General features: G+C 39.6%; 12 protein-coding genes, 2 long non-coding RNA genes and 1 other non-coding gene across 38 annotated transcripts in view; 9 read left to right on the top strand and 6 right to left on the bottom strand.

Annotated features, from left to right (window-relative positions):
• Positions 1-1,647: 1,647 nt before the first annotated feature.
• Positions 1,648-12,799, top strand: wdr47 (WD repeat domain 47). 3 transcript variants are annotated; one of them, XM_011486753.3, is made up of 17 exons: positions 1,648-1,813; positions 2,909-3,081; positions 3,167-3,250; positions 3,362-3,446; positions 4,675-4,806; positions 4,959-5,135; positions 5,222-5,733; positions 5,829-5,946; positions 7,587-7,768; positions 8,367-8,612; positions 8,696-8,759; positions 8,992-9,149; positions 10,082-10,251; positions 10,322-10,492; positions 11,030-11,161; positions 11,253-11,471; positions 11,560-12,799. In XM_011486753.3, the coding sequence occupies exons 2-17, from the start codon at positions 2,924-2,926 to the stop codon at positions 11,700-11,702; spliced, it is 2,751 nt and encodes a 916-aa protein (XP_011485055.1). In that variant the 5' UTR covers positions 1,648-1,813; positions 2,909-2,923; the 3' UTR covers positions 11,703-12,799. The 3 variants fall into 3 exon arrangements, with proteins under 3 accessions (XP_011485055.1, XP_011485056.1, XP_020566689.1); XM_011486754.3 differs by having other exon boundaries at positions 1,648-1,817; XM_020711030.2 differs by lacking the exon at positions 1,648-1,813 and adding an exon at positions 1,894-1,979.
• A 40-nt stretch (positions 12,800-12,839) lies between these two features.
• On the bottom strand, positions 12,840-22,418 carry gpsm2 (G protein signaling modulator 2). 5 transcript variants are annotated; one of them, XM_020711032.2, is made up of 17 exons: positions 22,213-22,415; positions 21,526-21,564; positions 18,745-18,882; positions 18,540-18,630; positions 16,402-16,623; positions 16,199-16,334; positions 15,967-16,106; positions 15,760-15,883; positions 15,568-15,683; positions 15,220-15,375; positions 14,827-14,935; positions 14,558-14,687; positions 14,405-14,481; positions 14,138-14,326; positions 13,883-14,042; positions 13,606-13,796; positions 12,840-13,538 (listed from the first exon to the last, which is right to left on the bottom strand). In XM_020711032.2, exons 4-17 carry the CDS (start codon positions 18,602-18,604, stop codon positions 13,356-13,358), a joined length of 1,998 nt encoding a protein of 665 aa, XP_020566691.1. In that variant the 5' UTR covers positions 18,605-18,630; positions 18,745-18,882; positions 21,526-21,564; positions 22,213-22,415; the 3' UTR covers positions 12,840-13,355. The 5 variants fall into 5 exon arrangements, with proteins under 5 accessions (XP_020566691.1, XP_011485053.1, XP_020566694.1 ...); XM_011486751.3 differs by having other exon boundaries at positions 18,540-18,680; positions 18,770-18,882; XM_020711035.1 differs by having other exon boundaries at positions 18,770-18,882; positions 22,213-22,281.
• A 102-nt stretch (positions 22,419-22,520) lies between these two features.
• On the top strand, positions 22,521-33,505 carry aknad1 (AKNA domain containing 1). Of its 5 annotated transcripts, none has more exons than XM_023964899.1 (21): positions 22,521-22,903; positions 23,394-23,658; positions 24,484-25,535; positions 25,613-25,687; positions 25,779-25,896; positions 26,931-27,076; positions 27,168-27,227; positions 27,322-27,455; positions 27,525-27,705; positions 29,298-29,464; positions 29,734-29,880; positions 30,559-30,697; positions 30,801-30,895; positions 30,993-31,268; positions 31,470-31,646; positions 31,804-31,895; positions 31,984-32,109; positions 32,218-32,292; positions 32,518-32,629; positions 32,782-32,905; positions 32,987-33,505. In XM_023964899.1, exons 2-21 carry the CDS (start codon positions 23,454-23,456, stop codon positions 33,155-33,157), a joined length of 3,672 nt encoding a protein of 1,223 aa, XP_023820667.1. In that variant the 5' UTR covers positions 22,521-22,903; positions 23,394-23,453; the 3' UTR covers positions 33,158-33,505. The 5 variants fall into 5 exon arrangements, with proteins under 5 accessions (XP_023820667.1, XP_023820664.1, XP_023820666.1 ...); XM_023964896.1 differs by having other exon boundaries at positions 22,522-22,903; positions 23,429-23,658; positions 32,737-32,905; XM_023964898.1 differs by having other exon boundaries at positions 22,522-22,903; positions 30,562-30,697; positions 32,737-32,905.
• A 3,017-nt stretch (positions 33,506-36,522) lies between these two features.
• Positions 36,523-44,876, top strand: LOC105356233 (fibronectin type III domain-containing protein 7-like). The gene is made up of 14 exons (XM_011486748.1): positions 36,523-36,666; positions 37,121-37,139; positions 37,343-37,600; positions 38,660-38,920; positions 39,750-40,007; positions 40,081-40,332; positions 41,304-41,558; positions 41,667-41,924; positions 42,021-42,278; positions 42,354-42,608; positions 42,710-42,973; positions 43,043-43,072; positions 43,579-43,615; positions 44,088-44,876. The coding sequence occupies exons 1-13, from the start codon at positions 36,631-36,633 to the stop codon at positions 43,608-43,610; spliced, it is 2,436 nt and encodes an 811-aa protein (XP_011485050.1). The 5' UTR covers positions 36,523-36,630; the 3' UTR covers positions 43,611-43,615; positions 44,088-44,876.
• A 4,796-nt stretch (positions 44,877-49,672) lies between these two features.
• LOC101174950 lies at positions 49,673-71,354 on the top strand. The gene is made up of 40 exons (XM_023964904.1): positions 49,673-49,935; positions 50,030-50,296; positions 50,381-50,647; positions 52,073-52,333; positions 52,802-53,062; positions 53,176-53,436; positions 53,523-53,783; positions 53,868-54,125; positions 54,935-55,195; positions 55,269-55,532; positions 55,635-55,886; positions 56,435-56,701; positions 56,782-57,045; positions 57,127-57,384; positions 58,301-58,561; positions 58,652-58,909; positions 59,347-59,610; positions 59,701-59,958; positions 60,136-60,396; positions 60,478-60,738; positions 61,295-61,561; positions 61,632-61,886; positions 61,957-62,220; positions 62,740-63,000; positions 63,089-63,346; positions 63,443-63,706; positions 63,797-64,054; positions 64,141-64,401; positions 64,517-64,774; positions 64,855-65,115; positions 65,273-65,527; positions 65,605-65,865; positions 65,951-66,214; positions 66,294-66,560; positions 67,545-67,805; positions 67,893-68,153; positions 68,236-68,529; positions 69,358-69,594; positions 69,674-69,724; positions 69,824-71,354. Exons 1-40 carry the CDS (start codon positions 49,800-49,802, stop codon positions 70,087-70,089), a joined length of 10,125 nt encoding a protein of 3,374 aa, XP_023820672.1. The 5' UTR covers positions 49,673-49,799; the 3' UTR covers positions 70,090-71,354.
• prpf38b (pre-mRNA processing factor 38B) lies at positions 70,886-76,496 on the bottom strand. The gene is made up of 6 exons (XM_004079199.4): positions 76,054-76,496; positions 75,542-75,610; positions 75,185-75,336; positions 74,483-74,543; positions 73,118-73,350; positions 70,886-72,143 (listed from the first exon to the last, which is right to left on the bottom strand). Exons 1-6 carry the CDS (start codon positions 76,261-76,263, stop codon positions 71,492-71,494), a joined length of 1,377 nt encoding a protein of 458 aa, XP_004079247.1. The 5' UTR covers positions 76,264-76,496; the 3' UTR covers positions 70,886-71,491.
• Positions 76,497-77,900: 1,404 nt separating this feature from the next.
• Positions 77,901-86,138, bottom strand: LOC101166419 (protein FAM102B). Its single transcript, XM_011486746.3, has 11 exons — positions 85,879-86,138; positions 84,824-84,944; positions 84,660-84,689; positions 83,982-84,098; positions 83,572-83,618; positions 81,864-81,967; positions 80,431-80,526; positions 80,109-80,313; positions 79,838-79,974; positions 79,549-79,612; positions 77,901-79,319 (listed from the first exon to the last, which is right to left on the bottom strand). The coding sequence occupies exons 1-11, from the start codon at positions 86,022-86,024 to the stop codon at positions 79,277-79,279; spliced, it is 1,110 nt and encodes a 369-aa protein (XP_011485048.1). The 5' UTR covers positions 86,025-86,138; the 3' UTR covers positions 77,901-79,276.
• A 4,367-nt stretch (positions 86,139-90,505) lies between these two features.
• On the top strand, positions 90,506-98,703 carry LOC101174699 (calcium-binding mitochondrial carrier protein SCaMC-1). Its single transcript, XM_011486745.3, has 11 exons — positions 90,506-90,616; positions 90,918-91,136; positions 91,619-91,745; positions 91,860-91,947; positions 92,019-92,130; positions 92,939-93,097; positions 93,983-94,135; positions 94,227-94,334; positions 94,427-94,594; positions 94,669-94,819; positions 96,286-98,703. Exons 2-11 carry the CDS (start codon positions 90,957-90,959, stop codon positions 96,465-96,467), a joined length of 1,428 nt encoding a protein of 475 aa, XP_011485047.1. The 5' UTR covers positions 90,506-90,616; positions 90,918-90,956; the 3' UTR covers positions 96,468-98,703.
• A 1,071-nt stretch (positions 98,704-99,774) lies between these two features.
• LOC101166167 (5'-AMP-activated protein kinase subunit beta-2) lies at positions 99,775-105,254 on the top strand. The gene is made up of 8 exons (XM_004079197.4): positions 99,775-100,096; positions 101,565-101,739; positions 101,810-101,967; positions 102,067-102,160; positions 102,782-102,896; positions 102,987-103,120; positions 103,241-103,309; positions 103,951-105,254. Exons 2-8 carry the CDS (start codon positions 101,581-101,583, stop codon positions 104,026-104,028), a joined length of 807 nt encoding a protein of 268 aa, XP_004079245.1. The 5' UTR covers positions 99,775-100,096; positions 101,565-101,580; the 3' UTR covers positions 104,029-105,254.
• Positions 105,255-105,463: 209 nt separating this feature from the next.
• On the bottom strand, positions 105,464-144,167 carry pde4dip (phosphodiesterase 4D interacting protein). Of its 11 annotated transcripts, none has more exons than XM_023965250.1 (49): positions 143,956-144,167; positions 141,701-141,747; positions 141,551-141,618; positions 136,326-136,436; positions 133,639-133,715; positions 131,552-131,675; positions 131,306-131,463; positions 130,916-131,072; positions 130,521-130,574; positions 123,524-123,661; positions 123,327-123,446; positions 123,151-123,243; positions 122,825-123,049; positions 122,595-122,753; positions 122,406-122,507; positions 122,124-122,261; positions 121,862-122,041; positions 121,584-121,778; positions 121,316-121,498; positions 121,124-121,240; positions 120,963-121,043; positions 120,773-120,870; positions 120,518-120,657; positions 118,010-118,116; positions 117,754-117,917; positions 117,410-117,665; positions 117,043-117,250; positions 116,850-116,966; positions 116,508-116,764; positions 116,215-116,429; positions 115,892-116,009; positions 115,642-115,759; positions 115,497-115,551; positions 114,109-114,347; positions 113,933-114,037; positions 113,672-113,827; positions 113,347-113,577; positions 113,145-113,276; positions 112,954-113,070; positions 112,690-112,879; positions 112,486-112,607; positions 112,014-112,250; positions 111,816-111,917; positions 111,450-111,661; positions 111,225-111,359; positions 111,003-111,141; positions 109,506-109,552; positions 109,296-109,350; positions 105,464-107,853 (listed from the first exon to the last, which is right to left on the bottom strand). In XM_023965250.1, the coding sequence occupies exons 1-49, from the start codon at positions 144,003-144,005 to the stop codon at positions 107,726-107,728; spliced, it is 6,777 nt and encodes a 2,258-aa protein (XP_023821018.1). In that variant the 5' UTR covers positions 144,006-144,167; the 3' UTR covers positions 105,464-107,725. The 11 variants fall into 11 exon arrangements, with proteins under 11 accessions (XP_023821018.1, XP_023821019.1, XP_023821008.1 ...); XM_023965251.1 differs by having other exon boundaries at positions 131,585-131,675; XM_023965240.1 differs by lacking the exons at positions 130,521-130,574; positions 130,916-131,072; positions 131,306-131,463; ... (4 more) ...; positions 141,701-141,747; positions 143,956-144,167 and adding an exon at positions 124,627-126,379.
• Positions 144,168-145,587: 1,420 nt separating this feature from the next.
• LOC101174222 lies at positions 145,588-150,936 on the bottom strand. Of its 2 annotated transcripts, none has more exons than XR_002875138.1 (4): positions 150,453-150,936; positions 149,739-149,819; positions 146,905-148,357; positions 145,588-146,790 (listed from the first exon to the last, which is right to left on the bottom strand). It is a non-coding gene; the product is annotated as an uncharacterized LOC101174222 (long non-coding RNA). The 2 variants fall into 2 exon arrangements; XR_002875137.1 differs by lacking the exon at positions 150,453-150,936 and adding an exon at positions 149,933-150,418.
• A 2,474-nt stretch (positions 150,937-153,410) lies between these two features.
• On the top strand, positions 153,411-157,437 carry LOC101173975 (transmembrane 6 superfamily member 2). The gene is made up of 10 exons (XM_004079316.4): positions 153,411-153,717; positions 153,967-154,070; positions 154,149-154,246; positions 154,352-154,455; positions 154,531-154,613; positions 154,692-154,816; positions 155,931-156,032; positions 156,121-156,213; positions 156,302-156,421; positions 156,503-157,437. Exons 1-10 carry the CDS (start codon positions 153,626-153,628, stop codon positions 156,710-156,712), a joined length of 1,131 nt encoding a protein of 376 aa, XP_004079364.1. The 5' UTR covers positions 153,411-153,625; the 3' UTR covers positions 156,713-157,437.
• A 4,538-nt stretch (positions 157,438-161,975) lies between these two features.
• On the bottom strand, positions 161,976-200,123 carry LOC101173740 (neurocan core protein). The gene is made up of 20 exons (XM_023965056.1): positions 199,495-200,123; positions 189,203-189,297; positions 187,694-187,897; positions 186,206-186,388; positions 185,615-185,789; positions 184,323-184,450; positions 183,626-183,910; positions 183,109-183,252; positions 182,912-182,980; positions 182,684-182,841; positions 182,462-182,612; positions 177,998-179,116; positions 173,772-173,888; positions 170,098-170,211; positions 167,697-167,748; positions 167,439-167,545; positions 167,156-167,238; positions 165,999-166,143; positions 164,281-164,463; positions 161,976-163,035 (listed from the first exon to the last, which is right to left on the bottom strand). Exons 2-20 carry the CDS (start codon positions 189,273-189,275, stop codon positions 162,908-162,910), a joined length of 3,618 nt encoding a protein of 1,205 aa, XP_023820824.1. The 5' UTR covers positions 189,276-189,297; positions 199,495-200,123; the 3' UTR covers positions 161,976-162,907.
• A 25,966-nt stretch (positions 200,124-226,089) lies between these two features.
• Positions 226,090-234,572, top strand: part of LOC111949072 — a 16,361-nt gene continuing 7,878 nt past the window's right edge. The window contains exons 1-2 of one of the 3 annotated variants that reach the window (XR_002875103.1): positions 226,090-226,214; positions 234,033-234,117. This is a non-coding gene — a long non-coding RNA (uncharacterized LOC111949072). Of the gene's footprint in view, positions 226,215-229,313; positions 229,528-231,823; positions 232,041-234,032; positions 234,118-234,572 lie in introns of those variants that run through there. The other 2 variants (XR_002875102.1, XR_002875101.1) reach the window with 2 other exon arrangements.
• Positions 232,648-232,747, top strand: mir9b-2 (microRNA 9b-2). Its single transcript, NR_107186.1, has one exon. It is a non-coding gene; the product is annotated as a microRNA 9b-2 (primary transcript).

Below are 234,572 nucleotides of genomic sequence, written 5' to 3'. Positions count from 1 at the left end.
CAATTTTCACTTTATTGTTTTATTTTTTTTAATCATGCATTTCTGTGGTCTCAGTTGACACTGTACAGATATATTTTTGGCATATAGAAGTATTTTTTTGCAAACAACATTAAAAAGTTGGAAGTGTATAAAAGCAGCTGAAGGAAATGTGTCAAATTCAGAGTAATGTAAGAAGGTGTGTGGTGTCTGTGAGGTCTCAAAAAAATGCTTTATGGTGTTTGCATTAAGAGAGAAAATACCACGATTTTTTATTTCCACATAATTTTTTGTTCTTTTTTTTAAGATTCAGAATATTTTAGAACAAAATGTTTGTTCAGATTTTCGTGATTTCTTTTTCTTTCCAGTTTTATTAAATTGCCATCAACAGAAAAAAATGTCTTCATTTCTTTATTTCTGCAATTAATACTACACATCTCTTATTTTTATTATTATTGTTATTATTGGTGAGACTAGTAACCCTTGTGCTCTCCTAGGCACTTTAACGTTGGGAGTTGGGTCATCTAGACCCACTAGACAGTGCGCTGAACCTTTTTTCTTCAATGATTTGTGTTCTTCACTGGTGTTCATGGATTACATGAAATCTTTCCACCTTTATCCACCTTTGTCATGGTAGGAAGAACATGTCAATGTAAGGGTGGGGTCATCTAAGATAGCACAAGGGAGAAATGCAATATTTGTGGCACCTCAATGTGCTCCAACAATTAGGTTTCTTTGCATCAGGTGTTTTTTTTTAAACAAACGCCCAAGACCTGACTGCTTCATCTTGGCTAAAATTATTATTTTTAATTGTGTTTTCTTCAAAAATAACTTTACACAACTTTAACCCTTGTGCTATCTTAGATGACCCCACCCTTACATTGATGTGTTCTCCCTAACATGACAAAGGTGGATAAAGGTGGAAAGATTTAATCCATGGACACCAGTGAGGTTCACAAATCATTGAAGAAAAAAGGTTCAGCGCACTGTCTAGTGGGTCTAGATGACCCAACTCCCAATGTTAAAGTGCCTAGGATATCACAAGGGTTAAACTGGTTGATAACAAAATCTTATGTACAGCATGTACAGCCTCAAGCCCTGAAGATGTACTTATTCAGAAAAAGAGAACATTTTTTTATTACAGGTTTTATTAGGGAAATTCGAAGGGAAAAGAATATATTTTTAACACCTTAGCCAGAAGTAGCTATATCACAATGCTTGTGGCTTTTTGGGTGCACACAAGCTAAGAAAATGTCATTACAATTTAGTGCATCAATGAAAATTTGAATTCCCAAAGACCCACCCATTCGGTATAATTGAACCCCCCCCCCCCCCCCCCCCAAAAAAAAAAACTTTTCAAATGTCTTCTATAATAGAGGGAACATTTTCCTTGCTGGTTTTCAGATGAATATTAAGCAAATATACAGAGAAATGTTTTCCCTCTTTTGCAACCTTAACCTATACGTACAGGTAAAGAAAATAGATGTTTTGTAACATTTTTCCTGATTTTTTTTTTTTTTTTATTTAAAGCTTTAGTTTTCTAAAGACTAATATCAAATAGTCTCTTCCTTTTGTGTTGAAACTTGTATTTTTACACCGGTATTTGCGGATGCGGCGGTGGAGTTTGCGCATGTGGAGGATGAATGGACGGAGGCGGTTCCCTGCAGGCAGCGCGCGCGCCGCAGTCAGTCCTTCTGTGTCGCGCGGCGCACAGACACCCAGCAGCAGGCAAGGAGGAAACACTGACGCAGAGCAGCAACACTAGACCGGACCGCGCTGAAAACACCGAGTGGTACCTACGGGACCCCTCCGGGAACAGCGTCATCATCTGAAGGAAGTAGGTAAGCCTTTATTGCTGCTAGCACCTGGTTGGTGTTGTTGTTATGGGGACTGTCACCCCGCCCGTTCAGCTAACTAGCGGATCATGATGCCGTTCCCCTCTCGGCCTGGCTAACTCGGAAGTCTGCCTCCAACCGCCGCTGAGCTTCATATGAGCTTTGACAGTAACTAGCTGTTTTATGGTTTTGCTGTAATCCTTTGGCTGCATTAGGCTCTATATAAGGCTAAGAAGTAGCTTAAGCTTCTTAAACTGTTTTGGCTTAATGCCCGTTGTATTGGCTAACTAGCTTAGCCAGCTCTTAATATTTGTTCTGTGGGCTCAAGAACAGACTTTTAGCTAATTTTATTGTTGTTTGTGTTTTAAATAAAGTGTTTTAATATAGCTAAATGTTCATAAATGAATGCAGAGCTACTGACAAGAAGGATAAACATAAATGTGGCATGTAATGTATTTTCCCCTCATTAAATTAAAAGCTGCATCCTCCCAGTCAGTCAGTGTGTTAGCAGATTCTGTCTTGACCCAAAAATCTCTGTTTAAATTACATCCATCATGTCTCCTGGGTCACATGAGTCACGCAGAGTCTTTGTGTTCTGATGATTTGTGATTAAAGTTCATCCTAAGAAGAGAAAGTAATTTAGTAGTTAATGGGCATCGCTGGCAAGAAAACCAAATGTATTCAATTTTTATTCACACATTTAGAATTCAATTTATAGTTTAAAAAAATGTCAAAACTTTATTTAAAATTTCCATTTTAGAACCAATATTTGATTGTAAATGTTCTTTTTACACAACGTATGGTTTAAGTTGAATAGAAGTGTCTTTCAAAATGAAATAAAAAGTCTATTTAAAACTAAAAGTAAAGTTGTTTTTTTTGCATAAATGTTGATAGTCAACAATAAAATGTCATTCAGAATCTCAAAAAAATATTTTAAGCCAAAAAGTGATGTCAAAATAAACATTGATGCCTTACTTGTGCATTTCTTCTGTAGTATCAGGCTGTGGTTTTGCATGCTTTGATACAAATGCATAGCGTAAAATGTGTGTCATCTGTCTTTAAATGTGTTTCTTTTATCGTTTGTGCTCGTTTATTAGGCCGTCTGGGTCATCATGACAGCGGAAGAAACCATAAATGTAAAGGAAGTGGAGATAATCAAGGTGATCCTGGACTTCCTAAACTCCAGGAAGCTCCACATCAGCATGTTAGCTCTGGAAAAGGAGAGCGGGGTAATCAATGGACTTTATTCTGATGACATGCTCTTTCTCAGGTAACTTCATAAGTTTTTTATTCATAAAAATTGTGCGTATTGTTTTTCCATTGTTGTGAATCTTCGCACGTTGTTTTCGTGTTAGACAATTGGTCCTTGATGGTCAATGGGATGAAGTTTTGCAATTCATTCAGCCTTTGGAGTGCATGGATACCTTTGACAGGAAGAGGTAACTTCATGTCCTAAACCAAATGAATGATGGATTAAATCACTTATTGTTGCATTGTTTTTGTTTTTTTGTAATATCAAATCAAACAGAAGGTGCCTTTTTATTTTGCAGATTTCGTTACATTGTCCTCAAGCAAAAGTTTCTTGAGGCTCTATGTGTGAACAACGCCATGTCTGCAGAAGATGAGCCTCAACATGTAAGCATGTTTTTATGAGCCTTTCTTAAGATGGTTGTTTGGCAGAAAAAGTATAAACTAAGGATCTCTGCTGATTGGTTTTAATTTAGCAATTATTTAAGCTCAATCTCAGTTAACACTATTAGCATCTCATAAATGCTGTTCCATGAAATTTTCTTTAAATCTGCAAGTTTATTTAGAGTGTGTGTTTGTGTGTGTTTGTGTTTTGTTTGCTCTCATGTTCTGTAAACCACATACCTGTGTTGTCAGTATTTTTGAAAGTCATCATCAATGACTAAAAGATTAGATGCATTGGGGGGGGGGTCACAGGACCTATGGTTTGTGTGGGACCCAAACAAAACATTTTTTTCCGCTGTCTTGCGTGGATGTGATGTCATTGAATGTCATCTTTGTCAAAAATGGTATATTAGGTTAAAAAATCTCTTAAAATGTTGGAATTCATCTAGTAAGGTCATTCTGGAGCTGAGAGCATAATTAGTAGCTGTCAATACCTGTACATAGTGTTAATACTGTTTACTTTTATGTCAGAGTTGGACCACATGTCTAAACAGGATTACATTCTTTTTGTAATAAGTCACCTAGTGGTTACTTTGTGAACTGCAGAATGACTTTGTTTGGAAACGTGCATCAGTTTGGAAGTCAAAGTGGTGTGATTATTAAGTTAGTAAATATATATATGCTTATTTAAGTAATATTTGTTTTAAAACAATGATTGGTAACAAGTAATTGGGCAGATTTTTTTGTTTTTATTCACTTAGCTGACATTTTTATTTGTGCAGTGGCCTTGAGAATTCTGAAAGGTGTTTTTTTTTCTTTCATGATTCATAATAATAATAATAATACTAATATAAATGCTAGCTCTATTTTGAAAAATCAAAAATAGCACAGAAACATCACCATATATTCATATTAAAGATTCTTCAAATAAGTGCTTTCCAAAAAAGTAAAGTCTTTAACTTTCCATGCAAAAAGTAATTGATGTCGCTTGTATAAATGCATCTTCATGTGATGGGAAGTATGTTATGTAGCCAGCAGATCTGTTGTGCCCAAATCGAACACAGTATTTCAGATTTTTGTAGTTATAATAATAAGGAGTTGCTTTGGTGACTTGAATTTTCATCTACAGGTGTGACCTCTGACATACTCTGATTGTTTTGAAACAATATATTTGATGTATTCTTAAGCTTTTCAACATTTTTTTTTAAGTAATTTGTCATGTTTTTTATAGATGGAGTTTACCATGCAAGAAGCAGTCAAGTGCCTCCATGCTCTGGAGGAGTTCTGCCCCTCTAAAGAAGACTACAGTAAACTGTGTCTGCTCCTCACACTGCCTCGCCTCACAAACCATGCTGAGTTCAAGGCAAGAACGTGTGTTGTCTTTGTAATATAGTAAATACATTTAGTTCTTTGTGTTTAAAAAAAAAAGAAAATTACAGGTTTTTTTTCCGTTTTATTTTTAAAATATTTTTCCAGACTTTTTCAAAGCATTAGTGTCTTGATTTTCCCCCCCAGGACTGGAACCCCAGCACAGCCAGGGTGCAGTGTTTTGAGGAGGCCTGCACCATGGTGGCAGAGTTCATCCCGGCTGACAGGAAGCTGAGCGAGGCCGGGTTTAAGGCCAGCAGGGATCGACTCTTCCAGCTTCTTCTAAAGGGAGTCCTGTACGAATGCTGCGTGGAGTTCTGCCAGGTCTGGACTGTGATTAAAAGCTCTGCTTGATGAGTGAGAACTCGCTGCTAACTGGCACACAAATCTCTTGGTTGTTTACTATGCAGAGCAAGGCAACGGGGGAAGAGATCACAGAGAGTGAGGTGCTGCTTGGGGTTGACATGCTGTGTGGTAATGGTTGTGATGACCTGGACCTGTCTCTGCTCTCCTGGATGCAGAACCTCGCTGACACAGTTTTCTCCTGCGCATTTGAACAAAAGCAGCTGAACATTCACGTAGACCGCTTGGTCAAACCCGCAAAAACTGGCTACGCTGACCTCCTTACTCCGCTCATCAGCAAACTCTCACCATACACCACCTCCCCTCTCCGCCGCCCTCAGTCTGCCGACACCTACATGTCACGCTCTTTGAACCCGGCGCTTGATGGACTGTCTTATGGGCTGTCTGGTCAAGATAAGAGGGCAAGTGGTGGGGATGTAGCTCCAGGAAAAGGAATCTCCCCCATGTCTCACTCATTCGCAAACTTTCATTATCCCGGAGCTGCGGGGCAGAGCCTGAGCCGGAGCCTCATGATGGAGAGCGCCGACTGCCATCGCATCTTTGAGGAATCCCCTGAAACGTAGGAGCCTGAAGTCTGTTCATCGCTAAGCTCTGTGGTTGTTTCTTGTCTTTTCGCTATCATTTGTGATCGTTTGATGGCTGAATGTGATGCAGGTCCAGGACAGACACACCCGTGGATAAGATGATGAGCTCAGATGGATCTCCGAACACGCGTCCTGCTTCGGCTCCCGGCGAGGACGCCCCGGTAGCTGGCTGCGCTGACGGCAACGAGGTAAACTTGAAGTAAAGAAAATGTCAAATGCAGTTTTGTTCACATGTAAATAAATGAAGTAAAAGCAGACATAAATAGGATCGTGAATATATTGCATCGCTAATGTTAGGTTGGCAGTAAGAGGGGCTATATGCTAACAGGAGAGCATGTAAACAGATGGGTGACGGGAAGTGGGGATGGACTTGCTTTGCACCAACGGTCCCGTCCCGCCCACAAATTTGAGGTGAATTTCTAATGGAATAGTGCCATTCTGCATAAACGTTGTCCTAGAAAGCAAAACATGTTTTTGATTTAGTCTAAAAACGACATATTTTTCCGTATTTTCCGGACTATAAGTCGCCCTTTTTTTCATAGTTTGGCAAGGGGTGCGACTTATACTCCGCAGCGACTTATATTAGAAATAAATTGAAATAAATACATTGTTAACCCTCCTGTTATGTTCATTTTTGAGGAACAGAGATGATGTTCCTGGGTCAATTTGATGTATGAGGTTATGTTAAGTGTTAAGAGTATGTTAAGTGACTCAGAGAATCAGCAAACTTTTTTTTACAGTAAGATCTTGAAGGCTAACAACATAATATTCTATTTTCCAATGATTTCATAGATTCAGAAATGCAATAAAAGTGAAAACTGTTTCTACAAATACAGGATGAAAACAGAGTATTAGTTGGCCAATGATGCTTCATGAAAGGAATAAATAAATAAGTTTGAGAAAAAATTACTGTGAAATTATGAGATAAACAGTCTGCTATGATTGTGTCATATGAGGTTGTGAAAGTTAAAATGCGACTTATAGTCCAGTGCGACTTATCTGTGTTTTTTTCTACTTTATAATGCATTTTTGGGCTGGTGCGACTTATACTCCGGTGCGACTTATAGTCCGGAAAATACGGTAATCATCATTAACAGACCACTGGGAACGTTTTCACAAAAGATGATCAGAGTGGGGATTTAATGAATGGATGTTTACCTTCTCTCATTACACCAATGACTTATAGTTGAATAATCAATGACAGATTTTTATATGTGTGACTGCAGTAGCCTGGATTTGGACCACCAACCCTTTGGTTGTGTGATATACGTAAAACAGAGCACTGTGTAATTTAATCTCAAATACATGAGCTCTTACTTTAATTCTTATTAGTGCCCGCATGTTATTGTGCTCACAGTTATGTCTTCCTCGTTGTTTCTACTTTTAGCTTATTTTTTAGTTTTGCTCTGCCTCCTCCTGTTGCCGTGGTTACGCCCCATAAAGCCAGAAACTGAATCAGACTTTTGGGTCCTTTGTGATCGCTCCTTTCCTCCCTCACTTCACCGTCTCCTACTGCTGGCTCAGGGCCTGGATCTGTCCTCTGCAAAACGTAGAGTAGAGCCGTTCCCAACAGATTATGAGGCAGGAAACAGAGGACAGAGGGGGGGTAGGGGTGGGAGGGACCTGTCCTCGGGCTCGCCCTCCTTCCTTCCTCCCCAAATACCTGAACTGACGAGTGTTAGGACTAGAGTTTACATGACCACAATGCAGCCTTTGAAATAGCCCCAACGCTTCTGAAAGGTTCACTTTCATCCAACGGTTTGCCTGATTAAAGCTCAGTCTGCCATGGGTTCCTGATGTGTAAAGATCCGGGTTTTTTCCTCCTCAGCTCCGTGACTCAACAGAGAAGTATGAGGAGTACTATCGCCAGCGTCTTCGCGTTCAGCAGCACCTGGAGCAGAAGCAGCAGCAGAGGCAAATGTATCAGCAGATGTTGCTGGAGGGAGACGTCCAGCAGGACCCCCTGCCCAGCGACATGCAGCACAGCCTCACAGAAAAGTTTCTCAACAGGTACACAGCCAGCAGGAGACGCCCCACACCCCAGCACACAAGCAGCATATGGCCAACCCAAATGTTCCCAAACACAATACTTACGGGGAAAAGCCTGACTGGAATTTAGCATGCTAATTACTGCAGAGCTTTCAGCCCAACAATAGAGGAGCAGCTGTCTGGAAACATAAAGTTGACATGTTAAGACCCTAAAATGATGGGTCCCATGAGGCTTTACCCCAGCCTGCACTGGACCATCTGCTCTGATCTGCAGCTTCAGCATTTTTAGCAGAAACGTCTCGTGTCTTTAATTTTTACCAAGTGGGGTTTCACTTACCATCCCCAGATAGATTTTACTGCTATAGAAATGACATAAATATTTTTGTTAATCAATGGACAGAGGGGTTTTATTTACACCCGTTTTCAGAGTCCCCTCACCCTGACATCTTCCTGCTCTCTGCATTATTCACAAGGGCTGCACTCCATAATGATGTAGTTCTTTCTTTGCTTTTGTTCGTCTTTCTTTTGGGAATTTAACGAGATGACTAAAAGAAAAGTGTAGGACCGAGTCATTGTTGTTGTTGGTTGTATGTGTGTTTGTGTGTGAATTACTGTGAAGGTCAATCCAGAAGCTGGAGGAGCTCAATGTGGGGATGGAGAACATAGGAGAGGAGGTGAAGACTCTGGCCCAGCAGTGCAATGGCAACGGGAACACCCCCACCGCCGAGGACAACAATAACCCCCCATCTGTGACTCCAGAGCAGGGGCGCCCCCGAGGGGGAGGGGTGCTCAGCAGCACCCCTCAACGCAGCGCTGGAGGCCGGGTAATCCCGCCTCCAAGTGAGTCCCCCGTAGTTTCTCAGAGGTGGGTGTGATCCTTTTGTTGTTGTTGACTTTTTATTTTAAGATCTCTAGTTTTGTTAAGTGACTGTGTTTCCTGTCTGACAGTGGGGAGAAACCCAAAGCCAGTCAGCAAGGTGACTCTCCTGGCTCTCTGTCCCGAAGTAAAGAGGTATGGATGCAGGGAAGAAGCCCCTGCTGAAATGAAAGCCCTGTTTTTAATTATTTATCACTCTGTGCCTCAGGGACAGTTTTTGTGCTTCACACTCTGTCTCTAATCTATTTTATTATTCCGCATTTCCATTTTTGTTAGAATCTGCATCATTTGGCCTCATGTGAAGCACAAGTTTACTTTTTTTAATTAATTATCCTTTGACGAACTCTTGATGTCCTTGTGCTTCTAGAGTGAAAAACCCAAGAACCTGTTTGTGGCGGTGCACTCTTTGGAGGACACTCAGGCTGTCCGAGCCGTGGCTTTTCACCCGTCTGGAGCTCTGTATGCTGTGGGATCCAACTCCAAAACCCTGCGTGTCTGTGCTTATCCAGACTCCCTCGACACAAGGTAACACATCCATGATCAGCTCTAAGGCGGCTTTGGAAACTCCTTAGTGTGTAGAACAGTATGTTCTTCATGGAACTGTGTTTTTTAAAGGGTAGTGAAAAATGTGAGCCATAAACATGGCTGAGTGATAAAGATGGTTCTGCTGCATCATCTGACTTACCTGCTACTATTCCTCCTGAATCTTTAGAGTACAACTTTTGGATTCTCAGTGTGACACATCATTTTTACTGGAGCCTGGCAGGCGAAAAAGCATTTGGGTTTGCTAGCTAGCTGACATATTAATAAATCATTTCCTTTTAAATTAATATGATTTTATTACAATTTTGAAAATTAGGACAAAAGTGTTTTTAACACTTTTTGGCAGCATTTTTCTGATGATGGAAGACCTTCAAAGATAATTAAGCCCAAATTTGCATTTCTGACTATTTTCTTTACTTTAACCATTGTGACCATTTTTCCTCATCCGAGATGGCATCTGACTCAAAACTGTAAGGCTGGATAGCTGCAATATTGCTCGCCATTTTTGTTGCACGGCTAATGTTAGGTTGAGGTTGTAAGAGGCTGTAAGCTAGCGGGAGAATCTGTAAACGGAGAGCTTTCAGTTATGGGTGATGGAAAAGGGGGGGCGGGTTTGTACCACGCCAAAACGCACACAACTCAGAGGCGCATTACTAATGATCTCCTGCCGCTCTGCAGAAACTATGTCCTAGAAAATGACAGGTTTTTGGATTTTGGATAAAAATGTCAGAATCGTAGTTAAGACCGGGAACACTTTTACAATAGATAAAAAGATGATTGGAGTGAGTATCAAAAGATTAGTTCTTTGGTAAACCATTAAAAATATCAAGATTTACTATTTTCAAAGCAAGTCTACCTGTTTAAAGTGATAACTTAACCATTTTTGATTTTCTCAATTTTCTTTTTCTCTATAGAGGCTCAAGTCCAGCAAAACAACCGGTTGTTCGCTTTAAAAGAAACAAACACCACAAAGGCTCCATCTACTGCGTGGCCTGGAGTCCCTGTGGGCAGCTGTTGGCCACAGGCTCCAATGACAAATACGTCAAAGTCCTGCCTTTCAGTGCAGAAACATGCAACGCTACAGGTCAGCCACATGATCTCAGAAACTAAGTTCTCGGAGCCACAGATCTTAATCTTACGTCTGCGTCTCTTAGGACCAGATCTGGAGTTCAGCATGCATGACGGGACCATAAGGGACCTGGCCTTTATGGAGGGGCCAGAAAGCGGAGGGGCCATCTTGATCAGCGCTGGAGCAGGAGACTGTAACATCTACACCACCGACTGCCACAGAGGGCAGGGGCTGCACGCGCTCAGTGGACACACAGGTACACGGACGGATGGTACATCCGAGCAGAGACTTGGTCCGACATCCTTTGATTACAGAGCACTAAAACTGTTATGCAGACCAGTGATTCCCAACCCCCAAACAGCAGATCAGTACCGGTCCATCCCTAATCACTATGTAGTGAGTAGTTAAGGAATTCGGACAGAGCCTTTTTTTTATTAGAGCATCAAATCAATCTTTATTTTTACAGCACTTTTCGTACCTAATGTAACACAAAGTGCCGCACACCAAAAATAAATAACAGAAGCACAACCCTGCAACAGACTGGCGACCTGTCCAGGGTGTCCCCTGCCTTCGCCCACAAGTGGCCGGGCGAGGCACCAGCAGCCCCGTGACCCCGAAAGGGACTAAACAGAATAGAAAATGAATGAATGAGCACAACAAGTAAAAATCCCCCCCACCCTGTTGACCCACACACAATCTCCATTCCTCTCTCACACCTCCCACCCCCTTAACCAGCATGCTAGCGTGTAATCAAACCTATCAGGAGTCTTCAGAGGTCTTTATTTCTGTGCAGGTCACATTCTGTCTCTGTACACATGGGGAGGCTGGATGATCGCTTCTGGCTCTCAAGACAAGACTGTTCGCTTCTGGGACATCAGGGTCCCGAGCTGCGTGCGAGTCGTAGGAACTGCCTTCCATGGTTCAGGTGGGTCTGCGCTGTGCTTCTCCTGATATCGAAAACAGGCCCCTTTTCTGATCCCACATATTCAGATGCTCTCCCCCGCTTCATTCCACAGGCAGTCCCGTCGCCTCTGTCGCAGTTGACCCAAGTGGCCGTCTGCTAGCAACAGGACAGGAGGACAGCGCCTGCATGCTGTACGACATCAGAGGCGGTCGGATCGTACAGGTGTACAGACCGCACAGCAGCGACGTGCGGTCGGTTAGGTTTTCGCCCGGAGCGCACTACCTGCTCACGGGTTCCTACGACACTAAAGTCATAGTCACCAACCTTCAAGGTATCACCTTAAGTTCTATTTTGTTGTAGTTGTTGTTGTTGTGAAAGTATAATTTGGAGGCTTAAGGATACATGTGCTGTGTTTGTAGGTGACCTGACCAAACAGCTGCCTCTGACCGTAGTGGGAGAGCACGGCGACAAGGTGATTCAGTGTCGGTGGCACCCACAAGACCTCTCTTTCCTCTCGTCTTCTGCTGACCGCACTGTCACACTGTGGACACACAACCCCTAACGCACACAGCATCCTAACAGCCAGTCAGTTTTTAATCCTAACATTTTCGCTGTTGAGGGTGTCCAAAAAAAAAGAAAATCGAAACTTTTCCTTCTGGCCATTAAACAAAAACAATAACAAATGAATGTGAGACACCTCCTAAGCACACATTGCATGCTACCTTTCTCTGTCTCACACCTGTAATCCTGATTGTTGATGTGCTGACATCTACTGCAGCTGGATTAATCATCTGGATTCTCGTTTAAGCTGTCCCTCCCTGCACTCAGTAGTCAGCGGCTGCATGTCGCCTTCTCCGTTCTGGAGGTTTAACAGGACGGCAGTGCTTTGTTCATTACGGTGCCTTCTTTGAGTTCACAACAGTCGTTTCTCATAATCTAATAGTGTTTGGAGAAGTTTTACATTCCTTGTCTGTCGGCAGTTATGCTGCTAGTTGAATTCTTTTCAGTAGTGAGCTTCTGTTGTGATGAGGCAAAGCATAACACAGTCGTATTATCTTTAAGACGATCAGCACTTGATGCCAAATGTTCTTGTACACTGCGACTACTGAAAATATGTGGAATAGCTTTTGCATTTTAAGTCTGTCTTAATTTAACTTTTTTTTTTTAGCTAAAGCTGGCAGTGGTTAGCTTGCAATGGAAAAACGGCAACATTAAAGGGAAATGCGAGCTCTGTAGTTCACTTTACATTCATCACAGGGTTAAATGGACCCCTGCTGTTGCAGTGTGAAAACAGTAGGTGGCAGTCTCTCTCCAACAGGGGTCAAACCAAATGCACACCATCAGAATGGAAGTGTTTTATTTATGTAGAAGTATTTGGGGCATATTCACTTTATTTTAACAGGCACTTTTAACATTTTGTATTAGTTTTCTTACAAACGTGCATATTTAATTTTGTGTTCTGTATAGTTTTAGAAATTGAGGTCAGTCTAATAAAAACAGATGTATTTATTTCAGCATCTTCATGTACAGTTGGTTTTAACATACTAGTGGCTCTCGTATTAGCCTTTTGAAGTTGTGGTTTTAAAAAGTGACTTAAATTAATTTGAGCTAACTTAAATCTAATTATTGGTACGTTGAATAAAGTGTCTTTTACACAAACTGTGGTCTGTGTCTTTATAAAAATAAAATACCAAACAGGTTTATGAATCAGGGTTTATTTCTGATTTCACCCAGAAAATATTAGTACAAAAGCATAAACAACTCTATAAAGGTTCAAATTCATTATTTTATCAATTTTTTGTAGATAACTCACAAAAAAAAACTTTACAAACAAAATATCGGATCGGATTATTCCTTCACATTCATGCTAACCCAAAAAACCTGTGAGCTTCAGAATGTTGTGGTGGGGCGGCAATTTATAGAGCTAATTTTAAATAAACCTGCATTTGCGTATTGAAAAATACACCTAAGATTAAAGGCAATATTCTGGATTTATAAAAAAATATATTTTTTTAAATGTTGCTACTGTTGCTTCAAGTGCAGAACTCCATGTTCTTCCTCCGTATGGAACGGTGATGTAACTGTTAGTGCTTTGTTTTATCCAACAAATGTTAGAAAAAGACTGGAGAGTCTCTGAGTGACTGCTGCCGTTTAGACCTTTGTGAAATGTCACCCAAAAAAAGCTGAAATGAAAAATGTGTCTTTAGTGCTGAAGTCAGTTGGAGCTGGAGATGGACCTGGCAGCGATGTTTGCTGCAGAAGGCAGAGTAACACGTTGCTCGTCCATTCGCTTGGCTTGAGAGCGCATGATGAGGCTGAAGAAGTCCTCGTCCGGAACGGTGGGTCCTCGGACGGGTGGCGGTGGAGGGGCACAGCGCTGGTCGTCCAGACGGGAGCCCTACAGGAAAAGAAGTATTTTTAGTCATTTTGTTTCAAAAGCAGTCCTGTTTTACTCGATTGGATACCTGGCATTTGACGAGCATGTCGAAGAAATCGTCGTCAGGCTCGGCGTCGTCGGCGTTGGCCATGAGATGACTCAGAACCGCCTGGTTGCTGTTCTGATTGAGCCTGAGGCCCGGCAGGCTTCCCCCCGCTGCCGACGAGTCCTCCAAACGCCGACCTGACACCCCAGAGATGTTGACGGACTCTGAGACCGCTGCAAGTTTAGACCAACAAAGACGACAACGTGCTTAAGAAACAAAGTTCAGAAGAACTTTGGTGAGTTTAAGACAAAAGTCCCACATTTTCTGATGGCTCTTGGAGGCGAATCTGGCCCGCTGTTCAGCGATAACCTGCTGCCTCTATCCTGTATCGAGCATCGCTGATCATCCATGCGGTTGCTCTGAAAACGGCTCAGAAGGTCAAAGAAGCCCTCATCTCCAAGCACTTCAGGACTTACTCTCTGAGGGGAAAACAAATAGAAAAGTGGGAGTCGAACAAAGTACAACTTGTTTGGTGAGGTCTGTTCCATTTTGTAGGAGAATGTCCTCTGTGTACCTTCTGTGGTCCCTGCACAGACACCTGACTGGTGTCCAGGGTGTTGCTGGTGTCTTGAAGGACTTTACTGGAACCTCCTGACTTGTACTTCTTCCCACGCAGACGGCTTACGAAGAACAGCTTGGACGAGCTTTTTGTTAATGATGGTTTAGCTTGCTTCGTCAGAATGTCGCTGCTCCACTTCTGACCCTTCAATACGCAGAAAAAAAATCATTTGGGGAGTGTTGGGGCGTTGAAAGGCCTAAACATTTAAAGATTTTCTCTTACGTTCATCTTTTCTGGACTAATTTTCATCAGTTCCAGGTTCTCCATGCTGTGCCGTCTATTCATCCTGGGCCTTCCTCCTGCAAAAATAAAATATTTAGGGATTATAGATGTTTCTACTGTAACAAGAGTGGCAGCTCAGAGCATTTACTCTACCATTAAAGTTGTTGTCTGTGTCTTTATTTTCAGACAGTGTGGAGTTATTTGTGCTGTAGCTCAAACCCAGAAGCGTCTGAAGATCCGACACGTTCATACGAGCCGTCAGCTCCCCGCTCCTGTCTCCAGTCTGAAAGAAATCGAGTAAAAAAAAAAAAAAAAAGAGTTCAGGAATTCTGCAGCTACGCGACAAAATGAATAGATTGTTCCTGCAACAAGTTTAGTTTGGAGGGAAGCGGCTCCGTTTGCTCGATTCTGATTTCACGCACCTCCCTGCAGATCTCCAAGTGCTTCTCAGCAAAGTGCATGGCTTGGTCGTGATTTCCAAGTGCGGTGTAAGCATTTCCAAGACTCCAGCAGGCACGGCCTTCCCCAATTCTAAAGAACAAAGACAATTACAGCAAAAATCCAACCGTTTGCACATATTCACATTTAAAATGTATTTTTTTCAGAAAGAAAAATAAGATACTAAAAGGAGTAAATGCAGACGAGGAGTATCTACGGTAACTGCCCTGAAATAATTAACTCTCCATTTTACTTTTCATAAATCCCAATGTCAGATTGTAGATGAAACCAATGGATCACCCAGCTCTACAGACAACATTTAGAATGTGCAGACGACAGGAAAGACACATTTCATGAAGTCCTGCGTGGGTTCTTACCTGTCGTTCAGGTCCTGAGCTATGATCAGGTGTTTCAGATGATAGTCTATAGCTCTTTCATAGTCCTGAAGGAGAGTGTAGGTGTTTCCCAGACTGTAGCAGGCCTGCGCCTCCACCGCCCGGTCCTTCAGCTGCCGGGCCAACTGCAGCGTCCGCCTGTTAAAAGAGGTTTCTTCAGAACCCTCCACTGCACGGTTCTTTTTCAGTTTGTTTGGAGTTAAAATGTTTGATCAAAAACTCCTTTTTAACAGGAAACAAAAGAACTACAGTCCCGATTTATGCTTTGATTACATATTAAGCAGAAAAATTAATATATTTAAAAAAGAAATGTATAAATCTGGTTCCTACTTGTAATGCTCTGCTGCAACTTCAAATTCTCCCAGAAAGATAAAGGCGTTTCCCAGGTTGCAGTAGGCCCGTCTCTCTGCTGAGCGGTCACCAAACTCCTTTGCTATCAGTAAACGCTAAAAAAAAAAATGTATTTGACTCATGTTAACACTCAACTCATGTTTACAGATGGTACTCAGAATTTAAAGGCACCTGTTCATGAGAAGCAACAGCTTTTCCAAAGTCTCCCAGCAAATAATAAGTGTTGCCAAGGTTACCAAAAGTCCGACCCTGAGCAGCCCGATCTCCGAGCTCCTTTACGATTGACAAGTTGGCCCTGTAAACAACAACAACAACAAATGATTAGATAGATACGATTTTTTTTAACTAATACAAGAACATGCAGTAGTTTTCACTCACTCATAATACTCTGCTGCCATCCTCAGAGCTGTCATGACCTCTTCTGGAAAGGCTCCTGGTTCAGCGCCGCTCCAACAAATACTTTTGCCTTTGGCGTGGTACACATTTCCAAAGTTGTACAAAGCCCGCGCCTGCCCCACCTGATGCAAGCCAGGAGAGATGACAGCAAAGTAAACACAAATCCTCTAAGAAAAGTCTGCTATGACTGCGGTGCTGGCGTTCAGCGTCTCACCTTGTCATTAATGTCTCTCGCTATGTCCAAGTGCCTCTGACAACAAACCACAGCCTCATCGTAGCGCCCGAGCACCTTCAGTGTGTTACCCAGGTTTCCACTGGCTTTTGCTTCACCAAGCAGGTCCCCAATTGTCCTAAACAACACGTTTTGTCGTCAGGAACCACAATGGCACTGACCTGAGTATGTAGTAGGTGACCAACCTGGTTAGGGTGAGGTCATGACGATGGAACTCCAAAGCCTTGGCGTAGTCGTGAAGGTGGAAATAAGCATTGCCCAGCTGGCTGTAGATAGCGCTGAGCACTTGCAGGTCTTCCGTTCCCACTTGGATGGCCGCTTCAAAGAAGGATACGCCCGCTCTGTAGTCGCCCACCTTACAGAGCCGCTCGCCCTCCAGGGCGAGCTCCAGGCAGGACACCTCCATCCTGCAGCAGAGAGACAGCTGGAGATTTTTGTTTGACCCCTAACTTCCCACCTTAACTTTCCATCTATCCTGAAAAAACCTTCAAGCTTAAATCGTCATGCCAGAAACAACAGTTCAAGTCAAAAACCGACCTCCTCTGGGTGTCACTGAGGCAAATGAGCAGTCCAGTCTGAACAGAGAACAAAAAGTCTCACAAAAAAACACGATTTTCAGCGGGGAATTCAGCTCAGCTACTTCCTTCCACCTCAACAATGGCTCAGAGAGGACTCCGTTTATTATGCTGGATCTCACATCCTTTAGATAGGCCACAGAAAGTAAAGCAAGTTCCTGTAATGGTAAATGAATCAGGGTCTTATCATAAGCCTGGTTTCTATTTTTCTTTCACAAAGAAAAATATTTTAAATGTTAAAATTATTCCTGCCTGATTTAATAAAACAACAACAATACTATATGCCTCAATTCATTTTTTTAAATTCATGTTATGCTGAAAACACCTTCAATCCAACCCAGTGAAGGCTTCCTGCCCACAGAAAATTACAGGATACAGTTTTTGTTGGAGCACAAAGCAACACGTCTTCTTAGACAACAAAAAGGAAGCGAACGTGACCGAGCCACACAAAGCCACGAGACAATGGCTGCTGCTTAATCTTGGAGCGGGAGCCTCAGCCGTGGATGTGAAGGAAGATAAACAGACACTTGTTTTTCAGGGAACTGGGTGGAGATCAGCTCAACCTCAAATCTTTTTTAGTTTGCTTGATCTCTCATGACTTTTCTAGTACACACCAAATGACTGTCTACAATACACCAAAACCAGACACAAATATGTTCAGGTCCTTATGGAGGCCTACTAGGGATAAATGCTTCTGAAATGATATCAAAACACCAACGCAGAAGTTTGCCTCATCGTAAAGAAAAACTAGTATTCTTCTAAACAACAGTCAAAGCTCAACCAGCGGCTTTTGGCCTAAATGAAAGCAGCTTACGTTCTTTTAACAGAAGACTATGTTCTTTAAAAGTTCTAGAAAACACTAGCCTACCTGCAGACTTTTTGTCTCCTACAACAACAGCAGCACATGGAAGATCTGAGAGGCATTTAGGGGTTTAAAGGAAACCCGCAGCTCCGCTTTCCCTAACGGACCCTGGTCTATTTCCTGCTGAGAGCCTTTACTTGCAGAGGTTGGTGAAAATCTAGCTAGTTACTGAAAAAATCTGACAAAAAAAAAACTAGTTTATAATATTAAAAGTGGTAGTTATCTGACGTCACACAGATATTTACGCATCAAAGCCTAGAATAGTTTCATGGGATCCCTGTGATGGTGTCACAGTATTAACTTCCAATGCATGGTCGCTGGAAGTTGCTCAATCAGCTCTTTTTCAGTTAATCTGCTTGTCCCTGTCCCAAGTCCTCCTTCTCCTCTGGCGACCTGGTCACCCGAGATTACGTCTGTGGCGCATGCAGCTCATAGATTATCGCAGCAAGAAATGCTAAGCGGCTTGATCAGACCTGTCGGGCATAAGCAGATTCTGCATTATCGTCAAACGCCATCCATTTGTTAACGACAGGTGAAACCAGCCCTCCACCTGCCAAGCCTGGACGTTCAAGCTTCAAACAAGCGGCACACGCCGTTGGTCATGAAGAAGGGGATGCATTTTTAAAGGGCTCCATTAAATATTAAAGGAAAGCTGGACCGGGTCGTTCTGCAGGGCAAACCTGTTGTAAGAGCCCAAAACCATGGAACCACGGAAGAGAAGGGATTGGAAGCTTGGAGATGCATTTCTTAGAAAACATCTGGATTATTTATATAAATAAAGTCACAGACAAGGCTATCACTGCACTGCATGACCAAATTAAGTGTTATCCCATGTAAACACATAAAGAAACACTAATCAATAGTTTAAGAGATGTGAGAGTCCTACCTGTAGCGAACATGAAAGGGCTGCTCCTCTGCTCGCATGCTAACCAATGGGCCACCAGCATCCATTGAAGTGCATAATATAAGGGAAAATCCTAGTTTCGTTCCCGAAAAAATGGTTGCGTTTAGAAAAAAAACTAAAACCCTAGGAAAATTAAAAAATTAAAAAAAAGAGAGATAACTAACAATACTTAAACAAAAAAAAAAACCTTTAAATGTGGCGAAATTTGTTACTGCAAGGGCCAGGTAAGTCCATGCGGGCTAAGATGCAGTCCCGAGCGCCAGTCCACACAGCTGCTTTTATATATTTTGTGTTTTGCGTCACTACCTCTCCTGTTAGCAGCCCTCTGTGAAGAGAAGACAAGATGCTGTGTGTGAAGCCTCTTTCTGGCTAAACGCTTCCATGGCAACACCAACCAAACAGCAGCGCGCTCAGGCAAGGGCAGGCAGGCAGGAAGTGAGGGAGTGGGGCGGGAAAACAGGGGCAGGGGCCAGAGCCTTCAAGCTGTCAGTCTAAGACAGTGACTCAGTTCATCCAGTCCTGGAGAGTACCTGAGCTCTAAAGCAGCCACCAGGTGATATAAACCCAAACGTCCCAAGAGGCAACCAAAGCAAGCGCAGATTCCAAGAAGTTCTTGTGTTTTGGTTCACCACATCAACCAAGAAATGAAAAAAATAAAATAAAAAAGAATTCATTTGCTGGAAAAAGCACATTTTCCCTCCATTCTCAGGTTTCCTGTGAAGTAGTTAATAGTAAAATGAAAAATATTTTATGTAAGAACTGCAGAAACAAAGAACAGTTTGGTTTGTCTTTTAATCTAGTGGTTTACATTTTCAAGAAAAGTAAATAAAGATCTAAATATCTTTAAAGACCAACTGTGAACGGTTATGTAGGCAGCAGTCAGGTTTTCTTAGTTAGGGCCACTTGTTTCATTGGATGTTTTCAAATGTTTAACCATTGACTTTATAATAGAACTGGACCGAGTGTGACGTCACCCACAGAAAATGGCTTCATTCCAGCTCCAACTAAAGGAAGTCAATTTAGCCGTCATTTTTCCACCACCATTTGGAGCCAGACGTGGCCAGTAAGCAGTGATTAATCCAGAACAGTCTGAGTCTACGTTTCTATGGTAACTACTGTTGCCTATCAGGAGTGAACTTGTTGAAAGTCCAGAGATTCTGTCAATCAAATGTTTGAAACCTTCGAGATGGGGGTTAGCAGGCACCACATGCTTTTACTGAGGCATCTGATTGGGCAGTTTATAACTTGAATAACTTACTAAAATAAACGATCATGAAAAAAACATTTGATATGCAAAAACGTGTTAAAAAAGGTAGCAGAGCGAGAATGGTTATTCTGACAAATATAATAATGGCTGTTTAAATCTCAATAGAAGTCTATGGGATTTCGCCTTCCCTCTGGCGTTCCTATTTGGAACGCCAGAGGGAAGGGATCACCCAGTCCAGTTCTCTTATACAGTCAATTGTTTGAACTTGTCTTTCAAATAATTCAAATAAAAGATAAAAGATGGCAGCAAGGAAAGTTTCTGAATGATCTCTGGAACTGTGCAGAGTATGAATATCTTGACAATAACAAAAAGCTCTAAAAGTGGGTCACGCAACAAATAATACATCAAGGAACACGGCAAAACATGGCTATGAGACATGCATATCAAAACCAAGCATGGCTATAAAAGAGCCCTAGATTAAAGTTCAAGTCCTATGAAATTAAAGAGGCAGGACCCCAGGAGGGATTTTTAAAACCCATTAGCTGGGCTTAAATTCCTGCACAATAATTTCAATGACTAATAACTTTATATAAAAAAATGTAACTTCAAAAAAGTTTTTTTTTGAACTGACTGTTTTACAGACTGAATCTATTTTATTATATGCTGCTGCACTTTGGTTTCACTCATGTGTTATTCATCTGCACTGAAAGATATATTAATTTGAAAATGCAGAGAAAGAAACTTATACATTAAAAGGGAAACTAAAAATAAAACTGCAAAAACAGAAAAAGTCATGAAGCTTCAACCAAAGGGAATGAAAGCAGGAGGCAAGTAACGCAGCTCAGAGAAAGTGCATGAAGTAAGAGCCCGACCGAGCCATTACCAAATTTCTCCATGAGATCATCCACACAAACACATGCGCAGTGAGAAAAGGGCAGAGCAGTTGTTTGCTGACTGGATTAAGTCTTTGGAGCCAAGCAACAATTAAAGCGCAGTTTCAAAATGTGAGCATTTATAATAAATCTCCTTACAAAACCATGAAACCACTAAACCTTCCCAGATGCGGAAACATAGGGTTTAGCTTTTCCATCAGCACACAGCAGGTTGTATTACAGTTGACTGTTATTCCTTTCAAAGCTTTTAGACCCACTTCATGAATAATTTTGATGAATATCCTCTTTGTGTCTTTTCTAAAACAAACACTGGGTACGTACTCACCAGATGGGAACACAGATTTGACAAAAAGACAAATAAACATAAATTAAATTCACACAAAGTTAATTATAAATAATATCTCAGATATATAAGACTTACATTGGAGATCATAGCACTAACACAATACTGAGTAAATGTTTGTACATTTTAAAGTCATTTTTTTCTGGTTGACCTGTCATTCCTTTATACTGTCTGGTTGTAAAGACTTGTATCCCAAATTAGTTCCTATTGCTTGAGAGCATGTTCCTGCATTTAGTCAGAATATGGATGGATGTGTGTCACTTTGAATGACGCTTTTATTCACCGCTGGGTGTGTTTTGTGCCCTGCTCTGTTCAAGAGCGTCAACAAACACTGCAAATGTTCAGCAGCTGGGACAAAAAAAAGAGACGATTTTAATGACAGCTCTTTTTTTTTGTTGCTTTGATGCACAAAAATAACCACTGACTCCGTCAACTGGGTCTAAATAAGGGAGCACCATTATACTATGAGGCAGCATCGGTCAGCACCAAAACAGGACCAAAATAACCCTGTATCGTGACACTCACCGGTAATTATTCCACACAGGAACAGGAAATCTGGGAAGCCTGGAAGAAACAATAATGTTGCTATGAATAACTTAATCTTACATAAAGCTGTATTTAACAGCTATTTCAGTTTGCGTTACCAAAAATAGTTAAAATGCAATTATTTTCAAACAAAATCTATTAAAATAATACAGTGTTCTACTATTGTGTGTAGTATAAATTATTTTAATTTTTTAAACAAATGTTAATTTAGTAAATATATGGTTTTGAAAGAAAAATGAAATGCAGATTTAAACAAAAAATGTTATAATGACAAATAAATGCCTTAAATTAATGTAATTTTTTTTAGAGAAATACATATATATTGTAAGAAAATAAATGAGAAAAAAATGGTACAGTTTCATGTTTTATAAAATATTTTTTAAACTTTACATAGAATTTGACCAGGATGCATTTCGGCTATCTTCAGAATATGTTGGCATAACATATATAATCATATGCCTTGCTTTATTCGTGGACATTTTTACAAGCAAACCTTAAAGAGTATCTAGATGTAAGCACTGCGTTTTTATGGTGCAATTGTGTCCTAATTGGAATACTGTAACTTGCAACTAATAGCTACGAAGTTAAAGTTTTGGACTCGGACTTCGCCCCTTTTTTCATGCAGTTAAAGATTAGCTTGGATAGCATGTTAGCGGCTACACTTACGTTAGGCGATCCAGTTCGAACAACGGCGGCTTTTCTTCTCCTGTCACTAAATCATTGGTCCACGTATAAAGTTACGCTTCTACGATAAAAAAGTATTTTACATTATACTGTTTAAAAAAAAAAACTCCCCCCTACACTTTAACTGTAGTAAAACTTCAAATAACTTCGCTGGCTGGGTCACTCAGGCAAAACTTCACTGTAGTAAACTAGTGCAGTGTGTTTTCAGTTCGTAGCCAATCAGAAAGCGGCATTCAAAGATCGCCACGCCCCGAATAACAGTCATTGGACCAATCGATTTAAATAAAGAAAACATGACGTAGTGTTGTGATTGTGTCAGTCTGAGGCTTGTATGATTTTCAAACCTTCTTTTAAGATTATGTACAGCTTTATGCATTAAAAATAATAGCGTCCCGTATTAAAGGAAAAATGTAGAACTAAAAATTCTTTCTGTTCATCAATGATCTATTCTGGAGGAGGTTTCCACGGTTGCTAAGCAACCAAACTACGCTTCAGCGTGCTCCAGACGGCTGCTGTGTGGACTACATTATTAATGGAGCTACAGACATGAAACCTGTCCAACAAACCATATGTCAAGCAGGGAAAAAAGGAGAATACTCCAGCTAGTTTATTGATAACTCCACGAGCTCATCGATCATCGGATCAGTTCGCTGGAGGAGACGTCATAAACTTAGTGAGTAAACAACTGAATTCTGAAACAACAAACGTTAAATCATCACTTTAACAGTTCATGGTATCTCATACCAAAGGTTTTATACAATTTTGTTTCAGGTGGTAAATCTGAATGACTGAAATTCGTTTAAAAAAAAAAGATTTTCATTCATTTATTTGTATTCCTTTTTACTCAAATAAAGTATTTTAGTTCATCATTTGTTTTATGTTCATTTTCTACGTTTTGAATAGAGTCAGCTTTTACTCAAATTTAAAAAAAATTAAAGATGAAAGTGATATTTCACAAAATACATTTAAAATCCACATTTTTACATCTATAAAGTTTTTATTTTTCCCTCTTGAATCATTCGATTCTTTTTTCACCTTCAGCATTTTTGCGTCAATCTTGCTCACACGTTGAATGTTGAATAATTAATTTCTTTGCACATTTTGGTTAGTGTTGACGGCTTAAGTTACTTGGTCTCGAACTGCTCTTTCATCCCTTGTTTTAGCCCCTTTAACACAGATGACAGGAGTGTGTTTGTAGCTGCAGAGACCGTGAGACCGTGCACATGGATAGAGATTCAGAAGAATCAGAAGAGGATGTTCAAGAAGAGGGCGAAGCCTCTGTTTTATGGGAGAGATGTTTTGAGCAGAGCATCTTTGTAGACCTCAGTGAGGATGAAAGCATCCACCTCAGTGATCTGGACAATTCTTTGGCTTTGCATGTGTCCCGAGCAGAGTCTGCACCCTCTGAAAACAGCATCCATCTCAGTGGTAAGTATGTTTCGAAATAAAAGCATAAGAATGCTCTCGGAGACAAAAAAAAAAATCGTTTTTTGAATAACAAATTATAATAATTACTATTATTGTTACACTTCACAGACACTGGACAGTTTATTGCACTATTTATTGTATTTTATTGTTATTATTGTTGTCGGTGTTATTAACATTATTGCATATTTTGCTGTTCATTATCTGTTTGTTTTTTTATATATGATCTGTTTGTATTTGGAGCTATGATACCATTTAATTATGGCTGTCTTGAGATCAATTACAGTTCTATCTTCTATTATTTTTGATAAACTAGAACCTCTTTTATTAATTTATAGAGGTTTTTTTAATTAAATAATTGTGTCATTGTCATTGTAATTAAGTAAAGGTCTTTTAATTACCTGCCTTTCATTAAATTATTGTTTTCTTTTATATTTTTTGAAACTTTAATTTTTTTTTAAGTTAAATGCACACCTTTTTTTAAATAAAATAAATTCTGCTGCACACATGAAAATGAAAAATAGATTGATTTGCTGTATTTTCAAGTGTATTTTTATTGGTATTTATTATCTATCTGCTGTTTTTAATAGTTATAGTAACAAGGTAAATTTCTCTTTGTGGCATCTATGAAGTTCTGTTTGGTTCTGTTCTATTCTATTCTATTCTATTCTTTTACATTCTTTGAAAATCTTATATTAACTCTTCCTAATTTGGGTCCAGAATAGTTTGTCAAACTGGTAATAACAAAAGAAGCATCACATTTAATAGAAACCAGTTAATAAGTAATACATTACATATCTCTGTCTATTTCTGTGCTTTACATTTAAGGAAGTGCAGAGTTGTCAGCGTTGGATGACTCCCCATCGGAGAGCAGTCGATCTAACAGTAACTGTGAGAATGTGACTGAGGGTAAAACAGGGAGCAGTAAGTTGCCAATGTCTCCTCAGAGACCAAACACCTTACAGAATGAGTTACCCCAAAAGCCTGGGTGTGGGGAATCAGGAGGAAATACCAGTGATGAGGATCAGGAGGACTTACCGTATGATGGTGATATTGGAAGCCCGTACTTCAACCAGACAACTAGCTCAGAAGAAAATTCTGACGGAGGGAACACCGTTCATGGAAGTCCTGATCCTCCGGCTCCACTGGAATCGTTCCACAAAGACGCCAACACAGATGAAGAAAAATCCTCTGCAGCTTCTGAGGCAACTTGGGTGGCTAAGCCTTGTTCAGGTCTGACAAACATCAACCATTTGCTGCTCCAGCATTTTTCCCAGGAAGATTTATTGGGATCCGGAAGGCTAATTGAAGCAGAGACGCTGCCAGAAGTGTCCCTACTGGAGAGCGTGGACGACACCGTTGTCAGCATCTCAGCCTCAGCAGAAAACTTAAGGAAGCAAACAGAAAGCTTTGAGGAAAGAAGTGATTCCAAATCAAACAATGAAAGCTCAGAGGTAAAGACAGAAATGGAAATTGATCATCCAACATCTAATGCTTCTGCAAGTTCAAACCAGAGCATTCAGAACGCGAATGCAGATCTGTTGGAGCTTGATGATAAGAAAGAGGATGTGCGAATTCAAACAGTTCCTCTGATGCGGACCAGATCTCTTGGCGAGATTAAATATGGTCAAGGCAAGGTTCATTATCGTCTTCCTGATTTTTCCAAAGTGGCTTCTAAAGTAAAAATCCCCAAAGCTCCAAGTGGTCCAGTGAAGCCTGTCCCTCCCTGCTCTGACAGTGTACACAGAGCCCAGTCTTCTCCTGACATCTTAGATGTGATCAGCAGAGTCCTGGAGGACTTTGTCCATCCTTCAGAGAAGCCCTACGTCTTCAACGCCAACGACAGACAGACTCCGTCAGTACCGCTGCATCATCTGCAGGTAGTTTTCGTAGATTTAAAAGTTAGTTGAAACAGTTTCACAAGCATTTTTTAATCATTTGTGTATATATTTTTTAGGATCACTATGACAAATTACTAACCGAGTACACAACAGGAGAGAATCAGAAAGACACAATCAGGCACGGAACCAAAGTAAGTACCGGTAATAAAAACAAAGTTATTATGAGCCATGAAATGCATAATTCTAAATATGGGATAAGGACAGATTAATCTTTTTTCACAGAACCAGATGTTGTCGGAAAATGAGCGAAACAGACTTTATGTTAAAGACAAAAAGGAGGAGGTTGAGTGTGTTGAAAATGGTCTTTTTCACGGCTCGACTCCTCATCTTCCAACAACAGGTATACAAATATAATTTTCTGGCACCTAGTTTTGTAGCCACTTTCTTTCATTTGATTCTTTTTATGTGGTACGGTCCAAATCTGACCTTTTTTTTTTTTGTTAAGATCACTTAACTCACATTTGCAGCTTTTTTATTGAGAATTAAAAGATTTCAAATGACCATTGATGAGTAAAGAAAGCCCCATGACAGCAGAAACTTAAAAAAAGCTTTTTTTCCCTTGTCAGCAGTAGATTTAAAGTGAATTTAACACAATATTTTAAGTTTAGGTGTCTGAAAACAAGAAAAGTAATTAAAAAGGCATTGCTTTGATACACACATGCATTATGCAAAAGTGCAAACTGACTTATTTGTTGTGTATCTGCTGTATAAAGATAAACAAAAGTTTCCATATATTCATCATTTTAGAAATATTATTATTTCAAGATTCAGCTAAAACGGGTTTAAAAGTTTGCTGCAAAATTCAGGTTTTAGGTTTCCTGTTAATAATGGATGATGCAGGGGTAGGATTGTTAACCTCTGACCAGAAGATCTCAGGTTCAGTTCCCACCTTACCTGCCCATGAGTCAAAGTGTGTTTAAGACCAAACTACGCTTCGTGTTTAAGCAAGACGCTGAACCCTACATTGCTCCTGGTGGTCATAGGTTGGGCCATTGTAAGGCCCTGTGTAGGAACGTGTGTGTGTGCATACATGGGTAAATGGGACTGTGACCGTAAAGCTCTTTGGACCTTCAAGGAAGGTAGAAAAGCACTAATTAAATAAACGCCATATACCATATGTTGAGGATTTTTAACATAAAACAAAATATTTGCAGATTTTTTGTCCAATTCTGTCTTTGGACAAGATAGCAATCTAAACAAAGATAAAAACATTTCCATGAGAAAATGATAAAACAAGAACAGAGATCTTAAACACATCCTTTTTTACAGAAATACAGACAGGATGCTGCTGTTAATGGCTTATTTCATTTCCTTTTTTCAGTACCAACATTTACAGTAAAGGAGATGTTACAATTTAGCATTTTCTTGTTATAGAAAACCTCTGTGAACAAACAGGAGAAAAAACTGAAAACATCAAGGAGGGGGACTCGCTTTTGTCAAACCAGCATGAAGATGTTCAGAGTGACGGCGAGAGAATGACTGCTGAGCTGAGAGACATCATCAGCCAGTTCATGCATAAGGTGTTAGCCCTTTTACCACTCTCCTTATAAACCATTCACTCTTTTTCATCTAAAGAATAAACACCTTAAGCCATTGTAATTTTTTTTTTAGACGGACGAGTTTAAATTTAGTGTCACCAACATGACTGTGAGCACAGATGAACAGCAAATGGTATCCATCTTTCACTGTTCAAAAAAAAAAAAAGAAATTATTCCAGACCCTCCGCATCCGCGTTTACCGGTATGTTAAACCTATTTTTTGTAAGATTTTGAGGAGCATGATGGAGGCTCAGGACCATCTGGAGCGCAAATACATGAGTAAGAAAGAAGAGCACAGAGCTCTGGAGATGCAGAACTACATGGGTCTGTCAAGGAACACGGGCACCTTTGACCCAAACAGGTATGAAGAGCATCACTTCAAAGATAGCCCCCCTGCAATGTGTTTGAACATCTATCCATACGTGTGCAGGCAGCTGGAGGGAGACATATTCAGGATCGGGATGCACCTCGAGGACATCAAGGAAATGATTGACAAGAATGTGTACGAGCAGATTTCTCTACCCCACTCATCCTCCACCTCCACCCCCATAACAGCCCAAATGAAGACTGTTCCATTTTGCACACCATCATCCCCTCCACACCTGCATCAGGTAACACACTTACTGACATACAGCTGCTGCTTTGTAGCAACACAAAGGCTTGTCAAAGCGTTTGACATCAAATTTTGACACAACTGACACCAACTTGTCAAAAATATGAAAGTATAAACACAATTTCCCTAAAAACACCCGATAATAAGCATATTTTAAATAAATAAACTCTTTTATTGCACCAAATTAATCCTGGTTTACATTATGGAACGTTTTTGATTTAGTTTTTTTTTCAATTTTCCTAAAACAAAAACTGTCAATCAACTAGTCACTCACTCACAGACTCACTCAATCAATCAATCAATCAATCAATCAATCAATCAATCAATCAATCAATCAATCAATCAATCAATCAATCAATCAATCAATCAATCAATCAATCAATCAATCAATCAATCAATCAATCAATCAATATGAAACTACATTCACATCTACAGACAAAAAAATCCTTGTGACCAATTAGCCAAAAACAGTAAATCCTGTGTTAAAAAAACTGCAACACATTTGTAATCTTACAGATCAGATAGGAGAAAGAAAGATGCCTCCTGAGGACTTCCAAAGAAAACTCAATTTATAAACTTTTTAACATGTCCACATTTTAAATATAAAAGTCATCTTCTACAAATGTGTCATGTTTCTTAACATCTTGTGTTTATTTTAAATATTTTCCACTACCTAGTTTTTACAAGAGCTCCAGGTGGAAGGAGACTGTCAGTGATCTTGTATTTCTTCAATATTTTAAACATTGCTCCTATATTTGATTTCTTCTCACCAAAAGCTCTTTCCTTATTGTAGACAGTCTTGTCTCTTGTGTCTTTTAGCACAAGTGTGGAGGTTTATTCTGACTGTTTGAGGGTCTGGACAGCTGTATTTTATATAGATAACCAGTTCAAACAGCTGCCATTAACACAGCTAAAAAGTGGAGGAAAGAAGAGCTTCGTAAAAGAAGTAACAGGTCTGTGAGGGACAGAATTCTTGCTTCTTTTGTTGGAGCTACAATCTTATTTTCTACTCCATCAAAAAAATATTTTTTTTAAAATTAAACACTGGGATTTTATGGATTCTTTTTTAAAATTCTGTCTCTCACAATTGAAATGAATTTATGTTTAACTTTAAAGAACATTGAAGACCATTATCATCTTTTTCTTTGAACAACTCGTTGAATTAATGACTGATAAATGCTTGAATGCCCCTTTGTATTTGGGTATAAAAGGGTGCAAACATGAGGACTCCAACCCTCTGCCAATGACAAACAATTTAATAATCAAAACAAAAAAATATGCACTACTTGTTTCAAAAAATTGATTACTGAATGCATTAAAACACTTTTGAGACCAGTGACCACCATTCATCACTATATCCTCATATACATAATTTATAAGATGAAACTTCATCTCCCAAAGAAAACAAACATTTCTTCCTTCCTTGGCTCAACTTTAAAAATTTCACGCTTTTCATCTAAACTCTGAATCTAGAATCTCCATCCTTTATTTTTTTATCTTTATCTCCATAGAAATTGTCAAACTCTGTCCAGGTGGAAAGATACTATGTGAAGAAAAACTGACTTTAATAACAAAGCAAATGTCTTTCAGGAGGTGAAGGAATGTTTTCTAAAGGTGAGCTGTGAAACAGACTCACAGGAGGAAGAAGAAGAGCACCAGGAGATGAAGAACAAAAGGGAGGTCCATTTAAATGGGGAATGGATCCAAAGCAGTGAGATCATTGATGACCATGTTGGACTCAACATCTGCAGTTCACGGTACAAATCATGGTTGTGATGTTAAATATGTCAAGTAAAAATGTTACTAAAGCTACTAACCCCATGAAATTCTTACATGGAACAAACCCAGTAAAGTAAAAGAAGAACAGTTTTGTATGTGCATTTGCTCTCATTTTAAAGTGGGCTCATTCAAAGCTTTCCATCAAGCAGATAGTGTTTCAGGTGCAGCGTTGGTGTTGGGTTCCAGCCTACAGAGGGAACAGAGTTTGAGTCTGTATCTGCAGGTTTCCCCTCTGTCCTTTTTTTAGGGACTTACTGGAGGAACCAGACATCCAGAGAGACACTGAAAAGCTCAGGGCCTCTGTTTTTCAAGAGGTGATAGATGACAGCAACATCCTTGGATGCCTGAGTGCACATTCCCCAGAGTCAAGAGGGAGGCGGTCAGCAGCTAACAGGTCAGTAAAAGAAAATAGATCAATGTTCTTTTAGAAAACATAACAATTTATAGTTGGCATTTTCAAGGGACTTTTGTATTTGTATACAGCAGGCATTTAAAATGTGTTTTTTAGGGATGGGCGATATATCGGTGTGAGTATCGGTGTCGGTCGAAAATTTAAGTTTATCTGTATCAGCCCGATTAAAAAAAATTCTGCTAATATTCTTCTGACTGTTTTCAGAAACATTTAATTTTAAAATGTATACTTGTTCCTAATGTTTACAGTCATAGTCAGTAATTGTCTGTTTTCAGGTAAATGTTATTCTTGATAGGGATACATGTTCTCTGGCAATGGAGAGCTTACGGTTTACAGTTATGTCTAATATGCAATGTAAGGTCTGAATGCTTACAAATATATTTATATGAAAAGTTTTAAAGTGATACTTATTTGTGCATTTCTAATAAAGAAACGAAAAGGAAATCTAAACTTTGTGTTACTGTAGAGACACATAAGTATCTGTATCTGCAAATATCGGCTATCAGCCACAGTTGCCGGGAAAATATCGATTATCGGTATCGGCCTAAAGAAATTATATGGGCCTATCCCTAATGTTTTTATTTTTTTATGTGCAGCTGCTTTACATCCTTCTTCTCATCATTTTTCCTTCCATCACATGTACATTTCTTGTTGCTGCAGCAGTGATCTGAGCCCGGTCAGGGATCAGCGGGACAGTCTGAGTCTGGCAGTGGAGGTCTCTTTTTCCTCTGTTGCTCTCGGAGACTCAGACAACCATGGCCTCTCAGGACCCTCACCACCCATCTCATGTGTTTCACAGGTCAGCTGCAGATGAAAGCTCAATGTTCTGCGCCCCGCAACCTGCAGACATTTGTCCCCTGCAGTTTTTTTATTGCTGTCAAAGTTCAGTTTTGTGCTTTCAGATGCAGAGGATCATAAGCCCTGAGACAGACAGTGGATTTGGTAGCTCCTATTTGACTCAGTCAGCTTCTGGGGAATTAAATCTGCTAACAGGGAGGTAAAAACAAAACATGATCCAAGCTTTTCTCGCCATGTGATCACAAATAAAAAGTGACATATTTAGTTCTGTTTTTACCAAGTGCTTTTTTCCATAGTGAGGTTACGAGTGGCTCAGACAGTGAAGGTTCTGGTTACAACCCTCCAACAGCCATCCACTACCAGACAAGTGGTCGGAGGGCCACCCCCCACCAATGTGTCCAAACGCAGCACTGTGGAGCAGAGGAGCTTTGGGGGGAGAGCACTACCAAGGAATCTTCACTGAAACTGCAAGGTCATTTCCAGCTACCCCACCACAAATCTGAGCCTACACCCCGGACCACCATGGATCCTGGAGACCGGGGCAGCCCACTGCCATCCTGCTCATGCAACAGGTCAGAGGTCACGTTTAACAGAGAAACCCATCATCCATTTTCCTAACCCAATGTATCAATTTTGGGGTCACGGGGTTACCATAGCCTGTCCCAGCTACTGATGAGCGAAGGTGGAATATAAAAATAAATAGATTTGTTACATGTGCTTCTTTTTACACTTACAACACACAAACATCTGTGTATGTTCCTGTGTGTGAACAGTGAAGCTATCCTGGCCTTGCAGTCAGAGGTGTCACGGCTGAAGAAGGACCTTGAGGAGGGCTTGGTCCAGCTGCCACACTTAGCCAAAAAGATGGACTATCTCACCTCAAAGTATGGGCAAGAACATCAGGAGCACAGAAGTAAAATCAAGTCCCATCAAGCAGCAGGGTCAAGCAGGTAGAAACCCTGTATTTTGATCAAAGAAAATGACCAGAAATCTTAAAATGAGACCTTTATAGAGTTGAATAATTATTTAAAACGCATACAAACCTTAAATTTATTCAACATATTTGTTGCCATAATAGCTGTAATTTCCCTAAACCTTCATGATCAGAACCTCCAGAAGAACTTTGAGTGAACTCAGCAGCAGTCTGCTGAGGACAGAGGACTGGATCTCTTCAGACATGGACCCCAGAAAAAGCACAAGTACACAACCTTAAAAGATCACAAAAAAGTAACAAAACAAACCTGTTGAACATGTGTTTGTGGATCTACTCTTGCATGTTGCTTAAAGGCTCTGTCCGCCCAAACTCCTCCGATCTCCTGCTGCAAATGCACGATTCACCAGGGGGGAGCAAGAGAGCTGAGAGACACGTTTGTTCCACGTCAGAGTTTCATCTCAGTAAGCACTCCAGAAGAGGTCAGATACCTATTCACCGGAAAATATATAGAACTATTTGTTTTGATTTTGAAGCATCAGAGTATTCTGTCCAAACCAAAAACAGAAATCTGTATCATCCTCCTGCAGGGAGGGCGGAAAATTCAACTTTTCAGAGAGAAGATGAATTATTGTTTCAAGACAATGATCAGCAAAGACCTAAAGGTGGGGAAACTCAACAGAATGTGTTGCACTAGTGATGTAAACTAGTCTTTTGTTTTGGTTCAGAGAAAATAATGGCAAATGATGCCAGTAAAAGTATTACTTTAACTCAGTTAAAGAGATTAATATAAAAATGAAAAGCTGCCCATCATCATTGTTGACCGTTTTTCTGAATGACTCTGCACTTGTTGTGCTTAGGGTGTTGTTAATAATCTCATTTTTACCCAGCAGCCACCAGGAGGTTTGGCTCCAAAGAGAGGTGGTCTTTTCGTTCAGCTTCCACTCTCAAGAAGCCTCTCCTTCAGGTTCACTACGGCTCAACCAGCAGCCTGCCAGCCAGGTGAGCCACTCCCTCCTGCTCCACACAAACACTGTTGCCCTTAAATATATGGCTTTATATAAAGCTGTCTCATTGCATTTATAATGTTTCCTGTTCCATTAAACCAGCTATAAAGTGTGGGAGCCACAGCTTCAGTCTGTGCCTCTTCATAGAAAGCGCTCCACCCAGTCAGACACTGCACTTCTGCCCAGCAACATGTTCTTCCAGCAGACATTGTCTCCGGTGTCACTGTCCTCAAGAGGAACCTCCAAGACAAGCAGATGCAAAGGAAAAAAGGTTCGAGCTCTTCCACTGTGACACATCACCTGTCTTAGATGTTGTTTTTCTCTCTAGAAAAGTTTTGATGATGTTTTTCAGGAGGTGGACATGAACAGGACACTGGATCAGGCTATTGAGGTCGCTCGCAGCATGAAGAGGACTGCAGACCGGATGGCTCGACAACTGTCTGCTGACTTAGTCAAGGCTCAGCAGAATAGGAAACTTCACAACATGCAGCCACTAGGGGGCAGGACTCACCTGGAATTCTAACATGTTCGAGCTGCTGTACCCTGAAAAATACATTGTGTACATATGTCATGTGAAACAATACTTTTAGTGCTTTGTGTTAAATGTTCTATTACTAACATTTTTTAAACACAAACTATTTTAAAAAAAAAGGTACACAAGATCAGGGTCCTGCTTTTTTGAAGTTCAATACCTGATTGTGATGCGATTTCTTTTAAAGATGCAACATGTTCTTTATCTGTAAGTAATCCAAAAATTTATTTATGTCTCTTTTCCTATTTACATCTATTTAAAATTAATATATTTGTTGTTGTTTTTCTAACCAGCGTGTAAAACAGTTACTAAATAAATATTTTGTACTGACAATTGAAATGAGTTACTGGTGTGTCAACTAATCAGTTTCTGCTGTCTCTTCAATCAAGGCCAACTTTCAGCAGTAAAAATTGTATTTTTTTAAAAGATAAAATATATCTAGGTTGTAGGTGTAAGTTAATTCATGCTTGACTTACATTAAGAAAGGGACCCTTATTAAAAAGTGTTACCAGAGATATTTTAATAGTGCTATATGTTAGGTACAAACCTTTATGTACCTTTTTGTTTCACCTGCATCTACTTAACAGATATTGTGTTCCAGAAAAAACCCTCCCTCTATTTAGTTTGAACGACCACTGGTTTTTGTCTCTTTTCTATCGTTCCTTGTTAAAAAGCTCCCCTGCTCATCTCTGCTGAGATATAGATGCCACTGACAGTGTCTTCTTACTGAGTTTTTGTCGCCTTGTTCCTGTCAGGGCCGCGCCTTGCTGGTGGCGGCCTGTGTATAGCTCTCTGCTGTGTAGTGTTGAGTTTCTCTGTTGTTCTAGAAGTGGAGCAGCCTAAATAACTTTCCTGACCTGTGTGCTGCAGCTGCTCCATTTTTCACCTCTAGGTTTGTTCCGTTTGATGTGTTTGACTGAAGCCTGTGTGAAGAAAAGACCATCAAACTCATGCTACAAAAAGAAGATGATGAATGAGACCTCCTGATGTTTGCAGTCTGAGTTTGGTCCCACCGAATATAAATAATAAATCAATGTCATCAATTTTATGACTAAATTTAAAGGATCATTTTGACAAAACTTAATCTCACTTTAAATTTTTTAACATAAAATGTACAAGAACTATTTTGATTCACAGGAATGACGCCTGGAGTGAATCTGCTGTGTTGTATGAAGAATGTCAAAGTAATGTGAAAGTTTTGTTAAATCCACATGTGTGTCCACCCACCTGCCTTTGCAAAAGGCACGCCCCAATTATTCCTGAATTTTTCAATGAGTATAAAGTCAAAACCTCTGTTTAAAAAAATAAAAAATAAAAAGAATAAATAAATAAACTTAACAAAGAAACCTATTTGAGACCAGAATGTGCGTCATTTTTTTTCTTTTTTGGTTACGTTTTTACCTTGGTAGTCTCTGAAATTGCATGGGAGCCGGTTTAGCTCATTCTGGTTTGCGGCGCCTTCCGTCCGTGAAACCAGGGTTCAACTCTGGGCTGTTCCCTGTTCCCTTCTCTACTTCTGTGCCGGTCTGTGCCCAAGCCCAGTTGCTTTGAGAGGGTTGTGTCAGGAAGGGCATCCAGCGTAAAACATTGCCAAGTTTACCGTGCGACTCGTTCACTGTGGCGACCCCTGATGGGAAAAGCCAAAAGGGAAACAACAAGTCTCTAAAATTGCATCTTTCTACCACCAGCCGCTAGTGGTCATTTAAGGAGTAGAATCACCAAGAACTTCTGACTTTTTTCAAATTCAGGAATAAAATATGGGGTCTTAAGTATCTTTACAACAATGTGACAAAAAATAGAAAATTGGGAAAAGCAAGAGTTTTGCCAGATCCACAAAAAAACTTGCAACTATTGATGCACAAATGTAATCCTAATAAGATTATAACAGTTTAAAAAATAACTGCATCCCCCCCTATTATTCACGGTTGTCATGAAAAAGAAAATAAAGCAAAAACAAAATTTACCAAATGAGTGTACAAATGAAATGTGGCTCTGCAATACACTGGCAACCTGTCCTGGGTGCACTCCACCTTCACCCAATTAGAGGGGATTTCTAAAAATGAATGAATGTACAAAAAAATATTTTACACACACACACACATAACTAACAAAAACTAATATATATATATATATATATATATATATATATATATGGATGTATAGATATATATACAGTATATATATACAGTATATATATATATATATATATATATATATATATATATATATATATATATATATATATATACACAGCATATATTAGTTTTATTCTCCACAGTTTAATTTGTAATGTTTAGTTGCGGTGAAAAGTTTGCCTTTTAAAGTGGGAGTCTGAGGGATGTTGCTCTCTTTTGAAACCCTTTTTGCGTTGTGTTGTCACAATTGATACTTTCATAGCAATACATGTTAATGCATTACTTAATTTCACTTTTTTTTATATATATTTTCTTTTTCCTGATAAGTCACACATAAAAAAAAAAATTAACCCCTTGATGCCTGAATTGTTTTTTCTTTCAAGTAGATGCTAAATTAAGGTAATTTTGGAGCTGAAGTGGTTTGAAGCATGTTTGCATCAACAGGCGTCAAGGGGTTAAGGAAAAAATAAATAAAAACCAACAAGTACATAAACAAATAAATAATGGATTTTATAGGAACAAAGTCCTTTTATTGTTTAATTTCTTACTGAGCAGTAGCTCTAGGGTCAGCTTTAGATGTTGTACATACCATGTCACTAAATAACCCTGTAAGTCACTGAGATTTTTTTTAAAAGAGAACAGCACAATTATAATGTATTTATAATTGTGTATAAATCATTTTAGTGAGAAAAAATATTTTTGCATAAGTTTTGTTCAAAATGGGCAATTTTACTGGCCTCCAATTTGAATTATAATACAATATTTTTTTATTACATAGTTTTGAATAGATGTTGATCAGATTTTGGCAAAAAACTAGTCTCATCTATGAAAAGATCCACCCCCAGGAAATGTTTGTGAATGTCCAGAAATTATATTTCCTTTTCTTTAAATAAGACAAATAAAAAAATAGGTTATCACTTTCATCAAGTTTTGTCTTTGTCTGTGAGATCCTTGAATTTCAGCTGGGACAACAGAGTTGTTTTATTGTTCAACACAAAGGACTTCAGCTCCACATTCAGGACACTGTTGCCACATTTAATTGAGCAGACAGCAAAACAAAGCAAGAACGGTGTAACATTAACAGTCCTAATCAGCATCTTCATCTAACCGAGGTGAGCTTCCATCGCTGGCTCTGATAGGTGGCCCAAACACCCCTGAGGGGTGGAGTTACAGCCTTTGGGCTCTTTGGCATCTGCTGAAACAATAAAGCACCTGTCGTCTCAGCTAAGGACAGAAAAAGAGGAAACGGCAAAGAAAAAATTGATTTATGCAGGAAGTCACTCTGAGAAATAACCTCACAGCAAAGAATTGGGGACTGTTCACCTTAAGATGTATAAACTTTGGCTTTTATTCACATTTACAGGGGTAAGTTGTTTTTATTTCATAATATTTTACCAAATCAGTAAGAACATTTCTTCTTTTGTCATACATTCGAAATATGTAGATAGAAAACAGTCAGTCCAGGTCTAAATTTTTTAAACAAAAGAATTCAGTCTTTGCAGTGTTTCCAATGTGTGCGTGTGGCAGGCTTAGCCTTAGCTCAATAGACAAATTCATTGTGACCTGAAAGAAATACCTGCACAGAGTGAGCTTGAAATCTGTGTTGAGTGAAGGTAATGTGCAGCCGGCTGCCTCTCGTGCTTGCAGAACATGATACAGGGCATAATTTGCTTTCAGGATATAATATGAAATACCACAACAGCTTGCTGCCTTCAGAGCAACGACATTATCTTGAAAAAAAAAAGAATGATCTGTCAACTGTCATTATGATGTTTCCTAGTTTCTGTCATTAACTTGCTCTGTTGTTTCTAATTTTCAGATATGTGCTGCTCAAAAGGGTAAATTATGGAATTTTTCTAAGATTTGACTCAAGATTCATATTCAAATTTTTACTTTATCATATAAAAAATGTAATAAAAATAAGATTGTTAATAAACATATTGAGTCCACATATTAACCCTGCAGGACTGCTTTTTATTTGAAGTATTTCTAACACCATAAGTGAGCTCTAAAGACTTAAATAAACACATTTTCCCCTCAGACATCTCCTTGTCAGTGTTCACCGTGACGTCAAAGAGTATGACGGTGCAATGGAGCGGCCACACCGGTGCCAGCTCTTACAAGATCACAGCAACTCCCAAGAACTCTCCGGAGCAGCCCGTCTTTGCTCAGTTTAGCGGCAACACAGTGATGGGCTCCGTTAACTCCCTGACACCAAACACGGTCTACACCATGCAGTTAGAGGCCATGGACAATGCCCTCAATGTCCTCAGCAGTGCAGAGACGGAGGAGACAACAGGTCAGAAATCCCAAGCCACAAATTTAGAGCAGAAATGCTGCATTGTGAGTTGGTGTCAAGCATTTAGGAATGGAATAAAAGTGACTATTTTGAGTAATCTGATTATTGATTTATCAGCATTTTTAGAAATCTTACATAGAAAAATCTAACAAAACATAGTTCCTTCTCTCAAATTTAAACATTTTAACTTTTTCTCACTAAACCCAATTTTTTTACTGTTTTAGTTCTGTATATAATTTTTCTCTAACCCACTATTTTCATGTAGGTTTTAATTGAGGCGATTAGATGAAGCCGAGCGATTAACTGTGGGGAATTTGGAGACAAAATATGAAGAATCAGTGGGCCATAAGCTTTTGGAACATTTGAAATCACAAATTAAAAGCTGGACAGCAAAGCATAACAAATACTTGTTTCATTCATTAGATCTAGCAAACAATGTTGAAATCAGCCCACAGCATATGTGACGTTCAAAGTAACAGCCAATAGCAGCGGGATTTTTGTAACTCTACCCTTTGGGTTGGCAGGGATTGTGTTGCCTGGAGAACAGACCATAATGCTTCATGGATTCTCTGTGGTCAGGTTTCATAAGCATTTAACAAATCAAAGATAGAGAGAAAGCAAGGCGCGACGCAACGCATCAGTTGTGTCACAAACGCAAAAATGTACTTTGAAAGCCAGGAAAATGATTTTGAAAGCAACATTTCATGTTTTCAATTGCAATTTAAAAGTTTTGTTTGTAGCCCTGGTGCTATCGTAGGCACTTTAACATTGGGAGTTGGGTCATCTAGACCCACTAGACAGTGCGCTGAACCTTTTTTCTTCAATGATTTGTGTTCTTCACTGGTGTCCATGGATTACATGAAATCTTTCCAACTTTATCCCCCTTTGTCATGGTAGGGAGAACACGTCAATGTAAAGGCGGGGTCATCTAAGATAGCATAAGGGTTAAAACTGAACATTTGTTTGCAATTTAAGACAGTTTTAATTCAAAATTGTGACTTTTGTTCTCATTGTTGTAGCACAACTTCATAATCTTTCTCCTGTGCATGCCCTCCCCAGCCCCTGATGTGCCCAGCATTCTGCAGACCTACTCCAAACTCAGCGACAGCATCACCGTCGAGTTCGCAGAGGTCCCGGGGGCGACCGGCTACATCCTGAGGGCAGAGTCAAAAACAGGGAACTTCTTCTCCGAGACCAATGTGACCTCATCCCCAAGCACTGTGGTGCAGCTCCAGCCATATACAGATTACATTTTGAGTGTCATGTCCGTCAACTCCGGGGGAAGGAGTCAACCTTCATATCCCACTGAGGCCAGAACAGGTAAACATTTGATATGCAGCAATGCAATCTGACCTCATCTACACTCTTTTATGGGGTCTATCAATAAGAAAATAGTATACTACTGCTGATAACATTCACACAACACAATTGGGTTGCAGTGGTTTGAGAGGTTAAGCAGGTTGTCCAATGATGGAAGGGTTGGCGGTTTGATCCCTGCTTCCTCCAGTCAACTGTTGTTGTGTCCTTGGGCAAGACACTTCAGCGTCCCTGGCTCCAGTGTGTGAATGTGTATGAATGTCCCGGTGATGGTCAGAGGGACCGTAGGCGCGAACTGGCAGCCACGCATCTACCATCACCAAGTATACATGAGGAGTGAATGAATAATGGACACATTGTAAGCGCTTTGAGTGTCTGGAATAGCCCAGATAGAATCTAATCCATTATTATTTTATAATGACCTCTCAGAAGTATTTCCTTGTCCGACAACAAACATTACTGGTTTACCCGGATAGAGATCAGTGAACTAAAAATGGAGCGAAACCCTTTTGTTGTTGCTGTCAACAATAGTTTTTTATTCCAGCTGCAGCTTATGATTTCACCCCCTATTCTATCTGATTTTCCCCGCTGTTGTGGTAAAGCCAAGATGGAAATTGTATCCGACTGTATCTATACTGCGCCATTTTAATAACTTGAAAAAGAAAACCATGAGAATTAGGTTATAGCCTTGGAGAAAGAGTCGATGGAATATGATCAGAGGCAAAACATTCTTTCTTTTGTTACAAAGCACAAAACAAAACACAAAAAGATCTTATGCTGTATTTGGTTGCATTCCAATTTCAATTAATCACTGATTGTCATTTTTTTGTAGTTGTCATGGCGCCTAAACTGAACACATCCTCGCCCACCAATGAGACCATTCTTGCTGTCTGGGCTCCAGTGGAGCATGCTGTACTTTATACGTTGGTCATCATCCGAGAAGGCTCCTACGTCCGCAACAAACTGAACACCACCAACACTGAGGTCACTTTCGACAACCTTCAGTCGGGAACCTCCTACTGTATCAAGAGCATGGCTTGGGATGCTGAGGGTCGTATCGGTGACGACAAGACTGTCTGCCAGATCACACGTAAGCACCAGTCAAGTTTAGCTCCTACCGTCATACAACTTTCCTGTTGATAGTCCTCTGGTTTCTTCTCCAGGCCCTTCAAGTCCAGATGTGATTGACATCCAGGTGACTCAGGGACGTGCTCCGGGGATTGCGATCTATTGGGTGTCAGTACAGGGGGCTAAAAACTACACAGCCTGGACCACTTCGGGCCAAAACTGTTCTACAGGAAACACCAACTGTTACATCCTGCTTGCAGAGTGTGGGCAGAACCGTTCTGTCTATGTCACAGCCTCCAACGAAGCTGGAATCAGCAGTCCCTCGCAATCAGTCAACTACATTACATGTGGGTTTGGAACACTCAACCACACGCTTTTCACATTTTTACATTTCAAATCCATATTAATATGTTTGGCCAACTTTTTTTTTTTTAGTCCGCCCCACTGCACTTTTTATTTAAATCCAGTGAAGAAAGACATTTGGAAATTATTTTTTTCATTCAAAAACATACTTTTTACTTTCAAGTTATTTGTGCAGAAATATTCCACATTGCAAGGGTTTTCTTTCATTGGTGTCCCTCTGTCTTTAACCCATACACATAACTTTATTATTAACAAAAAATGTGCCTGGATTCTTATGGGTTATGGCAGGACATTTAGAAATTGTGCAAAATGACTTCAGTCAATTAAGTTTAGGAGTTTTATTTTTTTTTCAGGTGGCTACAAACATTTATGCTGCATCCTGATCCACCCTCAATGTCCCTAATGGCAGATGATCTCTTCTTTTTCTGTTTAATCTCACAAATAACTTGAATTCTCACTCAAAATGATGATGAAATTTTATTTTTCATCTTTTTTCTTCCTTTTTTTTGTACAAACTGCGGCTGTTAAATTTTATCTGTGAAGTGACCAAAGGAAAAACACAAACAAACAAACAACAAAATTTTGGCTACTGTTTGCAGAAGCCACTTTACTGCTTCTTTTTTTTTCCATATGCAGCCAACTTAGTTTAGTTTAGATTTTAAACTATCCATAATTGCATACTTTTTATGTCAAACTTTTGAGCTTAATATAGAGACAATTCTTTGTCTTTACTTTTTGATTTACTTCAATGGCATACTTTTTGTGTCAGCTTTGTTAGGTTTTTATAATACTTTTTTTGGCTGGCTGAACAAGCCATCTTTTAACTTTTTGTATTGGTTCACTTGTGTGCTTATACATATGTTTTACTATGTTATTTACTACTATACTATGTTTTTACCATTACAAATTTCCTAGATTTCTGTGTGCTCCATTTAAAACTGTTTTCCCTTGGCAGACCCATGCCCCCCTGAGAACATTTGGGTGGAGGAGCCCACAGCAGGTGACTGCTATGTCATGTGGGAGGAGGTGCCGTTGGTGGAATTCTACGTGACCTTCATTAAGAGAGATGATGGGACCGAGAATTTATGCAACACTACGGACACCACCTGCCAGTTCTCCTGCATGTGCGGCTACACCTACCTGACCAGCGTGTTCCCCTACAACAAAGCAGGCCCCAGCCTTTTAGCGCACGTTCGTAACTACACCACAAGTAAGATTTTGGATCGAGATGAGATATATCTAAAATAATCAGTTTACTTTCTGATGTGTTAATCTTTTCATTCACTGAAATTTCCCGCCTTGACTCTTTCCATCCCAGTACCCTGCTGCCCTCAGGATGTGCTGGTGCAGCTGGTTTCCACGGAGACCCTGGAGATCACGTGGTCACCTGTCAAAGGGGCGGAGCTGTATGAGACCACAGCAGCAGAGACTAGTGATATTATCCACTGTAACGACACGTCACCGGTGTGCGCGCTCTCAGATCTGAGATGCAACACTGCTTATTCAGTGACTGTGACCCCGTGCAGTGAGTTACGAGGATGTAACAGTACCTGTGCCCCAAACGTGCACGAGACAGGTATTAGTACTGTAGAGGCATTTTTTTTTGGTAACTTTGATACATAAAACAAAACTAAACTTTGTCACACATCACTTATTTTGTCCCATCTGGCAGCTCCCTGCTCTCCGGAGATTCTGAACATGACACAAACTGGCAACTCCACATACAGAGTCCTCTACACCACCCCAAACTTCCCCAATACAAGCTATACTATCACCGCCACTGGGCGCTACAACAGAGGGTCATGCCAGTCAAAGAATAACTCCTGTGAGCTCACACAGCTGCCCTGTGGCACAACCTATGAGGTCACAGCTGTGGCCACCTCAGCAGCTGGGGGAAGTCTGCCTGGGTTTAGCAAAACTCTGGAAACAGGTACAAATGTGTAGTTTAAGACATTTTTTCTGTAATGTCGCAGCTAAACCTTTTCCATGTTTTTCCCGTCCAAAGGTCCCTGCTGTCCAGACTCTGTGAATGTGAGTCAGGTCACGCAGGCAATGACCAATGTCACCTGGTCACCTGGCGGTGGAGCTCGCTCCTACGTCACCACACTGACCTCCCAACGTGGGCACGCAAAATGCCACACTCTGGACACACACTGCCTGATGGGATGCATCACCTGTGGCACCAACTACAGTGTCTACCTGGAAGCCATCAGCAGCACAGGGCACACATCACAGTGCAACTATCGTGGTTTTTCTTCCAGTGAGAACAATTTAGCCCTGGGATGAGGAGACAAATCACATGTTGATGATACAAAACTAATGTAAACATTTAGTTAAACACTCAACTTTGCTTTGTTGCAGGTGCATGCTGTCCAACAGGTGTCAAACTCTATCGCCGGACTAACTATTCACTCAGGGTTTACTGGCGATCTGTGGGTCTGCAGAGCCAAAACCACACAGTGGAGCTGTACGGGACCGGAGCCAACTACACCTGCATCGCCGCTGCAGGGAACACCTACTGTGATATCCAGGAGGAAACATGTGGGGATGTCTACACGGTTGTTGTAGCACCAGTGGGGCAGTCAGGGCTCAAAGTTACCTTCTGTCAGCCCAGAACATACTCAGGTGGGTCATCAGTGGTCCAGGATATTTAGATGATGCACAAATATTAATATTTATTTTTCTTTCTTTCAGTTCCCTGTCCAGGAAGCAACGCAGGCATGGGTAAGTATCCGTTCTTACAATAAAATCCCATAACTCTTCCTTTTCTTGGATTCATAACAAAAACTTTTTTTATAAGGAACATAACTGGACTATTAGGGGTGTGGCGATTAATCAACGTAATTAGTGAATCAATTTATATTCCTGTGATCCAACCAGATCAATCTGTGTGAGGAATGTTGTTACCCGTAGCTAAATCGACCCATACCATTAAAAAATAATTGAAAAATGACAAATTGATCATACCCTTTGGATTGAAGCACAATTGGTGTTGGTCACACTGTTGAATTTTGGCTAAAGAGGTACTGGATCGATTTTAGGTCCGTGAATCATTCAGTGGGTTGTTCGAAATTATTCAATATCGACTATGAATCCTATTGGCAACCACAAGTTATGATATGAATCGAATAATTTAAAGAATCGTTACACCCCTAAAAACTACTTGATAAAATCTCTACTTTTAGCACTAACTGCAGGAAAATTGACTTTTTTTTCCCTTTTCTTTAAAGTGATTTCTCGCCAAAGACGAAGCGTGAAATAATACTGGTAGGTCTTTTGCCTTTCAATTTTGATGTTTTACACATTGTCTAACATGTTTTGTTTCTTGTTTGCTACCAAAACATGGATTAAAGTTTCTTTTCTGGACACAGTCATTGTTATCACTTCATGAGTAAAAGGTTATCTCGTGACAAGTATCATGAAGAAGTAATAATCTGACTGTATAGGGATGAACAATGAGAGTGAAGGGAACAACAGAGAGAGAATAGAAGCACATTAAGGCTAATTCAAGTGTTTACCTCTGAGACCCGAAAACGGGAAGAAGGATGAAAGGGAACGTGACTGAGGGGAAAAAAGAACATCTGCGGAGGAAACATGAGATTTTTGTGTTTTCGAGGAGTAACTGTGAGAGCAGATTTAGTAGCTCTCACACAAAGAAAAAAAACACCTTTGCAGATTTTAATTTTCAGAAAAACATATCTCCAATAAAGCAACTGATTGTTTCCCTTTGCCCACCCAGGGACTCCAGACCAGCCCATTGATGAGGACCAAGGATTTGCCATGCTTAATTCTCAACAAATGATCTAGAAATCTCCCTATTGTCCAACATAAGAAGAATCAATAAATAGGAAAAGGAATAAATCCAAGCCATACAATACAGAGCAGTGATTGGAAGCCATGTCTGGTCTGACAGCAGAATTACATCAATAGATGGCTCTGGGTTGTAATAAAATTATTCCACTCACTTCAGTTTGTTCATGAAATGCCAATTCATAGCTGATCTTATCTTGAGGCTCTACAATACAGGAAACATCCAATTAAAATAAACAACTGAGGATGTCATGACATAAATAATGTTTTAAAATGATCTAATTAAACCCTGATCAATCCTGTAAGACAAATAATTGTAACTCTATTTTATGGGTAATGTGACGGATAGATCACATCAAACCTCAAGTACTGAGAACCTTTTCTAAAAAATAGGAAGATCTAGAGTTTTAATTTTTTTTATATTAAATGACAGAAATGAACATTTAAGTTTAAAACTGTAAGGAGCAAAAGATTTTCAATAATCTAAATAAAAACGTACAACCTCCTCAGTCATAGGTACTGGTAGTCACCCTGCAATTGAGAGGATCATTCTGAAAGTGAAATAACAGGTTTCCACCTCGCCTGCCTTGAGTCATGAACCACAGATCGTGTGGATGATGCATCTGATCCTGTGACTGGAATAATTGTCAACCTTTTACTGGACATGCGAACTCTCACTTACTGATGAGAACAATAAAACAATGTTTTGGCATCCAAACGTGTGTAATGTGATTCCTTTTGTGGGTCTTGTGGGGCAGACAGAACATTAACATAAACCTCCTGAAATGAAGGAGAATCCACCAGCAGAGCTGTTATTAAACACTGACTCTGCATAACTGACGCACACACACACAAAAGAGGTGGCCTAAAAAAACTAAAAGAACTCTGATCTTAAGGAGAAAATAACTAGAACAAGTCTTTTTTTATTTAACAAAGAATTTAGAAACAAGGAGTTCCACACAAGCATTCAAAAAGGGAAAAATAACCCTAAATATGTTAGATTGAATGACTTAAAATCGATTGGTATACTATATTTTTTAGCTAGTTCTAAGCAAACGGTTATCATTTTTTAGTTTTAATGTGTGATCACAGTGGCAAAAAAACTAGTGTAATGAATGGAAATTATTTATTTGGTAAAAAAAATATGAACTAGAGAAGAATCTTAGTTGGCCCATCTCAATAAATGCAGAAAACAAATCAAAATAACCAAAATTTGAAATTTGAAAGTGTAATCCAAGTTTTCTATCGCAAAGAGCACGGAGCAAAATGATTTTGACTCATTTTAATAATAATATTTTTTTTAGCTCTATATGAGTCACAGTATTGTCAACTGGTGATTTTGAGAAACACTTGGAAAGGTGTAAAGTAAAGATAAGTTCAAACAACTTAAAACCTGGTAAATCACCTTGAATGTCTAAAAACAAGGTTTTGACAAGGTTGTCAAGTTTCAAATAGTTTGCAGCCTTCAAGTAACTGTAGTTTACGTTGTGAGCTACTGACTGTAGAAACTCTCATTTTATTGAAGCAACCCATGCATGTATTGTTTAGTTACCACACATTCTGTTTAGACGGAGGGCGGAGAATGGAGTACATGGATAAAAAACAACTTTTTCTGTGGTTTCTTTAGTTATGACAAACTCCTTTAAAGTAAAAAAAAATCGCTCTGTATTGCTTATAACAGCATTTTAAATGTATTTTTAAATGCTATTAAAATAGTTTTTTCTAGCATTTTATGTGATGCACTTTGTCTTATATCAATCTGCCCTTTATCTCAGAACCAATATTTTTCCTCTTGTGAATATCAGAGCAAGGTGGAAGAACTCAACAGTGTTTTCAGATCACAAACTCTTAAAAACTCTCTTTGTACGTCTTTACTATACCTCAACGATCACTTGTGAGTTGTCAAATTCAAACATTGTCTGGTCCTCCTGCTGTCAGAGGCATCATCCTTATCTGAACTCAACCAACACACAGCTCTATCCCACGTCTCAAGTCTTATGTATTTTTGGTTTAAACTCCAGGGTTTTTAATTTTTTTTAGCTCCCTGATTCTTTTGGGCTGATTTATTGAGGTTTCATTGTCCCAGTAGAGTTTAACGAAAACAAATTGGGCGTGACAATTCATTTTTTTGGACCCTCAATTAATATTTATATTGGGAACAGGAGGGTCACATCCCTTGGGATGGTTTCGACTGAATAGCAGTACAAAGTACTTCTGGCTTTCTTAGAGACTTTGAGAGGACTGCGATGTAAAACTCCAACTGGTGACTCCATTGTTCTACTGGGAGACTTCCATACAGATGTGGGCAATGACAGTGATACCTGAAAGGATGTGATCTAGAACAGTGTTTTTCAACCTTTTTGAGCCACGGCACACTTTAACCTTCACAAAAATCCCGCGGCACAACAGCATCCGAAAAAAAAAAAAAAAGCAGAAATTCATGGTCTGTATTGATCGACAGCCACCCCACCCCACCCCCCCGCCGCAATCTCACGTGGATTTTTGTGATAATTGTGGCAGAAAAAGCAGGAAGTTGAGGCTGTTTTTTTCTAAGAGATGAAATAAAAGTTAAATTAGAAAAATTTAGAAACTGTTTGTTTGTTGTGGTTTCAAGACGTTTCACAAGGATGACTCATTGTGTGCTGTGGGAGATGTGGGAGATCATGGGAGATGTAGTGTGAAAACTGCAGAAAAAGGGCAGAAAGACTTGCGTCTCTGAGCTTCATTGTGTTGTTCACTTGGTCCACGGTCTAACACCGGACTCTGGGGAAAGCTAGACCGCTAAAGACGAGCTTTAGCTGGTATTTATGTTAGAACTGAGCGACTTTATCAGCAGAATTAAGAACAAGGAAGTGAAGACTTTAAGCACTTCTGATTGGTCAGACTGATGACATGTGATTAAGCCTTCAAGAATGATTGGCGGAGACAGTTAAAGGGGCAGGACTTTTCCTTACACAGTTATAGCTGCAGCTAAATCGCGGCACCGTCATTCTTATCAAAATGTCTTTAATAGAATTAAATAAACACAAAGAAAAAGTAATTTTAAGATCTTTTATATTCCTAACTACTCAGTGTTTTATCAGGGCCTGTTTGGATGAACAAAGAGCTGATTTCCTGGAGATGGAAAATGTTTTTAGATCAGTGAATGAGGGCAATTTCCCACGGCGCACTAGTGTGCCGCGGCATACTGGTTGAAAAACACTGATCTAGAAGAACAACCTCCCCAATCATATTTTTAACTTTTGCAACAGTCATAAATTGTTCATAGCAAAACATCATCTCCAAGCAGATGGGTGTCTATCAGTGGGCGTGGCACCAGGAAACCCAGACAGGAAGTTAACGATCAAGAATTTAGCTGTCATTTGACCTTTGACAGTGTGTTTTGGACACTTGAGTGTCCGCTTTCAACAGACCACCACCTGGTTGTGATTTGGCCGGGAGAAGGGAAGCCAGATAAACTCCCAAATGCAAATTTGGAGTGTGCTGGGAAACTCTGGTACTCAGAAGAGGCTACAATTCCCACGTCCAGGAGATCTTTTACCAGATATAGAGGGAGTCTGGAATCATTGAGTCCATGTGATCTACACAGCCATTGTAGTAAGTGAGGCAGCTGTTGGACCATCAATCCATGAACCCACTGGTGGTTGCTGGAAACAAGGGATGCTGTCAAGCTTAAGTCCTGTAGAGTCCGGCCTTCTAGTGGGACCGCTGAGGCAGCTGACAAGTATTGGCAGTCCAAGCGGCATGCAGAGCAAGCAAATGCAAAGCTTTACAGTAAGTTAATACAGCAAAACAATCTGACATTTAAAACATGCGCTTCTGTGAGATTTACTGTGAAGAAAAATCACAGCATTTTTCCACAACAGCCTTGCTGCATAAATAAGGCATGGTGGTAATATTATCACGGTTTGTGGAGACTATAACAAGATTATTCATTTATATTATCTGCTAGCTTTAAGACGTTTAAAGCGAATAAGAATAGTTTTGAGTTTAAATAACTTTTTCACAGTTGTGATTTTCTATCTTTTATGTCTCTTGTGGATGAAGGGAGATTCCTTATGGATGTGTAACCAGAGAAGGATGTCACTAAAAGTCATTCTTTTTAACCCTTGTGCTCTCCTAGGCACTTTGACATTGGGAGTTGGATCATCAAGACCCACAAGACAGTGCGCTGAACCTTTTTTCTTCAATGATTTGTGATCTTCACTGGTGTCCATGGATTACATGAAATCTTTCCACCTTTATCCACCTTTGTCATGATAGGGAGAATACGTCAATGTAAGGGTGGGGTCATCTAAGATAGCACAAGGGTTAATGATCTGAAGCATCAAACAAAGCATTTTCAAGTAATATTACATCAGTCCAGGAAGAACATATCATGGTGACCTGACTATACTCACCTCAAATTCACAAAAAAGATCAAGTTTCCTTACATATGAAGATTCTTGCTTTTATAAGGGACACAACTCAACATCTAAACTGTGTATTTTGTATTTTTTAACTAGTTTTTTTATTGGTACATATGTGTTGTTTATGGTTACATATGATGTGAACATATTTTTTTAAGAAACAAAAGGATCATCTGAAACCAACAGGTGTGGCTGTGCTCCCACTTCCACCTACAGAGCACCATACTGTACTTAGCTCCCTTCTCATGATGACAGGTAGCCCACAGGCATCTACCTGTCCTCATTTGGGACCTGCTGATTGGTTATCACAATGTTAATCTACAGTGCTCAGGTTGTTCTGATCCCAGAGGAGAACAGAACCATCAGTGGTTGTACCTTTCTGCAAGACTGACACTGATTGTAGATAAGATGTGGATTTTCTTTTCAACAGTTGCTTTATTTTCTGTGATACAGGTATTTAGATACATTGTATAGTTGACTTAATATTTTTTCAAATAATTTTGTCTCTAACGAATTTACCTTCTGTTTTTAGAGGTATAATGGCATGGCTTCAGGTGAGTGTGCATTTTATCATAAATGTTTTCATATTCTGTTGAAAAAAGAATACTAATTTTAAAGTATGTGTATTACCTATAAGAAACAAATTGTAAAAAACAGCACCATCATTGCTGTTATTTTATTTACATCAATTAAGGTCTTTGGAGTTTTACTTTGAATCCAACAGCTTTTAATTTATATGTGACTTTTTTTTATTTCAAATGAAAAAAAAATTAAAAGCAAACATCTAAAACATATAAAAATATTGTCAAAGTTCAAAAGCCTTAAAAACATTATTGTCCAACTTTTTTTGTCAGTTTACACATAAAATGTATTTTTTATGTATAAAATTATTCTGTTCATATAGGTTATAAAAAGAGGTTTAAGGAGACTTGTGTAAAGTTATATCTAAAGTCTTCAGAGACTTTCAATGACCTGTGGGAATATCGCTTTTCACTAACAATCTGTTTTACCTTAAATAAAAGCAAAAGAAACCAATTAGTACTTTATGACCCTCTGATTATTTAAAAAATCCTTGGATTTTGTACAATTTTCTCAATTTTTCAGGATGCCAAATAGATTCGGTGACCTCTCCTTCTGCATCCACACTCCAAATCAAATGGAGCAGCTACCCTGGTGCGACTGTTTATGTCCTAGACTTGAGGGTTGTGAACTCTACCACTATTGCCCCTGTGATGCTAATGCAGACGTCGCCCAGCACGGAAAGGGTGGTGCAAGGTTTAAGACCTGGAACTGTATATGAGGTTACGTTAAAAGTTTATCAGATTCTGTATAATCCTGCGTGTACAGTTACTGTGACGGCAAAAACTGGTAAGAAAAGGGACTCTTCATAAACCCGTTGCATAATTTTTTGAATGATGAAGTTGAGCAATAACGTGGAACATCTTGTCTCACATCCCCACAGTTCCTGGAACGTCTCAAATCACATTTTCCAGAGCAACTAACAGCTCATCTTTGCAGTTTGAGTGGTCTCAAGTGATCGGAGCAGACAGATATATCTTAGTTGTGGAAGAGTTGAACAGCGATCCTCTAAAGAGCTCTAATTGGACTTTCACATCTTTAAGTGGACAAGTGTCTGGTCTGTCCCCTGCGACTCGTTATGCCAGTTATATTTACGCTGAAAACAGTGCAGGAAGAGGTGCCAAAAGTACCATAAGGACCATTGTAACATGTAAGTTCTCCAAAATCAATTTACACAGATCACTCTGGATCTTTTTAGAAGTGAGTAATTAACAGTTATATTTTCTGCTGAAAGTGGTGCAGCCACCTCTGGGTTTGACAGTGACCACGAAGACAGCCAGTTCTGTTCAAGTTCAGTGGAACCCCGTGGACAAAGTCTTACAGTACCTAGTGACTGTGAGAGACGCCAACAACCCCAACAGCCCGGCCATCAAAAATATCTCGTCCACATCTACAGAATTCACAAGTCTGAAGCCCTGCTCCACGTTCACAGTGGAAGTATCATCATACAACATCTTCTTAGTGCCTGGAGAGCCATCTATTGTTACATACACTACCTCCTGTGAGTATCAGTAAAGTTCATTTCATTTCACCCATTGTCTATGAAAGGAAACATGATCTGTACAATGAAATCAGAAAAAACAGGGTAAAGATGGTCACATGAACAAATAATAGTTCAAAATTTTGTTAACTGAATCATCTCTGAAGGGTAAAGTCTTATTGTTTCAAAGCAGAAATAAGAGTCATGTTTATGAAAATAAATAATAATAAGATAAACATATAGTACAAAACTTATTTTATAAATCAACAAGTAAAAATGCATTTGTGAATCTTAACACCCTAAGTTGGTTTATGAAGTTGCTAAAGCACGTTCAAGCTAAAAAATAGATATATTTTTTTTAAAATATCAAAAACTTTGCGCTCAGTTTTAAAAACAAAATTCGCTAAAGAAGTACATCAAGCCAAAAAACTGGTTAAAAAACCCCCAGAAAAAACCCTCCTATCCATTAACTGCCAAGTTAGCTAAAAAATGAGCACAGACGTCAATAAAATGAGTCAAATTTATGACTGAAAAGTTAAATAAAATGCAGCAAAACAATGAAAAAATCCTAGCTTCTCAAAGCGTGTCACTAGAATGTGAATTATTCAATTTTGGTAACTGTGTCTTCCTTTGATTTTTTTCTGGCCCAAGTATCCAAATTTTCTGACAAACTATGATCTTGAAGGATTCAAAGCTTTTAAAAAACATTAAAAATAAATCAGCAAACCAAAGACACAAGCATGAATTTTGTGCAAGAACTGAATGTTTTGATGCTACAGTGTAATTAAGAACATGCTGGGAATTTTTTATATGTTAAAAAAAATAAAATACTGTCAATGTTTCTCACCATTCACACAGTAATAAAGATAATGAAGTTAGATAATTAGTTCCCATTCTTATAGCATTCCAGGTGACTTTAAAGACTCATAAAAAGTGGAGTAATACATACGGTACTCCCTTCTCCACCTTCATAGAATTTGGCTCTAATCAAATTAAAGCAACAAAGTTACACAGGAGAAAGAGAAAGATTCAAAGATTTTGCCAATTTTTCTCATTGGTTGTAGACTTTTTTTTCCAACTTACTAGTAAACATGTTGGTTGTTAAAAACACAGTTGGCAAAAGATGTGATGTTCTAAGACGATGGTTTTATGTTTTATACAAAAAGAACATTTTAATTCAAAGTAAGAACGTTTTGATGCAAGATATTCAAATTTTAGATGTTAAGGATATTTGTACTAAGATTTTACTGCTATATTTAGGTCGTGAATCAAATGTATCTGCATGTGAATAATTTCTGCATACATTCATATTTTATTCAGCAAAAATAATTCATAATTTATGGTACAATCAACAGATTATATTGGTTAACTCCCCTGTGTCTTAGCCTTCGGTCCTTAGAAAGATTATTAACACCTTCTTTTACTCCTATTTAACCTCTTTCTCAGCCATCAACGCAGTAACTACAACCTCTACAGCCTACAACTGCACAAATGGGTCTGTCACAGTTTCTTGGGATGGGGTGTTTGGGGCCAGCTTGTACAGGGCCACAGCTGTTGATGGCACAGGGGCCTCCTTGAACTGCACATCAGCTTCCACCAGCTGTCAGATCAGCATGCTCACATGTGGAGAGCGGTACCAGGTCCGAGTCACGGCCATTTCTGGCAGCTGTGAAAGCACCTCCAACACCTCGGCCATCTTTGAGACCGGTGAGAGCTCCGCACACCCGAAAAGGAGAACATCAGTCCTCTTTGCCCTTTTGTTTACTTTTCATCACTCGTTTGCACATACATTAACTGAGCGTCTCCTTTTACATCTTACTGTGTCACGCATGCATCTGCTTTATGGCAGCGCTAACATTTAATGAAAGATCTTTATGTTCTTCCCAAGGTGTCCTATGTTCTAAACTGTACAATACGCCCTCTGATTAGTCAATGAAACCTGTCATCCAATACCAGCCTGAAGGCCTGTTCAGTCTTTTGAGAAGGGGAAATATCCCAAGAAATTGTAAAAGAGACACACATCTTATGAAAGTTTCAGAAGAAATAAAGCATGTCACGTAGACCAAAAAAAGAAAAAAAAGTGCAAATGAGTTTTTTTTTTCCATTTAACCATAAATGAGCATGTCCTGCTACAGTGACTGTCTTTTAATGTCCCATCTTCCTCTCATCCTTCAGTGCCCTGTGCTCCGGCTAACCCTCAAACAGAACATGTGTGCTTGTCTGACATGATCGTACTCAGCTGGCAGCCCACCAACAACACCATCTACTACGAGGCGACGGCTGTGGACAGCAAAGGCAAAGCGATCCTGTGCAGGACCCTGGACAGCACTTGTTTCTTCACCAACATTGGCTGTGGTCAGCGTTACACATACACAGTCCTTGCAGTGAGCTATGAGTGCAGCAGTCAACCCAGCATGCCAAAGGTCATGCAGTCCTGTGAGTAGAATGTCTTCATTTCGAAGCATGAACTTCCTCTGGATTTGGATTTTGAGTCATTTCACTTAATGGATAACAATTTCAGAAAGAGAATATTTGTTTTCTTCTTGCAGCTCCCTGTGAGCCAACAAACGTCAGGACAGCTGCTCACTGTGACACTGGAAAACTCATCACAACCTGGGAGCCGTCTGCAGGAGCTCTTTTCTACAACGTGGAAGCCATGGGGAACAACGGGGAACTGTACAAATGCTCCTCCCCAAACAATAGCTGTGAAATTACCGGTGTACCGTGTGGCGAGTTTCTCAGCGTGTGGATTGTTGCCTCCAATGACAACTGCTCCACTGGCAATGTGTTGGGACCAGCTGCTCAGACTAGTATGGATGAAAATCCCAGTGAGATTAACAGAAGATGGTGTAGCACTGTCGTTCTGACACGTGATGTTTTCCCCTCCTCTCTGCAGATCCATGTGTCCCCTCCAATGTCGAGGTATCAAAAACGTGCAGCCCAGATTCTGCAACAGTCAACTGGCTGGCAAGCAATGGAGCTATTTTCTATTATGCCACTGCTCAAGATGCAAATGGAAACCCGCATGAGTGCTTCTCACTGGGAACCAGCTGCTCAATCAGTGGATTAAAATGTGGGCAAAATTATACAGCCAGCGTTAGTGGAAATAATTTTTATTGCAACAGCACACAAAGCCAGGAGGTCGCGTTTACAACAGGTACTGTGCCACAAAACAGAAATATTTGTAAACGTTTAATAAAAGTCCCAAAAAAATACACTTTAAAATGTGCTCCTTCTTCAGGACCCTGTGCTCCAGCCAACGTTGAAGCTTTCGCAGAATGTGATACCAATCATGCTGTGGTGAATTGGCAGAACAACCAAAACTATGGCCATTACTCAGCAATGATAGAGGACGGGAGCGGAGCCAAGCTCACCTGCACCAGCGACAGATTCAACTGCAGCATCAGCCCTTTGCCCTGTGGAAAAAAGCTAAACGTTACCGTGACCTACACCAATGGAAACTGCTCATCCACATCAACACCTGTTAGCATGGACTCAGGTACTGCAAGTACAATCATTGCTACCCGGGAGGTTAAAAAAATAGGAAGAAAAATTAAGGTTTTCTCAGGATCAACTGACAATTCTTATGAAAATACAATATTCTAATGAAAATACAATATTCTAAAAGAAAAACAGTTAAAATTCGAAAAACAAATTGGTTTAAAGACAGAAATCTGTAAATAAATACGGAATGGTGGCATCAATGCCCAAACTATTAGAAAGTGAATTGTTCCCTTTCAGTGAGTCAATGTTCCAGAGTTAAAGTTTTTGTCTTAAAGAAAATTGAATTACTTAAAAGAAATGACAAAATTTCAAGATAAAACTCAGGAAAAAAATGTAAAACTGAACAAAAAATAACAAAATATAGTGGGGTTTTTTTGGTTTAAAAACCAACGAAAAACTATTTTTAGATAAAAGACTTTACAGATAACGCCAGCGTTCTGAGAATAAAATGAGACATGAAGTCTAAAAGTGTTTGTTCACTGAATGTTGAGTTTAACCGGAATAAATGTCCAGACAAAAATTTAAATCATAAAATTCTGAAATTAAAGACCGAATTAGATTATTTTGTATATAAAATATCAGTTTACTCTTTAAAGTTCTAAGGTATTCTAAAGTAGGAAAAGGTTTTTAATTCCAAAAAGTATAAAATAATTATGTTTAGTCTCAAAATCCTGTGATAAAATTCAGAAAAAATGGAAAAAATATCTTGACTTATTTAGAAACTGCAGAGAAGGTTAAAGTCAGAACTCTTCATTTAAACCTAAAGGAAATGTCATAATTTCGCATTGTCTTCTCATATTTCAGTCCCTTGTGCTCCAGAGGATGTGAAGGTTAGTGTGAACTGCAGCACCGAGGAACTGACCATCACCTGGAGCAGTTCATCTCCTGCAGAGGAATACTCTGCCATCATCTCTGGAGGAACAGGCCAGCCTTTGTACTGTAACTCCACAGACTCCCACTGTACTTTGAGGGGGTTGAGGTGTGGAAGCCGCTACAATGTGACCGTTTCCTCTTTTAATGGGTCGTGCTTAAGCCCACCGAGTTCAGAGGTCACGGCGTTAACATGTGAGGTGTCTTTCAACTTTAAAGTTTATGCAGCTCTTCTTCATCTCCCCGCTCACATGTTATTTCTCTTCAGCACCATGTCCTCCCACCAACGTCTCAGCCATGCACACCTGTGCTCCAGATCCTGTTCCTGTGTCATGGGCCGCCACTGGAATAAACGCCAAACAGTATACGGCTGTGGCTGTGAGCCACAGAGGTCACAAGTCTGAGTGCACAACTAATCAAACCTCATGCAGTCTGTCTGGGCTTCAGTGTGGGGAGACGTACTATATACATGTTTCAGGAGCAAATGACAACTGTTTCAGTCAAGACAGCAGCCCTGTCTCCCTGCACACAGGTGACAAACTATTGACTTGACTTAGAGACTAATGCAAAACCTAAATAATATATTATGAAACTCTCAAAACAACCAGTGGCTGCTTCTGTCCTCTCTCTTTAGAGCCGTGCCCTCCCTCCAACGTGACCAGCCAGCTGATCAACGGAACAGCTCATGTGACCTGGAGCCCTGGTGCCAACGCCGCCGGCTACAATGTAAAAGCCACGAGCCACAGTCACAGCATCACTTGCAGCAGCTTCACCTCCAACTGCACGCTCAGTGACCTGGTCTGCGGCCAGGACTATTACATTCGGGTATCTGCCACGGATGGGACATGTGCTAGTAACTACAGCGCTCCCTTTGTGCAAAATCAAGGTACAAAAAGCAGAAAACTATTTCAAACTTTTTTATACATTTTAAATTAAATTTTGATTTTTTTAATGGATCAAAAAATGTAAAGCTTTTAAAAATCCCATCTGTTCAGCATTTCTGGTTATAATTTATTGCATCACATAGGAGGGCCAGACTCTTTAAAAATAAAGCAACTTTTGTAAATCAAATAACTGTGATAAAGCTGTATGACTAACTTAGAAATTTTTTGTTCAAAAATAGAAAACAATTTTTTTAATAGAAGGAGAACAAAGCAGGTGTGGCCATTGTTAGAATGGACTTTATCTGAATATTTAAAAGCTGCTTTCCACCATACTCAGCAATGCCTAAAGGCTATTTTCTTCCCAGCAATGCTCTGGCACAAGTGTATACAGAGAACATATAATTAAAGATAAAAAATATCCATTAAAAAAAGTTATTTTATTCTCAGCTCTGGTTTGAGGTTTGGCAATGTTTTCTATGAATCCTGTTAAAAAAAGACCCAAACTTAAATGCTCCTTTAACACATTCTCCCACTTATCTGTTTCTGTCAGTGCCATGCTCTACTTGGAATTTCACCACAGACCTGAAATGTGAGACCAATGAGCTCCTGGTGAGCTGGAACGCTTCTTTCTCGCAGCTCAACTACAGTGTCACCGCTGCGCCAATGGATGGTAACATCCCTCCAGTCACCTGCCATACCAACAACGCCAGCTGTCTTCTTAGTGGCCTTCAGTGTGGACACTCTTACAACGTCTCCATCAAAGTGTCTTCTGACACCTTCAGCGGACCCCCGAGCCCTTCACAGACAGTTAAAACAGGTAAAATGAAAATAAAACCGGAAAAGCAATCTTCTGTTGCATCACCACTCATTTTTGTTCCTTAACTGTCTCCCCTCCAGCTCCATGTTCTCCTACCATCCAGAGTAGCACTCTGATCTGTGGCAACAGTTCCTCTCTGGTGTCCTGGGCTTCAGTGTCTGACGCCATGGGTTACATAGTGAAGGCAAAATCCACTAAAGGGCACCAGGTTTCCTGTAGCACCACCACCACAACCTCATGCACCCTTACAAATCTCTCATGTAGTGAGACCTACGTGGCCAAGGTCACAGCCCAAGGACAGCAGTGTGACAGCGCTCCCGGCCCGAGCACCAACATCACCACCAGTGAGAGCCACTGGGAAATCCAGTACGTAACTTCACCCAAGCAGACTTAAGTGATGCATCCTGTATTTTTCCTCTGTTTAGCTCCATGTCCTCCAGCTGTCATATCAAGGCAGTACAACTGTGGCACCAACACTGCAGTATTCAGCCTTTCCAACCCAGTTGAAAAGCTCACCTTCCTTGCTCAGCTGGTTGGAGCCGGATACAAGGACAGCTGCCTCACGAGCAATGCCAGCTGTGTGTTCCAAAGCCTTCCATGCGGCTTGGATTTAAATCTGACTGTGCAAAGTCAGGGATCAGAGTGCAACAGCAGCATTAGTGTCAGCGAACCCCTTCAAACAGGTAAATGAGGTGTTATGACATCTCTAGAAAAAACACAACTAGCATAAGCTTACTTTGTACCTTTTTTTTCTTTGCCTTTTTGTTTTCTCTTTTCTTTATGTGTTGAACCTGTGAGCTATATTTGCAACACTGAATTTCCCTAATGAGGAAAAAATAAAGGCCTATTTAATCTAATCATATCTAATCCTCAATAAGATTTAAAGGGATTTGATTGGAATTTTAATGGCAGCCCCTGGATGCTGTTTAATTGACTCTTAATCATAATTGGATATATTTGCACTTTGACATACAATACATAACACGGTTAATCCAATAAATGTTAAGGTTAAATTTGTCAATTTAGTTAATTGCTTAAAACAGACTGGAAAGAAGCATATCATCCCTTTAAAGCTTTACTGTCTATTTTTAATTCCATATACCATTTCATAACTAATAATTAGAGTTTTTTATACTTTACCAATCCAAGTGCAGATCATTTATCAAATCCATAAGTAGTAATGGTATCAGATAACAAAGATAGATTGCATATACCTTTAACTAGGTATTTATAGGGGGTTTTGGATCAAAATTAGTGTCCTTGTCACAGTGGAAACAAGTTACAGATATGGTTATGATGTTGATGAATGAAAGCTTCATACTCTGTAGTTGAGTTATCATGGGTCCAAAATTAGTATACATTAATCTGTTGTCAAATCCAGGGTCTTCCTTCTAGATTAACAAAGTTTTTTCTAAGTTTTCTATGCTGTAATAATTACCATTCATATTTGTTCTTTTACAAGCTGATATCAGTGGGTTGATTTGATCATCAGCTTGTGCATTTTTACAGTGCTTCTGAATTTTTGGTTAAAAAAAGATGTAAATAAAATGTCAAGCCTGATTTCCAAATGCCTCTGTTTTCATTGTTTTCCCTCCCCAGCCCCCTGCCCTCCAGAGAATGTGAGCGCCACAGTCCTGTGCTCCAATCATTCAGCACTGATAACATGGGTGGGGCGTCCTAATGCCTTGGGGTACAATGTGACAGCAAAAAGCCTGGGAGGCGACATCCACAGCTGCCACACCAACACCAGCAGCTGTGAAGTGACAGACATTAAGTGTGGGGAAACCTACAGCGTAGAAGTCACAGCGTACACACAGACGTGCACGGGATCCCAGAGTCTACCTCACAGATTTAGAGCAGGTGGAGGAAAATTTAAGTTCTTTTTAGTGTTTGAAGTAACTTACATTTTTTCTCAGATATGAAACCTTCATTGTTTTGTTTTCTCTTCAGGTGTTTGTCCTCCAAGTAACGTCACTGTGCTGGCGACTTGCGAGCCCAGAACCATCTCATGGTCAACTGCTACTTGGGCTGAAGCGTACATTGCGACAGCCACAGCAGCAGATGGACATACTCATACTTGTAGCTCAAACTATTCAAACTCGTGCAATTTCACTGATCTTCACTGTGGAGAAACATATTCTGTCACGGTTGTAAGTGGGAATGGGAGTTGCTGGAGCGAACCAAGTTCCCCGGTGCAGCTGAGAGCAGGTGAGTGCATTGAACAATGACAGGATGCAGAAATTCTATAGTCTGAAAACTCTCCTTTTTACTGTGCTTTTTTTTTTAAACAGAATTAAGTGAAAGCTTGGTATTTACTGTTTAAAATGCTTCGGAATTGGTGATGCTGCTTTTTTAAAAGAAATGCCATAAGACAATTAGCCTCTCTGAAATTGTTAAAAAATAATTGCTTAGTCTAGTTCACATACATAGTAAATAATCAATAAACGAAAGGAAAAAAATCCCAGAGGCTATGCACATATGGTAGCACATCTAGTTTGTTGTCCAACCATTTCTAGATTTTCTTTTATTTATTTATTTTTGGTCATCTCTGGTCTGGGATGTATCTGCACCAAAATGCTGTGGTGCACATCACATCAAATCAGAAGCACGCTTTCTAAAGATCTTTACCTCTTGACCTTTCCCAGCTTTGTGTCCACATGCCAACCTGACTGCCCACGTCAACTGCAACACCAGCAGAGTGGACCTCATGTGGAGTTCAGTGGCAGCACCTTCCTATGTCATAAGGGTGGAAAATATTGGCGGTGTAGCCCTACCTGTAGACTACACCACGCCCAACATTTATCTTTCTCTATCTAACCTGGCCTGTGGAGAAAGATATGCTTTCAGCCTAGCAGTTCAAGATGGGAATTGCCAAAGCAGCTTCAGCCCACCCATTGTACTAAGCACAGGTAGGATCGTTTTTAATCTTCTCCGCTAGCAAAAAATTGAGGATTCAACCAGCAGCACATGTGAGGTTACCGTTCTGCTGTTTCCCTCAGTTCCGTGTCAGCCCTCAAACCTAACCGTAAATGTGGACTGTGGGACAAACAATGCCAACTTCTCCTGGGCTGAAAGCAGTGGAGCAAGTTTATACACAGTCGAGGTGAAAGGAGCGAACGGCCACACGGCATCCTGCTCCTCCAACACCACCTCCTGCTTGGTGAAACTGCCCTGTGGAAACACATACCATGCCACGATGGTAGCCTCAACAGAGAGCTGTAACACCAACAAAAGCACTGTAATGTTCTTTGAGTCTGGTAAGGCACAGCTAACCTAACATTCAGTTTTTTCATCAAAGATATATTTTTATTTAAAATAAAACTGGTTTTATGCACTTGCTACAAAAAAGAGCCATAGGCATAATATAATATTATTTGAAAACAAAAATAAGAGTCCAGGATGTTTGCTTTAAATAAACTACCTGTTCTCTGCAGCTCCATGTTTGCCAGAAGGCATTGTGGCAAAGTTAGATTGTGAATCCCACATTATTAACGTGAACTGGACTCACACTAACGGCTCAGATGACTACACCGCCTGGGCCATCAGCTCAGATGGACACAGAGTCTCCTGCAACTCCACAACAAATTCCTGCTCCATCCACGATCTCCTGTGTGGCAAGATCTATGAGGTGGCCGTCACCTCCTCCTCAATCAAATGCCAAGTTATTGCTGGCTCTGACTATAAGATTCAGTCATGTGAGTGAAGCTCTTCCACATTCATACACACTGTAATGTGTGGATCTATTCTGGATCAATTGTCTTCTAATCCACTTGCAGATCCATGTGCACCAATAAATACAACCGTTGAGCAGAACTGTAGCTCCAACTGCATGACAGTGAAGTGGCACGACAACAGCACAGCTCAGAACTACACTGTGAAAGCCACCTCTGCCTCAGGTGTGAACTCCACCTGTGAATCCAGCAACAGCAGCTGCTCCTTCCTGGATTTAAGCTGCAGTCAGCTCTACTCCTTCACTGTGATGGGACACAGCAATGTTTGCAGGAGTGATGTGAGCACTCCCATCATAAGCTACACCGGTAAAGAGTTTCATTTTTTTTTCATGGCAATGCTTTTAATAAACATTGGTTTTTGTGCAGAATCACAATCGCGTTACAGAAAATGTCACAAAACAACAAATAATGTGTTTTGTTAGGACTTAAGAACCGAAAACATGAGGACTCTCAAGTTACAACATAAAATAAAACACATTTTTACACATGGAAGGAAAACCAACTGCTAAGTTTCATTAAAATGTGTCTCCCTGACTTTTGCAACTTTCAGTTTTCATAACATGTTTTGTTATTTTACCTAGAATATTTTTTTTTAAAACATAACTTTTTAAAAATATTCATAAATACTTTATATCTAAAACTGTAAACAATGAACTTTAAAAGTCAGTGTGATTAGGAAATACTTCCGCACAACTGCACATCATTTTGTAGTTTAAATCAGCTTACATTGGGTTTTAGTGTCATGGGCAAAAAACTGGTGCACAGACTACAAACTCTGATGAAAAATACATCAAAGTTAAGAACTAAGTCTTAGATGGTAAATCCTTTAATTCGTGCCTTTAAATTTTCCTTTCCATTTCAGCTCCGTGTCCTCCAACCAATTTGTCAGCAGAGCTGAACTGTACGACCCGCAATGCTGTGGTCAGTTGGAGAACTGTGACCACAGCTGTATTCACAGCCAACAATGTCCAGGCAACCTCCCCTGATGGACACAACTCCTCCTGCAGCAGCATGGGATCCTCCTGTAACCTTGATGACCTCGTTTGTGGGCAGAAGTACTCTGTTGTTGTGGAGGCGATCAACGCTGGTTGCCCTGGTCCTGCCAGTGCTCCTACATTCCTCACTGCAGGTGACTGAATCTTCTGTTCCTAATATGGAGTTGTACCTGAGCACAGCTGATGACCTGCCTCTGCCTCCAGAGCCCTGCATTCCCATGAATATTTCTACTCACTACAACGCGAGTGCTGCCTGGGTGACGTGGAGCGCTGCAGCCGGGGCCAGTTCCTACACAGTTCAGGCTGTGACAGACTCGGTTGCCCCAGTGACCTGTGGCGGCAGTAACAGCAGCTGCCACCTGGGCGGCCTGCAGTGCAGTCGGATGTACAACGTGACGGTTACAGCACATAATCAGGCCTGCAGTAGTCTGCCCTCAGAAACGACACACCTGCTGACAGGTTTGTTACTGCGTCAGGAAAAGATGTGCACACACAAGCCTCTCCTCATGTTTACATGTGTCTTTTTCAGAACCATGCCCACCTACAAATGTTCAAGCCAGTTTGGAATGTGAAAAACTCATTGCCACCGTGTCCTGGCAGCAGAGTCACCTTTCTGTGGGATACGTTGCCTATGCAGACAACAAAAATGGACACAGCACCTCCTGTTTTAGTGCAAACACCACTTCCTGCAACCTTTCAGGACTGATGTGTGGAAATGTCTACAGCGTTTGGGTCAAGGCTCTGGGAGAGCAGTACAACAGCTCGGACAGTTCTGTTGTTTCTCTTACAACAGGTAAAAATCAGTCATACGTAGTGCCAACAGCTACTGATTTTAAGAGGATAAATGGCACGTACTTGTATAGCACTTTTCTACCTTCCTCGAAGGCCCAATGTCACAGTCACATTCACCCATTCACCCAAACACACCCATTTACTGCCAAACCCCAGTGCCAACCTTCCACCAGAGGAAAGGTGGGGTTCAGTGTCTTGCCCAAGGGTAGGAAAGGCGGAAATCAAACTGCAATCTTCTGATTGAAGGTGAACCACCCTACCATTGCACCAATGTTGCCCAGGGGATAGTTACAAAAAACAAGATTAAAAACAAATCATATCACAAAGAACAGTCTTTTTTCTTAAGTCTATGTCTTAAGCGAAGTGTAAGGCTTACAAAATGTGCGATACAAGCTGTCCTTGTGATGTGATTGGAAATAACTTTTTACAATATCTTTAGTATAGTAACTTTATTTTAAACTGACGTCTATAAATCAAATGTTATCCCTCAATCTTCTGCTGTTTCTTTCAAATCCATCAGCACCTTGTGAGCTTGGCAATGTCAAGGCCAACATGAACTGTGTGGCCCACACAGCAACAGCATCCTGGCAATCCAGCTCTGGAGCTTCCAACTATGTAGCCGTGTTAGCAACTTCATCGGGCCACGTTAAAAGCTGCACCACCAACAGCACCAGCTGCCAGCTGAGCTCCCTGCAGTGCGGAGAGAAATACAACCTCACTGTGAAGGCTCTTGGAGATACTTGTAACCAAACTACTCTAATGGCAGGATACCTCATCACTGGTATGCACGAGCTTTTGTATTTTTGAACAAACTAGCTTATGGTGCTTGACAGACAATTATGAGCTGCTCTTCACCTGTCTTTCTTCAGAGCCTTGTGCACCCGTGAATCTCTCCGTCCTATATAACATGAGCACTGCTCAGGTAACGTGGGCCGGAGCAAAAGGTGGAAGCTCATTCTCTGTCGCTGCCGTCAACAACCAAGACCCGACAGTCACCTGCAACTCTACAAACACCCAGTGCTCCCTGGTGGGTCTGAAGTGCAGTCAGAGCTACAACATCACCGTGATGGTGGCAGATCCTACCTGCAACAACACAGTTACCTCAGAGCCCTACCAGCTCATGACAGGTGTGTCTCAAACTGGTTTCATATCTTCTGACTTTGTTTTCTGTCTGAAGAAGCTCACATGCATTTTTTTTTTTTTATTTTTTTTTTTTTTTTCAGAGCTCTGCCCCCCTACAAACGTTCAAGCCAGTTTCAAATGTGAAACTCTCGCTGCCACAGTGTCCTGGCAGCAGACTGGCTTTGCTCTTGGTTATGTTGCTTATGTGGACAATAAAAGTGGACACCAAATCTCCTGTGTTAGCTCCAATGCCACCTCATGCAGCATTTCGGGCCTGATGTGTGGGACTGTCTACAGTGTCTGGGTCAAGGCTCTGGGACTGCAGTACAACAGCTCGGACAGCTCCGCCATCTCTCTTATGTCAGGTAATTCGTGTTCTTCCTGTTAACCTGATGCTGCTAGGAACAAATCTCTCAAAATGTACTTTTTCTTTGATATCTTTCTTTCCTTTCCAGGGCCTTGCCAGCCAAAAATACCTTCCGTTCAGGTTCCCTGTCAAAGCGATGAGGTCCAGATCTCCTGGAATCAAACAGATGGTGCTGTGAATTACCTGGTCAGGACTGCAGGGAATCGTGGGTATGTGAAGACCCACAACCTGACACAAAGCTTTCTGCATGCCCCTTTACCGTGTGGACAAGAGTTCAACGTCACCGTTCAAGGACAGGGCAGCGTGTGTGACAGCATCCCCAGCAGTCCTGCCTTCTTCAAAACAGGTAGCTATTCTTTTCCCCTTCTTATCACATTACATTGAGTTGAAATCTTTGTTTCAACCTTTTGTGTTCTCATCATCTCCTCACAGGCCCATGCATCCCCTCAAATGTGACAACCCAAGTGCAGTGCAAGTTTAATCAGGGCTCTGTCAGCTGGACGCAAAGCGATGGTGCTGAATCCTATGTTGCCGTGGCAACTGGTCTCGATGGTCACACCCACCAGTGTCTCACCAATACCACCTCCTGCACCTGGGACGACCTGCACTGTGGGAAGGAGTACACTGTTGTAGTGAGAGCAAAGGCCGTCAACTGCAGCAGCCTGCCGAGCAACAGCTCCATCATTTACACAGGTACGAAAGGTTTGGGGATTATGAGAGATTTTGAGAATTATATGACGGGAATCATATGACAATGAAAGAATTTGAATTATTTTAAATGTCACTCAACCTTTCTGTCTCCACACAGACCCCTGTGCACCGCAAAATATGGATGCAACCGTTAACTGTGGAACAAAAGTTGTTGCTTTGAACTGGAACTCTCCCAATGGGACTTATTCGTACACAGTATCAGCCGAGGGGGGAGATCAATCAGTTAGTCTCCACACCAACACAACCACAGCTCTCTTCTCTGAGCTCATATGTGGACAAAACTACAGTCTGAGAGTCACACCCCAAAACCAACACTGTGCCGGAAACTACAACGCACCTGCCTCTGTGCTGACCTGTGCGTGCTGTTTAAACATTACCTTTATAATCAGCAAAACATTTTTCAAAGTTTTAATCAAACTGGGATTTTGTTTCCAGGGCCATGCATACCTACAGGAGTTGTTGCATCACAGGCTTGCCAATCCAACTCTGTCAATGTAACATGGCAGCCAAGCAATGGCTCAGAGCATTACTCCGCCACTGTGAAAACAGAGACCGGCGTTTCAGAAGTGTGCACAACCGAAAACAGCTCATGCAGTGTTCCTGCAGTGACGTGTGGACAAAACTACTCTGTGTCCGTCACAGCTTCCAACAAACAGTGTAATGTCACTTCCAGTCAAACCACAAATGTGAAGTCAGGTGAGCAAATTAAAAGGGAAGCTGGGAGAATGAATAGTTAGAAGTGGATGCTTTTAGTGGCTATGCTGTTTAATAACAAAACTTGTGAAATGGAGCTTGGAAGAAATGTTAGTATGGTTTTTAGCCTTACCTTTGTACATTTCTACACTTTTTTCAGTGCCTTGTAGTCCCACGAATGTCTCTGTGTTTCTGGATTGCCCCAACAACTCTGCCGTGGTGTCCTGGTCTGCCAGTCGTGGTGCTGTGCAGTACTCAGTGACCGCGATCAGCAGTCACCTTAATGACAGCTGTCAGACATCTGGTCTCACCTGTCGCCTCAGCCTTGCATGTGGCAGCCTCTACACGGTTCAGGTGGTTGCTATGGATGATAACTGCTCTAGTATTCCCAGCAGTCCTGTGGCGTTCAGCTCAGGTGAGAGATGTGACTTTACCTGACAGGATACCTACACTCCTTACATTTGATTAATTCTATATTTTTCGTGTTTTCAGGCCCCTGCCCACCTGGGAATGTGAGTGCCCAGATGACATGTCTGTCAAACAACATGACCGTTTCCTGGGATGCCATCAGAGATGCTGACCACTTTTTGGTTTCATTAACTTCTTTGAATGGAACCATTAAATTGTGCAACACCACAACTACTGCATGCTCCATCAGCAATGTTACATGTGGAGAAACATTTACCATCCAAGTCACCTCTGTGAGAGGCAATTGCCTCAGTCAGCCCCATCAAACTTCAAGCATCCAGACAGGTCTGAGCCAGTTTTCTTTCTAAATGCATTGGTATTTGCAGAAATCCCTCCATCTTACCAGCAACTCTGATGCCTATTTTTTTAGCTCCCTGCCAACCCAAAGGAGTAAATGGTTACCTTGACTGTGTATCAAACTCTGCCTGGATTTCGTGGGATTCTGCTCTTGGAGCGAGCAACTACACAGTGTCAGCTGTGGGTTCAGGGATCTCTACAACCAACTGCACTTCTATCACAGACACTAGATGTGAGGTGAAGGACCTGGCCTGTGGTGTATCTTTCAGCTTCACAGTCACAGCTGCAAACAGCTGGTGTGACAGTCAACCAAGTGCTTCTTATAGCTTGGAAACAGGTATTTCCAATCTACAGTCTAGCTTTGAAATGTTTATTCGTGCAGCTGAGTGAAGTTCATGTAATCTATACTCCATCAGCCCCCTGTTTGCTCTCTGCAATCACCGCTTTCGCTCATTGCCACAACTCCTCCATCCTGGTGGTGTGGGATCTGAAGGGAAGTGGGGGAACCTCCGCATATATCGCCACAGCGGAAGCGAGTGACCACACTTTTCTGACCTGCAACAGCACTAGCAACAGCTGCTACCTGTCTGGGGCAAAGTGTGACCTTCAGTACACCATCATAGTCGCAGCATCTTCAAACCGCTGCAGCAGTCTGAGAAGTCCTCCATACAAAATTAGCATGGGTACGTTTATTTAAAAAATGCTAAAAATAGTTTTGAAAAAAAAATAGTAAATCTACCTAAGCCATGACAGGTTAGCTGTAAATAATGATGAACATTTCTCATATTTTAAAAGGAAATAATTGTATTGCTACAAAAGTGTGACCTTGTCATAGTAGAAGTCCTATAAATTTTTATGTTAAGTGCTAAAAATAGCAGAGCAATAAAAGTGCGTTGGGGTTTTAAATTGGAAAACTGATGATACATATATTTCTTCATTTAAGAATCAACAAGAGAAGTGAAAATTTTTTTCGGCTTTCTTTCAATTGATATGGAATTTTGGCCTAAAAACGCCATATCCTGCTCTTTAAAGACTAATATCTCTACCCTGACTTTAGTTTTGATTCTTTTTAGTTACCCTTTATTTTACCAGGTGGATCACTTGAGAACAAATTCTCATTTACAATGATGACCTGGCAAAAAGACACTAATGTTTAATTTTGTGTTGGTTCAAGAACCTGTCATTCATTACAAACCTGGTTTCCCCACCGCTATAAATCTTGAGGGAAGCCTTGATTACCTGAAATCCTCTTTTGATTTGATCCATGCAGAGATATGTATACAGAAGGATTTAGGAAGTGACTTTATTGAAAATCTACCTTTATCATGAGTTTTGTTCAAAAAGCCATTTCCTTTGCAGAGATGGGCAATGAACAGCTTTACATCTGAGTTTCTGTACCTCCAAAGAATAAACTGTATGCACTGCCTGGTCTAAATATAAGTTTTCCCCTTAAGGAAATCAAGGTTCGAAGTTAGTTTAGGGGCAAATTAATAAATTATGACTGTTGAAAAAGTGGAAGAAAAAAATCAAAATCCTCTTGCATTTTGGGAGAAGTCTTATAACATTTGACAATACTTTTAATCAGAGTGTAGTATAACAAATGACTAACTATATTAGATAAAATACTAAAGCATTTTTCCAAGTTTAATTAAAACTTTCTTTTTCAGAGCCCTGTCCTCCCAAAAATGTAACGGTAGATGCTTCCTGTGAAACTCACAGTGCTGTGATATCCTGGACTTATTCTCCTGTTGCTGAATTTTACCAAGTGGTAGCGACGGCTGTGGATGGTCACAAGCATATTTACAACACCTCCTCCACCAGCTTCAGCCTCACGGAGCTCCACTGTGATGAGCAGTACACAGTTTCTGTGACTGCAAGTCAAGAGAACTGCTCCAGTAAGGCCAGTCAAAATGTAACCCTGAGCACAGGTATTTATTAGAGCCACAACAATCAAGACACATTGACAGCGATGACCTTAGTTAAATTGATATTGCCTCATTTTCCTTTCTGTTCAGGTCCTTGCCAGCCAAATAACGTCTCAGTTTCCTACAACTGTAGCAGTCGCTCTGCATTGCTAACATGGATTCCCAGTAAAAATTCAGAAAACTATTTTGGCACCGTACAAGCTGGAAGTGGAGACAACATTTATTGTCACAACACAAACCCAACCTGTACCATTGATAATCTTAAATGTGGCGTGTCATACAATTTCTCTGTCCAAGCCTCTGATGGGACATGCAACAGCTCCCTCAGTGACCTGGTGCAGTTTGGAGGAGGTATTAAAGCATCTATTTCTTCCAGAAAAACTTTTAAATGTTTCTTCTTAAATAATTCCACCCCTCCTAATTTGTCCTTTAGCTCCTTGTCCCCCCGATGGCCTCAAGGTGCGGGTGCTGCCAATGGAGATGGAAGTGCAATTGTTGCACTTCAGCTGGACGCATGTCACCTGTGGAGACATTGAGTACCTGTTGACTTTGACGGGAAGTCTGCAAGGAGATGACAGGTCAAACCTGTTTCAACTCTCATCCTACTGGTCGAGTACAAATCTCTTTGAGATTCCTCTCCCCTGCAGTTCATCCTACACTGCCATGCTGCAAAGTAGGAACTCTGCAGGAACAAGTGGCATGTCTGCACCCCTCAATGGAACAACAGGTAGGTGATATAGAGAGGCCAAGACTTTACAGATACTGGTGCAGATATTGAGGTAGTTCTTATAAATCGGTGAAATCTTGCTGCATGTATGCTGTTGTTTTTTTGTATGCTCCCTTTAGGGGGCACCAGAGTGAACTAAAGCCCTCCATCCAACCCTTTTCTTTACAACCTTGCTCACACCAAACAGCTTCATGAACCTCCTTTTTTGTCTTTGTCTGGTCATCTTTCCTGGTTGCTCCAACCTCAGGATCCTTTTACAAACATAATCACTGTCCCACTTCTCAACTTGTCCAAATCTCAATCTGCTTCCCTGCATTTATCTCCAAAACATCTAAACTGAGCTAATAGATTCAGTCATGGTCTTGTCCATCCTCATCATTTCAAAAGGAAACTTCAATGTCTTCGGCTCTGCCCCCGGTCTCACTTTTTCTGGTTTATTATCTAGTATTCTCTTACTTGTATTTGTTTTATTTGTATAATTTTATCAACTAATTTATTTAGCTCTTATTGTTGGAAGCAATTGAATTTCCCTACTAGAGATTCACAAAGTTTTGTCCTATTCTTCTGTTCTATTCATCCTTGCTGACACTCTTTTGCTAAATACCACTTCTCTGGTTCACATCCTACCTATGTAAGATTGACTTGGCTTTGGTTTATATCAGATGCCCATCCTGACACAACCCTCTGCATTTTACCTGGACTTGGACCAGCAAATCGGAGCATTGGACTGTGCACCCTTTGTGGTTGCATTTTGTACTATAAAGTGAAGGAGGCATTTGACAGAGGCAGTTGTTTACAAACTCATTTTAATTTCTGTCTGTCCCACAGCTCCCTGTCCACCGACAGGAATAGTGTTCAGCGGTAACAGCTCATTTGCCAAGGTGTCATGGAATAGGACCGTGTTTGCCACCACCTACACTCTTTATGACAACAGTGTAAAGCCAAGGGTCCAGCTTTGCAACACTACCACGCTATCCTGCTCTTTGTTCAATCTAATTTCCAATAATCTGGTGATCACTGCGAGCAACGCAGCAGGAGAAAGCCAAGCAGCAAGCGTCCCCAATGGTAGGAACTGAAGTTTTGTTTTTATGTGCACTTTTTAAAAACTTCTACACCAACTAAGATGAGCTTTTTCACTTTTTAGTGGTACTGCAACGCAGGAGGAGAGACCTCGGGGCGCAATTGTCCACAGATGGTGAGTTTATAAAATATTGAATTTGCTTTTTTTGTCGTTAAATTGTTTGTGACAAATATCAGCTAATGTCCATAAACTCACTCATCTTTCCTGCATCAGGAAGAGCCTCAGCTCCTCTGCTGGAGGTAACACAGGTCACGCCAACAGCCATTTGGCTCCAGTGGTCTTCAGTGGAGAATGCTTCACATTACAGCCTGCTGATCACCAAACAAGGCAGCTCCGACAGTCAGACGCTGACCGTATACGGAGAGAGCATAAGTGTCACCAGCCTGAGCCCCAACATCACCTACTGCTTCTCTGTGACAGCTGCAAATGGACCACAGTCAGAGCCTGTCTGCACACAAACAAATCAGGCCTTGCAGTAAATAAAAGGCTTCTGTTAACAAAACTGAAATATTCTAATTAAATGTAATATTAGCTTATCTTTATAGTATGTCAAGATCTCAAAAGTTTAAATAACTTGTGCTTTTTCTGCAAATCTTTAGAGGTTTGATTTTGTGATTTAAGGCTACATTTGATTCAACCTTTACACTGCAAGCCTTTGATTTCAGCTTAAAGAGCCACTCTAATGTGTTCTTGGTGTTTTTAACATGTTCTTGTGGCATTCTTCTGATGATGGAGGACCTATATAAAGAAAATTATTCCTAAAATTGTATTTCTGAGTCATTCCTTCATTCTAATCATTATGATTTAGGAGCAGACGTAAAAATGATCTAAGAAAAAAAAAAGCACATTTGTCTCATTACTGGGGAGAGGAAGGGGGCGGGGTTTCTATGCGCCAACGGTCCCACCCACAATTTAGACAGGAATTTCTAATGAACCAGTTTTTTTTTCCAACTGCATAATCATAGGACCACTGGGAATGGCTTTTAAACAGATGTAAAGATGATCTGAGTAGGTCTCTAAGTTCTAATGCTTTTAATAAAATATTTTATCACCATTTTCTGGATAAGTTCACTAGATTTGTTTCCGACTTCTCTTAACAGTAAATTAGCCCATAACATTAACATTAGACTAGGAAGTGAATAAATATGATCATATTTACTGTAATTATCTTTAATATGAAGTGTTTTTATTTTACATTCTAATAAAGCTGTCATGCATTAAATTTATGTTTGTTGAACAAAAACTACATTTCCATTCAAAGTTGCAACACAAGTGTCACTTATAAAAGTGTTTATTAGAAAACAAAAATGCAACAGAGCAACTCATTCACAACACAAGCAGGGATGACTGTGTGGTAAAAACGACTTTCCAGACTTCCCATCAGAAGACCAAAACATTCTGACTGTCTGCACACCATTTTGGGCCCAATCTTGAAATCATAATTTGTGTACTGCGCTCTGAAATATTTTAAATCTTTAAAAATCTTGGTATTGCTTTTATGGAGCCAAAAAAAAACAACAGGTTTTTCTATACAAGTTATGCAAAATGTATATGCTTACGTTGTAGGGTCAAAACGTTGAGTTTAACTCTGCTAAATGTGTGCAGACCACCTCAAAATGTTATTTACAAGCTCAGGTCTTCTCTGCTCAAAAACAACCATAGAAAATTAAAAACCTTTTTAGTCGCTTTACAGATTTCGAGTGAGGACCAACACTGCTCTGGAGGAGCAAACAGCAGAAAAAAACAAATGTTACACTTGCAGAAGACAGCGATCTCTGGTTTCCGACGCTCGAATGCCTCTGCTCTTTAGCACATGACTGACCGGACAGCGGCATAGAACTAAGGGGGAAACACGGAAGTCGTGTTGCCGTGAGGCCACATTTACTCTGCGCTCTGGCTCCTTCTGCGATCGCCGTGTTTCGCGTGGTCGTTGTTCGACTCTCGCTGATGATGGCTCCTCTCTTTGCTACGACTACGTTTGTGTGAACGCGCCTCCCCGTCTCGCTCTCTGTCCTTCTCTTTGCTGTGGCTGCGCTCCCGTTTCCTGCTTTTGTCCTCTTTGTGTTTCCTGTCTCTGCTTCGACTGCGGCTTGGTCGTTTACTCTTCTTCTCCTCCCTGTGTCGGTCCCTATCGTCTTTATGCCTTCGTTCATCCGCCTCTCCCCTGCTCCTTCTATCCCTGGACCTCTCCCTGTCAGCGCCCCGGTCCTTATGGTGATCTCGCTCCTTTTTCCTGCTCCTGTCGTCTCCTCCATCCCTTTCTTTATCTCTGCGTTCGCTCCGCCTGTCCCTACTGCTGCTGTGACTTCTTTTACGCTCTCGCCTGTCTTGGTTTCTTTCTGCGCTACGAGATCGTCGCCGTTCCCGCTCTCCTCTGTCCCGGTCCTTGCCCTCCCTCTCCTTCCTCTGGCGGTCCCGTTCTCTCTCCAGCTCGCGGTCGTAGCTGGGGCCATGGCGATCCCTCTCCCGATGGTGACTCCTGCTCCTTGACCGTTTCGGTGACCTTCTGGGGCTTGGTGTCCGCCTGGGTGTCCTGCCAAAGACAAACGGCTCATCAAGCAAAGTCAAAATCACACAAAGAAACCACAAGACTTTACAATCATTAAGCGTTCGTTACAATTCTTTATATTTAATGTACATTTTACACAAAAAAGTGCATTATTCACAAAATAATTTACATTTGAAAATCAAAACATAATTTTTTTAACCCAATATTTTTTGGCACATGGTCAATGGATCCTATCAGCCTTTCAATACGTCAATTTATCTAAACATTGTGAACTTTAAACACCCACACCAATGACCATCGTGTTTTTGGAGTTTGACATGTTCTTGTGGAATTTTACTGATTATATGGAAGACATGTATACAGAAAATTAAGATTCAAATTGCATTTAAGTCTTTATTTATACAAATCTACGTGAAGCAGAAGCAGCCATTTGAAAGAGCTTTTTTTGTCATATAGAAAATACACTGAGGGCTACAAGCTCCCTGGTCTGGTACGTTCTGATGCATTCAAATGCGTCTTTGCTTTATTCCTCTGCGCTGGCATCTGGCTCAAAAATGTAGGGCTTGAAATCAGGAAATATTGCTAGCCATTTTTGTTGCACCGGTAATGTGTTAAGCTAGCAGGAGAGCATGTAAACAAAGGGATGATGAGAAATGAGGGCAGGCTTACTGCCACTCTGCAGAAACTTCGTCCTAGAAAAGGACCTGCGTGTTTTGATTTGGGCTAAAAATGGCTCAAAAGATGACCAGAGTGCCTTTTTATTATGACTTTGGATTTAATTACAAGAATGATGGGAGATGCAAAAGCAAATATTATATCTGTAATGACCTTAAGTTAATAATAAACATGTACAGCTGTGACCATGAGATCCTCTGACCAAATCTTCCCCACAGATCAAAGGACCAACATGATGCAGCCTCTGGTCATGTGATTTCAGGATCTTTAAAGAAAAAGAAAAACACATATTTGTGGAAAAGTTCTGGACTCAAAGCATGTACCTGGAGTGGCGTCTCTCTCCTTGCCTCCCTGTCTCAGCGAGCGGCTCCTCTTCCTGTGGGTCTTTTGGAGCCACCTTACGGGGCCGTGCCTTAAGGTTCTGGTCGATCATTTTCTGCACGGGCACAGGGATCCGTGGAAACAACGTGGAAAACCACTCCAGTTTTGTTAGAAAGGATCGCAGCATCTCTCCAATGGTCATTACACAGCCTCCTCCAGCTTTCACGTCAAGATCCTACAGAGAAACGAGAAGAAATGGAAATAAACTCCATTAGTTTTAGATGAAACGGAAGTAGATGTAAGACTTTATTTGTAATTTTTGCTTCACATCAAAAATTATTTGTGATGACCAAGTACTGAACCTTCACCTCTGTTCATCTTGCTTAATATTTCATATCAACAAAATAATTATAGCTTAATTTCTGCCAAATAATTAAAGTAAAAATGTCACAAATTGTTTACCTTCTCTAATCTCTCTAGTCTGCCATTACTGAGTTTGAGCAGCTGAAGCAAAGCAAATCCCCCTTATTCACATCATCCTCTTTTTTTTTAAACAAGTTAAGCTCACTTTTCCTTTCAAAAACCAAAATTTGTGAAAAGGGATGGTAAGACATTGCATAAGAGATACAAGAAAATAATTGTCTTCTTTCTTTAGTTTCTAAAACCATGTTGAGTTTGAAAGAAGAAGCATAAGGCTGCCCACAGTGTAAGCACAGATTGGACTATGTGGGTAAGTGCCCTCCCAAATAAAGAGATATCAAATTTATATGGTAGAGAACAGCTACTTTGCACTCACGCAAACCAACAGTGCTGAGATACAATATCCAATTCACCTGCTGCACAATGGGCATCTAAAGAAAAAAACAGGGGAATTAACCAGTTTGGCAAGCTTTCAGAATTTCAAAGTACAAGAGAACATCATATGAGGCCTGGTTGCACAGCCGGAGACCAGATTTAATGGAACAGATGCATCCAATTCTTAGCATTTTTGATCAAATTTAATATCAATATTTAAATTTGCCTTAATACAAAATTTTGTTTTGTGCAACAAGTCCTGAGAAGAGTTTGTTTAAAAACAAAAAAACAGGGCATGCCTTATTATAACATTGTGTGATTCATTTGGCATCATATATGGTACTTACCCTGAGAAAAATCAGCATGGAGCAGTGACAAGTTACCTAACTACTCAGGCTCAGAGGACAAAAACTGGGGAACAATTAAGCCAAATGAAAGCAAAGGTGAAAAATCAGCTATGAGCATCACAAGGGGGAGCAACGAGGTTGTGTTTGAGGTGCTGCGTTTGAATTAGCAGTTATTGAATAAAAAGGAGGGAAAAAAATATGAAATTATTACCCGCGATGACATACCTCCTCATCATCCAGGAAACCATCGTACCAATCTAATAAATCTGTTGGGGGTTGAGTGTATCTGAAACAAAAAGCACAAGTTAGCTTCAAGGAGTCTAAGTTGACCTAAAATTTCAATTTTTTTTGGTTGATTTTTGCCACTATGATTTTCTTACCACTGTAAATCATTCATGTGGATTCTAATCTATAACTATCTCAGATGAAAGACAATAATCCTAGTCTTTTGTAACATTTTGAGCAGTTTGTATGTTCAAAAACAACAAAAATAAAGTTTGTGCTAATTTTTTAAATGTTAAAGTTTGAATAAAGCTCAACTGAAGCTAATATTATGCAAAAGCATTCATTCAGCTTTACGAAATCCTGATTTCCTTCACAGAGAACAGCAGGGATAAATCAAACTGTTCTAAAACAAATTATTTAGATTGAACTGTCCTTCATTAACAACCTGCAAAGCATAAGCAATTTATGAGAGAATAATAGATTGTTTCCACACTGGCTTAATTTAGAATCACTATTGTCCTCTCGAAGGCCAATAGTCAGAAGTTGTGTATTTAGCACACTTTTGAAGCTTTTTTGTACCTAGTTTCTTTAGAAAATGTCTACAAAAGAGCAGAATAATTAGGTGTTATGGCATATATTGTCTTAACAATAAGTTTCTAAATGAGAAAACGTGGGACTCTGGTAATGAACTTTGTCTCGTACCTTATGTACATGAATCCAAGTGCTCTAATGTATGGAGAGTCGGTGTGAGTGATCAGCCCCATCAGCTGTTTTCGAGTCAGCTTTAGAGTAAACAGTTTGTACAGCAGACAGAAAGCAGTAGACACAATTCCTCCAGTCCCAACACCACGCACCTTCCAAAAGTACAAAAAGCAACACAAATCAAAGCAATGCATTTTACTTTGAAATTTCAATATGGCTGCTTTGCACAGACTTCACACACTAAAAGGATAACCTAACTTGAATCATACCAAGCGTTTTTTGCGGCATCCCTTATTTCAGGAGATGTCAGGTTGAGGAAATGAGGGGGAATATAAAAAGAACGTACTTCTCACTTACCCCTCCGCACATTCCAGTCTGACCTGCGGTCTTTCTGCTGCCTTTTTCCCAGGGCTCAATATGAGTCACCTGTGAACCCAGAGAAACCAGATCAACAACAGGCTCCAACATTATTATAAAACAAGAAACTGAAGACTAAACATTCCAAATTATAACAATCGTTATTATTGCATGTGTTAGTTCACGGTAAATCATAACAATTCAACTTTTGCGACTTATTCAATTGTACCGTCGATGAACAAGCTAAGCTTTTGTTATCCAACCTGAAAGTGCAGTTGCCTCTGTTGTTTGAACTACGATAACTGGTTTATTAGCATTCGATCTAATACATATCGATCTAATTGCGTAAAATAAGCGGCATCCCCTCCGCACCAAGCAAAATCTGGCTCTTCTTTCCATGTAAATGATATGCAGTGAGTGTGCCGCAACCGCGCTGAAGAAAGATTGACTGGACCGGACGCGGTTATCTAACTAGCATGCGGATTAGCATAGCAAAGGCTGCCGACCGTTACCTTGAAATAGATTTCATCCACAACTTCATGGTAGGTTTTGAGTTCATAAAGCTGAACTTTGAAATACGGCGACGATAGGACATTAGTGAGAATCATTGGGTTGAGGTTCATTGTTTTTTCGTTACCCCATAGGGGCAGTACGTTTCCATGTTTCCCCGATGGAGGCTTGCTAACGGCCTGTGTTGGTAGTTGGTTTCCGACGTTAGCCATGTTAGCCGAATCCCACACAGCGAAGCTCAGGTTACTGTCACTCTACGTCCGACTACAGAGCCATCAAGAATAGCTAGCTAAAAATCGGTCTAGATAGATTCCGTTTGGTAATTATCTTTGTATTTTTGGTTAAATTGCTGACAAGAACTTCCCGCCGCCGTTTTAGCTACAATGCTAGTGCGAGGTTGAAGTGGTGTAGTGATGAACTTTGTTTTCCGGTTAAACTTGTCTCCGCCCATTCAGACAAGGAGGGCGCGCGCCTTCGAACCCCAAGGGGTTTCACTTCCGATGCATAAATCGATTTAAATCAATTATTTAAACGTCAATGTAAACGTTTCGGTCTGAAAACCGTAATTAAAAGGGGGGAAAAAAATAACTTTCGTAATTATAATAGAACCGATGATAATAGAAAATAATAATAACAATAATGGTTCTCTTAAACAATTTCCATAAATTTCTATTTCTATTACTAGCAATACTAACAATACTTTGTTGTTTCCAAAATATTCTAACAAGCATAGCAATCATATAAGTTGATGTATGAAAACAATTTTTGAACTTATTAAAAATATATATTAAAAAAACAGTATTAAAAGTACTTCTTTATTAGCCCAATTGTTGATTGAAACCAAGTTTTTGGTATTTAAATATATTACAAATTGTGTCAATAAATGTTGTAAAAATGTTTTCTTTAAAATTATACTATCAATTGATTTGCTTAAAGAAAATTAGGAAACGTATTTGAGCATATCTGTGACTTTTAAAAAACCAAAAGGGTATTTTTCTTTCATTGTAACTACAAATCAATTTACGTCAGATTTGGTTTACTTTCAATTCGATTCAATTTTATTTATTTATACAGCCCAATATTAATACAATGGTTGTCTCATTGGGCTTTCTAGTAAACATGAAATCACAAAGAACATGCAGTCACACAATTCAACATTTAATGGCTAAACTAAACAGACTAAGCTAAATTGGGGATCCCTGCCATTAGACCCTCCTTCTCGGTTAGGAAAAACTCCCAAAAAACTCTAGAAAGTTTATTAATTTTATTAACATTAAATAAAGTACTGACATTATTCTTGTATCTGCTTAAATTAATAGACTTAAGAAAAACACAATCTGCATTTTACAACACCTAATTATTCTGAGAAAAAATTCTCAGTAAAAAATTAAGCTTTTTTATTGGAAAATAAATATAATAATAAAGGTCTTGGACATTTCAAAACCAAAAACTTACTAAGACTATCTGTGCACATCAACAAATTAATATTTAGAAAGAATAATAGGGTTACACGCTTTAAAAAAAACATTTTTCAAATATTATTTTGCATGTTTTTCTTTCAAAATGAAGTTATAGATTAATAAAAATAGCCATGATACCATCTCAGTTTGAATGATTTGTTTCACAAGAAAGATCCACTGCATAAATCCTGTCATAATGCAGCTTGTTTTTCTGTGAAACCTGCTGCTGGTTACTTAGATCAGGGAGGGTTATCTGGAAAAGAAGCAGCTCTCAAAGTCTGGATTTGGACAACACACAAACTCCAGCTTATAGTGACACACAGAATGAGACAGGGTTGACACGACGCCCTTCATTGAAGAAACAGTTTGATGCGATGGTCCACAGAAAAGAGGAGACCAGCTGCTTTTTATTGAATTTAATTACAAAAATAAAAGCACATGTTCACACTTTAGAGACTTGAATTGCTTGAAACTGTGAAAATCTGCATTTGTGTCAACTAATAATTCTTTAGGGTCTTTAAATGTTATTATGCTAACTTTAACCATATGCAATAATAAAAGTGCAAAATCCAGCAAAACATGTGTTTTATATAAAAAGAATTAGTCACAACTACATTTACTTCTTCTGTGTTACATGTTGCCTTTCTTAAGACAATCAGATGTAAAATGAAACACAATGCTTTCCAGTTTAGAAAAACACATCCATCTGCATATACAGACATAAACACACAAACCAGGAGAAATATATCAGCAGCAAGAGGGACGTGTTTATGGTGTAAAACCCAGGCTTCAATGGTAACAACAAGGGAACAGAAACATATATATATTTGGAATGAGCTTGCATAAAACAGTGTTGAAAATTCTGAGCATTACTGAGCCATTTCTTAATGATATAAAAACATTTTTTAAATGTGTCAATATTTGACTCATAGATTTCTCAGTAATGGCAGGACATCAGACATCAAAAACAAAATCCAATAGATTTTATTATACAAGTTTTGATTCAATTCAGTTTTTGATTTATGAAAAGAAATGTACACGAAAACCCTTTTTGGTACTGATTTTTTTATACAGCTAGTGATATAAACTGGACGAAAGTGATACTTTTTTTGGGTAAAATTATGAATGAATTAATGTTACATTAAAAACTATCTGAACACACTTTTTCATTTTTCATTCAATAAATTGAATTTCTGAGGAAAGATGGATATAATATTGATCAATCCTTTCTTTCAAACCCAGTCCAAAGGCAAACTGCTTTGAAAAAACAAAGTTTGCATTAAAAAAACCAGACATCTTTAAATTATGTTTGACACTTTCAACAACTTATTTCAGTGAAACAACAAAAAATATTCAAAGTAGACAAGTTTTAGTCAGAACATTTAACATAGCTTATTATATTAAGTGAAAAAAATTTAACATATACAGAATTGAGATACCTTTGAATACTTAAAAATAAAAAACTAACTACAAATAGAGTGCAACACATGAATCCAGTGAGTTAACGGATTAGCTGAGGTCTAATAAAAGGGATTGAACAGTCTGTAACACGCTACATTAAAGTGGCATTCAACGTTTTGGACACAAGGGGGGTGTCACGGTCAACATATGCTCAGGGTCATATGAGAAGGCATTACGTAAAAGAAAAATACCTCCTTGAGTTAAAAAGGAGTGAAGCTTCAGGGCATATCCACCTCTCACTCTTTTTGGCCCCTTCACTTAAGAAAATTTGGGTCATTGCTGTCAGACCCGTTTTTCCTAAAGCCTATCGCTTCATCACCACCTGCTCAAAAGCTCCAGTTGCAACCCTGAAAGAAAAAGTTGTGGTTTGTTACAAATGGTTTTCTTGACTTCACACTAAAATTATGTGAACTTTTTGAATTAATTTGTTAAAGTTGATTAGAATATCTAAATAACTACTCAATTTGCACCTGCTACTAAGCATTTTATCTCCAAAAGTGTCTGATCCATAGTTGCTATCGGTGTTTACTGTAGAGGCTTGGTGTGTGACACCCACAGTTACCTAATCACACCCACCTCGTGTGCTGACTTCCCAGGGCCGTGCTTCCACCAGGACCAACAAACAAGCTGAGCCCCTCCTCTGCAGCAACACACCGAAAAAACATTTCAATTAAAACTAGACAACTGCTAGGCATTATCCCAAACAAGCTGATGCTTCTTTTGGAAAACATTTAAAAATAAATGCTGATCAGACTTTGTCTTAGAGACATGGCGGGATTGTATTGCAACACTTGTAAGTAATTTGATCCCACCCCCATCATCAAGATGCTGGGCAACTTTCCACACCAGGATTAGTTGTACACACCCTCTGCACTGGAATCCAAGAGGCCATGGCTGAAATCCTGGCCCTGCAGGATTTTATCTATTATGTCATCTGCGTCAATCCTTGTGGCATCCACCCTCCGGAGCTGATTCTCCATAGAGTCCTGCTTCATTACACGCCTGAAAATTAAGATAAAGAAACATTTATGTTAGATATTTACCATCAAGAGTTAATATCAGACATTTAAGTTACTAAAAAGTAAAAAAAAGAAAACAATACATGGCCACACACCCAGACTAACTGCAGAGGTTACCTAAATGTCTTGGCTGAGTTTGGGTGCTTTTCACAGGTTTGATGCTGGCCGACAGAGCGTGTGGGTGTGGGCCTTCGCTCCTTCTCTCTGCCTTCTCCCTGCTGATCAGTAGGCTCAATGCTACCAATGCCGGTAGAAGCAGAACCTCCAGAACCGCTTCTTCGATGACTCAGATCTGTTGAACTTGATCTACTAGAGCTATAGCCTAAAGAGCACAACAAACTCCATTGAATTAGACAAGCAATGTTATGTATTTATCTTCTTGTTTGATATATTTTTTCTTATGCTTTGGAAGAATAAACGGTCATGATGGTGTTTGCACCTGATACTTTGGACAGCTGACTTGCATAGCTGGGTGTTCTAGGGTAACCATTTGCAATGAGCTCCTCTGGGACAAATGCAGACTTTCCTGGTGTTCCTTAAAAAAAATCACAAAAAAAAACGTGATACAATCACACTTTGTGTCATTAGTTTTGTTAAGATCAGTAAAAAAAAACCCCACAGAGGATGTCTATGAAACTTCTGGTTTTTTTGTTTTGCTTTTGTTTTCCTCTGGAACAATTGAGCAAAGTCTACTGTACAAAATCCAAAACAAAGAAACTGCCACAAATAATGCAGATGGTAATTCTTTGCTGTGAATGTAAGGTTTTAGATTTTATGAGTAAAAAGCAAGTAGCATAGAAAACAAATGGGTTGATTTAATTTGTGAAATGAAACTCTCGGTCTCACTGAGGGAGCGACTGCCAGCTAAGTTTCTTGGAGGCAGGCAGTGGGGATATTCAGTCTCCCTGTGGAAGATTGCAGTTTTGTGAGTCATCAATCTGCTGAAGGACACATGGTGATGACATTCCAACTTGGGAATCAAAGAGTTTTTCTGTTTTCTGGCCTGTTGGGGAGGGTTTTGAGTTGACCTCTAGCGCATAAGTCAATTCTGACCAACAAATTGTGGTGAGACAGCACCTGATCGGCTGGGGGCTGCTCATCTAAAGGCGGGCGGTAGCTGTCCGGTGAGTAACAAACATCACCAGTGGCCCGTGACGCTTGTTCCTCGGCGACTTCTTGTGTTTTGCCAATATCTTTTAACATTGTTGGAGTGTTAATTCCAGCTGCTACAGGCCTGTTGGTGTGTGGAGGCTGTAGGCGTCCTCAAGTGCTATTTACTGCGTCTCGGACCATCTGCCATGACCAAGGGGGATGTTAAACAAAGTTTTAGCCCCTTGCCTGAAATGTTGGAGCTGCTGGATGATTGTGGACACACCAATAGGCGGTCTTTGGAGCCTCATGCCTGACTTTCTGTCAGAGTTTACTCCCTTACATTTCTATCATACTTATAGGATTATGTCATGGAGTTTCACAAGTTCACCGTACAAAGTTTAGTGCAGTGGGATCTGCTGAACAAGAGAAAAAGAATGGTGCATGAAAGTCCAAAAGAAAAAACCACACAAAACATGTTTGGAGGTAAAGCAACACATATTTGCATGCAAGTAGAGACCTTCAGGGTCTATGGGCAGCAGAGAGCATGTAATGTACACACTCCCATGAAACACTGAAAGTAAAGTCATGAATCAAGAAAAAGGCACATTTACTTTGAGGGTCTTAATAATGAAATTCAATTTAGTTTTAATTATGATTTCTCATAAACACTATGATCTCTTTCTTAAAACTTTACTTTTATTGAATCTGGGAGAAAAGCTACGTATTTAAAATAAAAAAAATAGCTTTTTTCTTAGTACAACAGTGTGTATGTGTCCATACCAGGAACAGAATGGGATATCTTAATGTCCCCTCCTTTCCTCTCCTCATGGAGAAACTCTGCCTCGGTCTGTGGGATTCCCAGAGTCATGGCTGTGGAGGGCGGACTAAGAGAAGCACAAAAATCCAACAATGACTTTGTTCCATGAGGATCACAGCAAATAATCCAGCTCAATTACTCATCTGCCTCAAAGTCAAAATCTTCAATAAAACTTTTGCTTTAGAAAGGAATAACTTCTTATGATCACTTAAAACATTCACAGGATAAACTCCATAAAATGTTTTAACATAGACCATACATTAGTGCATTTAAAAGACAATAACAAAGGTTATAAATATGACATTTGTAAACAATAATGTTTTTAAGAAGTCACCAAACAACAAAAAACTTGGATTATTTTCTGGTATTTTCAGTTTTGTGGCAAAAAATATCTTTACAATTCCCAGACTTTCAGTGGAAATACCCATGTTAAGAGAGTCAACAGCTGAAATACCAGTATGTCAAAGCAGGTCTCAATCTCTGCATGTGAATGGGTCTGTCTACAGTCACTTTAGCTTTTCTTTAGAAACCCCGTTAAAAAGAATTTGCCACCTCAATACGCTTATTCTATTAATTAAAAATATTCTGCTTTCAAACAGCCTATTTTTCCGGACACTAAAAAAAAAAAAATATGTATGTATGTGTGTGTATATGTATATATATATTTTTTTTTCATTTGAATATATAAATCCATTTAAAAATAACAAGGATTTCTTGCTGTTAGTGAAACTAAAAAAGACATAAGTGGTATCAGTATATTGAATTTTAGCTGGATTTTTGTTTACTGTGACTTTCAATGATCCTGAGCAAATATTAACACAGTATCTTTAACGTTCTGTTTGTCCTGTTCTGTTGAAGGTACTTTGAAAAAAAAGCAATGAATAAACAAATGAATGACATTTCTGTTAACCTCTACTGTTACCATAATATTTTCTAATTAGTCTATTTATGATAAAAATGTGACAGCCTCAAGGTCAGCAGGCACACAGAGTTTACTTTCAGTTAGTAATACTAGTTTATATGTAAAGAAAAGTCAGTTAAAGAAACTGAAGTTTAAAAGGGTTTAAACAGCAGAGAAGTGGAGGGGGAATAGAAAAACGCATCCCAGTACTGTGTCAAATTGTAAACCTTGCACTTACAATGAGTAACAGAGTGGGATGAATGACTAAGCCTTGGACGTCTCCAAGATAGCAGCCTGGGTATAAATATTGTGAATAGGGGTTGAGCAGGAAAAAGTGTGAAAAGCAATTGTGAAGGTAAAAAAGTATATATATATGCAATACCACATTGTATGTGGTGCTCTGCTGTACTGTTCTCAGATTACCTCTCAATTTGACTTCTTGTACACCAATCCATGTGGTTGGCCAAATTTACATCAGGGTGAGGTTTTTATCATTTCTAAGATAAGATTCCTATAACATTATAGCTACAAAAGGGTGCATTGTTACTTTGAACTGTCAGTGTGACAAAAAAAAAGATGTGTGGGTGTTTTCAGATTAGTGACAGACAGGAAGTGATGAAAACGCCTCCATCTAAGTTTATACCTCTGTACATAAAGAGTATGATTTCGTTGTAACCTCAACCCCACAAAATTAAACCCTCTTCTTTCATCTTTCATTTATATTTTGAACAGGTTTCAAATCAAGAACTCAACAGTTGTGAAGGACTTACACTTTAAAGCAGGGATCTCCAGACATTAGCTGTGTTGTGATGACGACCTGCAGCACAAAAATAAAAAAAGGAGATATGACTATGCAAGTTGTGAGTGGAAAGTAACAGCATTTCTAAAGCTTACTTTCCCTGAATGGTAAGGCCCATGCCCCAGGAAAAGTATGAACACTTTCAATCGACTCCCACGACTCAGGCGGTTTTGTCACAATGCAGGCATTGGCTTGTTTTGTCTCAGTTGTCAAAGCATTCCCATTTTCATACATGCAATGCTTTATAGTTCCACGAAAAGAACATCTCAGTCTAAGAATAGGTGACGTAGTATGCAAGACCGGATGTCATGCCTACATGCATCCCACTGAAATCAGAAAGGCTGTAGATTTTCTGTGGCTTCTTATGCATACACGACTCACCTTGAGAATTGAGTTGTCCTGTCTGGTGTTTTTTGTGTCGTAACCCTCTAGGAGACACCGCCGAACCGTAGTGCCAGATCCAGCAAACTCTGAAAGGTTTAAGTCTGCAAAGCCCATCTGCAAAGGGCAACATTTTTCAGTTGAAATCAATATAAAGTCAGTCAAAAAGTACTTTATAATTAGTCATAACTTATACACTTTATTTCAATTTTATTCAGTCAAGTTTCTCTGAATGTTCTAATGATAATCAGCTTGTGCATAATGAAGCATTGCTTTATTTTAAAGTGTTAAAAAATATCATTATATAAATTTACAGTCTGTTTTTTTTTTATATACCTCTTAATAATTGCACACATGAGAGGCCAAAGAGACAGCCTGTTCTACGAGGAGCATGAGGACAGCACGTGGATCATTCCACACTAGGAAAAACGTATTCACACTTAATATAAAAGTTATAGATTAATGAGTCAGGGATTGTCATTTAGACTTCTCATAACCAGACTTGATCATCATCAATTCTAATTAAAAGACTCTCTAAAGGATAAAACAAAATATTTTAAAACAAAATGTTTGCGTCATATTTTAAGATTGGATAAATGCAATAAATCTCTTTATCTTTTATCTCTCGAGTCCCATTGTTTACAATGGCTTTGTGTACTTTTATAGCAACAATATTACCTTTGCAAAAGTTTTTCCACCTTTCTTTTCCTATAAACACAAAAACAATTCAAATAAAATGAGCAATGTTACTTTTCAATGTCACTTTAAACATGAGTTAAGCTAAAATTGCATTTAACCAATAAATCCAATCAACATAAATGCTAGATCTTGGTGTTCCATACCTTGCGGACAGACACTCGGCACATACAGGGGTCCAGCACCCCTGTCCCAGAGTTGGCGCTTATTTTACACAAGAAAGAAAACTTTTTTTTCCAGCGCACACAGTTGGCGTGGACAGGCTGCCTATGAAGACAAAGGTTTTTATGGACAAAATAAAACACAAGCAAGCAATATGCAGATCAAATAGTTCCTTATCACAATTTTACAACCCCTGAATTATTTTCAAAACAAGAGGGAAAGGTGTATTAAGACGGCTAAGAATTAGAAATGTACAAACTAAATTAAGATAAATCAGGGTGCAGCTTGTGTTTGTAACCTTTTCACGCACTTAAACACAAACCTTCTAAGCAATTTATAATAAAAGGGGATAAATCAAAAATAAATAAACTCAAATGAAATATTTTATAAAGCAGTATTTTCACAAAACAGGTACAAAATAACAAAACAAATAATTGTTTTCAATTGATATTTTAGAGGAAGAGAATTTTCCTTGAAAGTGAGCTGCCTTCATGAGCTCAGCCCGTCTGACCAGAATGACTTGTTTCAGCAAAGTAAACAAAAAGGCCTGAAGTCCAAGGGGACTTCAGGCCTTTTTTGTTTTGATAAAAAGTATCTGTGATCAAAATTAGAAAAGCATTTCCCTAAAAACAAAGGACAACTGCAAACCTTAGTTCCTGGTAGGCTAATTTAAATGTTAACGCTCTTTTCAGGAGTTAGCATAAACTTCCAGTGCTTGTTGCTAGGCAACTGCTTAAATCATCGGTGGGGAAAAAAAGGCCTTAGCCTTTTTGGAAGGTCTATTTGAACAGATAATAATGTTTAAAAAGTAACATATTGATATCGGTTGAGTCTGCAATTATCATGTTCGTGGACAGACTTTTGACGTTATTATGGTAAGTTATGTCGATGTTTGTTAACGCACGGATCCTACTAGCTGGACAATAAAAGCCGCAAATCAGCGGGGAAAAAACGTAAAAAAAACCCAAAAAAACAAGTGCTGAACATTTTCTAAAGTTTGAGTTCATGGAATTCGAACTATAAATAGAAAATATCTCACCGAGATGACTCTTCGGCAAAGCCTCCATCTAAAAGTCTCACTTTGCAAAACAGGACTCCGTTTACAAAGGGGACCGACGACAATTCGTCCAAATCAAAGTCAATTTTAAACTTAAACCTTTTTTTCTTTGCTAAAATGAAGGACATGCTGGGTAAAATACGCCCAGACTGACTGAGGTGGAGGTGACAGTCAGATTTGGAGCCTCGGCACTCCTCTCCCTGTGGCTCTCAGCTGTTAGCGCTGCCGCAGACCAGACACAAAACTTCAAATCTTCCAACCCCGCCCCCATACATATTATTCGTGACGTAATGGAAATTCCGCTGTTCCATTGGACAGTGAGACAGGGGGCGGAGAATTTGCAAACTAGAAAACATATTCAGCAAAATTCTGAGCAATAATTTGATTGTTTAAATCTCAACAGGTCCATGTTCATATGTTCATAGGGATAGAATGAAGACATAGAACGATCAAACTTAAAGAAAATGTTAAAAAAATACATAATAGTGAAGTCCATGCACTCATTAGAAAACAGAAATCCTCTCCAAGCTTTAAATAGCATCAAATAAATTAAAAGACCCTCACAAATGTGTTTACCAACAACAGTGCAATACTGTATACATTTGAGGGAATGTAAGCTTGAGATGTGGATACATCATGAGTCAAAAACTTGACACTTTCACTTCTGGGATACGTACTCTATAAGAACCCTTAGGGCAATAATAAAAACAATCTGCAGCATTTTCTTCCTAGACCTGGTGTAAGTAATCGAAAAGTGAGCGATGTAAAGCAGAGTACAATATGCTTTAAAAAGGCCTGTTTTGTTTCTTTGGCTCCAAGATACAAGAAGACATATTTGCTTGAATATACACTTACTGAAATTATTCCTCGAGCAGGTCAAAACGGCTGAAGTTTTTAACCCAAATCCTTATGGGATTTGATAAAAATAAGACCAAAAATGTAGGCCTTTCACCCTCCTTTGTTCTTAGAATTATAACCACATTCTTATCAGAAATGAATTCAATATCTTACGCCAACAGATCCTCTGCAGTTCTTGAAGGGTGGCCTGTTCAATGACTTATACCTCTAGAGGAGACATGCCCGCTTGGGAAGCCTAAATATAATATATATATATATATATATATATATATATATATATATATATATATATATATATATATATATATATATATATATATATATATATATATATATATATATATATATATATATATATATATATATATATATATATATACACATCATTCGTTGTTGTTAAAGAAGAGAAATAGTCAGCTTTAAAAGCTCAAACTTTAATGAAAAATATAATAATTTCTAAACATTTAGAAGTTTTACGCCCGTTTGACATGTAATTTAAATTATTTAGAAAAGCCCAACAATAAGTAAATAAAAAGTCAATAATAATAATTAATAATAATAAATAATACTACATCAACAATAAGTCAATTAATAATAATAATAATAAATCAATAATAAGTCAACAATAAGTCTAGGACTCCATAAGAAAAACACTAGATTTACTGATTCATGTGAGTGATCAATTTGGTGTAACACAGATGGTATGTTGCCGGGTTTCAAGCAAACAGTCTGGCCAGTCTTATCAAAATCTGTTTCCACAAAATGTTTTGAGCATAGCCAGACTGTATTGCTAGTTGGTACTACAGTGATCAATCTGGGTTAACTCTTTTTATGCTTAGGCCCGCTTTTTCCTTAAGTCTGAATCCATTGGAAACCTGCAAGAAAAGTTCAGTCACTGAGTAAGAAATGTATAAATCTAAATGACTATAATAGCCTAGTCCTAGTACACTGTATATAGCTTTAACAAAATAAAGTTTACATTTATGTCAACAGCAAATTATACGTATATCATGCCGCATGTTGATAATAGGCCTGCAGCATCATGCATGTCAGTGACTTGACCTCACCAAGATGGCGGTGCTGTCCTCCCATGAGGAATCTCGTGATGTCTCCTCTAGCGATATAACTCATTGAGCCTGTTGATATCACCAGGTTGTCACCATATCCTAAACCTTATTGAATGGTTATGAGTAAGTTAAAGTTTATTTGAAACCCTTTGAAAAAAATGTCAAATGGGTTTTAAATAAACTAAATACATCTGATAAAACCGACTATGGAGCGGAAGAGGCACCTTTACCGGATATCTTGAGAATTTACACAAACAATACTGTATAAAAACTGCAACTCTGGAGGCAAACCTGTGACACCATTCATGTTTATGAGACATCAACCCATTCATTACAGGTCAAAAACAACACACATTAAGGAACGAGAAGTTAACGTGGAAAACAAATTCGAAATTATTGCGTGATCATTTAAAATAATTTAATTACAAATTTCAAATGCCATACATGGGGATCTTTTGGTTCTCAGCTTCTTTTTACTGTGCAGGATCACAGATAGTGTTATTTTTTTATACTAATCTGATCATGCTGAATCATATCATATCTGATCATGTAACTTTTTCACTTCCTTTCACTTCTAAAACATACCTTTCAGAATAGTCCTGCAGCAACACACTGTTTACTTTTGACAAGATTTGTAATGATTTATTCTACATTGGTGTCATGTATAAACTGAGGTAAAACCGGTTTGTTTAGTGAAATGCGATAAGCAAGTCTCTACAATAAGCAGACAGGACTCTCATTCTGTTGAAACTTTATTGACAGCCAATGTTCAACTCTACTTTAGTTTTTAAATAACACCACGTATATTACCACAAGTGTAACATCAAATGTTCCAACTCTGGTTGATTTCTTGTTCGCACAGTAAACTGTCAAAAAAAATCACAAAAGGACTGTGAGCAGCTTTGAGAACACATAACACAGGTTTCAAACTATAGTCCAGAGCTGCCCTTGCAAAAGAAAACAACAATATAAAGCAATTAATGTTGTTATTTAAAGATAGATCACTCAATAGTACTAACAAAACGACAACACTAAAGAACTTATGGTGTACTTCTGACTTAGCAAGACTTAAAATGCGTTCCGGTAGTTACAGACTGCATGCACTATGACTACCATAGTACACGCAACTTACTATTAACATGTTTAAATCAAGTTTAATAACATCTGGTTGCTAGTAGGCTGCTAGAAGTTAGAAGCTGGGAAGCTATGGTCCACTGGGGTCCTCTATTCTGATCTACTTCTCCTTCTCTCCTGTATTCTTGATCATTTATTAATCCTTCATTTCTCCATCCCTCTGTTTGGTGCAATGCGATTCATGCATTGTGTTTCTTTCCCACTCCCCTCTGGGGGAGCAGAAGTGATTCCATATTCCAGTTGGGTTGACGGTGAACCTGTACCTGGCAATGTGTCACGTCTCTGGCTCGTCTCGCGCCCCCAGCCATCCCCCAACTCCGTCTGGATGAAGCCCATCTGCTACACTATTCAAACATGTAGTTGTGGAGTAAGATTCCTTCATGTGGACATCACTGAGGTTTCTTCTTTTTTTCCTGGAATCATTTTTTTTTTTGTTTTTTTTAGAGGTTTTCCATACTGAGAAGGAGGGTCTAAGGGCAGGGATGCCCAGTGTAGTTTAGTCTTTTGTAGCAATAGGCTATTGTATTTTATGACTGATTTCATTTTCTTATACAATTATCGGTATGAAGCCCATTGAGAAGACTATTGGTGTAATATTGGGCTATATAAACAATATTAAATTGAAAAAGTTTAAAAAGACAGTGAGCTAATTAATTATTGCATTAATAGACTTTTAATAACTGAGTATGGGAAGCAAACAAGCAGTTTCATTCTTCAGTGTTTTAAACATTCAACATCTGCAGCTGGAGTGTTCATAGCAGGCAATCAGGAACAAGGAAAGTTGACAATTTCCTTAATTTGAAATATATACTATAAATAAAACATTTCCATATTTCCACAATTGTCCGTCATGATTTGATGTGAATCAGGGGTGGACGAAACAATGCAGATGGAAAAAGCCTGTAGCTGTGGTGTATGTGCTATGGTCGGTGGTCCACAAGATCTCTGCTCTGCTCCATTCTGATGCATTCACTTGAAGACAAAATGTACAGCTGGATAGCTCCAATATTACTCGCCATTTTTGTTGCACCAGTAGTGCTAGCTTGGTGTTATGAGGGGCTATAACCTATCAGGAGAACAAAGGGAAGATGGGAAGTAAGAGCAGACCTACTCCGCACCAACAGTCCCGCCCACAAAAGATTATAGGAGTTGATTTTTAAATATATCCTTATACCTGAATATTATTTTCACCCCCCTATGGTAATAATAGACATTTCCTGGATGCAAGACTTGAGCCCTTCTGGTATTGCCTTGTCCAGTCCATGATGGTAATCGCTACTCATTTACCAGATTGAGTTTCCCAACCTTCCCAGTCCACATGTGTCCTTGGGTGAGTCATATAACCATTTGTTACCCTCAGCTCAATGTTCGGAGATAAAATTCTGTAATTATAGGACTTGCCATAAACCTTTATAAAGTATTATAGACCTAATAAAGCCATACTGATAAATTCTTGGCCTAATCATAATAAACCACCTCCTCTCACTTTGTATTTTTCGTGTTGTGAAATGTCGCCCTCTGTTGTTGAATGGTGGTACTGTATTGCAGGAAATGCCGAGCTCAGTGCTTCTCGGTGCTGACACGTCCTTCCAGATAAGAAGATTACGTTTTTATGTTACTCTGAGTCTCAAATTCAAACATGAAAAGAGAAGGCATTAAAGGTAGGCTCTTTTCTGTAATTTGTTCTTCGAGCGCGTGCACGTTGCTGCCTCTGTGCCATTTCTTTCCCACTGTTCGGTGTATAATGAACATCGGCGTTGCTACGTCGCTCCCGTAGCTCCGCCCTCGAATACTGCAGTTCCTCAGGAGCGCTGCGGCTTCTCCTCTGCTCAGGGGCTGCCTGCAGAAAACGCCACTCGGAAAGCCTTTTTGTCATTGTCAACGCTGAGTTCGCGTGTGGATTATGCATTGGATTAACGAATGATCCTCAATATGGATTAATAATCAGATTAACCTCTGCAGGACGGCTGTTCTGACCGCTTCCTCCACATTGGCTCTGCAATGTATCAGACGTTACGGACGTCTTTACTATCAAGTGCCCGGTGCTGGGATGCCAACAGTCACCAGTCATACCAGACACTGTTTGACCGGCTCGACACCAACAAAGATGGGAAGGTGGACGTGGCCGAGCTGCGGGAGGGCCTCAAGGCGATGGGGATATTCCGGCACGGAGCGGCACAGGTAAGGCCGGGGGAGAACATGACCCTGCCCGCCTGCACGCGCTCCATCACGCCCGGCCCTCCGCTTTGCAAATCCATCCACAACAAACCTGTTTCCTGTTTGAGCTGTCCGTAAAAGTTCCAAACATTGAAAAAAAGAGGAACTGATATTTTTTTTTTAAATTTCTTTATGAAACAAGGAGTTCAAACTTAAGCAATAGAAGGATGGATTAGGCTTTACAATCTAAATTTCTATATATAGTAATAGAGTCTCTAAATAGTGTGGCTGTAAAATGTCTTTAATCTCTGTTTAATAGTTGCCTGTTAAAGTATCTGACTTTGTTTACTTGGGGATAAAAAAGGAAGAGGCAGCTATTCTGTTTTGGCTGTTTTCTCTTTTTACTTGGATTGTTTTTTTTTTTTTTGAATAAAATAAGGAGAACCAGAGCTGGAGTATGGTGAGCTCTTCTTCCTGATTTGACTTTACTTGTCTCCATTCTGCAGGAGATCGTGTCATCCGGTGACCAGAACAAGGACGGCTGTTTGGACTTCAACGAGTTCACCAAATACCTGAAAGAGCACGAGATGAAGCTTTGGCTGACTTTCAAGAGTCTGGACAGAAACAACGATGGTGGGAGATGAGTGAAGCAATAGTGCGCACGCATGTCACAACAGCAATGAACACACGCCATGCTGCACAACTTGGTTTGGTTGCATTTCAGTGTTTGTTTGTTTTCTGCGACAGGGCGCATCGATGCCTCCGAGATCCAGCAGTCGCTTGCAGAGCTCGGCATAAATCTCAGCAAAGAGGATGCCCGGAAAATCTTGCACAGGTTTGGCCTCTTTATTTATGCATATGCTGCAAGCATGGATTATAATCCATAACCTGTATGTGCTTCCTTAGTATGGACATCGACGGGACCATGATGATTGACTGGAACGAGTGGCGAGAACACTTCCTACTGTGTCCAGCCCACAACCTAGAAGAGATCTTTCGCTATTGGAAACATTCCTCGGTATGGCTCACAGAGAAACACTACGCTGGACACATTTTTCTGCCCACACTCACAGGCAGCTGCAGGGGAATGCAGCGAACTCTTCTGGTGTTAGATAATATAGATTTTGTGTGGAGTCCACTGTTGCTCTCACAGTTTAAAAGAACCAAGTTAACGAGGTCACTGTTTGACGCCTTATTTTGTCATTTTCCTCTGTGTCCAGCTCCTTATTCTTGGTAAAACTGTAACTGGCTGCCTTGTTATTTGCATGGCCGTTATACTAAAGGCTACATCTTACCATAAAAACCTGGGAGGTGTGTCAGAACAGTGAGTGCAGGCCAAATCCGGCCAGGGTCATAATCCCTGTATCATGTCTCTCAGAAGCACTTCCATGCTTTTGGGAAAACAGTGGATATTTTTATCTCCAACAGCCAAAGCATGCGGGACCCGAGCTCAGTCAGCTCATTGATTTTGCTTCCATGTATTCTTTCATGTTTGGCCAAATGGGAGTCCGACTTTTTGTGGAACTGTAACAGTTGCAACTTGTGATCTCAATGTTTCTGAGAAACTCCATGTTCAAGGTTAAGCACATTTTGCAGTAGGAGGCTGACAAAGACGTCACAGGAAAGAGAAAACGGAAGTCTTTTTTCTTTTCTTTTTTTAATTAAGCCACAACCACAAGGTTACCATGTTTGGTTAGCCTAATCATTGCTTGATGTGTGTTTTGCATAGTAAAAATGCAATGGAACTCATGTTCTGGTAACAGACAGAGATAAGCGTTCAGGACTCCATTGGATCCATGTTAATCAAGATGCTAATGTAATCTTAGGTACTGGACATCGGCGACAGCCTTGCCATCCCGGATGAGTTTACAGAGGAAGAGAAGAGCTCAGATGTCTGGTGGAAGCAGCTCGTCGCGGGTGCTTCTGCGGGGGCGGTCTCTCGCACCGGTACGGCCCCACTGGACCGGCTAAAAGTCTTCATGCAGGTAAAACAAAACAAATAATGAGATGCACGTACTTTCCGGAGTATGAGTCACACCGGATTATTAATCGCAGCAGTCGAAAAATACAGGATAAAGAAGACAAAAAGAGAACATATATAAGTCGCTCAGGAGTAAAAGTCATACTTTTGGAAGAAAGTCAAACACTTCTGAATAAATCCACCAAGCCTGGCGTACAACTGTATTCACACCAAACGCGATTCACGGGTCAATTCTGCGTCCGCTGTTTCTTTTTAACACGTGTCAAATTGGTGTTAATAAACTAGCTAATTGTTAATAATATGTTAATATACTTTTTAGCCTCATCACTACGTAAAAGCACTGACTGTATATCGCATTTACAATGGATGGTAGACCCGGATGATGTTGAAAGATCAGGTTTATTTATTTTAAAGAGCTGTACAAAAGCATCTGTAATCACGTCTCCATGACTGGGTTCATGAGATTATTCAGTCTTTTTTTTACGCGATCTTTATCTTCTGTACTGCAGGAGCTGCATCTGAATGACGGCACTTTCAGCGGTACTTCCATCTATTTGTAACCCAGTTTGATTGACTTTCTGTCCTGTAATAGTCCAAGAAAGGAGAAAATAAAACAAGAATAATTTTGTTTCGAGGCAAATAACAAATATATCATAAAGTTCAGGATGAAAGCAATCAGATTTATCCTCCATGCTTGTTTTGGACCTTGCTTCCTCTGCGTTGCTGTCAGTAGCATACTGACTCTTACAGTGCCCTCTAGCGGTCGTTAGTGGGAAAATGACGTAAATCGCACCCCTGACCAAACTATGCAAAAACGCGACTTATACTCAAAAGAATACACAGAAAAATGTGAATGTGCTGTTTGTAATATATCTATTGTGCGCTGCAGGTTCATTCTTCCAAAACAAACCGTATAGGCCTGACAGGGGGTTTGAGGCAGATGATCGCAGAGGGGGGTCTGACTTCACTGTGGAGAGGAAATGGAATCAATGTTCTGAAGATCGCTCCTGAGACTGCCATCAAATTCATGGCATATGAACAAGTTAGTTCTCTTTTCTGTTTGATAAAACAGAGTAGATAGCCATTTACGACACATTTATTGATTGCAGCCACGGTTGTGTTTCATATCACAGTATAAGAAGTTGTTGTCATCAGAGGGAAAGAAGATTGAGACCCATAAGAGATTTATGGCTGGCTCCATGGCTGGGGCAACAGCACAGACAGCCATCTACCCTATGGAGGTTAGTGGGGACAGATTTGTCATCCCTCCAACCAAATGAGGATGAAAGTAAGAGACTTTCATTCACTTTTTCTTTATTTTGTCCTTCAAAAGGTCTTAAAGACTCGCCTGACCTTGAGGAAAACTGGCCAGTATGCAGGGATGTTTGACTGTGCCAAGAAAATCCTGAAGAAGGAGGGCGTCATAGCTTTCTACAAGGGCTACATTCCAAACCTGCTGGGGATCATTCCTTACGCCGGGATAGACCTCGCCGTGTACGAGGTTCGCAGGCATGGTCTCTGAACCCCAAGTGAAGCTTCCTAAAGGAGTTCATATTGATGAAATGTGTGTTTCAGACTCTAAAGAACGCCTGGTTGTCGTATTATGCCAAAGACTCAGCTAATCCTGGAGTTCTGGTGCTGCTGGGCTGTGGGACCATCTCCAGTACGTGTGGTCAGCTGTCCAGCTATCCGCTCGCACTCGTACGCACACGGATGCAGGCACAAGGTAAATTCAGTTCACTATGACTAGATGCATGTAAATGAGGTTGACATGAGGCTGAAAGAAGCTCAGTTTTGCATTAAAGCCCACATTATGTAAAAATAACTGCAGATCTGCTTTTAGAAGATTTTCATCGTACTGTAAAAGCAAAACTTGTCCAACCCTGTTAATCTGAAGTCTTTTGTGTCATGCATGACCTCTATGGTGTTATGGGACAGCTAAGTTAGTAAGAGTAAGAGCCACAGGTGGAAGTGAAGGCGAAATGATTGAAGTTTTTTTTAGGTGCCAGGTCCAAGAAAAATACAGAAGACCAGGAGGGGGAATTCACAGAAAAGCCCCAAAGTGTGAGGAAGTGTGTTAGAATTTTTAGTTGTGACTGCTACTTTGATCTCCAGCTGGATCATTGGCAGTGCTTATGCATTACTAATAAAATAAAAGAACTTAAAATAACTTATAGTTTTTCCATATGGAACTAGAAAAAAGTGGTTCAAATAAACTGCATTAAAAACTAAACAATAAATATTTGTCATATTTTGGCTTTAGGTAGCTTACTGAACTTTTTACTAAATTTAGTTGAAAGAAATTTTTCTGATTCTAAAACAATAATTGAAACTCCCCATAAAACATTGGACAATGTGATAAATACAAAATTAAAACATTCTAAAGTAAATACCTTGAATACGTCTTTAAAAAAAACATTTTAATGTTATTTATTATTATTTATTTAAAGAATCTGCAGCAATATTCATATATAATGAGCAAAAATCAATTTTGATTTCACAAACAATAAACTCCATTTAACAAAAGCTATAAAATGTCTTGTTAATCATTTTTGCAATTAAACTCCTTAATAAATTCAAGAACTACTCATTTTTCTCTGCAAAGATTCCTCAAGTTCTTTTTTTATAAAAAACTATCAAATACATTTTTTTTATATAATTGTATGTTTTTTTAAATATAATGAAACCATATTTAAATTTTTATTTGATTTATTTTTGAGTTGATAATTGTTGTCTTGTCATTTTAGACTATTTACATTTTCATTTTTTTCAGAGAATATTTAGCTGTGTAAAGTTACTTTACCATATTTGTATAAATTTCTCAGTATCTTAAGAATGTTGTAACCCTTGTGCTATCCTAGACACTTTAAATTTGGGAGTTGGGCCATCTAGACCCACTAGACAGTGCTCTGAACCTTTTTTCTTCAATGATTTGTGATCTTCACTGGTGTCCATGGATCACATGAAATCTTTCCACCTTTAATCCACCTTTGTCATGGTAGGGAGAACACGTCAATGTAAGGGTGGGGTCATCTAAGATAGCACAAGGGTTAAAAAATCCATTGCAAAAATTAGGAATGCCTATGCACCAGCTATCCTGTTAATGTAAACTGTTAATAATTATCCTGCTCCACATGACTAATAATAATCAATAATCACAAACCAGAGTTTAAGTTTTGTATTTCTTTTCAGCATCTCTGGGTTCGTCAGAGCAAGTTTCCATGACTGGCCTGTTGAAGACGATTGTAGCCAAAGATGGCTTATTTGGACTCTACAGGGGCATCCTGCCAAACTTCATGAAAGTTATTCCAGCTGTCAGCATCAGCTATGTGGTTTACGAGTACATGAAGACAGGCTTGGGAATCTCTCATTGATACTGCATATGACTACAAAGAACATTCACTGTATTTATAAGACTTGAAGATGTAAGAAAAAATTCTAAAGGACCAAAAAAAAAGCTAACAAAGCATGATTTTATTGGTGGATGGAATGAAAGCTGTATGTGTAAGACTTGCCTGCCAGTAGTTACAGTATATTTTAAATCAGTTGTGGTGCGCATGCTTTCATTTTTACCTCGAGGTTGCACATGAAACACTCCTTTCCAACTGAGTCTTAAACAATGTTTAATCCATACAGTTCTATAGATATAAATAGTTTAAGAGTCATTTGTTTATGCTGCGTTTCTATTTTAAAGACCCACTCCGATCATCATGTGAGATATTTTGAAAGTGTTCCAAGTGTAACTATGACGTTTTTAGCCAAAAACAAAAAACCTATCGTATTTTAGAACATATTTTCTGCAGCACGGCAGTGGTTCATTAGAAATTCCTCTCTAAGTTGTGGGCAGAAACGTTAGTTCGGAGTGAGCCTGCCCCCATTTCCCCACTATTCAGCTTTTTACACTCTCTCCCTCGTGCTTACAACCCCTCACACCCCCAACCAAACAGTGGTACAAGAAAAATGAATATTGGACAGTTTTGAGCCAGATGCCAGGTTGGATGAGGAAAACAAAGACGTACATGGACCTATTTGTCTTTAAGTGGCTGTGTTGGAATGGAGCGGAGCCGGGAGCTTGTTGCCTAGTCATTGTAGTTTCTTCGTAACAAATGGTATCTTTCTTTTTCATCTGTTCCTAATTCACAACAATTTAAATTTAGAAATACTCAGAAATGCCATTTTAAGCTTAATTTGCTGAATTTAAGTCCCCCATCATCAGAAAAATGCCACTAGAGCCTGTCAAAAAATACCATTTTAATTGGAGTGGGTCTTTAAGCTTGATTTTAAAAAACTGTGACACAGCATTACTTTAGTTAAAAAGACAGACATCTTTTTGTTGCAGAGTTGGTTGACTCTTGTCCTTTGCTGTGTTTGCTATGAAATGTGAAAGGTGACACTGAGTTTTAAGCCCAGAGGCACAACTGAACCCTTAAGTTTCAAACACCTTCCTTAATGTGACGACAGAAACGCAAAGATCTAATCAGCAGCTGTGAGCTTAAGCCAACTGGTCCTCAAAAAATCAATGTGTTTCACGACACACCTTCTTGACATGTGAAAATGACTAACTCTACATTCTTCTGGTGGTAATTTATGAAATGTGCCTTAAAGCCTCTTGATGCAGACCGTGAACATGATTTTTTCAATCTTTATAAATATATGCTGTATTTATGTACTAACTATACGAACAGGATTTCGGTTATTCTATTTATTGAGTTATTGATGAAACAGTGGTAAATGGTCATTGCATTGAAATTCCTGATGAGAAACACTCTCATGTGTGACTATTTTTGCAACCCAGTAAGACCTTAGTAAGACCTTAAAACATGGGTTACTCACCTGTTCAGGTTGGTGCTGTGTTTAAATGTTAAAGCTAAAAGGTGGGAGGTTTTCTTTTTTCTTAAATTTTTACTATAAGACTGTTATTAGCCTTTTATGTTTTGTTAAAAAATGCATTTATGAATATTTAAAGAGTTTGACTGCTTTGGCTTTAGTTGTTATGCATATTTATGATTTGCTCTTGATGTTGTCAGATTTTAGGTATTGGAACTTTTTCCATTGCAATTAGTAAATTTGACCTTTTATTGATTAAACAGTCCCCATGAAATTCTAAAAAAATAAGTTATTTGGTTTAAATTATCTTAGGAAATCCTGTAATTATATATCTTAAGGCTGTAAGGATTTAAAGTACTTTGCTTTGCAGTTTAGTCCTGTTAAAAAGATTATACAGAACTATCCATTTTGGTGATTTTAAGTCTGCAAGGCTTTAATGCTAAAAGAAACAATTTATGTATTTTTTCCCCTTTTTTTTCTTCGCCCATATGAATCAGGTTGAAAACGCCTCAATTAGTAACTGCTTTACAGCAAATGTTGACCAATCAGGGCTGTCTGGTCTTTTAAGGAAAGGAGGCTTTTAAAAAATAAAAGTAAGAAAATAGCATCATGAAAAACATATCAGGGGATAATACTGTCATGTATCAATTTTTTTTCTTTTATATTAAAGCATGTAAAAAATTTAGGCAAATAAATTCATGAATATCAAAAATGAACATCAGAAATATGGTCTTTCGTTAAAATTTAAAAATGAGTGACAGAATAAAAGTGTTTGGACATAAATCCATTGATGTTCTTAACCTGCTGTATCCCTTTCGGGGTCACAGAGTCCCCAGAGCCTGTCCCAGCTGTTGGGCGAAGGTGGGGTACACCCTGGACTGGTTGCCAGTCGGTAATGGAGCCACACACTCATAGCTACACTAAGGGACACTTTAGACTCACCAATTAACCTATAAAGCATATTTTCGGACTTTAGCATGAAGCCAGGGTGCCTGGAGAAAACCCACACAGAAAGGTCCCAGCTGGTATTTGGACAAGGACCTTCTCGCTGTGAACTAAGAGCACTCACCGCCACAGTACAGCCCTGGACAGAAATACGCTCACTAAAAAATAAACAAAATTCAATTTCTCAGTTAATGTTGTAACTTAAACTTTTTAAAACATTTTATAAACACCCGCAACCAAAGCAGTTGTGATGTGATAGGTGAGCTGATATTGTAGTAACAAATTGCTGGGGAGGGGGGGGGGAATCACACCTTATCATTTCCACAATGTCATTTAAATCATTTTGTTTACCTTGATGGAAAAAAAGCTATGATAGAATGAAAAATGCCAGGGATGTCAACTCAGCTGTTTTACCTAAAATACAGTGTATTAAATTAAGTAATTACAACCCCCCTAAATAATTAATCACTTTGAATCGAGAGTACACATAGACAACAATACATATTAAAATGAATGAGAAACACTTATGCTCATTGCATTAACGTCATTAAATGACTTAAGTAACACAATAATTTGTATTTTTTTATGCAAATTAGGGTAAATCTTTTTTTTATTAAATAAATAGTATACTTGATACATCTATATGTTACATTTTATAGTATAAAAATGTCTTTTAATTTCATTTCATTTTATTTGTAAAAAAAAATTACATTGACTAAATTGTACATTATTTGGATAATTTTACTACAACCACTATTAAGAAGAGACACGACACCAAATAAAGAATTAATTACATTTATTTAAGTATTTGTAAAATTTCATAAAAATGTTTTTTTTTTTGTTTGTTTGTTTACCGGATGTTGTTTTTGTCGCGGCTGACTGCTTTTTTTCCTTTACCGACCGCCGTAGTTGTAAAAAGGGGAGGATCTTCGCTGGTGTCACAGACTTTCCTGCTGCTCTTCAACACAAATCATCGCCTCAGCAGCGATAGGCCGAGCTTCTAACCCTTTTCGGTTCTTTTAAATGACTAAAAACAACAACAAGTACTCTATCAAATTAGTTAAATTGTTTTAGTTGTTATTTACACAGTGAAAGGAGTTCCCGGTTCGAAAGCAGAGTGACAGCTAGCTAGCTGCTAGCTGACTTTAACAGCGACCAGCAGCTAAAAATATTCACCAGGACAGTCGCGAGGTAGGCGGGCACAGCAAAAGCGTCCTGCGCAGTTACCACGGTAGGTTACAAATAGTGTGTTTTGTCATACGAACTAAGCTTTTTATTGATTCGCAAGTCATTCGGTTGTAGTTAAAGCAGATTTTCGAAGGGACCCATCTGTGTCCAGGGAAGTTCACTGATAGTTCATGATGCTAAAAATACCTTCTAAACGTGGGTAGGTTAGCTGTTGTGAATATTTTTATTTTCTTTATAATCTAAAGATAAACGTATCGTTGTTTTCCACATCATTAGGCTGTTTTGTTTTTTGATTGATTTATTTTTAAATATGACTCTGGATCATCCTTAGTTCTAAGAAGAAAAAAACAACAATCACAACTGATGATTTGATGTTTTTTATAGCTATAACTTTAACTCTCACGAGTAACACAATTTTAGTTTATTTTCTGTAAAACCAGAGTGTGACATATGTGAATGTCACACAATGTGACATAAAGCGAAATAGGATTTGCTGTTTGTTGACTAAAGCCAAGGCTGATCAGTGTTCCATGAATCCAGCAGTGTCACGGTGAACCCACCAGTCTACAGTGTTCAGCAAACACCTGCGCCTTTGTAGTAAATAGAAGCTTTTGTGCCCTGAGCTTTTAGTTTTTTCTTTTTTAATTTGATCGTTTATCTATGTTGTTCACTGAAACCTCCTACTATTTTATCCTTTAAAATTAAGACATCTTAGCTTGTAAACTAATTTGAAGTGATGGACTTGATTATAGTGTGAAAGGTTTATACTGCTCATTTCTATGTAGGGGGAGGGGGGATCAGTGTCTCTGTGGGGACGTAAAAGGTGATGCTTGTGAAAACAAGCACCATCATGTGATCAAAATTCAATTAGAAGTTGTATTCTCTTTTAGGTTTTTAGTAAAAAGTACATTTTACTATGATTATTATAGAATAGTTGCATGTCGTTAACTTAAACCAATCTTATCAATGTTTTATGATACAATATTTTTTAAAAAGCTTACTTTGGTACTTAAGCAATTTTTGCCTAACATTACTTTCTTGTAATTTCTTAGTAATATGAAACAAAAGTTATCCTAGAGTTCGCTTAAATCAGATCATCTTTACAGAGTTCACTTTTTTTTTAGCAAGGGAGTTGAAGTCAGTCTGGCTCTTTACTTGGTTCAAATTAATAACTGAAAAAGGAAAAATAAGGAGAGGAAAAACTGTCACCAGATGCATTTACATGCCCTTAAGAAACCGAGTGAAACTGTGTTTACAGAATAGTTTCAAGTTTGTTTTTTGGCATTAATCTGCTCAGTGAAAAACAAGTTTTTCAGAAAAGACTTACATTGTAAACTGTTTGAAAAGACGACAAAAATCCTCTATGAAAGCAGAAAATAATAGAAAGCATCTGATAAATATGAATAATAAATATCCTCAATGCAAACATGAATGAACATTTGTCATAAAAGTGTTATAAATAATGGTTTAGTTCCCACTTCAAGAGTTTCTCCCCCCTATATTTTGCACAGTAAGCAGTGAAGCATCATGGGTAACACAAGTGACAGGGTATCTGGAGATCGGCATGGAAACAAGGCCCATCGTTCCGACAGCAGCGGCAGCCACAAAGACCAGGAGCACAGCACCAAGATGGTGGACAGCACAGATGATCCCAACATCTTCAACACCTATGGACCTGAGTCTAAAGTAGGAATCCAACTACTTCACTATATAATCTCATTTCTTTCATATTATAAATATTTATGTTTGCTGTTAGGGGCTAGGAGATAAAGAATTCACCCCGGATCTGGATGACCTGGTGAAAACTGCCTCCCAGGCCCGTCCCACAGTGATTCGCTGGGGTGGTGGGGGGAAGGAGGTTTATATCGCAGGCTCTTTCAATAACTGGAACACTAAGATTCCACTGAATAAAAGGTAAACCGTTGGTTTTACATCAGTTATACTGGTGTCGAATGTGTTTTGAAGTTTTGTCATCGTTTTAATATTGTTTGCTTTTTCTTTCCCTCCTCAAAGCCATAATGACTTTGTTGCCATTTTGGACCTGCCTGAAGGAGAGCACCAGTATAAGTTTTTCGTGGATGGACAGTGGGTTCATGATCCTTCAGAGGTACCCGAGTCATTTTTCTGTGCTTGTAGTTTTTGTGGAAAAAAGTTTGAGCTCTGCTGGTTTCTGGGTTGCAGTCAACATCAAAACCTAAAGGATTAACTGAAAGCGTTAACAAGCTAATTTGCTGGCAACAAGTCATCTTAACTGAATATGAAGTAACATGGTTGAAGCAATAGGAAATGTTTTCTTGGAGTATAAGTCAGTAAGAACAGATTTTAAGCTTGGCATTGGTCAAAACTTGTCAACTAACCCATCTAAAACAGATTGGACAGGATGGTTCTGTATGTTTTATAATTTCATTTTTAATTGTTTTTTTTTACCCCTTATTCATGCAAATATTCATTAAACAACTTCTGCTTCAAACTTACCTTAATCTAGCATCAACTTAAAAAGCACAAGCATTAGTGAAATTGTTGGGAATAAATTGGGCCGTCAGGGGGTTAAGTCTGTAAAGCACTTTGTTTCACTGTAGAATGAAAAGTGCTTTATAAATAAAGTTAATTTGTGTGTTTGGTCTCTTCATTTAGCATTTGGTGCTTGTCATAGCAGTTGTGTTTTTTTTTAAGGTGTTAATGTTTGACATGTTAGATGATTAACTTCAGGATCGTTGCTGTTTTGCAGCCGGTGGTAACCAGCCAGCTGGGAACGATCAACAACCTGATCCAGGTGAAGAAGTCTGACTTTGAGGTGTTTGACGCGCTGCAGGTGGACTCCCTGGAGTGCTCGGACACATCAGGTGCGTCTCCTGTGATAGATCTTGTTCTCTTGCTGCTCGCCTAAATAGATTGGTACATTTTCGGCCTTGAACACATCTTCATGTCTCCAGACTTGTCCAGCTCGCCTCCAGGTCCGTACGGACAAGAGCAGTACATCTTCAGACCCGAAAAGCACTTCAAAGCCCCTCCGATTCTCCCCCCTCACCTGCTTCAAGTCATTCTTAACAAGGACACCAACATATCAGTCAGTGTTTTACGTTTTCTCAGTGATTCATCCTTTTACTGTCAATTCCGTCTGCTTCCATGTTGCTGTTGTTTCTCTGAACAATAATCTTTGTGTTTTTTTTTGGTCTCTGCACTTCAGTGTGACCCTGCTCTGCTGCCTGAACCCAACCACGTCATGCTAAATCACCTTTACGCTCTCTCAATAAAGGTACATTCACTGTTACAATGTTGCTTTTAGACAGAATTTTCCATTTAAATTGGAAAATATATATATATTTTTTATCTGCCTCTTTGCCTCATCTTTTTAGTTTTCCTCAGTGTCGCTGAGTTGAATTTTGATCGTGACAGTTTTGGTTCTAGTTTGTCTTCATTTAATTAGCCCTGGACTGCAAGGACCTGATTGTTTTTACAGTTCTTCTTTCTTACTGCATGTTTTGGTGAAAATGTCACCCCTGCCACATTCTCAAAAACTCCCCAAACTTTGCACACGACACCTCCACCTCCAAAAAATGATGACATGACAGCAGGCGAAACTGTCAAAAAATGAAAGGAGGCAAAAAAAAAAAATCAACAAAACCAAAACACACGAGTCGGGGCTATCCAAAGGAAGTTTTGAAATTATTATTGGATGGCCACAGAACCATGAGGAGTATGAAATTAGGCGTTTTAAGTCTGCTACCCAAACCAAAGTGTTGTTGACCTTTGACCTTGAAAAGAGGCAGCTTTTTTATATTTTCCACAAAAAAATGGGCGGACGATGCAGTTTTAACTTTGTATTATTTTTGCAATTTCTTTTCTTCCAGAGTTGCAGCTCTTGAACCCTTTTGTTTTTTTTTTTCTTCTGTGTAGGATGGAGTGATGGTGCTAAGTGCTACTCACAGATACAAGAAGAAGTATGTCACCTCTCTGCTGTACAAACCCATCTAACCCGTCTTCAGATGCTCAGAGAGAGCAGCGTGTTCGTTTTCTTTTCAGTTTGCCATCACTTATAGACAGGAGTTGCACTGAAACATGTTTACAGGCTGCTCCAAAGAAAGCCGCACTTCTACACAGGGCTCTGAACAACGGTACAGGGTGTGGGGTTTTGGTAAAAGAAGACAACTCTACTACGGCTTTAGCTGGTGACATCTCCTTGCCGATGAGCCTGATTAAATCACTGCGTGGTGTTTGTATGTTTTCACATTTGATTGTGTGATTGTAGTTTTTAGATGACAGTAAACGGTCTGTTTTTTTTGTTGTTTCTGCTGCGTTTGCGTTGTTACTTTTTTTATGTCGCTCGCTGAATGTAAACAGAACGACAGGTGACCTTTTGTTAAGGTGAAGTGCAATAGTGGGTCATGAAATCATCTGTGAATTCTGTTTGAGCCAAAGGCTTGTATTCCTGTTTTTGTTTTGGCAGCCGTGATGCCCAGCTTAGTCCAGAGCTACAGTTGTAGCCATTTCTTTTTCTTTTTCACTAGTAGCTCTTTTTTTTCCACACAGGAAGTGGTCTAAAGTCTTTGCTTAGCTGCTGCTTTTATTCTGATGAATGTTTGTAAGCATTATCGTTGATACAAGCTATAACTATGCAGTAAGTAGCCTTTGCATTGTATTGTCTTCCATCTAATTAGTGTGTTCTCACATTTGTCTGCTTTGTTAAAGAAAAACTATCGTACTGTATCTGTGTGTTACACGTGTGGAGCTGCTTAAAGGTCTGTCTGCGCTCACATTTCAGTTTCATAGATGTTGTGAATACATTGATGTTGAGAAATGAAGAGAACCTAGGAGAGCTTTGATGATGACTGGTTGCCATTTATTTAAATTTTATATGTAAGACACACCCGTGTTTTGGTTCTGAGCTGCTGGTTCCTGCGTATGAATGCTCACAACTCTTCAAACATCAAGGAGAATCTCTCGGAGGTATGTTAGAGTATTCTGTGAATGTTAAGCCGGGCTTTTATTTTCTAAAAGCTCGGCTTTATTTTTTAAAACTAAGATTTGATAAAGGAGTTTGGAAAAGAGCCATGGATCCAGGGCTTTTAGGGCTAAAACCAAAACTTGAATTTTGCAGCTATACTTGATAAATCTATGAAAATGCTTAGCATAAACAATGTGGTAATCCTCTATAGAAGATTGTACTGTACTGCAAATAAATACACTACTCTGATCCTAATGCCACTCTCTTGGTCATTTCTTTTTCAATGAAACAGATTTTCCAAATGGTTGTTTCTAAAGTGCAGCTCTGGTAAAGGGTTTGTGGAAGTGATGGTCTTTTGTGGCATGTACTTCCCTGAATTAATGCTCAAACTTTGTTTAGCAACAATGCAACTAGTTAAAATCTAAAAGATTGAAACTTAAATCAATGAGAAATGAAACGAGAAAACAACTTTTTCAACTGTTTTATTCTCTCAAAGGCCTTGATTTCTAAGACAACACACCAAAATTAGCATTCATGTGTCTTGCATCAGCTCTCGCAGCCTAAAAAGCTTTATATACATATGCAACTTCAAACCAATCAAACATTTCAAATGGTTTTCTTCCCTTTATTTTTATTTTTTAGAAACAAATAGTAAAAAGTTTTTGTTTGTATTTAACAAGGTGACATTTCTCTGTCATTCAGAAGCTGGCTTTTTAGTTTTAGAAGTCACCACATAATGTAACGTTAATTGATTCAAATACTTGGTCTCATTCAAATGCAAATAAAGCCTAATGCGGTAAAACTTGAGGCCATTTGAACCACTGAAGCTGAAGAAGCTCTAAGACTAAATTCTGAAGGCAGGCCAACCAATTTTATTCGGAGCTATAAATGATTGCTGTCATATATGGGTATATATATCATAAAGGCATATTTGTGGAGATCACACATAACCTACTTGACTAAATATCGATCATAAGTGTCAGAATCTATTGAGAAACACTGCAGGCGAGCAGCAAACACGCAGATGTTTTTTATCCACGTGAGCACTTTTTGTTTTCAGCTATTGCACGGCTACCCAGATGATCAACTTTGCAAAAAGCAAATGTTGAATGTTCACAAACACGCTCACAAAACCCCTACAGAAAAAGCAGGTTATTTACAGCGCAGAATGCCAAGTGTACAGCCAACAAACAAATAAAGAAAAACAAAATACAGACCTAATGATCAGCCTGCCAAAGTTTGCATCATTTTGCCATTGCCATGGGAATGCTATGAAGGCCTGAACCAAGAGAAGATAACAGCAAGACAAAAGCATTTGGCCTCGTGGCTAAAAAGTTCGCTTGAGTTGAGTTTTGGTCCAAAAAAGAAATGGAGCTCGTCTTTCTAAAAAGTTCCAAATGTCCTGATTGATTTGGTTGTCCAAACGGTTACCGTCTCTGTGGTTCTAAAGGCCCTCATAAAAGACACCTTGGTAACCCTGCGGTTGATCCACTCTGGGCTTTATGGATAAGGCAAAGTCAGAGTGAGGAGTTTAGAGGTCAAACTTTGGCAAGAATTTGCAATCTCATCTTCAATAGCTTAGACTTCCAGCGAAACACTCTGTCATGCATTGAAATAAACACAGCAGCAATACTGGGCGTGTCCACATCATGACGGAGTGTAAATAATAATCCAGTAACTGTCAAAGATCCAAAATGAACATAGAAACATCATTATTGCACATGCTCAAATGAGAACTCCTACACAGGAGTGGGTACGCGTGTTTAGCCTGGCTCCACCTGTGTACTGCTATATTTTATGGTGTTGTGTTTGTTTAGCTTGATAATATTCAAGACTGGATTTTTGTTCACAATAAAGCCTCTCAACAATCAAAATAAAGTAACTTAAAGGAACCCTTCCCTGGTTTTAATGGGTCTTGGCTACTGCTAACTCATCAATCATAGGATTCCTCAACAAAAACAGACACATCAACTACTTACCTGCCTATTGTACATTCTTCCACTGTGTATAATACTATTAATAATAACAATACAGATGTCAGTTTTTTTGCATTGCATTTTCAAAAAGATGTAAGGAAAAGTGCCACAAAGCATGAGGTTGCACTTCTGTGGCAGTCATGTGAGTCTTGTCTTTGGGTGAGCAGTGTTTGATCTCTCACTCACACACAAAGTGTGTGCACATGTGTGCAGAATCTCTCTCAAGAGCCTTTTTTTAACATGCACAAACATCCGTTCTGTCCACAAACTGTCTGACTCTCAGGGGAGGGGCGTCTTTAGACACAGATAAAGGGTCTATGACAGAGCCTCGGCCAACAGGAGTTGACCACTTTTTATTTTTAACGATGGTGTACGTATCTGTGTTTTAGAAGTGGTTCTTGTAAAACGCCCCCCTGTTCTGTGGAAAACCACGCTGAGAGTCCACGATTAAGGACACACTTCACTGAAACCTCTGTAGGCACATTTCCATGAACCTTCTGTCACACACACTACATGGTAAACGGCTGACTGCGTCACCCAAAGACAAACGCACAGGGTGGAAGGTAGAGAGTCGCAAACAGGTAAGGCTCAATGTGCTGATAAAACTGTGCGCATACTGCCCATAAAAAAGAGGTAAGGTGAGTGTGGGCAGGCAGTCATGAGGAGGGAAGGCTGGTGAATGGGATGGCTTACAGGGTCTTGGCTAATTTATCACAGAGGTCAGAGGTGCTGAGGCTGCGTATGTCAACATCTACAGCAGACATTGGCTGCTGCGCTTCCTCGCCGTCAGGCGGTTGCTGGCTGCTCCGCAAACACCACCGGACTTCAGGTCACCCCGACCAGCAGGCCGCTCTCTGGATACACTTGGTGGGTCTTTAGCTGGACAAGGGCAGAAAAGGGCTGTGAAACCCGGAAACAAAGATGCATAGGGAGGTAATATTTCCTAATGAATAGCTTGACATTTTGAGTAACATATGTATTTGCTTTTGAATTAAACATGTGATGGTGGAATCCTACAATTCATACAAAACATAGAGGCTGTGTCAGAATTCCCTCACTACACCCTAAAAGACTAAACAGTGCGTAACTATCTAATGCCCTGGATTTTACTGTAATGTGGACACATGCTCACAACTTTTGTTTTTTTTTTAAACGCCACCAATTTGCTGAAGTAAAAACCTACTAAATAGGAAAGATTTTTCATGAATTCACTGTGTTCTGATGATGAAAACCTGCATAATTACAAAGAAAATACATTTAAATACTTAAAAAAAAAACAAAAAAAACAAATAACTCCAACCCATTGCATTGATGTTTATACTTGCTGATGCAGTGAGCACCAATGCACACTAATGTCTAGGGCAATGGATTTTGGACACCCTGACAAAATGACAATAGCACTATAAAGTGCACTAAGTAGAGTGTGAATTCAGACACAACCATAGAGTAAAAGTACATTTTGTCTTAATAAAATATTTTCCAAAACAGCATTCCTATATTCTTTTTTTTTATTTCTCATAAAAATGATTTAACAGCTCGTTTAAGTGAGCAAGCATTTAAACTAGACCTAAAATTTGGTCTCATAGTACTTTACTTTGAAGTTACAGTCAATTTGATGTAATGTTAATATCAGCAAACATATTTTACTAATATGAAGTATACTGAAACAAATATAGGAATAAAATGTACTTACTAAAATTTTAAAAACAGGATAGACAATATAGTCTTTTTGTTTCTCAAAATGTCACGCAATTCGTTTATAAATAGCACAACAGCAAGGACTCATTTGCATCTGGCTGCACCTACTGGCACACTACTGTGAGCTCAGCTCTGAATGAGAGATCGAACAGCAAGCGGCAGCCCTCAAACCTCCTATGATGGTTCCTTTGCTCTGCCTCATAGTGTGACTGCATGAAGCTTTTCATGGAAGCGCTATTTCTAAAGGTTACAGCTTTTTTTAGTTTGTCACACATCCAAATCTAATAATGTGTGAAGCTTTAAATAGATTATGTTTGATATTAAGGGCGAGCACCAGTGAATGGCACGGATAGAGGTTTTATTTGACAGCTGTCAAAAACTCTAAGTATATTTGCTGTTATGAAACGATGTCTGTTTGTGTCTGATGGTATTAGCCCCCTCTTATATCTGACATACTTTACTTTTTAAATGTTACTTTGCTAAAGCAGGAATGATGAGTGAAGATGGAATTCTCTTTAGGAAGTGATGCAAAATGTCAGGATGGTTAGCTGAAGCAGGTAGAAGCCGCCTCACACACGAATGTGAGGAAATGAAAACAGAACCTGGCAAGACTTGACAATTACCAGCATAGGGAGAGGAAGAGGAGGAGCTAAGAGAAGAAAGTCTCTGCTCATTCTTCTGGGGGTGGGGGTGGGGGTTTTAGAGGAAAGAAGGGAGAAGTAAGACACTGAACGGATGACAACAAGACTCAACACCACATGGTCCAGAGAAACATCCGGCTGATGTGTGCAGACGGGGATCTAGCTGGACGTTCATGTGAAGCGTTTGGTTACCTCAAGATTTGTCCTTGCTTTTTTCAGCACATCACGAGTCCTTGACACTGCAAAAACAAAAAGGAGAAACAGTATTTGTTCGTGTAACTGTGTTGCTTTTAAAGTTCCATCCTTGGTTCTACATTTTTTAATTTGTACAAGTCTCCGCTTGATGCCATGTCTCCACTTAGGAGACAAGGTATCAACTTTAATAGTTATGCTGATGACACCCTATTATATGTGGCTGTGTCTCCTGATGACATGGGACTTATTAATGACCTTTAAAAGACCCATTCTAATGGAAATTGTGTTTTTGGTGTAGATGTTCTTGTGGCATTTTTTTTAAATGATGGAGGACATATATATAGAAAAGAAAAAGTTAAAATTTGAGTATTTCTTTATTTAAATCATTGTAAATCAGGAGCAGACGGAAAAATGCAGTTGGAAACAGCTTGTAGCTGTGACCTAAAATCTACAATCAGCGGATCACAAGCTCCCTGCGCAGCTCCATTCTGATGCACCCACTTGCAGACAAAGAGATCCATGTACGCCTTCGCTTTCCTCTTATGAGTTGGCATCTGGCTCAAAACTGTACGGCTGGATAGCCCTAATATAGTTCACCATTTTTGTTGCACTGATAATGTTCTGTTGGGTTTGTGAGGGGCTGTAAGCTAGCGGGAGAGCGTGTAAACCGATCGATGATGGGAAATGGATCAAATGATGATTAGAGTGGGACTTTAAATTGTATTTTGTAACTATTGAAACAATTTCAAGCTCAATCAGGACAAAACAAGGATTTTCATTCCTAAGAGAGTGCCCAATTTAACTTATCAGTGCATAATTTGAAAGTCTGCAATAAACCTCAGTATGATTTCAGATGCAGATATTACCTCTTGAAGCACCAACAAACCAAGTTACAAAGACTGCCTTTTATCATTTTAGAAGTATTCCCCAAGTGAGACCCTTTCTCTCCAGAGCCAGGGCCGAAATATTAAACTTTAAAACTTCTGCAATAGATTATTGCAATGCCCTTCTTTCTATGAATCAGCTGCAGCTAGTTCAGAACTCAGAACCAGAAATTTCTATTTCATTTTTATCAGAATTACTTTCAGTTTATGACCCTCCCAGATCCATCAGGTCCAGCTCGGCTCGTGGTGCCAAAGGTCAGAACAAAAGCCCACAGCGAGGCCACATTCCAGCACTGTGGGCTGGAATGATGTGATGCCTTCATCCACGGAAAAAAACTCAAAACACATCCTTTATCTTAGCTTTTATGTAGTTTTCTCATGTTTTAATTTGATTTTATTGACTGTTTTTCTTTGTTTTTTTTATGTTGAATCTGTATGTTTATTGTTTTTTATTTTTAATTGTGATTACTATTTGTACTATTATTTATTTTATGTTAAATTATTTAAGACACAACGTGAAATTTCCTCACTTTTCTATCAGCCCTTGTGATTATTCTGTGGGATGTCACTTTCTCCCACACACACACACACACATGCAGACGGCACTCACACTGGCTGACGATAAAGTGCTCCATGCTCTCCTTGGTGCGGCTGGTGTTCCTCAGCCTCTGGACTGTTCCTTTAATGACCTCATCCTGCTCTGATATTCGCAGTTTCAGGGACAGGATCTCCTCCTGCATGCACTGCTCCTGTACAAACACATATTCATGTTGTTCTGGGCACAACTGAAGCTCATTTACATCACAGAAATGTAAGTAAATGATCTTAAAACCTTCTTCAGATTTAGATCAGAGCTGGGAAGTGCTGCTCTCCAGAACATCTTAAGGAGAGACATCGCCTCCTCTAAGATCTGTCTGAGTGTTCTGGTGTTGGACAGAAGATTTTTCCCCCATCTGTTGTTCAGAGCCTATAAGGAAAGCTTATATGAGTATGATGGGTTTATTTATTGAACTGTAAGATTTCAACAATCATCAATAGGAGTTAAGGAAAACCAAACCAGTTTGCTGCTTTCTTCTTCGCTGCCATCCGGACCAAAGCAGGCCTGCAGGGTTGTCTCCATGCGCTGAACGAGGCTCCGGCCTTCCAGAACTTGCTGCTGCAGGGAGCTGAAATCATCCACATGACCAATAGCGTGGCGGCCATTACGGTTCGCAAACGATCCATCGGGTGCTTCCCCCTCCAGCTCAGAGTGGGGATCGAGGGGGTCTACTGGACGCAACAAGGTTGAAATGAAAAAACAAAAGATTTGTTTTTTTTAAATACGTCATGTATTTTTCAAAAAAACACAAAAGAAGACGATAAAAGCAATGTTTTACAAAGCAAAGCATTAGACAGATCAATCTAAGAAGACAGTTAGTCACACCATTAGCCGTGCTATGGCTGTCATCCAGGTCTGAGTAGGGGGGACCTGGAGATCCACAGTTAAACAGACCAATATCTCTGACTGGTGGCGATGGAGCAGGGTCTGCGGAACACACAGATACACAAGCCAGGCTTGGACACACAGCAAACCACACAACACAAGGTAGACAAGTCTCATGACTGCAAGCCCCTGTCTCACCATGAAGAAGCTGCCGTCTGTAGAAGTTTTCTCTTTGAGGGCTGGCAGAGAGAGCAGAAAGGGATGCAGGTCTGGGTGATGTGACTCCCAGCTTCTGCTCCAGCTGTTTGTGGAGCTCTAGCTGTTTGAGGGCACTGTTCTCCTGGACACTGCTCTGCAGCTGAGCCCGCAGACTCCTCACCTCCACAAGCAACTCCCCCAGCTCCACTGGAAGACCTGCCACCTCGCACAGGTACCCTGAAATATGGGCTTTCATAGTCACACTGCAAAACTTCAACTTTTGTTCACATTTTAAAACTTGGAGAAATTAACAGTTTTTATGTTTTACTTTTATTACCACTTATCTTCCACCAGATGGCGCCAAAGTGTGTTAATCAATTAAATTCTGGTTTTCATTTTGTAACATAATAACATGATGAAGATATAAAAGGTAAAAAGGTGTAAACAGGTTGCTGACTAAAGATGGACTGACCTTTGTTGGCTCTTGTGCTTGAACAAACGCGATCATAAACGTGAAGTTCACTCTGCAGAGAATGGACGAGATCCCTGCTTTCACAAAGCTGCTGCTGCAGCAGCGACACCTCATGCTGCAGCCTGGCAATGCAGAGACATTATGACAGAGTCAAAGCATGTCGGCATATACAGATCCTTCACCTTTGCACCAAACAATAGCAACCTGTTGGTTTTCTCCTGTCCGGCCTGTCGCTCCTGCCTCAGCGTGTGAATCTGCTGGCCCTGTTCTTGACTGTGAGCCTGAAGTCGTCTCAGCTCCTCCTTCCACTGCTCGGCCTCCAGCTCTGCTTGCTTTTGGCGTGTGCGTGCTGTGAACACTGCTTCCCGCAGCTGCACCACCTCCTCACCTGAATCTTAGAGGTAATGGCAGGATAATGAGTTAAAGGGAGATCAAAATCAATACTGTTGAAGATGTCAAATGAAGCACCTGTTCTGGCCTTCAGGCCTGATTGGAGAGCAATATTTTCCTCTTTCAGGACTCTGATCTCATTGGACAGCTGAGTGACTGTGTCCAGTCCCTGAATATAGATGTTTGTTGGTGCTCCTAAAAAAAACATGGTAATTATCCCATTTGAAAGGAGTTTTTTGGCACACCTCTCATGTTGTAGGACGTGTTACCTCTATCGCGTCCAGAGGAGACTAGCTTCTCCTCCAGCTGCAGGCGCAGCGCCTCATTGGTCCTGATGGACTCTTCCAGACGCTGACGCAAGCACCTGACCTCCTGCAGATGCTCCTCTATCAAACTCAAACCTACAAACAAACAGTACTATTATTTTGTAATAGCAGAGGAATATGGGAATGAGTTTCTGAAGGATCATACCTGCTTGGCTGCTTTCTGGTGGATGTCCAGAATAGTTCCCAACAAAGTTCTCTGTATCCCACAGAGGTCTTTGGCCAGAGTCAGACTTCACTGAGTGGTCTTCAGGGATGCCGCCCAGCTGGTACTGTGGAAAGGCATGATGAGATAGGTGGGGGTAGCTTGTGAGGTCATGGCGGTTGTGGGGACTCGGTGAGAAGTTGAACAGAGTCTTCTCATGTGGTACAGCAAGTCCTGTAAAAACAAAAGCAAAAGGTGAGAGACACAATTTAGAGCAGTGAAATAAAAAGAAAAGGAGAGGATTTGTTAGCTCTCTCTGGCCCCTCACCCCTGTGCTGCTCACTCATTTGTCTGTAAAGCGTGTCCAGTTCTGGGCGAACAGCGATGACAGACAGGGCCCTGGGTCGGGGGTCAGAAGGGGCTTCATAACCCCAGACGTCAGGGCCCAGAGGAACAGAGAAGGAGGAGGAGAAACCCAAAAGGGCTGAAGGAAAATGATAAGAAATCAAATAAACAGAAGACAAATGAGGAGGAAGAAGATAAAAAAAAACAGAAAAAAGCTAGTTGATCCCATTCATGAGCTTCATACCTCTAGTGGACTGACTGGTCAGACCCACAGTGGCTGAGCAACGCATGTTGGGACAGCTGCTGGAGGACTTGAGGAAGCAATGAGGAGCAAGAAGAGATGGATGGACTACAGGAGGGAAATGGAAGATGAAGAAAAAGAAGTTTTCAGCAGAAAAAAAGACGAAGCATTAACATTACCGTCTCTTCCTGATGTGGATTCTTGCTGGTGCTCCTCTTGAAACTCCCTCGCGTCTAAATCAGAGCCGAGTTCCAGGTCGTCATTGGTCTGGTACTCATCGGACACCAGGGAGGTCCTGTCTGACTGGTCGGTGGTCTCGGAGAGAGCATGACAGCTGGATGGAGTCTGGAGGCGCTGCTGCAGTTTGGTCTGGAGGGATTCGATGATTTTGTCTTTTTGCTGCAGCTCTTTCCTCAGTCTGCAAAAGCACACAAAACCAGCAACACATTCTGCTTAAAAGCCCCTTCCCTTCTTTTTAAAGACCAACTCTGAAGGGGTTGAGGGTTTGAGGGGCTGTAAGCTAGTGGGAGACATTGTTAGCAGAGACAGAGAGGGGAAGGGGAGGAAGTAGGGTTGCTCAGCCACCAACAGAGGCAAATTTCTAATAATAAACTACTGCATAATTTATGTTCTAGAAAATATCTCAGGTTTTTCTTTTTATTTTGGCGAAAAACAACAAAATCATTACTGAAAAACACAAAAGAGTTGCCTGTTTTTTCTAATTAATATAAGTATCATTGATTTACCATATTTTTATTAAAAAAAATAAAAAAAGTCTGTTTTTTATTTAAAAAAAGAACTTTTTTTTTATCCACTTGATAATTTGAAATAATCTGGGAAAAAATTATGTAGGAAATATCTTTCTGCAATGTATTAACCGAGAACTCTGTTCAGCCTAAAAAAATTTTAAGAACTGATTTTCCAAAAGAGCAAAATGACCAAAGTGAAATGGGGGAGAAGACTGAAAACAAGACTTTCTGGCCACTCTTCTATTTAACAAGTTATTCAGATGATCTATAAAACATTTAAAATGCAGTTTTGAATTCAATTGCTCCTTTTTCAGTGTATGATGTTCAAAAAGTCTTGTTTTTTTTTATTTTCTTTGAATTTGAAATTTAAACTTGATTTCACAGCTTTAAAGCTTTAATTGCAGTCACTGTCTATGTGTCTTTAATTTTTCTTTTTTTACCTGAAGAGCACTGAAATAAGCCTGTGTATTAAGAGTAGTACACATGTAAACCAGGTTAGGAAACTGAGATATTCAAAAAAATACAAAGAGACTCTTAATCTTAATCTGCAGCACCTTAAATGACCTATGAGCAGGGATTAAAGAAACCTTACATCCCTGTTATCCGTCATGTGGTGCTCTCCTGACATGCTCCTGGGTGTCACATGACAGAGTAAACCAAGGACAGCAACAAAATCTGTTAGCACTGATGAAACCGTGTGATTCAAAGAAAACTTGGAAGTTCCCATCTTCCAAAAGTACAATATATGCATTGATCTTCATAAATTAAAGTAAATGAAATCATTTTATGCACAAATTAACAAGATAAAAAAGACTTACTTCAAGGAAAGAAGGTCCTGGCCGGTTTTGCTGTCAATGTTTTCAACACATTCTCCTTTGAAAGAGGAGGGAGGAGAAAACAGTGTCAGTTGTCTTTCACTGAAGCAGAAAATCAGCTTTTTATGTTGCAAAGATGTTTTCTTACGTCCAGTAATCTTAGTGATGACTCTCTGAGCCAGAGCAGTGTTCTGAGCCAGCTGCTCTCTAAAGCTTTGACCCATGTAGTAATCGATGTCATTGGATCGCAGGAGCTCTTCAAAAGCCTGAAATGTTGGAGGCCAAGTGTTGACAAATATTATGCCAAAGAAATGGTTGCTATTTTTTTAGCCTCACCGTTTAGCAGAAAAGTGTTGAATTGACCAAATCAAGAACCATTTTAGTGTGGTGTGCTGTACCTTGGTGGTGTCTCCGAGGTGTTGGGTCAGGATGTGGCAGACGCTCTGCCCCTCTCTCATCCTCTGCCTCAGGTGGGACAGCTCACGAGCCTGTGCTTGGATCAGAGAGTTGTACTTCCTGTGACGAGGAATACAAATAGAATACAAATAGAGCCACATTGTGAGGAAAGATTGTAGTTTGAAAGTGCCACCAGCTTCAAGTCATAAGCATCCTCTGACCAGATCTAGATAAAAATCCATGCACCTAGGATAAAGCGGGAAAAACGGTGGAATCAACACTAAGTTCTAATGGTTTTTTAAACTCTTTTTCTCATTTGTCTCACCTGGGCCAGGTGGCACATTTCTCTTCCTCTGCCTGTTGTTTTCCCTCCTCTGCAGTGTTTTTCAACTGCGCCTCCAGTGACGTAACTCGCTCCATCAACTCCTGCAACTCCCGACTGGGCTTGGAGGTAGGGCGAACTCCTTGGGTGTCAGACATCCAGCCTTCATCTTCTTCAACCCCACTGGGAGCTGGTGATATCCCAAGTGCCCAGTTAACCTGAAAGGTCAGAATAAAACCAAAAGCTTTTGAATGGACCACTAACCACCTTGAGTGGAAGATTTTGCTGAGTCGTACTTTCCGAGGGGTGCGCTCAAGGCTGGAGGCATAGTCACTTGTGGCAGACAGAGAGCGCACTCGCAGCTGAAGTCCACGGATCACTTTGTGGCAGCGGGTCAACTGCGACCTAAGATCTTGGACCAGGTGGTGGAGAGGGGTCGACTCATCCCTGATGTCTAAACCCTCCTTGGAGTTTTCAGAATACCAGGCACTGTTCAGGCCCTCACTGTCCTGATGATGGGACAGTGATGTACACATCTCCAGGTCATCAAACTCTGAGAAGGGGAGAAAACGCCAAGCATGGGTACTGAGGTTCAGTGAAGCTGAATGGGGTCAGATTTTGACACCACAGAAGCTCACCTGGGCTGCTGGTATCTTCTCGCTCAGCTTCATTTTCACTGCGCCCACAGGTCTCGTAACCCATATCCTGGAGGTCCACCTGAACCTGCTTACTGGCCTGCTGGACAGATGTCTCTGCTGCACAGACAGGGGAAAATAAGCATTTTAATTTGATGCCAGTGTACCCTCACATATGCACCTCTGAGAGACTCACTGAGTAGATCTCTGTACTCCTTCAGCTGTTCAGCTTGAGCCTGGACAGTAGCTTCAGACACCATCAGCCTCTCTTGGAGCTCCCTGTTCTCCTGAAGGCTCTGGGCCAGATCCGCACGCAGACAGGTGGCCTGTTGACGGATTCCGCCCTCCATGTCCTGCCAGAGCATTCCCACCTCATTGCTGCCACTAGAGGGCCTCGCATCCTGCTACAGATAAGAGGTTGAGGATTATGACCTTACTAATGTCCAGAGGGCAGCTCGGTTCCAAACAGGTTCACAAAATCACATTTGAGGACATTCGTAAACGTTTACCACAAATCATAAACGAATGCATATTCTAGGATAAAAATAAAGAATACAATTCACCACATCCGTCAGCTTCAGGGAGTCCGGTCTCTTGCAATGTCTTTTCCCAGACTCAGAGCTCCTTAAACAAGGAGGACCTCGCTTCCCAGACATAATTGGATATGTTTCCAACTCTTCATCATCTTCTTTACTGTTGTCATCCTCCTCCTCCTCTTTCAGACTCCTCTGTGTGTTTGTTGCGAGTCTGGCAGCTTCACTGCACTCCAGTCTCTTTATTAAAGCCTGGTTTTCCTGCTGCAGCTTCTGTAAGACACTCCTAGTAGCAGAGGGTTCAGAGTCAGAGAAAAAAGAAATGCAGGAGAAAAAAAGTTTTTTTTTTTCAAAGGAGATTATGAAAAGAATACTTCATCTCAGAGAGAGAAGTGAATCCATCTTTTTTTAGCTGTGATCTTATGTCTTCAAGGATTGTTCTTGCTGCCTCTGTCTCCTCTGGGGGGATGTTTTGATATAATTCTTCTTTTTGCACCCCTTCAGGCAAAAATGTATCTCCTTGATTCTTAACACAAGTCTAGAAAGTTAGAAAAACAAAAAAGACAAATGTTCTCATGATCACGTACTGTTTTTTGTTTAAGCATGTCGGTGATATAAGAAGCTCCATACCTGAGAAGTGTTCCTGCTGGTCAAACTGTCGTCCTCCTCTATGCTGTCTGTAAAATCCTCACTGCTACCTTCTTCATCGTCTCCTTCCTCGTCCTCCGTGCCGAGCTCTGAAACCATAAAGACCATTTAAGGTCAACTTCTTTTATTTGAAACAAAAACACAACTGATTCCTGTAGTAGCGTTCCCTCTGAATCTGGTCCCTGCACAGCATCACCACACTGGAAGTCATGGGACTTGAGGGAAATGTTATGTCATGTGCAGCAGGCAAGCCAAAAAGAGTCAAGCCTGGGCAGCTTCGAGTGTCTGTGAGTTGGACTGCATACACTGACTGAGATTTTCCAGTAATTAATAGTCAATCGTGGTCATGTACCTTGCATCATTAGTATTTTTTATTTATGGAGACTACAGTACAGTGTGCAGATATATGCAGATGTTTGCTTACAGCAACAAGGTTCAGTAAAAATAGACTAAGAAAAGTAAAAAGGACAAAAACAAATTGTGTGTAAAGGAGTATGTTTGCTTAAAAAAGTCATAATTTTAAACTTTTTAAACAACTTATCCCATAAGAAATCATGGTTACATCAGCGTAACAGAAAAAACATCAGAAATAGGTTCTCTAGTCAATTTGGTTTGTGCTAAAATACACAATTTTATTTGGAAGAAAAATGGGTTCTTATGGGTTAAACGTTTTTTGAACTGTAGCAGGAGGTTGTTGGTGTCGGGAGAACCTGTGTGCTCCTTACAGAAAGTCGTCAATCATGACTGAAACTTTTGGTGCAGGATATCTTAAAGAAGTGTGACTGGTAACAGTTTAGCTGAGCTTTCAATGTCCACACCAGAAGCAATGTGGGGCAGAACAAAACAGACACTTTTGAAGTTTTTGAGAACCTGTTTTTTTTTTAGCATTAGTGATATCAATAGTGCAGGAAAAATCCTTTGATGATTTAATAGTGTTATTATCCAGCAAGGGATTACAGCAGGACAGTCATGCAGACATAAAAACCATGCCACAGAATCATGCATGAAGGAAAAACTGGACTCTGAATGTACATTTGTGTTTGATGTGGATGCTCACATGGACATTTGACAGCTGTTTTATCCATAGTTTATCAGAAATGTCACCTAAATCTTAGCATATGAGCTTGAACACTAATTCAGGACGAACATGACAAACAGATGACAAGCTGGTTCAAAGACAAAAGACAAAACACTCCGCTGGGGTATTTAAAGGAAAGAAAAGGATTTTTAGGGTTTGGAATGTTCTTTAAGTCCAAGTTAGACAAAGTAAAAACAAATCCATACCAGATCGGCTTTCAATCAAAAAAAAAAAAAAAAAAAATCAGCACATTTATTTTCAAAACAGGTCAAATACACAAAAAAAGTATCAACAAGTATTCATCTTTCCATACAGGTGAGAACTGGGGCATAAATATAATATAATAGCTGCATTTCTTAGTCTTAGTTAAAATTCAAGGGATCAGATTGAAGATCTGCGAAAAATCCAGATGCATCACAAAGCTGAACTGATGAGGACAAATAAAACCGTGCAAACTCCCTAAATATATAAATCCAGTCAAAAATATGAAATTCATCCTTTAGGAGGTTCAACATAGCTTTATTTAGATTACAAAAAGTTAAAAAAACCCAGGTGTGACACTAATTTATGCGAGAATTGTATTTGGTAGAATAAATAACTACATAATTTCAAAGAAAACTATTTTATTTAACAGCTGAATAATAGAACCATGCAGGATAAACATATCTGAATCATCAAAAAAGAATCACAGTTCATATTTTTTTCTAGAACGAGAGAAAAACAGTTGTTAGATTATAAGGAAAACAGGCTTCTTTTTTCTTTATTTTGGAAAAAAGGTCCAATTGCTTCTTATTTTTATGAAAACACGCTGCGCTGTTCTCCGTAGGTCCAGAGTTAGTGTGTAAAGGGCTTCATACATTATTCTGACTATCGTTTTGGTTTGGGAACCTGGGCCTCTCATCCTGGTAACAGACAGATGACAAAGCAAATGATGGCAGATGTTTTTACTGTAAAGCGTGACCTTTCTTCACAACATGGAGCTTCACTGTGACAGTAAGGCTGGAGGCAAGTGATGACGGACAGAAATGGCAATACAAGACGATCAGTCCACAAAACAAGCAGTTTTCCAACATAAGTGTAAAAACAGGTTCACAATCCACTTAATATAAATTAGTAGAAACTCTGAGTTGCATTTTTGTTATCATGAATGAGCTTAACACTCTGTGAGCAGTGCTTGTGCAAACTGGATCGAGCTGCCAGCAGACTAAGACTCAGGTTACAGTTTAAATAAATGTCTTCCTTAATGGGACAAGCATCACTCCTTTGCTTTATGATGACAGTGTTTCTGAAACCTGAGCCTCAGTGACCACTGGCAGCCTGGTCTTGCATTAGGACCGTCAGTGCTGAGCATCAGAGAGCATTAGAGTAAGTGCTGCCTGCAGCCTTGGAGGCTGGACCCCGCCCATTCCCACCTCCAAAGCCAGGCTGCCTTATGGCCGCCCTTTCTAGCGCCAGGGCCGTGCTCCGGGCCTTGGCAAGGACCTCCTCCAGCTGTCCTCGAAGGGCCTGAACTGAATCTAACTCAGTGTGGAGAGCTTGCACCTTTTCTGAGCTGCAAGGTAGAAAAAAAATAAAAAAGCAACATTTCATAAAAAAACAGGTCCTGCCAGTTAGTGTTTTGGAAACAGAAAGAAAGGATTTTAAAGATCAGGGGGCAGCCTCCATACCTGCCATTCTGGTGCATCAGATTTTGGTACAATCGCTTCTCTGACCTCAGGGCGTCATTCAGTCTACTGTACTCAGACAACAACTGCTCCAGCTGACTCTGAAGTGCATAAAGAGGCAGGGTCAACTACCAAAACCAAAGATTTCTTTGGCAGAATTCAAAAATTGTTCCTCAGATGATACAAAGCCTACTTGGTGATCAGGGCTGCCTTTTGAGTCTCCTCCTTCTGACTGTTCGTGAGCAAGGGATAACCGCAAAGCTGACAGCTCCTTCTGCAGGAGATGACACAAAGAATAGACATTATTAAACAATAAGAGCTTCTGATGGATTATCTCCACATCCACACACACACCTGAGCTTCCATCTCTTTCTTGAACGCCAACTCCAGCTCCTCCTTCAGAGCCTGTATTTCAGCCTCATTGTCCTTTGAAAATGGCTCCATGGCTTCCTCTTGGGTTTGAATCAGCTCCTGGCACAAAGAAGACCCAAACGTTCAGGGAACAAAGCCCGGGATCAGAGCTAATAGAGGGAGATGACCACTTACTTTGATAAAACCTTCTTTCTCTTTGAGCAGACTGCGCAGATGCTCCTTCTCCCCTCTCGCATCTCTCTCTTTGTCCCGTCTGAGCTCACACACTTCCTGCTCCGTCTGCGTCAGCTGTCTGCGAAGCTCCTCCAGCTGACCTGTTCGCTCTTTAATTACCACAGAGAGCCTGTAGGAGTAATCCTAATAAAGATGAAGAATGCATGGTGAAAATATTGATTACTTCTCACTGTGCTGATATGAGTTAGTTGAGACTGATCATTCAGACCTGCAGATACTGATCTTTGGAGTTGAGGTTGTTGAGCAGATCCTGGATTTGTGCTTGGTGCTCACTGGCTTGGCGGCTCCGGTCTGACAGCAGCTCATGAAAGAGTTTTTCCTTCAGAGCTAACCGAGCTTTCAGCTCTTCAACAACCTCAGCTGGGGAAGCCTGGACTTTAGCAATGAGCTTTGCTGATAGATCCTGCAGAAAACATAAAAAACAGCAACCAGTTCCCACAGGTTTATCATCAAGAGCATGTGAGGTCTCCTGGTCAATGTTGATACCTGTATCTCCTGGCTGCGGGCGTGCAGGACGCCCTGAAGCTGGTTAATGATAGCATCTTTCTCTCTCAGAGTACTTCTCTCCTTCTCTTCACTTTGATGTTTCAACCACTGGATGTTCCTGTAGGCTTCTGCTGCCTGCTCCAGCTCCAGCTCTTTACCTCTCACCAAAGCGTCCAGGCTCTGTCACAGAGACAGGTGCAAACAATTCAGAGAAACACGCACCATTAAAAATCACAAACAGCTGTAAGCTGACAGACAGTACCGTGATGGTCTCCTCGTTGTTTGACAGAATGCAGCGGAGTCTCTCCAGGTCTCGCTCCTTCTCCCTGAGAGCCTGCTGCAGCGTCCTCACCTGACCCTCCAGGTCCTCTAGACAGCGATACTTGTCATCAATGGAGCGCTGGAGTAAGCAAAGGATCAGAAAAAAGGCATTGATATGGCTACATTTAAATTGGAGTCATCTCTTCTTTGTAAGACAGAGGTAAAATGTTTTTTGTCATAAAATATAATGTATCTTTAAATACCTCTACTGTATTTATTTTACCTCCAAAGCTCTGTCTCTTTCTTTAACTCGCTGTTTTAACTTCTCCAGCAAGGCATCTCTTGGTTTGGAACTTCTTGATGATTCCAGCATCTCCGAATACTCCTACAGAAAAAAAATTAAAAGATCAAAACTCCATGCTTGTGTGGACTTCATGCATTCTGAAGGCTCACTTTGTGTGGTGTTGAATACCTGGAGCTGTTGCTCCTTGTCTTGCAGGGAGTGTTTGAGCTGTGCGATGCTCTGCTCCTTCTCATGCATCACCAACTGCTTCTCCGCCTCGCTCTCCTTCAGCGCTGCTTCTTTAGCTTGCAGCTCACAGCGGGTTTTTTGAAGGGCATTGCGCAGATCCTGCAGCAGAGACAGATTACAGATGTCGCCTCGTGTTTTTGGCTTAATCTGTCTTTCACCAGCAAACCAACCTGATTGTGTTTTTCTGTGGCCTCCCGGTGCTGCAGAGCTTCTTGTAAATCAGAGTCGAGTCTGTCCTTGAATCTCAGAAGGTCATCTCCTTGCCTCTGGCTCTGTTTGAGGCTCCTCTGACTGGCCTCCAGCTCCAGACCAAGAGAGAACAGGGAGCTCTGCAGGCCAACCAGCTCGCTCTGTAGCTGGCCGAGGTTGAGGCCGTCACCAACCCCTGCTGAACTCTGATCACATATCAAAGTGGGAGTTTTCTTTAACTTTTAATGTCCATCCAATAATAGCCGAAAGGCACCGATTCTGGTTCATGATGTCCATTAAGTCTCACCTTTTTTTGAGACAGCTGGTTACGATGGACCATTTCCTGCAGCTTACAGAGAGTGCTGTTTTGTCCTTCTATCAGCTGGTACAGCTCCTGGGCCTTGAAGCAACACAAGTTATAACAACAAATATTCAGAATGACCTCAGAATTAGAGACGTTTTTCTCCTACACACTACACACACCTCGCTGTCTTTGGTGCCGATGGTCTCTGTGAGGCCTTGGATGGTTCTCTCTTGACTTTGGGCTGCCTGGCGGAGTGAACGAAGCTCACACTCCATCTCATTCAACTTCTCCTGCAGCTTCTGTGGGATGAAGAGCAGATCGTCAGGCTGCCAGCGAGGCTTCGATCGCGGCATGCAGCCGTCTCTGTGCGGCGCACCATGTTGTTGGCCTCGCTCTCCTGGATCTTGGCTTGCAGGGATTGGACCTGGAGCTGGGCCTTCTGCAGCTCGCTGACACACTGACCAGCAGCGCACTCATACTGGTTCAGTTGACTCTGCTGCTCTTCAACCAGGCTCTGTAATGGAGTGGAGATGGGGCGGAGTTAATCTGTTAAATTTTCTGACCAAATCCAGCAGTTGATCTGCTTGTTGGGAGCCATTTTAGTGTCAAACTAATGAAGCTGGATAAACACTCCACTTAAGTGTTGCAAGGCAGACTTTTAATATAGACACTAAAAAGGAGGAGGAAGAAGGCTAGCGTGCAGCACAGAATGATATTAATAATTAATGTCATAGTAAAAGGTGTTTCTTTGTAGTAGTTTCTTATGAACAGTGTTAGTGTAGTAGCCAACCAGTGTTGAGATTCATGGTGGTCTGACATTGCATGCACGACTTTGCCTCAAGGGTTTTGAGTGAAAATAGGCCAGTAGAGGAGTCACTCCGTCTTAATGTCCCCTAATCTAACCTACTTCAGTCTGAGCGTCTGTATCACTCTCTTTTGTTACAATAGATATTTAACTCAGAGTCATAAATAAGGGATTACTATTTTTTGCAATGCACAAAAGATTTAAAATGAATGTTTTCCTTCATATATTCCTTCATATATTGAAGCAGAAAAATGATATACTGCAACAGACGTCACTGTTCCGGCACCGTTAAAACGCCTAATCTACTAAACTAAATTATCAATTATATGTAAATTAATATCCCTCCACGTCAGGACATGTAGTCTTTTCCCTGCATCACTGATAGTAGTAAATGTTTCTTCACACATGCACACTCAAATACTCATTAAGTATTTAAACCATTCCAATGCACTTTGACTGCTCAATGGAAAATATAATTATTACGCAGCTTTAGGGGCCAATTAATGGGAAGATTAGCAGAAAAAGTGATTGAGGAATTCTGAGAATTCTGAGGCAATATGAGCGAAAAGAAAATTGATGTGCTGACAAAAAAAGCCCAAATGAAGGTCAATTTCAGCTCTTATTACAAATATGAAGAAAAAAGAAAGAAGAAGTCTTTTTAGCACCATTTATACCTGGTGTGGACGTGGGGGAGGATATTCTTTGTATAAATCTGCTAAAAAGTCATCCATGTCTGACAGGTTCAGGTCATGATCTTCCCCAACATCCAGTTTGATCAGTGGGTGCTCAGGTTCAGGTGTCGGCATGAAGCTGTCTAAATCCCCATCTGGAGTTCCACATGACATTCCCAGACCAGGAAAGCTCAGCCTCACGCCTCCACTGCTAGCTCCATGTCGGAGCAACACTGGCAGCTTGCTCTCTTTGGCCGTTCGGACGGGGCGGTAGCTATGCACAAAACAGAGAGCCAGAGAAAGACTAGATGCTGGTGAAGTTCGGCCATGTGGTGCCCCCACATGTTCCTCAGACACCGAGTCTGACATGTGATCATCTACTGCTTCCTTTGGGGAGTTCAGCAATCCATCTGTTGTGGCTCTTGACTGAGTGTATTCTTCTGCTGTCTCCAGGGAAGCAACTGAGGGGCTGGAGCTTATACGCCCAGCCAGAGTCCGGTCACTCTCTGACGTCCTGGTGGGGTTCTGAGAGCCAGGGACGAGCGTTTGAGAGGACGGGCCTTTGTCTGAGTTTTTCTCCATACCTCCAACAGCCACACTTGCTCCGACCATACTAGCTGAGTATCGGGTTGATGGACCACAGGAAGTACTCCGTGCCAGCTTCCTGGGTACTTTACAGACAGCTTCATAGTCAGAGTCTGCCACCCGCCACTGGGAACATCCATGACATCTTCTGGGAGTGCTGGACACTCCTGTAACTTCAGAACCAGGACCAGCGGACAACTGAGCGTGGTGATGATGGCAATCCATGTTGTCATCTGCCCAGGACTCATATAAAGAGTAGACCAGGTCCTCCTGGAGCAGGGCACAGTACTTTGCGTGGGTTAGACCGGAAATATCCACTATGCCATCTCCTGAAACTTCATTGGTTCCACAAGAGGCTACAGCGGCCTCGTCTGAGTTTGTCTTTCGGTAGAGGCCACTAATGCACTGCCTCAGCCGATGTTTCTCTGACAGGAGCTTCTGCAACCTTTCGATGGACAGAGCCTCCACCCGGGCAATGACAGTGTCGAAGCGGTACATGCGACCCAGCATGAAGGTGCACTTGGAGCAGGCAAACTCTCCTCTGCCATCCCGGGTCACTTCTAGTCCCAGAGCGTGAGAGAGCAGCACCTGCAGGTTGAGTTTAGCAGTGGGGTGGAAGATCCATCTTCGCTGGTTGCCACAGAGCTCACGTCCACAGATACGGCACGCCTCCTTCATCTTCAGATCAAACAATGCTTTTAAAAAAAAAAAATCACTAAAAGTCACATTTTATTCAGGCTTTCAATAGAGTGCACAGGTCCTTCAAATTACAAATTAAAAATAATCTTAAACTCTGAGCAAAAAAATACTTAAATCACTTTGGCGTGTCATTTAATTAAATATGAGGTAGACAGAACCAACAATAAATAGGCGTGCTGAAAACAGCTCCATTGCTGCATTTGCAGGAGATGGATGCAGGTGCATCAGAAAGTCATGGCGCATGCGTCTCTCTCCAGTCTAGTTATCCTCCACGCCGGTAACAAACATCCGTTTCGCATCTTTCAGTCATCGTGATCAGGTGCCGTGATAATCCACCGGCCTCAGCACAGACCCACGGCGGCTCCTAGGACAGTCCTCTCACTCCTCCGCAGGTTTTCGTGTCGGTCCGCTCATTTCCGAGCTGCTTTTGGTGGAAATCCTCGGACTACTCGGTCCTCTGCGGTGCCGAAGCTACTGATGACGACGTGACTGCCCGAGACAGACCTGCGGCGGTGGAGTGAACCATTCAGCGAAAATAGGGGTGGAGGTCCACGCCGTGGCCCACAGAAGATGCTCAAATCTTCAAAGTGACTGAGTTCAGAATCTAAACAACATAAATCTAATCGAAAACGGAATATCAATTAAACCCAAACAAAGAAATTGCTTTAGTTTACTCATATTAGTAACAGTAAGAAAAAAAATTCCCCTGGGAAATCCGTCGCTTCCTTCTGCCTGGTTTGCTAAGCTATGTGCGCCTGACTAAACAGGTGAAATGCTCTGCAACCCGCTTTGTTAATTTAAATAAACAACACGGAGTCTTTTAAATATTTTTATTATTATTATTTGTGAGTCCTTTCTTAGAAAAGGAAATTCTAACAAAGTTCACCCGTCTCATTCGTATTTACAAAAAGCATTACAAAAACATGAGCTTATTTCTATTATTTTTTACCATAAAAAGTACAAATCCTTACAGCTGTGACTTTAAATGACCTTCAAGCTTTAAATTCTGAATCTGTCACCTCATTAAGGAGGACTATAAAACACCTGAAATATTTGAAAATATTTCGTTTTTATTTGAAATGCTAAAGCAAATATCTAAAACTGCTAATTAATATTTTCTTCTTGCTAATTGTTGACCTTTGCCCCCCAATATTATACAAACGAGCTATTTCTTTATGTTAAGTCACATGGCAGCACTTCTGCTTATGCTTAGTGAATATTGAAATATTTGAAATTTACTCTTAAACCTTACCATACATCTCCAGCTTAGTTTTTTTTTTGTTTAACTCATACGTTTTATGTAATAATCTGTTCTTTCAAAAAAGCTTTTTTTTATCCATTTGTTTCACTTAATGGTTGTCCTAATGACAATAGGGGTGAATAATGCTAAATATATTAGTAACTAGGCCAAAATTACAATAATTACTAAATCAAATTGCAGGCCAGATATTAGTGGGGGTTGAAAGTGTCCTCCCAGGCCTTGAGTTAGGTTCAGCTCCATCAGGTTATTCTACTTTACTTCAACTAATATTCCCTCAATCCTCTCCTGACTATAAGAATCTCAGTTTTTGCACAGATAAAGTAACTGATGGTTCTTCTCCACATCGCCATGAGTCAAAAATAAGTGACTAAAAGTAGCAAATTTAGAATTTAAAGATGCCTGCTGGCATTTATGAAGAGACTGCAAATGAATATTATTTCAGAAAAGAAATGATAATTCATAACAATAAATACTAAATATAATCTGAAGTGTCTCTGTTAAAGACAGTGAAAAATAAGTTTAAAAATGACATTTTTTGTTTTGCAAAAACGTTTACTTGCTTGACTTAGTTATCTTTGTAAAAGCACAAAACAGTAATAGTGCCTCAAGGTTTTTTTCTTCTTTATTTTCTCTCGTTGCTATGGTGTTGATTTTAAACAAGGAGGCCATTGTGACAGTCAAACAACAAACCCTTATGTGTAATTTAACCATGCATGTGTACTTATGCAGTGAATGTCATTTTTGTTTGCCTGAGAGAAACAGAAGCTGGTGATGCTGGGACTCCAGAGCACGTTACCCATCACCCTTTCAGCAGCTCTACTGCTACTCGATCCTCTTCACTCTAACGTGTGATTTAAAGAAACATATCCCTTTTATTGTATCTGAGCAAATTTAGCTATAAAGTTGTTCAGAATTTTTAGAATATTTCATAAATGCATTCACATACATACATGTCAAGTTGTAGTCCTTATAAGCATTACAGCTTAATATATCTACAACAAGGCCCTGCGATCGACTGGCAAACCATCCAGTGTGTGCCCAACAGTAGCTAGGATGGGCTCCTGCATCCTCGTGACCCCGAAAGACCTTAAACAGGTTTGAAAATGTATGGATGCACTGATAATTACAAGGAACCAGTCTCCTAAAATAGAAACTTTGACATTTTAGAGTTTCATGCCACACTGCTATCCTCCTTTCAGCAGCCATGTATTGGCTCTGTGTCAGTGGTGTCTGGAGAGGTAATTAGAAGCTCTTAAAAGCTGGTGTCCTGAAACATCAAAACAACTTGATATGAGTCCCGGGGTCTCTGAACACCCACAGGTCAACCTGACCTATCGACAGCTCAGCTGAAACCGGAGCCTTCACACTGCAGCTCTCACGCACAAATGACAAGAACATCTCATGAAAATGTTCATACAAACACACTGGATGGGTTTAACATCAGGACTGGCAGATGGGTCCATAAAAGTTTTTAATGTGATCATTCCGTCTCCAATTTATCAGTCTAAAACCCAATGAATCTTTATTTATAAAACTGTACCTCTATTAGATGTTGTTATCTCCTTGGTCTTTGTTTCTGCAGCTTTGATTGTGGTGAAAGCAAAATGTTTCCTCTTGATTTAGAGTTTCAACAACCTTTACACTTATTTAAAGTTCTTACTTCACTCTGATTGCGCAAACATGTTCTGAACTGCCTCGGAAAAAAAATTCTGCTCTTTGACACACTTGTCATTTAAGCACAACTCTCAAAAACAAACACCCTGAAGCCTAAATAACATTAACTATTACCAGTCACACATAAAATGGCATTCTACACTATACTATAAATGTAAGCACACACTATGCATGTTCCCACACTCGCACGTATATTCCGTTGAAATTTTGAACAGGAAGCCAGCTGGATGAGTGCATTTGCATCTGTCATTTCAAACTGATTTACAAGTTAAAAGAGTGATCCTGAAAACAAATGTAGTCAGTGAGAAACAAGTCAGACAACAAATATACTTCTAGAAACGTAGGCTTGAAACAAAGACAAAAGAAAATGTAGTGACAGTGACGTAAATGTGGGTTTGGGTTCCTGTTAGTTCAACCTAATGAGATTGTGGCACTTTGTGTAATGAGATCAAACCTCCTCTGAAACATTTCAGTGCTTCACGATCAGCAAGCCACAATGCAATCATTTTAACAAGCTTACTGTTTTTATGAGTAATCTGAAGAGAACAGTTGCTACAATCACAGACAATTTCTGAATATAACAAAAGGAGACAGCACTTAATAAAGCAAACATTTTTGCTCTCAAAAATATTTGTTTCTGTAATCTTTCTATCGAGAAATGATTAGTTGGTTCGACTTTGGTTAGAAAATGTGTCTGTATTTTCTTTTCTTTTTTTTTTTTAATCGGTGTGGATCTGTTTTACAGAATTCTGCAACAACAACAAAGAAAAACACACTTTCACCAGAAAAAGGAAGAGAGTATTAATAAGTTAAAAAGAGTAAGTAACAAAATAAATGTCATCATACTTGATGCTCTTTTTCGAACATGATGTGTGACTAATGTTGTGTATTGAATATGGTAATGTAATGTGGTACTCTTCCTGAAAAGAATAAATAAACTAACTAACAATAAGGATTGCTTTCTATTTTTACAAATCTTTAAGAACAAACAAAAACTATCACCTGTAAAGTATTTTTACAGTGTTGTCTTTAAAGGAGAATACATGAAGTAAAAAGAAGAAAAAAAATCAAATTTTTAGCATTTGAGTTCTTATATTTAGGTTCTTAAAGTCTTCAGCATCTCAAGTTTGAATTGAATCAAGTCAGACTTTTTTGAGAAGCCTGTGGTTATTGTTTATTTGAAATGAGAGAATATACCACCAAAGTATATTTAATAAAATGTATTGCCAAAAAAAAAATATTTTCCAATCCTGTAATTTTTTTTTTTTTTTTTTTTTTACTTTTAAGGCTATTGTGCTTTTTTTGACCTTTTCTTTTGTTGCGTTACAAAACCAAGTCAAAGACACGAGATGCCATGAAGTCAGAAAAAAAAAATAAAAAAATTGCACAAGTTGTTAAAATAAGACAGTGCCTTCACTGTTGAGGCTGAAAACAGTGAAAATCTATTGAGGCTGCAGGAAGGGAGCTTAAAAAATAGTTTTCTGCAGGACTTTGTCTGAAAATATATCAGTTGATAAGCGAATCAGATTGATCAGAAGACAGAAATACGGGCAACTCCAAACCATGGTATATTCTCTTTTAAAATATTGTTTAATGTAAATAGTCTAGACAAAATGAGTATTGAAATAGTTCTTGTGATCATATAAATATATATATGACTATTTATGGTGGGTCTTACCTGCATTTCCTGCTCGATACGCAGCCTCTCTTGACCAAGTTCTTCTTGATAAAACTGTACACAAAAAAGAGAAATAAATGTACTGAATGTGCCAAATTCAGCCTTCATTATGTGCAAGAAAGCATCATTCACAGTGTAATAAAGAAACAAAATGTAACAAAATAAAAATACATCATAGGTTTCTCTGTTTAATCTGAATTTTGATGACCCCACACTTCGTTTGTTGGAAAAACTAACTAAACACGAGTAAAACCAACCTGAAGAATAAAGCAAGGGCACAAATTGTCAAAAGTCTGTAAAAGCCTCCGAGTGAAAATGATCAAGCTTCCCACATGACACTTGGAATGTTGGAGATGGAAGCTGTAATTGGAAAATGAAACCAAACTAAAAATTACCTCCACATCTTTGTCCTTCTGCAGCAGAGCTGAAGTCAACTCCTGGACTTGCCCCTCCAGCTCTCCCACTCTTTTATTTTGTGTCGTCTTCTCATCACGTAGTTCTGTGATGAGAACATCCTTGGAGCGAAGCTCTTTGATCAGCTCCTCGATCAATCTGAACGCAAACAGGGAAAAAGTCAGTGTCACAATAGATTTCATCAGTTTATTGTTGGAATCTCTACAAAAATCCCAAGAAAAACCTCTCTTAGAAATCTATTTTACTTGAGGGGTTAGATTTAGCAAGAGTGCATGCAATTTCATCCAAGGAGACACAAAAGCTTCATCTGGCATACTAAAAAAAATGTTAAAAAAAAAAAAAATTACAGGAGTTTTAAAAGAGTTTTGCACCTGTCTTTGCTGGTGTTGGAAGGGGACATGACACTTGGAGGTCTGTCATCTTTAGGCAAATCCTCCATTGCTATGTCTAAGGACACAAGGGAAGCATGGGAGTTTGACCCCGCCAGTGAGGCCATCCGTTCAGCCTCGCTGCGTGCTTGTTGGGCCTCCTGCGGGATGCACAGCAGACAGGAGTTTTGACATCTTCAAAATAATGTAAGTGTGAGCAGCATTTATTTCTAGGACTACCTGACCAACCTCCTGCAGGAGCTGAATTTTTGTCTCAAGCACCTGTTGCATGTGATCAATTTCCTGCTGTCTCTCCTGACACCGTCTCTGAAGCTCTGTCTCATTGTGATTGGTCAAGCTCTCTGTTGTTTTTCTAAAAAAAAAGATTAGAAAACACCAGGAACAGTAAAAGTCATCAATTGGTGTTTGATAAGGAGTAAATCACATTTAAACTATTTGCAACAGCGGTTTTATCATTGTGAACATATTTTTCAATTAAATTGTTATGCAAAAGCATGACCCTTTAGTCTACTCTACATGATGTTTTTACCTCCTGTTTTATGCACATATTGTATGCAATTTGGCTCAAGCAGTTCATTAAAAATACTTTAGAATTGACAGGAAAATATTAATTGACATTACTCATTTTTATGAATATTTTTTAAAGTAGGGGTGCATGGTGTAGTCGTTAGGACTTCTTTGTGTTTGGAGTTTTTATGCTTCATGGGTTTTTCCAGACACTCCAGCTTCCTCTGAAAATGTCCAAAAACACATTTCAAAGGTTAATTGGTGATTCTGGATGTGGGAGTGTGAGGGATGTCCCAGAAACGGACTGGCAAACTGTCCAGGGTGTCCCCCACCTTCACCCAACAGTAGCTGGGTAGACTCCAGCCTCCCTATAAACCCTGTGCAGGAATAGTCGGTATGGAAAATGGATAGATGGATATTTTTAAAGGTCCCGGCTTTGCAGTTACACCTTTTTTAACTCCAGCTGCAGTTTATTTGTGAGCAAATCACATCTGTTGGGTCAAATTAAGGAACTGGTGGAGACATGAGGGGCAGCCAAGAGATAACGTCACCCCTTTTCTGTCTGCTGCAGTGTTCATGGGATATTCTTACCACCTTCCTGTTATAGCAGAGATGGAGCAAGAACCTCACCCACTGTGTGAGCGTTTTTTAATGTGATCTGCTAAGGATGGTTTTTCAACCTTTCTTTTAATCAAGGTAGACATTTTGCTTTTAGTTTAAGTTAAATGTTTCATTTGGCCACTTAACCTTATTTCTGTTTCTTTTATTTCCTTCCTTTTTTTTAAAAATTAACTTTAATGTTTTGTTTTGTTTTCAAAAGTGCTTGCAGCCTGAAATTGAATTTGTCCTTTAATACAGACAATAAATCAAAATAGCTGTTTCTGTTAAAAAGATCATTTGGACCAAATACTCGTTTCTATGGCTGGGAATAATTCCTTTGTATTCCAACACAAACCTTCGTCACGGCACATTAGTGTCACAGAATATTTTGAGCATAATCTTCAATTTCTTTCACATATATGACCGTAAGTAAGATATTATCTAGTTCATACTGTAAAAGACTGTCTTAGTCCAAAAAATCCCATCCCAGAATTCCTGCTCCCAGAATGGCACACGCCACCCAGTCGCCACGAGTCACACTCCAGACGCTCTCTACACACGTTTTTAACTGCATCCACCACATGCAGCAGCTCAGATAACTGAGATATTTTCAACCAGTCCTAGTCATGTACAGCAAGAGTCTCTCTCAAACAAACATCCACTGTCAAAACACCTACTCAGTCCAACACCCCCAATTAATAAAAATCCTTATTTAGATCAATATCAAATACCAAAACAAAAAATAAAGTCATTTTTTGTGACTTTAATCGCCAACCTTATTGTTTAATAGAGTATGAGGACTCAAAAACCACAAAAAAAAAACAATTAGCTACAAAAAATTAAAGAATTATAACATTATAACTTTGCCCTGAATAAACATCCACAACGCAGCTTCATCATTCATCATAGTGTTATAAACTGTAAAGAGTAAATGAAAGAACAGCAGAAGTGGTTAAAGTGGATAAACTTTGCAGATTATAAGGCATACCTGTCAATGAAAATCTAATCACTTTTTAAATAAAAATATAGTATTTAAAGCTACGTTTTCATAGATTCTAAATATCAAGAGACACCAAAAGCATCAACACAGACACAAATATTTCAAAAGTAAGAAACTTAAAAACATTTATATAAAAAATGTTAAATGGAGAATTGACCCCCCCCCTTACAAAGTACAAGGCTGGATTTGAGTAACAACATGAACTTACAGAGCTTTGTCCAGATGTTCTTGTTTCTCCTGAAGCTCCTTCTTCAAGCTCTCTACTTCCACCTTCAGCTCGATGTTCTGCAACAAACAAGGTGCAGCGCGAGTTCAGATGACTGTGTGTTCATGTCAGCAGTAGAACATTATCTCCTCTTTCAGCAACAAATTCAGTATAAAGCAATTGTTCATGTCCAACAAGATTGCAAAACGTCTGAAATCAGTTCAGCTTAATAGACACTTACATTTCAGAAGAACACGTTTCTTTCAGTCAAAACAAATATTAACATTGTTTTGGGTCTAAATCAAGGCTCCTTATGTATTTTGTTCAGTTAATCTCTGTTTTTTCTTTATGACATGAAGGCAAAGTATAAGACTGACTATGCTGCCATGGCTGATTTATTTAGAGCTGGACAATGAAGAGTCAACCTTACAAGAACCACATCTGCACTTTGATGACATGCTGAGGTCTTTAAAGGGCATTGGAGAGCTCCTTACCGCTCATAGCTAAACACTGAAGAAGGGACATGGTTTAAACAGAAACAGGAGAAGACTGTGAAGACAGGTTGAAAGCTGCTCTTACTGGAGTCACTGTTTCCATTGCATGTCTCCAATACTGATAGAAAGCGCATTTACAAATGCAACGAAACTGTCAAGCTCAAAACACAAAGAAGTGTGCAAACTAAAGCATTAGCATAAAGCATAAGTCATAAATAAATAACCAAAATGTAAAAATGTTCTTGGTTCAATCACTACGTATGCAAACAACCAGTTTTCCTAACCCAAGTAATTAGTTATTGGATAGAAATTTGAATGAAATCAAATCATGAAGTAAGCTTCTCACCTGACTAATTGACTTTCTCAAGTTGAAAGTTTTCTGACTGAATGAAAAGCCCTGTGTGTATTTAAACAATAAAACATTTGTAAAAATGTATTTACAATATCAAAGTCTAAATGCTCCCAAATACTATAATATTAATTTGCTTATATTATGCCAAGTCCCTTTTCTAGCTTTAAGCAGTTTCGTTGCATCTACCAAACACATTTACCTTATAGAGAAATCAAAAATGGAGCTCTCAGAATGACAGACATCTTTGCATCCTGCAAACCGTTCTATATTTAGGCTTTCATCACTGTGCACCTGCTACTTTGACCCCTCCTTGACTTTGGGCTCTCAGCAACAGCTCCACATGTACCCATAATGAGGGAGATGCCAGAGCGTGCACGCACGCATTGACTCAGAAACACCTGAGCCATCCAAACAGATAAGGACATGGAAGAGAAATTTTATATTAGAAAAGTTAATAAAATTACATTTACGGGGATTTCAACTTCACTTGTAACACTTTGAATATTTATCTGTTTTGAAAAACACAATCGAATACAACTAAAGTTTAAAATGTTTGATAAACTACAATATTGACCTTCCAGTGCTGAAGTGATTATTTACTTTAAAAGACAAGAAAAGGAGGATATTCTCCCACACATGCATCGTTACTGATGGGATGTGCTGCACGGACACTCATTTGAACATGTGATACATAAATCAGCACTGAAGCCAGCTATAAATAGAGTTCCTTCAGCTCCAGAGATCACCATGTACCCATCACGCATACAACACATCTGATATGAGATCAAATTAATATTTCAAACGGTGGATGGGCAAACATAATCATCACCGGCCGGCTAAAAACCATGAAATAAAGATATATTGGCTTATATGAGTGATTTGACTGACTACTCAAAGGGATGTTCTAAGGCAGAAAGATTGAGCTCTCTGCATGTCAACACAGACTCGGCTTACTCAATCACGGCTGGCATGCAGTAATACTGGAAGACGGCTAGGGTGTCATTCAGCTGGATCATGCTGTGATTTCGTTTTCTCCTGTCTGGTGATCAGGGGGGATTGAGAATAAAAGGAAGGAGACAGAACCGAGTTTGAGAGGCTGACTGACAGTTTGTGTAAACAAACAACAGCTGAGCAGGGTCACCCTGTTTTAAATGCACACTGTGCACATGCGCAGATTAACAGAGACAAACGCATTCAGAAATACTTCCTTACTGCTGCACCACAATATATATTTTACCTACCGTGGTCATCATATTGCTGCTTCGACCCATTTTATTTAATCTAATATAGATCAGAAAAGCATCACACCATAAAACATAGCAGATCTTTTAAAGAGAAGCAGCAATGAAATAAAATTAGAATGTTTTTTCTGCAATTTTGTGTAATTTAGATATTTTTCTTACTCGGACTGAACTGTCTTGCAGAAATGCATAGAAGTATTTGTCAACTAATGCATAACTTGAGACCAAAATTATGCTTTTTGTTTCAAATGTGAATATTTTAGGATCTTTTTCAATTTTTTAATAACCTTGTTTTCTGTTTGGCTGCTCTTAAAAGTATTTACACCTGCAATGTGAGGTTTTTATGCATAACTGAAAGTTTGACAAATGCAGGAACTGCTGGAATAAACAAACATTTGTCTTTACCGGTTCTCTTTGTCTTGATAAAACAAAAACCTGGCCGGTGAGTAGGGTGATGACAAAATGAAGACCTAAGTTAGTATAACAATTCCAAAGTATGACACAAAACAATGAAAAGCTGCACGTCAGCATCTCACTTTCAAATATTTTAACAAAACAAAAACCAATAGGTGTCTACAACTAAAAAGTGGATTTTCTACTCACTGTACGATAGACATCTTCACTGCTCTCCTCAAATTTCTGCTGAATCCTCTCCTCCAGGAAGTAGATGCGGAGCTTCAGGCTGAAGTTCTCCTTCTTCAGGTCATTCAGGTGCTGTGATAAAGTGCGGTAACTGTTAGACATGACCGTCAAAGAGCACCGACTCTGCTAAACATGTCTGTCGTAGATCAGAAATAAATAGTCTGTGACTGCTCCATTTCGCCCATTTTACTGGACCGTAGCTGTCAGGGCTGCTTGTTGGGTCAGAGCCCTGTGCCCAACCAACATGCTACCTTCTTCTCTGCATGGTCCCAAAAATCCTTCAGTACAAATTTCAGCTATCAAAAGTAAAACACCAGAAAAGCCACAGAGTTTTGGGGCGTTTGCAGTGCAGAGGGCTACTCTGCAGCCCAGCACTCAGACGTGCAGCAGTGGCAGCTCCATGCTATGTTGTGGTCTGTGCAATGGTGAGACAGAAGCTTATTTTACTGGGGGAGTCATCCCTGGAATCCCAGACTACCAGGAGAGATGGGTGAAAGGGGAGAAGAGGGGAGGAGGAGAGGGAGGGCGAAGGGAAAGTGCTTACAGTCCCATTTGGCAGAAAAAGGAGTCTAAATCTTGTTTTATAGGTCATCATAGGGACATTTTTTCAGGTGTTGCTAGTTTTTCAAGACGTTTTAACAGGATTAAGCTTAAGGTACAACATTTACAACACAAAAAAAAGTTTTGCTTTGTTCTTTTATATCTAATAAAACTATTTGCTGCATCTGTACACCAAGTAAGGTACTTTATGAACAAAACAAAATGAGTGTCGCAGTCCGACATGGTTGTTGATGGAAGTCTTTAGTGTCATTATATTACCAAATCAGTAAAGACAGTTTGTGAAGTTTTTGTTGACTTGTTAAAGTTGTCAAAAGCACATTTACTGTACAGGCGCAGTGTTTTGAAATGGGAGTAAAGTAATTTGACTTCCTCAGGTTGATTACTAACCATAAATTCTGTAACCCACATTCTAATCATATTTTTGTAAGAGAGCAAGTATGAATGAGAAAATCAGCTAACACCCTGATGCAAGAGGAGCAACTGCACTCAGGGGGGAAAGATCCTTTACATGGACTCATTGTTTCAATCTAATACCTGCATAAAGAGGTGGACAGAGTGTGTGCTGACAACAACCAGCGGTTAGTTTTGGATCAAATCTGAAGCCAGTTTCAAAAAGGAATGGTAAATGTTGTGAAAGGCTGATTCATTTCTGAGGTTGACCTTCTTTGTGTTATAAGCCACCTAGCGGTTACGTGCGGAACTGACGTGCTTTTTAAAATAGTCAGAGCTTAGAAATATTTAACCTATGATTCCAGAATACGGCATGGGAAGACATTACTCATTTGCTCCGGATGAAGGTTTTCAGTAATTTGGTTGCATGTACATGGACATTAGCAGCAAGCTGATGAATTTCAGTCACTTATCTTTATATTTTGTTCATTTCTATATATTGGGGTTGGAATTACAATTGGAATACATCTGAATATAACCACAAATGATAATTTCATCTTTAATATTTTGATATATTTTATGTGAATTTTATACTACTTTACAGTAGTACCACATAAAAACAGACATGGTGGCCATGATGTCATCTTTTATTTGGTTTCTGACATTAAAACACAAAAACATGTCATCAGATTATCTTAGCTACAGGTCAGATTGGTTCATTATCAGCTGTTGTATTCTGCATTTTCTAGGGACTGGCATACTGGATTTTATAAACCTGGTAAGAAAACATCAGAAGTTGTGAAGGTGGAATTTTGACGATGGTCATTTCTGATTGTTCACATATTTGGATTATTTAAGTCTCTTGTCTGTAATTGTCGAAAAAAATCAACAAACACTCCAAACCAATTAAATGGAACATTTGAGAATTTATGTTCTACATTTTTGTAATAGTCTAATAATGTTTGGTGGTTTTTAGGTCAAAGAAGCTAGCTGCAGGTTCTAAAGGAAAGGTTTCTTGTGCGTCAGGTATAACTATAATTTCACAGATGTAATAAAATGTACAATGTACTGGGGCTTAAATTTAGAGTGTGACGGACAGGTGAGAAGAAAAACGAAAAGAAATAAGAGACTTGGGAGCCGTGAACCACAGGGCTAATGACTGAGCGGTGAGTCCTTGAGCGTCCCTCAGAGACACGAATAAAGTGAAAGGAAGAATAGGATTTGGAGAAAAACTGCTTTTGAAAGGTGTGACTTTCTTGGCAGCAAAAGACGCAGAACTTTAAAACCAAACAGCTATGCAGGAAAAAATGAATGAATATAGAGTAGAATATGTTGGTTCCTGATGCAATTGAGGAGCGTTTGGATTGCAGAGTGAGTCACATTACATTGAATAATTCAACGCCAGGATAAACCAAACGCCAAGACTGGTGTCCTCCAAAAACATTCAGAAAATGAAATCAAAAACACAAATCCCCATGCGCTCATTAAACAACTACACAAATAAAAACATTGGAGAAAGGAACCTCTTACTGTAGAACAAGGCAAGAGGAACATAAAACATAACTGTTGACGATCAGAGGTGATTCTACTAAAAAAAACAAAAAACAAAAAAAACATTGATTTTCAAAATAACAGAAAGAAATAAAAAATAAAGAAAGTAGATGACATTCCGCAAGTATGAGAATGTTTTAATAAAATAAAAAAAAGTCTAATAATGCATGAGTATTCCTCTTGGTAGAAGTTCTATGAAACAAAGCGTATTTTGATGTCTAAAAGAGCACCTGACAACATGTGGACATTAGTTGCCTCAATCTCTTGACAGTTAATAAAGGATCTGATTTTCTTAATATCTAATCATCCAAAAAAGGGAGACAAGGGTGATAATCCAGTCATTTACAGATAAAATTACCAAGGACCAGAATCAGAACAGGACAGAATATGAGTCATAAGGGGGGAAAAAAACTAAAGAATCTATAAAGCAGAGTAAAAGAAGATGAAATGTAACTTCATTTGTCATATTTGACTAATTTATTTATGTGACCAAGAACGCACAATAATAGATTTTGTTAATATATAAAATTAGTTAATTAGTTTTTTCCAAGTACCTACTGACCAATAACTGCTGTTCAAACTTTGACATTTGTTTTTTTGTTTTTGTTTTTTTTATTAGAAAAGTACATAATGTCAAATAACCCAAATAACTAATCCATCCATCTTCTAAAACCCGTATTGTCCCTTTTAGGGTCATGGGGCTGCTGGAGCCTATCCCAGCCATTTGTGGGCGAAGGCAGGGGACGCCCTGGACGGGTCGTTAGTCTGATGCAGGGCCAGAAATGAGTAAAGTTTATGATTTAATTAAATGCATTAAATCTAGTTAAATAATTCAAAACTAGTAACTGTGGTGAAAGGCTGATTCATTTCTGATTTAAAGATACAAACCACTAATATAAAGTCTTCACTCTTATTGTGGTTGTTACCAGTAAGGGCTTTTAGCAGACAGCCAGACAGAACTCTGCATACACTGATAAGTGTAAAGACATTTTTGGTATAAACAGATGAACTTTGTGTATTGAGTAAAAATGTTCAAAAAGGCAGTTATGAGGACATGTTTAAGAACAGGCAGGTAAACTCAGTTTATCAAAACAGGCAACATTTTCAAGATTGTAGTAGCATTGTAATCTTGATTTTATCTGCTAATGTGTAATGTAATGTCACATAATTCTCTGATGCTGGTTTTATTTGCCCTCTAGTTTTCTTGTTAATGCTGAAATTTTACAATAGACCAACAGAATTAAATACAACCAAAACTTCTTTGTCTTTGCTTTAGAAGGATGCTCCCTTTAGTGGTCGCCATTGCGAATTATCCTCCTCTATCTGAAGCTAGGTTTACACCGCCCTTGGCAAATTGCGTTCAAGCGCCCTCTTTCATTGAAAGTCTATGTAAACACGCGTATGTGCGTGTTTTGGCCTTCCATGTTCAAAACTCTCGTGTCATTTTTAAGTGCTACGAACAAAACGATTAAACGAGCAATGAAAGTTAGGGAATCAGATTTGGTAGTGACCTTTGGATGGCGTCCCTTTTAATAAGTGCCAACCATTTGAAAAGTGATCTTTGAAGAGAAATAAATAAATGGGGCTTGTACTCGGCAGAAATTATATGTTGGAACAAAGCTGTAAAAGAAAAAGCCTGGAGCAAAATTCACAACATTTGCACTGCTTTGACATATTGCACCAAGACTCTTCCAACTGTAGATGGCAGACGTGTGCTAGAAGAAAAAAACAGTAGAAAAAGAAGAAAATGAAAAAGACCCTCCCTGCTTGTCCAGTGTGAACACCACGGGCTATACTTCAAGAACGCACGTTCTTGAGCACACATCACATGTCCGGTGTTAACATATATATATATATTCTTCCCTGCATCCTCCTCCTTCACGACAAACACCTTCATGTCTTCCTTCACTGCATCCTTGAACTTCCTCTTTGGTCTTCCTCTAGACCTCTTTCCTGCAGCTCCATCTTCAGCATCATTTCACCAACATAGTCATTGACCCTCCTCCAAGAACATGTCATAATTAACTCAATGGGTTTCCTTGCATTTACCTTTAAACATCTAACATGAGCTGTTCCTCTTATCCATCCACAAACCTCCCAAAGAGAAGCTCAACATCTTCAGCTCTGACTCCTATCTCTTTGTCTGTAAACCAACAACAAGGCTGCTCTCAGCAGTCCTCTCTATACATCCATCAATCATCCATTTTCTCAAAATTCACCTTCTAAACTTGTTTATTCCTGTTCATGAATTGATAAGAATCATGTGAGTACATTTTTAAAAAACAAGAATAAATATTCCAAAACCCAACGATAAAATGATTGTCATTTAAATGCAGGAACTCCCCTCAAAAAGCACTTGTTCAATAATGGAAAACCTGAAGTGGGCCATGGAATACCCAGAGGCTGCTAAAAATAGCAGGAGGGCTCTGTGGTGTTTTCCATTCTGAGGTGGAGATCATCTCTGTATGAAATTATTTTCAGACAGTTTTGCTTTTAGTTATAAAGGAGATGTTTACATTTCTAGCTTACAAGGAAGCAAATCCACAGGAGAAAAAAAAAATCAGTAATACACACTAATAATACGATACAACCCCCAATCCAAACAGTGTTATTAGTCAGTTAAAAAAAAGAATTAGTTTCATCACACATAGCATGATACCTATCTTAAAGTGGAAATACCTTACCTGTTCAAATTGCTTGAGTGTGTGAGGCTGAAGAAGAGGAGAATTATCTGTTTCATCACTGCACAGGTCTGAAGCAAGAGACGGAATGTGTCAATAAAACAAAACCAAGTAGTGAGTCTGTGCTTAATGTCTGACACAAGCAAAAGCTACCTGACATGTGACCTGTGTTCTTGGAGGGAGAATCCTCTTCCACAACACTGAAATAAAACGCAAAGTTAGAAAAAAAAACACTTTGCACCAAAGAAGAAAATAACTTCTAGGGGTATAGTAATTACTCTACTGGACTTTAAATATGTAGTTGTAGAGTTAGACAAGTTAATTCTTCTCTAAGAGTTCTGGTAAATCGCCTGTCCATTCTGGGGGAGGATCCCTCCTTCATGTGGGCACCCCTGAGGTTTCTTCGTTTTTTCCGGAATCCGTTTTTTTTAGGAGTTTTTGCTTACCGCGAAGGGGGGTCTAAGGGCAGGGATGTCAAGTTTAGCTTAGTCAGTTTAATTTAGCATTTTCCTATTGAACTCTATGTATTCATGATCCTTTTGAGTTCATGTTTCACTTTTTCAATTACCGATACGAAGCCCATTGAGACAACTGTTGTTGTGAATTTGGGCTATACAAATAAAATTGAAAAATTGAAATACTTAATCGATGAATGGATTTATATTCCTACGATCCCACTAGATTAATCTGTCTGAAGCAAGTTGTCAAATTAATTGACCAATATCATAATAAAATCGTTTCAAAATGAAATATATCGATTATATTGATATGGATTGAGGCACAGTCAGGTTTATTGGTCTACAACGTAAAAACGATCAAGTGTCATTACAGCGGACAACATAAATATGGTACATGTATGTGATGACAGCAACAACTGATCAGTCCATCATTACAGTCCAGTGAGTGGAAACACTGAAATCTTGCAGACGTGTGACCATACAGTGTGCTAGAATGCTGTAATAAAGTTTTCTGTTTGTATCATTTTGATGTGGAAAAACAACAGTGGGCTGAGCTTTATGAAACTTAAATGTGAATGGATTTACAATTAATTCTTATTTACCTGTTTGTTTGTATACATATTTTATTTACACTTGATTATCTTGCAAGAAATAGAAGGAATCTGAGAAACTTCACCTGCACTGTTCAGTACCCAGATATTTATATCTCTGAGTCACACAGTTGAAGTTTTGGCTAAAAATGTCCTGGATCCATTTTAGGTCAGTGAATCGGATCTTTAAATGAACCAATATCAGCTATACATCGTATCAGCAACCACAAATTATGATATAAATCAAATTGCAAAAAAATCCTTACACCCCTGAAATGACTGCATGCAACCATCTCTTCAACTACAACACACAATATGAAGGTAAAAGCCCCATTTATGTTGAAGCTCGACTTAAAAGGCTTAAATCCATTTATAATTCTAATTCAATTCTTTCTAGAAAACCGCATAATCTCATCTACACTTCTGCAGGAGAAGATGGGGTCAAAGAGGTCCGCTGCAGGGGAGATGCAAAGCACTGGGAGGAGCCTTTGAAGGTCAGAGTTCAGCTGCACACCTCCTGGTAAGCAACCAGACTTGCAAGAACTGCATTTCCTCCCATCAATTAATTGTGAGCACAGGAGGATACAGGGCATGACTGCATGCACAAGAGATTTTCAAGGTACACAATCAAACAGCATCACCGGTTGTGTCACAAAGTCTCCACATCCAGGATGTAAGAAGCACATCCCTACTTCCTGGCTGAATTCCAGTCGCTCCAAGCTCATAAAATGGTGACAGTTGTTGCATGCCAAAGATTTCTAGGGTGACCAGGTGGACAAATACCACTGGTGAACACTTGGCATGCTACATTGCTGTGGTGGGCAGGGCTGGACATTTAACAACAGTTTTCTTCATATGTGAGGTGGTCCATTTAGTCGCATTGAGAGTGCATGTGCATGTGTGGAGGGGCTTTATAATCCAGTACCCCACATATAGCCCTGTGCATTATTGCAGAGGAATTTGACACAGATTCCAAAAGGTTAACATTTCTGATGAGTGATGATCAAAATCTAAGGAAGTGAGTCAAAACTGGGTCATCTGGTCTTTTTACTATTTGGCATCTATTATCTGCCAAATTAGTCACAATACATATGATTTAGGGAGGGTTTATTGTAAAAACGTTACCCAAATGTGGGTTAAATAGTCAATTTATCAATGAAAGTCATTAGCTTCACTCTATCCTGATCCATATGATGGCCTGCTATGATGTAGGCTAAACATTAAGCAGTGAATACATCTCTTTTGTCCATCTAAACCTGTTTCACCTTCATTTAGTATGAAAAAATGATGATGGTGATAAATAAAGAGCCTTTTGCTGCAGTGTACAGCCTGCACACGATCCACGCACGCGCTGCCTCACCTCTCTGACTCTCCCCAGATTGGCTCCGGAGGCGGTGAGCTCCGATCCATAAAGGCTGTTCCTTCAGTTAGCGGGCATCCGCGCCGCAGAGCCGCCACCTCCGAAAATCACCAGTCCACCTCTAACCACCTTGCAGGGAATCAAACCCGCGCAGCCACAGATGGCCATGTCCTCTGCGGCAGCAGCAGTCAGCACCGGCGCTGCGCAGCGCACCGCGCAGGTTACAAGGGAGGGAGGGAGGGAGGGGGTGAGAGGATGCGCCCCCTGAAGATGCAAGAGTATCCAGCCCCCTACTGTAGAACAAGTGAGGAGGAACATACCAAACACAAAAGTAGGTCATCACAGTTGCCCACCTGTAGTCTGATTACTCCCATTGAGCAGGAAAAAATACATACCATTATTCAAGATAAAAACATGATAATAAACAACATAAAAACTGTAAACAAGCATCCATTTATTTAATATTTTATTGTGTTACTCAAGACAACCCATGCTATTTTAAGTCAGCAGGATGCTACAAGGCTTTAAAGCTAAAATCTCTTAGAAAAGTAAAATAAAATATTAAATAGATTAAAAAAAGATTTTCCAGCATTCTTGATGAAATTTCCTTTTATCTCCGTGGAAAATGGTATTTCCCCTTTCATTTGTGCTCTTTTTTGCCCTCTACTGGACAATATGTGCCACTACAATCTTCAGTAACAATCTGAAGTCTGTGTTTGTGATGGAACTGCAGTCAGAAAATTACTATAACCATTGTGCTATCCTATGGGGTCAAGATGACCGTTGACGTGTTCTCCCTACCATGAAAAATATGGATAAAGCTGGAGAGCATTTCACGTAATCCATGGACACCACTGAAGATCACAGATCATTGAAGAAAAAAGGTTCAGCGCACCGTCTTGTGGGGTCTAGATGACCCTACTCCCAATGTTAAAGTACCTAGGATAGCACAAGGGTTAAAATAATATTCACGGTTGAGTTTAGTGTAGAGCATGACTAAAATAATTTAAAAGAAACGTTTGTTGTCATTTTGGTGGTGTCAGGAATTGTGGAGTAGCACCCATTCTGCAGGAGACCTGGCCTGGTGGCAAAAACATTAATTAAATCATAACTCTTAACATCTCAAAACCCACGGAGAAACAAAAAGGCAACACATCAGATAAAGCTGAAGACCAGACAAATATAAACTGAGGATAATTAACACAAATCAAGACAGCTGTGGATGGCAACTTAAACCAGGTGTGCCTGACAGGGGCAACTCAAAAACAGAACAAACAAAAACAAAGGAAGTATCACCCCCCCCCTCAAAAAAAATTGAGATTATATTGCACATTCTCAGTCCTCAGAGACATGAGATTAAACACAGTAGCACACACATTAGTGATGCACCTTTGCAAAAGAAACGTTCTTCTTCATTTTGAGTTTTTCATCAGAGACAAAGTGTAGATTATTGTAAAAGTTTTTTTTTACCTGATAAATGTGACTGCTTCCTCTGTTTTGACTTCAAGCAGACTTTCAAGTGCCTCTACTAAAAATCTGTTTCAAATGATTTCTGAACTACCTCTGTGATCATGATGAAAATGAAAAATAAATTATATGAAATATTTTGGTTAAAGTAACACCACCAATGAACTCAATCATTCACACTTAATTGGGCTTCTGACTATGTCACAATCACCCTTTATTAGCATAAATATCAGAGCTGCATTATGAAACACTCAAACATGACAAAGAAAAAAGATAATAAACAAATTTGACAAATAGTTTTTGCCATTAATTGCTCTTAGTCAAATAAATGAAAAATTCGCAATGCAAAAATATTTCCCAGTATTTCTAGGATAAAAAAAATGAACAAAAACATTTAAATTAGGTTTTATTTGGTCTATTTATTTGATTTAAAGCATTAAAAATAACTGAATGCTGCAATAAAAAATATTACAAAACATAGATATCAAATTATTTCATTGCTTAGAATATAAAGGATAATTAACAAAAAACAAACCGTCTAGACCGTGCAATTACTCCTTATCATGAATAGATTTTTTGCATTTTTGCATATAGTTCACACACACGTCACATTAGAGTAATTATGTATATTGACTATCAATCAATGTCAAGAACAGTTTTATTTTTTGTCGAAACTGAGTGGGAAGAAGCAAACTTATTTAACCCTCCCTATTGAGTTATTTCTTTTTTCTAATAAATATTCTTGCATAGTTGGCATAACCATTAAAAAAACACTGGTAATTGCTTTTAGAGGTTTGATTCTAATTTCAGAACAATTTTACTGTTTAATTAAACATGATTTAAATTATTTTACTTAAGTTGTCGGAAGGAAACAGTACTACAATGGTGGTAACTAAAGTACAATGTAAAGTTCCGTCACAGTAAGTCTTCTTTGTTCAGGTTCATTTCAGATGTACAAGCTGGAAACCAAAGCAGACACTAGATGTCCTCAAAGCTCCACTGCAGCCTCTGAGCTCACCACTTCCAACACATTAGCACATTTTGAGTCTCAGGTAGAAATGCTGCAACATGTCCTCAGTTGTATTTTCACAGCAGCACACAATGAGCAGAAGGTTTTTCCTCTGCTCTGCCTTTAAGACCTTTTCCCAAAAACCACACGGGGTCCGGTCCTTGCTGCTCGAGGTTCTGTGGAGATGATCCAGATGGCTGGCGCTTTCATGAAGTCCCTGTCAACTATTTTGTTCTCCTCTGCCCGAGCCATCGCCTCCAGTTCAGGGGAGGTTTCTGGAGCCCAGTCAGCCATGAACTTATCTTTAGCTTGGCAGTAGTTCACCACCACCTCTTCGGGCTGCTCCCCAAACAACCAATCTAGAAAACAGAGTTGCAGGACATGGTAAGGACCAAGGAAAGCCTAAATAGTCCCATTTTGCATTTTCTGGTTGAAATAACACAAAGAACAGAGTTCCAAGGAGATGAACAAACCTCCAAAGTCAAGGACTAGGTCTTTGATGAGGTGTCCAATGATGGCATAAAGAACAGAAATCACTACAAAAACAGCAATGAGCAGGTAGAGAATGTACGTCGGCAAGTGGACAGCGTCCCGAGAAGGTGGGATGTAAGACTCGTAGAGGATCGTCCCGTCTTCATCTCTGTAACGAATGTTCAGTCTCTCTCCAGGTACATCCATGGTGGACTGGACGAGCGTGTGTCTGCCAGTGAGCTTTCTTAATGTCTAAGAGCTGCGCTAAGAAGGATTAAGGAGGACACCATAATATTTAAAAAAAAAAAAAAAAAGCAAACCAAATCTTTGTTTAGAAACGAATTCACTCTATAAACAATGAGGGTTTGCAGCTAAATCAAATGCAAGCTACAGATTAGGTTTTGGATAGACTTCAGCGTCAGAAACATGTGACGTAAATCACCTGAAAATGTCTTCATTTTGTTTTCAGGTGTGAACTCTCTGCACATCCATCCGTTGTGCTGCTCACATGGAAACTAGATAAGCTGCTACAGTCTGTTCAAGGTCAGAGGAGTGGCCTTCTGTCCATCCATCCATCCGTCCATCATCCTTGTACTTACAGCATTTCACTATGTAACACGGATGATGAACATAATCCTCCTAGACCGGGTCGTCACCCCCTGACACCAGCAGGTATTAACAAAGGTGATAAAGGTTATTCTAACAGAGACGACACAACAACACCTTTGTGTTGAGTACCTCTTCATTACTAGTGAGTCATTAGATTCCTATCATCCCAAGCATTGTGAAGACGTGACAAATAAACAAACTCAAACTTGTGTTATAAAGTTATTTACTGGAAAGAAGAACAGAGACGCACATCGTCAGAGACAGGTTGCAGCAACAATTGATGTGTGTGGGTTTGTAGACAACATTTTTCTCTGAAGTTAGACTGTGTTTACATCACAGCTACAAGTTGAAACAATCACTAGTTTAGCCATTTGATGAAACAGATCAATATCACCCGATAAATAGGTCATGTTTACAATGAAGTACTAATGTACAAAGAGAAAAAACATGGTTTCCTGTAAAATGCCAACAAACTACAATTACACGCCTTTTTACATTGAACAAAACGCTCTAGCTGATGCATTACTGCGGCTGGGAGAACACTGGACTGAAAAACTGATTAAAGGGAAGTGACAAAGGGGGCATGTTGGGGGGCAAAAGTTACACTGTGAGTGGACATCCTTTTTTCTCTTGAGTACGACGAAACAATGACACTTCTCAGTGGAGGAGGGAAGGATGGATTTCCCTGGTGGAAACCAGGCAGCAGCATTTCTTTCTCTTTGGCCATGCTCAGCTTGTCTCCTGTCTCCATCAGTTTACTGGAGACACTGAGGCGTCGCTCCTCCTCTTCTTCTCCTCCTCCCTCTTCTGCATCCTCCTCCACTGGTTTGGGGCCAAATATCCAATCTGTGAGGATCAACATTAGAAAGAGGATGTTAAACTTGATTTGAACTGTTTTGTGAAAAGTCTTAACATTAATTTAGCATTCAAAGGAGAGCATATATTGTGGTTAAGATTTAGAAAAAGAAGCAACTTAAACATCTATTTGGAAGTGGATTCATGAACTGTGGGAGCAAGCTCCAGAAAATGTTAGTTTTAGCATCAACGATGTGCTCACATGTTGGAATTTAACCTGATGGATCATCACTCATACTGCTGGGAGGGCTTTTCGTGGTACAGAAACCACAAGGTGAAAGTGAAGGGAACACAAGCGATGGAAAGTCCAGGATGAAGCACTGATGGAGGCTGAGACTGCATGGAATCACAATCATAGATGTGGATGCACAGACGGATGCTTTAGGGAGGACTTCACTCTGGGAGGTTCCAGCTTGGAGTTACCTGCCAGATCGTGCATCAAGTCTTTAATGAGATGACCCACTATGGCATAAGTGGCCACAATTATCAGTGCCACCCCAGCTAGGACATAGACTACATTGCGTGGCAGCGTAACAGCATCTCTGGCTGGGGGGATGTAGTCTAGGAAATAGGCCTCCTCCTCTTCCTTCCGGCTGGAGAACTGGAGGAGCCGGCGCTGGTTGAACTGAGTCATGTTGAGGAGTAGGACTCCTGCTGGGGAGCTCAGGGGTACGACTGGCTGCTGGTTCATGGCTTGACTGATTTTCAAAACTTTATGAGATTTTGACTGGAAAAGAAGAACCACCTGGGCTGTTTCTGTTGGTGATGAAAGATCTACTAACTTGCTGATCCAAGATGCTTCCCTTCACTGTAAAGGTTTAGAAAAGAGGTGACACAGTTGGAAGAGCGCCAAAGTATTGTGCAAGCACCTTTTTTTTTTTTTTTTTTTTTTAAACAGCAAATTGTAATCGGGTAATTTTTGAACTAACTTAAAAAAACAAATAAATCTGACAAACATCAGCAATTTCTCAAAAATCAGCAATAATCTATTAATTTCCAGAAAATGTGAGACACAGTAAAGAGAAATGTAGGCCAGACTGAGTTAATAGGATTGAGCTGGTCATGAAGCAATATCAGCTTTCCATCTGCAGGGATTAGAGGTATGTGCAAGGAGAGGCAGACAATAATGGGCCAAGAGGCTTATGGTCATCTATGATCACACTTCATAGTCGCATATGCAACATTAATTAAAGTATTCCAGCTTTTAGATAGTTAGAAAGTGAGTTTCTTGCATTTTCTAAGTGGTAAACATCACTGAAATCACAATATATTTTAAGCTTGTTTGCCTAAGTCAATACCATGATGATAAAATGTGCAAAAATGACTAAATAAATGATTAGAAAACACAAAATAGTAAGAACATATGCATTACCTCTATTTGAGAGTAGAGCAACAGTGTTTTTCCTGAATTTGGGAATGAACAATTTTCCGCATCAGATCTTTGGTGATAGCTCTGGAAGTGAAAAACACACAAAAAAATGACAATAGGTTGAAGTCAGATGAAGAACACAAACAAATGAGTGCATTGGTATCCCAAACATGTCAACATGAAATTCTCTCCATTACTGTTTTTCTCTGCCAATAGGCAGATGATCCATGGTGATCAAACCAAGGTTTGATCCTTGGAGTCTTCTGGTTCAAGTGGAAGCTGCCGCTGGCGTGGTCGCAGACTCGTCTTTTGCAGTGGAAAGTTTGTAAAACTGACGAATGAGAAATTGCCACTCAATGATAGTGACGGCCACGTTGGCAATGAGAATGAACCAAGAGACGGGGTGGAGACCGTAGTAGAAGGTGTGCGCCATGAAGAGAAAGAGACGGAGGTCAGGGAAGACCAAAGCTTCAAAAAGAATGTGCCCCTCAGGATGAGGGTGTGGGAGAAGTACAGTGATCAACGAGGTGTCGGATAATCCTCAGAAGGATTTGATGAACACACACTACTGTCACCTGCTTTTCACTAAGTCAGCACGTGGCAAGGAAGAAGATGGAGGTTGCTGAGTGTCCCACTGGAAAAAGCAACTTTTTACAGTTCACGGTCAAACTGACATCTTCTACAAGAGGAGAATTAATAAAACATGAATAGGATTACCTGTCAGGGGGAACGTCCTCACTTTCTCTCAGTACTATTACAGCTCAGCAGTTAAAAAAAAAGTACAATTTGTGTTCAAATAATCTCAAGGTTAACAACAAAGGAAGCAGATTAAAAATGCAAAAAGTTGACTCTGCAGAAAGCACTACAAACTGAAGCGCTTGTGCAGACTAGTCCTAAGCAAAAACAATTACATCCAGTCCCTCATTCAGGCTGACTCCCTTAGGCTGGAGTTACTGTTTTCTTGGGCTTGTCTTCTGGCTCCGACAACCATTTGTAGTAAGCATCTCCCAGGATGAAGCCCCAGTAGACGACAGTCAGTGAGGTGTTCACGGTCATGATGGCAATGATCAGCGGGTGAATCATGGTGGCAGACTGAGGGAAAAATCTGGTGTCTGCGCTTTGGGCAAAGGGTTGCCTGAATGTAATCACCTCTCTGCCGGCTTCTACTAACCCACCCCTCTTTCCACTGGTCACTAAGTTTCTGCGGCAGCAGCATAATCCTCTTCAGGAGCTTTGTTATAGCAGATGAGGTTGCATTAAATGTGGATCTGCTCTACAGATCTTATGTATCAACAGAATGCCGTTGTGTAATGCATGTTTACTCTTAACAATACACACATAAAAGGTCAATGTTTTGTGCAAAAGTTGCCACATAAACGCGCATAAATTGCCCCGCCCCCCTTAATGAAAAAGATTATAATCTTCATTCTGAACTTTTTGTTCTGTGTCAGATATAATCCAAAATTTAATCAAGACTAGAAACATCAGATGCAGGGGATCTTAATCTTGTGCCAAAACAAAACAGCCCAGATGGCTCTTTGAAAGAACCCACCAAAGCCGAGACAATGCTCTCCTAGACAACATGTGTTTGACCTTTGTCCTTCTGGACTCTGCCAGATCACCTGGAATCCTCAAAATGCATTTTTCTAGAAAGAAGAAAAAATAACAAACTGGGTTGGATCTTTTGCAAAAAGGGACAAGATATAGTAAAAATTAGTCCATTTAAGTGTACCAAAACTCAAGTATGGTCATTAAAATAAACTTGTACTAAGTTTTACTAAGGGAAAGAAAGAACTAACAAGTAAAAACAGCCAGTTGATGTAATTAGTCCAGGTGCTGTCTGGCCACTTTAATTATCAAGTATTTAACTTCTATTTTAATTGTCAAACAAATGCACAGGTTTTGTTGTTTTTTAGGTCCAGGCTACTTTCTTAGATAACTGGCTTAGCTTTGTTTGTTTTTCTGCGATTTAAAACAGTGTAAAATATAGTCTATTTAAGGGTACTAAAAGTATTACTCAAAAAGTGAGACAGTATATTTGAACTTTACTTTTTAGGTACTATATTGTTTGGTTTTATTTAATTTGATTTGATTTATTGGGTTATTTCAAGTATTGTTTGTGTACAATACAACAAAATCATTCAGATACATCAAACTCATTAGAGACATAGTGAAATGCATAGATTAATAAGCAAAAACAAATAAAAATTAGTTTAAAAGTGAGACGAAAACTATTGTTTCATAATCCTTATTAGAGATTTTTGCAGTGATGCATTCAATACATACTTAGGTCACATATAGTGATTATTGACTAAAGTCAACTAGAGTTTTATTTATTGCTTAAAAAGGAGTGGGAAGAATCAAACTTATATAATCCCATCACTACTTAGTTGTAACATTTTCTATTTCTGCATAGTTTTCTTAATCTGGCTCTGATCTGATCCAGTGCAGATTTTTTGTCAAGTAACAAAGTAGAGTGTTCATTGATTGTTCTCAGAATTTTTCATTCTTACATCATATTGTAAACTTAAAAAGTTACAATTTAGTCTGAAGAAGTATTCAGTTAGTATACTTCCTAGACTAAACATACATGGTCTATAGTATATTTGGTATACTTATATTTCTCCTCAAGTATACATAAAATAAACTTAAAATATACTACTTTTTGCTTCAGGACAACGCAGATTGTTTTCTCAACATAACCAAACCTCAGATTTTTATCACTTTCACTTGACAGATCAAAAATTTAAAGGCTTTTTTGTTTTAAGATTTTGAATTTCTTAATGCTGCAATTTAATGCAGCTGTAACTTTTCTTATTCTCTTTGTGTACAACTGTAAGAACAAAAACCTATCACACTGTCTGAAAAGTGCACATCTTTGTCATCAAAGTTAAAGACATGTTAAACTAATAAAAAAAGAAGAAATATTTGTGTTGGCTCTAAAATAAACCCGAAACAGTCCATGTCTTTTGTTTGGTCGAGTTGTTGCAGCGATGAACTCAAACTCTCCTTGACCCCCAGCAGGATGGGCAAAACATGCGTTACCGTATTTTACCGCCAGGGGGCTGTCTGCGCAAAAAGCACAGTTGCAGCCACAAAAATAAAATAAAAATTTGCTGTCAGATCAATTAAGGTTTCAATTTTACATGACACTTCTCATCCAGTACACTTTAAAGAGAGGTGTATCGTCAAAGTATGACAGGATTTGATGAGGTTGCTTGACTCTCACGATTAGCACTTTGAATTATTGTGTTTAAAAATTGTTGCCCTCTCTTTTAAAATTTTCTACATGTATTTTACAAAACCATGTAATAATAATAATAATAATTATAATAATAATTATGACATTTATCTGCACTTTTCCGGATAATATTTTGTTTTAAGCCTATTTTAAATTTTTACAATAGAAAGGGAAGTAACATGAAACAGAACAGAAGTGACCTATAAAACAAGAAATATCAAATAAACAAAATTAAAGTACTATTTTTAAGATAATGATATCAGGGGAGATTAGAAAAAATGCCAAACGTGGTTTATTTTTGATCTGACAGATTATGTTTTATTACTCTGACTTTAACTTTGCCTGAAAGAGGCAGCAAAGAGCAACAAGGCCTTTAACCTGCGTGTGAGAGGAAGAAGCAAAGAGCCCTCAGTTAAACTTTGAAACCTACTACAGATAGCTGGCGTGTTGTAGGATTACCGTTGCTTCATCACAGCTCAAAAGGCAGTGGGTGACACTCCTTTAAACTCTTTCCTTCCCCTCGGAGGCTTCAGAGAGAGCTCTCCCCATTGGCATGTCTCTTTTCCCTTCCTAAAAACGAGGTGAATAGGGATCTTTTCTTATTTTTTATTTTTAAATCACCTGGGATTTCAAACTCATTACTGCAAGGATGAGGCCCCCAGAGGTGGTGATCGTGTTTGTGCTGTCACTGCTGGCTCCTGGAGTTTTGTTCACAATGAACAACTTACCCGGGATTCAGAAGTAAGTGATTTCTGTATTGGTGGAGCCTTAAAAAAATTGCAGCGTGGAAGATTTAAAGTTGAAACTGTTAATTCAATGTGCAGGCTTCATCTGCACTGTTTATATGTTTGTGGTTAAATGGTTACAGATCATCTAAGAATTGCTGTAGAAAATATTTACATTGAAATGTTCTCTGGTGCAGCGTGGAATAAAAAAGTTGTCTTAATAGTTTATTTTTGGTAAATAAACTTAAATTTTCTGAAACCACAGACCTTTTCTCATCCTGGGAACAGGAGTGGTCATCCTGGGCTCCGTTCTTCTGCTCCTCCACCTCACAGTGAGACACAACAAAAAAGTGACCCCCTTGTTCTACGGTACAGATAGACTTTTTAATGTAAATGACCTGCACCAACATGGTAAAAAAAATTGACAGTGCTTTTATATTTGTGAAGTGTTTGCAGAGTTTTCCTTCACCTGCATGGTGGGCTTGACCAATGCTTTACAGCAGGACGGCTTCATCTCTGGCTTCATGGACTTCTACCTGAGGATGGTCAGATGCTGAGAGCACCTTTCATTCCGCTTTTTATTTCTCTGAAGTGTTTTTTTTTGTTTGTTTTTATGACGCATCAACTGATTGTGTGAAGATCTTTTTCAGGGTGAGCCTCATCTCAGCACTGCCTATGCTGTGATGATGTGCTATTGGGAAGGGGTTGTGCACTTCACCATCTTCCTTACAATCATCCACCGCATGTTTGCAGGGTAAGTTGCTGGGTAAAACTGTCGGCCTGTCTCAGCAGGGACTTGAGTGTGACCTTTTACGTTATGCCGTTATAGGAAGTCCTACCGAAGCCTGGGTTTGTTGTGGGCGGGTTCCTCCATCGGCCATCAAATTATTCACATTCCAGGAGTGGTGATCGGTGAGTGTTCTGCACCCATAAACCTTTTAACCACAATACTTTACATGTACTGTATTTACTGTGTTCTCATGTGTTCAGGTAAGCATGGTTCTAACATTCGGCCAGCCTTTTGGAGGAACCTTCCTTTCTTTTTGGTGCCTTTCTGGGCAGCATTTGTGCTGTTTCGCACACCGAGGGTGATGCCAGTCATCCCAGCAGACAAGGTAACTTTCAGAAGCTATGATCTCTGCCAGAGTGGAATCTAAAAGACATCTTAATTGGGGTAAAAAAGAGATACATTTAATATTTCTGAAAATTTTTCTTAATTAACCCCTTGAATGTGCAGAACTATTGATTTCTGAAATGATTTCTAAAAAAAATAAATTTTAAGCAAATTAAAAAAAAGGTTTAAGATATAATAGACTTTTTATTTGTACAGTCTCAAAAAATATTAAAAAAAAAACCTAGTATGCAAAAATAAAAATGTAAAATGCCAGACATTTACATTATCATACAGGGAGAAGGAATTAAGTCATTCTACCATAGGTCTCCAGTATTGCACAAGTTAGAAACTATTTTAAATGAATGGTGGTAACAATAATGACCGTAATTAATACATTTACAGAGAGAAACTCTGGTTTCTCTCTGTAAATGTATTTGTTTTAAAGCAGTAGGAAAAAATTACTTAAGATGTCTCTCCGTCTGACACTGAACAAGCTGCTTAGTGGTAACACTATGTCACATAAGGGGTGGGCATCATTCTCCATCTCCTCCAGACTCTTCTAGAGTCAAGAGCGATCTCCAAACAGAGTTGGCTTTTCTGACCAGGTTCTCCAGTCTCCTCCCCTCTGCTATTGAGATGCTTCTGCACCAGCAGACCACTCCATAAAAGATTATTCCACCAAAGATGTCTCTGCACTCATAAAGATCTCCTCAGCAGAAACAATCTGCACAGCTTTTTCATACAGAGCATCCGTGTTGTGCAATCAGCCTAGTTTGTTGTTGAGGTGAACACCCCCGTCCAAGAATCCACTCTAAATCTCCTTCACCTGACCGAGAAATAATGCAGAGTAAGAGTGCTTGTGGAAGTCCACCACCAGTTCTTTAGTTGTTCCTGCAATGATTTCATTTATTGTTCCACTTGCATCAGTCCACACAGATTTGGATTAGTTTTCTGTATTTGTCTTTTTCTTTTTAAATTTGATTAAAGAGGTTGGAGTTTAGATAACCTCAACTATGTGCAGTAAACTTAAGTCAAATGACGCACAAACACATAAACATGAGTCCAGAATGTTTATAAAATAGCAGCTTTCATCGATATTCTTGTACTGTGAACAGGTTGCTGAAGAGCAGAAGAAACATCTTCTGTCTCGACCTGTCGACCTGCTTCTATCTCTGTTTCTGCTGGGAGTCATGGCCTTCTGTGTTTTCAGAGCCCTTGTAAGTGAAACATCATGGGTTTTGTTCAGAGTGAATGAACTCTGGGTGACCTGACGCCATGTTTGAGCACTTGTTTGCTCTTTCACAGGTGGTGCTGGACTGTCCCATGGACGCCTGTTTCACATACATCTATCAGTATGAGCCGTACCTCAAAGACCCCGTGGGCTTTCCCAAGGTTACGGTCAGTCAAGAGAAACTTTATTCTGGAATTGATGTTTTCTTGAATACTTTAAAGTCGTCATATTTCTTTTTTCTGTGCTTCCCCTTAGATGCTGGTGTATTTTTTCTATGTTGTGCCCCTGCTTGTCATCCTCATCTATGGTCTGACGATGCCAGGATGCAGCTGGATATTGGACTGGACCATCTTCCTTGCTGGAGCAGTAGCTCAGGTTTTTATTCCCCACTGCTATCTTTGTTTCATAAAAAGTAGAATGAGGGCCTTGTGTGACCTTCTCTCCTGTTCTCCCCAGACCCAGTGGTGCCACATTGGAGGCTCCCTCCACTCCCGCACTCCCTTCACGTACAGAGTCCCAGCAGACAAACGGTGGCCTGTTCTGATGCTGAATGTGCTGCTCGCTGTTGCACCAGTTCTTCTGGCCCTTCGCTGCCACACCAACCCAGCCTATTTTATGAAACCCGTTCCCAAAGGACAGACCAGTAATAAGAAGAAGACAAACTAGACCACACACCAGCCGCCGGCTGCCGAGGAATACGTCATGCTGTCACAGGGCCATTGTTTTCTGGGAATGGCTTTTGCAGCACAGACTGCATCAAATACTTTTTTTCCAAAAGCCCAGAGGAAATCTGAAAGCGTTGCTCTGTAACTCGGTGGCTTGAAACCGGCCACCCCACGCGGCACTCCTTGCATGGACTGTTGGACCCTGATAAGAAGCCTGTGGAAGCGAGGACCGAGATCAGATCTTTTTTCAGGTGACTCATGCAACTATGTACTTGGTGACTTCACAAACTTTGAAATGTAACCTTAATCATATAGGTCATCAATGCACCACTCAAGGAGGGGAGGTCTTTCCAAGCAGGATGTCAAATCGCAACTCCAGCTTTTCGTTATAATTAGCCGCAAAAAATCTGAAATGCAGCATAAAATGTAAGTTTAAAATAAGTTAAGAAGAAGCTTGAAATGTTTACTTTTGCTGCTGAAAAAAAGGGGATTTACTCAAACACTGAAAAAGATCTTCATACTCAAAATGCATGTGTATTTCAGTTTTTTTAATATTATTTTGATGAAACTATTAAAAAAACAAATATTTAGGTTGAAATAGAGTTCACAAAAGACACTTTTGCCGCACTGTGTTTTTTCCCCAATAAACAAATCTTTCTTTTCCTAATGTTCTTCTGGATTGCAGGTTTTGTGCATTTTAAATAAATTATTGCTGTGTAAAAAACAGGTGTACTTTTGATTTGATTTGATTTGAGATTCAGACAAGCCTTTAGCTAATGTCCATCTGTGCCTTTTAATTCAAATCATTTATCTGAACTGTGTACTAGTTCAGTAGCACAGTGTCTCTGGTGCTCAGTATTGTTCCCGTGTGGAGTGTTGAGTGGTGTGCAGAGCTGCAGTCGCTGATAAGAGTTGAACCCTGGATTTAGGTGAGCTGTCGCAGGCTGCAGCCACACAAACTATCGCGTGACGCGCTGGTCAGAGGTCCACGGCTCAAACATTTCATCTGTGATTCACTTACCGATCTGCTGTTAGATCAAAACCCTCTTTGGGGTAACCGAAGTTCACCCTTTCAACATAAAAGAGGCAACAAGATATTTAAGAAAAAGACACTTTTGACTGTTTTTGTTTCTGTAAAAGCTTTTTTTCTTTTAAAGTGAAGTAATAATAACTTGTTTTGTTGCTTACTGGCCTGCAGATCAGGCTAATTCCCTGTGTCTTCTTATATTTCTTCATTTTTTTTGGACTTATTGTTATCAAACTGTGAACCGCCTTCCCTCCATTCCTTAAAGAAAATAATCTAGATTGTTTTTAACAATTTCTAATTGTTATTAATATGCACTAAACATACTGTTCTGCCAACATGTCATTTTTGGGAGATTAAGATGAAATACGATGATAGAAAAATCTTGTAAAGTTCAGCTTGACATGCATTATGATAATGTTCTTGTAATAGAAAACGTCCTTTTCCTTCAGATCTGATCAACGATTGAAGCAGCAGTTACATTTTTAGCCAAAATGAGGATGTCACAACAAACTTTAATGTCCTCATTTTGAGTTATTTATTACTTTAATTATACTATTCATTTTAGCACATTTCCCTGTGTTTACACATTCTGGAGTTGATACATTTCCATTTGGCAAGTGCAGAATTAGCATAACAGACAAGGAAAACAAAACTGTACCAGATTTGACATTTTTGCCATGCAGCCATGATTAGATGCAGTTTTACTGCGTACACGCAGAGCGTCCACCTGATTTTTTTAAGATGAAACATCATTGTCAGGATCGCTGTGCTTAGATGCAGCATGTTGGCTCAGATCTTATGCAAGGATGTCACCAGCCTGTCCCCATCTCTCCAACTAATGTTTTATTCAGATGGTAGTGAGAGCAAAAACACCTGGAGGATCCAGAGGAAAATGAATCTTTTAGTCTTTATCCTCCGTGTTCTGTTTCTGCTAAATTAAACCCCTTATCCATGAATTAAAATCTAAATAAATTTTAAGAAAAAAAAAATCAAGGTGAGACGACTTTTCCCCTCACAAAAAAAAAAAAAGACCTGGAATCTCATTTTAATTCAAAAAACATGTGTGAACGCATGGGAATGAATGAACATCAAACTTACCAAGTTAAATGAGGCAAAACTGAATTATTATGTTAAATTAATTATTTCCATATTAAACTTCTGCACCTTTTGTGACACAATACACCATACATCTTTTTAGTAATTCTGAGGGGTCGTTTTTTTAATATTTATTGCCAAAAACACTTCTAGTAAAAACAAATGCAAAAAATAATGGGCCGAATATTCAAACTAACATTCTTTTTGCATTTAGATTTTTTTATTGATTCCTGACTTAGTTGCCAAAGTCAATACAGCGTCTGCACAGAGCAAAGAAATCGTTACCAGAAGGTAAACCAAGTGACAACAAAGATTAAACCAAATGAAAGCTCTTCACAACTGTTGGAAATAAAAAGTTCACAAATACATAATTGATGAAGCTTTGAAAGAAAGCAATTGGAAAGTAATGATTGTTAAACAACAGAAAAAGGAGTTCAAAAGTAGTGGTTAGTATTTTACAGCTGGTATTAAAGTATATGACAGTTTTTCCCAATTCATAAAACACATTTTCTGAAGCTTTAGACCAATTTAACCAAACATCGAACACAATTTTCAAAATATTGGTTAATTATACAAAATACTTAAGCTCACTTTGAGGTCAAAATGAAGACTCTGTTGTCAAAAGCTACACACACAGCAAACACAACACAGCAAAACACCAAACACGATTTTCAAAATGATTTAAAAGCTGCATTATGTGCTGTATTATAAGCAATCATGGGGTTGTCCACCATCATGCCAACCTGGGGCCCCACAACACTCACCCGCTCCTCATTGTCCTAAATGTCCTGAATGCAAGATGCTCTGTTAGGGCAGCATGATGAGCATGCCATCCATGTTGTTTTTTGGGACAATGTGAGTTTTCGCAGAGCCCTCCAGGTTACAGAGTGGTTCAGTATGAACCAAGGTTTTATCAATCTTTGGCTTCCACCATATCCTAAACCCTATTGAGGAATTCTTCTCACGGTGGTGGTGGAGTGGAAGGTATGTAAATGCCAATCTTACACCCGGGTAAATCTCCTGGAAGCCATGGAACTTGCCTGTGGTATCTTAGGTGTGGAGGCATGATACGCCTAAATACGACGTTCAGTGTTTTTTCCCCTGTTGCCTGGCCAGGCAAAATGTGGCCTGTGATGTGAATGAAGTCCTGTGGTCTGACCCAGTACAGAGACATGAGGCTGTGGCTGATTAATGCACTTATTTGTATATGTTTGTACTTTATATTTACTTTTGCACAAGTAACAAGCGCTTCTGTGCTTTTTCAAGTGCTACGTGCAATTGCACAAGATTTCTGTCCTAAATGCACAGGTTTTCTGCAACATGCATTTAGCCTACAGTCAACAACAAAAAAATGTTTTCTCCATCTTAATGTCATGAACATTGTGTTGTCTATTTTTCTACGTAGTGTGTAGTTACTGTTCAATGTTGCATTTTTTAAGTTTGACTGACTCGGGACATGATTTCAAAACAAAGTTCATTTTTGAGCACAGATTGAACTGTTTTGAGGTGAGAGATTTTTGTATTCCAAGAAGAATCTGAGGTTTTGTGATTTTAGTTTGAAAACTGGGTTTTGTGTTCACAGTTTTAGAGCATTTAGAGACCCGTTTAGAGAAAAGTAGAGCAGCTTTCAAGAAAAGTGTCTCTAATTTAGGGTTGACATTTAAACCGGGGTTCCTCATGGTAATAACACAAACCAATATATTGTCAATAACTATGGCCTGAATCTCATCAGAAATTCTTGTCTTCTGTTTGGAACCAGGTCTTGGGTGCAGGCTCAGGTCTTGGTGTTGGTCTTGCTCTGTTATCCACTTTTGAAAAGCTGCTAAGTTGTTCTAAAACTGTCACTATATTCACTGCAGTTGCTTTGCAACAAGTGTCTTCAGGTTTGATCAGTTGTGGGTTGATGGTGACTGCTATGTTGGAACAGAGTTTGAGTTTTGGCAATTTGTGTTAACTTTTTGCATTTTTGTGTGATGTGAATGCCAACTGGTCTTTAAAAATGAGAATGTGTCATGTGTTCTTCAAAGAGTAGATTAGAGTTTTTCGAAATTGTGTGTTAACTGCAAATTATGTTTCAGGTTTAGATGACAGACTGATTTTTTTCAATAAAAAGAATTAAAGCAGTTGATCGACTGGTTTGGAGAATGGACCTTTAGCAATTGAGAAAACTGTAATACATGGCTGACAAATCAATACCAAGACTCAGCTAACTTTGTGGTGATATGGTACAGCCCAATTTTTTACATAAATGGATAGTATTTAGATTATATTTCATTCATTAATAAATAACAGTGTAAACATGGGGCTGACACAAAAAAACGTTAAAGGTCAGAGTCCTGTGCCCTACAGAAAAGGTCTGTATAGCCACCAGATTAAATCTGTGACAGTTCTTAAAAACCAGACTGGCTGATCAGCTGTATTGACTTGGGTGGAGCGACTGCCGCCAGCAAAAGGTGTCCCATTAGGTAAAAGGGTTGACCTGACAAAATGAGTCCAGCTGAAAAGATGGATATGAAGCTTACATTTGTGGTCTCCTTCCATTTTTGGGGGTTTTCTCATTGATTTTTCTACAAAAAAAACAACAAGGTAACCCTGTGGAATCTTCCACCTTCTGAGGGCTGCAGACACTTTCATCTGCTCAGAAACTGGTCTTTGCAAAGCTTTGAAGCCCCAATCTTCATCTTGTGTGATGAAGAAACTCTGCTTTATCTCTTCTTGCTCTGCAAGAGGGAGTCTAGTTTCATTTTTTATTTTCTTTTTTTGATGAATAAAAGTGTTTTGCATTTGCTTTGGGTTATCTTAAAGTTCAAGAAGGAAAACTGTAAATGTATTGCAGTCTTTTTTTAAATCTGAGTAGAGCAAACAAAGAAGTCGGTCTAGTTTATAAATAGAAGAGAATCAAATTCAACATTCAATGGGAGTATATGCATTTAGCAAGAAACTGTTGAAAGAACTTAATGCTATTGGTACAATGTGTTAGCATTAGCTTCAACCTTCCTATCAGTGTCATTAAGCTGTGGAACCATTATAGGGCAGAAAAGAAATCTGCTGCAGTTATCTTGTAACTAAAACATAAAGAGGATCTGGATCTGAGGTATTGCAGATATTGCATCAGCTACACAGAAAATAAAACAAACAGTTGTTCCCATTCTTTTAAATTCACTTTATTAAGAACGGAATACAACAACAGGACAAAAAGTCACAAGAACACCAAAGAAAGGGGAATGACTGATCGAATATCAAAAGGACCAAAGACAAACAAAGGTGACATCCTACTATCATGTAAGTACAGCCGTGCAAAGGTTGAACATGTTAAGCAAATCTGATACAATCAAGCATTTATCTCTAGTAAGTATCTTATTACTCCACTCTCTTAATCTATGATAACAGGTTCGTAGATGGTTTATTTTAAAGGATAAGGTCCGTCTCTTGATCTGGCATCAGCCAGCAAAACACATCACAGTATTTACAAAAAAAGTATTAGAGAGAAAGAAATGGTTCACTGTGTTACTGATTGACTTTTGGATTGTAGAAAAATGACACTGGCTCTCTTGAGTGTGAGTAAAAACAAACAAAAACACATGCTCACTAGCAAATGATTCATAATAAATAGTAAAATCACAAAAACAGAAAGTATTAAAACAAAATGTTGTCAGTAGAAGAAAACAGAGCAGCTACTCAAACGCTCTATGAAAAAATCCACGGTACACACACACAAACACTTCTTTTCCCCGCCATCCAGAGCTGGGGTTAGGGTGAAGTTTACAGTCTGACATGCATACAGTCACTGGTGCCTCCACACTGCTGTCAGTACAGACCAAGAAAAGGTTACAGTTTGCTATACTTGTGGAGACTCTACGGAGACTTTAGGAAGAGTGACAAGAGAATAAGTGTTCACATGGACCTCGGTTAAAGGAGGTTAAAACAACAAAACCTAAGGATCAGCTGCAAGTTTAAAGATTTTTGTTAAATCAGCAGGAATAAAGCTAAGCATAGAGTATAGAGAGAGGCATGAGAAGAGATAGGAGTGATATGAACTACTGTCTGTCTTCAGGGGTTCTGGTTGGCATTGTATTATTTGGTTCTGTAGTAGCTGTGGCCGTCCCCTCTGGCTTTGTTGCCCTCCCTTCCGTGTCTCCTGTTCCTGCGGTGATCGTGGTGCTGATTGTGGTGATGGCGCCGGTACCGATGAGAACGTCGAGCTGCAGAAGTTAAAGAAATGCTTTGTGAAGTGGAAATGTGTTACCGCTGCCCCAATTACAGGAGTAAAATCTCCGACAGGTGTAGGTAGAGCAGCCAAAAAACTCTACTCAGGTAAAAATAGTAATTACTTTAGACTGTATGAGTTTTATACTTAACCATGTAAGTACTGATTGCACAAAATATCTGATGTATGTTGAAATTCTGTAGAATCATGCAGAAAGAAAAATGTGCATGTAGTAAAAAGTATGGTGCTGGGACATTACTGGATTGCATTACTGAAATACTCTGTAAAAAGATTCTTTGCAGTATAGGAAGTACAGTACTATGAAGATAACAGTTGTTTAAAGAACCACTCCTAGGAAAATTCTGTTTTTGTGTCTTTTTTTGTTGAGGGAGGAAATATAGAAAGAAAAATAAGCTCACATTTGCATTTGTGAGTATTTCTTTATTCAAATTGTTGTGAATCAGGAGCAGACAAAAGTCGCCGTTTGAAAAAGAGTTTATTTGTGATGTAGAAAATATGTTGGACGGGCCACAACATTCCTATCCCAAGTTCTCAGCAACACGAAGGGGAAGAGGGGGTGGAGCTGCGCCGCACCCATTTCTGCCCACAACTCATAGGCAAATATCTTATGAACTACTGCTGCTCTGCAGTAAATGTGTCCTAGAAAATGACAGCTTTTTATTCTATTTTAACTGAAACAAGCGTAATCATAAGTAAAAGACCACTGGGAAGGCTTTGAAAACAGCTCAGAAGATGTTAAGAGTGGGTTTTTAAGTAAATGTAACTGATTACATATAACTTAGAACATTGCTCTAAGATCTATTGTGGTATTTTGCTGGATGAATATAAAAACGTAAAGTTATATATTCTAAATTCAGAGCAAAGAACCTTAAAAGGGTCAAGAAAAAAGGCATTTTACAAACCCACACAGAGGCATCTGCCTGAACAAGGACAAAATCTGGGCTGTAGGAGGACCTCTAATCCTACGCCGCATATTTTTTACAGAATCTTATAGATTCATGTGGAAATTTTGAGGTAGAGTTAGAAGTACAGATGGGAAATGTGGACTTCTTTAAGGAAAAAAATGTTTTTTTAATGGTTTTGTGCCACTCCTACTGATCCTAGAAGTTGCATTGCTTTTAGACATTCTGCAAAACAATAAAGCTTGATTGTACACTGCAAACACTAGAACGATTTTTCATTAAGCCTTTAAATCAAAGTTGTGAAGTTGCCCACTTACACTTTGTGCAGATGATTCTGGGTCTTTCCCAGCTTCCGTCGGCCCGGCATCGAACAGTGGGGATGTGGCGCTGAAAGAACCCTTCAGAGCACTGGTAACGCACCACTGAATGGATGTCATAGTGGGATCTCCTCCGGCCTATCAAGTGAGCATTCTCCACTGCTGGAGGGGTTCCGCACAACACTGCAAGATCATTCGAAACAACAACAGAACTCAAATAAATAAGCTTCTAACAAAGTCAAGCTCAATAAAAAAAAGCCAATAATACTGTTTAATATTGAGTATGAAGACTTTAGCCAACGTGTTGCCTGAAGATGGCAGACTTGCTGCTGTTTCTGATGGATGGAGGCGTTTTGAAGCAGAGGGGGGATATTTTTTTTAAACAAGGACAACAGCCACGTAAACAGAAACCCTTCATCCCATTCTTACTCCTAGAGCCTCTGAGTGTTTTCTGTATGTTTTCCTGCTATCCCATAAGCCCTCGCTGCATTTACAGGGATGTCAGAGAGAAAAGACTTCAGGATGACTTTTGGTCAGTCTGAATATCCCCTGGATGGGGGTGGATCAGTCCACTGACTTAGGGTGTATTCAAACTGGAAACATTTGGTCCACGTAAAGTGAACCAGAGTTCATTTCCCCCAATAATCCAGAACACATTTTCAGTCTGAATACACCCAAGCGGACCCTGGCCTGAAACCAGGAACCACTCTCTGACCCATCTTTGGAAGTGGTCTCGGTTCGTTTCCAATCGGACTGAGCTTTGAAATTCCTCAGTCTGAATACAATCCAAACAATTGGACCAAAACGGCCACTGTGGCTGGTCACATGATATAAACAAAGTAGGAATATAGCAACCAATGAGCCACAGACATATGTTAAGCAACGATTGTCGCGTTATCAAAGAGGAAAAAATGGTCCAACTCCCTACTAAAAGAACATTTATTTTGACACAGCTGAAAATTCCTATTAAATGCTTTTCTGTGTCTCTTTAGGTGGCACGGACCAAAAAAGCGAGTAAAAAGTGTTGAGCCTGACATTGAAACAGACATTCAAAATTGGTGAGTGAAATATACAATTTGAATGAACTATCCCAACAAGGATTGCAAAGAGCAGGACTTCAATTGTTTCTGCCTCTAGTCGCTTTGCCCTGCCTTGTAATTCCTGACCAATGAGTGAGGAGATCTTTAGTCATATGTTTTTTATTTTCTTTGGTCCAAAACAGGAGAGGGCACTTGACTGCAGTCCTGAATACAGACCAAACGCAAGGTTCAGGACTCAATTAGGACCTAATTAAGCTGACTGGGTCTGTACCAAAGGATTTTTCCAGTCTGAATACACCTTTAAATACGAAAAAAAATCGAATTAGGATTGCTATTTCTCTAAAGAAAAAAAAAAAAGATTCTATTACATTAAATCACAAATTTTACTTAAGTGTTTGTCAACACTAGAGCAGCTGTTGCACTAACCATTTGACATTTAGCCAACGACTAATTTTTGGTAACAATTAAGTCTTCCTAAGGGCAAAAACAAGAGAAAATGATGAACACCAATAACTAACACAAGGCCAGATGGTCACACATATGCAGCCAAACTGTCGCTCCGAATGAGATCATTTTTTGGCTTTTTCTTGCTTTGTCAAACAAGGAACACAAAGAAAAAGTTAAGATCGTGTGACTCTATCATGATGACTTCTGTTGGCTCTAGAAGCGTGACAGTACCTGTGCCTTTTTTGCAGACATAAGGTAGATTGTAGTTGCAGGGGACATCGTTCCACTTGCCGTCCTCGTGGGCGATGGTCACCACGCAGTCCTCGCCGCCTGCAAAGAAGTTATCTGGCTGGCTCTCCCTCCAGTTCTCATAAACCTGCACAGCAGCATTCACAAACAAAACAGCAAAGGATTTACAGCTACAGTATAATAATAGTTTTGTAAAAATTTAGCGACCTTTTTGGGACATGCACTCCACAAATTGTTTTATCAACAAAAAAATGGAAGACAAAATATGATTTTGCACATAAAGACTTTATCTTAGACTAATAGAACACAAGTTCTTTAAAGTTTGACTAAAACAAAATCCCTCTGCTATTAATTACACTTTTATTCAAACTGTTGTGTTTACATCCAAGCACAGGTGCAAAACTTACAACAGAACAGTCAAAATCAATATACTAACTCACACTTACTCAGCCCACTGACAGATTTTGTTTAGTCAAAGTCAGCTGCTATTTTCAGTCTTCATGTGCAAAATGCAGCATTTCAGGCTGATCCTTCGTTCTGTGCTCAACATGAAGGAGTGATGCAGAAGGAGCAGCTGTGCTCCAAAGTCAGCTTAATAACAGCCTTGTCAAACAGAAATGACATATTTATCTATCTCTTTATCATATTTTCTGAAGTAGAATTAAATGTCACATCTTTGCAATCTCCAACCAACCCCTAAAGGAAGGTGACAAAGCACCAAATTTAAGCTTTATGAAAGAAACCAGATGACAGTGAAATAATAATGCAAATGGATATACAGACTTCTGCTATATCAATCTAAACATGCTTTAAGCTTAAAAGAAAAGAAAGAACATTCCTTTGAAAGACAGACAAAGAGCTACTTCCCACACATTATTGATCAGTTATTTTAAATGGGATTACTTTTGCGCAGTGAAATAAAACATTTTCATTCAGTGAGTCTCCTGCCGTAAAAATGCAGACCTTTAGTCCAGCCTCTCAGCATAACTATTTCTCTTTGGGTTCTAACATTCAAATAAGACTTTCAAACTTTTTTTAAATCACTTTTGTAAGCATATTTTTAATTTAATCAATGAATGATCACACTTTTATCAAACAGAGCTTTTTTCAGTATATGCTTGGATAAGAAGAAAACAGACCAGATCGTTGCCATCGGTCCACTGAAAGTCTTCCTCTACTGTGCGATCATTTAAACCAATCCAGGCGTTGTCATGACCAAGACCTGGAACGAGCAGCAGTGCAGTCACACATCAATGTTATCATCCCAGCTGACATGTTGTTTGCCTCCATGTCTTCATATATTTAGTTTAAATTCAAACTTCTCTTCATGATTTATTCTCTCCACATCAGGCTGTACTCAAGCAAATGAATCCCTTTTTTCTTCAAGGTTATTTTTGACAAGTCATTGCTAATCCTGCGTACCGTTGATGAACTCCTGCTCATTTTTGGAGAGGACACTGCTGAGGTGAGCACTGTGTTCTCTGCAGTCTTTCTCTGCATCCTCCCAGGTGTGTCTGTGGCTGAAGTATCTGTGTGAGAGAAAGCTCTTATAAGAATGCATTGTTATTATATAATCAAAATAAACTGCCTTGCTGCTGTAGAACTATGAGCACTCATGAATAATTTAGAGGTTGTTCCTACACTTCGCTTTTTTTAATAAGCATTTCTAAACTTTCCTACCTGTAGCAGTGACCATGAAACTTCCTCCAGCCGTACTCACAACCTTCAACATCTATAATGGAGGAGAAGACATGATATTTTAAATGCCTTCTTCCTTAAATTGCAGTGAAAGATGAAAGAAGGAAGCGTTTAATCTCATTTGGTAAATCAGGATTAATGTATGTGCCTGCATTATCCTAAAAAAGCTAAATACATGAATTGCAATTAAATACTTATTTTCCATTCACAGCGCATGCAACCCCCTATTTGCACTATTGATATTCATTAATAACATCGAAGCCTGCGCATTCATTTACAGCTGCAAAGGTTAGATATTCATTAATCCTCATTAATGCAAACATAAAGCATACACAAACGAGGGAGGTGAGAGCTGGAACCACTCAGGTGGTGCATCCACAGTTTGTGTGTGAGCGTTTCAGTGAATCTGCACATAGATGAGAGCGTGTGTTTATGTCAGTAGAAAGAAGCTCAGCAGACAAATCTCCCTGTTTTTTGGTGAATTATGGGCACCCAGCCTGATGTCTGAGGGTTGATTGCTGCTGCATGCCTCTTTGATTAGCTTTTCAATATTAGACTTGCTGAATCAAAGTACTGCTGGCTTAGCTGAGGCTATATTTGAGGAGCTTTAGATGTGCCTGCTTTGTTTCTTTGTCAAAAATTTCTCAGTTTCACATTTATTCCCTCTAACATTTATTTTTTACTGTTGCTTGTCTCCCTATTTCAATTTTCTTTTCTATCAGTGCTTTCCCATATTTCTCTATTGTATTTATTTTGAATTTATATACATTTCCAAGAAATCAGATGTGTATTTTGCTGTTTTCTAGTCTCACAGTGGATTTTGGAAATAGCTTATAGATCAATAATCATCAAGTCATTTATTTTTACACAGAGGTGCTCCAGACACGGGCTTTGTTTCCTACACCTTCAAAAAGACACTAGAAAAGACGAAATTTGAACGCTCCACTCCAATGTAAACCATGCTTTTGGTGTTTTTTTTAACATGTTCTTGAGTTGTTTTTTTTGATGATGGAGGAAATTTATAAAGAAAAATTAAGCTTAAGATTGCATTTTCTAAGTATCTTTTTAATCAAATTGTTTTGATTCCATGCTGCTTTAAAAAAAAACACATTTGTGAGGTAGGAAAAACGCTGGGTGGGCCTGAAGTTTCCTGTTTGGCTCCATTCTGATGCATCAGCTTGACATACAGGATCCATATCCTGTATGTCTTCATTTCTTCATCTTTGAACTGATTTCTGGCCCAAAACTGTATTGCTGGATAGCTCCAAATTGCTTGACATTTTTTTGACCCCCTAATGTTAGATTGGTGGTGTGATGGGCTGTAAGCTAGCAGTAGAGAGTGTAAAAAAAAAAAGATGATGAGAAATGGAAGCTGGCTTAATCTGCACCAACTGTCTCACCCACAACTCTGAGAAAAAAATTCTAACGAACTACTGCCGCTCTGCAGAAACAAAGTCCTAGAAAACAACATGTTTTTTTAACTTTGGCTAACAACAGCATAATCATAACTAAAAGACTACTGGGAACGCTTTTAAAATAGATCAAAAGATAGAGTCGGACTTCAAAGAAACTCGCCACCGTAAGGAGAATAATTTTGTCATTTTCACAATAAACTGTTTTTCCTGTGTAATTCTTTCCTTTTTTCTCAAGTTTCAAATACTTCCACCTCTTCCTGTCTGCACTGTGACTGGCTGCACAGAGGTTCATACAGAAGCCCAGAAATAAGAAAAATATATTTTCGGTCAAAGTGTGTGTCGATTTTTGTTTGTTTGCTCGCATTGTCTGATATAAATAGAAGCATTCCGGAAGGTTCATTTGGAAAGGCATCATGTTTGTCTGCACCAAGAAGATGAAAACCTCACAAGAAAATGCAGAATGTGCCTCAATCTGTCAGCAGAAGCAGCTAAATGTGGTGCCAGTGCCTCTGGCTGCACAGGAGGCTAACCCTATAAGTTCTTGATTTTTAATTGGGTTAATTATTTGATGTTGGGAATTGCACCTAAAAAGGTTATACAGCCCAAACAAAGGTGCAGCATATTTTCTATCCTGTGCTACAGGCAGAAAAATTATTTGCACTGGTTACTGTTGTTCACACAATGGGGTGCACACATTCAGCTCTAATCAGTATTTGTTATTTTCCCAGCACATTTGAAAAAAAAAAAACGCCATTAAAGATGCAGCGAAAAGTGACAATGTGTGATATTTTTATGACATACAGCACTGAGAAACAGCAAGCAGCAGTTATTTACCAGCAAGAGTCAGATGACTCACAATCTGAAGCAATTTTTCAGCCTATGTGGTTTCATCCAATGCACAAACAATCTGGTTGTATTTCATGCGATCAAGAAGTAGCATCTCTCGGCTGCAATGCTCTGCTTCTAACCTTTCTCACACGTGTCTCCTCCATAGCTTGGCAGGCAAAGACAGAGGAATGAATCAATCTTGTCCACGCAGGTCCCTCCATTTTCGCAGGGTTCAGACTGGCAGTCATCTACATCTGTGAGGAGTAGAAAAAAGGGCAGCTGAAGTTCTCATTAGGTGTCAAATTGAAGTAATGTATTCTGCTGAAGTGACCAAAAAAAAAAAAAACTCCAATTCACATTCTGACACAAAATGAGTTTGTTATTGGTCCTGCTTAAAAAATGGAAATGTGTCCCTGTTGGTGGGCACATTATCATAATTCAGGTTGTGAGGAGAATACAGACAGCTCAATCACTATTACTTGGTTAGCCTAATTCTCTTGCAGGAAGACTCTTTTAAAGGATCTCAAATGTTAGTAGCCCAACTCTTCTTTTAATAACTTCTCTAATTTTATCAATTGTCTTAATTTACAAATATGAGATTTAAAAGAATTCTGCCTTTCCTTCAATGCAGTTACAGTGTAAATTGGCTGGATGAGTCAGTGGAGAAGTTGAACTTGACCAGATGTTTTGGTTCAATCTGGTACACTCTGACCCCGCTGAGGGAGGCTTTCTGCAGAAAGAGAAGTCCAACTAGCTCCAGGCCTGTTGCTCTGCAGCAGTCTACGCTCTCTAACCACTCTGCAAAAACCGCCGCCGACGGGAAGGTTTCTCTGCAGGGATCGATAAGTATCACTCTATCATAGTAAAAGGAGGGCACGTAATCTTCACGGCAGTGGATTTTTTTGGGAAGCTGGAATAACAAAATACACCCCAGGACTGCAGAAATCCATTAAAACTCACAGCAAGAGTGAGAAAGGAAAGCTGCTTACAAGCTCAAAGTTATTTCAAAGTATTTTCCATACATCTTAGTGGATATAGGTCCAAGAAAATTCGGCGAGCTAAATGGGTTGGGCAGATCAAATTAAAAGGACCTTTAGTTCTATCAAGGCTTTTTTTACGTTTCATCAACAGACCAAGTGCTGGAAGCAAAATAGGTCAATATTAATTACAACTCATGGTCGGAAAAGTCTGCAGCTTTTGTAGTGGTGTGACAAGATTATTCTTGAATCTCTCAGAAGGCAGATTTTCCAACTTTACTTCTTGCAGACACTTCAAAATCTTCAAAAGTTTGCTCTGACTTTAATCTGGCAGCAGAGTTTGCTTTAGTGGTTCATGAAAACTTAAGCTCTTTAAAGATGGATGAAAAAAAAAAGTAAAGGCTGTTTATTTAGGGACGATGTACGGAAAAATCTGAGATTTAAATAATATTTTTTGCCTGCAGGGGTTCAAACAGCCTAAAAGCTGTGATCATTCAGTGTTTGTGAAATATAAAAGACGATCTTGGTAGTAAACTCTCAGAGGCAAGGTTTTTCTGATTTCATTATCTGTTATAGAAAAAAAGCATCATTTGCCTTTATTTGTCGTGGAAGTGGATGTCCAGATCATTCTAACATAAAAACTCACAAAAAAATGTAAAGATTTAAGTAAATCCAAAAAGGTCAAACTGATGAATCTAGTGGAGAAGAAAAGGTTTCATTAGGGTTTTAAGTTTTAACAAAAAACAGACATAAGAACGGTACAGTTCAAATAAAACATATATTAGGATGTGCAAATTCATAGATGCAAGAAAAAAACTGCTTTCGTCTCAGTATAACAGCAGTTCCTTTTTGTTTGGGATAAAAAAAAATGATGCTGTATCATTGTGCAGAGGAGAAGTAGCTCCCCAGAAAGGTAATGATGCAAATTCTCCGAATCCACCACAGGGTGTTGGAGCACGAACATCCATCAGCTGCTAGCTGTCAGTTTGATTCTGTGCCTGCTCCTTTTTTTCTACTTTTAGCACCAAAAAAAAGCTGTGAAGGACTTTGGTTGGGAGGAAAATATGTGAACTAAGTGTGAACTGTTAATTATTTAACAAAAACATTTCTTTGAAACCCTTATTTTATCCATCATTGTTATTTATTAAATAATTCACCACAATATTTAATTATGAGTCAAAAGATTAGAAAGAAAAAAAACAGAAATGCAAAATAAAATAAATCCATGTACATGGATATAGATTAGAGAGCAATGCATATATCCATGCATTGCTCTCTAATCTATAGCAATAAGTCTTGTTTTCACACATTCATAGTGTCTTCTGATGAGCAGAAGCTGTTCAAGAATTCAAATGTGTGAGTCACATGGACCAAAGTCAAGAAAGAGGAGGTTTTATGTAAAAATAATATTTTTTCAAGGATATTAACAGTCTCTCTTTTTCTTACACTTAGTTTAATTTCTTTTATTTGAAAAAACGCATTTAATCATTATTGTGTTCAAAGAAAAGTTTCATTAATGCTACGTGTCAACATTTTGCAGGTATTTTCACACAAGTTTCTAAAGTCTTATAAAAAAAGGGTCTGTAACAGTTGAAAAACAGAGAACACAGTTGATAGAAAATTTAGAATAATCAGATGAAGCAACAAGTGCCTTGAGACAGCAAAAAAAGCAGCTTTTGTTTTCTAATGTTGGCTGCCAACAGTCAATGTTGTCTTTTTATTCATTATACCAAAAAAGGCGATCAATGTCTTATTTTCTGCTAATCTTGATTGTACTGTGTAGTTGTTTTTTTTTGTTTTGAGTTTAGGTTTTAATCAGTCAGCGCAAGTATGGACATAAATAATAAATACCGGTGGAGAGATCTGATAAAGTTTGAATGGAAAAGCAACATCTGAGCCTCTGTAGACAAAAATCTATCTGCTTTAAGCTCTCATTCTACCCCATTCAACAGTCCTAATCCAGCAAGAGTTTTCCATCAAGCTAAGCAATGGTAGTGTGCAATGGCCGATTGGCAAAACAGTTAAAGACCCACTTCAACGAAAGTCGTGTTTTTGGTGTTTTTAACATATTCTTGTTGATTTTTAATGAAGAAAAATTGAAATCAAAATTGCATTGTTCAGCATGTCTTCATTCAAATCATAGTGAATCAGGAGCAGATGAAAAAATGTTGTGAGCTAGCAGGAGAGCATACAGTGTAAACATATTCAAGAGGAAAAAGGGGGCCGGCTTACGCTGCACCAATAGTCCTGCCACAACTTTTTATATTTTTATTTTTTTGGCTGAAAATTGCACAATTATCATTAACACCACTGAGAACACTTTTACAATACATCAAAATATGATCGTAGTCGAGCTTTAACAATCAAAAGCAAATTCAGCCTCTTGCTATATAGAAATTATATCACCTTCTTAGCCAGATTGAAATCTATAAAGGAACTTAATTAACCAAACCAAACTGCTTGAGTTCATCCTAATTGTTCAAGAGGTTTAACTGAGTGTAAAATAAAACGAGGGCTCCATAAAACCTTTGTGCTGGACATCCGCTCAAACTAGTGTAGTTTAATTTTATTTATACTCTACCAATAAAAGACAGCATTGTTTGACCCAGATGGGCTATAGCCATCTTCCTAATTTAACATCTGACAGCAACCTTTGACCTTCTCCTCCATTAATCCCCCACACTCTGAGAAGGAAAAGACGGCCTCGGAACAGTCAATTTGCCATTAGAAAACCTTGCTTCTGTGGAAATCGTCTGACCCCCGGGTGACTTCATCATGTCAGTGTCTCTGTGTTTGTTTGCCTTCTGAGAGTGCGTATGTGTGTAGGCATCCCTCACCGATCTCACAGTTCTCTCCGGCAAATCCTTGTGGGCAGTAGCAGCTGTAGCCTGTTCTTTGAGGAAGGCACTTTCCTCCATGCAGACACGGGTTTGTCACGCAGGGATCCACTTCAACTGAGACAGACAGACAGCAGGGGTGGGGGGTGGCGTAAGCAGGGTTTAATGAGTGGGGGGGGAGAGGGGGGGAGAACGTGCAAAAAAGAATCAATTAGTGATTCTGAGGATTAATTCTTCCCCTAAGTAACATGCATCTAACATTACAATTGTCTCCATGGTAATGCTCAAAATGTTTGCAATACATTTTATCAGATCTATTTAAAATAATGCCAAAAACTAAAAATGCATGAATATATCTCTTAAACAAAAATAAAATCAGCCAAAAGACCAGCTTCTGCTTTTGTATTTTCACTTCAACCTCTGCCTGTTTGATCCAAAACCAATGTTTCAGCCCTGCCATCCACTTACAGCTCAGTTGTCATGGTAACCATATGGAAAGCAAACCTCGGCTCCCTCCATTGGTTGCATTTAACAGTGTGAGAACTTCAGACATCAGCCCACCTCAACAAAAAATGAGCAGACCTCCTGCTGAGTGCTTTGCCCTCTCATGTCGCTCCCTAAGTGCTCACATGTGTGTGGTCTCTTTACACAAACATGCATTTCCATATCAATTGACACACTACCACATGCCCCCCCCCCCCCCCCCCCCCCCCCCGAACTGCTCATTATAGTAACTCATGGTCTTTGAAAACCCAGACTTGCTCGGTCTTTGTTCCTTGAAACTAACGTCTGTTTCAGATGGCCCACATGTGCAGGTTTGTGTGTTTGTACATACATGGTGAGATGAGCAAAAATCAATACCTCAGCTATGATTAGGCCTGAAATTGAATTCTTTAATAACTAGCATGACTGTGTCATGCTGCTAACTGCTGAATGAAAATCATGCGGCTGCACAGGATAAGAAAGAGTTAAATGACAGAAAATTGAGGCTTTTCAATCAGAATGACCCAAGGCACTCTCAATAGCCTCAACTCAGTGATGAATCTTTCATGCCTCTCTTGTCTATGTAAGCTTTCAGTTCTGCTGAAGTAGGGAAGGCGTGAAAAGCAGCCATGCATTTTGTGTAACGTAAGTCAGCCGGGGGCATTTGCACCTTTTATATTAGTCAAGGTCACGGCGTGTCAAGAGAAATATCAACTGGTTCGACAAGAAGATTTACCAAAGTGTGTGTGCGTGTTAGATAAACCTGGTGCGATCTGCCGTTCATTAAAGCGAGTGGTGCAGAAAAATCAATACCCTCAGAAGGGGCTGACATACTGGACAGTCCCCTGCTTTGCACACCACCAGCACAAGCAAAAATGAGCTAGAAGGCAGCAAAATCCATCTATTAAGTTTGCAGAAACTGGACAAAAATGCTGCAACGATAGGTTTCTTGTAAGGATGTTAGGAGGAAAAGTCTGGAGGGCTCAAGGAAAAAAAATTGAAAACAAAAAATTATTGGATCCACCCTAAATAGAACCAAAAGTACTTATATGTGAGGATGAAGACAGAGAATTTGTAAAGCCATGAGTGAGAACGATGTTGATCTCCGGTTTATATATTTTCTCCTCATTAAATTGACTCCTAAAATGCTTGGGAACCAGCGAAGAGAGGACTGACCTCCACTGCCGTGAAGCTCCAAACACATAAGATTGAACTGGAGCTGCAGTTCTTACATGAAAGAGAAATGGAACCTGAAAGCTATTATTCAAGTCCCATCTCCTGCTAGTGCATCCATCCACCTTTGCAGTTTGTGAAGCAAAGATATCAGCTTGTGTTTGTGTGTTTATAGTCCTCTGCTTGCATGGGTCCAAGGTCTAACAGTCAATCAATCAACACTCATACGGAATAACCAGTAACCCTGATGGTTTCCCTCAGCTTCATGTCGATACAGTTTACAGCAGTTTTCCATCAGATTCCTCCTCACCTAGTGGGGGTGTCACCATCCCACATAGACATGAGCGGCTTTCAGAGGAGACAAAAATAAAAAATGACAACGGAAATAGGTGATAGAATGATGCCTTGGGGGCTTTTATACTCAAACATAGAAAGGTTCCGATGCATTCACACAGCGAAGTTAGAAATAAATGGTAAACCAGGTGGCAGGCTAGGAGCTTCCTTGAGATATACAGAGCTGCAGACCTAATCATCTGCTGTGATTGGTGGCAAACATGCAGTCTCTGCTTGTGACTGAGTAAAAAAGGGCATCTGCCTGGGGAAAAAACACTCAATTGTTTGATTAAATCAGCCAGTGGCTAGGTCGGAGAAGATGAAAAAGCCCTCTTAAAATAGTTTTTCTCCATCAATATCAAGCTCATCCATAATCAAGTATAAAATAAGACGTAATTCTTGCAGATATACAAGTATATTTGTGCTTTTCTTTGTGTTGAGTGACTTAAAAATACATGTAATATTTATTTTAGCAGTATTAGCAGTGATTGGTCAATAGGGAGGTCAATTTCTGAAGTAAGTGGGGGGGTTTTTACTCCATAAAAAATCTATAAAGTGTGAATTCTTTTGGGTTTTCAGCTTTCATGTAATGATTGGGTAATTTTGAGAGCAAAAGAAAGTTTATCTAACTTGTACAACTTTCAGTCACCTTTAAACAGATCACTGACGTTTAATCTGAAGCAACATTCAAACAGCCCTCAGCAACTTGCGTTCAGGTGGCCACTTCCAATCAAAAGTATACGTAAACATGTAAATGCGTTTTTTGTGCTTCTGAGCTCAAAACTCTTGCGTAGCTACAAAAATTCTTAATACTATTTTTGGGCGTGAAAAATGCTCATCCTGAGTCGATACAGGATGTTGGTCAAACTTTGACCAACCAGGGACTCTTTTTTTAATTCAATAGAGGGCCAAACGTTTGAAAATTAATCATGGAGGAGAAATTGATAATTGCTTTTGTGCCCGGATGCAATGACACCAAGTCTTTCATATATCGGATTATAGCTGTGAAAGAAAAAGCCTGGAGCAAGATTTGTGAGATTTCCTCCGCTTCAACATTCCTCACCAAGACTACTCAAACTGTAGGTGATGGACATGCGCTACTATTGGGTAGCGACAGTACGGTGTAAACACCATGTGCTTAACGCGTTTTCTAAACGCTCATTCCAGAACGGGCATCACATGCCCAGTGGGAACATAACAATTTTGGAGCACACAGAAACTTTTCTTTTTCGAAAACGACTATTGTCAAAAATTATACAGTCATCTGTGGTTGTTAAATTTTTCTCTTTGACCACATCTATAAAGTAGTTAAGACAGAAATACTGAGTTTTGGCTGTTAGAGGTTTAACGAATGCCAAATATTAAAGTTTGTATTTTACTCTACTTATCAACAGAGAATGGCTTTTCCCTTGGTGCCAGGATTAACAGAAACTTGGCACAACATTTTGGGTGCTGGCAGATGCTGAAATGAAGGAGAATTGAGTTGAGTGGAAAAGATCACTGAAGCTCTGGGTGGTATCTGATTTATTACCAATGGTTTTACTAGAAAAAAAATGTTCTCGTGCCACATTTTTTAGTGGATTGGTTCATGCTTGTACTTCCTTAGTTACACTCAGCAGATTCATTTTATGAAGGGCACCATACAGCTGAGCTTGGAGGATTGCAAACCTCCTCAAAGATTGAAGTTACGGATATAAAAGCTGCATTTTCATTCTTAAGGGGAACTCAGAGCGGATCGTTGTAGACATACTCCAATTGAGGATGTTTCCCCTAGGTGGCGTACTTAGCTATGGCTTTGATTTTTGGTTTATCCTTGTCTGTAGTTCAAATCAACCAGAGTTGGAGAGGACCAGTGGCAAAGGTTCTGCATTATTATCAGAGACAACAGTAGGTGTTTGCATTTTGCCCACATTGCTGCAAAAAAAACTTCTATCTTGAGGTACTTGAGGGTTCAAACGATGGGCGAAGATTGTACATTTAGATTTTAGTTCATCCTAGTTCCACCCAAGTTGCCATGGAAACCAGAGATGACATGCTCTGTAGAGAAGAGAACTGTTTTTCTACCTTTCTATTGCGTTTGATTGCCCCAGTCTTCTTTCAAGGTTTTGAGCTTGTATTCTTCACAGCATGTCATTCTGAGCATCACGTATTAATCAGATGTCAACCTCATGCTGTGAAATATGAGTGTGATTTACAGGGAAGAGCAAAATGCTGACAGTATCGAAAAACAGACTAACCTGTTGGACTGAAAGTTGTGGTATTGGCGTTCAGTCCTCCTCTACTTGCTTCTTCATCTATATTAACAGGTAAGAGAGCTCCTGAGCCAACAGCATGGGACCAAGCAGGTTCCTCTTCTTCTGGGGCTCCTGGCAGTGACAGAGGATAAGCCTGAGAGCTGTTCACATCTACTTTCTCCACTGGGACCAGGTGAAGAGGCGTGAAGGAATTAGTGGAATTGTCCTGTGTGTCTGCATTAGGAGTTGAAACCAGTCCAAATGTTTCTGTCTGTGTAGGGGGAATTGATTGAGACAATGAGGGAGAGAAGGATAATGGCTGGGATGTAGATGGAGCCATTTCTGTACCTGGAAAGGAGGAAGGTGGAGGGGGTAAGGATTGGGATTCTAGAAATGATTCAGACTGAGTTGATTGAGAGGAAGATGCGGATAGTGAGGTTGATGGGAAATAAGAGGAGGACAGAACTGAATATGACTTGTCTGAAACTGACTGGGATGAGCTTTCTGATGCAGCTAAAGTAGACTGGTTGTTGGATTCTGGCATGTCTGTCCCAGTTGTAGTTATCAGCGTGGTTTCCAGAGTAGTTGGAGAGGAAGTGGTGGTAGCTGTGGTGGTAGGTTGTCCTTTTCTATGACCCCTATCTCGGGATCTTTCCCTGGATCTTTCTCTTGGTTTGCTTGTTTCTGCTGGTCGTCGTGACACTTGAATCTCCCCCTTCGCTTCTGCACCAGCTTCTCCACTCCCTTCATCCTCTGTTTTTTCCTTCTCCTGTCTTTTCCCCTTCTCATCTCCTCTTTGTCTTTCCTCCCCTCTGTTCTTCTTCCCTCTTCCTCTTCCTCCTCTGCCACTGGCCCTGGAGGTCACTGTTTCCTTCTTCTGCTCAGGCAGGGTGGTTGTCTCTGGCTCCACTCTGATCCAAGTTTCTTTGCTAGAGAACAAGATTTCGGGGGTTGTGCTGGAGACGTTAAGTGTATTCTCCCAGTTTTTGATGGCCACTGTTGTTACAGGATCACTGGAGGAAGCAACAGTAGATGCCAATTGAGAAGGGGACTCCTCACTAACTGGCGAAACGTCCTCCTTTGAGGGACTGCTGAACCATGAACTCCCCCAAGAAAACAGGCCTGTGGAGGGCACAAAGACAGCAAGATGTTATATACATGACACTGCAGATAAGAAGATAAATACAAAAGACATCTTGAAAGGATAACTCCCTGATGTAGTCATATTGACTTGAGTTTAATTCACCCAACTCACCCAAATTCTAAAAAATGGACAATTGGATGGAGCAAAGAAAAGTTCACCAACCTGTCAATCAAATATTAACACTCCAATTGACACTGGCTTGTATATATGGAAATTTCTAATATATTTTAAAACCAGCCTCTGGTGGTAATTTGAGGTACCGTACTTGAGGTATTTAGAAATTAAAGGTGGGGGCTTGATTGCAAACAAGTCAATGAAAAGACAGTTTATTAAGAATGAATTTTATTTTTTGCACTTGACATCTAATTAATTCTATGAACATTTCTTCTTTAGGTGTGCTCTAATAACTATTAAATGTCGTTGCCCCATTTCGGAAAAGCCAGGGTTTGATGATGTCATTTCCTAACAAGATGGCAGCGGAAACTCATCTAAAAACTTAAATCAGGTCGTCACAAACCACTCAGGACAATAGGCTTCTTTTGTATCTTCTAAAATAACTGGTAGGGCATCTTACTTTTGATGATCAAACACGCTAGCTCTGCAAATATTTTTAGACTGAAAAAATAACTATAGTGAATGTTTTAAAATAAAATAAAAACTAACTCTTTTTTATTTGGTGCACAATTGTCGGTAATCCATTAAGTGATGAGAAAAAATTGAGACAGAAATCAATTCAAAAGTACCTTTTACTATACACTATAATGTATTTTTTCACAGTCACGGTGAAAGTCATAATAAAGACAAATCACTTAGTGAAGGACTTCAGAGGGAAAGAATATGAAAACCTAATTGAACGCTGAAAGAAACATTTTCACACATCAACAAACTCGGAAAAAAGAAGTGCACTGCTGTCACAAATTTCCTCAGAATTGAATCAGCAGCTCTGTAACTCAGCAGTGGTAAACACTGAACCTGCTCTTTGAAAACGCATTCATACACAGTGGCACCTGTGGGAGCATTTGGACAAACATAATACATAGAACATAATACAGATAACACAGTATTTTCTATGGTGTGATCACCTTGTAGTTTTGTTTTTTTCTTTAAAAAAAATGTTAATTATTTACCATTTATTTAATTTAAGTTTTTTTGGACAGCTCTGTTTCTCAAAAATACCTGATTCTTTCATGAATGTTTTATTCGGTTATAATACTCCTGCCATCTTTTCTGGCAACATATTTGACCCTAGTGAAACACATTACATGGCTAAAAAACGTTTAGAACATTCTACGTTGAACTACGTTGACACCTCAGCAAGTGACCACTTTCGATGAAAAGTCCATGCGTATGTGTCTATATTTGCCAGCTCAGTGGCCTTGTTGTAGAGTGTCCGCCCTGAGACTGGAAGGCCATGAGCTCAAATCCAGGCCGAGTCATGTGTCTGTCGTGTCTGAATGTGTCATGTGTCTGTCAGAAATGTGTCTGTAAGCTATTTGGTCGGCTAGCCTCTCAAAGCAATAAAACGATGACTCCTGGCTTGACACTCAGTCTTAAAGGGTGGGATTGGGGGTTTAAGCAATCAAATGGTTCTCGAGCTTGGCTGTGTCTGCAGCTCACGGCTCCTTGAGGGGATGGGTCAAATGCAGAGAACAAATTTGACACAACTAGCTGTGTAACAATTAATGGGACTTTAGCTTTAACTTCAGGTGTCCACATTCAAAACTCTTGCATTCACATGTTTCTACACAAGTTTCTACAACCGTTTTCAGGCTCATTCATTCATTTTCTATTCCGTTTTTGTCCCTTTCGGGGTCACGGGACCAGAGCTGCTGGAGCCTATCCCGGCCACTTGTGGGCGAAGGCAGGGGATGCCCTGGACAGGTCGCCAGTCTGTTGCAGGGTAGAATGTCCACAATCACACACCCATTCACCCTCACCCTCACGCCTATGGACAGTTTAGAGTTGCCAATTAACCTATGAAGCATGTTTTTGGATGGTGGGAGGAAGCCGGAGACCCCGGAGAAAGCCCACGCATCCACGGGGAGAACATGCCAGTTGATCTTTTTCAGGACCCCCCAGCCGGGCCTTCTTGCTGTGAGGCAAGAGCGCTAACCACCGCGCCACCGTGCAGCACCCATTTAAGCTCCCGTTTTAAGGCTCTACATACAAAATTCTCTGCCATTGAATGCATGTTGAAAGTTAAACATGATTGAACTTTGACAAATCAGGGACTTGGATTTGGCAGTTTGAAAATTGGTCATGGAGGAGAAATTAATAATTGTGGTTTGTGCTCGGCCAGACTTATAGAACACTAAGTCTTTCATATATCTGAATAGAGCTATGAAAGACAAGCCCAGAATATTTTTCACGAGATTTGCATTTCGTACCAAGCTTCTTCCAACTGTAGGTGGCGGACATGTGCAGTCTAGTGTGAACACTATATGCTAAACGCTGTACAAGAACGCGTCACATGACTGGTGTGAACGTAGCTTTAGAAAGTCAAAGTGAGAAGCAACACATGTCAGTCTGTCCCTAAAACCGATTTTTTTTTTACATATCCATGTGTGACTGTCAAAAACTAAGAAATATAATTATAACAGTAAGCACTGCAGGGACTTGTGAGCCGAAGCAACCTCTTTTTTTATTAAGGCTGTTTTATTAACAGTGGTTTTGCTCAAAAGGTATTTTTTTTATGAAGCTTCTCTTTTGTCAGAAAAAGAAAAATAAGGTAGACATCTTCTATCATAACTAGTACATTTTATTTAATGCTTTTTCTTTATCAAGCCAAAGACAATCCCATTGATTTCAGCACCGCAGCTCACATGCTAGCACTGTCTGCAGAGGGCAGGCACATTTTGAGGAGACCAGATGCTAACAGCTGGAACTCCTTGCCTGTCACACCTGGCATCAATCACAGCTTGTTAGTGTATCTGCAGGAGAGGCAGGACGAGCTCCTGAGAAAAGGTCAACGGGACTTCAGTTTATCTTCAGACTTTCAGGGTACACATTCTTGCCATCACACAGTCCACTAAAAGAAAGCTGCTGCACCCCTGTTTTCTAAAGGCATACTAATTCTTGTACTAATTCTTTGAATACCGGTTACTATCATATTAAGCTTCTCATCAATCAATGCCTGGGAAAAAAAGCTGCCAATGAGCCACCATCCTTTTATCCCTTTTCCTAATTTCACCTCTTCCCTGCAATTCCTTAAACACAAAATACAATAGAAGAAGAACAAAGCAGCAAAAAGAAAACAGCAGATAGAAAATTTCTTTTACTGGGCAATTATTAACAAGCTGAAGAAGAAGACAGAAATTATTCACCTGGTGATGCTACACTGGAAGGATTTGAGTTAGTTTCTTTTGTTGCTGTGTCCTTTTCCTCTGCATTTGGTGCCTGGGTTCCCGCCTCATCGTCAGTCCCTGCCAGATAGTTCCACGGCTTCCAAATGGACTTCACAATTTTTGAGATCACCTAAAGAGATTCGACTTGATTCAAACAATTCTTTTTTTTAAATGTTTAAAATGCCAAGAAGATCATGAAACCTTTTTCTCTGTGGGGGTTGGATGGACTGGAGGTCGAAGAAACTCCTTAGAATCTGGGCCGGCCTCTGCTGGGTCACCCCAGTCAAAAGAGCTCTGTCCTGGCATCAGCTGGAGGGTCACAAATGACCCTGAAGACTCTGAGGACCAGGGGTCTGTGGCTTCAAATGGTAGAGTGACCAATTATTTCAGTCATTTTTGGACATCAGTCTAACCTCAGTGCAGACTTACAAGTGGAGTGAAGAGAAGGGTCGTCCTCCAGCTCAACCAGTCCGGTCCAGTTTGATGAAACGTTGTCATCTAAGAATAATGTGCAATTAAACCAATTAATGTCATTTTGTTTTCCTGTTTGATTTGGATTGAATCTTCAGTTAACCAGCTGATAAATGACAAACAACTGTAGTGCCCATGACAGATGAGTGTCAAACCTCTGATCGTAGTGGTTTGTTGTGTAGTCAGGTTGGATCCATCTGTCGCTGCAGAGTCAGCGTCACTGGAGCCTGTGAGATAGCTCCAGGGCTTCCACAGGGAGCTGTAGATCTGAGAAACAGAAGCCATCTCTTCCACTTTACCTAAAAGCCAGGTTTAAAGGAGTTTAGTGCTCAAGTGTCCACACATATGGTTTAATTTAGATGAAAATGGCAATAACAGTCAGCGCAGGATCCGGCACTGGCAGCTGAGGACACTGATGTTTAACGTTACCCGTTCTCCTTTTGTCTGCCAATCTCACAGCTCTCAAATACATTACATTGGCCGCGTTAACAGAAATGACTGTTATTGTCATTATAATTGCTCTAAAGGCTGTTATTTTTTAACTAATGTTTAAACTGAATTTATGTCAGAATTTCTGATTGCCTTTTTTAAAAAAAAGATCTTTATCAATTTGTACATTTACTGTGAATAAAACAGCTATGTTTGTTAGGTATGATAAAACTGTAATTCTACCTCTGTAGCAGTAGGCATCATACAGTCTTGTGGCGTTGTTAGCCGTGCTGTTTGGCGTCACAGTGTGAACTCCAGGCTGGGATCCTTCACAGTCTGGGTGAGGCCAGGTCACCGAGAAGCGGACGCTGCCATCAGCTAACCAGCCTGGGGCACAGCTGTCCAGACCAGCCCTCCAGGCTAGATAAAGCTGTCCCACCGTTGCCAGCTGGCCCCCAAGGGACACACAACGGTCTGAGGCTGAAGACAGTGATAATCTGTCTGGGACCGAGGAGTGGAACACTTCACCTGGAGGAGGAAGAAACCACACCAAGACTTCTCAACAAGCAGATGATTAATGTTTAAAAATAATAAATTTAGATAGAAATATACACAATTTATTCCGTCTTTGCATAAAAGGTGCTGTTTTTTTAGGATCTGCATGCATGTTTAAATAACAGATATTTATTGGTCAACAGAAGTGGGACAAAAAAAATGTTTGTCCTGGTTTGACATATTAGACTACTATCTCACATATTTTAATCTATTTTCAAACTAGAAAATCTAAATAATAGATTTTCTTTTTTAATCATTTCCAAACAAAATCAAGCCATCGGTGTGTCTTTGTTTTACTCTGGAGTGATGGATAATTTAAAAAAAAATTAGCAAACAAAAGCAAAAAGGCTAATGGGTTTTTGGTTGTGTCTTTTTGTGTTTTTACCATCCAGTTCGTTAGCAAAGCAGTACACATCAAACAGCTCTTTCGGGTCTCTCTTCCCATAATTCCTCACTCCGGCAGAATACTCCTCGTGTCCATAGCAACCAAGCTCAGGCTGCTGCACGGAATAACTGCAGACACAAACATGTGCAAGTCACAACTGGGGTTAACTTTGTTATTTAAATCTATTATGAAGAAACCAACAACATAATTGTGAGCGTTTTAGCACACAAAGCTCTACAGTCAACGTTTTTTTAATTGTTTTTGAAGGTCAGGTAATAATGAATTTACACATAAAGGACACAATTAGAATACTGTATATAAAGAGGTAATTACCTTTTTGAAAACAAATATAATTAAAAACAAAACTCTGAGGATTATAAAATGAAAAATAAAAGATTGATTTATTAAAATTCAAAGAAAAATAATTTATAAAAACAATGCCTTTTATTTTTAAACAATATATATATAGCTTACATGGATGTGGGTTTTTAATTGTACTTTTTGGTTGTAATAACATTTGTTTTTAGGATTTCAAGATCATTTGGTAAAAGCTTAAAGAAAGCTTCAAGTATTCAAAAAATAAGCAGTTTACTGTGCAAGAAGTTACCAGCTTTGGGCAAAACATAAACAAAAACCACAGAAAAGTGTCAGATTCCTTTTAAATGTGAATTTGACAACACTTCAGCTAAAAGAGTAAAAAAATCTTTAAGACTGTTCATCATATATTCTATTGCTGAGAAATAAAAAAATTTAATTTGGTGACAATGCAAAATATATTGGAATTTCACAGGTTCCAGCCTTAGGAGTGAAACACGTGTCTTGTTTCTGGATTTTTGGTGCCAGACAAAATCATAAATGCAAATGAGCCTAGGAGAAGGAAATTGGCACGGATAAAAATGTGTCTGTAAGCTATCTTGTAGGCTAACCAGCCATTCAAAGCAATAAAATGATTTGATTGCGGTAAACAGACATCTGCATATGAACAAACAGAATCTATTTACCAGAAGATTTTGAAACCACAGACTCTCTAGATCCCATGTCTTGTTTATTTTTAGTTTCAGCTGCATAGGTGGCTGTCATTCATGTTTTGGTTGCTTTTAAAAATATAATGTAAATATGTATGTTTTTAGTGGCGTGGGAGTATGTAACAGATATAAAAAATTCTTGGCTAAATAATAAAAATGGTTGTATGTTGGCGGGTGATAAATCCTTACACTGAAAACATTCATTACATCTAGTATTTAATTCAACATGAGTGTTGCATAGAAAGCAAACGTGTTTTGTGTCCTCACCGGACAGTCTGATCCTCTAACCATCCAGCTGAGCAGCTGGCAAAGCCGTGGTGGTAGGCTGCCCACAGCTGCGCTGCTGAGGCTATCTGAGCGGAGTTCTCCTGGCACGCTTGCTGGGCATCTCTGAATGTGAGGGCGTAGCGACTGTTGGGAGCCTGGTAGTGAAACACTACACCTACAAACAAAGACAGGTGTTATTACACTGTTTCTGTTTCACTGATCAGATGAAAAAGAGATCATCGTATCATATATTTAATAATGAGATGATTTTTAATAATGGGAGTTATTTTCATTTATTGTAAATATTTAGTTGTGTTTGTAGAATTGCACGTTTGTTGGCCTGAAAACTGCTAAATGTAACACATTCAGTGAGAATATTAAGCTTCATTAATTAATTATTGATGAAAAAGTGTTTTATGCACCTAAAAAGCTGTGATTCTTTGGAACCCGTTTTTTGCTGAAAAATTCATGCTTCACTTGATTACACACAAAGAAAAACATGCTGATTTCTCAGTTTTAATCCCTCCAATGTGAATCTGTGGCACTGAACATTTCAAATAATTAAACTCTCATCAGGGCCTGAAGACTTACCCGAGACCACCAGGGCCACAGTGTCTCTCTCATAGTCGTTGCCAATGACAACCTGACAGTGGTAAGTGCCTGAGTCGTTGATACGGAGGCTGGAGATCTCCATGGTAGCATTCAGAGGATTGGCAGTGTATCCTGGCAGAATGATGCGGCCACTGAAAGCCTTATTCACCTTGATTACATCACCTTTGGCACACAAAGAAAGCTTCTTTCATTACAAGTGTTTGCTGGCATCCTGAAGCTTTTGAAAGCGTCATTAACTCTAAAAGTGTGTAGAATTAAAGGCTCTAAAACTACAACTTCACCTACAATGTGGCTCTGTGACAAACACTTTTCCAAGAGTAAACTTAATCTACTCTGATTCTTCCTTCTTATGAGTTAGATAGAAGTTTATAAACATTAATTTGCTGGATTAATTACTCTTGTTTTTTTTGCTTGTCATGAAGCACAAGCTTTAACTCTGAGTTTAAATCCTACTGTTTGACTGTTCTGTGAGGGCATCCTGCACTGTATCTTAGCTGTTTCTACTATTGCACCCTTCTGGACGAAGATTTCAAAAGTATTTCCAGGAATCTCCTGAAGCCACTCTCCCGGTTTGGGGGTCATAACCCTGAGTGTTCTAATGACCGCAGGAAACACTTTTTCCTTCACTTTCCACATTTTTTTTTCTTTGCTCTCCTTCAGCCAGTAGTATTTTTAATCTTTTTATACTCTATCCAGCTCTTTAATGTTTCCATCTCTTCAACTTGTTACCTAACATCACAACATTGTTCTCCCTCTTGTCCAGCCCTACTTTGTCCAGTCTGTAAGCCATTACTATTTTATCTTGGTATTTTAAATCCCAAAGGAGCTTGATCATTTTCAACTACCTTTGCAGGTGTTTCCCATCTTTAAGTTGGGACTTTTAGTCCAGATGTGTCTGTACACCAAGCTGGCCTCTTGGTTATGGTATTCCATGTATGCCCTGCCTGCGAGCATCTCCCTGCTCGGTTTTTACCTCAAGTCCTGCCTGGTGTGGTAGATCCTGGCCTCTGTTGATTTAGGAGTTAGAGCCTGCGCCTGTGCTGCAATGTTTAGCACCTCTGTGATGTCTTTCTTTCCAGATCTGGGGTTCCATGAGTTATATTTAAACTATATAGCTTACTGAGAAACAATTTTTGCTGATTAAAACAAGACACCAAAATAACTTGATTCATTAATTTGCTACATTGAGAGTGAAAGCACATTCAGACATTCTATGCTCAGCCTGCCTCAATCTGTTTAAGAAAAGCTAAATGTGTTTTTTATGGGGCCTGTTGTAAAGTTTCCCACTAATTCTTGCAGGGGTACACTAAACCTTTTAACTCTTAGTACATCTCACATGTCTGAGGTGCACTTTGTGTTACGTTAGGTATGAAAAGTGCAATATAAATAAATATTGATTTGATTTAAGGTAATATCAGTAATGAAAAAATGCATAGTTAAAGACAATGAGTTTGATCTTTTTTTAACCTTTAGCAGAAAGAACAATTTGCTCCTGAGGAGCATCTTCTCCTCCACTCGGTGGCCTGGTGTGAGTCCACAGGATGTTTGGAGTCTGGATGGAGGAGCTGGTTTGGAGGGTAAAGGCACACGGGAGAACAGCTGTACCAGCAAGCATTTGTTTTTCTGTCTGATGCATTATTCTGCGCATGTTCACAATCGATGAGGCTCCACCTAGGCAAGACAGACAATGAACCAATCAAGAGCTTGTAATTCAACTTTTGAGGACTGAGCAACCAAAACAAATTTCCTGTAAAAATGTTTTATTTCATATTTTAGTGTGTGGTAAAGGAGCTCATTTTTTCCTAAAGTATCCCACGACATGCCTACATGCCCACATTTCTTCCAAACATCCTTGACATGTCAGTCAACCAGATGTTTGGAGGAGACACCAAAGTGGAGAAAACAAATTGCCAAGTGATTTTTGACAAATGACTCTTTGGGAATCACCTTGTTGTGGCAAAAAAAATGCTATTATATGCCTGTCAGACTGTGTTATCATTACCATTCTTCATGTAGTGGCAACCAAAGCAGCGCAAATTAGTTATGTGTTTGTGGTTGCTTTTATCAAAGGACCAAAGGATGGAGATTCTTATCTTCATAGGATATTTCAGTTTTAGAAAAACAGACTGAGAATGAATCAGAAAGGTGCTGTAATGCATTTGGAAAGAAAACTAATTATAATATTGTGACAAGACTGCTTCTTTATCAGTGTAATAGAAAGAAAAGAGGTGATTCTCAATACTTTGTCATCATACTATATTCCAGACAAAGTGGAAGAAGACCAAAAAAGTATATAAAATATGTGCGTGGGCTCAAACCAAGTTGTGTTTCCAAGAGACTCCTAAGACTCTTTGCAATTTCATTACCATGTTTGCAGACAGACACCTGAAACATTTGTTATTTGGGCAGAAAAAAAAGAATGCCAGCTTCTGAAACATTACTCATACACCCGTGCTAAAGAATTGTAGACACAGCTGCTTGAAGGACCTGCAGTACCCTAACCACAACATCAGCTCAGAGCTTGTCTGTCTCTTGTTCCATAATTGTGAATTTAATACATGGTTGTTATAGAACAGATGGATGACTCAACTTGCATAAATTACTTTGGATGAGTTCCAGCTCAGTCGCTCTCTAGAATGTCTGCAAACATCCCCGCTATGTCAGTCTGAGCTTCAAATAGTCACATGAACACAGACCTGTCTGGTTTAATCCATGTAAAGGTTCATGTGAGAAGGGGTTGTTCTGTCTTCTGATTCATCTTGTTCTCCCTCTTCAATTTAAAGCCCCCCAATCTATTTCTCCCTTTTTCCTCCTCATGAACCTTTTCTTCCCTTCTCCCCCTTAGCCTTCCTCAAGTTCACCTGCTCAAAGACATCACTGATAAATCAACTCATTTATTTCTTCCTGATTCATTTTTCTCTTGTAAAGGAAGCCAAAGAAAAGACAAGAAGTTAAGCTTGGAGATGGGAAACTCACCCAAGCCTGAAGAGAGCAGCAGCAAAAGCACATGCAGGATCTGCAGCCCAGCTGTGCCGTTAGCAGCCACCATCTTTGTGCTGCTGAGAAACAGTCTAGAAAATTTAGAGAGAAGGAAGAAAAACAAAAAGATCATTTTTATGGCCGAAAAATAGATCTTCGTATTCTGGTATTTAAAGTAGTTTTCGAGTCCTTTGTAGAAAAAGATAATTGAAGCAGAATGTTATTAGACCTTCCTTTTCAAATTAATAATAAAAAAAAGACTGTACATTTTTATTTGTTAGCATCACCAAAACTTATTCAGCCTAGGATGCCAAAACAAAAAACACTCAGCATGCAGCCAAGTATTATTTATTTTAGCAGATATTTCGACAGATTTAAAACCATACAGCTTTAGCTTTATATATAAATTTAGACAGCTGCTTATGGAAGTGCACAAACTAACATTTATGCTTAAGCACCCTAATAAAATCCTTAAAAAATAAAACGAAAATTAAAACGTTTAAAAAGGATTATAAGAAAGCAATCCATTGTTGATTTTTTTTTCCAGCCAAAACCATGTTGTGACGTTTGTTTGACCAGATGAAAGGTCGTGTACAGGAATAACTCATTACCTTGTCAAATCTTGTCAAAACCAATTAGACAACGTCAAATCACAGGGAACTGTGACGGAAAATTATCATTTCTTCTGTTTATATAGAAAACCATGAAAAAAAGAATTGAATGTTAAGCAAAGGAAGAAAAACAAATGTAAAGTACTTACTCTGTCATTAGTAGATTCACATCTTACCTGATTTATTCTTAAACAGAATAACCTAGTTTTCCTATTAACAAATACACACATGTAGTGAGTCACATAAAACTGTTTTTACTACAGCCATTAAATGCATCAGATCTAATTTTACTGCTTGGAGAGAGTGTTTGCCATAGAAACGTTGACTCAGACCAATCCTGACAAAACACTGCTTGCTGAGATTGTTTGGCTTCAATATGGCAATGTCTGTATGCAATGCAAAAATGGCAACCAAATGGACTTCACTTTGTTTCGAAATAAGCCAATTTCAATGGATAACATCAGACTCGCTCAGTCCCATTTACTTATACAGTCAATGGTCACTACTCAGACAAAGTTAAAGTCAAATTTGTGTGCAACTTTCTTGGATGCAAGTGTTTGGGGGGGGGGAAGCAGGTGCTTTGCCAAAGCAAATGGTTTTGGTCCATCCTGTTGAGAAGATGGTTTGCTATGGACTTCATTCAAACCAAACTTAACCCAACAACCCAGTGAAATGTCCCGATTACTGTTTGTAGTAGGAGTCAAAGTTATAAGACCAGACACTGGTGGAGATAAATTGAATTATTTTTTTTTATTATTATTTTTATTATTTTTTTATATACTTGGTAAACATGACCAGACCATGCCCAAAGGAGAATACCAAAAGGGTGGAGACATGAAGACAACCTGAGAATTGAGCAAAATAAGTGGACGACCTTAATATTAAAGAGTAGGTGCTTCGTTAAAGAAAAGCAGCTAAGTAAAGACTAGCTTTCCCCAGGTGTAATTAAAAATGTGAATGGAACTGAAAGTCAAACTCTACTAAACAGGATAACAGGAAAACCAAACATCACTAAAATCAAACCAGGGGAAAATACTAAAAGTTAATGAAAATAACCCTGCCTCTTTAAGTAGATTAGAATTAAAAATTAAAAACATGGTGGGAAAAAAAACATGTATTTAGGTTAAATGTTGTTATTATCTTATTATGGTGTGTTAATGTTATCCTAAACAAAATTAAAAAATAGAAAAAGTAAAGGTAGAAAATAAAAACAATCTAATGAAACACTGATATCGTGCTTTTCCTGGCAAAACTAAGCTGTGCATCCTACAGCAACGTTTCCTCTATAAATTTGTCAGAAAGATTGGATTGCCTTCTGCTTTACTGCAGTAAACCATAACTGCAGCATTTCCACTCCACAAACACTGAGAAAATCCGACCACACATCAAAAATTAGCTGCTGACTTTGCCAGAGGATTTGGCTCAGAGCCCAAAGCTTCACAGCTCAAAGGAGAGATGCCTGAGACAGAGCTGCACTGAAATGAAGATGAAGGTTTTTGATTTGAAGCAAACCTGCTTCTGCCGTGCTGATTGTAAGTTAAACGGCACAACTACATGTAGAGGATTCATTTATTTGTGTAAGTGCTACGATGATGACACCGTATTTTATATCAGAGGAGTGCTCGAAGAATCTTTAGGGTGCCGTTTTGCTTCTGCATTAGGCCCTTTCAATTGAAGTTACATAAACTAAATAATTCATCCAAGAAAACCTTTTTTGCATTCACCAAGGTAACAGCAGCTCATGCCAACTGTGTCCCTGATGCTTAGAAAGAAGATTATGCAACAGCAGCTGAAACCCTTATAAATTACAGGAATAATGGCACCTCTTTCCATGTGAAAGCTCGGTTAAACCTTCAACAGTATAAAACTGGAGTGTTTGAGCAAAAGAGAGGCATTCTTCTGCCCAAACTATACTTTCATTAAAAAAGAATTTGCTGCAAAGGTTTTAATAGTGGACAGCTTTTCGTCTGAAAGGGGGATCTGGTGTGGATAAGACACCGCTGTGCCACACACTTGGAGACATATCGTCTATGAAGGTGGGTTAGGACCTTGTGATGGGCTGTGACAGATTGGGGTCAAACCACTGAACTCTTTGCATTTGGAAGGCCCAAGTCGTCGGCTGAATCGGCTCAAAAACAATTCCTGTAGTCTTTGCCGAGAGTTGTGACAGAGAGGAGTTTGCCAATGAGAAAATTAGAGTGCTGTGTTTAGGAACCTGGAACTGGCAGGGACCCACCAAGAACAGCCACACCTACTAATACCCAAAGTTTAGCCTTGGGACATCTCAATGGATGCTATACAATGTGCAGCACTCTATGCCTACATAGACAGCAGCCATTCAGAGTTTTACTGGAGGGAATTTACAACACGCAGTGGTCATGCAATCACAGCAGCAGCATACTAACTAGCACAATCTTTTGTTAAAGACCAGACATCAGATGTTGTGAACGCCTCCCTCCAAATGGCCCCTCTTTACTCTCTCAGCCACACTTGTGTCTTGAAGAGAAAAGAGCCAGAAGTCTCTAAAATGCTCCAGTGGACTTCAATGTGGATGTCCATCTGACACATTTTCATGATGCCGCTTGAATAGGGTGAGTTCTTGGCTCATTGTCAGAGCTGGCAATCGGGCCGATAGTGATGTAAAGAGAGCTAACAGACGAGGCTGGCAGACCTACATAACAGCACGGCACCGGTCTATGAGTAACCTGAGTGGGTTCTTAGTCACCATGCAAACATGATTGGCCTTTAAACTGACATCTATTCCAGGTGAGAACACCTACAAACAGAAAGGATGAACGTGTGATGCTTCATTAGTAAAAAAGATTTGAGTTTTGACTCCATGGATGGGCTATTTTCTCAGTAAGGAACGGCAATAATTTTAATTTGGTCTTTAACTCAATACTTGCAAACTTTCTTCATGTTTACATCCCTGCTGCTTTGAAAATCAGCATCAAGTCAAGTGAGAAAGTTGTTTCATATTTTATTTATGCCATAAAGAGGATTCTGTGTTAAATAATCTTCATAATAAAGCGTTTAAAATGTGCAAAATGGGACAAATTTTACCTTGAAAAAAAATAAAAACATTTCAGTCAAATATGAACTTTTTGTTGTCAGAAATAGACACTAATATTCTTCCTTATTCATTTTCCTCTGCTAATAAGTTGTGTTTTCCAAAGGCCTGTTTAACTATTTTACCATAGGAGAGCTAGATAGATAAATAAAAAGAAAATGATCTTTTTTTTGTCTTAATCCTGCTATAGAAATAGCATTGATATTAAAGTATGCCACTTTTTTCTCTTCACGACGTTGTTCATGTTTCAAATCTATTTTTATGACTTTTTTTAATAGCAAGAGCAAAAACATTTCCCTTAAGACACAGTGATTAGTCACCACACTTACAACTTTCCTCCAGGAGCATACACAGCTGCTTTTACAGTTTCCTGATGGTCTTCTCATCACATAAGACCAACTCCAAACATGTTTTTTTAGACTGAGTTGTTTACAGCTTATGAAAAGATAAAATATCCAAAAACTTTAAGCACATATTTTACCCTCGGGTTTAAAAGGGTTTAAATAAATCACTCACAATCTAAGGGACCATATTAGAAAAAGTAAAGGTCTACACATGATTTTCTGACAGAAAAATGGTCCTTCAACTATAATCACATCTCACAAAACTATTACCTCGAGAGAGCAGCAGTGTGAGGAGCAGAATAACAGCACTGAATAAGTGACAGACAAAGTGGTATGGGAAGGACGATGAAGGAGAAGAACCAAAAGGAAGGTCATCTTATCAACATTTGGAAAATCACACCCACTATGATAAAAGCTCCAGGAAGAGATTGCAGAAGAAGCTACGCGAGTCTCCTTAATTTGCTTTTTGGGAAAGAAAAAACACACTCTGAGGAGATGTAATGGTGCTTTGAATCATTTGGTGGTCTGACTTGGATACATTTAATCCCGTCTGCAAACAAGATAAATACACTTTTAATGTCTGATGTAAAAATCCCTGTTAGAGCATAGTTGATGACCTTTTGCTGAAAATTGGCAGATGAACCGTGAAAGGAACCAGGTACGCCTTATGTACACACAAACACAGTTTTTTAGTTTTACTGCATGATGACTAACCATACTCAAAGGAACTAATGAGTCATGCCGCTCTGGACTCAAATGAAGCAAGAAAACTGGTCTGCCAAATTGATGCTCTATGCAAAGGAGTCAGGGGTTACAGGGTTTGAACCTTATAAAACAAAAAAAGTGAGGAAACGTGGATCTATTTTAATCAATACAAAAAGAAAGAACAGGAGTGCCTCTCTGGGTTTGTTACAACTCAGTAATTAACTAAAGAAACATCCCCATCGTTAATTACTCAGCCACAGTAAAAGCCCAAAAGAAAATTGTTTTCTGTCTTTTAAGACTAGTAGAAGAAGAAGCCGTTTCAGGAGGACAGCTTCAAGCTCTCCAGAAGACCCTCAGTTTTCAGTAAGTGTTTTCAAAATGAGGTTGTAAAGGGTTAATGCATGTGTCAACAATACCTGTTAGAGACTGACAGCTCTTATAAAGCCATCTGTTCCCAACGTCTAGTGTCATTAAGCTGCTGTGAAGCTACGGTCAACTGACCTGCAGCAGATGCTCTGCGATGCTCTTTTCTCACTCCACCTCTTCCTGCCGCTTCCTGACTTTGTTTTGAGGATATAAGTTTGGATGAGTTACTTGATGTAGTCAAGTGTGAGTTGGAAAATAAACCTAATTAAATTAGCTTCTCTAACACACAGGGGAATCCTATTCATTTCACGTGTGCTCCTATACATGTACATTTGGGAAGTGCCGCCACATACTGTGACTTTCAGAGGAAACGGAAAGCAGCCTCAAAGGGATTAATCAGTTCTATTGATTTCCAACCAATCGCCCTTTTGTGACAAAGGAAACATTTTCTTGTTACAGAAAAAGAAATCGTGTATTGTTCAAATACTAAAATCCATGTGTAACAATTTAGGCTTGGGCTGCAGTATTCAGAGAAGCCATTGTTTCAGTTCAGAGACTTAAATCTTTTCAATCCACAAAGGTAACTGATCCATGTGGCATTGTGGCACGGAACAAAAGTTTCTTGATTCAATTATATCTGACTGAAAGAGACCCACAAGACTGTCTAGCAGACACGTGGTTCCTTTGAAAATGGCTGAGAAAAATTAAATGTTGCCCTACTGGATTTTACAAGAAGAATGTTTTAAAGATGGATCAACAAAAAAAGCTTTGTCTCTATCGCTTTCATATCACAGAAGATTTTGCCTCCATCTTTATCTGCAACATCGATATTTAGTCTTTAAAGGTCAGGAGGTTTTGTATTGATCTTTATTAACTGTTTCTGTTAAAGTAAGACGCAAACTAAGCAACTGAATATTGAAAGCAAAATAGCTCTATTTTTGACTGTTGTTTAAACATCTGCTGATAAAACCTTGACATGCAACTTTACATGTGTGCATCAATCCATTTTTCTAACCACTAAAATATGTTTATAGAGTAATAAACACAAATCAAAAGCTCTATGTTGTATCTTTTGCTAAGTAGAATGACAGGCCATTGAGATAAAATGGGCTCCATAGGGAAGTGAAGCAGGCAGCTTGTGCCCCCCCAACATGTTTTCTAATTTCAATTCAATTCAATATTTGTCATTAGGAAAATGCTACAAGAAAGTGTTGAAAACACCAAAAAAAAAAATTCATCTAAGTAGGTCTTTAAGTAAAACCTTTTTTTTTTTTGCTGATTGTTCTTGAAGCAGTTTTGAGGCTAGATAAGAGACACATTTTTGAGTTTCCAGCTGATGTGCACAATAAACCTAAAACCTACACAAATTGTTTAACCGATGAATCATCATTCATTTTCCTACTATTTACATACAGTCCCCAAAATTTAAAAGATCCAAGCTCTGTTATGCTCTTTAAGTTGAAGAAAACCGGTGTTTGGGTAGATGTCACAATTTTTAAAATCCTTCCCATGACTGCTATTGGTTTGTCTGCTGTTTAGTTTCACAAATATTCGTGTGAGTCTGCCAAAACACAAAGCGTAAACAAAATGCAAAAAGAAACATCAGCTCCAAAAGGTTTTAAATGTGGTACAGAATAGTCCTGAAAGTTTTTAAAGTAATGTTTTAATTAGTTAAAAACTATCATTTTTATTGTGTTACTGGTAAAGTTAAAGGAAATCTGTAAAAAGAAGATTTTATTAGAGGTTAAAGGTTAAAGTTCTTAGGTTGGCTATTAGAAGGAAACTAATGAGGGACCAGGTGTAAGAAGCAGGGTTAGGCTTTTGGTGTCTTTAAACTTGAGGTCCCACAGATGCGCACAGTTTCTGCATCGACTGAAGCATAAATTGAGGTCTGCAGCCGGGCCACATTTCTGTCTGAAGAGAATGATGTTCAGAAAAGCAAACAGCAGGGAAATGAGGTTGAACAACGGATACAAGCATGGACAGACTGGCGGGACTTCATCCAAAGATTCCACTTCTTTAATGATGTGCTGAGTCTGTGGAATACCAATGAGGCGAGGAAAGGGTGGGGGGGGAACGCACTGTCCTTCAAGTGTTTATCGCCAAAGCCAAATGCTCACAGTCTGACTCTGACAGCTGATCATAGCATCAAACCCCAAAAACATTAGCTTCAGTGCAGGTTTTTATTATAATAAGCTGATAAAACTTCCCAATAACTTCTTATCCAACAACATTTGTCTTCCACTAGACCCTTGAAGGAGAGCTCCGGCCAAACACAAAGAATGGGACCTCTTTCTTTGTGTGGGTGAGCTGTTCAGCTGCGCTCACATTTACGCTGCTAATGATTGGCCTGGTGGGTTGCTTTAGTCCCTCCCGGCCTAAAGACAGATGTTGATTGATGGACTGGTGTGTCCAATCCCCTTTGGGGTTTTGGTAACGGGACACACACTCTGTAAAGGGGCTTTTAATATTCTAAGGAGTAGTGGGAGGCAGAGCTTCAGATTAAATCCACATCCAGCACCTCCAACAGTGCAGCATTCTCAGCTCCATGTCAAACAGGACCACGTGAGATTTGGGAGCTGTCCAGTGCTGAAAAGAATGAGCGTTTTTACTTCTCTGACTGAAAAGTCATTGTTAACCTCAAGCATTGCTCCATGCAGGCTGGAATGACCTACAGAGTTCACCTTTAGACCTGTACGATGCAGCATTCCTCACCACACAGCATGTGATCCAAACAAAACCCATCTGTTTTAGGGCAGCCTCTCACGAAGCTTGTCTCTCTGTCATAGGTGAAGCTTATCTGATCATAACTTGGCTGCTATAAGTGAGTACTGTTCCTCATTTGCATTTATATTACCCCATTCAGTTAGCTATTAACACTGTATTAGGGGAGAAATAGACGCCATAATCACGTAAATGACATATTAGAGTCTGCATTTTTTACTGCCGAGAGTATTATAAAATCCCAATTCTGAATTACTTTTGGTTTTTGTTGGAAATGCACTGCCGGGTAAATTTGTAAAAGTGGTGAAAATTCTAAACACTTGAAAGCATCATCACTGAACCGTCTTTTTAATTCATTAAAGTCCCACTTCTAATCATCTTTTGATCTATTGCAAAAGTGTTCCCAGTGGTCTTTTGATTATGATTTTGCCATTTTCAGCCTAAATCAAAAAACGTGTCATCTTCTAGGACATAGTTTCTGCAGAGCAGCAGGAGTTCATTAAAAATTTGCTTCTGAGTTGTGGGTCGAACCGTTAGTGTGGAGGAAGCCTGCCACCATTTCCCACCAACCATCTATTTACACTCTCTCCTGCTAGCTTACAGCCCCTCACACCCGCAACCTAACATCAAAAACAAAAATGGTGAGCGTTGTCAGAGCCATCCAGCTGTGCATTTTTGAGCCAGATGCCAGCTCAGACGAGGGAAAAGAAGACGTACGGGAATCTAGTCGTCTACAAGCAGATGCATCAGAATGGAGTGGATCAAGGAGCTTATGGCTTGTCGTAGTATCTTGTACATCATGCTTACAAGTTTTTTCCAACTGCATTTTTATCTGCTCCTGACTAACAACAATTTGAATAAATAAATACTTAGAAATGCAATATAAAGACACATTTTCTTTACATATATGTCCTCCATCATGACAAAAACGCCACAAGAACATGTTAAAAAAAACACAGAAAAAATTTATTTTCAGAGAGGGTAAAAATGTGGCATTTATCGTATATTAGCGGGAATTGGCACTGTTATGTTAGTAACCCCACAAACTTAAAATACAATGAACCTTTTTTAATGTACAGCAGCAAAAAACAAGTTTAATTAACACAGGGAACACAAGGGAGGATTCTTCTAAAAAATGGCGTATCTGAAATAGTTTTAATATTTGGACATAATGACACAGACTGGGGCTGACTGGGCAATAGCTGGTCTCCAGGCAGATGACTGTACTCTATTTTAGAACTGGATGCTGCTCCTATCCACGCTGCTCCCTGATCCCTCTCCTCGTATGAGTGCAGCCATCTGTAAACTCACATTAACACACACGCAACTACAGCGTGCATGCATGCCTGGCCTCATGACAGTCCACAGAATTCCTTCTCTGCAGCACCCGCATCCCGACAGCCCTGTAAACTTTCAGCTGGGTCCCTCGGCTTCATTTCATCCTCACATTCACTTTACTTCACTGATCTGGTTGCACCTATCACAAACACAAACTCCTGCTTCAGCTTAATGCAATGCTGCTTAGTTAACACCGTCCAGCTTCATGGCATGCTGACACACAGCTGGTGGTGGGCATACTAAAACAACAATAGAAGAAAAGACTTGGACTCCTCCAGACTGATGAACAGAAGCGGGATGGGCTTTAATGGGGCAACAGGGGCTTTCATTGTCTCCGACAATCAGACAATACACCTCATTTGTCAAGGTGACCCAAACTGTTGTCCCCCTTCACTGGGATTTGTCCATGCAGTGTTTGTTTACAGAGGAGGCACTACTCCATACACGACCCTCCAGGATCCCTGCTGCCCACCAAACTGTCAGACTCATTGTTTTATTTTCATCTTAAAGTTGAGGTTTTGTAAAGATCAACATGATCAGCAGTTGCTCTGAAGAATCTCTGACCAAATTTTGACTGTAATTCCTGTTAATTTTCACCTGAAAACGCTTTGATGTACAAAGCAGGCTTGCCAAGCATCAAGAAACCAGAAGGAATCCATCAAAGAAAGAAAGAAAGAAAGAAAGAAAGATGTGATTCTTGGCAGAGGAAGCAAAGAGGACAAACAGACAAGGTTAGGCTACTTGCTGAGGTGAGGATTTACGCACAAACCTGGTAGTACAATACAGATCATTTTTAAAGACTGCTCAATAAAAAATATCCAGGGATTTGTTTCAGATTGATGCCGTGGCCGCTTGGAGGAGGATCAGTCACTAAAAATCATTTAATCGCTTTTATTTATTGCAGCTGAATATGCTCACATGGCGCGTGGGTGTGTGGGGTTGGACCGAATCACCGATTCATTCTTAGTCCAAGTTTCGCCAAAAGTGGAGGTTTGCTTCGTGAGGTAAAATCCCTCCCAATGAATGAGCACATGCAGATGAGCGATGTCATAAGCGCCTCCAGCGGTTTGAGCGGTGACACACTGACCAAATGACTGATTTCATGAAGCGTGCGTGCGCCGGCTCTCTTACCGTCTCTGAAGGAACAAGGTGCGCGTCGCTGGTGCAGCCTTCAGGAATGACAGCGAAAGCTTTGCGCCTCAGCGAAGGTGCTCCCAGCAGCTGCCGGCGGGAGCAGAAGAGTCGGGTGGAGGAGAGAGAAAAAAGGGTGAAGCAGCACTTTGTGGAGGAGAGCTGGAGGAGTGCGTCTCGGGACTTTTCACTCCTTCTTCCACATGATCCTCTCCGCGCAGCAGCAGCAGTCCGCACCGCCGGTCATCCCCCCAGACACTGATATCTGCAAGATCACAGCAGAGAGGGTGACGCACGGGCGCGCAAACAGCAAGGTGGTCCTTCTGCCCCCCCCCTCCGCACCAGCAGCAGCAGCAGCACTGAGGGACAGAAGCAGCATCGGTTTGAACAAAGGCAAGCGGGGACAGGCAGACGCAGCGCCCCCGTTCAATAGGGGATGGGAGGGGAGAGTGGGGGTGAAAAGGAGACGGGGGTGGACTTTATCATGAGAGCATAATCCGATTCCTGCATAAACCTCAAACGCTGATCTGGTGTCTGTGAAGTGGAATCCACACGTGAGCTTACAGTGACCAGCGGCTGAACTCCTCATGTCCCCCCACATATCCACACACATTCTGGATTTGATAGAAGTCCCAAACCATGAAGCTCCCGCCTTCTGTTTAAATCAAACTTTAACTGTTAATGTGCGCATAAGTGTGTGTGTGGAGGGGGGGGGTGCATTTGACTCAGACTGAGCAGATTTAAGCATAACAGCTGATCAGTGAAAACACACACAGCTGCCACCAAATCCTCCAACATCCCTAAATTGCAAAAGAATTAAAGGAAACCCAATAGCATTCACTACAGTCTGAAGACTGTCATCTGAGGCTGCGTGACCTGAGGTCCAGCTCCTACACTGATCCTTGTCAGTGATAAACCACAAGTAGAGGAGGAGCAGCCTCCTCTTAATCTATCAGTCTTTCAAGATGCCTGTAATGCAAAAATACTCTGCACTCTTTAAAAAACTTGGGTTATTTCTTCAGCCCAATTCTTGCGTATTGCTGCTGCTGCAGCAAACAGTACATACTTAAATCTCATTAGATTCATTAAATATAGTGAATATTAACTAAACTAAACTAAGATGTTATACAAATCAATAATAATATTAGCAAATATAGACATTTTCATTTAGATAATTACTTTTAGAGAATTTAATGTCTTTAATTCAAAATTTATTTTGGCACTCTTCCATAAAACATTTACTTTACAGCAGAAACTCAGTTGATTAGCCTTTTTTGCACAATTTGTATTCAAACTCCAATTGCTAATACAGAATCATCAAGACATCCTGCAGCAAAGAATACAAGAAAAAAAAACATGCTGGATATTAAAATACAGTTTTATTTTACTACAATTTTACACAAACCTCTGGTAGCACTGACAAAACTGTTAAACATGTTTTCTTGGAGCAATGACATCTTCCAAATTGTGTGCAGACAAACATGAAACATAGCAGAAGCACTATTTCACTCTCTTGACAGACAAAAACAGAAGCAAGAATAAAAGTGAATGCTCTGTTTTCTGTTTGGATTTAAAAATATACTGCTATACTCAATTTTTGTGCAAAGGTTGTGGTAACCCTTGTTTTCAGGAGCTAACTTGCCTTAAATGCACATTTCTGAATGTTTAAGGTTAAACAAAAGCTGTGAAACAAAGTTTAACTGACAGAAGTCGTGGTGCACCACAACAAACAGACTTCACTTGGAAAAGCTGCCACATAAAAAAAACAACAACATCTGAAATCAACAGTACACTTTTTATTTTAAATCCTGCATTTTTTCGAAGGAGTGTTGTGGACAGATGAAGGCTCTGCAGAAATATGTTTGTAGGCTGTGGTATGTGTGTGAAAAGGTACTCGGAGTGTACAACACAACACAATTTCTGCTGTTTGTGTTGGGAAATACAACAACAAAACATGAATAGATAGTCTTTCTGAGTGTTTGGGACTCTGATTTCAAAAACTAAAAGAAAAAAATATTAGTTACAACTTAGGAGGGTGAGGTCAACACAAAATGTGAGAAAAACAATTTAATTCATAACATAGACAGTAAAATAAGAAGAGATTAAGAAAATGTGCTGTTTAGTCTCATAATTTAGTTTTTTTTCCTGCAATTCTTATTATGTTACCTGTAAAAAAAACATCAGAACAACTGAAACAATCAAATTAGTTTCCATCATAACTAATTTGATATAAACATAAAATTATAAATCCAAATCAATATGGTTTTAGAAAAAACAGATCAACCTCATTAGCTATCATTGAGGCTGCGGAGGAAATCACAAATGCTCTGGACGAAAAGAAATATGCAGCTGGAAATTTCATTGACTTAAAAAAAAGCATTTGACACTCTCAATCATGACATCCTACTTGACAAACTGGAAGTGTATGTGATAAGAGGACTAGCGTTAACGTGGGTCAAAAGCTATTTAAAGGGAAGAAAACAATTTGTCAAGATTGATGAATTTACATCAAAATCCAAAGAGATAAGTTGTGGTGTCCCACAAGGATCAATTTTGGGCCCGCTGCTTTTAAACATTTACATAAATGATATATTCAATGTTTCAAAGCTTATGAAACTCATATTATTTGCTGATGACACAATCATATTCTATTCTACAGACAATCATAGGGAAGTTATCAATGTGGTAAACACAGAGTTAAACAAAATAAAATTATGGATGGATTACAACAAATTATCTTTGAACTTAGATAAAACCAAAGTGATGTTTTTTGGAAACTACAACGCCAATAAAGAGCTTTTAATTTAAATAAACGTCTTAATTGAAAGTGTTACAGAAATCAAATTCTTAGGGGTTTTTATTGATGACAAACTAAGTTGGAAGCCACACATCAGACACATACAAACTAAAGTCTCAAAAAGTGTTTCAATCGTAAATAGATCTAAACATATCTTAGAAAACAAAAGTAGATATTACGATATTACCATATTTCACCTACTGTATAGAAATCTGGAGCTCACTACATCCTCTCTTTTTACTTCAAAAATGAGCCATCAGAATTGTACATAATGCCGGATATCTTGATCATACAAGCAATTTATCAATCTAGACTTTTAAAACTGTATGACCTTGTGGATTTTTGCCCTGCGAAACTTCTATACAGAGCCAGAAAAGAAAAGTTTCAGTGCATCGGTGTGTGGCACTAAACTTTGGAACGGGTTAAAGAATGAGCTCAAACAATGTTCAAATATCCAAATATTCAAGAAAATGTATAAAGAAACTCTGATTTCAGGAAATGAAGATAAGAAGAGTTAAGGATCAACAGGTGTTTGAATAATTCCAAATACATGTGTGAACTTGATTGTGGTGAAATAATCAAAGCTCTTTTAATTACAACTAATGAGTATTACATTGTAATGTGCAATAATGATTACTGAAAGGTTTGAATTACAAAAAACAAGCCATCGATTTTGTTTACTTGATCTGCAATGCGTAGCAATAATTACTGGTTTAATGTGATAATGTGTTCTAATGATAAACAATATATCGGTTACCGTTACTCTTTACTGAAATCATGAATGAATGTTTTCTGAAGATAATCAATCATTTTGTTACTTGAAAAGAATCTATCTGATCAGAACCGGATTTAAAAAACTGTAAAACTATCAAATGAATGAACTCAGTAGGGGTGGGATTATATAAGCTTGCTTCTTTCCGCTCCTTTTCAAGGAATAAATCAAGCTTATACTTTAGTTAATGATCACTGTATTTAATCAAGCAAATGTGACATAATTGACTTTTTGTTTTATTTTATTTTATGTCTTTTTAATCTATGCATTTCATCATTTCTGTAACGAATTTGATAATTATGTGTAAATTCTTTTTTGCTTTGACTACAATGCTTGAAATAAATCAATAAATCAAGTCAAATCAAATCATTACGTCAAATGAACACTGTTTAAGTTTTATCCTACATATTTTTTTAAAATAATAAATACATTGGATATACAAACTATTGCATGTTGTTGCTTCAATTTACCTTTTGTCTTGCTGTTGAGCCATTCCCTCCAAAGTTCTCCCCACAGAAAGGTTTGTCATGACGTCGTGGACGTGGCAGACCCAGTTGCTGAAACCCGGAAGTAAACTCTCGACCAGAAATAGTTTGTAAAGAGTATTTAAGTCTCCAGGGGCTTTACAGAGTCTCCAAGAGAGCGTAGCTTGAGAAATCTTTGGATGACGCTTTGACGTCCCAGGAGCGCGGCGGACCGTGGAACCTGAGGAGCGTAATGTGGGGGAGCCGAGGACGGCGGGACCAACTTGAGGTGGAGCAGGACGCCGAGGACGGCGGGATCGATGTGGAGCGAGGCGTGGGCGCCGAGGACGGCGGGACCAGCGTGGAACGTGGAGAGGAGCTCAACCGCGGGAACCAGCATGACCAGTGGGAGATGAACCTGAAGGTGAGTACAAGCGAGGTAAGTAACAACGTGACTTGACAAGGTTTAGAGAATACTAAAGGGCCAGACATAAGCACCGGAGTAAGTATAACAAACTGGCGCTGGATACTGGAGAAGACAACCCTTATGAAGGCAGGCAGGAGATGAGGAGATGCAGGACAGCTGGTTCCAATCAGCAGAGCAGGAGCAGGAGTGCTGGGAGGGGGAGGTGGCTGACACAGCCACCATGACAGTACCCCCCCCTCAACGACCGCCTCCAGGCGGTCCAGGACGGCGATCCGGGTGGGCCCGGAAGAAGTCGTCCAGGAGGGAACGGTCCAGAATCAGGGAGCGCGAGATCCATGAACGCTCCTCCGGACCGTACCCCTCCCAGTCCACCAGGTACTGGAAGCCGCGACCCCGGCGACGGATGTCCAGGATCCGACTAACGGTGAAAGCAGGAGCGCCGTCGATGACCCGGGCGGGAGGCGGGGAAGCGGATGGCGGGCAAAGTGGACTTTCCTGAAAGGGCTTGATGTTCGAGATATGGAACGAGGGATGTACCTTTAAAGCCGCCGGGAGCCGCAGTCTGACACAGGTTGGGGTAATGATTCTCTCAATAGTATACGGACCAATATAGCGGGGCGCCAGTTTACGAGAGGTAGATTGCAGGGGTATATTCTTGGAGGAAAGCCAGACTTTTTGACCGGGTCGGTAGTCGGGACCCGCTCTCCTGCGACGGTTGGCGATCCGACAATTACTGTCCCGTGTACGCAGGAGAGCGGCCTTGGCCTGGCGCCAAACGCGTTGAACGCGTTGGAGGTGGTGTTGCACAGAAGGGACGGCCAAATCCAGTTCATGAGAGGGGAACAGAGGTGGAGAATAACCGAGAGAGGCTTCGAAGGGTGACATACCGGTGGCAGCGGAGGGATGGTTATTATGTGCGTACTCAATCCAAACGAGGAACTTGGACCAACTGGACGGGTTCTGGGCCGCCAGACAACGGAGTGCGGCCTCCAACTCCTGATTTGCACGTTCAGCTTGGCCGTTAGATTGGGGGTGGTATCCTGAGGTCAGGCTTACCGTGGCGCCAAGAGCAGAGCAAAAAGAACGCCAAACCTGGGACACGAACTGGGGTCCCCGGTCTGAAACAATGTCTGTGGGTATCCCGTGATGCCTGAAGACCTGGTGAACTAGAACGTCAGCCATTTCGGTGGCCGTAGGAAGTTTAGGTAGGGGAATGAACTGAACGGCTTTGGAAAAACGATCGATTACGGTGAGAATAACTGTATTACCTTGGGAAGGAGGTAACCCAGTGACGAAGTCTAATGCGAGGTGGGACCAAGGGCGCCCGGCGACGGGCAGAGGGTGGAGGAGGCCGGCGGGAGGTGAATTGGAGGACTTAGATCTGGCACACACCGTACAGGCGGCGACGAACTCCCTGGTATCCTGCTCCATGGAAGGCCAGAAAAACCTGCGTTTAATGAGATTTAGAGTCCTTTGGACACCCCCATGGCAGGATACCCGGGACGCGTGCCCCCACACCAGGACATCGGAACGGAGTGAGGAGGGAACATACAGAGTGTTAGCGGGGGGAGGAGGATGGTCGGGTTCTTCGCCTTGGGCCTGCTGGACACGGGTCTCGATATCCCAGGTGAGGTTACCAATGACACATGTGGGGGGTATGATGGGAACCGCCTCATGATGATCGTGGGCGCTGAATATTCGCGAGAGGGCATCAGGTTTTACATTGCGACTGCCGGGACGATATGTGATGGTGAAAGTGAAGCGATCGAAGAAAAGACACCAACGGGCCTGACGAGAGTTAAGGCGTTTAGCTGTACGGAGATAAGCTAGGTTTTTATGGTCGGTCCATACAATGAAGGGATGCTCAGCCCCCTCAAGCCAATGACGCCACTCCTCCAGCGCGAGCTTAATGGCAAGGAGTTCGCGGTTGCCCACGTCATAATTTTGTTCCGCGGGGGACAGTTTACGCGAGAAAAAGGCGCATGGCTTGAGTTTGCCTGTGGTGTCTTCACGTTGAGAAAGGACGGCTCCGACCCCAGAATCGGAGGCGTCAACCTCCACGATAAATTGACGTCGCGGGTCGGGTTGTATTAGAATAGGAGCAGTGACGAACATTCTCTTTAGGGTCTCAAAGGCATTTTGAGCCTCTGGGCTCCAAATGAACGGTTGATTGATGGACGTGAGTCTGGTGAGAGGGGCGGCGAGACTGCTATAGTTCCGAATGAACCTTCGATAAAAATTAGCGAAACCAAGGAAACGTTGCAATTGTTTACGTGAGCTGGGAGTCTCCCATTCAGCGACTGCAGAGACCTTTGCCGGATCAGGACGGATGTTGCCGGCTTCAATAATAAAACCGAGAAAGGAAACGGTGGAGACATGAAATTCACACTTCTCGGCTTTAACAAAAAGTCGATTCTCTAGGAGACGTTCGAGAACCTGGCGTACGTGGAAGGTGTGGAGTTCAGAATTAGGTGAATAAATGAGAATGTCGTCGAGATAGACAAAAACAAATCTATTAAGAAAGTCACGGAGGACGTCATTGACTAGGTGTTGGAAGACTGCTGGGGCGTTAGTGAGCCCAAAGGGCATCACCAAATACTCAAAATGCCCAAGCGGGGTGTTAAACGCAGTCTTCCATTCGTCCCCCTCCTTCATGCGAACCAGGTGATACGCGTTACGGAGATCCAATTTCGAAAACACACGCGCTTCCTGAACAGAGTCTAAGGCGGAGCTGATGAGTGGCAGGGAGTATTTGTTTTTAACAGTGATTTGGTTTAACTCACGGTAGTCGATACAAGGGCGCAGGGTCTTGTCTTTCTTCTGGACGAAGAAAAACCCTGCGCCGACGGGAGAGGACGAGGGGCGAATATGACCTGAGGCGAGAGACTCGTGAATGTATTTCTCCATAGCGAGCTTTTCTGGACCGGACAGATTAAATAGATGGCCCTTGGGAAGGGTGGCGCCATTTAGTAGCTCGATGGAGCAGTCGTAAGGTCGGTGAGCGGGTAAGGCACCCGCCCTACTTTTGCTAAAAACAGCCTTGAGGTCGTGATAACAAGGGGGTACCATGGAGAGGTCGACTTCTTCTGGAGTGGAATAATGATCAGGGGGAACCGCGGGGATGGCGGAGCGGAGGCAGTTGGCGAGACAGTGAGTGCTCCAGTTGGTGATGTGATGGTTCACCCAGTCGAACTGAGGGTTGTGACGGCGTAGCCATGGAAATCCTAGAATGACAGGAGACTGAAGAGATTGCATAATATAGAATTGGGTGACTTCATGGTGATTGCCGGAGGTGATGAGATGTACCGGCTTGGTGCGGTGGGTGATGCGTGTGAGTAGCTGGCCACCCAGGCCTGCCGCTTTGACAGGGTGATCCAGCGGTTCAATGGGGAGACTGAGCTTGGACACCAGTAGACAGTCAATAAAACTCTGTTCAGCTCCAGAGTCGATGAGAGCTCGACATTCATGTGTGCGAGATTGATGAAGTAATTTGACAGGTACATAAAGGAAATTACTTTCCTGATTAGCAGTAGGTGAAGCCTCCCGCGGCCTGTCTTCTAACGGGGGGGCTCTTGAGTTTAACCGCAGCGTGCATTGTTGTACATGGTGACCAGATTGACCACAATAAAAACAGGTACCCTCCTCCTTGCGTCTGCGTCGCTCCTCAGGGGTGAGTTGGGAATGACCGATCTGCATCGGTTCCTCTAAAGAGCGGCTGATGTTTTCTCGTGGGTGGAAGGAAGATGGTTCTGACCTGGGAAGCTGAGGGGCAGAGTTAGTAGTGGTCTTCTTTTCAGAAGAAGTACGTTCAACCTGTCGTTCCCGAAGCCGCACATCCGAACGTAGGGCCGCAGTGACCAGCTCCTCGAAGGTGCGAGCCTCGGGCTGTGAACATAGATGGTCTTTGATTTGGTCGTTCAACGACTGGTAAAAAATCCCTTTAAGGGCAATGTCCGGCCAACCAGCCCCTACCGCTAGGATACGAAAGTCAATGAGGTGATCACTTACAGATCGGCTGTATTGTTTTAACCCCAGAAGGCGGCGAGTAGCCTCCTCTGCTTTGCGGGGTTGGTCGAAGACCAGGCGAAACTCCCTGATGAAGCGTTCAAAAAGCATTTGGAAAATGGGGCTAGCTGATAAATAGGCTTGGGCCCATTGAAGGGCCTTACCTCGTAAGGAGTTAACTATCAGCGTTATTTTACAGTGGTCTGCGTGGTAGTACCGCGGGGCCTGCTGAAAAATTAACTGACACTGCAGCAAAAAACCACCACAAGCGCTTACATCACCATGGAAGGGCTCTGGTTGCAGACGAAAGTTTTCCTGGGTCCATAACGTGGTGGCTTGGTGGGAGCTCCCGGCTGCGGAGGCTGAGGAAGTTGAGCTGGAGATAGTTGACTGCTGGCTGGTTAGTTCAACCAGAGCTTGAGAGATGCTATCCAAGCGGTGAAACAGATCTTGCTGTGCAGATGCCATCTGGTGGAGAGTTTCAGCTTGACGGCTGAGGGCTGCGCCTTGATGCGTGACGGCGAGGCGGAGTCCCTCCGGGTCAGCTGGGTCTGGGCGTTGGCCAGTTTGTTCTGTCATGACGTCGTGGACGTGGCAGACCCAGTTGCTGAAACCCGGAAGTAAACTCTCGACCAGAAATAGTTTGTAAAGAGTATTTAAGTCTCCAGGGGCTTTACAGAGTCTCCAAGAGAGCGTAGCTTGAGAAATCTTTGGATGACGCTTTGACGTCCCAGGAGCGCGGCGGACCGTGGAACCTGAGGAGCGTAATGTGGGGGAGCCGAGGACGGCGGGACCAACTTGAGGTGGAGCAGGACGCCGAGGACGGCGGGATCGATGTGGAGCGAGGCGTGGGCGCCGAGGACGGCGGGACCAGCGTGGAACGTGGAGAGGAGCTCAACCGCGGGAACCAGCATGACCAGTGGGAGATGAACCTGAAGGTGAGTACAAGCGAGGTAAGTAACAACGTGACTTGACAAGGTTTAGAGAATACTAAAGGGCCAGACATAAGCACCGGAGTAAGTATAACAAACTGGCGCTGGATACTGGAGAAGACAACCCTTATGAAGGCAGGCAGGAGATGAGGAGATGCAGGACAGCTGGTTCCAATCAGCAGAGCAGGAGCAGGAGTGCTGGGAGGGGGAGGTGGCTGACACAGCCACCATGACAAGGTTTTTGCTTTAAATTCAGATCATGTCACTTTTTTTTTTATTTAGTTTTTCCCATGACCTCTGAAAGTAAATTTTGAAAGATAGAATAAACCTAGAGCTGCCTCTGTTATCTACACATAAAAAACAACGCAAAAGAACATCAAATGCTAAACAAACACACAGCATGTTTGAATCAACCTTGAGCCAACTCTGACATCCTGCAAGAAGAATTCCTCCTTTCATGGACACATCCTGAACCCACAAAAATGCCACAAAAGATACTCTATTTGCAAATCAATTATTCTGATAATACATTGTTTGAAAACTGTGTGCAAAATTTAAGGACCAAATGCAAAACTCCCAGCTTTTTAATCAATTTCAAGTAAAAACAAACATGGGAAAAGAACCTCTGGCATTTTTGGAAATAATTTTGTTTAGATTTATTGCAAAATGAGGCCATTCAATGACCTTTCACAATTTGTCAACCCTGTAATGTTACTGTTCTTAGGAAATAAATAATTTATTTTCACAAGTTAGCAAACTCTTTGTGTGAGCCCTTCATAGATAAGTTAGGGCCAAACAGTATTGGTTAAAATTTTGATCAAATTTCTTTGTTGTTTGATTTAAGGAAGAAAATAAAGGGCAATTATTGCTGATTTTGTACAGAAACAAACTGTTTCCCCTAATTTCATCACTATCTGAATACTTTTTCCATTAACTAAAACATAGTGTTAGGAAAGGGTCTGGAAATATTAATTTTATAATCACTATAATCAACATTGAAGTTGTCCATGACAGGGTTAACATAGGTTGCTTTTTTGTGTCCAGTCTGCTTGCTCATTTATAAAAAGTTTAGGGGCTTGATTGACACGAATTTCTACGGCGCAACATCTACTTCATCTAATAAATATGAAATTAAATGGAAAATCTCAGCTTTTTGGGGGTGGTAAATTGGGAAGTATCAAAGGTGAAACAGACTGTTACAAATTTGAAAAATTATTTTTTGACAGACCAGATTTTGATTTATATTTATAACAAAAAGCTTCTTAAAAATTAATACGACAGAATGTGATCAAATAAAACAATATGAGACTCACAAGAATGCAACATTTCACCGACAGTGCGCTATGAGATAGTGTTTATTTTACAGCGTATGTGTTTACAGACACGCCGCTTGCTGGGCCCCATCAGTCGTCTCAGATTCTCTCAGAATTCTACCAGAGGGGAAAAACAAACTCTACTTAAAGAGACCTCTGTCAATTGCTCCATGGCTTCGTAAAAGTTGAACGTGATCAGCTCACAAGAAGTCTTTCGGTATCTGAGGTGATTGATGGACACATTTCTAGAAGATATACACTTTTATAGAACAAGGTGGATTTTTGTCCTTTCAAGTACAAAAGCTAATGAGAGATGATTTGACCAAACACTCCTGGATGCCTCTCATACACGTGTTGCTCATTTGGAGGTCCTCATCTAAGTACGGTACAGAAAGTTCTGGAGGTTGGGCATGAAACATTTCTGGGGAAAATCCTAAAGGGCACAAAACTGTCATGACCCTCCTTCAAAATACCATAATGAGGCTTTTTAGCTGAGTTTCTGCACCTAAATTCCTGTGTTTACTGTAATTTGCCAGCATGCAGAGATCAAACAGGCCACATGAAAAGAGGGGGAAACAGGATTTATGGAAAAACGTCTTCAAAACTGGTTTTTACAAACTAGTCTCGAGGCTGATGAGGCAGACTTGCTTTCGTCTCCACGCTGGGTTTAAATGCTTCCGAATCTAGAGGCCCCATCCGGGTGGCTGCAATGGAGGAAATCACACAGACGTGGTTGGCAATAACCCCAACCACATGTACCACCTCCATGATGTCCAGCCACAGACCCTGCGTCTGCTTTACTTTGTAATCCCTAAACGTTTAACTCATTTAGAGCAACCATCGTTCTGATAACATTCCTGTGTGTTCGAATGTTATTTGTGAGTTTTATTGTTGTTGCTTTTAAAGAATCTGTGCTGTCAAAGACTATGCCCTGATATAGACAACAACTAGGAGGCCCGTAAATGAAGAGACAAAGGAAAAGGAATACAGAGTGGATAGAGGAGGGATGCATGTGAAAAAGACAAAGAGGAGGAGAAGCAGAATTCAGAAAGACCGGATGAGAAGGCATCATGGGGAAGCAGTGAGGGAAGGATGAGAGTGCACGGGTTGGAGGAAGGGTGATTGAATGAAGGACTGGAGGGTTTAGGTAATGAAGGATTGAGAGAATGGATGGGGGGGGGGGGGGGGGGGGTTGAAGTCAAGACAAAGAAGCCAAACCATGATGGAGAGCTGGTTGTCAGGTGGTTAAGTTGTGGTCCAAAACATCACATCACTTCATTTCAGCAAACATACATTTAAAAAAAAATCACGAAATGTTGATTTGGACATAACTAAAAAAGTAAAATACAATTTGCTACTCAGATATAGTCACATAAAATAAATAAATTGATACTTTATTTATCCCACAATGGGGAAATTCTTCTTCGCATTTTGACCAATTCCCTAGGGGGAGCGGTGAGCTGGAGACTAGCCGCGCTCGGGGGGGGGGGGGCAACTGCTGGCTGGGGAGAGCGGGATCAATCTGCCAACCCTTCGGTTGTTGAATGACCTGCTCTACCGCCTGAGCTAAACTGCCGCCCTACAGAACATTCTAACAGAAGGTCAGGAGATTTTGAGAGTCAATCCAAAAGCACATTTTTGATCTGAAATGGGTCTAGTGAAGCTTTGGTGCAATTTAAATTAGGAAGATGCATCTCACTTAAAGGTTCACAGACTTGTTACGTATGTCCCGCTATACATGCCATCACCAATCACAATCATATTGTCGCTTTTAAATTCATGAATGGTTGTCTCTTTCTACATTATAGACCAGGGATGTCAAACTCCAGGGCCTGGGGGCCGGTGTGGGGTAGGTGAGATGAGGTAGGATTTCTGGAAAACCAGAAAGGGGCCGGCCCTCGAGGCCTGGTGCTTGACATCTCTGTTATAGACAGTGCACTTGCCCTCCTCCACCCCAGTCTCCACCTGAAGCAATGCATTGGCCCGGTTTAGCCTCCAACCATCATCAGCGTCTGGGCTCTTGGGTTTGCACAGCTTTGGTCCAGCATCATAAAACATCATAAGATCGGCCCAAAGCCAGAAAGCCAACGCGCATGGACGTTTAATTCATGTACATTTTCAGTAACACAAAAAAATCTTTACTCACTTTCCTCAAAAAAATCTCAGTGTTTTCTCTTGGCAAAAATATCCAAATATTAAAAAAAGTAATATACTTTTAAATTTCTTTGGTTTGCTGATAAGAAAATGGAAAAATTGACGTAATTATTTTTTGCTTTAACCCTCAATATAAATTGTGTTCACATCAAGCAGTGAAGTAAACATGTTCAGGTGCTCAAGGCAGCAAGACATTATGAAATGAGTAAATAATAATGAAAGCACTCCAAAACGTTTCATTGTTTTATTAACAGGAATGTTGCTATCAGGTGGAGCACGCCACCAATATTTAATTAGAAATTGTAAAGAAAAGAAAAAAGAAAAGGAAGAAAATACATAAAAGAAACAATACAGGAGACAAGAGCTTTGAAGGAGGAAATCAAAGATGCAAAAAATAGACTGGCTGTGACAGCCCCAATGTTTGAGCTTCAAGACACTAAGTCTAAATTTAGCAACACTTCTGGTAAAAACATATCAAACTGGACGGCAGCTCCTCCACCCCCCACGCTCCAACAACTCACATTTATTCTTTATTATAGTTATGGATTCACAAAACAAGCCCTCGCATCCTAAATTAGGCTGTAATGTACCTCGGCAGCCAAAATTCAGGTCACGATGGAACAGCTGGAGGGGTGTTGATGCACTTGTGCCTATGTGTGAAGTCCTGCAGACCCTCATGCATGATGGGTAATAATTTACATGAATGAAGGAGGTTTTCTGTCTTTCTAATGAGTCTCTCTCGTCTCTCGGCATCTGTGTCTGTCAACTCCAGCTTCCCTCCAACATCACTGACAGTCACCATCTTCAATGCAGCAGCTTTTTCCCTATTTCCACAAATAGATCACTGATCATATCTTGAACATTGAAGTTCAGCTGTACCTCTTTCTTGTGTTTTTGTGTCACAAGTCTGCTCTGTCCCTGTGTTATGCTGACTTTTTTTTACAGAAAAAAGCTCAGTTGTTTATGTTCTTTGCAGCACTTTTCTTATCACTGTAGTGCAATTATCATTTATTTCCTTTTAAATAAACTCATTACATTTGAAGATTTTCAGCCTTTATGTTACATTGTATTAAAAGTCCTATATAATTAAAATCAGATTTGATTTGAACACATGCAAATCATCAAAAGCTTTCATATTATTTTTAAATTTAAAAAATTTTTAGAACACAGTGCATTTAAAGAGGGATTAAATAATTTCACTTCTTCCTTCTCCTCTCTTTCTAGTAATTAATCACTTTATTTGACAATCATTATTTAGAATGCTATAAGTGCAAATATCTCTATTTATGATTAAAAAGCAGTTATAATGTCAAGAAGATTTCATTGTTTTCTTTTTATTTATTTTCAAATTAATAGATAATTTTTTATCTCAAACACACTGAATATATTTATTTGTCTTTTTTTCACTTGTTTTTTAAATAGCCTGAAATAAATCAATACAAAACAAAATATACAAGTCAGTAAATGCTTGGATTACAGAATTTTTGTTTATTTTTTAATATCTAAATCCCTTTTGCTTGTCTGCTCCCACCAGCAGTTTGAAAGAATCCAAAAAATATTTTGCCCAAACGTCGTGCTTTTAATTTGAAAGTTGACATGATATTTACCTTTGTAACAGTTTTAATGTGGCTGGAGTCTTGGCACTCATTCAGATACATAAAAAAATAACAGTCTTGTGTGTAGTGTTGGAAACTCCTTGGGTTCAGTTACACTCGTCGTCAGATAAATCGAGGGTGTCAGTCTCAGTCCGAGATTTCTCTGATGGCATCAGTCTGTCATCATCAGGGTATCTTCAGAAGCCCTCAGAGGAGCCGACAGGTGTTTTTGTGGGCTGTAAGTGAACTGAAATGCAGCTTAATTAATTATTAAATGATGAAATCCTGATTAAAATAAGAGTTATTCTTTGTCTTCATTACTGCAGGTGAGATTCGCTACATTTGTTAAACAGTAAAAGTTCAATTCATTCTTATCGTCTCGCTGGGCCACACTCGCACTGACAGAGATTAATGATCAGCGACTGAAGATTTGCAGGCCTGCGCCTTAACTTAGTTCAGACCAACAGCTGTTTCTTTACCCAGCCATGTTCGCTCCTTCCTGCAGAGAAAGACGCCCCACTTTCACTGCTCTTTCTCTGAATATGACTCACTGTGCTCAAGGACTATATTTCATAAGAGCGTAAACACCTCTCAGGAAGCCTTTTATCATGTCTCTGTGTGTTATAAGCCCCCTCTCCACCTCCTGCTGTAAAAACCAAAAACAAGGACCTCACCGTTTCCCATTACTGCAAAAACGGGAGCCTTTGCACAAAAATCTGTGAAATTTATTCTTCGGCTTTGTGGAGCAGGGTGGGGGGGCTGCTTTAGCTCCCTAGGTAAGAAAAAAAAAGTCAATAAATCAAGTTGCCATAGAAAAAGGACTAGAGACAGAACCTGGAGAGTAAACTGGGTAATACATCATATTAAAATGTCAAAAGGCTTTGCATGGAAATAAAAGCAAATAAAATAAATGCACACTTTTGGGTATCTGCTACTTGGCACCCAACTAATAGCATTAGCGTCTCACACTAAGGGCATCTGCCAGATTTTCTTTAAACTGCAAAATCTCCTCACAATTTAAAAATGATCTTTTGCAAAATGTTCAATAACCCTGACCCGAACCATAACTGGACTGCAGGGGCAGACACTAATGCACAATATCCTAGGACTGAATCCTGAATATTTTTAGGTGCATCTCCAAAAATACAAGTGAGACATCAAAAAATGTGAGCATTGGTTCCTTTTTTGTTGTTTTCTCATCTTCAGTCATGTTTTTTTGTTCTATTATGGCCGCTCTCAGCAAACCAGCTTCAATTCTTCAAGTACTCTGCTGTGTCTTTAAACATTTTTTGATCTTCCGCTTTGATTAGGCCCATAGTTCTCTGGATCTCCCTGTCAGACCCTTTTGCTCTCACCCTCCTTGGCATATTCATCCATCTATAATCAGAACCTGCTGAAACCCTTTTCGGGGTCACAGGGCTGCTGGAGCCAACCCAGGGCCACACACAAACTCAATTCACACTTAGGGGCAATTTAAAGTCATTCATTCATCAATGAAGCATATGTTTAAACTGTGGGAGGAAGCCAGAGTGGCCAGAAAAAAAAGCAAACATGCAAACTCCACACAGAAAGGACCCAGCCTGGATTTGAACCAGGGCCTTAAGTGAGACAAAAGCACTAACCACTGATCCACTTGGCACACCTTGTCCAAGATTTGGTTATCCTGTTGTAATTGTAATCTTTCTTTTTTTTTTATCGTGTTTAACTTTATTCAGAAAATTTTTTATACCATCAAGCCTGGTTTGCTGCATTTGGGTAACACCAACTTTTACCCTGCAAATACATGCTTGCAGAAAACTTTGCAAGCATCTTTCACACCTTCAAAATAATTGTTGCACAAGGTAGTAACAGCATGACTCTCCCCAGATAATGATGGGGGAAAAAGTGCATAATGCTAATATTTCCTAGATTGCATCACATCTTGATGCTCAAGTTTTCTCTCCTACTGTGACCCAAAGGTTTCCTCAAAGCATAAAAACAGTGCGACTGCCTGAGGTTTCAGGACTCCCAGAATGATTCAAGAGTCAATATTTAAAGTCATCACAGTTTATCTGGATTTAGACAGTGAAACCAAAACTTTCTGTATAAGATCGGAATTCTAATGTTGATCAAAACATTCTTTTTTCATGTTTTTCTTTCTGCCGTTACTATGATGCTCTTTTCTATTTTGTCATAACGTTCTGCAGAAACTACTTGCTATGTGCAAATTCTTATAAATTTGATTTAAAGTTCCACAGACTTAACACCCTTTTTCTTGATGAATAAACAAGAAAGCTATGATGAAAATCAGTTTTTTTTCTTTTACAAGTGTGTCTAAAAATGTTTAATTGGCTGTAATTTTTGAAACCTAACACTGTCTTTCACCCACCCTAATGCCTTTAATGAAAGTGTCCATCTGCTGATTTCTCCTAATTGGAGCACATTTGGCTCATTAGAACACAAACACAGTGTTCATGTTTATGGAGGCCCATAACTCTGGTGCAGGCGCTGTGCCTGCTAAAGGTACTTGTTTACGGAAAATGCTTGTGAGGATCCTGAGGTTGACATGTCAGCTTATTATTTTGGTCCAGTTTCACTTGGAACTGCAACACAAGACGGATGTGTGACACCTTCACTGACAGCTGATGTGAAGCCCCTGCAGGTGAGAGTCATATAAATTCCAGTTTTAGCATGCCTGGAGAATGAGACTAAACACATAACCCTCATTCAGAGATAAGAGAAAAAAAACAAAATTTCAGACTTACATTGATGACCTCAGAAATAAGGCTATTATTTTTTCCATTTTGTTTTGAACGTTTGTGTTATTGACGAACATTTGGAGCCAGCCTGTCACTGCTGAGTTTGTGTGAACATTAGTCATTTCTGACATGTTCACAGTTACACAAGAAAAAAACAGTCTGGCAGAAACTCTTGATATTTTGCTAGATATTCAAAATCAATACAAACTAACCAAACTAATAGAACGTCAGTACTTTTTGACAGTGTTTTCTGAATTGTCATTTCTTTTATAAAGTCATAAATAGGATTTTTTCTTTCAGTCAACCAAATCAATCCAGAATAGGATCCTACACTTGAGTTATTGAGTTAAATGTGATGTCAGGACGGTGTTTCTTGAAAAAATCATGGTTGAATTTATAATCGCACTAAAAAAAAAAGTGCTTGAAATTCACATGGCAATTGAAAATGTTTTTATCTGCTGCAGATGCTCCTCTTGTTTCCAAAGTTTTATGAAAGCCAGTCTCACTGTTTTTTAAAACCATGATGTGGGAAGACACAATCTGACACATGGAAGTGGAAATATTCATTCACCTCAGCTTTCACCTTGATAATGTAACTTATGACTGTTAGAAATAACGACAGGTTGATATTTTTCTTGTGAGTCAGTAGTGTCTTTTTCAGCCACACTTGAAGCAGCAATCTTGTGATATCTTATGGTACTTCATAACCTTTCCTTATTCCATCGCATACCAGCAGTTTTATGTCATTGATAAATTTGACATAAAATAATTTATATTCACCATTATCCTTTATCCTGTAATTGTGTCTTTTCAGATTTTTCTCCATTAAGGAACCCTAAAGCATCTTATTTTTATGTCTAAAATATCAACATTTCAGACCAGGTTTTTTTATGGGAAATATTCCGCTCAAAGATGGCAAATTATCATTTTTCCTTCTCTGAAAAAGCAGTAGAGCTTTTTGTTTCTTGTGAAAACACAACAATAAAAGCTGAGGTTCTCTTGCAAGTTCCCAAGATGACATAAAAAGCGGTAAAGTGGGTTTTTATTTACTGTAAGACATAAGCAATGAGGCTCATCATGAAAAAAACCAATAATGGTTCTTCATTTGTGCTGCATGGGGAACATGACTCTCTGATGTGTCATTTGTGTGTTTGATGAATCTGTGGAGAAGCTCATGCAGTGATGGAAAAATGGACATACTAGATCTCAATGCCAAAAAAGATTCCCATCCTTTACATAACGTAGCACCAGAAGATCTTTAAAATCCCCTTCAGTCCTGATTTGTAGCTTTCACTCTAGTGCTTCTAAATGCAGAAAAATACTCTGATATACAGGACAGCTGTGTAAATTGTTACTAAAAGTACATTAAAGGAAAATAAATCTATAAAAAACATACAAAAAATAGTAGACTTATAATGTATTTTCTTGAAAGGCACTAGATAATGATAAAGTGTTCCGGATTGTTTCCTCTGTCAAGGATGTTATGCTTCTGACTGCAGAACGAGTGAAAGAAAGGAATCACGCATTTTACCTAAAATGTGATGATAGCAACAAAAAAAGAAAAAAAAATCGTGACCAGGTTGTGATGTTGTCTATGTGATACTTGAGGGCCATCTAGTGGTCAGAGACATCAGAAACAAGCTACACCTTTTTGTGATGGAACAAAACAAGAACAATAAGACAACAAAATTAAGAAGAAACGCTTGAAAACATAATTAAGTGCCTTGAATCAATGGAAAAAGTGCAAATAGGAAGACTCAAACTGACATCTTTTCTCTGAATCAGTTAAAACAAATGTGTTTTCAGTTGTATCGGATTTTTTTAAATCAACTAATTTGTACACTAGAAGTAATTTATAATACAATGTCTTTCAAAATGAATGAACATCCTGCAAAAGCCAAAAGTATTTGCAGAATTTTAGTGAAGCTACCAGAACCTCCATTTGTACATCTATAGAAACAAAAATCCAGATCATGTTATTCTACATTTGACTGATTTTAAGTTTAATATTTAGAATATTTTTTCAGGTAAAACCTTGGTGTGTCGTGTAGAAAGAAACATCCGAGCGTCATGTTAAATGAAAGTGGGATTCAGATTCATCAAATCTAAACAATAAGTAAAAATCAGCAAGTAGCACTGCAGTTAAGTAAGACTAAGTCCCAATGTTATGGAATCATTTAGCTTTCTGCTGTGCAGATGGACCTTGTCTTTGACCAATAAACACGTAAAGAAAGGTAACAAAAGAAGAAGATTCAACATTTCCGAAACAAAGTTAGCCGATTAACGAGCATAAGATCTGATCTGTTGATCGGAATAAGAGCATCGACTGAAAGATGACATGATATGACTACACATTTAAGGACTGTTTCAGAAAACTTTTGTAACCCTTGTGCTATCTTAGATGACCCCACCTTTACATTGACATATTCTTCCTACCATGACAAAGGTGGATAAAGGTGGAAAGATTTCTTGTAATCCATGGACACCAGTGAAGATCACAAATCATTGAAGAAAAAAGGTTCAGTGCACTGTCTAGTGGGTCTAGATGACCCAACTCCCAATGTTAAAGTGCCTGGGATAGCACAAGGGTTAAAAGTAATTAACCAAATTTCCATACGTTTTAATACTCTATTAAAATGACAATAAAGGTTTACACAACTAAAATTTAACATTTTCCTATTTTATTAAAATGTCAAATAAAAATTTTCAGTAAAATGATGATGCCTCTTGCACTTCATCTAATCATCTTCTGTTCATTAGAGATCTTAAGCTCTCATAAGAGAGACAAAGACAAATCTGAAGATCCATGCTGGTTGAATAAAGGACAAAATATGCCAGAGATTTGACTTATATGTTTTTTACAAACAGCAAATTAAGTTAGACATTGTTATGATAAAGGAAAAGTTATATTAAAGGATTTCTGTTTATTTATCAGAGATAAGTGGGTCTAATATTTTAAAAAGTTCTAAAGAATATAAAGTAATCAACAATGTTGCAGCGAAATATCAAATGTGATCTATTTTAACACGTTTTTTTAAACAAACTTTAAATATTAACAGATCAAGAAAGCTGGAACAAAAGAACAGCTGGAGAACAGTGAAGCCGAGTTTTTTTTCTCTCCTGTTTAGCTATAAATTAATAACTCTCTTCTTCTTTTGCCAGAGGCAGGTAAACCGGATTTAGATATCTCCATTCAGCAGTTTTGGATGCTCACTGCAGTGCTTGAAAGAAAACAAAGACCTATAAAGTAACAGGGAAAGAGGGCATTGTGTTGGCCTGACTGATGATCTCGCTTCCATAGATTCCTAAAGACATTCGTGACCTGAAAAGTAACAAAATGAGTCAAACTCATAAAAGTTAGAGCCCATAGAAACATGAGGGGAAATGCAAAATTTCAGATGGTTTTTCTATTTTAGATTATTTATCTTTTTAGACTAAATATTTATGCAAAGGAGTTTTAAACTATTCTATTTCTTAGAACCTTGAAAGGTTCATACTTATCACAACTCACTGGTCTCTTCTGTTAATTGGACATTCCTCAAAGTCTGACAGTGTTTTTAATACTTTACATCCATCAAATTTACACATAAGGCTTTTTGTTCTGTTTTTAAGCATGTTCAGTTTAGCTTATTGAATTGCTTTAATATTTCCAGATTTCTAATTCGCAACTTGTGTGTCATTTTATGCATTATTATGTTATGGGGGGGGGGGGGGGGGGCTTTCATGAGTTTTTTTTCTCCTTTTATTTCTTGCTTTTTAGTTTTTTTAAATTTGGAACATGTTTTATGTCAAGCACTTTGAGCTACTTTTATACAAAAAGTGCTCTACAAACAAAGTTTAAAACCATCTTGACTGTTAGAAAACAAGATCATCTTGAAAAACACTTAATATTGTTATAAGTTGGATTTAACTTCCCATGACATTTTATCACGTGTCTACGGGCCTCAGAGCAGCAAATAAACAAAAACTGCTCATACTGAGCCAAACGGTTAGCGCTGTCTGTCACCTCACAGCGAAAAGGCTCTGGTTTCAATCCCCGCTGGGTCCTTTGGAGTTTGCATGTTCTCCTTGAAGCTACATGACATTTCTCTGGCCTTCCTCCCAATAGCATGCTGCATAGGTTAACTGATGACTCAAAATTGCCCACTTGTGTGCATATGAGTGTGTGGCCCTGCAACAATAGTGACCTGTTCAGGATGTACCCTGCCTTCGTCCCACAATAGCTGGGTTGGCTCCAGCAATGCTGTGACCCAAAAAGGGGTTCAGCGGGTTCTGAAGATGCAGGGATGAATGGATGCTAATAACTCATAGTATCTGGCGATAACTTAATCTCTTAAATTCTATGGAAACAGTAGAAAAGTACACTATTAAGTTTTTTAAGCTATTTACTTGTTTTTTGGTTTTCATTTTCCATATTTTTGTAGTTTAAGTCTGCATTTGTTTGCTGCATACACAGGCATACTGTAAAATATTGTTTTTCATGCAAAATTGCCCAAAGAGAACGCACTAAAGGAAAGCAAATTAGTAAATATTTTAGCAAATATGTGTTGAATCTCTGAAAAGCAGAGGCTTCAAAATTAATCTGAGTTTGCTGTGTTGAATAAAAAAAGCTTTGATGGACAATATAAATTGTAACATAATTGACGTTTTGTTTCTCCAAAAAGACACTTCTCTTTAAAAAAATAATAAAAAAATAAATAAAAATAAACGTTTTTCTCCATAAAATGTCTTGCCCATTTCAGTAAAACCACAGCCAATCCTGGCTTTCAATTTGTTCTGTTCAGTTCGCTTCCTGTCCAGCAGGGGTCACTTGGTGTCTCTGTGGCAGCATTAGGGCGAGCTCTCCTCTTGGATGCATCTGCAGAGCACCTCCCATCCATCAGTCTGCTTTTATTCACGGTGACAAAAGAGACGTCAAATGGGGAGGTGTGGGAAAACACAACAATGCATTTCAGAGCACAGACACTGGATAATTTATGCAAAGTGGGAATAAAGGGTGTTCATGCAGTCTGCGTGTGTGTCTGAGTATTATGTTTAAATAGATTAGTCTAGTTTGTTTGCCGTGCAGCATTTTGAATCAATATTACAGTTTTCATCCATGCTTCACCTGTACTGGAAATGAGAGAAGCAGATATGATGCTGCTCTAGCCATTTGGAAAATATCCATCATCTGTGTTTTTGCTCTGAAATTCCATTTTTGTTTCTGTTTTTTTTACATTTAATTCGTCACTATTGATAGTTTCCTGACAGGATTTGCACCAACAATATGCAGAATTCTCCTTAAAATATCTGACTGCGCCTCTCCTTTTCCCACCCAAATCAAAAGGGGTGAATCGTGGGGGGTCATGTCTGGCCACCTCTCAGGAGAATAAGGGGGTCTCTGTCTGCCCAGCAAACCACCAACGGTTCTCCACTGTCCCTATGGCAACAGTCAAGGGCCCTGGAAGGCCCCCAGACTGGGACATCTAAACAGATGCCCATAATTAACGTTGCTATACGGCAGTGTCAGTCCTGCCAGTCTGCCTTACATGGGGGCAGACTCTCTCCCAGACCTGTCAGAGGCCCACAGGGCTGAGTGAAAAATTACTGCCCTGCAGAGTGTGTGTATGTGTGTGTGTGTGCGTGTGTGTGCCTACTCGTTCCTGTTTGAGCCCAACCATGAAACAGTGGTGAAACATGAAGAGGACTTTGCTGCAGAGCATCTTTCCTGATCAAACATTTAGGATTGTGTTATATGGCTTTAAGCTTTGTGCAAAATATTTTATTTTCCTTGAAAAAAAGAAAGTTTAAATCCTTGTATGTATGCTATGGTTTGTCTTGGTGTACATCTGTGCTGACTGTGCCTCACAATCAGCCTTGAAACAGACTGAGGGGTTCTCTCTGGGTCAGACTGACTTTAACCTTTTAAACCGAGCAATAAAATATAAATATTTGCTAATAAACATCAGATTTTCTCTATTTGTATTTTAAGACAGATTCTTGCTCCTCTTAGTGCAAATCAAGTCAAAATTCTTCCTCAACCACAGGGGAAATTAAAACAAAGCAGTTTTAAAGTCTCGTCATTATCCGGTGGAGCATCATTTTGTGAGGTCGTCTTTTGCACATCTGAATGAACAGAAAGGGTGCAACGTTTTCCATTACGTTCTCAGTCGATTGCAACACTCCTCTGCAGGTTAGCAGCCGCCCAGAACAGCAAACCGGCCTTCTTTACCCAATTCTTCAATTTCTTTGGGTCACTGGCTCTGATGCTGTAGCAACACACGACTGCAAGCGGCCATGCATTCACCACTATAACCAACATCTTGCTGCAAACACTTCCTACAAAGAGTTATTGTTCTCTTTCAGCATTTTTCATGTTGTAACCCTGGTGCATAGAGAATAGAAACATCTCAGTCCCTTGCTGCAAATTTGAGATCAGGTGTGTTTCAGCCCTCTGTGCAGACACACCCAACAATTACAGCATGATCAGAGTATTTACGGAGAAGACTGAGTCCAAGATCGATTCAAAGGCGAAGGTGTGAAGAGAGAAGAACGGCGCCCTGAAGATACATCACAGACACACAGTTCACACACTTTTCCCTCAGTCTGGTATGAAAATATCAGTCTGTTGTTTTGTTTTGTTTTGTTTTTGAGGCCATAACATCAAATACCGGTGTCTATTTGAAAGCAACAGAAGCTCCACCCCCTTTTTTATTCTTGTGGGTATAAAAAACATGTTCTAAAATCTATTATCAGCAAGTATATATGTTTTCAACACAAAGCAACTTAGTTTTATTAAGATATCAGAAGGTATTTATGAGAAACAAATGTCTACATTTAAGCAAATCAATTATAAATAAATGTTGTTGATGATGAATACGAAAAGATTAGAAAATAACGAATGTATTTGTTGGATTACAAATGATTTTATAGTCTCACTGAGGCAAATGGACATACGACTGAAGAAGAGAAACTTCTTAAACCATCCAAAAGTTTTATTTATTTATTACTTTTTAGTTTTGTGTTAAACGTATTTAAAAAATCTTTACATTTAAAGTTGTTTAGTCACATATTTTGTTATTTATCCAATGATTTATGTAATTAAAACAAGTCACAACTACAACTGTAAGGATTTTGCTTAAACAACGGCAATAATAAAAATAACTGCTTAAACATTTAACTTCCCTTTACAAACATTGTATTAACTTAAAATACACATTTTTTTAAATTTACAAAGTGTTTCCTTTCATGGCATCCTCTTCACTAAAGCTGCTTCCTGTTCGCTGATCAGACTGAGTCCCAGCATGCAACACCAAAGGTCAGCGAAGGCAGAGTCCACCACTTTACGAGTTCATCAACAGGCCTGTGGTCAGTGGCACGCTTTGGGTCTCAGAGCAGGTCAGGAGTTCATGTCACCTCTGACCTGGCCAGCCCTCCTTGTTGTCATTACATAATACGCCGTTTCCCTCAGCACTGATCTGTGTCCTTCAACAAGATGTTAGAGAGCTTCATGATGCTGCAGAGCTTCAAAATCCACCATAAAAGATGTGTAAATGCAAGGAAGGAAAAACTCTACATGGTTGTAAAGGAAAGGTCAACAAGAGAGGCAACAGCATGATGATCCAATCTTCTTTATGACACAAATAACTGCAAGAGCCCACAAAATAAAGGGGCATTTGAGGTAGTATGAGAAGATCGGATGGGAAAAACCTCCTCACATGCAAAAGTTTTCACAGACAGAGAAACCAAATCATGAGTGAAGGTTATATTCCCTTGGGGGTCATGGGATCGGCCAAGCAGACACAGTTTTATGGGACCTCAAATGCAGGAACACGAGGAGGCGGGTGAGGACTGTCTGGGACCGAGTCAGCCAATTATACTCCGGCGAGACGCAGCCCTCACACATGGAGGGAGGGGGGATTCTCGAGAATCAACTCATCCAAAGTCTTGCTTTAACGATGAAATGAGTCATGGAGAAAATACTGTTTTCCTCACATATACAGTCAAAGGTGACTTTATCATCCTATAAAGCGCTGCTTATTTTGAGATCAATTAAAAATGTGCTTTTTTTAAGACCTAATCAAAAGCTATTTATAAAAAATATTCGAAAATTGCAAAAGATTAAAGGAAACTTTCTTTTTTTTTACCTTTAATAAATATTTACCAATTTTCAGTTTAGAGATTGCCTTTTCAAAAAGTATTTTTATATTTTCATTTCGTTTAAGTGGCAAAATGTAGACAAAATACTTTAAAAGACTCAGATGAGTAACCCAATGTCACATAAGAAGAGACACAATGTACAAACTGAATTAATAAACCTTTTAAAATGACATTTAGACTTAGTTTTCAAGTTTTGAAATGTTTCTTTGGAAATGTCTCTTGGATTAAATATAGAAAAACATTGTTTCTCTTCAAAGTTTATGTCAAAGACAAACACAAGCTTTAATGATTCCTTTTTAAGAAAATGTGCAAACCTGACTAAAAATATCATCTAAATGGAGAGAGCTTTGGATCGGAATAAGTTTTTAAGGAATCAAATCAAAAATATTAAAGAAGGCAAAAAGGATTAATAGGCCTGCATACATAAAAATGTGGAAGATGAATTGTGAATTTATTGGTAAATTTAAAAAGTAAAAGAGATACATCTCCACATGTCTATATTCACATACGTAAATTGTACTATTCTTCATCACGAGTTGACATATGTGCATTTATGCAAACAAGACATGACACATTGAACCTAAATGTGAAGTTTGTCAATGATAATTGACTTATTTGCTCAAAAAAAATGGGAGGAAAGTCACATAAGTCAACCCCAGTTTTTTTTTCTTTGTTTCTTTTCTGCATTTTTAGAGTAAACGTTTTATTTAAAAAGAACAAAGAAAGAAAGGACAACAAGTTGAATTTTCCACAGGATGCTCAAAAAAGGAATCGTACAAAATGACTGAAGTAAAATGATAAAACGTTACACATTAGTTGACAAAAAGAGAGCAGGGAAGTTGTAAACCCCCTCATCCTGACAGCTATACTCCTAAAATATTATACAGAGGGCAAAAACATATAAACAAATCAAACACCAAGATCCCAGCTATCTTTAAATTTCTTTAGACAAACTTTAAAAAGCAGCAGAAACATGCAAGTTGGTGCAAAACTTGATTTTCTTTTCAGTTGCTGGAAAATCTGCGACTGAACTCTTTATTTGTTTACTCTTTCAGCTGAGAAGAGAACACAAGAGACGCTTCTTTTCCCTTTTGTGCGCCTGTCTTGCACCTCTGCATTTGAATATGGGGTGATGAACTCTCCCACGGCGGGGAGCGCGCGCCTTTTGGGAATTATCCACGCGGCACGCCTCGCGCTTTGAGCTTGAACTTGACCGCAGGAATGCGGCTCGTGGGAACGCCGGCTCGAGGCTGCCCCCGTCCATTCACGGCGCACAGGTCGGTGTCAGCTCAGATTATCATAAAACCCAGCCTGCTTCAGATTAAGTCCCTCTTTCACACCAGGCAGAGGAGGAATTAACAGCTCTCTGCACGAGCCTGCTGCGGTAAGAACTTTATTACGCACACTTACACAGGCTGGGCTGAGCCGACCCAGCGCGCGAATTAGACCGCTTTAGCCCGGGACACTGGCAATACTTAAATTACAGCCACACAGAAAGGCTTTGTGTTACTTATTTTGAAATCAAATTATTCTTAATTTTCGTTTTTAGTTCAAAGGCTGCCAAAACAAAACGGATTCGTTAAAAATTATTTATGGTGCTCCATTTCTCTCGATAATTTTTAACTGTTTCCATAGGTTTAACTGCGTTTAAAATCTTTATCATATTTGCAAATATTTTTAGCCTTCTTAGGGAGAATCCTGCAGGAACTTTTAGTTATGTAAAGCTTTTTAAAACATATTAAAGACTTTTTAGCCTTTCTGGGTGTGAACAATTATAAAGTTCAATAATTCATTGCTATTTATCATTTATGTGTCTTCAGTGAAAGGTTTTAGCTGCAAGCTTCCGAACTTTGTATTAAAAAGTTCATGTTTTAGCCATTGCTGTATTCTATTTGCTTGAATCAATTAGCATGCTCATTTTTTAGGTAAATCTTAAACTTTTTGTCACAAAACAAAAACTCTTAATTCTGTTTGAAATTTTTAAATATTTGTTATTTTGGGGACAATTCAAAGTATCTCAGTTAAAGAACATTACATAATGTAAAGGTTTATTTTTTCTTTAAAAAATATAGCATTGTTTTAGAATAAAACTTGTATGGAAACATATTTCATAAAGTTTAAAACCACAAAATATTTGTAAAATATAAAATAATTTGATCATCTGATGTATTCTTTTGTAAACAGGACATAAAAACAGTTAAATACTTTTTTTCACTTAGTAGTTATTGTGGCACTCTTAAAAAATATTACTTTGGTTTACATAAAGCAGTTTTATTACATTTGTTAAGGCCAAACTCCATAACATATAGTGTTAATATCTGAGCAATCTCTTTAACCTAAGCCTTATAATTTCTGTATTTTATGAGAAAAACAACTTTAAAGAAAAGAAACAGAAAAAGAAATTAATTTCTTTGACCCACAATTGTTGAATTACCTAAACTCAAACACAAAAATGGCTAAATATTAAGTCTGAGTTCATTGTTTTCTTCTAAGATCATTTAGTGGAGAAAATTCACATATATTTAATACATTATTTAACCGTGGTGGGAGGAAATTAATACTTTAAATTTTTCATTTTCCTCACAAAACATAGAGAATTAGATTCTGGCAAAAATGTCCGGATTTAAATGTGGAGGCTTTTCTTATTCGTGGCATGTACTCTCGTTTTTTTTCACTGTGAAGTTCAACTGTCAAATCTTATGTCAATTGAGTCAAATTATAAAAGCATGTGAAGCGAAGCTCTTATAAATGATTAAGCCAAGCCTTCAACTGGACAGACATCTGTTAATTTGACTCAATCCACAGAACTGAGCAGATGTGGCAAATACAGATGTGGAAGAGTCAATTTCCTGCATAACAAAGATCAAGTGGTGCTTAAATAGCTGTTACCACATGCATTATTTTATGAGAAGAATTCAATTTAGTATTATTTTTAATTGTATTTATTGAAAGATTGCAAAGGAAAATTAGGTATAAAATAAAAGCAATAGAAACAAACCTTTTAGATTAGCATTGTCACTTACTAGAGTAAAACTATTCTACATCCAAAACTTTAAAGCTACAAGGGTAAATACATTTAAAAAAAAGAGTTAAAATCTTATTAATTGTTTTGTATGTCAACAAAATTTGTTTATATAAGATCCTTTTAAATGCATATTTTTTTTACAAAATAAAAAGAGATTTTTTTGCAGCATGATCATTTTCTTATGCTTTAGAGACTTGGAGTTCTGAAATGAAAGCATTTGTCCTTAACTTTCGTAGCAGAATATCCTTTGAATGAAGACAGAATTATACATCAGAAAATATTTTATATTGTTAAAAAAAATAAGATTTCATAACTAAAAGCAGCCTTAAATAATGATGATGATGATACTAATAATAATAATAATAATAATAATAATAATAATAATAATAATAATAATAATAATAATAATAATAATTAAAAGAGATGTAATATTTTTTTCTTTTTACAAAAGCACTGGAAGTTCACCAAGATTATGTTTCAACATCCATCAAAAAATCTGTAAAAAGCGTGATTTATTTTAATAGATTAATGCCAAATAATCATTGTTTGTTTTTCCTTTGGTTGGTTTCATGTATGCAGCTGCATGAATGCCTAAAAATCAGACTGTAAATGAACTGTCTGCAGATTATGCAGGAAAATACCCTCTTCCGCCAGCAGGTGTCACTGTTTTACCCCGTGTTTGCGTTTTCATTTAAATCGTTTTTTTAATGAGCACATTTGACGTTTTGCAATATCGTTTATTTTGAATCATTTGACAAACTATTTAAATATTTTAGGATATAAAACTACAGATGATAATAGTATTTCTAAAATGACATTAAACACAACAGTAATTGTATATTTTCTACATAACAGTTAAAAAAAAACTCGTTGATTTTTTTACAACTACGCCGCTGTGTGATGTGGCACTAAAATTAATTTTATTATATATTTGTATTGCAGATGATCACTTTCCAGCACTAGTTTAAGTCTGAGTCGCTGTTTTGCACAGTTCACCGGTTTGATTGTGTCGTTTTGTGAATTTATTGGAGGGAAAGAAAAACGTAACTGACCTTGAAATATAAGCTTCAGGCAGCTCATATACATGACAGGGGTCTCCTCTTCAAGTCTATTAAATTACAGCCAAATGTGAGTGAATAAAACCCGCGACACACCTAAGTCTGGAGACCTGCAAAAATTGACCTTATGAGAAAATAAAATCGTCTTATTGTGTTTTCATTTTGCTTCTCTTATTATTGTGTTTCTATCATGAAAATCTCCTGTTCTCGCTTCTATAATTTGAATAAAAACATATTTTACTCATGACAAAGTCAGCAGCACTCCCTTCTCTGCTCCTCCTGGTAAAATAAAGGGCCTGTTAGACAAATCTGATAGGCCCTGAGCTGCGCTCCCTCCTCCTCCTCCTCCTTCCTCCTCCTCCTCATCATCATCATCAGAGCTCCTTTTTCCTCCCTCGCTGTCTACAGCCGCAGTTTTCATCCCCATGTCCGCTAAGAGAATATTCTGTCTCCTCCTTACAAAGGAGCAACAAACAATAATAACTCAAAAATGGAGGTGTTGTTTAGACCCACGTGTGTTTTATTCTGAGGCCTCGTTCGTGGAAAAGACAAATGAGGAAAAAACTCATTGAACGACTTTTCTTTACAAAATGTGGATTATCCCTCCAGAAACTGTGAGTATTGTTATTTTGTTGAGCATTGGTACAACGTGAGCTGTATTCCAGGTTATTTTGAGTGGACTCATCTTTGTATCTGTTATATAAGGAGAAATAATGTAATTATGTTTTAGCATTTCAGGAAAGGAAATCAAAAAATCTACAGTTTTACTTTTGGAAAACTGTGTTTTTTCTTCCTCGTTTTGTTTAGCTTCTTGTGGTATTATTCAAGGGACTTTGTTGTAACAATTGAGCTGAATGTCATATTTTTAGTAGATAAAATATATATAACATAGTTTTTAATGCCTTATTCATACTTTTAGAAAATTTCTTCATGTGAAAGCGTAAGAACATCACTTGAGATACCAAAACTTAGAGGTTATTAATGGATCATGGTCACCGTGTGCTCCTGAAGAGGAGGTGAGAGTGGAGGAGCAGCAGCAGGAGGAGGAGGAGGAGGAGGAAGAGGAAGAGGCCTCAGGCAGCGCTGCAGTGCAGAGTTCAGCAGGGAGATATTGTTGTGAGCCTGGGAAAGTGTAGCGCGGCTGACGCCAGACTCCGCTGGGCGGGTGGGGTGTAAAATGGCTGGAGGGGGGACGTGGAGGATCCTCAGACCGGATTGTCATGTTAATTTGTCTCCAGCACGCTGCTGAACTTGATTTTGACTTCTCTTTCCATTGCACACTCATTTATCTGTGCGCGCGCGCAACCAGCACTTTTACATCCTAAAGATCTTTTATTTCTTGCACAAACCTGCAGATTACTAACGGGAAAACTCGTCTCTGATGCTCTGCAGAGATTCACTTTACACATCAACTTCTGCACGCGCATGCTCTGAAGCGTTTATGACCGTGCATTTCACACTTTCATGTTCCAAGAATGATTTTTTATTTTTCCTGTGAGTAAAACAGGGCACTGCAACACTCTCTGGGTACTCCAACTGCAGCTGCTGCAAAAACTGATTTAATCTGCTCAAGAGTGATGCCCAATCATACACAAAGTCCAACCTGTGCTGCAGTCTGACAGGAGAGCTGCACCTTCATGAAACTAACAGATTGCTCATGCGCAATAATCAGATACGTGGCTGCTATCTGATGCAAACTGCGATTGAAGCTGAGGATCGCTGCTCCCTCTTCGTGCACACATGCAGAGAGATTCCATCTTTTTTAAGATATCATTGCAAGTTGACAGATATTACAAGTTGCTCCGCAGGTCTTTTCTCGTTTCTTCCTCCAAAGATTAGTCCTTTTCCAATCATTGCGCCTTGAAATGTAGGATTTGGTTTAAATGGGCCTTCGTCTTTACAATGGACAGAACCATCTCTGCACTTTAAAATCTCAATGGTTATTAAAATGTTAATAATAATGATGATAATAATATTTCCCCAGTTACTTAAATAAACAATGCATTTGCAGGTTCCAGTCCTCAAAATATTGCCTAGATAGACTTTGTAAGGAAAATGTTTTCATAGCAAATTAAACAAATGTCTAATCAAATCTAAATCCTGTTTTTAGTCAAAATACATGATTTGGTTCAATCATTAACAAGTAAGCAAGCAAGTTACACACTATAAATTAGTTAAAAATAACAAAAGTTGGGTTGTTTTTTACCCAAGTCTAAGGTTTAAAAGGGACTTCCACCTTGCTGGGTTGTTTTAACTTAGAAAAAAAAAAGGATAAACAGGAAAAACATAAATTGGATTCAAATGAAACCACTATAACCCCAACAATTTGTATTGCTCCAAAAAGTAATCCACAAATAAGAATAACCCAGGGTTAAGGGAAATAACCCGTGTGTTTTAGGAGTGTATGAAGTAGAATGAGACTTCACATAAAAATATCAAAAAGCTGGTCCTTTGTGATATTTGCCTCTTTATGACAAATATTTGACCTATAAACTCAACTTTTAGACTTTTTGAGACTCGGTGTTTCCAAAAACTCAAAATACTGTAGTCTGTTTAAGGTATACAAACTTTGAAACAGTGGTCTCATGAAGCCAGTATCCCTGCAAAGGATCCCACACACAGCACCCTGAAAACGGCTCACAAATGTGTGACACATGAAGTTTCCAGTTCGTTACGCGCCGGTCCTGATTTGCCCCCGGCAACGTTTTACGCGCTTTTCCCTGGGCTTTACGATCTGACTAATGAGAATAATTGGTGAATCTTCTCCTTGAAAGACGAACACCTGAATCCATTCTCAAATTGGCATTGATGGTCTCACCCCCCACCCACCCCCGCGCGCGCTTCCCTCTCTCTGAGGCGCACGCGTTGAGGCGGAGTTTATCCGCTCAGCTCACCATGCTGGACGCTCCGCACTTGTCAGTCGCAGTCTGCCTGCGTGAGGCGGAGGATGTTTTCACTTCCAAGTTTGCTCGCAGGACTCTGCAGCATCAATGATCCACTGTTATGCGCACTCTGTTCTGCGCGGATGCGGTCAGAAACAGGCGATTATTTAAAGAAAAAGGCGTCCAAGTCGGTGGAGAAATCACCGGAGAGCATCGGATAAGGAGAGGATTTAGCCATTAGCCAAGTAAGACAGAATTTCTGTGATTTGTCCTCTGGAAATGTGCGTGTTTTTTTATTTGGTCTATCACTTTTAAGTTTGGAAACATGAGATACTTGAGCTCAGATATCAATCAATTCCTATTAAATAACAACTTTGTTTGAGTTGAACATGACTGGAAAGAAGTCACAAAGGAGACAAAAGCAGGTCAGGCTGCAAAACAGTCCGTTTCTAGGCGTTAATACCCCACGGGCAATAGTGGATTTAGTACAAAACAACGCAACAAAACCTTTGACTTCATTTTAATATACTTGTCTTCATGGAAATAACAAGCGAAAACCTGGAAATCTCAGCGCGTGTTAAAGAGTGGGTGGAAGCGCGCGTGACTGTTTGTTTCATCGTCCATCCTTATAGCTTCAACAAATCTGAATGTGTTTTATTATTCAGAACACCTCACTTCCCGTGTGCGTGTGTAGTGTGTGTGTGTGTGTGTGTGTGTGTGTGTGTGTGTGTGTGTATGGAGTGTGTGTGATTGTGTGTGTGTGTGTGTGTGTGTGAGGGGGCTCTCTGCGCAGTGTGACCACCGGCAGGATCTTCCCTTCTTCTCCATCCTCCTCCGCGCAGCTGCGCCTTTAAGGGACCGCGGGTTAGTTTGTGTCTTTGGTTATCTAGCTGTATGAGTTTTAATTTCATAAAGCTAGAGAACCGAAAGTACGAACTGACGCCGAGCACTTCGGAGCCGGAGCTCCTCTCTCTGTTGGCGTGGAGCAGCAGGAGGAGCAGCCAGCAGCAGGAGGAGGAGATGACGCCGGGGCAGGCGCGGAGGCAGCGGGATGCAGAGGGATGCGGAGACGCGCTGATGGAAAAGAGGAGCTGTGATTTTTTTTAGTAAACAGTTCTTGATCTCTTCCGTTTACGCGGAGTCACTTGCGTGCACGAGTGTGCGTGTGTGAGGTATGAGGGCGTGGATGTCGCTTCTTCCTGGGGCTCGTGGTTATCGCCAGTGAACCGGGGGAGGGGGGCGGTAAGTTCCCCCAGTTGTAGGGCTGCCACATGTGGTCACATCTGGCATTGTGTGCTGCGTGGCTGTCATAACTGCGTGGGTGATATAACAGCACTGATGAGACAGAAAGAGTTAAATGCTTTCATATGATTGGCCACTCGGGGTTGTCACGTGACATGTTGGCAGCAGCAGCATCACATCCCTGTGATCTCTATGATTTCTCCTTGTGTGTGGAAGTTTGCACTGTCTTCGTTTGAGCCTTTAATTGCAGATCCTGCAGACTCCCTGACTCCGAGTGTGTTGTTTAAGCGATGTCCCCTGGCTGTAATTATTTCCACATTAGGAGTGTGATGTATAATTGGGTGAGAATGCACATTACTTGGAGGTAGACAGAGCCTCTTGCAGGAGCTCCGATTGAAAAGACCCGTGCGGTCCCCGACCAAACTCTGTGGCTTGTTTGGATCCAGGTATCCTGCAGGCTGCTGCTCACCGGCCTTATTAAGCTTTCTGAATGCAGAGGCAGATATATTCAAATTGCTGGAAGGGTTATTTTTGTTTTTGCCTGCTACATAAGAACAAAATAGGACATCAGCTCAGAGTTTGATCTATATTTAGAGCAGAGTCAGCACAGCTCATGGATAACTGAACATCCCTGAAGTCCCAGCATGCTCCATTTAAGCCCCGACTGACGATATTTGATGTGTGCTGTTAAACAAGAGAGTGCAGATGGTGTTTTTGTTGCTGAATGTATCTGTGCTGCTGATGTGTGTCAGCATAACCCTTACGCTTGAAAATTCTGAATCCATGCTCTCCAATTTGAATCATTTCCGAAATTATATTTTTTAAGTGTTTATTGTGCATGTTTGTGTGGTACCCAAAACAAAGTCCCGATTGAGGGAGAATAGGTTACAAAGGCTCACCAGAATTGAAAACAATTGCAGAAGTTCATTCAGTTAACTTTGAACTGGAAACCTTTCTGAAATGTAACGCCTGCTTTCTTTTCTTTGGCTTTAAAGGAAAATGTTGGCAGAAGCTGACCTAAAGTCTGCATTCAAGAGAAACTGCCTGCACAAAGGATGAGGAGCATCCATCAGCCTGCAGGTAAATACACAGAAAACAGGAACCATCATGTGGAGACGAACAGCTAAGCAGATTTTGGATGTAGGGGGGAGCCATTTTTGACCAAGTTGATTCCATAAAAATCAAAAAGGTAGCGTTTTATTTTCAAAAAATAGATTGTTCATCTGTAGTCCTCATTATATTTAGTGAAATGTTTGCTGCTTTTCTTTTAAACGTGACATAAACGTCTGTTTTATTGTGAGAACGTCTGGACATGCATGCAGAGAGCAGCAACAATAAACTCCAGCCTGCAGCCTAAGAGACTGTAAGGCATTTGGAGGGAGGCCTCCATGTTGAATTCTTGCTTCCTTCTTTGAAGGATTGGCATTTTTCCCCTCTTCATCGCCTCCTCTCATCGTCCTCACGCACGGCTCTCATTTTCATACTCTTATATTTGATCCCATTAAACACTGTGATCCACTTTGTCAGGTGGCGTG

Source organism: Oryzias latipes, chromosome 17, assembly GCF_002234675.1.
Source record: "Oryzias latipes chromosome 17, ASM223467v1".
NCBI classification, from domain to species: domain Eukaryota; kingdom Metazoa; phylum Chordata; class Actinopteri; order Beloniformes; family Adrianichthyidae; genus Oryzias; species Oryzias latipes.
Note: the sequence above shows the minus strand (reverse complement) of the source record. Positions and strands in the feature narration are given on the sequence as shown.

What these genes read in the sequence shown, in the direction of transcription:
- wdr47 (XM_011486753.3), top strand. Translation starts at nt 2,924, where the DNA reads ATGACAGCGGAAGAAACCATAAATGTAAAGGAAGTGGAGATAATCAAG. An exon ending in GCTGCGTGGAGTTCTGCCAG is followed by an intron (nt 5,136 to 5,221) that starts GTCTGGACTGTG and finishes TTTACTATGCAG; the next exon opens with AGCAAGGCAACGGGGGAAGA. An exon ending in CTCTGTCCCGAAGTAAAGAG is followed by an intron (nt 8,760 to 8,991) that starts GTATGGATGCAG and finishes TTGTGCTTCTAG; the next exon opens with AGTGAAAAACCCAAGAACCT.
- gpsm2 (XM_020711035.1), bottom strand. Translation starts at nt 18,791, where the DNA reads ATGGACTTACCTGGCCCTTGCA. An exon ending in CATGACCTCACCCTAACCAG is followed by an intron (nt 16,335 to 16,401) that starts GTTGGTCACCTA and finishes CGTGTTGTTTAG; the next exon opens with GACAATTGGGGACCTGCTTG. An exon ending in TTAGTCCAGAAAAGATGAAC is followed by an intron (nt 14,327 to 14,404) that starts GTAAGAGAAAAT and finishes TGCGTATTGAAG; the next exon opens with GGTCAGAAGTGGAGCAGCGA.
- aknad1 (XM_023964896.1), top strand. Translation starts at nt 23,454, where the DNA reads ATGGATAGAGATTCAGAAGAATCAGAAGAGGATGTTCAAGAAGAGGGC. An exon ending in AAACAGCATCCATCTCAGTG is followed by an intron (nt 23,659 to 24,483) that starts GTAAGTATGTTT and finishes TTTACATTTAAG; the next exon opens with GAAGTGCAGAGTTGTCAGCG. An exon ending in CCCCTCCACACCTGCATCAG is followed by an intron (nt 27,706 to 29,297) that starts GTAACACACTTA and finishes AATGTCTTTCAG; the next exon opens with GAGGTGAAGGAATGTTTTCT.
- LOC105356233 (XM_011486748.1), top strand. Translation starts at nt 36,631, where the DNA reads ATGTATAAACTTTGGCTTTTATTCACATTTACAGGG. An exon ending in AGAGACGGAGGAGACAACAG is followed by an intron (nt 37,601 to 38,659) that starts GTCAGAAATCCC and finishes TGCCCTCCCCAG; the next exon opens with CCCCTGATGTGCCCAGCATT. An exon ending in CCCAAACGTGCACGAGACAG is followed by an intron (nt 41,925 to 42,020) that starts GTATTAGTACTG and finishes CCCATCTGGCAG; the next exon opens with CTCCCTGCTCTCCGGAGATT.
- LOC101174950 (XM_023964904.1), top strand. Translation starts at nt 49,800, where the DNA reads ATGCTAATGCAGACGTCGCCCAGCACGGAAAGGGTGGTGCAAGGTTTA. An exon ending in ACCTGTTAGCATGGACTCAG is followed by an intron (nt 54,126 to 54,934) that starts GTACTGCAAGTA and finishes CTCATATTTCAG; the next exon opens with TCCCTTGTGCTCCAGAGGAT. An exon ending in CAGCTCCATCATTTACACAG is followed by an intron (nt 64,402 to 64,516) that starts GTACGAAAGGTT and finishes GTCTCCACACAG; the next exon opens with ACCCCTGTGCACCGCAAAAT.
- prpf38b (XM_004079199.4), bottom strand. Translation starts at nt 76,263, where the DNA reads ATGGCTAACGTCGGAAACCAACTACCAACACAGGCCGTTAGCAAGCCT. An exon ending in AGACTGGAATGTGCGGAGGG is followed by an intron (nt 75,337 to 75,541) that starts GTAAGTGAGAAG and finishes TACTTTTGGAAG; the next exon opens with GTGCGTGGTGTTGGGACTGG. An exon ending in GGAGAGAGACGCCACTCCAG is followed by an intron (nt 72,144 to 73,117) that starts GTACATGCTTTG and finishes TGTCTTTGGCAG; the next exon opens with GACACCCAGGCGGACACCAA.
- LOC101166419 (XM_011486746.3), bottom strand. Translation starts at nt 86,024, where the DNA reads ATGTCCTTCATTTTAGCAAAGAAAAAAAGGTTTAAGTTTAAAATTGAC. An exon ending in TCAGCTGTCCAAAGTATCAG is followed by an intron (nt 80,314 to 80,430) that starts GTGCAAACACCA and finishes TGTGCTCTTTAG; the next exon opens with GCTATAGCTCTAGTAGATCA. An exon ending in CTTGGATTCCAGTGCAGAGG is followed by an intron (nt 79,613 to 79,837) that starts GTGTGTACAACT and finishes GTGTTGCTGCAG; the next exon opens with AGGAGGGGCTCAGCTTGTTT.
- LOC101174699 (XM_011486745.3), top strand. Translation starts at nt 90,957, where the DNA reads ATGTATCAGACGTTACGGACGTCTTTACTATCAAGTGCCCGGTGCTGG. An exon ending in GCCCGGAAAATCTTGCACAG is followed by an intron (nt 91,948 to 92,018) that starts GTTTGGCCTCTT and finishes GTGCTTCCTTAG; the next exon opens with TATGGACATCGACGGGACCA. An exon ending in GCTATTGGAAACATTCCTCG is followed by an intron (nt 92,131 to 92,938) that starts GTATGGCTCACA and finishes ATGTAATCTTAG; the next exon opens with GTACTGGACATCGGCGACAG.
- LOC101166167 (XM_004079197.4), top strand. Translation starts at nt 101,581, where the DNA reads ATGGGTAACACAAGTGACAGGGTATCTGGAGATCGGCATGGAAACAAG. An exon ending in AAGATTCCACTGAATAAAAG is followed by an intron (nt 101,968 to 102,066) that starts GTAAACCGTTGG and finishes CCCTCCTCAAAG; the next exon opens with CCATAATGACTTTGTTGCCA. An exon ending in TTTACGCTCTCTCAATAAAG is followed by an intron (nt 103,310 to 103,950) that starts GTACATTCACTG and finishes TCTTCTGTGTAG; the next exon opens with GATGGAGTGATGGTGCTAAG.
- pde4dip (XM_023965240.1), bottom strand. Translation starts at nt 125,886, where the DNA reads ATGAAGGAGGCGTGCCGTATCTGTGGACGTGAGCTCTGTGGCAACCAG. An exon ending in AGAGCGAGGCCAACAACATG is followed by an intron (nt 123,447 to 123,523) that starts GTGCGCCGCACA and finishes TTCATCCCACAG; the next exon opens with AAGCTGCAGGAGAAGTTGAA. An exon ending in CCCTGAAGCTGACGGATGTG is followed by an intron (nt 117,251 to 117,409) that starts GTGAATTGTATT and finishes TCTTATCTGTAG; the next exon opens with CAGGATGCGAGGCCCTCTAG.
- LOC101173975 (XM_004079316.4), top strand. Translation starts at nt 153,626, where the DNA reads ATGAGGCCCCCAGAGGTGGTGATCGTGTTTGTGCTGTCACTGCTGGCT. An exon ending in TGGACTTCTACCTGAGGATG is followed by an intron (nt 154,247 to 154,351) that starts GTCAGATGCTGA and finishes GATCTTTTTCAG; the next exon opens with GGTGAGCCTCATCTCAGCAC. An exon ending in TTGCTGGAGCAGTAGCTCAG is followed by an intron (nt 156,422 to 156,502) that starts GTTTTTATTCCC and finishes TGTTCTCCCCAG; the next exon opens with ACCCAGTGGTGCCACATTGG.
- LOC101173740 (XM_023965056.1), bottom strand. Translation starts at nt 189,275, where the DNA reads ATGGTGGCTGCTAACGGCACAGCTGGGCTGCAGATCCTGCATGTGCTT. An exon ending in CACAACTTTCAGTCCAACAG is followed by an intron (nt 173,889 to 177,997) that starts GTTAGTCTGTTT and finishes TGTCTGTCTCAG; the next exon opens with TTGAAGTGGATCCCTGCGTG. An exon ending in CAGAATCATCTGCACAAAGT is followed by an intron (nt 163,036 to 164,280) that starts GTAAGTGGGCAA and finishes TAACTTCTGCAG; the next exon opens with CTCGACGTTCTCATCGGTAC.